Source organism: Nyctereutes procyonoides, unplaced genomic scaffold (genome assembly GCF_905146905.1).
Source record: "Nyctereutes procyonoides isolate TBG_1078 unplaced genomic scaffold, NYPRO_anot_genome, whole genome shotgun sequence".
Taxonomy (NCBI): domain Eukaryota; kingdom Metazoa; phylum Chordata; class Mammalia; order Carnivora; family Canidae; genus Nyctereutes; species Nyctereutes procyonoides.
The window spans coordinates 41,176,434-41,461,009 of NW_026575043.1; the positions used below are offsets into that span (position 1 = coordinate 41,176,434).

General features: G+C 46.7%; 7 protein-coding genes, 1 non-coding gene and 1 pseudogene across 18 annotated transcripts; 4 read left to right on the forward strand and 5 right to left on the reverse strand.

Annotated features, from left to right (window-relative positions):
• Positions 1-16,597: 16,597 nt before the first annotated feature.
• On the reverse strand, positions 16,598-96,341 carry NF2 (NF2, moesin-ezrin-radixin like (MERLIN) tumor suppressor). Of its 5 annotated transcripts, XM_055321952.1 has the most exons (17): positions 95,758-96,341; positions 68,025-68,150; positions 65,963-66,085; positions 63,794-63,877; positions 55,159-55,227; positions 54,200-54,282; positions 52,262-52,337; positions 47,796-47,930; positions 44,498-44,572; positions 42,457-42,570; positions 39,617-39,739; positions 38,671-38,888; positions 37,215-37,320; positions 33,604-33,731; positions 31,703-31,868; positions 29,937-29,981; positions 16,598-19,487 (listed from the first exon to the last, which is right to left on the reverse strand). In XM_055321952.1, exons 1-16 carry the CDS (start codon positions 95,869-95,871, stop codon positions 29,946-29,948), a joined length of 1,776 nt encoding a protein of 591 aa, XP_055177927.1. In that variant the 5' UTR covers positions 95,872-96,341; the 3' UTR covers positions 16,598-19,487; positions 29,937-29,945. The 5 variants fall into 5 exon arrangements, with proteins under 5 accessions (XP_055177927.1, XP_055177926.1, XP_055177928.1 ...); XM_055321951.1 differs by lacking the exon at positions 29,937-29,981; XM_055321955.1 differs by lacking the exon at positions 16,598-19,487 and having other exon boundaries at positions 26,354-29,981; positions 31,696-31,868.
• Positions 96,342-114,876: 18,535 nt separating this feature from the next.
• On the forward strand, positions 114,877-127,735 carry NIPSNAP1 (nipsnap homolog 1). Of its 3 annotated transcripts, XM_055321962.1 has the most exons (11): positions 114,877-114,997; positions 120,992-121,119; positions 121,303-121,348; positions 121,601-121,695; positions 123,560-123,630; positions 123,779-123,919; positions 124,456-124,487; positions 124,568-124,633; positions 124,850-124,944; positions 126,061-126,144; positions 127,409-127,735. In XM_055321962.1, exons 1-11 carry the CDS (start codon positions 114,906-114,908, stop codon positions 127,471-127,473), a joined length of 915 nt encoding a protein of 304 aa, XP_055177937.1. In that variant the 5' UTR covers positions 114,877-114,905; the 3' UTR covers positions 127,474-127,735. The 3 variants fall into 3 exon arrangements, with proteins under 3 accessions (XP_055177937.1, XP_055177938.1, XP_055177939.1); XM_055321963.1 differs by lacking the exon at positions 124,568-124,633; XM_055321964.1 differs by lacking the exons at positions 124,456-124,487; positions 124,568-124,633; positions 124,850-124,944; positions 126,061-126,144; positions 127,409-127,735 and adding an exon at positions 123,176-123,428 and having other exon boundaries at positions 123,779-123,865.
• Positions 127,736-127,882: 147 nt separating this feature from the next.
• On the forward strand, positions 127,883-164,403 carry THOC5 (THO complex subunit 5). 4 transcript variants are annotated; one of them, XM_055321958.1, is made up of 22 exons: positions 127,883-129,402; positions 130,109-130,224; positions 131,433-131,564; positions 132,570-132,713; positions 133,897-134,010; positions 134,151-134,248; positions 136,228-136,374; positions 138,346-138,460; positions 143,452-143,584; positions 144,294-144,326; positions 145,575-145,652; positions 146,356-146,396; positions 146,631-146,730; positions 148,110-148,218; positions 152,712-152,813; positions 153,315-153,411; positions 153,996-154,110; positions 155,396-155,499; positions 155,634-155,721; positions 160,384-160,499; positions 161,172-161,362; positions 164,203-164,403. In XM_055321958.1, exons 3-22 carry the CDS (start codon positions 131,469-131,471, stop codon positions 164,264-164,266), a joined length of 2,085 nt encoding a protein of 694 aa, XP_055177933.1. In that variant the 5' UTR covers positions 127,883-129,402; positions 130,109-130,224; positions 131,433-131,468; the 3' UTR covers positions 164,267-164,403. The 4 variants fall into 4 exon arrangements, with proteins under 4 accessions (XP_055177933.1, XP_055177936.1, XP_055177935.1 ...); XM_055321961.1 differs by having other exon boundaries at positions 131,479-131,564; XM_055321959.1 differs by lacking the exon at positions 127,883-129,402 and adding an exon at positions 129,555-129,573.
• Positions 164,404-172,651: 8,248 nt separating this feature from the next.
• LOC129508310 (coiled-coil-helix-coiled-coil-helix domain-containing protein 7-like) lies at positions 172,652-172,876 on the reverse strand. Its single transcript, XM_055323267.1, has one exon. It carries the CDS (start codon positions 172,874-172,876, stop codon positions 172,652-172,654), a length of 225 nt encoding a protein of 74 aa, XP_055179242.1.
• Positions 172,877-178,583: 5,707 nt separating this feature from the next.
• On the reverse strand, positions 178,584-187,111 carry NEFH (neurofilament heavy chain). The gene is made up of 4 exons (XM_055322921.1): positions 186,238-187,111; positions 184,192-184,391; positions 183,041-183,165; positions 178,584-181,239 (listed from the first exon to the last, which is right to left on the reverse strand). Exons 1-4 carry the CDS (start codon positions 187,109-187,111, stop codon positions 179,166-179,168), a joined length of 3,273 nt encoding a protein of 1,090 aa, XP_055178896.1. The 3' UTR covers positions 178,584-179,165.
• A 37,018-nt stretch (positions 187,112-224,129) lies between these two features.
• AP1B1 (adaptor related protein complex 1 subunit beta 1) lies at positions 224,130-281,150 on the forward strand. 2 transcript variants are annotated; one of them, XM_055322522.1, is made up of 21 exons: positions 224,130-224,276; positions 244,673-244,735; positions 247,829-247,934; positions 250,380-250,515; positions 251,694-251,939; positions 253,171-253,361; positions 254,371-254,592; positions 257,306-257,426; positions 257,896-257,991; positions 259,196-259,311; positions 259,652-259,817; positions 265,572-265,670; positions 266,199-266,458; positions 267,313-267,514; positions 268,849-268,992; positions 274,656-274,801; positions 276,961-277,090; positions 277,384-277,468; positions 278,197-278,283; positions 278,393-278,544; positions 280,119-281,150. In XM_055322522.1, exons 2-21 carry the CDS (start codon positions 244,699-244,701, stop codon positions 280,191-280,193), a joined length of 2,817 nt encoding a protein of 938 aa, XP_055178497.1. In that variant the 5' UTR covers positions 224,130-224,276; positions 244,673-244,698; the 3' UTR covers positions 280,194-281,150. The 2 variants fall into 2 exon arrangements, with proteins under 2 accessions (XP_055178497.1, XP_055178496.1); XM_055322521.1 differs by having other exon boundaries at positions 224,131-224,276; positions 278,390-278,544.
• LOC129508311 (ATP synthase membrane subunit K, mitochondrial-like) lies at positions 240,197-240,581 on the reverse strand (annotated as a pseudogene).
• LOC129507798 (40S ribosomal protein S27-like) lies at positions 269,000-270,813 on the reverse strand. Its single transcript, XM_055322523.1, has one exon. It carries the CDS (start codon positions 269,968-269,970, stop codon positions 269,716-269,718), a length of 255 nt encoding a protein of 84 aa, XP_055178498.1. The 5' UTR covers positions 269,971-270,813; the 3' UTR covers positions 269,000-269,715.
• On the forward strand, positions 275,381-275,477 carry LOC129508464 (small nucleolar RNA SNORD125). Its single transcript, XR_008664198.1, has one exon. It is a non-coding gene; the product is annotated as a small nucleolar RNA SNORD125 (small nucleolar RNA).
• Positions 281,151-284,576: the final 3,426 nt, after the last annotated feature.

The window sequence follows — 284,576 nt, forward strand, 5'->3', positions numbered from 1 at the left end:
ATGAATGAATGATCACCCACCAACCCACCAGCCCTTCGGCATTACAGCCCCGTCCTCTCCTCTGCACGTCACAGGGGAGCAGATGGCGTGATTGCAGGGTGTGAATTATGTCTGTCGCTCCCCCATCTGGGGAGGTGCTGACGCCATCACACTACACTCCCTGGGGTGCCATCGGGAGACTCAACTCCAGAGGGGTCTCCACAGACTGCCCACTAGTCCTTGGCTCGGTGTGCTAGAGTCACTGGGAGAGGTGAGCCACCTGTGATTCCATAAGAATCCACCAAGTGGCAGAAAGCAAGGGGAGAGAAGTGGATACCACCCTGTCCAGAGGCTGGGTGCCTCCCTCCCAGAGCCTGGAGCCCTCTCCTATCAAAACTCACAGGCTTGCCGCCCTCGCTGGCTGGAAACCGCTCCTCCGAGGCCAGCATTCTCCTGCCACCCACATTCAGCACCAGGGAGAGCTCCTGGCAAAGCCCCGGGCCCAGCCCCATGGGGCGCTGTCGTGGAGGGATGGGGAGCCTGACAAGGCAGTAAATGAACCCACTGTCCAGAAGAGGCTATCAAAGTAGAGGGAGGACAAGTGCCAAGCTCAAGGTCAATCTAGGACTGCTAAACATAGCCTTGTCCAAGCTGGGGGGCCTGCTGGGGGAGGAAGGGGGCTGCCAAAGGGAAGGGGGTGTCCAGGAAGGGCAGAGGCTCTGACCTCTGCTCCTTGGCTAGGGAACCATATTGTTCCAAGAAGCCTCTGGGGACAGTGTCTGGAGGTGAATAAAATATTCATCGTCTAGGCAAACTCACACAGTCACTTGATGAATAATGGAATTTATAGACTTGCAGAGGCTGACCCAGCTGGGAGGGTGTATGGGTGGAAACTAGAGGCCCCTATCTGTTCTGATCCCATCTTGCCTTGGGCACCCCCTCTAAGCTCCTGTAGACAGGACAGAGCAGGAGACAGAGTCCATCAGAGGGACATAGAGCAAAGGGGACAGGTCCTTGAGTTTGTTGCTCCTTGAGAAAAAACTTGGTGGTGGAAAATGAGCACTGGACTCAGAGTCCGATGTGGCTGGGATGAATCTGACTGCTCTTACCAGTTCTATGTCCTGAGTATGTCAGTTCTGCCTCAGTTTTCTCTCCTGTGAAATGGGGTTGATACAGCCACCACACAACTAGGGTTGCTGAGATCTGATGAAGTGAAGAAAGTGACAGTACCTGGTGCCTCTGTCCCTGACATACATGGTGCTGAGACATGTTGCTGAAAGGCTGGACCTTTAGAGACTCTTTCTCTGGCCCCCAGACTCTCCTGAGCCCAGGAGTGGTCTAGAAGGCAGAGAGAGGCACGGCCACAGAAGTAGAGAAGTTTCTAGTCCTCAAGGCAGAGTTTGCTGTTAGTAAGTGCAAAAACTTGGCTTGGGAGAGACAGGCACAGGCACTCACCCAGCCCCCCTCTACCCCAGAGTGAGCTCCCTCTTGGCTGGGCTTGGGCCTGGGCAAGGGTATTTTTAAAATGCTCTCCAGGAGCTTCTAAGGTATAGCCAGAGTTAGAACCACTGGTCAGGGGAAGAAGGCTTGGAGGGGGAAACAGTCCAAGCAGGGGTAAGAGGACTTGCAGATGTCCCACCCAGGAAATGACCAAGATCCCCACCTCTCATCCCCTTTGGACCTTTGTCTCTTCTCCTGGGAAGTGGGAGCCTATGCCTAGGGTATGACCAGGCTGCTGGCTGGGAGCGGGATCCTGCGTACCTCTGGCCCAGCCCCTGCTCCAGCCCTACTTCCTGAGTGACAGCTGTGGCAGCTGGCAGGAGACAAGGCGCGAGCCAGCTCCTAATTGCTCTGGGCTCCCAGATCCCTGCCTCAGTCTGTTGCCTTTGATGAGACACTTGACTGACCTGCCCAGGGCGGCTGCTTTCCCCAGAAGAGGCCCCATCTCCGGCTAGCCCTGGCATCATGGGGAGCAGGGGGAAGACGCCTCTCCTTGCAAGGTCTTGCCACCTCCAGAGCAGGGTGAGGCCAGGACCCTGGAATCCCCCACAGGCCTGCCCCTCCTCTCTGCATCTCGCTGCATGACATAAAGAGCTGTGTGTAAACTGCCCTTTGAACAAGCAGCTATACAGGTGCTGAGATGTGTAGACCCTGTGGGCGTGCTCTGCAGCCTCACCTGGCACACCCTGCCCCCTCCAGGGGGCTTGAGCATGTCCTCTGGCGTCAGACCTAAGAGAAGAACTGTGTGACCTCAGGCAAGTCATTGGAACTTGGAGTCTTGATCTTGGTGCCTTTGCTTCTGAGGGTGAGCATGAACAGAGGAAGGCATGGAGGGTGTTGAGCCCAGGGCCCAGAGCTCAGCACCACAGTTCCATAGGTCCTGCAGGGGTTCCTCGAAATACTGCAGACTGGCAGCCTTTAAGCACACCCCCTCGGGCTGAGTTTTCAGGTTCCTGCTTGCCTCTCTCTCTGGCTGCCTGGACCCCTTCCAAAGCCCCCTCCCCTGGCCCTTTCATTCTGTAGAGGCGCTTCTAGGGCAAGATGTAGAGAGCTTCTGGGGATTCTCAGACCCTTACATCTCCAATTCTTTCTCAGGAGGACCAAATTATTTACCTGGTTTCAGTGATCTAGCCCAATGCTCATCCTTCCCCATGTGTGAGCTGCTACCTCTACCTGCTGCCACGTGCTAAGTGGTAGCCTATGTTTGCATACCTCCAGGGACGGGAAGCTCACCCCCCCCAGGCAAAGCCAACACTTACCTGTTCCCTGGGCTCTTTGTCCTTTAAGATCTCCCCTGTTCTGAGACAAGGCACTGAGGACCTCCAAAAGGGGCCCCTGCATGTCATCTGGGAGACAGACAGTAGTGACGTATAAGCAGCTCATCAGAGTGGTGCTCCACCCTATAGGGTGTCCCCTATAGTGGGGACGTGAAGTAAGAACAGCTCCTCAAGCCTGTGGGCCAAGGAGAGAGCCCTATGATGGCAGAGAGGGGGCAAGGGAAGTGGGAGCCAGGCTTTCGGGTGACATTTATGGCTCCTTGTCCCAGGGCTGTGCAGATTAGCTCATTACAGAGAGACCAGGACATGAAATGGGTACGTTTTGACAAGGGGACTGTGGGAGAGGCCCAGACTGGGGGTGCTGCCCAGGGAGGAGCTGGTCTTCTGAGAGCCCCTCCTGCCCTGGCCACCACCAGTTCTCTGTGATCCTTTGGAGTCCCTGACGTTGAGAGACAGGGTTGGGGCGGGGTACCAGGATGCCAGGGGTGGTGAATGGAGGACTTCCTTCTGAGTCTCTGTCCTCCAAGGCTGAACTAAGCTACTGCCCCAGCCCCAGCCAGCCTCCCACCCAAAGGCCCACATTAACGGGCCTCTGAGGCCCACGGTGCCCTGGTCGTGTTGAGTCTAAGTGATGATAAAATCGACAGCAGTTTAATTGGTAATTTTAATCCTGGACAGAACAGTAATGGCGTTACTAATTGGATCGTTAGAGATTTGTGCTTTATGGCTGTGTAATTAGAGGAGCTGTGGGGGGCCGGGGTGAACCAGGGGGCCATGTGGGGCCAGGGGCAGGAAGCAGCAGGCAGGGCCCCTTCCCAGGCTGGGACTGGGTTGCCACTGGGACCTACTGCTCACCTACTGTTCCTTCCAAGCCAGGTGCCTGGGGTAACTGAGTGAGGGATCTACACGTGCCCCTCCCAGACCTCGAGTCCCATCATGTCAGGAGGGGGAGGCCTTGGGGACCACTACACAAAAGACCCCAAAACTCATACGCCAGCTCCCTATGGAACAAGGTAGAGGGGTTCCCGTAATCCCAGTCCTTCCTCTCCGCACAAGAAGAGCCACAGCCCTGTGTCTCCTCGTAGCCTGGCCCCCGGGACTCTGGATAACCACAAAGTGTCCTCATTTAAAATAGGAAATGGTCTTAGGTTCCGTCGCCCTGCTCGTTTCTCATATGGAGAAGGGGAGAGGACATCCTTTGTGTGTTCCATGTGGGTCTCATATGTGCGTGTGAGGCTGACCGGCCCCAAACTCCAATATTTGGTAGGTTTTCTGCACACATGCAGCTGCTACTTCACACCCTGGCGAGGGGACACAGGGGCTGACCCGTGGGCCCAGCTGCCACCCCAGGCACATGGGCGCAGACACTGTGAAGTGTGAAGGGAGGCAGGGTAGAGCATCCTTTGGATTGAATTCACAAAAGGCTAGGACCATGCCTGGCACTCAACAAATATTTGCTGTGTTAATTAATAAAGAAAAGAAAAGAAAACAAAAGAGAGGGAGGGATGGAGGGAGGACAGGGAGATTATGGGCCAGGGGCCTTTGTCACATGCCCTTCTCGTGGGTCCCTAACCAACCACTGGTTGTTCTCCTAAACTCAGGCATGATCCCTTCACAGCCCTGGAACGGCATCCACCTTATTCCAAGGGAGAGTCAAAGTCACAAGGGGCCCCTAATCCCTCCCGCCTCACCTCCCCACCCCCACCTGCCCCCCCCTCCGGCTCCAACGGCTCCAACTGCCTTACCTGGCAGCTCCTGACAGCGTGCCAGTCACACTCCCCCCCACACCAACTCTTGTTTGCCAGGAATGCACTCCCCCTAGACATCTTCATCGCTCACTCCTTAATCTCTTTACTCAAAAATCACCTTCCCAGTGGACCTTCCCTGACCACCCTAGCTTAAAATTTTTTCTTAAACACACACAAAGAGAAAAAACAGTGCCTGTCCTCCCACTGCCTGCTGATCCGGGCTTGCACACACCACAATGTCACATACCGTGGACTCTTCTTTCCTGCCTGATACTGGATTCTTTTCCCCGTTGCATCCCTAGTGTTGTGACATTTGGTAGGTGCTCATACATAATTGCTGAGTGAATGAATGGATAAAGAATGGGAGGCTCCCTATACTGAGGTGGCCCTGGAAGGTGAGGGCAGGCTGTGGAAGTGTGCATGTTGAGGGGGCAGGAGGCTGATGCCAGGCAGGGCCGGTGGCTGAGGGGCCGTAGCCGTGAGTCCTTGGCCCTGGCTGACCTGGCTCCCACCGCCTCTGCAGCTCAGCTGGGAAAGCGCCCCAGCACATCAGCCAGTTAGGCAGGTGGGGGCGGGAGGAGATAAAAATCTCTGTCCTCCTGCCAGATGCTCCACCTTGGTGCCCTCCACCTGGCAGCCATCAGCCCAACCTCTGCCCCCCTTTTGCCAGGCCATCCCGTGGCCTCTGACCGCCTCTGTCCTGCTCCCCCCACAAGAGGTGGCTACCTCTGGGGCGGACTTAGGGACCCCAAGGAGACCCCTCCTCTACTGGCCCCAGCTACCTGTTCCCAGGCAGGAGACAGTGTCTGAAGTGCCACCACCAGCACCGAGGTGGCTCGCACTGGGACCGAGCACCGGGGTCCAGGGCTCTCAGCAATGCCCTGCCCACCTGCCTGGCCCGACTGCCTCAGGCTTTGTCAGGTGATGTATGGCCCACTGGCCCTGCCAGGAAGTGACAGCAGATGGATGGGCAGTGCCGAAGGGTGGGCTCAGAGCCAGGAGCAGGGAGCAGGGAGGGGGAGGTGCCTGGCTCCAGAGAAAGCCATTCCCGGAATGCCACCCTCCCTGACCGAGGGCAGGACAGGGAGTACGGGAGTTGTCTCAGGCATGGCTCCCACACGGGGGCCCTTAGTGTGAAGAAGTGCAGGGAGCTGAGGGGGCTCTTGGCTCCTCAGGGCATCTCCACAGGCCTCAGTTTCCTAATCTGTATAATGCAATGAAGCACCCACCGGGAGGTGGCAGGAAGGATCAACCCAGAGAATGCACACCAAGCACGGTCCCCGGACTCAGGGGCTCTCCAATCACTAACCACCGACCTTGTTAGGCTTGGTGCTGGGCCGGGGAGGGATTGCCCCTACCACTCTGCTTCCTTCTCCCTGTGTCTCCCCACCCAACCCCCGACCCCATCTTCTCTCTCCTGGCCTTTGGGAGAATCACACAGCCAGAGGCGGACAGGATCTTGGAAATTTCTAATTTGACTTCCCTCCCATTTTCCAGAGGGGAAAACTGAGGTGTTGAGAGAAGAAAAACCTGTTCAAGGTCAATTAGGAGGGCTTTGTAAGATGCCCTGTGGTGATTTCTGAAAGAAGTGCCTTCCCCGTCATGGACCCAGGAGGGTGGGAGTGGGGGGGCACCGGCAGCTGCCCAGCAGTTGGGAAAGGGCAGGCAGGACAGTGCTGGGCACAGGGAAGGGGGCTGGGGGCAGGAGCGCAGTGCAGTTGCTTCGGCCAAGTCAGGATGCGCCAGACGCCGCCATGGGCTCTGTCTGCGTCCAAGGAGACCAGGACATTGGGCAGGCGGACGGCTTGTCCTTGCTGGCTGGTCCTGGAGGAGGGATGGGGAGTGGGGGGGGGTCATTCTGGGAACTGGGGCTGCCTGCAGGGCCAGGCGGCGTCTCCCGGCATCTGTTCACCTGCCCTGCTCCCCAGAGGAGCCTGGACCTCACGTGGGTGTCCGACGGTTGCGGGCATGTGACACAGATGTACACGGGCAGGTCTGGTGGACGTGTGAGGGGGTGTGGGTGAGCATGTGCGCGTGTGCGTCTGTGGCTGGGTTTGTGCACATGTATGGGGGTTGGTATGCATGTGCAGGGGGCTTAATGCCTGGGCCCCAAGAACCCAGGGCTGGGGCAGAGCTGTGTGGGCACTGCACGCATCTATGTGGGCATTGCACTGTGCACGTGCAGCCTCCCCGTACACTCAGGTGTGGATGAGGTGATGACATATATCAGTGGGTATGAGGAAAGACATGTGCTCAGTCAACACCACCAGGTCCTGTTCAAGCTCAGCTTCAGCTTCAGTGAAAAGGAGCAGTGAGGCCCCCCCCCATCGTCACTGGGAAAACCAGGGACAGTGGCCTGCCTAAGGCCACCAGGGTTCTTGCCAGTGAATTCAGGAGAAAACCCCTGGACAGACAAGAAATATCCCACCCAGGTGGGACATGGGCTTGGCTCCAAAGAAAAGCTCTGCCCAGATCACAGGCCCTATTCTGGAAGTGAGTGAGGCTTCCTTTGGACTTGTTCTGAGCAGGGACAGGGCAGGGAGGACAGGGGGCATGGAATCCCAGGGTTGGCTGGGTCTTTGGGGTCACTTGGGGCAACCCTCTGCTGCTGATGTGGGGGCTCATGGCCAGGACCCTTGCAGAGGAGGGAGCCCCAGCTGGAGGGCCTCATCCCCCTCCTCCTTGGAGACTGCTTCCTAACCTGTAGAATGGAGCCCCACCCCCACTCCTCTGGGGGAGGGGAGGGTACTGCCAGAGGACTGAGACCCAAGGTCAGCTCAGGGACAGGGGGTGGTCCCAGCCTGCTCTCCTGCCAGTCTGGGAGGAGAGATGAGCCCAGAGCTAGGGGGTGACCAGGAGGGGGGTGAGGGAGAAGGAAACTGAAGGGATCTGAGGCAGGGAGGCAGGCCTTCCAGTTCAGTTAGTGAAGGGATTTGTCATTTTAATGATGTGATATTTCTTGCCTGGCTCTGTTCCATGGCAGCAGGAAGGGGACAGCTGCCTCCTCGAATGAGGTGATGCCTGTACTGGTGGAGGGTGTCCTCGGGCTCCGGTGCTCCACCAGGCTGAGTCTGGGGACGAGGCCTGGGTGCTGGGGGGATTTGGGGACCATTGGCCATCACACAACTGCATCTCCAGTCCAGCTCTGCTTCTCCCTCCCTGGGTGACCTTGGGCGAGTCCTTCCCCATTTCCAAGTCTCAGTTTCCTCATCTATGAAATGGGGCTAGTAGCAGCACCCCGGCTTCTGGCACCGACCACCGCTGGCTCTGGCAGCTTTCACATCCTCCCCTTTGCTGTCTCTTCTGGTCCCACCACCAGGACCTTCTCTGCTGCTCCTGAATTTCTATAGACCTTCAGTAGGACCCCTCCCCCGAGGCCAAAAGGTCTTTTGGAAATACTGACCTGGCTCGGCTCCCTCTCCCCCTGGCCCCCTACCCACATCCCAGCTCCAGGCCACAGGCATCCCAAACTTGTTCCAGCGGCCTGAGCATGCCTCACCCTTCCTCGTTTCCAGCCTTTGTATAAGCTGCTGCCTCTGCCATCATGCTGGTCCGTCAGATGTGGTCAGCGGCCTCCTCTGGCTCTCACAGTGACCGTCTATTTGCCCCTTGGCCACGTCTGTCACATTGGAGGGTGACAGCTGGTTTCCCAGTCTGTCTTGCTTGCTCTGTGTTCTAGCGCATAGTAGGCACCAGATAAACGTGTTTTTGTTGAACTGCTGGAGGGGCCGCAGAGCTGCCCTCCTGCCCCTGAGGTGCAGCAGCGAGGGTACGAGGGTGCGGGTGGCGGCTGCAGTGAGCTTGGCCCAGTGGGTGGCCTATCCATCAGCCTGGCTCTTCCACTGACCAGATGGAGGGAGCCCCTGGGGAGAGGAGAGGAAGAAAAGATCCATCACCCAGCCGGTTGGTCTGCGGGTGTGTGGGTGTGTCCCACCTGCCCCCTACGAGATTCCCATTCATCATGCTGTCCCTGGGATGCTGGGATGGGATGAGCAGTCGGCACCCCCTCTGGCAGGTTCTGTGGGGCCTGAACCTTCGGGAAGTCAGTAACTCTCTCGTGCACAGAGGAAATTGAGGTCTGTAGGAAGGTGGCTGCAATTAAAAGTGGGGAGTCTGGGGCCAGACTGAGCAGTGTTTGAATGACAGCTCTGGGACTCACTCTTGGGACCCTGGGTAAGTCTCTGGCCTCTCAGAGCCAATGTCTTCATCCTTAAGATGGGGACACAGTAGTGCTTCCTCACCCAGAGGAAGAGAGGATTCATGGAGGTGAGGCCCGTGCCTGCCTGCCTCTTGCCCCTTACCTGGTCCCAGCTCCTCCAGCAGATGGCAGAGGAGGAGGCAGGGCGGCTGCAAGTGGTGGGGCCTGCAGATTCAGGCGGGACTGGCTCATTGGGCATCAGGGAGAAGGAGACATTGATGGATGCTCCTCTGGGCCAGAGGGGGTGGGGGAGGGGGGTGGCTGAGTGATGACCAGGTCCCTGGTGATTACAGCTCAGCTGACCCAACCAGCTGGCCAGGGGGCATCATGCCCCAGACTCTCTCCCAGCCCCCCAGCTGGTTTGCTGGGAAGTCACGGGCTCCCTCCTCCTCAGCATTTTAATTATAAAAGCCAACACTTTCTGAGCTAGCATCTCACCTGAATTGCACAACGGCCTAGGGAGTGGGGATCAGGATCCTCATTCCACAGATGGGGAAACTGAGACCCCTTCCTTCACTCAGCAAATATGTACTGAGCACCTACTCAGTGCCAGGCTCTGGACAGGGGCAAGGGGAAAAGCACACAAGGTTTTGGCCACCTGCTTACCCCAGGTGTTCTGGAGGTTACAGGTGGATCAGGATTGAGTTTTGCATCCCACGTGCTACATAAGTGAGGCTGTGGCAGCACAGACGGCATCCTCCAGGTAGCGTGTACTCCCCGGCAGCCACAGGGCACGCTTGGGGCCAGGTGCAGTGCTGAGCACTTAAGGTATGTTGTCTCATTTCCTCATCCAAGGCGGACATCAGTGACCCTGTTTTCCAGCTTTAAGAACTGGAGCTCAAAGTGCTGATGTGACCTGCTTGGAGATCCCCAGCTGGGGTGAGGCGAAGCCCAGGTGTGCACCCAGGACTCGTGTTCTCTCCACTCTCTCGGGGCCACATGTCCCAGCCAGGTATGGCTCAATGACGAGCTGCCAAGTGGGAGACTCAGGAATGAACAAGTGTATGTACTCCAGCAAGGCTAAGCCCAACCTGGAATCCTCAATTCCACCTGTACTGTGGGGACAAGGGCCAGGGCTAGAGGCTCTCTTCCCAGAATCTGATCCCACCCCCAGACAGCCCATCCCACACCTGTCCTGCCTTGGGCTTGGCCCCTCTGCTGAGCCCCTTCAGAAAGTGCATGGCCACTCGCAGATAGAAGGGATAGGATACTGTGTTCCATCCATGCTGAGCTGGGCCAGAGGGAGGAACTCTCCTCTGAAGCTGAGAAGCAGAAGGATCCCAGGCTGGAGGCGGAGGTAGGATGGGCACCCTGAGCTTCAGTCTCCTCCCATCTTCCACGGGGGCAGTGGAACTGCACAGGTCTCTCATGAGGCCTCATGATGCCACCAGGTAGGGACCTACTGGGAGCTACTGCCATGAACTGAGCCCTGGTGTGTACAGTGGTGAACGTGGCCCTCCTGGTGCCACTGAGGAATGAAGAGAGAGACCAAGTATGCCGAGGCAAACTCAGATCCATGCTATTGTTTTCACACTCCTTGGTGCCTGGCTGGAGCAGGTACTAAGGGGACCCAGTGGCCCTGACCCCAGACAGACAGGGTTGCCCCACTAGAGTGGGTTTTAGAGCCTGCTCTCCTGAGCCAGGCCTGGTGCTGGACTGGCCAGAAAATGCTGGGGGGCTCTGGGAGGGGGCTTATGCTTGGCCTGTACTGACCTACCCACTGGAGCAGAGCCGGCTGTAATGAAGTGGGCTAGCCCCAGGCTGGCACTGATTTCACATCTCAGTGGCTACTTCCCAGCTGATAAATGTCACTGGAGAGAATGGCCATGGCACCTGGCATGGGCCCAGTTGACAAGGGTAGGGGTGGGAAGGCTGCCAGAGGGGCCGGGGATGCCCATGGAATGCTGATGCTGGCGCAGGGTTTCCAGACCCTCCAGACCCTCCAGACACCAGCTGCAGCTGTTGACCCACTCAGGGACATTTGCCACTACCAGCCTCTGTCCTGCTGTCAATCTACAAAGAGTCTGAGCCCCAGTGCTGGGAGGGCTCCCCTAACCCCGCCCCACCATCGGCCACAGTCCCCTCCCCCCTTCATTGGGGGTAAGCTCAGGGAGGTCTGGAGAGAGGCACAGCTGCCCCAGGCACACAAGCAGGCGGCTGACCTCTGGGAGATCCCCTCCTGGCCCACGAAAGCTCCTGCTGCCCTGAGCTGTCTCCTTTGATAACTGAGTCCAGAACAAGCTAAGAGTAAATAGCTATAACCACACAGTGGCCGATCTTGTTTAATAAACTCTTGCTGCGACAGGCACTGGCTCAGAACCTAGTATCTGTGACCCTGTGGTCACTGGGAACCGATTCCATCGCTCAGGGAAGGAGTGTGAGGGTTGAGAGGCCAAGCCCTCTCCACAGAGCAGCACTGGAAGCAGGAACCCCGCCCCCCTCTGCACCCCCCGCTCTGCTATGCCACCTAGAGTCCTCAAGGGACCCTGCCTCTGCTCATCTCCCCACCCCAAAGGAGATGAGGGGCCCACCTGTCTTCCCTGTATCTTCCTCCCCTTCCTTGTCTCCTGGGACTGCCAGGAAGCAGGAGGTAGGATGGGGGGGTAGGCTGGGGGTGTGTGGCTATTCTACTGCTCATCTTGGACTCTCAGCAGCCATCAGCCTTCAAATCCTGGCTCTGGCCAATGAGTGCTGTGTGGAGGGAGACGGGGTGCAAGTCCCCTCCAGGTTTGGACCTGGGGAGGAGCTGGGCATCCTGCAAGACTAGAAAGCAAGAAGGAGTGAGGGCAGGTGTGTCGCCGCTTACTGTTCCTCCCTATCCCGTACCCCCTTTCTCTCCTTCTAGAACTTCCTTTGAAAACCAGGATCTGTCCAACCCACACCCAACCTAGACTCGACATTTCCCAGGTGCAACCCCCCTAAGTCACAGGAAGGAGTTACTGGCTGACAGCATGTGAGGGTGGCTGACATCAGGCCTGCTGCTGGAGGGTCTGGGGCCAGCACCCCTGGGGCAGACACGCAGGAGCTCCTGAGTCAGGCCTGCCTATAATGCTGTGACTTCCACATGGTGCCTGCTGGGGCCCTTCAGCCCCGTGGGAGCCATCCCCAAGTTATCAGCATCTCCTGGCTCCCCTCACTGCCCAAGGAGCTCCTTGAGGTGGGTGGTGTCTACTCAGTCACTGCCTTACCGGACCTCGGGCCTCTCTACCCTACGCCCAGCACAGCACGGACTGGCCCCAGCACAGGTTGGGCGGATGGGGGTCCTGGGTTGGGCCTGGGGCAGGGGCTGTCCCTGGAGCCGAATGGCCTCTCAGAGAGCAGGGGACCAGCTCACAGGCCTGCCTTGTCGGGGAAACAGTGCCCCTCCACCTGGCACCTGCTCCCTTCCCCCCTTTCCCGAGTTTCCCTGGATGGTTCTACGTGGGGCGGGGAGCCCTGGCATCCCCAGCCGCTCTCTCTCTTCCATGGGAAAGAGGACAGAGGAGAGAAAAGCCGTATTAATAAAAGAATAGGATACTGCAACTAACTCCGCAGCGTGTGCAGCCCAGAATAGCAATGTGCTTTCTCAAGGCAAACAGAACTCCCCAGGTGTTAATGCAAATTCACTCCAGTTAAGATGAAAGAGGGTTGTTTCCCCCTTTGCTGGCTAATATGAAGGACTTAATAGATTCAGCTTCAGGAACTTCAGGCTGGGAGCAGAAGGCTGGGGGAGGGATGTAGGCGTGGGCAAAGAAGGGAAGTCCCCATGGGCTTCAGGGCACAGCAACTGCCACAGTGCAGCGGTGCGGCTACCGCCACCTCATCCTCTTCCAGAGGTTGCCAGGAGCCGGGGCGCTGCTCAGGAGGAGGCGGTGGGAAAGCCCAGGGTGGCGATGGCAGCCGCCTGGCCCGGTGCCCACTGCCCTGCATGTTAACTTGGGGGCCGACTCCACAATCGCCAGTCCCTCATTTGTGCCAGAGGAGCTTGGAGCCCGAAGGGACCGGGGTGAGCCTGGCTATCTGTGCAGGGCACCCCATTCTTGTCCAGCTCTTGGTTGTGATTTATCCTGTGGGATACCAGGGGGGTCACTCACTTCCTATTGGGCTCCCTGGGAGAGTGAAACTGGCTTGACAGGGCCTGGGGAGATCAGCTGAGGAATTCCTTTAGAAATATGATATTCAAAGACTATTGGAATAAGAAAGCGAGTGTGAGTTCCTCTGGTTCAAACCTGACCTTATAGCCAAGGACTGGAAGCCCAGAGAGAAAAGGGACTTATTCAAGGCCATATAGCGGCAAGCAGAGAGCCTCTAAAGGACCATGCTCCAAGGCCTGCTCTCCTGAAGTGCAGGCTGGAAGCGTTGAGTTGCCCTCTTGTGGGACACAGTCTGGATGGTTCTGCCAGCCACAGGCCCCTTTATCCTGTGGCAGAGAGAGGGACAGGGAGGGTGTTCTCCTCGGGCCTGGGGTCCCTGGGCTAAGCTGCATATCCCAGACCAAGCAGATTTGGCACACATATTTCTCCCAGAATTATCCTCCATTGAAAATTGCCAGGGGTCCCAGCTGGGCCAGTCTAGGGAGGGGGAGGGGGACACCATACATGGGCTAGCCTGCAGCTGGAACCGTGGAAAAGTGTCTCTAGGCTCAGTGGGGGACAAAGGGAGATCCAGGGGTGGGGGTAGTGGCGGGAGGCTGCCCCACCCCCATCCACTTCACTTGCCTGCGTTTAACTCCTTTCTCTCAGGGCAAATGGCACCGCAGGTGCCCATAAGGAGACACCTCAGCAGCCTCTTCCCTTTTGTTTACTGACTTAATTCCTTCAGATCAAAGACTGCCCCTTCCTCCCCTAGCAGGCAGGCGGGGGAATTACATTATTTATATTAGAAATGGGCAAGACTCCATGGGGACTTCTTCCTTATGCCTGATAAGAGAAAATTAGGTCACTGGCGTGCCTCCCTGGTGTCTGTGGTTGGGTTTTCTACAGCCCGGGCACCCACAGGCTCAGGAAGGGCTCCAGGTGCAGAGCCAGCACTGCCCACCCAGCCCCTCTCTCCCCCTGAGCCTCCGGTAAATTATTGACTGGAGCAGCGGGTATTAATGTGACAAAACCAGAACATCCTTTCCATGCAGCCCCAGCCGGGTTATCTATCATCTCCGGGGCTTTGCAGCTGGCACTGGGCAAACACAGCGAGGACAAACAGGCCAGATGCAGGTTCATTAAGCTCCCCGTGCAGGTGGAGAGATGAGGCCCACGTGGGGGCCACTGGTGGGCTTGACCCTTCAGAGCCAGAGCTTCCTCTGGGTCACTACTGCTCTTTTCTCTGCTTCTCCCTGCATGCCCACTCCTACCCCCACAAAGGAGCATCCAGGTAAAGAGCCACCCTCACCAAGTGGCACTGTGCTTGGAGGTCTCTTATGAATCCCCATAAAACCCTGTAACTTGGCTTGGGGTCACACGGCTGGCAAGTCGCTGAGGAGGGATTTGAACCCAGGTCTGAGTTCCAGGTCAGAAGAGGCTGAGAGCTTCAGCTAGTGGTTTCTTTAGCCCTCTCCATGGCTGGGTGTAAAGAAAAAAAAAATTGTTTCTTCATGAGTGCCGCTCCCCTATTACTTGTAAATAATGATGATAATTGCCACATATCCTCACTCTTTTTCTTAGAAATCTGAGTATTTTTTTGCATCTGGTCTTCCACGTTATTCTGACAACATGCTAGAGGTGCCCAGAGATGTCATCGCCAACCTTCTTTTCAGAGGGGGAAACGGGCTTGGGGAAGCAGAGCCCCTGGCCCAGCAGGAAGGGGGCAGCCAGGAGCAAGGGCTTCTCGGAGGGAGGGCGAGGCAGGCTCGCCGCTCTGACTGCGGCACTCTTCAGGAGATGTCTTGATTTCTTTGGCTCCGAGGCAGCATGCCAGGTGCTATTCTGAGGCTGCCACCCCAGTGAGATGGGCATCAAGTGGGCACCAGGAGAGGACGAGGCGAGGGTTCCACTCTGAGTCAGCTCAGCAGGTCGCGGGGCTGATGAACCGAGCCGTCTCCCTGTAAGCGAGCTCCTGACTCCCCACCAGAGAGAGACTGCGGCCGCAGCAACCTGCCATAATGCAGCAATGACAGGCTGCCAGGGAGCCCCATCGCCGCCGAGAGGGGAAAGGAGCCCTTGGCCTCTTGCTGGCCTGGGCTGGCTGAGAGGGGGACAGAGGGAGATGGGGCAGCTCAACTTTCTCCTCCCCAGACGTGCAAGAAATGAGATTCGACATGGTTGCACCCATACTTTTGCACCCAGAGTCCTGCTGCCAGGATTCATCATTGTACGTGGGTGGCTTCCTATCCATTCCTCCAACGCAAAGGCTTCTTGGGGTGGGCAGCCCTGGGAACAGTCGCCAGGCACTCAACTGTCAGGTGAGGACCAAATGCAACGGACCAAGTGCTGGCACGGAGTTCAGAGGGAGCCTCTCTGGGACCCCGTGGGACCGGGCTGCAAGCGCTACTATTAAGCACAGAGGTCTGGCCAGCAGCCTTGGGTTTATAGCACTGTCAAAATGAAGTTAAAAAAAAAAAAAAAAAGCAGAGAATTCAACTGGTCTCCCCAGTACCAAAATACCAGGTAATATTATTATTAGTTCTAACTCCACTTAATGGAGTTAAGTGTTCAGCATCTGTGTGAACATATTACTGTCTTTGGCGAGGGGGTCAGGGATTGGCTTTAAAAAGTGAGGCAAAAATATTGTCTGGGCAGCTTAAAATGACCAGTATGTATGAAGTACTTTCTCTAGCTTGCACTGTATAGGAAATCAAACTATTTCTAATCACTAAAAATAACATAGTCTACATTTTAAATAAGTGAAGTGCCTTTATCTGATTAGTTACTAATTTTATAAATTTTAAAAAAGATTTTATTTATTCCTGAGAGAGAGAGAGGAGAGAGAGGAGAGAGAGAGAGGCAGAGACACAGGCAGAGGGAGAAGCAGGCTCCATGCAGGGATCCTGACGTGGGATTTGATCCTGGGTCTCCAGGATCAGGCTCTGGGCTGAAGGCGGTGCCAAACTGCTGAGCCACCCGGGCTGCCCCTAATTTTATAAATTTAAAACAAAATGTTGTCTACAAATTTTGCAATTTTCTAATTTTACAACTTCAAACATATCTTTCCAGAATATATTTTTAAAATTATTTATATTTATCTCCCAACTCCTGGAAATATTTGTGTATTCTGATAGGTTTTTTTTTTTTCATGACTGGCCCGTACAATGGAGACAGAAATGTATTCTGACACGTGGCAGACAGCACTGTGGTCCCTGAGAAATCCTGATAACACATTGTGCCACCTGAATCTTTCATTTTAGGTTGCATGATTTGAGATAAGAGTTGTCTTATAGTAGTTGTGGTCTTAAAGGATTTGTATTGATTGAAAAAATAGAAACAGAACAAAAAAACATAAGCTCTGCAGCAATGCTTCCCAACTTGAAGTGTGAATGTCATGTGGTCCTGGGACAATACAGGCCTCATTTGTCCTGTAGACAGTGCCCAGGGCCCCCAATGGCTCTGCAAGCCCCCATTACCAACCCCCTCTTCCAGAGCTCAGAATGGGGGTGCCTGAAAGCAGAAGCACCTGAAGGGGTTGCCCAGTCTGGCACTAGTTTTCAGATCTGGAATTGAGGACAGGCACTGGGACCCTGTCCAGAGCTTTCTCCCAGACCCTGAGTGCCCCACAGGGGGAAAAGGGTGTTCCCGGGTGAAAGTATCGTAACCGGTGCTGTCATTGGCCTGAAAAAGGGGATCCTTCTCTTACTGCAACATGGGCTGAAGTTGAAGTCCAGAGCAGTCAGGGAGGGCGGAAGCCCCATCTCCTCAGAGCCTGCCTACCACCCAGCCCATCTTGCCGCCTCAATGGCTGGGAAACAAGCAAACCAAGGAATCCCAAGACACTTTTGACAGCTTAGAATTTTTATTAAAACAATCATTTAAATTACAACAATCCCCCGGAATAGAAAATAGCCTTCCATGGTCTGGCCCTGACGGGAAGCAAGATTCAGGCCCCACTGGAACAAGTGTGGTTTGACATCTTTGAAAATGGATGGAGCTTCCCTGGAAGCCCACGAGGGGCCTACCTGGCCCCAGGGCAGCTGGGAGAGGTTGTCTCCCCACTGAGGCGGCCCCTCTGAGGGCTGCAATGCCCCAGCCCTGTCAGCAAGCAACACTCAGTCACTGTCCTGCTTGTCAGCCCCTGCGTTTGCTGTTTTGATTTAAAAGAGAAAAGAGAGGGAGAGAGAAGCCGGTCCCCAAGATTACAAAACATGGTCACTTAAGAAGTGTTATGTAATGCCACAGGGTGTCGTCTAGCAGGGCCTGGCGGGTACATAATTGAGTGGATGCCACAGGTCAGAGCCCTGCTGGGGCTGAGGCAGGGCCTCAGTCAGGATGAACGAGGTGGTCTGTGCAGAACAGCTAAGGGCCAACAGTGCAGCCTCACGGAGTGTCACTAGCTGGGCAGCCCAAGAACTGTCAGAAGAGCTCCTAATGAAATCTTTGCGGCTGGGGCCCTGCTCTCAGTGGAATTCAGAGGCTTCCTTACTTAATAAGCTCCCATGCCCTGTGTTCACTTGAAAAGACCACAGTCACTTGAGCTATAGGCACAAGTCCCTGAAAACCAAGCTCCTCTTTCATTCCTTTTCCTTCCACTGTGGCTCAAGACCTTTCTGAGGGCCACCATCCTCTCCACCTAGGCTTCTTTGGGAGGTACACACCAGCTCCTGCCTCCAAGGAGAGCTGAAGTGTTCCTGGATGAGCAAGGCTCCCTGGTCCCCCTTCCCCAAGTCTGCTCTCGGGCCCAAGGGTACTCCTGCCACAGCTCAGATGCCAGCTGGCTCCCTTGTGGCCACATGGCTCGGCATTTCCCGGACTTGGAACACACACACAGCAGTTAAATTAAAAAAAAAAAAAAAAGCCTGACAACATGTATATAAACCACTACCATGCTCCTGTGCCCACAGCCACTGCTACAGATTAAATTTACAGGTCAGGAGGAAAGTAACTCGTCATAGAAACTGAAGGATGGGTGGTGAGCCTGGGGAGACAGAGCCTCAATACAAGAGCCAGGCCCTACATTACAAACGCCTCCCTTCACTGGGATATCTTGGGGGAAGAGGCTTATTTTGAGGGACAAGGAGACACAAGGAAACTCAGCCACAGCCATCCACACTTAGTGTCCAGATGTAGAGTTACACCCTGCTTGTCCTAAGGGGAGTGGGTGATGCACACAGCTGGCTTCCTTAGGGCAAGGTGGCCCAGTAGGGGAGTGGCTAGCCTGGGATACCATTAGGTCAGCCTGACTGTGGAAAGATGGCAGGATCTTTTGTGAGCTTCTGAGTTTCTCAAAACCGCACAGCACGGCCAGAGATACCCCTGCTCTCAGGAAAACTCCAGGCCCTTACATGTCCTCACTTAATAAGCCTCTTTTTGCTGGTTCAGACTTATCTCCTGCTGTATGTAGCAGCCCCATTAGAAGGATCTGAATGGCCGGTGGATCACAGCAGCACCACCAAACCAGAGAAAAGAAAGGGCAAGGAAATAGCCCCATGGAGGTGGCTCTGTGACCTGCTGCTGCTCCGGTGGTAGGGAGTTGTGCACAGCAGGTGGAGAGCACCAACAGTGAGTGGATACCTGGCTTGTGCATCTGGCTTGTGCTGAGAGGAGCACAAGGGACCCACACGGCCCAAGGGAGAATATAAAATAAAGGGCCGCCTGGTGTACAAGGGCAACACCAAAAGGAGGCCCACTACAATCAAGGCTTAGGAAGGGCTTGCTGGCACATGGTCAGCCACAAGACTGGGGCCTCAGCAAGGAGTACCTGTGGGACCTCAGAGCCCTAATGGGCCCTGGCCAGGCTACCAAGTGCTGACTACAACGTGACCAGGGAGCTCCCTGGCCCGCCGCAGGCAGGAAAGGTTAAGGCTGAAAGGGGGTGAGGAAGACACACAGCTCCTGCCTGCCTCTCAGACTGGTCTGAGTTGACAAAAGGAGGGGAGTATTTGGTATGGAGCAGATTCCTACACAGCTCTGCTGGCCTCCCAGCCCCTCTGCTGGCAGCCAGCCTGTCATCACAGCTCCTGCTTAAAGTCTTCCCCCAGTCCCAGCTGCCTTTCCCATTCCCCACCAGCTGGCAGCCAGAGTGCAGCCTCAGGCGTGCCTGGGCTGAGGACCCATAGTGTGGCTTGTCATGAGCCACAGGTCAGCTCACCAATGATATGCAGCAGGCAGGCTGGCAGGCAGGTTGCTCTGGGCCTGGGCTTGGGCGAACCATACTTCTTCGCATGCCAGGTCCTCATCAGTGGAGGAGATGAATGTTTTGAACCCAGGGTGGGGTAGGACAGTGGCACCAGCCGCCTCCCTGTCTCCAGGGCTCCTGTGCACTTCACTCCCTACAACCACTTCCCTGGGCTGTGGAGGTCAGCACTGGACAGTGGGACACACACCCCAGGGCACCTTTGACAAAGGAAGTATGGAACCTCACATTAGATGAGGAAAGAAAAATATTTAAACATTTTAAAAAGAACTAGAACCCCACGAGAGAGCTCTCTGCAGGTCACAGTTCAAGGCAATTGCACATGAAGGGGGTTGGGCTCTCCTCTCAGCTGGGGAAAGTTCCAGAGCTTCCACAGAAGCTCCCAGCTGGCCCACCTATGATGACTCCCACGGTGTCTGACCCATCCCTCTGGTGCCAGGAGCAGCAGATGTGACAGATCCTGGGGTGGCTGGGCACTTGCTAGAGCTCTTCAAAGAAGGCCACTCGGGACTTGGCGCTCTGCAAGGTGAGCTGCAAAGAAGCAGAGAAGAAGTTGAAAGGGGGCTGGATTTCTACTTTCATGACAGGTGCTGTCCTGCCCTGGGGACTAATCTCGGGATTGGTTTGGAGTGAAAGGGAAGACGCTCAGATAGATGTTGAAGAAGCTGGCGCCCAATCCCAAGTAAGTTTCCAGATTTGCCCAGGAACTCACATTAGGAAGTGACAAATGAGGACATGCCAGGAGGGATGGCTGGTGGACAGAAGCATGTCAGCAGGAAAATGTCATCACCGTCTTTTCACAGAGGGCAGCGGATCCCCTGGACACTTTATTAGTCTCACATTCTCATCTACAAGAGTCTCTAATGTGCCTCTGTGGGGCCCTGCCTGTGGTCATGTCAGCCGGGGATGCTCATCCTCTCCAGGGCTCAGAGGACCAGCTTGGCATACAAGCCTCAGGCAAGGCAGGCCTGTGACAGACAAGGAGGAGGGAGACCCTTCCAATGCTGTTCCCCAGGTGGCCCCAAAGCAGACTTGTCCATGACCCAGCAGCTCAGAGGGGGTTTCCATCTACAAGCTGGGAGGCGATGAGCTTTCTAGTTAGGACTGGTTTGGGCAAGGAGGACCAAGCCCATGGGGCAGCGCTCTGTCTGGAAACTTACTATAAGGCCTTCCCAGGAAGGATGCTGCCCTGAGGAGCACCTGGTGGGGGCAGAAGGGAGGGAGGCGATCAGGGCTTGAGCTCTTGGTAGGGTGGAAAAGGCACTAGAATTTGTGACCCTGACAGGCTGAATCCTCATCCCCTGACACAGGAGGCCACTTCCCAGTAGCTTCCCCAACAGAAGCATCCACCACAGGCCCCTTCCAGTGCCCTGCTCTGGGCCCCTCCAGAAATCACCTACTTGGGGGAGACTGTGTGTTCTACATCCAGTTCCTAGACCTCACAAAGCAGGGTTTTCAGGGAAGGGAGACATGGGGTACTGTTCATCTTCATATTTCCCAAACCCAGTTAGCTTACTGCTTCATACCTAGTAGCAGCTCAATGTTTGTTGAGTGAATAAGACATAGGCTTAACAGAAATGGTCTGATGCATGGGAATGGCAAAACTCCACATAGGGCTGAGACGGCCCAGGCACTAACTCTCCTCTGTCACCAGCTTGCTGCATGGCCTCAGTGGATACCTTTGACCTCTCTGAGCCTCTTTTCTCTAGAGTTAAATCACAGAAGCTGGCTGGATAGTCTGGCCCATTCCCTCGACCTCTGGCAGTCTCTAAATCTAAAAAGTCCTTGGTACTATCTCAGCTCCCTAAAGGGTGGGGGAGGGAGACTCGAAACCTATCGCTTCTCCATCAAACACAGGCAGCGTCAGTGTGCTCAAATGAGACAGCTTGAGAGCCGACTCTTTAAACCCTGCCAAATCTTGTGGCCTTGAAGTTCCTGACTAACAAGCTAAGTGTGGAGAGGCGTCTGAGCTGTCTTCTTCAGTGGAACCAATTTCAGAAGCTCTCTGGAAAACCCATCTCTAATAGAATGGAGAGAGCTTTCATTTCTTTGCTTAAGCAGAACTCCCTCTAGAAGGGAGCCAAGTTTAGATGGGTTTCTCCCTTAATGCAGTCAGAGGAGAACGGTCAGGAGTTACGTGCTCTGTGATAATGGTACTCAATGGTAACCAGGAAAGAAGAAAGAGAACCTGAGAATCACTGGGACAAAATCCTTTTCAGGGAGAGTTTAAATCAAAAGGTATAAAACTCAGGGGTGCCTGTGTGGTGCAGTCGGTGAAGAGTCTGACTCTTGGTTTCAGCTCAGGTCATGGTCTCAGGGTCCTGGGATTAAGCCCTATGTTGGGCTCTGCGCTCACCATGGAATCTGCTTGAGATTCTCTCTGTCTCTGCCCCTCCCACTCATGCATGCACTCTCTTTCTCTTTCTCAAATAAACAAATACCCCCCCCTTTTAAGGTGTGAAACCCATTATCTCCACTCAGGTTTCTTCCATAATCCCGTAGAAGACCTCAGGTAGGCTCCTCAGGGGGACAGGGCACCTGCAGGGGACAGGGAGATAGAGATACAGCCCTTCCACACACTGAGTCAACACAGGCATAGTGCCTGATCCTCAGCCACGGGGCAGCTAGATGGCCCTGGGCAGGTCACTTGGCCTCTGCTGCCCACTGTGAAGTAGGGGTAGTAGCACCCCTTCCTTATAGGAGGACATACAGAATAACTGGGGAAGCACTCAGCACCCTGCATGATGTGCACTGAGAGTTCAACAGCTCCTATTACGAATCACAGCACTATGTTTTTCCCCCCAACCCCAGTTCTGACTCCTCTCTTTCCATTGGGGGAGCAGGACAGAGTACAGGTTAGAGAGGGTGCAGGAGGCAAGATCACACACTGCGCTGGCCTTCACAGCCCCCGGGAGGCCTGGCCACTTCCCTAGGCAGGAAGCCCAGGCCGCGGGGGCCTCTGAGAGCCTTCTGCCCGTTTGTACAACGTTGGCTCCAAGAATTCCTGGATCCTCTACTGGAGTTGCATGCTGGCTGTCCCCTCGAGGTGCCAGGGGAAGGTTTTGGCAGCTCCTGCAGCACCAGATTCCAGTTACTCAAGCATGTGTTTGCTGGGAGGCAAAGCTCTCCTTGGGTAGGCAAGATGCTTCCCTGGATCCCCACCTGACACTGCATGGCAGGGGCTCAGCCTGACCTCTTATCTTGCAAGAGCAGGAGTTGTACCCCAGCCCACGGAAAGGTTTGTAGCAAAGTCAAATACTCCGGCCACACAGAAGGAGGCAAGCATTGCAGACACATGGCTTCGGCAGGAGGAGAGAGCAGCACAATCTTCCATAAGGCACTGGGCTGCCACAGGGCCAGACAGACCCACCAGAAAGAGGTGGCTGACAAGACTGCTGGTGCTGAGGACACTGGGAGCCTCCCGCATCAGCCCACAGGCACACCTGACAACTGTGTGATTCCTGGTGGACCCAGTTCCCTTAGGGATTCTACTGTCTGAGGAAATTACCTCCACAAGCGCACTATTTGCTGCTAGAACCCTTCCAGTCAGCACCCCAGCCTCTGCCTGGTCCCCCCTTCAGCAGCATCTTTTATCTTAGACATCAAAATCTCCTCCTCCTGAGCCAGCCGGCTCTCCCTGTGCTCATTCAGGAAAGCAGGTGGGGAAGCACTGAAGATGAGGCTCTGCAAGGAGAAGCCTTGGGCTTCTTTCCTTTGGGTGAGGACTCAGAAGCCCAGGGGCAGAGGTCAGGAGGGCCGCCCCAGCACTGCTGACAGCATTTCCCAGCTGCACTCTGCCTGGTTCCTCTCACCTGTGGGATCTGTCACCACCTGCTGTTTCTAGAAGGCCTACTGACTGTCACGATTACTGTACAGCTACAGGCAGGAGGTATTCATAAGAGAGAAGTGGAGGGCTCAGAGGATAATGGCACAAAGCGAGGCCTTCATAAAACAAACTGCCTCTGTGGGTCTTTGTGTGCTCATGAACACCAGCCAACCAGCGTCCTGGTTCCCCTGCTACCCTCCCATGCCCTAAGGTGTACGAGCCCATGTCAACGTTTGGTCTGCCTTCTTGCTCAGTGACAGGCCTAGCTCTCTCCGCACAGCACCACAGAGATGGCCTGACGAAGACCCTCACCTCTCTCCTGTGGGTCACACTGAGATCTGAAGCCAGTCTCACGAGCTCCCCACCGCCACCCAGCACTCCCTTTGATGGCCCAGCAATACCCCTCCCTCACCCTCCAGCCTGACCTGCTGGGGTGGGGGGGCACCGCCTCTAGGAGCAAGGGTAATTTTCCAAGTACACAGGGTGTGAGGTCTATGCCCACACCGCCATGGCTTATCTCCAAGCCTGACCAGGGAGAAGTTTCCTCCCAATTTCAGTAGGTGAAGCAGAAAAGCGTCAGAACATGGGTAGAGAAGCAGGGCCTCATGGACAACGGCTGTATCGTTCTTGGACCTGCAGACTCTGGTCCACCTTCTTGGATTCCTTCTGAGGATAAGCGGCTAGAGCTCTGTCTGAACACAAGTTGACCACGTCTGCCATTCATCGTTCTAAAGGCACGCTGAATCTATGAATCTAGACAAGCACCAGCCATAGTGCTCCTGGAGGTCATGCCCAGCTCCCGTAAGAAGCAGTAAATCACATGCGCCCTGCACAAAGCCCCCAACCTGCAGTGCTCTTGCCAGTTCCCTAAAGATGACTAAAAGAACATAAAGTTTCCTCACCAGGCACTGGGCTGACCTGCTTCTCTCTTCCAGCTAGCTGTCTCTTCACATCTGATTAAAATCAGCCGTGTGAATAATACAGGAGGAATTAAGTTCTCTCTTGACTGAACCAGCTGTTCACGTCTGTCACTAATCCAATTCCATTCTGAGGAGACAAACTTCCTTTGCTTGCCCTGCTGCAGATCTATACAACTTGGTTTTCCCCTTACAGAGGCTCTGATCCACCTGTGGGGCCTGGACCCTTCTTCTTGCCCAGCGTCAGCAGCCTGGAGCCTGGCGGAGTCACCTCTCCTCCTGCTCCTTTGTCTATCAAACTGCCAGTTGTTTGTGACAGCCACCAGGCTGTGAAAGGGCAGGAGAGGGAGCCACTTGGAGAGTTACACCTCTTCAAGCTATCACAACTGTGTGTGGTATGACCACTGGATGTATCCACCTAATCTCAACAAGTTCAGATTTGGGAGACATATATGTCTCCTTAAAAAGACAGGAGGTTGGCTCATCTTAAGCCTTAGCAGGATCAGGTGCCCAGCTGTTTCTCCCTAACCCAGGCATGCATGCCAGATGCAGACTCAACTGGTTCCTACTCACCGGGTAAGCATTTCAGGCAGCCCATCAAGATGCAATGATTTAGCACTTGTCCACTTCTGAGAAATGGCTCACCAAACCCTCCCAGCCTGCCCGCCCTCCCCAGCAGAATGTGGCTGGCCAGCTCCAAAGGATCTTTCAGCGTCATTCCCAAGAGTGCCCCCTGCTGGAAAAACACAACAGAAGCTGGCTGCCAACTCTCCTTCCATTCCAGCTCTCCTCTAAAAGTCCTTTTGGGGGAATCATTTCCCAAAGTGATGGGAGGGTAACTAAATGTATTCCGGCACGGAGCCTACAGCAGCAAGGCTGCTTGATTAAGAATGAATTACACTTTCATCAGCACATAGAGAAAATTGATTCACAAGGCTGCATTGTGATAATCTTGTTCCTAAAGCAAAAAAGGGTGGCGTGGGGGTGGGCAGGACACAGAGCCACGTCGGCTATCAATGATGAGAGAAAGGAAGCTCTACAATTAAGCTGGGAGAACGAAACTAATCAGAGCGCCAGGATTCCTCCAACTAGTCTCTGGAGGCCTTGCCTCAATCCACTCATCCCGAGGGAAAAGAAAGGAAGGTGGGAGGGGGACTGCCTAATCCATTTTAAACAATAAGACCCACAATGCTGAACCCATTTTAGATACTAACCTAATAACTCTAGGCTTGGAGACTCTGCATGTCCCATAAAAACGCAGTGGAATTGAAATGCAAGCCCTAAAATCATGTTATACTTCCTCTCTGCCACTACATAATGAAAATGAAGGAGCGGGGGAGGGCACAGATTCAAAAGGACATGCAGATTCTCTGGCGCTGGGATTCACTAGGAGAAAGCCAACTCTGGAGCAGAAAGGTGGCAGCCAAATCCAGCAGCAGCAAATTCCAACATAATCTTTGGTTTCAGGTGTGATCAACAGTCCCCCTTCCAAATTCAAGCTGAGGGGGCAAGGCCAGTGAAGGGGCACAGTTGCTGTAAACTGGCCAGATTAAGCATTTCTGCCATCTTGCCTAGTGATGGCTTGCACTGAATGCCATCTGGTGATATACACAGGATGAGAGCTGTGCGCACACACATCCCTAAGCAGAGGTGGGATGAAAGGCCAAGTCCATCCCAATTAACACATTCAATTTGTTATTAGCTTCTTTATCTGTTCTAGAGAAAAATCTGCCAGGGGTCTCTTTTGTATATTAATCCTTTAGGGACCTAAAGCAGGACAATGCCTAGAAACTGATGTGTGCCTGTGTCTTGAGCTGCCTGAGTGATCCTAGCCCTTTGCTACTCCGTTCCTTCATCTGGAAAATGGACTAATCAGCCTGATTCACCCCACTGGGCAGGTAGCGGCTAACTCATGGCTACAGCATACTCTGCACGCCGAGTACCTTAGCAAAAAGGTGCAGATATGCTGATGTCATTTCCAAATTGCCAGTATCAGAAGGGAAATCACGGCAAGGATCGTAAGAACAGAACCTCAGGCCCGCAGAATGAGTTTGCATCCCGTCTTCCCTCCCACTGTTGCAGTAACAAATCAGGTGCCGGAGGAAAGCTGCACTGAAACGCATCTTCAGTGCTGAGGGACCAAATGGAATGTTTTACTGCATCAAATAAGGCCCAGCAATGTAATCAAGCACTTTCAAAGGGTTGTAAAATATCCTGGGAGAGCAAAGCAGGTTTCATAGGCTCTTCAACACCTCCCCAAAGGGCAACTGCTTGACTGGGTAAAGTCTCCCAACCAAAAAGAGGAACTAGGTCATGGTCTTTCAGAAAAGAGGCTGACAGAAACTTCTATCTAGACAGCTACCAGAAATAAGCAAGAGCCCTCTCCAGTCAAGAGGCCCCTGGACATCTTCTAGCTGGTACATGTGTGAAGTAGAAGTGGCCTTTGGAGTTGAGCCCAGGCATCATGTCCATGAAGACCAAACTCCCTGAGACCAGTCCACGTCTCCCATTGCCTTTCCTGGACTTTCCACAGAGCAGGGAAGAGTTTGCCACTGCACTCTCTTCCATGTGTTTTCTATCCACACATGCTGTGCTGTTGCTCCTTGCTAATCCATCCCCCATTTTTCTCCCAGCCCCCCCACCCTCTGGCCTCTGCTACCTTTCAACAACAACAAAAGAAAGGTTCTGGAGCCATGGAGCCAGTGTGCTGCCTTTTATGTCAGGGCAGCGGATGCTGCACCAGACAATGCCCAGTCTCCAGAACGAGCAGAGCCACTCGCATCGAGTGACTGGGGTCATGGAAGGGCTGAACACATTAACCACACACAAGCAACAGAAAGCTCATTCAGAGGCGAGCGACCAGAGGTCACCAGGGAGGCTCTGGCCGTTTGTTTTAATTGTGGGAGATGCCTTTCACGCATATTCAATCTCGCCCTGTGATTTATCACCTCCCTGGGTGTTTTAAGTGTTCTACTCCACTTCGCCAGCCCTGCATCTCCAAGGGGAGTCTGTGCAAATTGAAGATGACATTGGACTTTTATGTCTTCCTGAACCAAGAGGCGGCTACAGCTTCAGAACTGTCAAGGCTCCTCATTTGTGTTCTTCCACCAGCAGAAACCACAGCTAGACCCTGATGGCTCAAACCATTTACTAATAAAATAAGCTTTCTAAGCTCCGTGACCCCCATGATTTCCCATCTGTCGATTTCCTTGGAAATCCTGTGCTTCCTTGGAGATCAGGGGCAAAAAAACAATGAGCAGACCAGCTCAGGATTGGGGAGTGAAACCTGTCCCTTGAGAGGGAATGGAAGCAAGACCCTGAAACGTGCAAGCTCGAGGACTGCATTTTCACCTTCCAAGTGTGCAGCACAGCTGGCCACTGCTCACCTCATCGGCACTGTGGCTCTGAAGCCCACAACACCTGTGTCCCCCTCACCTCAGCCTCACTGCCAGATCTCCCTCACTCAAAAGATTCAAAGGCCAGGAACATGTGTCACTGTTGCTCTCACTGAGAATGAAATGCTAAGAACCTAAATCTAGGTTCTTAGGGGCAGCTTCTAATCAATAGGGGCCACTATGAGTCAGTTGCAAATGCCAAACCAGTTGCACTGATTATCAACTGGGGGAACAAAATGGAAATGTAGGGAGTTGAGATTAGCAGGAGGAGCAAAAATATTCCCTTGCAAACTCAAATGAGATAGTAAAAGAACCAGTGAAGTTAATTTTGGCTTTTTCAAAGTTTTTACCTCCAAACACATGGAAGTTAATTGCTGAGCTCTTATGGTGAACTATTTCCTGTGTAATTTAATCCTTATCACAATCCTGCAGGGTTAGGGACTGTCTTATTCACTCTTTACAGGTGAGGACACTGGGCTTCAAGAGAAAGAATTACAGAGAAAGTAAGTGGCAGAACAGTGGTAACCTCAGTTAACCAGACCAGACAGCCTCTTGGCATTCCCAAGGGAACATGGCAACCCCTGAACCCAAGGGTAAACCCCTGGAATTAGTTTAAGTGCTACTCAACCCCTGAGGGTACTTTGGAGACAGTGTCAGATACTGAGACCTCACGGTGAGGCAGAAGGGTACTGAAGGTGAGGAGGAGGAACACGCCTGCACTGTGGTAGCCAACTAGGTAGGACCATTCTTTTCTTGAAAGAATCTATGATCAGAAAACATGAAAAACAAAAGAAAAATCAATGCAGGCTGCTTTGAACCAAGACTAATAAGCTCTCAGCACACTGAAAACTCTCCAGTTCACTGCCAGCCTTCACATATCTTGTCCCAGACTTTGTAGATGGAGCTCTGCCCTTCACATGCTAGCTGGCCATGCTTCCAAAGCCCACAGTGGTGTTTCCCTTCAGCTAGGTTCTCTTTGGCCCGGACTGTGGCAGGCACAACCCCAGAGCTACCCCGGCACAGGCAGGGGGCTGCTTGTCAGGCATGGTCACTGGCCCCAGAGACCACTGAAGTCCAGACACTGGAAAGGGTATCAAACTTCATGTGTAGCAAAAACCCCATTATTTCATCTAGTGATCCTGAGATAAATCCAGCTGTATCAAAAGCCAAGTCCATGCTTTTATTAACCCTCGAATAATCAGAATTCTTGATTAACTGGAACCTGGCAGCCTACTTTGAAAACAGGTTTACATCAAGACGTTAAAAAAAAAAAAAAGGTTTCTATGAATGTCCTAGGAGCAGTACAAATTTGACTACAAATCAAACCTCATTTGTCTACAATAAGAACTCATTGAGAACTGACAGTCAAAATCAGGCCCCTGAAGAATCTAAATGTTCTGAATCATTACAGAAAGAAGAAAGATGAAATCCTATCAAGACAGAATGGTATGGTCATATGTGGGCATAGCTGACAGCATGGGCTGAGACAAAAAGGGACTTTCTGCTGGACCCTGTGCTAGCCACAAAGTGGCTCCACCCCATGGTCTTCTGGGCACCATGGGGTCACTACCTGAACCAATGATCTACCTGGCCTGCCCAATTCCTGTGTTGGCCATACTGCCCTCCTCAGGGCATGCACTGCTTGGTGGTGGGGTATTCGATGCCAACATTTGTTACAAAAACTGAAGAAAGAGGAGCCTAACTAAAAGCATCACACACAAATCGAGGTTCATGTTATGGTTTCTTGGAACCACTGACAGAATTCATCTTGTAATGAGACCCATCTGGGACTTTAATAGCTAACCTCTCTTGCTTGGATAACAACTGCAAATAAGATCTATCTTATGCCAGATCTCACTTTTTGGTAGAAAGCTTCCAATAAGCTTATTTTATCCTAATAGCAGAAACTGTGCCGAGGACACCAAAGGACACATCCTACGTGACTGTCAGGTGTCGGTGGATTCACTGGCTTGCATACTGCTGGGGATCAGGTGAGGAGCAGAGGTAGGATGTTATTACTGGGCATAATAAATTCTCCCTATTGCCGAGGCATGTTGGGAGGATGATGAACTGTTGCAAAAGGAAAGCAGCAATCATTCCATTAATTCACTCAACAACCAGACTGCTCATCTACTGGGTGCCGGCGACTGTCTCAATGTGAGTTCACACTGACCACAACTCTACCCCAGGCTGTGGGGGGTGCTGAAGCAGAGATGGCCTTTAGAGCACCAACAGGCAGATGGTCCCCTTAGATGGATTAGAAATCAGCCCGCTGTGCTGGTGGTTTGTTTTACTTGGAAAGAAAACAGATGTGTACAGAAAGGGGAAGCTCTAAAGGAAAATGAGGGAGTACAGGCAGCCCCTTCATTCTACCACCAGAAGTGGCCAGTATGACCGTGGGTCTTCAGAAGCTGTCACCACATGAAAGGTCTTGATCTTGAGTTAAAGACACCCAAATTTATCCCGTTTCCATGCTAGGGCTATTTATCTAAGGACTATGCCACTGGGACAAACGACTTTTAGACAGACCTCACTGGACAAGAAGCATAACCATCCCCAGCCCAACGATGACACAAGATGTGAAGAAGGACAGCCGGTCCTACAGCCCCATGACATGCTCTTCAGAATGAGACAGCCTTCTGGACCCCTGGAGGCTGGTCTGGCCCCACAGGGTAGATGCCTGCTCTCAGACTCAAAGCATGCTGCGGCCAGTACCCAGGCACCACCTGCCCTCAGGAGGGCTAGGCATGGCCCAGGGACAGAGACAGGCAAGCTCATGCATGGGTTAGTATCACAGAGGGTAGTACCATCACCACATACAGAGTACCTGGGAATAACCTACTTTGAGGGCTCAAATGCAGATAGGTCTTCTGCCTTGGGCTTGAGGCTAAACCAGCAAAATAAAATGAAGAAAAACAAAAACATACCCTGTGATATCAACAATGCCACATGTGCCATTTGCAAAATGCTCAGACAGGCCTGAAATTGTGACAAGTGACTTCATTTGTTTGTTTTTATGGCTTGGAAAAAGGTCTCTTCGGCTTTCAGCATTCCAGGTTCCTGTGGCTGAGGGCCCAGCTCACCGCAGCAGTAGAAAAAATGAGACTGTTCCGGGTGCCCAGATGAGGAACCAGAGACTGGGGTGCGGGGCCTGCAGCAGCTCCTTTGAGGACTGACTGGCTCACTAGCCCGTTGTCATTTTACCTCTCAGTTCCCTGGCTGAGTCCTCACTTTAGCTCTCCTTTTGCTAACTGTTTAATAATTTTGTTTTGGAAGGGAAACCCAGTAAATGACGGGAGCCAAAGGAAAGAAGAATGTGGAATGGGGAAAGGCCTATCTTTTTTGGTTATGCTATTAAAAGGAATTCTAAGGGTGCCTGGGTGGCTCAGTCAGTTAAACATCTACCTTTGGCTCAGGTCATGACCCCAGGGTCCTGGGATCGAGCCCCATGTTGGGCTCCCTATTCAGCAGGGGGCCTGCTTCTCCTTCTCCCCGCCCCCATCTTGTGCACATGCACCCCCCCAAATAGATAGATAGATAGATAGATAGATAGATAAATAAATAAATAAATATCTTTTTTTAAAAAAAGAAAAGAAAACAGATACCTGGGACACTACTTGAAAGACTGAGATAAAGAGTAAAAAATTAAACCTATTTAAACTATCATGATGGAAACTCAATGAACAGTCTGATTTTTTTTTTTTTTAAGATTTTATTTATTTATTCATGAGACACACAGAGATGTGTGTGAGACAGGCAGAGACACAAGCAGAGGGAGAAGCAGGCTCCATGCAGGGAGCCCGACGCAGGACCTGATCCCGGGACTCCAGGATCACGCTCTGGGCTGAAGGCAGAGGCTAAACCGCTGAGCCACCCAGGGATCCCCGAACAGTCTGATCTTAATGACACCTCTTTAACAGGTATGAGCCTGACCTGGGCCATCAGTTAGGAGCAGATGAGTGGCAGGAGAAGCCATTTCTGCTTTGCCCAACATGAGAGAGGTACACTCCTGGGCTGACATGTATCCCCAATGTTACCATCTCTAAAATTGCTGAAAGCTCAAAATATCAGTAGAAAACAATCTGAAACTGCTAGCAATGGAAATGAAGTCTCACCTTTTAAAACATTAAGGTTCTTCTAGACACTAAGTATGAAAAAAGTTAAAAATTCAGAATCTGGTTCCTTTAAAGCAAGAACAAAATTTTTTTATAGTCTTTGCCACTTAGAAACCCAAAAAGACTAGAGGAAGAGTCCATTCTCAATAGCTTCTGTTTCATTTTGCTTCTCTTGAAGTAAGGCAGCTCCCTGGGCAGAACTCCCCTTGGCTTAAAAGACAAAAATGCTTTACTGCTAAATGATGGATCAAAACCTGTCTCATAACAATGATTCATTTCATCAGAGCTTTTAACACAGGCTCCCCTTCCATCAAGCCAATGGGTTCACTGTCACTGGTGGATTAAATTCCCTTTCTGGCGTGAGTTAAACAATTTCCTCAACTAAGTATGCATAAAAAATAATAGTCTAATGACTCGGCTACTCAGGAAACCAGATGCCAACCTCACATTTCATTAATGAATGTCCTGATCAGCAAGACAGGAGACTTGGTACCTTTTTGATAGTATTGTGCTTGCTGCTGGTGCCACCCCGGTCAGAGTTCTCATTGTGCAGAATATCCAAGGCTGTCTCCCTCTCTTTGAGTTTCAAGGCCTCAATCTCAGTCTTGAGTTCATTGAGCTGCTCCTGCAAATGCTTGCTCTTCTCCATGTATTCCACTCTGCCGACAAGAGGACACTGTGTCATGGCTTTGGTGACAGTGAGACATGGGATCCAGGGTCTTGAAGCCTGGGGCCCACACCTCTGTGTAGCCACTCTCCGGCTGTGGGAGCCTGGACCGGTCACTTAACAGGTCTGAGTCTGTTTCCTCATCCATGATATTGGGATAATGCTCACAGGGCTGTGGTCAGAATTAAGTAAAATAAAGCACAGGAAAGCCCTCTGGTAAACCCTCATTAAGTGCTCTATGTTGCCCGTTACAATAGAAAGCTTTTAGTTCTGCACAAGTAATGACACATGAATCAAGACTCCTGGCATCCAAAACAATCTCCTTGTCTCAACCCTTCTTGGGTAAGTGATTCTATTCAAGTGACCTCTTCTGACAGGTACTGGCCATATCCCTACTTGTTTTGGGATGTCCTCTCCTAAAGAGGGTGGAAGCTCACTCAGCCAACACCAGGAAGAGAAAGATCCCCACCATGGTAGATACTCTGTATCTGTGATGGTGAAAATCTGAAAATTATCTTCAAGGTGTCCAACTTAAGGGCATCAGGCAAACCATGCAACACAAACACCAGGAACATTCTGTAGTGATTCCTACGGTTGGTATGTGGAGTCTGTTGTGTGCACTGATAATAAAAAACACAAACTACAAAAAAGCAGGACCCAGAACAGGATGTAGCCTCACTCCAATCACAACCATGAAATGCTCCCAATGCCTGGTCAATGGAGAAAGGCTGGAGGGGAAACTCGGACAGCAGATACCACAAATCGAGAGGCTCATGGTTGCTTACCCTGGGCTCCAGGAGACACTGTCCCAAGAGAGCTATCCCAAGGATATTGGACAAGGTGGGAGCATAGAGCCTCAGATAGGCTTAGAGCTGAATCTGGGTTCTGTCCCTCATCAGCTGTGTGATGCTGGCTGAGTTCATTAAACACTGTAGATCTGTGTTCTCATTTATAAATGGTACACTGAAACCTATCTCTGATGCCAGCTTGATGTTAGTGGGAATGAAATGAGACAAAGCTAAAAAGCCCTGACACCCAGGCATTCACTGTATGGTTCTCCAGAAAGCTGTGGCACAAATGGCCACTACCTATGGCTGGGAACCAGGAGGGGGCCTCAGGCATGTTTCTTCTGCAGTGAGAGTCCTTTCTGCCTCAGTTCTACCTCCACCAATCATGAAAGGAAGGAGGAGTACATAGCAGAAATTGCTATGAACAGGGCATGCAGGGCTCAGCTCAGGGCTGCCCCATATAGCAGTACTAGCCTGATGTGGACATTTGCTTTCCTTGGCCTTGAGCCTCAGTCTCTTCCCTTACCCTTGTTCTAGACATGGGAAGTACCACAGATCTCAACTGCTAGAGGATACAACTAGGAAACCTGTTATGTTACCATGTTAGAACATTATCACAGGCTTTATCACCAAGTGAACAGCAGTCAGAGAATTTATTCTGCTACTCAGAGACCCTTGACAACCAGTCCTAGACTATAGATGAGGTTGTAAACCACCATAAACTCCAGGTCACCAATTAAGGATCACTGTTATCCTGGAAGACAGAGTGATGGTGTGATGTCCTTCACTTCTGATTAGGAAATTCTTCCTCCAGAGGGAACAGAGCAAGCCCTGCAGAGCTAGTGATAGGCTCCTGCAGTGATCCTCTGTTTCCCCAGGCCCAGATAGCCTCACTCTAGCTCAGTGGCTGGGGGCACAGAGGTCAGAGGGACTACATACTTTTCTTTCTCTATCTCCATGGAAAGCCGCTTCATGTCAGTATCCTTGAAGTCGAAAGACAGGCTGTCACCAATGAGGTTGAAACTTGGTATGTCGGGAGGCAACGGTGCTGGAATTGGGTTCATGGGCTATGAATGAGAAATCTCCAGTTAGGACGGTCAGGTTCTATGAGAATGAGAACACAGGGCACTGCTGTGTTAACCACCGACCCTCCAGCAGCCACAGAGGCAATGGGCACAGCTCAGGCCCTTCCCCCCAGCACTACCACAGCCTCTTGTCAAAATAATCACCCCTGTCTCTCTTCCCCCAGTCTAGTCAAACTGGCTGCTGCCAGGTGATCAACCCCAAAGATCTCTAATCTAGGTAAATCATTCCTCTTCCCTTAAACCTTTAACAGCTTTTTATGCTCAGCCAAATTTAAACACAAACTCCCACTCACTTCTTTGTTGAGGCCCTGGGCTAGGAGGTGCAGATGCAGAGAACAAGAAAGAGTCCCTAGATCTGAGCAGCTGAAAGTATCATTCAGTAAACAGTGGTGCTCACAGATCATCATGATTAAGTAGGGTAGACACTGTAGCCAGGGAGTGAACAGTAGCCGAGGGAGCTGGAGAAGGTGTGCTAGAAAAGATGCTGCTTCTGCTGGCACCAGAGGATATGCCAGAGGAAAAGGCTTGCCAGGCAAGAGGCCTGGTACTGAGCAGGGCAGAGAATGCTCAGTGAGAATGCTGAGGGTCTGTAGTGCCAGCATAAGGGGGAGGGTGGGAGGCCGGGACCAGGCCATAAAGAGCTCCCCTGCATGCTAAGGGGGCTTGGAATTGGAAGGTGGAGCCAGAGTAAGGCTTGAAGCAGAGGATGAAAAGATCAGATTTGAGGACTTTCTCATCCCAGAACAATGGAACCAATCTACTTTAGCTTCTCCTACTGTTTGCCCTATCAGATCGTGAAGAGTACCATTTCTGTTCCTTTGCTTAAACTTGTATACACCTTGCTCTCCCCATATACGTCATCTTTTTTCCAAAGCCCTTCTCAAATACTAGGATTTCTCAACCAAAGCCTTTCTAGATCCCTCTCGGCCAGATGGCAATTCTTTTCTTTGCTATGCATTAACATTGTGTTTCTGGTTCTGTTATGGCACTACCCTAACTCCGCCCTGTGAAAATCCTTTTTGGCTGTGTCTTCTTTTACTGTTGGCAAGTTTCCTTTTTTTTTTTTTTTTAAAGATTTTATTTATTTTTTCATGAGAGACACAGAGAGACAGAGACACAGGAAAAGAGAGAAGCAGGCTCCATGCAGGGAGCCTGACGCGGACCTCGATCCCAGGATTCCAGGATCACACCCAGGGCTGAAGGCAGATGCCCAACCACTGAGCCACCCAGGCTTCCCTGTTGGCAAGTTTCCTAAGGGCAGGATCTGCCTCTCTTTCACCCTTGGATCCTTGGCTGAGTCTGGGACGGCGTCTGGGAAACAGTAGAGGCCCAGAGCACTCATCTGAGACGATGACAAGGCCTGAGGCAGACTGTCTGTGTGGGTGTTGAACGTGGTGCTGAGAGGGGGCTTCTGGGGGTACTAGAACATTCTGTTTTCTGATTTGGGTGTTGGGTGCATGGGTGTGTTGAGTTTATGAGAATTCATCAAGCTGTACAGTGATAATTTGGGCACTTTTCTGTACGTATGTTATACCTCATCAAAATTTCCGAAAAGATGGGTGCTGAATATTGCTCTGTGGGTGAGAACAGACACTGGTACAACCTTTGTGGAGCGGATCGCGATGGGAAACCTGACCCCACCGTTCTATTTATGACAATTTATTCTGCCAGTACATTTACCATATGCGTGAAGATTTGTGCTCAGGGATATCTTCCGCAGTTTTGTTCACAACTGCAGAAGAAAACAGAATAAATACCCATCCATAGGGGCCTGCTTAAATGAATTACAATCCATCCGTACCACGAAATATGATTCAAAGGCTGATACAGATGTGCTCTTCCAGGACTTATTATTTTTTTTTTTTCTAATTTATGATAGGCACACAGTGAGAGAGAGAGGCAGAGACACAGGCAGAGGGAGAAGCAGGCTCCATGCACCGGGAGCCCGACGTGGGATTCGATCCTGGGTCTCCAGGATCACGCTCTGGGCCAAAGGCAGGCGCCGAACCACTGCGCCACCCAGGGATCCCTTCCAGGACTTATTTATTTACTGTTTGAAGAATGTATAAAGTTTGCTCCAGTGTAGGTTTTATTTATTTATATATTTTGAAAAATTTTCAGTTATCTCTATACCCAACACGTAACTCAAACCTGCAATCACGACATCAAGAGTCTCATGCTCTACCAACTGAGCCAGTCAGTCGCCCCGTTCCAGGATACGTTTTAAAACCACGTGCATGGGGATCCCTGGGTGGCTCAGCAGTTTGGTGCCTGCCTTCGGCCCAGGGCGTGATCCTGGAGTCCCGGGATCCAGTCCTACATCAAGTTCCCTGTATGGAGCCTGCTTCTCCCTCTGCCTGTGTCTCTGCCTCTCTCTCTGTGTGTGTCTCTCACGAATAAATAAATAAAGTCTTTTAAAAATAAATAAAAATTTAAAAACCATGTGCATCTCAGGTACCCAGTCCAGATGAGCCCTCCAATGACTCCGGTCCTGGCTGCTCTGCAACTGCCTGAGGAAGGACCATTGGCCCAATCAATCCACCAAGCCATGAGAGAGAATGAATGGTTGTTTTGAGCTATACGGCTGGCTTGGGGTGGCCTGTCACACAGTAATAGATACCAGAATAGATGACAATAGCAGACTGCCCAAATTTCCCTCCCCCTCAGACCCTGGGCTGTTCATGTCTCTGTGCCCTGTGTGCCTCTTTGCTGCGTGTATGAGTGTGCAATGCATGCATCTGTGCCCTACGCACATCTGTGCATTGGCTGAGAACACCATGGAGTCTCTTTCCCACCCAGCTAGTTCCTACTTACCCTTTAAGAGCCAGCTCAGGTGCTGTTCTATGTGCCTAGTGTCCCTACAGGCTGGGCTACATTCTCCTCTAGACTCCTGTACACCCTGTCTGAATACAGACTCTAAAGCTGCCTGGTATTATGTGGAACAGAACAGTTTGCTGAAGTGTATGCACAGAGGGAGAGAAGGGAAGGGAAGAGATGTTTCTATTCATCATGTGACCCTATTTAATTGAAGTCTGCCTCCTTGTCCCAAAATGAGTTTGGAAACTGGTTTTTATGTGGCAATAGTTCACTCTGCAGTATACAGAATACCCCTGCCCAGAACGACAAGGCTGGTGTATGGCATACACAGGCAGCTGAAGATTACATTCAGCTTGGCATCAAGAGGCTAACCTCTCTTGAGGATAATTTGGGACTATATTACTTAAAATAAGAAAAACATTGCAGAGCTGGGAAAGGCCCTACTGCCTGCTATCTACGCAATCAGAGAGGTGACTGGTCCAAGGCCAAATGGCAGACCAGGTATTCTACCGAGCGAGGCTCCAGCTGCAGGCCCTTGGCATCACTCATTCTGCTGGGGCACCCCCAGGGGAACCAAAGGGTTGAGAGGGAAAGGAAGGCTATGCGGTCTGAAGCAGCTGCAGGTTGGCAGCCCCCAGCCAGGCTCACCGGGTATGTGGGCTTGGTGGTGATTTCCAGGAGCTTTTGCTTGGCTCTTCGCTCTGCTTCTCGGGCTTCCTGCAGATCCTGCTTCAGCTGATCTGCCTCCTTGGCCCTGCAAGGAAAGGAGGGAGCCAGCTCAAAAAGGAGACAGATAGACGAAAGAGAGCCCTTTCCCCTGGAGGTTAACCCCAAGGATGGCACCAGATCAGGCAAACAAGACCATGGGTTGGGGTGGAGGGGGACACATTATGTGAAAATCAGAACTTCCAAAGCAAGGACAACATTCCTGAGTAGTGTTCATTGCAATGGTAAATTTAAACCAGAAGAACAGGGACGTCAGTGGGAAGGAGTCAAGTTCAAACCTTTGCAGTTGGTAGAGAGGGAGCAGAAGTGGGGCAGGGGCTAGCAGCTTCCTCTGCTTCACTTCTGGGTGAGAGTAGGCTGGGCAAAGGTACAGTATGGTGGCTCAAAAGTCTTATAATGGATCATGGAGGGCAGGATGTGAGAGAACTGCTTCTTCACCGCCCCCAAGTAAGACAACTGCAGGCTTGGGGCCAACCTTAGGCAAGAGGACGACGAGCACCAACACTGAGGGCCTCACCCTGCAAGACACAGGACCCAGGGGGCCTGGCCCAACATGAATTAGTTAATGGGGGGAAGGGACCTGCACAAAGAAAGAAAGGGGCCCAGAACAGAGCAGGAAACAAAGAATCATATTCCCAGAAAGACATGCAGAAAATGGAGAGGAAACTGTAGCGAATGCACCTTGGTAGCAAAAAGCCAAACTCAAGTGTTCTAAATCAATAGAGCCAAATGCTGGGGAATGTGCCAGCATTTATCTGAAGGCTGCAATACCAGAACAATCCAGAGCCTAGAATAGTCTTTGGAAAGTAGAGACTACAGTTCTACCCTTCAACTTGGTCATGAGCTGGCACATCCTGACCACAGACAGGATCCTGGCCCTCCCCTCCTATCTGCCTCAGGAGCCTTAGCACCAAGAAGGGCTGCAGGGAAGCAGGTTCCTCATTACTTCTTTAAAGGTAAATAGCTGCTGTTTCCCCACATGTCCCCTACATGAAAAGGGAAAAGAATCACATTTTTTAAATATAAGAAGAGCCTCCTGATAGCTCCTCAGCTGAAGGCAGCCTGTGGCCATGCTTAATGGCTTTTCTGCACACACGACTACCAGAGGGACAGTAGTTTATCACAGACACAAGCATGACCAGAGGTCCGCTCAACAAGAGAACTGGGCTCCTGAGCCTTTCTGCTAATTCCAGCCCCCAAACTCCACACTGGCTTAAGCACCAGTCCTCACTAACCTGTCTAGGGAGGAGCCTCCCCCTTGCCCCAGAAGATGGAGAAGCAGCTTACGGACAGGTGCAGTCAAGCTCTGCCTCGGGCCCAGGTTACAACTGAACAGCCCCTCACCTGGGTCCCAGTGTCCAGACTCCCCACCTCTAACCTCCTCTCTGACTCCTCAGCCATCTTCAGCGCCAGCACCTCAGCCTCTAGCACCTTCTGCTCCATCAGGCGCTTCTCTTCCTCTGTCCGAATGGCTGTGGCCTTGATGCGCTGCATTTCCTGTTCAGCCTCTGCGGCCTTCTGAGCCAGGAGTTTTGCCTCCTCCTCAGTGATTTGGGCCTTTTCTGCCAACAGGTCAGCTGTCTCCTCAGACCGCATCTGGAGAGAAGAGCGCTATCAGCTGGAATGGGGACCACATGCTTGTCATCCCACCCAGATCTGGACTCAGACACTCAGGTCAGTGAGAATGAGAGTGTTGGACTTCCTGGGGTCCTGCCACTGAATGTCCCATCAGATGACACTGATGCAAGGAATGACAAGACATACCCTCAACATTTTGGAAAGGCCCTTCAGGTTCTACCCATGGGGAGCAAAAAGCAAGCCTTTTTGAGTACCCATGTGAGCTGAGGCTTATGCTTTATGAGGGAGAAAACCAACTTTACCTTGTTCTTTCCTTTTAAATCAGTGGTTCAAACCAGCAGAGACTTTGCCTCCTGGGAGACAGGTAACAATGTCTGGAGACATTTTTGATTGTCACAAATTGGGGGTGAGGTGGTGCTGTAGGCATCCAGATAGGGGTCAAGGGCACTGCTAAACATCCTCTGATGCACAGGATAGCTCCCACCATAAAGGGTGATCTGGCCCCAGGGCTGGCTGAGAAGCCCTGCTTTAAAGGTGAGCTCTAGTGAAAGTGGGGCTTGGTGGCACATGAATTCCACCTGGGTCTGCTTCCACAGACATAAGTAGAAAGAAAAGACACTGATTTTTTTTAAAAACTGAAATGTCAAAGTGATTGTTACTAATCTGCAAACGTCAGGAGGCCTAACTCTCAAAACCTGCTCAAGTCCCCATGCAGCCTCCTGGGGCCCAGACCCCCCAGCAATCACCAGAGCTTCATTGGCCATTGTTGCTTCTTCTTTCATCTGCAGCAGCCTCCTCTCCAATTCATCCCTTGTGCGCTCTGCCTCCTCCCTCATCTGCTTCTCTCGAGCAAGGCGCTGCCGCTCCATCTGGGGGCCAATGACAGCAGCCACTGAGTCATGGGGCCCATGCTTATGGTGCCACAGGGGTCCAAGGACGCCCAGTGTCTAGAGTACCCTCAAGGAGACCCTCTTTCCTCCCCTTTCCTTTAGGTGGCCGGTGTCATTCTTGTTACCCGCCACCCTCTTTCCTTCGAAACCAGCTGCAGGATCGAAAGCTGTGTCCCTTGAAACAACACCTAGAGGTGAGGGAACAAACAAAACGACAGAAAAGCAAGCCCTGCCAAGTCTACCTGGATTGAAGGAGGCATTTGCACACATCATGTGCTGAAATGGCCACCCTGTCAATAACCCTTTTTGTTGGTAGACCTCACATAGCTCTGCCCTGCAGTGGACAAGACACAATACAAGTTCCTTCTCCCAGAGACGGAGCGCCAGAAACCAACAGCTCTCCTCTGTTTGGATGAGCACCACCCCCCGCCGCCACCATGTCATCCACACAGACCCCACCCACATCTCTAATTTCTTTCTTTTTTAAAAAGATTTTATTTATTTACCCATGAGAGACACAGAGAGAAAGAAAGAGAGAGAGAGGCAGAGACACAGGAAGAGGGAGAAGCAGGCTCCATGCAGGGAGCCAGACGTGGGACTCGATCCTGGGTCTCCAGGATCACGCCCTGGGGTGAAGGCAGCGCTAAACTGCTGAGCTACCCGGGCTGCCCCCACATCTCTAATTTCATCCACAGTTGCTTGTGCCTCTGACCCAAGAAGATGGAAAGGCTCTGCGTGTGAGGCATCGGTAGTTCACACATTGTGTGTCACAGTTGGGGGGGTGGGGGGTGCTGCAGTGCCACGGCACAGGCGCCCAGCCTCATGCAGGGGCAACTCCCAGCCAAGCTTGCAATGGGAGGGAGCCAAGCAAGGAATGCAGCCCTCACTCCTCCGTCCTTAAGGCACCAGTACAAAGCCGATGCCACCTCCTGTGCCTTCGGGATCACTGTATTAATTGGGCCACATGCAGAGCCTAATAAGGGAAACAAGCACAGGACAAGTGCTATTCTCTGTGATCCTAGGGTATTAACTGAGTTCAAAAAGCGAAGCCAGAAGTGACCACTGCACTATTTTCTTCCTTAAATAGAGCACATTTATTTATCTCTTACTTCAATCTTCTCCCAAACATAAGATTTTTAAGACTGCTGCTTTTTCTAAATACTGAGCCAAAAAGAAAAAAAAAAAGGCACTGGGCCTCGAAAGAATAATGCAAAGACAAGCAATAAAATACTGTAAATTCTTCTCCAATTTTCCTCTTGCAGGTCAGTGAAAACCTTGGCCAATTTGTTCTCTAATTTCCACTGCATTACAATTTCCATTAGGTAGATTACTGTTTCTCCGTTATTCTCCACTTGAAAAAAAGCCCAGGCAACCACCTTCTCTTCCCAGCACTGCACTTTCCAGAGACCTCCACCCAATAATGAGGGACCACCTGTTTGCAAGGTGGTTTAAATTCACAAAGGCTTTTAGGTACAATGTGTCCTTTGATCTAAGACAGAGAAGACATACCATTAGTTCCAATGGACAGGTGAGAAAATTGAGGTCTGGAAGGTAAGTCATTTACTAACATCACATACTAAGTTTCACATCTAGTTCCAAGGTCAGTGTCTGTACCACTGGGCCACAAAGCCCCTGGCCTGTGGTTGCCAGATGCCAGGGACATGTCTCTGCCATTCTATAGGCCATGCAGGTCCAAGGTGTATGCATGTTATTCTCTGCCACAGCCCTGAGGCCTCCACACTTATTGACGTTTTCAGATCTCTCGCTTGTAAGCTTTCCCCAGCTGAAAAGAGGCCTAAGACCCATGCTGGCTCAGGAGCATTTGTCCGATACAACCCATTCCACCACTGTGGCCCTGAAAGCATCCCAAACAGCTCATCTATAGTCTGCCGTTTCATAAAGCAAAGAGACGGAACACTGAAAGCATGCTGAATCAAACTGGGCATTTCATTCTAAATCTCAGGGCAGGGAGCCAGCCTTGCTGGAGCACCCACATCAGAGAGCTGCACACAGACTAATGATTACACCTCTGAGCCTGCAAGTCCTAAGGGCAGCTGACTGCAGCTACTGCTACTCCATCTAAGAGTTGGTCCAAAACCACAGTGGGTATTCTCAGCAGTGAGGCTCACATTAGTTTTATGGATTTCAGTGAGTCGAAATGGTTTATGAGTAGAAAACAACGAGGCAGACTGTCCAGTCTGCCGATAAGTGCTCCGGGCACCTCCCGCCACAGGCAATGTGCTGCCTGGGCTGACCTGTGGTGGGGAAGTGCAGCTGAAGTCTAATTAGCATTCCCGCAGCAGCACAAGACGCTGCCATGCATTCTATCACCATCTAATTAGAAGAGGACAAGGCTGGGCAAAGGAGACAACCAGACAAAACGAAAGTAAGCCAGGTAGGTGGACGGACAGATGGGCTCAGGCTTTGCCTATCTCTTCCCAAACATGCATTAATCACACCTCACTTACTTAAGTGGGGAAATAACTAGAGATGTTTCTTTTAGATATGCTATTGGAGTTTATTCCTCATTTCCAGAGCGGACACCCCACTGGCAGGGCATCAGCCAGTAAAGATCCAACAGAAATAAAATAAGAGAAGGTGGCCAAACGACATTTGTCAGCCCACGACTGCTCCTTACCTTCTCAGCTAAGACCACAAAGGAGTGACAACAGTGGTTCAGACACATTCTTGCTCACCTGCTTTCTAGCCTTCTCCTCCCTGGCCTGGGCTTTCATCTGCTGAACTTCCAAAGAATCAGCCTTCCTTCTCCTCATGAAAAGGTCATGGTTCCCAATACAGAGCTGGAGAATCTGTGTTCACAGAAGCAGTAGAAATGTTAAACCCATAAATTTACTTCACTGCTTACCAGCTCACCAGTGCTACAGAATCTTGGTCTTGGGCTCTTGAGGGCAGCAGGAAACCTGAAAAGTAAAACACAGACTGAAACACCATGGCCCTCCCTACTAATGGCCTCCAGTGCTCTCTGCTTTGGAAATAGGCAAAATGGAGGTGCCTCAAGTATGCCAGGGGGCATATATCACAAGTTAAGAGAGGAACAGATGACACTTGGGCATGTCTTCTGGATCCATCTCATTCTCCTAAGATGTGGCTCTGCAAATTAGGGAGGATAGGAAAGCTCATGCAATAGGTAGGGCTGTGACAAAAAGTTATTCACGTGGAAAAAAAGAAGCAAGATCCCTCCCTTATATCATACTCAAAAATCAACTCCAGGAGGATTAAAGACTTAAATGCAAAGATTGAATCCTTTAAATTCTTAGAGGAGAATATAGAAAAATATCTTTATGATATAGGATATCAGATAAGACACAAGTAGTACAAATGATTAAGGAAAAGATATATACATTTGTCTATATTAAACTTAAACATTCTTTGTTAAGACATTAAAAAAGGAGGAAAAGTATGCCACAAGCTGGGAAATGATAGAACCAGTAAAGAATACAAACAACCCAGAGAATAATAGCCAAAGGACATAAAACAAGTATTCAACAAAAAAGACAAGCTTGGCCAAAAAATATACAGAAAGATGCTCAACTTCATTAATAAATATAAAGATGCACATTAGTATGACATTGAGATACAATTTCATACACACAATAGTGACAAAAAATTTTAAAGCCGGATAATATAAAGTGAGGAAAATATAAAGCAAAAGGAGTTGCACCCACTGCACTGGGTCTGTCAATTAATTCACCTTCTTTGGAAAACAACACGGTGTAATCTTGAATTTGGACATACACTACAGACCTGCGACTTGTACTCCTAAGCAGATATTCTCTAGAGAAACTATTGTCTGTGTACAGCAGGAGGCAGGTACAAGAATGCTCACAACAGCCTTATTAAAATGGCAGAGAAGTAGATAGCATTTAATTATTCATTAATAGGTAAATGGCACACACACACACACGAAGATTAATAGCAGTGAAAATAAAGGGCTCATATCTTGAAGCATCAACACAGATACATCCTAGAAAATAATGTTATATTAAAAAAAGTGACAGAACATAGACAGTTGACAGCACTTGGTAAACTTCAAAAGTTCACAAAACTTAGTAGTGTTTTCATTTTGCTATATGTGAAGTCAAGTTCTGAGGAAAAGCAAGTGAATAATAGACACACAGCTCAGAATGGTGATCACTCTTTGGAAGGAGGGCGGGGGAAACCAACCAATAGGATGTTAACATGAGGGGTTTAACAGTATTAGAAATGTGCTGTTTCTTAATGCTAGGTAGTGGATACGTAGCTATTTATTTTTGCCTCTCTTTATACCTTATATACACATTATACTTATCCTTTTATATGTATAAGGTACCTCCATAAAAATAATTTTTAAAAACTCCACATCACAAAAAGTTTAGGTTTGACTTGTTAGGTTATGCTAAAGGGAAGAGTCTTTGAAGGTCTGTTGGCAAAGTGTATAGCAAGTGAACTATCATAAGAGGTCACTCCAATAATCTCTCAAAAAAAGGCACTCGGGGGATGCCTGGGTGGCTCAGTGGTTGAGCATCTGCCTTTGGCCCAGGGCGTGATCCTGGAGTCCCAGGATTGAGTCCCACATCGGGATCCCTGCGTGGAGCCTGCTTTTCCCTCTGCCTAAGTCTCTGTCTCTGTCTCTCTCTGTGTCTTATGAATAAATAAATAAAATCTTAAAAAAAAAAAAGGCACTCGGTTTTCCAGAAAAACTACAGTTATCAGCAACAAAACCCAGGATCCACTTACCAGCTTATTAACACGAAGCTTTGAGGAGTTGAATTTGAAGACATCGATTTTCTTATCCAATGGTTTAATAGTAAACTGAAAAAAGGAAGCAGAAAACAGTTTCAGTCTCACAGCTTAGAGTGTTAGCACCAACTGGGAAATTCCACAAAAGCAGCAACTACACTGGCAAAGATCCAGCAAAAGGCTATGCTTTGTCCTAGCTTCCTGGTGCCCAGGCACTAAACTATGGTGAATTATAAGTAGCTGAGGGCGCCAAGTCTCCGGCTGTGGAAGTTCAGGATCCTGGAAGGTATGTTGTCAGCACCATCTTAGGCTTGGAAACCTGAAATGCCAGCCCTCGATGGGCCACACCACAGGACCAATACTGGGAAGCCGGCTGTAGAGCCATGTGCTCAGTTCTGCCTTCAGGAAGCTCACTACCTAGCTGGAACTAAACTAGTGACAGTCAGTTACTGGAGAAATTATATCATCTATTGTGCCTCATTGGGTGGCACAAATCACAAATGTCATGGGGGTTCAGAGTAGATCCACCTTAAGTAGGAGGGGAACTTCAGCAGGTCATAGACAAAGAGTATGTATGACAGGGAAGCTAAAAGGCTGGACATAAGGCCATTCAAGACAGGACATGCAAAAGAATGAGGCAGAGATCAGGAAATGACCAGTGTGTGTGTGTGTGTGTGTGTGTGTGTGTGTGTGTGTGTGTCTGACATTATTAGCTCTCTGATGACTAAGATGATACCATGAGCTCATGAGCTCAGACTGGGAGGAAAGCAGGGGTGGGCTGCAGGTAGACAGTCAGAGGAGGTGGGGTTTGATGTGGCACCATACAGATCATCACTATGGGTTTCTGAATGTGGGGATTATCAGCTGAAAGCTGTTCATAAAAGGAATAAAGTGTGAAGAACAGACCATGGAAGAAGAGGGTAACAGTTCCTGAAATCAAAGGAGAGAGAAAGCTGAGTGATAAGGATGGGCTTGGTAGCAAGAAAGGAGATGCCAGGCCAGACCACTAGGCAGGGAAGCATATAAAGAACAAATGGTATCACTGTTCACAACTGTTCCTGATCAGACCAGACAGATCCGCAATTTCAGATGCACTTAAAAAATGGGTATCTATTCCCCAGTAAGTCTTGCTAAGCAGACAAATGTTTGGGAATATAAACTCTAGGGTATTTCTTCCTCATGTTATTTTGTCTAAGGAGCAGTTAGCACACTGAGGAAAATGATCGTTGGGTTAGCTTTTGGTCAAACTAACTGAGAAGCACTATTGTTCTTGTGGAGGCTGCTATTTGAGAATTTTGTGAGCTTATTTTTGGCTTTGAAGTCAAACCCAGGAACTGTCAGTGGGAAACCACAAGTAGTGGGGAAACCACAGGCTCTGCGCTGTGCTGGGATGCACACAGAGAATCAATGGATCACTTAAAATAAACCAACATTTCTGTTTTGACAGCATGGCTGTCATGCATAACTACTAAGACTACTTCCTATTATGTCAAGTCAGCTTGAGGTCCTCTTACTGCATGAGTTATTGACATGATGGAATGTGATAGCACCCTGCCCCTGGAGAGGGTATATTAAGAGTTTATTGTACCAGGCCATACTAGGGGAGACTTTAATCCTTGGGTTCTGTGAAAAACGAGTGTTTTGGGAGCCTTTAGCACACAAACGTGTGGATATGCAGTAAACAGACTTTATGAAATTAGAGATGAAAAACTACCATGCCATAGCATACCTACTGCTTTAAGTCATGTGGAGCTTTTAATTTAAGTCTTTAAAAAAGAAATACCTAAATGCTCCTCTTCTGGGCTACTTACAGAAAATTTGAAAGCCAGAATGTTTTGAATTAAGAAGCTCAATCTGTCTCATCGAGCATGGCCGAGTAGATCTCAACCATGTTATTGGAAACCAGGAGCCTGGTGTTCCCTTTCTTGAGTTGCTATTAGGGATGGGAAAACAGGAAATCTGCTCAGGGTGGGGGCTCTGCAGGCAACAACATGAGCCATCACTGTTCCTCACTCCACACTCTGCTTCCCAACTGTGCAGGCACCAGCAACTGAGCACTGTCTGGGCCTGCGCCTTCTGTCCAATGTCCTGTGCTCTCAGGACTCACCCTCAACACCCCCTACCAGAAAAACACCTCCCCACCCTTGCCAGGGCTATGGCTTCAGGAAACATAGAGCTCAGCCCCTGCTATTCCCAATCACAGCTTACCTGATCCCTCTGCATCTCTGCTTCCTTATGTGACACAGATACCCCAAACCTGACCCCTACTCTTATATGTTCTCAGGAGGAGGGAATCAGAATTGAGGCGAGAGTGCTCATAAGTGGAAAAGCGAAAAAGCACTGGATCATCCTCACTGCAGGTCTGTCTTACAGCAGCCAGGCCCTCGCTTGACTATAACTTCCCTGAGGGCTGAGACTGGATTTTCTAGATCTTTGTTTCTCCTATGAAACCTAACACAAAGCAGATCCTTGATAATTCCTTTGAAACTATCATAAGTGGAAAAGCGAAAAAGCACTGGATCATCCTCACTGCAGGTCTGTCTTACAGCAGCCAGGCCCTCGCTTGACTATAACTTCCCTGAGGGCTGAGACTGGATTTTCTAGATCTTTGTTTCTCCTATGAAACCTAACACAAAGCAGATCCTTGATAATTCCTTTGAAACTAACAAAGAACGAACTAGTGAACAAACAAACATAAGATTACAGTGTTTGGGAAAGGTCACCATCCTATATAGAAATATCTGACTTCTAACTTAAAGTGTTCAGCTAAGTTATCCAAATTTAATTATTCTCAAATTCTCACAAGCAGTTAGTTCTGATATTCTTACTTAATTATCACTGAGACACACACACACACACACACACACACACACACACACATATGGGGAGCTAAATGGATATCTATCCCCACCACATGTATCTTCAAGCACTGGACACAGAGAGAGAGGGCTTAATGCCTACTATACTTAAAAATACAAAGAGAATTTCTCTCTAGAAATAGAAAGCCTAGTGTAATAAGAAGAGGTTACTTTCTGGATTGTTTACTATTCTTTGGAGGTAAGTCTTGACAAGTTGAGCTCCCCAGCCTCTTGTTAGTCAGCAGGGGGGTTTAGGGATGCCATTTGAAAATAGGATGTTAACAGAAAACAAAAACCAAAAACCCAAAGCCTGGGGATTAAAGGATTTTACTGGTAACAAGGAGAAGTCTGGCTCGGGACCACTACAGCAAGGAGGAGAGAGGGGGAAAGTCCATAAGCTGCGTGACTGGCACATCTGCATGCGAAGCATGTCCTACCTCCTTGTCGCTGTATGAGATATTACGGATTTCATTCCATGGGAAGGAGATCTTGGGGGTCAGCCTGTTCTCAGGGTCATAGATGTGAAGCCCCAGAGCATCCACTCCAAGCAGCAACTCGGTGCCCTTTTTATTCTGTAGATTGAACAAAGATCAGTCACTATCAGCACTGGTGGAAGTTTAAAATTTTATTCAACTTCCTAAAGAAACTGGCATACACTGTTATATCTGACGAGTTCCAACAGGCCTCAACAGAAGTCACAGCTATTGTGTAACCCAGGGGGCCCCCAGCTTCCTAAATTGGGGCAGGCAGAGGCAAAATACAGTTCTCAGGGCGCATGTCCCAGAGACGGGTCACTGGGACCTTCTGTTACTGGCTCGATGGCTAATATAGCAGCAATCTAAGCATTGTTACCTTCAATTAAATACTGTAGTCATCCCCTGCCCCCCTTCATCTGTGGTTTTGCTTTCTACAGTTTCAGTTACCAATGTCTGGAAGCAGATGATCCTCCTTCTGAACTACCATTAGGTCAGTAGTAGCCCAATGCTACATCACAACACCTAGTGATTCACTTTACTTCGTCTCTTCATGTAGACATTTTATCATCTCACATCATCATAAAAAGAGTGAGTACAGTACAATAAGATGTTTTGAGAGAGAAGGAACATGTTCACATAGCTTTTATTATAGTATACTGTTATAACCGTTCTTTTTTTGTTATTATTGTTATTACTCTCTTACATTGTGCCTAATTTATATATTAAACTTAACACAAGTATACATATTTTAAAAAAACATATTATAGTATACATAGGGTCTGGTATTATCCACGGTAGCAGGCATTCATGGGGGGGTCTTGGAAAGGTACCTCTGTGGATGAGGGGGAACTATTATAATCAGGTTATCATAGATGTAGAATAAAAACCTGTAGGATTAAAAAACAAAAACAAAAACAAAAACCTGTAGGATTAAACATCTCTTACATTAAAAGAAAACGTAGCTGTACTACCAGAAGGAGAATTCTTTTTTTTTTTTTAAGTAGACAACATGCCCAGAGTAGAGCCCAACGCAGGGCTTGAACTCATGACCCTGAGATTAAGACCTGAGCTGAGATCAAGAGTCTGACACTTAACTGAACCATCCAGGTGCCCCACTAGAAAGAAAACTCTAAGTGCTGGGATCAAAGGGTTTTCTTTTTTTAAAAAAAAGAATCCTATTTATTTACTCATGAGAGACACAGAGAGAATGAGGCAGAGACACGGGCAGAGGGAGAAGCAGGCTCCCTGCAAGGAGCCCGATGTGGGACTCGATCCCGGGGCCCAGGATCACATCCAGAGCTAAAGGCAGATGCCCAACCTCTGAGCCACCCAGGCGTCCCCAAATGGTTTTATTGTATGTTAAAATGTATTCTTAGTGTGATAAAGCAAATATAGTAAAATGTTAATTATAGAACCTAGACAGTGGGTATATACGGATATTCACTGTAAAATTCAACTTTCTTATATGTTCGAAATTGTTTATAATAGAATATTGGAAAAAATTTACCAGAATGAATTGTATATAAAAACCTCAGGGTGCCTGGGTGGCTCAGTCGGTTAAGTATCTGAATCTTAGTTTTGGCTCAGGTCATGATCTCAGGATCCTGGGATCAAGCCACAGGTTGAGTTCTATGCTCAGTGGGGAATCTGCTTAAGATTCTCTCCCTCTAGGGATCCCTGGGTGGCGCAGCAGTTTGGCGCCTGCCTTTGGCCCAGGGCGCGATCCTGGAGACCCGGGATCGAATCCCACGTCGGGCTCCCGGTGCATGGAGCCTGTTTCTCCCTCTGCCTGTGTCTCTGCCTCTCTCTCTCTGTGACTATCATAAATAAATAAAAATTAAAAAAAATTTAAAAAAAAAAGATTCTCTCCCTCTTCCCCCTTCCCACCCTTCCTCAAATAACTAAATCTTTTAAAAAAGAAACTATACCTCAATAAAGTTTTTTGAAATGTTAACTGATTGTACATATGTTGGTTGGCAGTCAGAGTAGACATAGAGCAAGTGTCCTGGACCCCCAGATCACTGACCCAGCTATGCACCTGGAAGCTACATCCTCAGGCTGAAGGCCCATACACCTGCACTGTGTGGTGTGGCCTTTGTGTGGTAATAGAAGGAAGCTCCCTGTACAAGGACTTAAAGCATCTGACCTGTTGCTGACAACTAGGAAACTGAACCAGACTCAAGGGCAGGAAAATAGGTCTGCAAACCGAGAAGGTGCTCAGACTGTGATAAGAAGGACCAATCTAACAATAGGTGTCAGGTGGACAAGTGAGTGCTCCAAGATAAATCTTTTTACTCCTTCAAAAGCCCCCAAGTCCGGTGCTATTACCAAACCTTGAGAGAGATTCCTCTGTTTGTCTGCAAAGCTCTTAAAACTACTGCACTAACACAAGTGAGTCTTTGCTTTTTGTTTTGTTTTTTTAAAGATTTTATTTATTCATGAGAGACAGAGAGAGAGAGGCAGAGACACAGGCAAAGGGAGAAGCAGGCTCCATGCAGGCAGCCCGACATGGGACTCAATCCCGGGTCTCCAGGAACATGCCCTGGGCTGAAGGCAGGCGCTAAACCACTGAGCCACCCAGGCGTCCCACAAGTGAGTCTTTGTACTTTTAAGTGCTGCGGTACATTTTGGAAAATGACATAATTCATTATGTTTGTAACTAGTTTAAATTAAAAAAAATAAAAAAGGATTCTACCCTCTGCTTCCTATCATGACTCCCAACACTTCGAGAGAATAAACAGAGAGAGGCAGGACTCAAGCAGTCTCTGTTAAATTGTTTCAAGCACATAATTTTCTTAGTTGATGGTGAAATCAGGGGAACTTGAACACAAAAGACACTAAAATATCCATTAGCCATGTCTACTGCGTAATACAAAACACATACACACACACAATTGTGTATTTTAATCTGCTATAGAAATATTTCCTAATAAGAAACTTTTTTTAAGGACTGTAAAACACTATTTTTCTAGTATCTAGATGGTGGGCATATGGGCCAAGAGGAATTAAGTGGCCAAAACCACAGAAATGTGTTAAATTAGTCTGACCTTAAACAAACCAGACAATCAGCAGATAAAAATTAATAAAACTTAAGAAAGTAACCTTTTGCGTTAATATAGAAAGTCTTTTAGGCACTTGTTTACTATATGAAATAACAGAACTTGCCAGTATAATTTTATACAAAGCAATCCATTAAAAATTTTGTATTTAAAAAACAAATCAGGTAGAAAGCTATCCTACATTATTTAAAATGTATTATAATTGGATCCCTGGGTGGCGCAGCAGTTTAGCGCCTGCCTTTGGCCCAGGGCGTGATCCTGGAGACCCGGGATCGAATCCCACGTCGGGCTCCCAGTGCATGGAGCCTGCTTCTCCCTCTGCCTGTGTCTCTGCCTCTCTCTCTCTCTCTCTCTCTGTGTGACTATCATAAATAAATAAAAATTAAAAAAAAAACTAAAAAAAAAATAAAGTATTATAATTTACTTAAATTGCATACAAAATTTATAGGAACCCAAAAAAGGAAAGCAAACCATAATTATGGTATGAAGGGTGAGCCACTGAAGCGCTGGATGGCTCAGTCAGTTAAGTGTCTGACTTCTGATTTTGGCCCAGGTCATGATCTCAAGGGTCCTGGGATTGAGTCCCCAGCGTCTCTGTGCTGGGTGTGGAGTCTGCCTAAGATTCTCTCTCCCTCTCCTTCTGCCCCTCCCACCACCCCCCTCTCTCAAAAGGAAGGAAGGAAGGAAGGCAGGCAGGCAGGCAGGCAGACTGCTGTGGGTGATTGTTTAACATCTACTTATCTGCAATTTGGAACCAGCAATAGAGTACCTGAGCCAACTGCATGAATTCCTCTGGAAGGAGCTCCCATGTGCTGCATCTAGCAGCAGAACCTCTGGAGAAAGATGCTCAAGAGGCTCACAGAGCCAGGACTGAAAACAGAAGCCTCTGGTGCAGAAGCAGTGAGTTCCCAGAGGACAGTGGGACTATTAATGGTCTAAATAGAAAACCAATTAGCCTGCTAGTGAGAACGAGAGTCCTACCCAAACAAATCAGTAATCTATAAAAGCAGCTTTACTCTTCCTTGTGGCCTGGGGGAAGAAAGTATTTACAGGTACTCTCTGTGGGCCAGATCCCAAAGAGCCAGAAATAATCAAACCTTACACTCAGAACATTCAAACAGGTTTCTGCTGAGCATAGGACCAGGCCCAAGTCCCCTTGGGGGCTCAACTGACAATTACCTACGATCTAACTGAAGTCCAAAAATAGAAAATGAGACTATAAGACCCTCTCTCCTTCCTCTTCTCTTCTTCTCCATTGAACCATTAAAGAGTCTGCCACCCTGGAAGAAGGAAGTAACCCATTTTAGCAGTCTGCATCTGATTCAGTCTCTGTTTATACACAGGGAACTCAAAGAGGCTTCAACACACCCGGATTGCAAAGTAGTTCACACCGTACATCTCCAGGTCCTGAGCTATCTTCAAATATTCCATTTCAGCTTCATCCCTGTGAGGAGAATGAAAGACGCTGTCACTGGAGCTAAGTGAGAAAACAGAGGGCGGGCCAACCTGTGTGCCAGCCAGAGCAGATACCAACAGAGCTCTTCCCAGCCCTAAGTCTATGAAACACACCGAGGTCAAGCAGAATTTCCCATCCCCATAAAAGCCAGAGAACAGATTCATTACAGTGTCTCTTGGCTTCAATTTCATGCTTTGTCCTTGGTAAATAATGATACTCGGCTCAAGGAATTCAAGAAAGCACGTGGTATATTATCTTCACCTCTCAAATGGATTTGGATATGCAGAACTAAGTTGTGGCTTTATCTGATTGTGAACTTTCTTCACCTAGGTTTTGGTATTCAAACAATTCTCTCTGAGAGCTACCTTCCTGACTTTTATTTCTTTGGGTGCTGTTGGAGGTTAGGCCAAGAGATATCTGGGCTGTAAAATCCAAGCCAGGTCACCTATTTCTAAGCTATGAGTCAAATTTAAAGTAAGCTCTTAAAGCAGCAATGACTTGCAGAAAACTTCCAAATAGGTACAATATTGAAATATTTTAACTTGATCTCACTATGACCTTGCCTCTTGTCTTTCTCCAATCTCAAAATGTTCTCAAATGAATTTTAAAAATTCAGCCTAAGAGAACATACAGTGTTAGCAAGCATGTGGAGCAACTAGAAATCACACACACTGCTGATGTAAATTGCTATAATAACTCTTGAAAAATTGTTTGATGTTATTTTAATAGCAAAAACCAAAAGACAGACCAACACCCTCAATGTCCATCAGTAGTACAATGGATAACTCACGCTTTATTAATATAGTGGAATTCTGCACAGCAATGAAAATGAAAATTTTACTGCTGTTACATACCACAAACCCAAATCTCACAATATGATGCTGAATAAAAGAAGTGAGACACAAAAAATAAAGGCTGTCCCACTGCATTTATAAAAAACTTAAAACAGGCACCACTACTCAATGGAATTAGGGATCAGAAGAGTAATTAGCTTTGAGCAGGAAGGATGGTGAGTTAAGGCAGGGGGGTCATGTGCTATCGTCACCTGGTATTACACGGTATTTTCACTTTGTGATAATTCATTGAGTGGTACATTTATGACTTGTCCACTTTTCAGTACACAAATTTTTTAAAACAAAAGCACATTATAGGAAGTTGATTTGGAGAAGAGGATGGTATTTTTTTTTAAGAGGATGGTATTTTAAAGGCTAATGAAAAGATGATCAGTTCCTACAGTGATCAGGGAAATGCTAATGAATACTTAAGATTCAATAAGTCACCTTTTAGATTACAAAAATTAGATTGATAAAAATGAATATTGGGGAGAGAAATGAGGGGGGAAGACATGCACATACATTGTTGGTAGGTAGGTAAATAGGTACAATCTTTCTGGAAGGCGATTTAGTGGCACCTGTCAACACAAAATGTTCACATCCTTTGACTCAGCAACTCTTGCAAAGAATGTATCCTCAGAACTACTCATTTAATTATATAACAATATTAGACTGTACACTGCAGGAAGCAAAAATCTATAGCTTTTCCAAATGTCATCAGTAGAAGAATGGACAAAAAAGCTATGGGATATCCATACACTCTAATCCTTAACATGACACTGAATTACCAATGAATGTAATGGGTCTATACATCTGGACAGACTGTGCACGCATTAAAAGAAGGACACAAAACTGAAGGCCAGCTACTCCCAGCTCTCCCTTTTCCTTCTATATACCTCGGTACTGCATTTTGTTCAACAAGCATGTCCTAATTTTGTATTCCAAAAACAAAACAAAACAACAAGAACAACAAAAAAACCCATATGGAAATGTAAACCCATAATGAAGCAGCCTCACCTGGCTCTGCCTCGGTGCTCTGCGTACCAGGCTGTAATTCTCTCCTCCCACATTTCTGGAGTCATTTGATACAGATTTATTACCTACCAAAAAATAGAGTGAAACAAAAAACCCACACAAAAAGAAAATTTGGGTATTGTTTGCCATTTTTATAATTATGCATCATTTTTACAAAACAGCAAAGCTGTTTTTAAAAAGCCACATATAAGGAGCCAGTAACATTGCAGAGGTGGGTGTGTAAACAAGCGCCATTCAATCTGAGTCACAACTTAGAAGGGTGCACCTTTACTCAGGCCTAAGTGCACCCCTTGCCCAGCTGCAGCCCCTCTTTCTCGGGCTGTGCATCCCAGAGGGAGGAGCTCGGCCAAGCTCTGTCAGAAGTGCTCACTAATCTTGGGTCTGCTGGCTGGGCCAAACTGTATGTGCTGCTCCCTCCTTCTGCACAAAAGCCATCAAAGGAGCAGGGAAAGTCAGGGAAAGGTGAGAAGCAGGCCTTTATTACACATGACAGATGAGTGGAGCTATAAAATGGGGAGCAGCAAAAGGGAGGGAAGGCCTGCTTCGGTGGCTAATGGACAATAAAAACACCACCAAGGATTAAAACAATGTCCACCCCAATTCATCTCTGTTCTCCCTGCCCCACTGCAAACAGCTCAGCTCCCTGAGCTGAACACATGCTGCTCCAACAGTCTTTCCTGGGAATCACCGGTGCTCACCCACTTTGAAGGAAACAAACATTCAAGGCCATGCTAGCTCTGGCAATGGTAAACGAACTTCATGAACCAGTGCTTTTTAATATTCTTAACAGAAATTCTACATTTCTTATTCACGATTGATTACAAAATATTTATTTAAATGTTTTTGCCAGGTACTTCCAATATTCCTTCAAGTCCCCCAGTTACCTTTTTCATAGACCACATCTCCACTGTGTCTCCCCAAACAGGGGATTGATTTCTTACCCTTTTTGGAAGCAATTCCTCTTGGGCCAAAAATCCACGTTTGTGAACAGAGGGGTCGTAGTCACCATACTGGAAGGAGAAGAAAGGGAGGGCAAGTGATTGAGATTCTAGAGACAAATGCCATTTCTGAACAGAGCTCGACTCTATCTTATCCCCTCCCAGCTCGGGGAGCAATTCAGTTCCAATTCAGTTCCAATGACAAGTCAAGATTTCAACCTTGCTAGTTTGTTATCCTTGAATGAAAATACAAAGCTGATTATATCTATGAACAGAGTTGTATAATCCTGTGAGGGATGGATGGGTGATGTGCTAATAAGAATGTGACATTTGTATGGAAATGTAGCTTTGTTTTCTAACCCACAAAGAAAGCAGCCACTACCAAAACATTAGCTTTTGAAAGGAAATAACAAAACACAACTGTGAAAGTTGTAATTAGCAACGTGTGATAAGAGTCTTACCTACAAATCCTTCTAAGTGGATGGTAATTGGAGCCAATTGCTAGGTTGGGAGCTGGGAATAACGCAGGCAGTAGTTTTAATACCTTTCATTCAGGCTCTGAAAAGTGCTTTGGAGAAATCTGATACCAATGCTGTCATTCCCATTGCACAAAGAAATGAGAAAAAGGTTAACTAATTTCCCTGAAGCTACAGAGCAAGTGACTAGTGGGGCCAGAAATAGGCCCTGTATTTTAATGTACCCATTCAGGGACAATAACTTGGAAATTCATATTCTGATTTAAGAAAAAAATATCCCTGGGACGCCTGAGTGGCTCAGTCGGTTAAGTGTCTGCCGCCTTTGTCTCAGGGCATGATCCCCAGGTCTTGGGATTGAGCCCCATATCAGGCTCCTTGCTCAGGGGGGAGCCTGCTTCTCCCTCTCCCTCTGCTACTTCCCCTGCTTGTGTGCTCACTCTCTCTCTGTCAAATAAATAAATAAAATCTTTAAAAGAAGAAAAAAGAAAAAATCTCTCTTTCCGAGAAAACTTAAGTCTGACCAGGAATAAAAAAAATGAAGGCATTTTTCTTTCTTTCTTTTTTTCAGAGAGAGAGAGCGCACATGAACAAGTGGGTAGTGAGGAAGGGCAGAGGGAGGGAGAGGAGAGAATCTTACACAAACTCCCCGCTCAGTAATGAGCCCAACACAGGGCTCAGTCTCATGACTACGAGATCATGACCTGAGCCAAAATCAAGAGTCAGAAGCTTAAGTGACTTAGCCACCCAGGCGCCCCCCAAAATAAAGGTATTTCTTAGAAGCAACTATAAACATATTAAATATAAAAATCAAAGCCTGTCTCTTGGGATTGAACAATGTTCATTAGCAACTTTAAATTGTGCCTTATTCCCATGCCACCCTGTTAAAAAAGCACTATGAATTAATTAATGTTTTCTATGAATCTCATCATTATCTTTCAAATAGCAGAATTGTACCACGCTATTTTATGAATGTTAAAGTAATTAACTTGTCAAATTTAAATATTTAAAATATGCCACAGTTTCTGTACCTCTGTCTAGGCATGTCTTCATTTAAAAAAACCTGAAGGAACCTGGTATCTCTTGATGTCCCAAAGGCCTGAGCATGTGATGAGCCAGTAACTGGACTGAGTTTTAAGGGCATTGTCTTGGGAGGGAGCTGCAGAGTACAGGCAGCGGCCTAGCTCTGGAAGCAGGCTGCTAAAGGCTCAATCCCAGTTCTTCCACTTAGTAGCTGTAATCTTAGAAAATTTTGTGTCTCAGTTTTCTCACCTGTTAAATGGGGGATAATGACACTATTTGTCTTACAGGACTTTGGGAGGATTAAATGAAATAATACCCATAAAAATTGTAAAACTATGTTTGACACATAGCACTCAATACAACCGGATATCAAAAGACAAAAACTCAGTGGTGCCTGGATGGTCAGTCAGTTAAGCAGTTAAGCATCTGCCTTCGGCTCAGGTCATAATCCCGGGGTCCTGGAACTGAGCCCCACATTGGGCTCCTCGCTTAGCAGGGAGCCTGCTTCTCCCTCTCCCTCTGCCTGTTGCTCCCCCTGCTTGTGCTCTGTCAAACAAATAAAAATCTTACCAAAAAAAGGCCAAAAACTCTGATTGCATTACCTCTGAGTCTCTTTCCTAATTTGTCACATGAGTGTTGGTCTTAGAGGATTTTGAAGGGGGGCTGGTCTGGAGTATCCCTCTGAGGCCTGGGACATCCTCCCTCTCAACTTCAGCTTTCTTATCTGAAAAGCCAGGGTCATAATAGTGCCTACCTGGTAAGGGGGTGATGAGGATGAAGATGATCTAGAGAAGCATTTTTACATAGTGCTTGGCTTATTGCAAATGTCAGTATTATCCTCTGCATTATTTATGACATTGGCCACTGTTTGCCTCTCTGATTTCTGAAGGAGTAGGATGCGAAAGCAAGCTGTTAGTTGCATTTGCAAACCTCTTAATGGTGCTGACCAAACTCTAAATGCAGAAGTAAGCAGATATGCAAAGTTAAAGTTGTAAATCCAGGTTCCAAAGGCTCATGAGATTAATGACCCACATTATCATACTGAGCTCCCAGCTACTTCAGTGATCAAATGTTACACATCTGAGCAATGCAGAGGCAGCTTAAGGAACTTCATCACTGGACTAACTCCACTTACAACATTAAAGCCACCTTGATGTGTGTGTCTGCTCTCAAATGTCTCCTTAAAAAACAAAAGGAGGAGAAAATCTTTAAGTGGTGGCAGTTGGTTAAGATAAAAGAAAGTCGTGCGACTCCGTAGATGGAGATGGCTGTCCCTCACCCTCTCTGTACACATGCATTCTAAAAACAGCCTGGAGTGAATTTACTTTAAAGCTAATGAAGTTTGGGTTTTTAAGTCCCCACACCTGGGTAGGCTTGAATCTAATTTTATATTCACAATTTGGTATTCTTGCATTTAAAAAAGAAGTCCCCCCCTCCAAAAAAAGAAGCCCCTAAGTTCTATCAACTTTAAGCCCCACAAAACCTGGATCCACCCTAATATAAGCCAATTGAATTTAAACTCAAGAAAGAAAGGAGCTCACCATTTAAAGGACTCTTGAAGTCAATTCTTAGGTTAAATAGAAACTTTTTCTGGATGTGAAATGCTATCCAACCTCTATATACACGGAAAATTAGACCAAATGCTTTGAACAGGATTTCACAAAACAAAGATTTGATCAATACATACATAGAACAAATAGATTCTTACCACATACCAGTCCACTAAATTCCAGGTGGATTAAAGACTCAAACCTATAAATGAAAATCCATAAAAATACCAGAACAAAATATAGGATATGTGTACAACGGTTGGTGAAACCATTCTAAAATCACTCAAAACATAAAAAGAAAAAGATTGACAAATCTGATACATGTAAAAAGAGATAAAAGGTTAACACCCATAATATATGGAGCTCCTATAAATCATTTAGAAAAAGACAATACAGTAGAAAAATGGGTAAGCTCTAAACACTTGATTCACAGAGGAAAGAAATACAAATCACAAGTAAATCTGTGAAAATATTCTCAGCCCCTATGGTAATCAGGAAACGAAAACTTCAGGAAAAAAATTCTTTTTCTGTCAGATTAGCAAAAATTTTGAAAGACTATTAACATCCACTGTTGCTGAGGATGTAGAAAAACAGGTATTCTCACATGCTGTTCTTAAAAGTTAAATTAGAACAGGATGTGTGGGTGGCTCAGTGGTTGAGCATCTGCCTTTGGCTCAGGTCATTATCCTGGGGTCCTGGGATCCAGTCCTGCATCAGGCTACAGGGAGCCTGCTTCTCCCTCTGCCTATGATTCTGCTTCTCTTTCTCTCCGTGTCTCTCATGAATAAATAAGTAAAATCTTTAAAAAAAAAAAAGTTAAATTAGGACAAAACTTTTGGAGGACAATTTGGCCATACATATTTAATGTTTTTTATTCCAATAAATACACAAAATTCACCATTGTAAACATACAATTCAGCAGTCTTTAGGATATTCAGAATGTTGTACAACTACTGCCACTATCTAATTCCAGAATATTTCCCTCACCCCAAAAAGAAATCCCATACCCATTTAGCAGTGAAGTCCTGATTTCCTCCTCCTTCCAGCCCCTGGCAACCACTAAATCTACTTTCTGTCTCTACGGATTTGCCTGTTCTGGACATTTCATATAAGTGGAATCACACAATAGGCAGCCTTTTATGTCTGGTTTCTTTCACTCAGCATTATTTAAATTTTAAAAGTTCTTATCCTTCAGCCCAGTTATGCCATTTCTTGGTATTTATTCTAGAGAAAGATTGTTCCTATGTGCCCAAAGACGCATATTCAAAGATGTGCACTGCATTTGTTTAAACAATAGAAGAAAAACAAACCTACATATCTACCAATAATGAGGCATTTAAATAATCCACAGTCCCTCTTTTTCAGGAAATACTGTTCGGTAGTTTAAAAATGAGGTGGACAGGGGCTTCTGGGTGGCTCAGTGGTTGAACATCTGCCTTTGGCTCAGATTGTGATCCCAGGATCCTGGGATGGAGTCCCACATCAGGCTCCTCACAGGGAGCCTGCCTCTCCCTCTGCCTATGTCTCTGCCTCTCTTTCTGTGTCTCTCATGAATAAATAAAATCTTTTTTAAAAATTTAAAAATAAATAAATAAAAATGAAGTGGATCATCTATTCTAATAGTTTTAAGTAAAAAAGGCACACTGTATGGGAGTTCCTCTGGAGTAGCCACCTACAGGTGGAATTCTGGGGACACGGGGACGGGATGTCCTCTCACCTGATGGGCTCCTACTGCATCCATCATTTTATAGGGACAGGCCAGTTCACAGTCCCTTTCCATCAGCACATGGGCTCAAACAACGTTTGTCTCTTATTTACTAATCCTTGTCAATCTTATGAGTTTGAAATGTATGTTAGTTAGTGTTGCTTTAATTTTTCTTTTTCTTGACTACCAGTGATATTGAACATCTTTTTGTATTTACTGACCATTCTCATGTTCTCTTCTATAAAGTGCCTGTTATGCATGCCCTTTATACTCATATACTTTTTCTCATATACTCAAGAATCCTTTATATTCTGGAATATATCCACAATTCTGCTTGTAGAAATCTACCTTAAGCGGAGAAAGCTTTTGCACATGTACACAAGGACTCATATAAAAGGATTTTCAGTAAGCATTGTTTATAATATGAGGAAAAAGGGAGCAACTAAACTTACCTCTCCCTTCAAAGGGGGATGGTTCAGTAAATTAGGCTTACTCATCAATGGCCACCATATAGCAATTACGATCATCTACATCTACACATACAACATGATACATCTCAAAATTGATGTTGAGTAAGAAAAAATATCAATATCTAAAAATATAAGCCAAAAAAGGGGTGAGGGAATGTGCAAAGTATAGTACCATTTATATTTAACTTTTACCTCCTGGATATTTTCAAGCTGGTCTCCTCCCATCCAACTGACTACTGCCGGAGGTATGATCCTTAAAGCCTTTCACCAGGATAACCACCGCACAGCCTTCTAACAGGTCTCCCTGCTTCCAAATCTGCCTCACTCCAATCTGTCCTTCACAGAGCCACCAGTCCAAGTCCCTGCTCCGCTGGGTGTCGGGTATACTTGGACCCAAGCTCGAGCTTGTAAATAAACCCTTGTGTGTTTGCATCAGTGTCGTCTCCTTGGTGGTTTCTCGGATACGTAATCTTGGGCACAACATCTCTAAACTATAATAACTGGCTCTGCACCACCCACACAATAAAGTTAAGACCCTTTATGATCAGGACCCTTATAGACTTCTCCAGGCTTAACACTTGCCACTCTTCACCTATACTTTATGCATCCCCAACTTTTTAAGTGCCTGGCATCAAAGAGTACCAAGAAACACTAAGCCTCTTCTCCCACCATTCGTTTCTCTGAACACTAAAAGTCTGTCTATAGGTAAGCATTGCAAGACTGGTAAATTACATACCATTCTCTCCCAAAGTCATTTTTAATTAGAACACATTTCAAACACCAAAACCCAACAGGAGGCTTAAAACATTGCAAGATGGTTTGGCATGTCATGTGACTGGACAAAAAAAAAAAAAAACACACACACAAAACAACAAAAAAACCAAGCAACAAAAAAAACCCCAAACCCAGCTCAGATTTTTGATTCAAACAGTCAAACATAACTCAAACTCTAACCAAGAAATATGGTTCTTGTCAACTGAACCATGTGATTAATATTTGTATTTATACTTTGAGGGTAATTGTTTCTTTATGCTTTGGAATTAGCTGTGTCTATATCATTCAAACAGCTGAAATACTGTAATGAATACATTTGTGCATAATTATATTCCAAGTGTTAATGAGCCCGATTCCCTTTCACACCATACTTCTAAAGTTCTTGTCTGTTTCAGAAAGATTGTGGGAGAAAACAAACTGAATATGATGGAAGAAAACCAGTATAGTTTCCTGAAAAGTTTGGACTTATGTGACCCTACAAATGAATCTGGAATTTGGAGAAAGACAGTGCGTGCTATCCAGAGACCTCCCTCACACGCTACACAGGAAGGGCAAGAGTCAGGCCACCCCTACACTAGGGTTCTCATCCAGCTCTACTCTCTAGTTCCATTCTGCTTCAATCCCATCCATCAAGAAGTGGGTATAAATCCCATTAAAAAAATAATTAATATAAAGTATTACGACTTTAAACAAATTACTAATTCTTTCTAAACCTTAAATTACTCATCTGCAAAACGGGCATAATGCTCTCAAGCTGTGGCTCATGGAAAAGACTAGACTGAGTATCACACGAAATATTCATGTGTGACAACACTTTGTAAAACTGTAAAACATTACAGGCATGTAAGATCTTTTTAATATTGTAATCAGAGATACCTTTTTAATGTTAACCAACAGTCCTAGCAACCGGAAGCACATTATAATAATCTTTAGTTTCTCAAATGCAAACTCGAAGCCATAGATTACCTTTATTTGTAAGATCCTGAAAATTTACACTGGAAAAAACAGTTAGAACATCCTCCTCCATATGAACCACATATGCTGTGAATCACTTTCATCTCTAAATTAGTAGGATCCAAATTAGTAGGGCTTTCCTACAGTGAAATCTGTTTAAGCAAACATCTGCTGGTTCCCTGAAAAGTTATTTTTTTCCACAGGTGGCCTTTGAATTTGTGGTCCAAAATCCATGCAAAGGAAATGTAGCCTTTGAGATTAAAGCCCTTCAAAGAGAGGTAGTGTCCTTGAGAGCTTGGGTCTCCTCTCAGCTGGGGAGAAAGCATGCTAAAAAGGAACTAGGTTCTGGGCCAGGAAGTGCTCAGATTTGATGAGAGTGACAATGACTGCTTCATCACTGTCAGGGCAATACTGATTGAAAGGACACATTTTTCCTGTTATTAATATTCTTAATCAAAGCATAAAAGGAAGCATATGTTTAAGTTGAATCAAGGCCCATTTTCTGTTTTTTCAATTACTCATTTTTCTGGGCAGTGGAATAGGGGAGGCACAAAACAATCCCAAAGCCATGAATTCTGCCCATAGCTTTACCCAAGATTGTCCAAATGACCTTGGGCAAATTGCTAAGAGCAGATACTCGTTTTAGTGTCTGTATCTGTGACAGAGTTAACAATCCCTCCTCAGGCCTGGTGAATACTCAGCAAATATTAGACGAGTCATCAAATGGCTGAATTGATTCCGGTGCTTCTGACCAGCATGAACAGACTAACCAGTCTAACCAGCATGAACAGACTCCCCCCCTCCCCCCTAAATGACAGGCCAGTCATTTCCTGGCTTTGATCTGAAATTGTATTAAGCTACCCAAAAAAAGTGGGCTAAGAAGTTCAGAGTGTCTTACTAATTTTTATAACACCACAGGGAAATGACTTTATGAACACCTCTAACGAAAAAGGAAAATAAAAACGGAACATATTATGCAAAATCACAAAAGTAATGAAGGTGCCCCAATTCTGGGGACCTTTTCTTATGCTGCAGTGGGAGGTAGGAAGCAGTAGGACCAAGTACAGGGGGTATCTGAGAGACATGAAGCACCCCTGACTGACCCTGTAGTTGGCCTTATGAAGACAGGACAAAACGCAAGAGCAGTGGTCTCCTTCACCGCCATTCCCAATCCACAGTGATTTCTCTATGAAAGACTCACTAAAAGCTCAAATGGGCTCAAGGTAGCCAAAAGGCCTGTCATCCCCAGCCATGAGCACAGCTACCATGCTCATCAGGGGTGGATGAAGGAGGGCATTCTCTAGGCAGTAGTGTGGTTCCCACACACAGGGCTGCCGGTCCTCAGAAGATAAATTTGGGATAAAGACCTGGGCCTTTCTGACCTAAAGGCTATAGTTTGGCCAAAACTGGAGACCATAAATTCATTTTCCCTGGTTAATAAAAAGTCCGGCGACTGTAATTAACCACATGTGCATAATGAGATTACACAGACAATTCATCATAATCCTCACAAGATTATACAGAATCTGGGACAGTGATAATAGTTTCTGCAGCCCACAAGTCTTAAACGTCTCCTTCCTGGGGAAAGTCTCTCTGAAGCCTAGAAAACCCAAAGAAACAAAAGACTGGAGTGCTCCTGTGACACACATTAATGCCAAGGAGGAAGGCACTTTCCTTCTTTGAGCCTACCTTAGCCTGGACGGCGTAAGAAGCCAGGAGCACAGAAGCCTCGGGAGGGCAGTAGATCTTTTCATCTAAAATCTGCTTCTTTACCTAAAAGGGGCAACAAGGGAGACATGACACTGTGTGCGAGGAAGTGAGCTGTGCATGCTGGTCACAGCAGATGGCTGCAGGGTGTTCTAATGAGGGCTGCCAAACCAGTCTGTTAATGATTTTCTTACAAAGGGTACAATTTTTTTATTGCTGCAGACAGGTTGGGAGTTCAGTCACTGAGAAGTCATTGGTAAGATGACTACGCATAAAAGAAACCCCTATCTTTTCTGTTCATGATCAAATGCTGAAGAGGAAAAACACTTTTCTGGTTAAAATAGCGGCTGATATCTGGACTGTGACAGACGGAAGCTGTGAATTCCGGAAGTGTGAGAACAAGCTCTGGTGGTGATTGTGGCCTCGGCCCCTGCTGAGCACACACACCACTAGAGGAAATGGAGTCTACTTTAAAGTCTTAACACAAGGCAAAAGTCAGCAAGGCCACTGAGTTATGACTGCAGGAAAAAAAACCATCACATTCAAAATGCCTGCTCTAAGGAGAAAGGAAGCAATAAAGTTTGATCGATTAAACTCTTAAGTACATGTGAGGTCCAGGAAATATAATTCTTAAGCCATAATGTTGAATTAACATATCTCATTGCATTTAATTTCTTAGAATGGTGAAGCGTGTGATGTTCCAGACAGAGAGGCAAGAGAGCCTCCCAAAGTGGGGGCACACTGAAATAAACATAACAGGAAAGCCAACTTTCTTTTCAAAGATGGCAACGGTCACCAGATTCATAAAAGTAGTAAATTTTCCTTGCTCAGAAGTGAAAACACTCTACCGTTTCAGTATGAGGGAAAATTAAGTCAAAGTCACATGAAGGATGGGTACTGCTTCTAAACGCTAACAAGAAAGACATCTCTGTTAACGCTAGGACATTCTGGGGCCTAGGAAACTATTATGTGGCTTTATTCAAAGCACTGCAACTTTCTAATCCCTTGGTTTCTTTTCAAAGGGGAAAAAAAAAATCCACACTGTAGATAAACTGAAAAGGTTTCCCACTGAAGGAAAATGTTAGGGATGGGGAGTCTGAGTGTGTGTCTGTGTGTTTGTGTGTGTGTGTGTGTGTGTGTGTAAATATATGCACACTCACACTTTTTTTTTGGTAAAACAAATTATTTGGGGGTTTTACTACATTTAACTTAATATTTACTGAACATAACAATCTGAGACTCAAACTAATTATTTGAGGACTATTTATACGAGACTATGTGAGAGAACATACATACATCTATTTCTGGGAAATCATATAACCAATGCTCCTGTGCAATCTGCTCTCTTACTGACAGTGAGCACCTTTGGGCACACAAGCAGCTCCAGCGCCAGTCCCTACAACTAACCATGAAACTGGGGCAGCGCTCTAATTGAGCAGTTAGAACACAAACAAAACTGACAAGAGTTTCATCCTCACAGTAACTCCTACTCTCTGTCTCCCAGTGACAGTCAACTAGTGGTCTTTAAACCCACAGTTACAGAGCTCCTCACTTGTTCAACTGGGTTGGGCAGTTACTTATGGAATGCCTACTATGCACTCGGTGAGCCTTGCCTTCAAGGGGCTTATAGTCTAACGAAGAAGTGGGAGAGGAATATGACACTTCAAGGCAATGGGCAGCACGAAGCACAATGTCTGAAGTTCCACGTGTGTAGAATTAGCCATGTGGAGTGAAACTCCAACTCGCTGGAGTTCTAAAGTCCTATCTTAATGACCCCAGATTTCAAACTTTTGGAAGAACTACTCTAAGACTCTCTCTTTGGACTTCCTTTGTACCTATTAGGTACTTTTCACTCAGTGACAAGAAAACAGGATCCATCTTCAAGGAGACTTCAAGTCAGAGACCCCTTCCTTACACTACCAGTTTTGCAATCTCGTCTGACACCAATTCACATCACTCGAGTACAGTTCTATTCCAAAGGATTTGGGTTTTTTTCCCATTATGGAACCAGAGGGACTGACTTCCCAAAGGCAGACCATTTTCGCAATGTGAAGACATCTGTGGCCAACTCCAAGGGGGTCATCCAGGCTGCCCTAGCAACGCCTGGGCAAGCTCTTGCAGAACAAACGGGGCTAGCACGGACAAGGGTACCTGCAGGAAGAATAAATGTTGCGTGATCTCCTGAACCAGCTCCTCCTCAGCATTCTCAGGATAAAATTTGGCCAGGAAGTGAAAGGTGACGGGTTCTTCCTTTGAAACATCATGATCCAGCACCTGCACAATTACAAAAGTAAAAGAAGAGCAAGCTATGTTGGCACCTGTTTCTCCCCGGCCACCATCAAAGAACCTTTCACATAGAGCATAAAAATGTTTTTCTCTCTCTACATTCATCACATGTCCCAAAGGTTATGGTCTTACAGTATGAAGCATTCACAAAGCCATCTATAACAAGAGGTAATATTCACCTCACATGGCGTTTCTGAACCAAATTAATCAATATCCCCAAAGGGGAGTGGAGCTAAGATTATTAAGGCACAGATGTTCTCAAGGCCACAGAGATAGTTAAAAACTAGAAATTTATAGCTCAGAGGTCTTGGGCACTATCCTTTACAGTGGGCTGACGGTTTTTTAATTTTCTGAACTAGTGGAATCTTCCTTTATTCTTTTTTCTTGCTGCCAACCCCCAACATTTAGTTCCATATTAAGATGGAGCTTAGAGATGATGAACCCTATCTTTGTAAAATCCTCTAAACATTAACTGAACAAAAGAAGTGATATGTGTCCATGGTGGCAACCCTTTGTTTCAAGGAACCTCTAGAGATGCCCTACAAAATACTTGAGCACAGTCAGTAAACCATGCTGCCTTTAATCTTCCAACAATTTCATCCACCCACTGAAAAGCTTGAACCATCTGCTCTCCAGAATGAATTTCATTTCAGGACATAAACATGCCATGTGACAGGCTACAAGGCTCCATTAACATGTGTCATAATTTATTTCCTTTGAGCAGCAAGGTTCCATGGCTCCTGATGCCCCCAATCTAATATCCATTTGGCTAACACTCAGGTATGATTTAAAATTTACTTTGCTGAGATTCACAAAAAGATACGGAAAGTTTTGCTGTCTTAGATAGATAATTCTTCATGCTTCTGCCCAAATTCCAAGTGGCAATGCCCAGGAGACCCAAAATAAACCAGATCTAGGACACTCTCATGGACATTGGTGCATGGTGGCATTCTCATGCTTATATCATTGGGAATTACCATATGAAATTTATAACCAGTGGAGATTCCAACATGATTCAGATTACTGTGTACATATAGAAACACGAATTGAACACTTGAGTTTAGAGTCAAACTTGTAAAAAAACAGGAGGCATTCATTGTTTATCATGCCATACAGCAGACGATAAAATCAATTGCAGAGGGTACCATTTGGGTAAGAATTAGACATTGACTTACTTTGAGATCTAGAGGACTTTTAGGAGTTACTAACAAAAACAAATGGCCCTGTTCCCAAACGTCTTCATGGTTAGGTAGGCAAGTAAGTAGGTAAGTGTGCCTTTGTGTGCATATGTGAATCTGTGCAGAAGGCAGTTCCCTTAGGCAATATCCATTTCTAAGCCACATTAGAACTGCTGGGAGTCTCAACTTGTCTTCTAAGCCTCAGAAGCCTCAGAGAATTATAAAGAAAAAAAAAAAAAAACAGACATTCTTTCTTTGCCACAGGGACCAGGGCACTCTTTATTCCTTAGATCATGTTAATGTCTAAACTGAGTTGGGCCACAGTGTTTCTCAAAAAGACTTAAAAACATTCCCTAAAGAACATGAGTCCCAAGCAAATCTTTCAAAGACATAAACTATTAAAAAAAAAAGGATAATAATATAATAATTTTTATTCATAAAGCCTGAATAGTGGTTCAATAAATTAAACAGCATAAAGCCAGAAGCAATTAGCCTGGTGATAGGGAATAAAGAAGCCAGAGATGGCAACAGTTTCATCTTGGTTGGTTCTGCTTGTAGGAGAGCATGTGAGGAACAGATAGCCTATGGCATCTTTGGGACCTGTTTTCTACGTGACTTACTTCAGGACTTGCCCCCTTCTCTACTGTGTATCCATAGTACCCCAAGATGAGCAAAGAAGCTAGGCACATGCTCAGGGAAAAACCAGAGCACACACCAGCCTCACTGGTCTCATCAAGTTCCAGCCCAACCTTCTTGTCCATTTTCAGCCAGGCCACAGTGTCCTTGATCGTGTACTGCAGTCCAAAGAACCAAGTTTCCCGAAGCCCCAGAGTCCGGCACACCAAGTCGAAGAGGTCCTTCCCCTTCCACTTCATCTGCAATATAACAAGCCAACAGGAAGGGTATTGTGAGCAAAAGTCATAATCTGCTTGAACAAAAACCTTTTCTCTGCACTCCCTACTCTCAGGTTCCAAAATGTGGGGATGACACTAAGATGGCTGATGAGCACAGAATTCCTAAATAATTTTAAAGCTTTCTACACAAACCATGAGTGGGAAAATACCAATTAGAGCTTAATGGCTTAATCACTCCAAAGCATACACAATACCTCCCTTGGACAGTTCCTTACAGATCTTAATATCCCCAAAGCTGCTAATTTAGGAAAGCTGGTAAATAAGCATCCTCATTTAGGAGAGTTTAGCCTCTTGGGTTAACCCAGGGAGATGGCTAGCTTCTAGGGATATTAATTTCTTTGAGACTTTGTCATTAATTTTTTTTTTTTAAACTCATGACACTGTCCTTTGATAAACAGCTACTGGTTTTGTTTGGTTTGGTTTGGTTTGGTTTTAAAGACAAGTTTTACTGGAAGTTTTATTTAAAAAGCAAGAGAGGGGAGGAAGTTGTAACTGAAGCCATAAATCACACACAAAAAGAACCACTAGCAACCAGTCAGCCCAACCACCATCCTGATATATAACTGAAACCAAAGGAGAGGTGACTTACCCACAGTCACACAGAGCAATTTCAAACTCTGTATCTAAACCCAGGGGATGAGCAAACACCAATATACTGCAGCATGCTTATCCTACAGCTTCACTTTCAAAAGGACCTAAAGCAATGATTGCTAAATCTTTTTCTCAGCTTTTCAATCAGAGAAAATGGAAAAGTACATTCGATATCTTAGTAAGAGAAGAAAATGCCCAGCCACTTAGTAAATGTTGCCACCTTGTGGCTTCCAAGTTAAATCACCCAGGATGTTCCCATACTAGCCCCGTAGCTGGGCTGCCCCCCCCCTCCCAGCCCCCAACATCGCCCCCAACCCAAGGTATCTGGTGGACATTCAAATATACACTGGGTGCAGTTGTGAGCACACGAGACACATCATAGAGAGGGAGGTCACAGTAAGAATAATTTGGGGATTCAAATGCAAAGTCACCAGACATACTGGAAGGGCAAGACCACTCGACTGCAGAAGCATCTGTCCTTCTCCTGCCCTCATTAGAAATCTTCTCCCAAAGAAATGTGTGGGAAATATCAGAAAGGGAGACAGAACATAAAGACTTCTAACTCTGGGAAATGAACTAGGGGTGGTGGAGGGGGAGGAGGGCGGGGGGTGGGGGTGAATGGGTGACGGGCACTGAGGGGGACACTTGACGGGATGAGCACTGGGTGTTATTCTGTATGTTGGTAAATTGAACACCAATAAAAATTAATTTATTAAAAAAAAATCTTCTCCCAATGTCCAGGCACACAGAAAGTACATAATGAAAAGGAAAGGAAGAAAATTTAGGGTTTAGAGACATGTTATAAAAGCAAGAAGGAAGAAAAAGTCAGACTTCTGATATCTGGCTTTTGCTAAAACCTAATTTTACAGAGGATTTTTCAAGTAGGGCTTCTATTTTTAATATATATGAATGAACAGTGTGTTCTCTACGAGGTACTCAATAGGAAAGCCCATCCCTTCTCTGTGTTTACAGTCAAAGAGCAAAGTAGCAACCTATATGGAAGGGCACCAAAACTGCAGCAGACAAGTGGCCGAGATATGAATTGGCTTTTGTCCTTCACTGGGGAGGGCCATTTCTCCTGTATGCCCTTCCAGCCCTCCCTCATCTCCTCTCTGTGAGGAGAGGCCCCTGGGACACTGCAAAGGTTGAGGTCTTTAGAAATGACTTTGAGTAGATTAAATAAAATGACAAGTTTTATTTAAAAAAAAAAAATCTCCTTCCCCTTCTGCAAGTTTACTAAATGTTTGGTGGCACCCCCATTTCTCCAGTCTGACAATAGCACAAGGGTTTTTTAATTCATGGCAGGTTTTAATTCCTACAGGCAGATTTCACTGAAGAAATGTTATGCTGGAAAACTAGAAGCTTTGGGATGCTGATTACCCTCTTGTCTCTATTTTAAGCCAGTACATAGTATATAAATTATAAATGACTACCTTTCTACAAGATAATGTAACGCTAAAGAACCGACATTAACTTGGAGAAGTTGAACACCCAGGGGCCTGGAAGATCACAGCATCGATTCCCAGGCTGTCAGAACTGATGGCCACAGCCACAGCGGGACTGGGCTCTGCCATGGAGGGACCGTCCGCAAGCTGGACGTGCAGTGCATCTCAACCAAAGCTGCGAAGACGATGATGAGTCAATTTCTTGACTTTGGGGGGTTTAAATTCTCAAGCACAGTATCATATTAATGCAGTTTTACAGTATTCCTTTCTACTTGTTTTTAAAATGCAAAACAATCCCTGAAAGCGAATAGACAATGTCTTTGTTCCCAGGAAGCTTGCAATAAAGTGAGGAAAGGGAAAAAAATTCTCACCCCCATTCAGAATGCCCCTATTTAGATTCTTAATTTTGACTCTAAGGTCAGATGTGAGCCAGAGTAATTACCTACTGTAGACTCTTCCCTTTAAGTAAAAATAAAGAAACTGAGCCACAGATTCTTTGGCAGCCTTCTGAATCAGGCATTGGTCTTTTCCTGGTGATCTAAGGTAGGCAACTCCCTCAGTTCCTCAATGGCCTCTTTTCCTGCTCTGAGGGCTTCATTTGTCTTGCTCTCCACCAGCACTCCCCAAACACCTTTTCCTGGAAGAAACTGGTATCTCAATACTCTTCTCCTGCCCTGAAACCAAACCCATTCTTACAGGAGCCAGATATTGCTTCTTTACAGCTCAATGTGAATTAAAGTCTCTCCTACCTCTCACTCTTTCAATAAGCACTACAGAGCACATCTTATGTGCCCAGCAACACCAGACAGAGAATGCAAAATGGTGGACTCATGGGACCTGTGGAAGACACAAGCAAAGACTTAAGTCAGAAAAGGCTTTAGAGAACAAATGAGAGTTAAATGAAGGATGGAGAGACAGAATTTTAAAAAAGAAAATCATGATATCTACAGTGAAATGCAAGTCATCTCATAGAGCTGAGACAGAGCCTGAGCTCAAGAGGGGGCATGGTGGGAATGTGGCGCCATGTGGGGCCAGGTGGCTTGCCACGGAGTCTAAAAAGACTCTTGCGAAGAGAAACTAGGGGATTGGATCAGCATTCTGGAATGTGCTTCCATCAACGAGGCAGAGAATGGGTTGGAGGAAAGGAGCCTAGAATCAAGAAAGGCAGAAAGGAGGCCAACTCCCACCTTGATGAAGGCAGTGGGAAAGAGACAAGACAGCCTGAGAAGTGGGAAAGAGGCAGTCGCAGAGCTGACTCCTGAATGCTGTTAGGGACTGCAGGAACAAGAATGAAGAGTGACACCTGCATTTCTGGCTTGAGCACCAGGTGGTTCTACTAGAGGAGAAATAGCATACTGAAGGAGAGGCATATTTCAGAGGGAATAGAGGAATAACTAAGTGTTAGGATAAGTTTAGGTGCCAGAGGACAAGCAGAGATGTCCTAAATACATTTGATTTAAAGTCTTATTAGCTCTATTTATAAAAGAAAATGCTCGGGGGCCCCTGGGTGGCCCAGTGGTTGAACGTCTGCCTTTGGTTCAGGTCGTAATCCCAGGGTCCTGGGATTGAGTCCCACGTCAGGCTCCCTTCATGGAGACTGCTTCTGCCTATGTCTCTGCCTCTCTCTGTGTGTCTTTCATGAATAAATAAAATCTTAAAAAAAAAAAAAAAAGCTCTAGGGACGCCTGGGTGGCTCAGTGGTTTAGTGCCTGCCTTCGGCCCAGGGCATGATCCTGGAGTCCCAGGATCGAGTCCCACATCAGGCTCCCTCCATGGAGTCTGCTTCTCTCTGCCTATGTCTCTGCCTCTCTCTCTCTCTCTCTCTCTCTCTCTCTCTCATGAATAAATAAAATCTAAAAAAAAAAAACCCACTTTATTGTTAAGTAATTAAGAAGTTTTTCTTTGGGGTTAAATCTAACCTCTAACATATTATGTACCTACATGAGGTTCTACTTTTCAACACGCCCTTCCCCAAGCGTATGAGGTTTGCTTAGCCCTCCTAATTTGATTTTCTACTTCTTTATAAACCACTGGTCACAATTGTTCCAGGTGGTTCCCGTAACACTCTGAAGGGAGGTCTTGGGCTGTGAATGGGCTTCTTTGGTATCAGCTGACTTACTAGACTGTGACCATGCCTGTCTTTACGGTTCTATCAGTGATTCACTGCATTATGCTGATGCTGTGACATGATATGAATGTCTGAATGTCTCCCAGGATTGTAGGTGCCTCAGAGCAAGAATGGCATCGGTCATCTCTCTGTTGCCCTCACTGCCCGGCTGCCTTGGTACATACAAGACACAACAAAGAGTGGCCATCCAACAGAAGATCTGCCTGCTCCAAAAACCCAGGGCTCAAAAACTTAAGCAAAATTAGCCCTCATTAGGGCCACCTGGGTGGCTCAGTCAGACATCCAACTCTTTTTTTTTTAATTTTTATTTATTTATGATAGTCACACAGAGAGAGAGAGAGAGAGAGAGGCAGAGACACAGGCAGAGGGAGAAGCAGGCTCCATGCACCGGGAGCCCGACGTGGGATTCGATCCCGGGTCTCCAGGATCACGCCCTGGGCCAAAGGCAGGCGCTAAACCGCTGCGCCACCCAGGGATCCCAGACGTCCAACTCTTGATTTCAGCTCAGGTCTTGATCTCAGGGTCGTGAAATCGAGCCCTACATCGGGCTCCATGCTGGGCATGCACCTGTTTAGGATTTTCTCTTTCACTCCCCTCCCCCCCTCCCAGCTGGCAAACTCTCTCTCAAATAAATAAATAAGCCCCCATGCATCCACTCCTTCAATAAATACTTGGTGAACACACATTGTGTCTAACCACCACCCAAGGTGCAGGAGATAAATAGAGAACAAAAGAGACGGTCTCTGCTCTTACAGAATAGGACTAGGGCATGAACCAGTCAGAAACAGATAATCAGGGTAGCCCGGGTGGTTCAGCGGTTTAGCGCCACCTTTGGCCCAGGGTGTGACCCTGGAGACCCAGGAAGGAGTCCCATGTTGGGCTCCCTGCGTGGGGCCTGCTTCTCCCTCTGCCTATGTCTCTCATGAATAAATAAATAAAATCTTAAAAAAAAAAAAACAGATAATCACCTTCCTCACCCTACACACAAAACCATAAACTCCAGGTGTAGTTTTCAGTGCTATAACACTTTTGAGTGCTACACAGGGACCCTCAGAGGCTGTAGAGACCCCCAAGAAAGGACTGTATCCCAGAGGGGTGGGAAATGGTATTTCAATCAACTCTTATCGTGGGAGAGAGGAGCCAAGTGACGACTGGGCTTGGCGAAGGAGCAAGCAGGGTAGTGTGTTCCATGCACAGGGAACTGCATATGTAAAGGTCTAGAGGCAAAAAAAGCTTAGATAGAGGTGCCTGACTGGCTCAGTCGGTGGGGCATGAGACTCTTGATCTCGAGGTCATGAGTCTGAGCCCTATGTTGGGTGTAGAGACTACTTAAATAAATAAACTTAAAAAAAAAAAAACTTAGATGGTCCTTGTAGAAAATGAAAGCGCTGTGGTTCAGTTTGATTAGAGAATACTGCTGTGCTTCCAGGAGAAGGACCAAAACTACCACCTAAAACCAGTTCTTGGTTAACAAACTCCACCTCTCTCACTTTAACCGCAGAAAGTGGTTAGCCACCAAAAAGTTATCTGGGCAGCTGTTTTCTCCTTTCTTCCCAAGGATGAAACATAACCATATCTCTTCTAGATATACAGGAGAGAAGTTAAATCATTACCTAAGATGGATGCCTCTGTACATTAGGGCTTAATTCTTTCTAGGAACCAGTCTAAGAGGCAGAGACAGGCAATAGTTACCTAACATCAGTATGAATCTCAGCGCTGTCACTGTGTGACCTTGGGCAAGTTACTGAACTTCCTTGTGCTTTGAAATGGGGATGATAAACAGACCCTGTCTTGGCAGATTGATCTAAGGATAAATTAATTAATATATTTTAAAAGCCTAGAGACTTTAGTAAATATAGTGCCCAGTAAATACTCAATAAAGGATGGCTATTATTCATTCTAACTCCACCTCCTCTCCTTACATTCTCAAGTGGTGTCATGTAAAGCCTCCCGGTCTTGTTTCACTCCATGGATGATGGATGACAGATCAGAAAGGGCACCATCAATTCTCATCAAGCTAACCATGCTATCACTCATTTGACAAACATTTATCGAGCACCCACTACGTCCTGGTCATTGTGCTCAGCACAAGAGATAAATGAATTCAGGACAAGACACTGTCCCCATTCATGTCTGACAGGGAAGACGGGTAGGTAAATGGATAATGAAAACAAGACCTGGTAAATGCTAACAGAACAGAGTGCTGCAAGAAGACAGCTCAGGCTAGGAGCTGGGGTAAGGGGCTTCACGGAGGAGACACTGTTTGGGCTGGGTCTTGGGAGCCAGCCAGTAGTTGGTACTCTGGTGAAGGGGCTAAAGAAACGAGGTCATGCCAGCCAGAGGGAACAGCATGTCTGCCGCTTGGGTCCAAGCTGTTGCAAACTGAAGGAATGTTTCTTTGCACTTTTCTAGTATCTGAGAAGCAGCATAATTACCCTATCTGCAGTACTGAATGTTCAATGCGGTACTGAATGCGCCGCTCCAGCCTGATGCATGCGACACTTCGGACTCTCCAGAAGTTGACTGGGAACCATGTGGTCCCAGGTTCTGAATGGTCAGGCATCCCGTAACAATACCTGCCAGATCACTAAGGAGCCACGGCCAGGGGGATGAGTCTCCTGTTTATTTTTTTATTAAAGTATTTCCTTTTCTGATACCTGTTAACACATAAGTCTTTCGGGCTTTGCACTTACACTACTTAAAAGCCTTCTTATTAGGGTTTGTCATTTTTCCTGAACAGACTGCCAAAATAGAAGAGCTCCTGGTTCTGCCTAAGTGTTCACTGAGGCCCATGTCTCTCCACCTGGCCAAAGTGTTCAAACTGCTCCACACACATCACCACAGCTCCACAGCACCTCATCTCAGCCTACTGAGGAGGAGGGATGCTAATAGGCAGATGATCATTTCGCAGACAAGAAAAGAGAGGTAGCGGGAGTGAGAAAGGTGATCTGCAGGGAGGAGAAAAGCAGGAAGGAACACAAATCTGGACTCCACGGTATCTAAGCCCCTGCGCTGCAGGCCTCGTCCTCGAGGTGCCCTTCAAGCGGCAGGGAGTGAAGAGTAGTGAGCCTGGAAGTACAATGCTTCTCGCTTTGTGACTCTGCTCTCCCATTACTTTTACAGGCTGCAGTGCTATTTCATAGATATATACTTGTGCCTGTATCAAAGATAGATGCGTATGAACTTTATAAACAGGACTAGACTAAGTGCTGTCAGCTTGTTATTTTTTGTAGGGGCTGGATTTATGAGCTTTACCCAAAGTGAAGTGCTGGTAATTTATCAACCTAGAATGTTTTAAGTAAATAGTGCTAAGCACTCACCCTCCACAGGAGTAACACAGCACTCTTCTGGGTAGGAAGCAACAGACACCAATAAACTACAGCACCAATTGGGGTCTATTAACCAGGGAAACGTTATGAATAACATCCACAACAGTGATCTTACAGTTGGCCAGGTTTAGACTCACAACCCTAAAACTACCATTTATTTTTTACTTTCAAATCTTTACATAGCATTTCTCCCACTGCTTTCTTTGGGCCATGCATCCATCAACAATCAAATCCCTCCTCCTTACTGATACAACCAGGCAGGGTCAGTAGGAAACCAGCCACATGATAGGAAAAGGCCATAGCCAGAATGACACGATTAAACGACAACTTTCTTAAAGCAAGAGAATCAAATTTGGCTGCCATATGTGAAATGCCCAAGAATTAAACCACAGAGAAACTTAGATTTTTAAAGAGAAGACTCAAATCAGGAAAAAGCTACCTAAGAAACTACATTCCATTTCACAGAGGTCAGGTGGACTAGATTTTCAGCCACACAGGGGGTGCTATTTGATTAGCTGCACGGAAGATGAAAGAGAACTGACAAACTCAGCATTCACTTATTAGGGTTTAGCTCACAAGCTGCCCTAGCATTTGCCATAAAAATTACTGTCAAAAGATTAGCCCCCTTACAGAGAGAGCAATGAAGGAATTGTGCCTCCCTGGGCTCAGAACATGCACCACGTGTTTGCCTACAAGAACTAGTTTATAAAAGTCTAGAAAATTTAAGATGCTAGCCTAAATACAACTTTTGTCTGTTGTTATAAAAAAAAAAAACAAAAAAAAACAGGGATCCCTGGGTGGCGCAGCGGTTTGGCGCCTGCCTTTGGCCCACGGCGCGATCCTGGAGACCCAGGATCGAATCCCACATCGGGCTCCCGGTGCATGGAGCCTGCTTCTCCCTCTGCCTGTGTCTCTGCCTCTCTCTCTCTCTCTCTGTGTGACTATCATAAATAAATAAAAATTAAAAAAAAAAAGTTAAAAAAAAAACAGATGCCAAATACTTCCACTTACAAGATAAACACAATGGAAAAAGTTATAAAAATGATTTTGCTGTGCAATAAGTGAATAATGAGCTCCATTAAAATCTATTCTTGTTAATCAAAGAGGATAAAAAACGTAGAGTAACGGAGGGGTAAAACCGACATGACCCAACTCAGGGTGCGGTATCACCATACCACAGAAGCAGGTTCTTGTGTCTCATAAGCTGAAATTGCAAAACTATTGAGCGTGTGCTGTCACAATTAAAGGACACTCCAAACCTTATCAGCCATTATTTCCCAACATGAGGGAAAAGGGGATCCTCATAAAAAAGAGATTAATTTATCTGTTCTACCAATCACCATGTAGATTTCTCTACATCCCTCATCTAAATCTAGGCAAAAACCCTCTTTGCAAAAAAAAAAAACCTACCTCCAATCTCTTGCCTGTCAGTTTCTGCCTTAATCAACCACAGCCAGTAAATCTCCTCTCCCAGTCCTCCAATCATCTGTTAGTATGTGAAATCTATTTAAATTAATGGCTTCCGAGGCCCTCCACCAATTACTTCCTCCCTCCAACCAATTACCCTGTTTGTTGCAACCCAGGCTGTGCCCTCCCAAGTCAGCAAACTGATTTCCATTTATCCAGAACCAGAACTTTGTAAGGTCCGTTCTTATACTTCACCACTGTCCTCTTCCCCCATACAAAACCAGGTAAGTGAGTCACTGTGTATTTTACATACACAGGCAAGTGAGGTATTTGTCTTTACCCAAGATTCCTGTCCTTCCTCCAATCTTGCAGATCACAAACTCCTTGAAGGCAAGGATTACTACATAAATACCACACAGACACACCACACTAAGTCTCCCAGAATACGAGCAGGTGCTGCATAACCTGTGGCCACTCCATAAGTGCTTGTGGTTGGCTGATAATGTTGATGGTAATGATAATGATGAACAGATGAGGCTTCTGAGTAGAACAGTCTTCTAAGTAATGATTGCAATGAAGCTAGAATTTATGACACTCTGTATTAAAATTCTAATTGCATAATTGGGCCTTAAGGTATATATTTTCCCCCTTTGGTGACACATATTAATTTCTTCTCTCTAAAAATTCCCTGGCAAGGAAATCCAAATCTCAGAGAACCAACCAAGAAAAATTTCCACAGAACCAAAGAAACTAGTAAGAAACAAATCACAGCACCTTAGGAAGCCACAAAATGGAGGTTTTAAACTCTAAGTCTTTCAAAACTAAATGGATTATAGTTTTCTGGGTGAGGAAAGAAGTCCTTATTTTTATAGCTTCTGGCGTGTTTCCAGCTCAGTGTAAAGAGGTTATGGGAGCAGCAGTGAACCCAGAGAGGGGATCTGGATCCTAAACTCCCTCCCTCTACCACACACACAAGCCTATATATAAACTTGAGTGAGCCTTGGTAACTCCACTGGGCCTTGATTTCTTCCTCTGTCAATCTCTTATGCCCTGTGCAAGGCCCCAATTTTATGATGCTATGAAAAAAATGAGGCATTTCAAAGTCAGCTGACAGATGACAGAGCAAAAAGAGACAATACAGTTATGGTGCTATAAAAGCAATACACTCCCCCAAAAGCAAAGGAAACAATCTCTATCTTTGGAATTTAGCTCACAACATGAGAGCAATCATAGCCTTGTCAAATAGCTATAAAACACCCAAACCTGCTGTGTTGAGAAAGTCACTTAACCTCTTTGGGTCTCAGCTTCCACAATCATCAAGTGGTCTTTGAGGATTAACACCCTCTGTGTCTATGAGCTTGAGATGGTTTTGTATAAATCTTGTAGCACTTTTTCCACTGTTATAATAATTTTCTTTTAGTCCTTTAACATTCCACTCTATATCTGAAAATCATTTTCAGGCATGTAAATGACACCTAATATTTAATTTATGTGTGCTTTCTACATGCTTTCTCCTTACTCAGGCCCTGCTATTGCTGCTGTGTTCCTTACTCCTAATAATCAGGAGCTGACTGTATTAATGATAAACTCTCTAATGTAACAAAAACGGTTATTATAATGCTGCTGAAAAACAACTTTTTTTAGTACCTGGCATGCTGTTGATATTCAGCAATTATCAATAATCACAAATGTTGAAATACTGAGAATAATAATTCCATAGAGAGCTACAAATAGGAAACAATCAAATTCAGTGCAGGTAGACACAGAGCTAAATTTTAAATGTCTAAATATGAGGTAAAACTAGCAGACCAAAGTACAACCCATGACTAAGTATCATCCAATTGATTAACTCCTCCTGCCTTGGACATCACAAAAATTAGTTTGTATTTAGGGATGCCTGGGTGGCTCAGTAGTTGAGCATCTGCCTTTGGCTGACGTCATAATCCCGGGGTCTGGGATTGAGTCCTGCACAGGGCTCCCTGCACGGAGCCTGCTTCTCCCTCTGCCTATATCTCTGCCTCTCTCTGTGTGTCCCTCATGAATGAATAAATAAAATCTTTTTTTAAAAAAAAATTAGTTTGTTTAAAAGCACATTCTTTCAAAAAAAGTTCCTAGCAAAACAGAACTAGAGCATAATCCATTCATGGGAACTATCTCATGAAGAACCCCAACTCTAGCCTGGAAAGAAATCTTAAACATTTGGGTTCTGTTTCTAGCTTGACCTTTTAAACTCAGTTTCATAGTCATCAGCAGTGATGACACTGGCTTAACAACACTGGAAGGAGTAGGTATGAGTGCACAGGGTTGGTAAAAGTGTCTGCAGATGGATGAGAACTACTGTGGGTTGTAGTTTTCTTTAACATATTTATGAGACTACCGGTAGCCCGAGTGGCTCAGCGGTTTAGTGCTGCCTTCCGCCCAGGGTGTGATCCTGGAGACCCGGGATCGAGTCGGGCTCCCTGCATGGAGCCTGCTTCTCCCTCTGCCTGTGTCTCTGCCTCTCTCTGTGTATCTCTCGTGAATGAATAAATAAAACCTTTTTAAAAAAATCATATTTATGAGACTACTTAATCTCCAGTCAATCCCCAGTCAATACACTAGATAAAGACACTGTTGCTGAATTTAAAACTCTAGATCAGTTCAGATAAGTTTAGTAACAACTCTGGGCTTCAGTTTTAAGTTTTTCTGAAAGTCAAATTATCAAAACAACTAAAACTAGGAGATTAAAACTGGCAAGGTGGATGGGGAAATCGTAAGAAACGTAACTCACTAACAGAGAACTTTTGTGAATTTTCCAAAGCTCAGTTCAAATTTGGCAAAGCCAAAAGTCCAATGGTAGTGAGACCTGGAAGAGGAAAAGGACGAGTGACTTTAGAAATGATGCTCTGACCCCACCTAGTGGTGGCTGGCATGATTTCTAAAATGGGATATAAGCACCTTGAATCTTCCTTCACACTTTTTTTTTTTTCCCTTCACACTTGTGACTGAAGATTTGATTCAAGATCTTTTTTCCCCCCTGAGGTCAGCACTAGTTTGATAATAAATTTTTACATGCTAAAAATGTACTAAAACATGTGGATTTAGAATCTAAATTAGACAAAGCACAGACAGGAAGATGGACCACATCATCCTGTAACAAACCAGAGAAGCCTCATCACCAGCTGGCTAAAAAGTTTAGCAGCTCTGAGAAAACTCAATTCTAGGTTTTTTAGACCTCAAATGCCTTTAACTTCTAAAATTAAAAATAAACAAGTACCAAAAATGTTCTTGGACAAGAATGCAAAACTAGCATGAATAATTGGAGAAGTCATTAAAAACAAAAAAAAAAGGAGAAAAATGACACACAGGGGACAAAAGCATAGTGAATAACAATGGCAAAAATCAGAAGAGAATCCTCCTATCACAGTGGACATCTAGATAAATAGAGATCAAATACAAAGAAGATCCTTAAACAGAAATTTGGTGTACGATACAGCTCATTATATTTAGACTAATTATAGAGTCCAGAGACCCTACAATTACAAAGGCATGGATAACCCAAAGAAGACTCAAAGAAAATGAAGATGATTAAAGGAGAAAATTTATAGTGCCTCTGGCATGAAACCTTTCTGCTTTACTCCCACACTCCCAACTCATGATAACACGAGAAGCTAAATACTTACCAAGTGCTTACTATGGTCAGGCCCTGGGCTAAGTGCTCATAAAGGTCCACTTCATTCACACCTTAAAACAATCCTATATGAAAAATACTATTATTCTCCTCATTTTATAGATGTGGCAACTGAAGCTTACAAAAGTAAGTCCAAGATCACTCAGGCAGCAGGTGGCAGTGGTAGGACTCCCATACCAACTTACCCCTTTTATTGGAATGCCAGCTCTTGTTTCCTAAGCAATATCCTTCCTGTCCTCCAGCAGATTTTTCTCACACCTACATGCTCAAATCCTGAGATGGTTTCCTACCTCAGAAGGAAATATGAAAGGAGGAGCTGTGCAATGAGTTTCTTCTGCCCAGATCACCTAAAATAGGATGTTAAAGCAGAGGGCCTTTGAAATCAAGTTCTTTCCTCTCATTTTTCAGACTAAGAACTGAGGCCTGGAGTGGGGAAAGAAAAGATATGCCCAAGATCACACAGAGGAATTTTGCCTAGAAGCCAGGGGTTGTTCAAACATCAGTGAGGGCTCTCAATGGCTTTATACAAGTAACACCCTGACTACACACCAGACCAGACACAGCAAAGCGTGCTAGCCTCCTGAGCCCAAAGCTGGCCAGGCCTGACCCAAAAACTGCCCCCTGCTTGGCTGGCCTTGCAGCCTGAGGACTAGCTCTAAACCTTGGTACCTCCTGAATCTTGGGTCTAGTAGGCCCCCTGCTTCTTCTCGTGCCCAGGCCATAGGATTCAGTCTCATTTTGTCCCAGGTCCCAGCTAGTTCAAGTTTCAGCGTGACACCTAGCCCAGAGTAGCTGTCTTCTAATTGGGCTCCTTGTTTCCAAACTTTTCCACCCCTACCCCAAACATTTCAAATCATTCTGCATGGAGGCCACTTTAAATCACTCTCCTAATAAAACCCTCAAAGCTCCCCACTGCATTTGAATACAAACTCCTTAATTTGACCTTCAGGGGCCTCTAGTATCTGTCCTGAACCTACAAATTCTTTTTTTTTTTAATTTTATTTATTTATTCATGATAGTCACAGAGAGAGAGACAGAGAGGCAGAGACACAGACAGAGGGAGAAGCAGGCTCCATGCAGAGAGCCCGACGTGGGATTCGATCCCTAGTCTCCAGGATCGCGCCCAGGGCCAAAGGCAGGCGCCAAACCACTGCGCCACCCAGGGATCCCCTGAACCTACAAATTCAAACACATCTCTCTCCTCTCCCTCCTCAAACCACAGGATTCCCACCAGCTGTCTTTGCTCAGGCCACATCCACTGATCCACTGACAGGAACACTCTTGTCCTTCATCTGTGGGCACAAACCTGCCTTCAAATCCTGGAGGCATGTGTTCCCCATTCACCACACTGCATGGTCTTTCCTCTTTCTCTCTAACAGGAACACACCCTCATTTGATATAGATCAACGCTAGATAGATACATAGACTTCTTCGCATTGTCTTTTCATGTGTATCCTATTTCTCTAACCAGATTATAAGCACCCTGGAAATCTGGGACCTTCCCTCTTAAGTATCTATCTGTAAATTCCAAAGCTTTAAATATTGGCTATTCTAAAACTGAACTGCAGGGGGGAGAAGGGATAGAAAAGGAAGTAGATTTCAAAGAAGTTAGATAATTAATTTTCCAAAGTACATGAAAAGGCCTTGGAATAGAGAGGATAACCAATTGCTATTTATGTGGTTATATCAAATATTAAGAGAATACCAGACTGAATATAGGGAAGAATATTCGGACCACAAAGCATGTTAAATATGTAACTAGAAAAAAACGATTGCAAAATAAGCTTTATTTGAAGCCAAAGGCAAGGAATTCCAAGTAGAATCATGTCAAGTGAAAGGATTCACTTTCAGAAGTGAATTCGGAACAGACGTTATCAGTCACATCATCCACCAGCCAAAATTCAAGCCCACTGGCAGATTCACAAAATGGTTTTGAAATGGTATCTTACACCAAATGCCATCGACAAATGGTTGAGTTAGGAAGTTCTTTGTAAGATCTCTTATTTCTACTTTATTTTGCCAGTTTACCAAATACCAAAGTTTTCTCCAGATTTGTTTCTCTCCTTCTTCTACTTGGAGCTTCTTATGTGGGTAGCATAGCTTAACAGAAAGAGAGCCAACCTAGAAGACAGATGACCTGGGTTTGAATCTCAGCCCCATCACTTGGTAGCTATGTAGTAGTATTGGGCACAAAGAGGGGGGAACACCTGAGCAGAGCCTAGACAGAAAATGAGAACATCTGTATCAGCAGACAAGTGAGAAGGGCATTCTATGCAAAGGCACAACAATATGAAAAGAACTTGGTACTTTCCAGAAAAACCAGGACAATAGACCCAGAGCAAAAAGGGTGAGGAAGTACAGGAGAGCCTAGGAAAGGGAGCCAAATAAGGAGAAGCCCTAGATTTACTTTCTCTTATGGAACAACCTGTATATGGAACTTACCCATGTCAGGTGCTAGTCTGAGTACTTTACCAATAATGACTCCATTTTAATTCCTGCAACAACCCCATGCAGGAAGAATTATTATGCTCCCCATTTTACAGACGAGGAAACAGGCATCTGAGAGACTAAGGAACTTGTCTAAGGTTAGAGCAGAGCCTGGGATCAGGCTCCTAAGACGATGCTATCCTGAGATGTTCATAACCTCTAAGCTGTGCTGTTTCAGAGCCCAGACAGTAAACCAGAACTTGAGCTAAGACCTCCCCGACTGACTTGAACACCTTGTTTTGAGGTTCAAATAAGCAACTGCTAGCCTCCTTGGTCACTATTGAGACTCTCCCACTGTCTGTTCCTGTCCTCTTCTTTCTCTTCAGAATAGACAGTGGCTCTGTGGGGGACTTTAAGCAGACTATGTACCCTGCTGAAACTTCTGAAAATGAAGCCAATGACAGGGCTTCCATCCTAAGTAGGTCTTGATCACTGCTAGGTACTCAGTAAATACCTGTTGAGTGAATAAGTGAATGAGTCTGTATTGTAAGTATCAAATGAGGTAGTACTTTTGGAGTATTTAGCACAGTACCTGGCACACAGTAACTGCTACTCCTTAGCCCTTCCTCCTACAAAAGAGCAGACATGGGGTCCAGCAGATGGCAGCACTAGCCAGTATATGCCCTGCTTCCTTCAATCTTCACTGGCACAAGGGCATCCATCATGCACCTGATTGCCCCGTCCCAGATCTGCAGTACCAGGCCATCCATGGGCACAATTTACACCCCATGGGAGAACCCAAAGATAAGAGAGAAACTATCTTTCTTCTGAAATTACTGAAATCACAGCCCTCCGGGAGTTTGCATCCTAAAAGGGAAGCATTTATCTAAATCTTGGGGTGTCTAGAATGTAACATCTTCCTGAAAATGCCAGGGTCGTTCTTTCTGTTTTCCCTTTGCAAAAGTTCCTACTTTATGTCCACTTCTATGTTGGAATGATCTGTAATGTTGGTGTTTAATCCAATCATAATCCCACTTGGGTATGTGAAAACATTTGGGATGTCAACCAAGAAGAGAAGGAGGCTTTGTTTCCAATAAGATGGTATTAGAATTTCTCACGACTCAATTTTGAGAAATTTTTCATATTTGGCTCTTCTTATTGATAGATTGAATTATTGAGTAAAATTCCAGCCTAGATAAGAAATAACATAACCATTTAGCCTCCTGGTAAATTACGTTCAGCACCCACTTTCTCAAAATGACAAATATCAAATCTTTCAAGTGGAAAAATCCTCTGAAACAGCAAGCCAACTGCGCAATGCAGCAAGTAGTGCAAGAGAGAGATTTATTCCCTATCTCCACAGCAAAAATCTCTGAACTTATTAGCATAAGGTAACATGATTCATACGTTAACTACCACTGGTTCTGAAACCACCTAACTTTGACCCAAAAAAAGTCAAGAATTCCCCAAGTACCATCTCTTTTTTTCTTCAAAATGCATCTGCTATCTCTTGTATTGGCATCTTGCTTAGTTAATATACAACATAAAAATAAGGCAAGAGAGAAAGGCTAATAGTTTCTCAGAGCTCTATCATCATAAATCAGACTATTGTTACTTTTTTAAAAGAATACAGGTATTCACACTGGAAAGTCAATGAGATGCAACAGCTTGACAAATCACAACAGGGCAGTGACCATGGTGACCTGAGCCTCCTACTTTAGGCCAACTATAGTCCCTTCTAGTTCTTCTGCCTGACACTATGTATTCCATGAATCCTTATAAAACCTTGCAGGGCCAAATAAATAAGTTTAAAAAAAAAAAAACCTTACAGGGTCACTATTATTAGTTCCATGTTACTGATGCGTGAAAACTGAGGTTCAGAGAGCTTAGGTATCTTATCCAAGCTTGAAGTAGTCTAGCTGGAATTCAAGCCCAGGTCTATTTTATTTCAGTGCCTAGGCACTTTGTAGTAATGCTTTCCTACTCAAAGTGTGGTCCCTGGACCAGCAGCATTGGCATCATTTGAGAGTTGAGAATGTGTTAGAAATGTAGAATTCTCAGTCCTACCATAGAAGTACAAAATCAGGATTCTCATTTTATCAAGATCGTAGGTCATTTACTGGTATATTTGACAGACTCTATACCATTCTGCCTCTCTGAATATCACTACTTCCATCTTCTATATAGATTAGTGGTTTTCAATATGGTGGCAGGAAGAGGAGGAGAAAGAAGGGTGCTTTCCCCCTGGAGACATTTGACAACATCTAAAGACATTTGGTTGTCTCAACTGGGAGAGTGTGAAGGTGCTACTGGCATCTAGTGATGCTTCTAAACATCTTACAATGCACAGGACAGCCCCCACCGTAACAAAGAATCATCCAGCCAAAATGTCAATAGTACCAAGGTTGAGAAACCCTGCTATAGCCGATAATATTGTACATCCTCTTTGTGTCTGGGATCTGTTTAAAGAAAAGAGATTTTCATGGTAAAATTATGGCTGAAGAGATCTCATACAAAATCCCTTTCCCTACCAGTTAGCCTCTAACAACATCTCATGACCTTTACCAAATAGAAACTTAGATGGGGGGCACCTGGCTGACCTAGTCAGTAAAGCATGTGACTCTTGATCTCAGAGTTGTGAGTTCAAGCCCCACATTGGAAGCAGAGATTACTTTTAAATATATAGAGAGAGGCACCTGGGTGGCTCAGTTGGTTAACAGTCTGCCTTTGGCTCAGGTCATGACCCCAGGGTCCTAGGATAGAGTCCCACATCAGGCTCCCTGCTTAGCAGGGAGCCCTGCTTCTCCCTCTTCCTCTCCCTCTGCCACTACCCCTGCTTATGTTCTCTCTCTCTCTCTCTCTCTCTCAAATAAACAAAATCCGGAAGGAAGGAAGGAAGGAAGGAAGGAAGGAAGGAAGGAAGGAAGGAAGGAAGGAAGGAAGGAAAAGGAAAGGAAAAGGAAAAGGAAAAGAAGAGAGAGAGAAAGGAAGAAGCTTAGATCAGGGGTCAGCAAACTATGACCCACAACACAAACCTTTTTTTTTTTTTAAAGATTTTATTTTTCATGAGACACAGAGAGAGAGAGAGAGAGAGAGAGAGAGAGAGGCAGAGACACAGGCAGAGGAAGAAGCAGCCTCCCTGCAGGGAGCCCGATGTGGGACTCGATCCCAGGACTCCAGGATCACACCCTGAGCTGAAGGCAAACACTTAACCGCTGAGCCACCCAGGCATCCCCCACAATATAAACCTAATTTGCCACCTATTGTGCAATCTAAAAGCTAAGAGTAATTTTTATATTTTTAAATGTAAATTTTTAAATAATATTTCATCATTTGTGAAAATTACATGAAATTCATTTTTTTTTTTAAGATTTTATTTATTTATTCATGAGAGAGAGACAGAGAGAGGTAGAGACATAGAGAGAAGCAGGCTCCATGCAGGGAGCCCGATGTGGGACTCGATCCCGGAACTCCAGGATCACACCCTGGGCCGAAGGCAGGTGCCAAACCGCTGAGCCACCCAGGCGTCCCGAAATTCAGATTTCAATGTTCACAAATAGTTTTCTTTTCTTTTTAATTTATTTATTTTATTCAGAGAGAGAGACTGAGAGGCAGAGACAGGCAGAGGGAGAAGCAGGCCCCATGCAGGGAGCCCGACATGGGACTGGATCCCAGGTCTCCAGGATCACACCCCAGGCTGCAGGCGGCGCCAAACCGCTGTGCCACCCGAGCTGCCCTATTGGAACAAAGTCATGTCTTTTGTTCCCATTTTGTCAAAGGCTGCATTTTCCTTAATATAGCCTGAGAAATAATTCACATACCTTAAAATTCACTTAAAGTGCACAATTTAATGGTTTCTAGCATATTCATAGTTATGCAACCACCACCATTGTCAATTTTAGAATATTTTCGTCACTTCGAAAGAAACCTTGTACCCCTTGGCTATCATTCCTGCATCCCCGCACCTTTTTCCGAGCTCTAAGCAACCATAAATTTTTTTTAAGATTTTTTATTTATTTATTTATTCATAGAGACAGAGAGAGGCAGAGACACAGGCAGAGGGAGAAGCAGGCATCATACAGAGAGCCTGACGTGGGACTCAATCCAGGGTCTCCAGGATCACGCCCTGGGCTGCAGGCGGTGCTAAACCGCTGTGCCACAGGGGCTGCCCAGCAACCATAAATCTACTTTCTATTTCCCTACACATCCCCCACTCTACACTGACTGATGAATGAAATAGGTTGTCGTTTTGTGACTGCTTCTTACACTTAGGATAATGTTTTCAAGGTTCATCCATGTTGTAACATATACTTACTGTTTCATTCCTTCTTAGTCTAGCCAAATAATATTCCATTGTATTGATATACCAACTTTTGTTTACCCTTTCATCAGTTGATGAATGTTTGGGTTGTTTCCACCTTTTGGATCTTATGAATAATGTTGCTATAGACATTTGTGTACAAGTTTCTCTATAGACATACATGAAGTTCTCCTGAGTACATATCTAGTAATAGAATTGCTGGGTCATATGGTAACTCTATATTTAACTATTTGAGGAACTACCAAACTGTTTCCCAAGGTGGCTGCACCATTTAACATTCCCACCAGCAGTGTATAAGGGTTCCAATTTCCCCGTATTCTTGCTAACATTTATTATTATATTATGCCTTTTTGATTCTAGTCATCGTAGTGGTTGGCTCCCATTGTGGTACAGTGGTAGTTAACGGTGTTTTTTTTTTTTTCCTTTCCCTGATGACTAATGATGTTAAACATTTTTTATTGCTTATTGGCTTATTGGCCATTTGTATATCTTCCTTGAAGAAATGTCTACTCAGATTCTTTGCCAATTTTTTAAGTAAATTCTATGGCCAACATGGGCCATAGAACTTGAACTCACAACCCTGAGATAAAGAGTAATATGCTCTACTGACTGAGCCCATTAGGAACCTCTACTTTGCCTATTTTCTAATTATTTGGCTTCTTATTACAGAGCAATAAGAGTTCTTATTTTAGATATAAGACCCTTATGAATTCATGATTTCCTAATATTCCTTCTTTTCATGTTCTTGATGGTATCCTTCAAAGCACAAAAGATTTTAATCTTGATCAAGTCTACCTACCTTTCCTTTTGCTACTCATGCTTTTGTTGTCATATCTAAGAATACCATCCTAATCCTAAGTCATAAAGATTTATCCCTGATTTAAGAGTGTTACAGTTTTAGGTCTTACATTTAGGTCTTTGACGCCTTTTTAATTTTTGTATGTGCTGTAAAGGTTCAACTTCATTGTTCTGCATGTAGTTCACCAATTGTCTCCGCACTGTTGTTAAGTCTATTCATTCCTCCAGTGAATGGTCTTGTACCCTTGTCAAAAATCAGTTAATCATAGATGTATGGATCTATTTCTGGACTCTCAGTTCTATTCCATTCATCTATATGTCTATCTCTATGCTGTTTCTACACTGTCTTGATTATGCTTGTTTTGTAGTAAGTTTTAAAATAAAGTAGGAGTCTTCCTATCTTCCTCTTCTTTTACAAGATTGTTTTAGTTATTTTGGATCCCTTTGCAATCCCATTGAATTTTAGAATCAGTTTATCAATTTCTACAAAGAAATAAACTGGGATTCTGATAGGGATTGTGTTGAATGAGTAGATCAGTTTGGGGAATATTGCCACCTTAACAATGTTAAATCTGGGATGCCTGGGTGGCTCAGCAGTTAAGCATCTGCCTTTGGCTCAGGCTGTGATCCCGGGGTCCTGGAATAGAGTCCTCCATCAGGACCAGCTTCTCCCTCTGCCTATGTCTCTGCCTCTCTCTCTCTCTCTGTCTCTCATGAATAAATAAAATTTAAAAAAAACTAAATCTTATCTTCTATGAACAAGGGAGGTCTTTCCATTTATTTAGATCTTTAATTTCTATCAATGTTTTAATAATTTTCAGAGTAGAAGTTTTCACTTTTTAAATTTGTTCCTAAGTATTTTGTTTTTCGATACTATTGTAAATAGAATTTTCTTAATTTCACTTTCATATTGTTCATTGCAAATATATAGAATTACAAGTGACTTTTTTTTAAGATTGTATTTATTTATTCATGAGAGACACAGAGAGGCAGAGACACAGGCTGAGGGAGAAGCAGGCTCCATGCAAGGAGCCTGATGTGGGACTCAATCCTGGATCCTGGGATCACGCCCTGGGCCAAAGGCAGATGCTCAACCACTGAGCCACCCAGGCATCCCACAAGTGATTTTTCTATATTGCTCTTGTATCCTGCACCATGCTGAACTCATTTATTAGTTCAAATAGTTTTTATAGAGGATTTCTTAGAATCTATATACAAGGTCATGTTATCTGTGAATAAATTTTTATTTCTTCCTTTCCAATATGAATGCCCTTTATATCATTATCTTGCCTAACTGTCCCGGTTAGAACCTCTAGCACAATGTTAAATAGAAGTGGCAAGATACCTTTGTCTTGTTCCTGATCTTAGCAGGTAAGCATCCTGTCTTTCACGATTAAGTATGATAGTTAGCTATAAGTTCTACACAGATACACTTTATCAGGTTGAGGAAGCTCTCTTCTATTCCTATTTGTTCAGTGGTTTGTTTGTTTTTCAAGAAATGCTGTTGGATTCTGTCGTGCTTTTTCTGCATCTATTGAGATGATCATGTGATTTTTGTTTTTTTATTCTACTGATATGATGTACTATATTCTTTGATTTTTCAATGTTAAACCAACCTTGCATTCCTGGGATAAATCTCACTTGGTTATGATGTGTGATTCTTTTTTTTATACATGTTGCTGGATTCAGTTTGCTAATATTTTTGTTAAGTGTTTTTTATGAAACACAGAGAACAAAAATGAGAGTTGTACACCAAATAATTATATGACTACACCCAACATGAAGCTAGTACTCACAACCCCGAGATCAAGAGTCACATGACCTATTAATTGAGCCAGCTAGACACCCAGCTTTGTTTCCATATTCATAAGAGATCTTAATCTTAGTCTCTAGTTTTCTTCTGATAGCTTTGTTGAGTTTTGGTATCAGGGTAATGCTAGCCATATAAAATGTTAGGGAGCGTTCTCGCCTCTTATTCTTTTGGAAGAGTATGTGAAGAATTGGTATTGTTTTTGAAATGTTTGGTAGAATTCAGTAGTAAAGCCATTTGGGCCTCTACTATGGACAGCCTGGACCTTTCATCGTGAGTATTTTTATTACTAATTTAATCTCTTTACTGGTTATAGGTCTATTCAGATTGTCTGCTTCTTCTTGAGACAGTTTTGGTGGTTGCTGTCTTTCCAGGAATTTGTCCATCTCATTTAAGTCATATAATTATTTGGTGTACAACTCTCATTTTTGTTTTCTATGTGTTTCATGTCTTTTTTATTTCTCCATTCCTCCTTTACTATTTGTTTTTCCATTAAGTGAATATTTTCTAATGAAGCATTTACATTTACTTAATTATTTCTTCACTATACTTTTTAAGTATTTTGGGGTGTTCAGTGGTTGCTCTAGGTTTTACCAAATAATCTTGACTTATCAAGAATCAGCTTCAGCTTTATACTAGCTTAATTCCAATGATATATACAAATATTACTCCTATACATCTCCTTTCCCTTTCTACCTTTTTCCCTTTCTACCTTTTTTCTACCTTTCTATTATTTATATTTAATATATATTTAATGTATAATATAAACATACATAATATATTATAAATATGTCTTATAAAATATTTAATATATTGATTATAATAAATATAAATATTATATATGAATGTTTATATTATTAAAATATACATATTAAAATTACAAAGCCAACAATACATTGTTATAGTTATTACTTTACCATCTGTGATCATTTCCTCAGCCCATTACAGCTTTGCTCCCATCCACCTCCTTTGTGCTGTTATAGGCAAGTATACTACATTTATATTACATTTGTATGTCATAGACCCAATGATGTTACATAAGTTATTATTTTATACAATTGCTCTTAAAATCAGTTACAAGAAGTGAAAAATATAAATTTCTATTGTCTTTTATAATTATATAATGACCTTTCCCAATGCTCTTTTTAAAAAATTTTTTGTAAAGATTTTATTTATTTATTCATGAGAGACATAGAAAGAGAGGGGCAGAGACACAGGCAAAGGGAGAAGCAGGCTCCATGCAGGGAGCCTGATGTGGGACTCAATCCCAGGACTCTGGGACACGCCCTGAGCCACAGGCAGACGCTCAACCACTGAGCTACCCAGACATCCCAGTCCTCTTTTTTTTTAATGTCAATTTGAATCGCTATCTGAGGCCACTTGCTTTCAGCCTCAAGAATTTCCTTTAATGGGCTGCCTGGGTGGCTCAGAGGTTAAGCATCTGCTTTCGGCTCAGGGCATGATCCTGGAGTCCCGGATCAAGTCCCACATCAGGATTCCTGCATGGAGCCTGCTTCTGCCTCTGCCTGTGTCTCTGCCTCTCTCTGTGTGTCTCTCGTGAATAAATAAAATCTTTAAAAAAAAAATTTTTCCTTTAGTATTTCTTGTAAGGCAGGTCTTTGAGCAACATTTCCAGTTTGCATTTACCTGGGAAAGTCTTTATTTCACCCTCATAATCGAAATAGCCATTTTGAAATATTCAGCTCTGCTGGATGTTGGATTCTTAGTTGACAAATTTTTTCTTTGAGCATTTTGAATATGTTATCCCACAGCCTCTGACCTCTATGATTCCTGCAGAGAAGACAGCTGTTAATCTTATTGGAATTTCCTTGTATGGGACACCTGGATGGCTCAGCAGTTAAGTGTCTGCATTTGGCCCAGGGTGTGGTCCTGGAGTCCAGGGATCGAGTCCCACATCGGGCTTCCTGCGTGGAGTCAGCTTCTCCCTCTTCCTCTCTCTCTCTGTGTCTTTTGTGAATAAACAAATAAAAATCTAAAAAAAAAAGGAATTTCCTTGTATGTGGTAAGTCCTTTTCTCTTGCTGTTTTTTCAAGATTTTCTCCTTGTCTTTGACTTTCAGCATTGTTTTACTCATGGATCTCTTTGTATTTATCCTCCTCGGAGTTTACTGAGCTTTCTAAATGTCCAAGCTATTGTTTTTCAACAAATTCAAAGAAGTTTCACCCATTATTTTTTAAAAATATTTTTTCTCTTTCCTCTCCTAGTATTCCCATCACACATGTGCACTTAATGATTTACTACATTTTTTTGGAGGCTCTGTACATTTTTCTTCATTCTTTTTCTATTCTTCAGGCTGCATAGTCTCTATTATTCTATCTTTTTTAAAAATATTTACTTATTCATGAGAGACACACACAGAGAGGCAGAGACAGGCAGAGGGAAGAACAGGCTCCATGCAGGGAGCCCGTTGCGGGACTCGATCCCGGGTATCCAGGGTCACGCCCTGGGCGGAAGGAGACGCTATACCGCTGAGCCACCTGGGCTGCCCTCTATTATTCTATTTTTATTTATTTATTTATTTATTTATTTATTTATTTATTTATTTATTATAGTCACAGAGAGAGGGAGAGAGAGGCAGAGACACAGGCAGAGGGAGAAGCAGGCTCCATGCACCGGGAGCCCGACGTGGGATTCGATCCCAGGTCTCCAGGATCGCGCCCTGGGCCAAAGGCAGGCGCCAAACCGCTGCGCCACCCAGGGATCCCTCTATTATTCTATCTTAAGCAGGCTAATTCTTTGTTCTGCCAGTTTGAATCTACTTTGAGTCCCTCTAGTGAATTTTTATTTCAGTAATGGTATTTTTCAACTCCAGGATTTTCATTTGGTTCTTTTTTAAAATTCTTCTCTCTTTACTGATCTTTTCTACTTGATGCAAAAACGTTCATTATACTTTCCTTCTTTAATTATGTTTTCCTTTAGGTCTGTGAGCATGTTTGTAATGCCTATTTGAAATCTTTTCTGCAAAATCTGACATCTGGTCACTTTCACAGGCAATTCTATTGCTAGTGTTTTTCCATTGAATGGTTCATAGTTCCCTGTTTCTTTGCAGGCCTCATAATTTTTGCTGGAAACTGGACATTTTAGGTAATACATTATCTAAATAACATAGATACTGTACTGGTTCTCCCCATCCCAGCCCCAGGGCTTGTTATTGGTTCATTCATTTAGTGATGAGCTGGAATGTTTTAGTGAAATCTATCTCCTTCACACAGTGTTAAGGCCTATGATGTTTTCTTCAGAGAGGCACAAATTCAGTTATGGCCACAGTCATCCTTGGGTGTCAGTGGTTTTAATAGGGCTCTTTCTCATCCCCCTAATCACACCCAGCTGTTAAACTCCATTAATTGTGTTTTACTCTTCTATTATTTTCATCCATGCCCTGGAGCATAACTTGCTCTACAAAGTAATCCAATCAACGGTGGCTCTTTGGGGGGTAAAGTTTTTCAATCCCATGAAGGGCTCTTTCCAGCTGTTTTAGTTCTCTGATTCTCTCCTGCAAACTAGCTGGCCTACCTTCTAGGCTGGATCTTCATTAAATCCATAACCTCCGGGATCCCTGGGTGGCGCAGCGGTTTAGCGCCTGCCTTTGGCCCAGGGCGCGATCCTGGAGACCCAGGATCGAATCCCACGTCAGGCTCCCTGCATGGAGCCTGCTTCTCCCTCTGCCTCTATCTCTGTGATGACTATCATAAATAAATAAAATTTAAAAAAAAATCCATAATCTCCTCCCAATTGCTCTTCATCAAATCCTCCACTGTTTTAAGAGTTCCTTTAGGGATACACTTCTCCACATTTTGTTGCAAATGAAGTAACTGCCTTTGGGAAGAGAGCAGGAGCTACAGGTTTTTTGTTTTGTTTTTTTAAATTTTTTTTTTAATTTTTATTTATTTATGATAGTCACAGAGAGATAGAGAGAGGCAGAGACATAGGCAGAAGGAGAAGCAGGTTCCATGCACCGGGAGCCTGACGTGGGATTCGATCCCGGGTCTCCAGGATTGCGCCCTGGGCCAAAGGCAAGCGCCAAACCGCTATGCCACCCAGGGATCCCGGAGCTACAGGTTTTAAAGCCGCCTTCTCCCTCCAGGTAAAATCTCTGAGTCCTTGGTGGAAGAGGAAGGATTGGGGGAACACACAAGCCTGAAGTTTTCTCAGTTTGCCTCCTCTGGCATGGAACCACCATTGCACAAGCTGGGCCTGGGCCAGGAGTAACCGGGGCCCCAGTAGTCTCAGCATGCCATGCACAAGGCACAGCTCCCATTCTGTGAATAGGAGCTGTATAGAAGAAGTAAGCCCCATCTTTCAACTATACACATCTGGTACTTAGTCTCAGCAACAAGTAAGCTTATGCAGAATAAGAAACACTGAAATCCTGTTCCTCCTGGGAAAAAAGTGGTCTGACAGGGAGCTAGGGAAGAGGGAGCCCTGTGTTCTGGGTTACAGCAGTCTGGAGTGGAATCTCTACTCTGCTGAATTGGAAGTGGGGAGGGAGGTAGTAGCCTTGGTTCAAATACCATAGACTCTCGCCTTAGCAAATTTTCATAGATTTTCTCAAATAGCCCTTTATTCATTTGATGAATGTTTGCCCTTAGGACCATTTCCAGAAGGTTTAAATAGTTGAGTTTTTTGAAGTAATTTTTCCTAGTCTTCCAAGGGAGGTCAATGAAGCTACTCACACTGTCATACTAGAAGTGAATCATCAGGCTGTTTTTGTGCTATAATAGTAGAGCTGAAGGACTAAGTAGTTGTAACAGAGATCCTATGGCCTGCAAAGCTGAAAATATTTACTACGTGGCCCTTTACAGAAAAAGTTTGTCAACCCCTGACTTAGGTCACTTCTGTCAGTGCTGCTGGTTTCACAGACTACACTTTGGACTAGCAAGGACTTAAATTACATGAGAAGCAGTACTATTTTGGCTAAAAGCTGGACTTAAAATCCCACTTTGCCACAAACTAGATACATAGTTTGGGGTGCCTACCTCATTGGGTTGTTGTGAGAATTAAACGTATTAATGTCTGACGCTTACAACACATTCAACAAATGATAACTTATCATCATGGTGTAAACTGCATGAAAAGTATTAGACATCAACTCTTATCTGAAACAGTTCACTTCCAGAAAATGGAAGCTTTTGGAAAAAAAGGAAGTAAGTATAGATTTTCCAAAACACAAGACGCAACTTTTAATACCTGGGGCACATAAAAATATCTAATGAAGTAAAACAAACAAACAAACAAAAAAACTTAGAGCTGGAACTTAAGTCTGACACTGAAAACCAGAATTTCGCCTTCCACGGACGCTTCCAGTAACAATGAATGAAAACCTGAATGAAGTGCTTCCAAACCCAAAAGCCCTAAGAAAAAAAGAAAGAAAGAAAGAAAAAAGCAGCAATTATCTTTAACATGAGGATTTGGGCCTAGATGGCTCCTTCTGGTTCTGGCTGGCTCCGTCTATGCTCAGAGATGATACGAGCTGGATCCCTCAAGCTTCCACCTTGACTGTCACCGCGGCAGGGGCGCCCCAGCTGGTGCCCGACCCACAGCGGGGCCGGGCGAGCGGGGATCCCGCCGGATTCCGCCCGGCTCCCGCTTGCCACAGCCCGTCGGGGTTGCCAGTCGGTTACCTCGCAATTGAACTCCATCTCGGCGTCCATGGTGACGATCCGCACGGTGAACGTCTTGGGCTGCTTCCTCTTGAGCGAGCTGAAGCTCATACGGGAAGCGATGGCCCCGGCCATGGCGCGGGGCTCAGGCCCGGGACCCTCGCGCCCCGAGGCCTGCGCTCTGGACCTGTTAGCCCCCCTGGAGGAGCCGCACAGGCCTCAGGGCCACCATGGTAGCCGACTGGCCCGCCTGGGAGCTGGCTGGTCCGCGCGGGCCCCCAGCGGCCAGCATGGGCCGTGAGGACCCTGCCCCGGGAGCGTAAAGAGGAGTTGGGGGGCGGACCCTTACGGCCACGGGGACGGAACACGAGCCGAGACCCAGCGGATGGGCTCTGCCCGGCGCTCAGGGTCTCGGGCCGGGGACGCTGGGGACGCCCCGGGACGGGGCCCCTAGACCGCAGCGGCCCAGCCCCCGCGCGCCTCGAAGCGGCCGAGGGAGGTCTCGGGGCCGCGCTGCGGCCGGGCGCGCACGTGCGCGCGTGGCTGTCACCGTCCTCGCTCCGCGCGCCCGCGGGAAGCGTCCCCTCCCCACAGACCCCGGCCTGCTCCCCGCCCCGCCCTCAGGTCCCCAGATCGTTACACACAGCGCAACCGAACCCGGCGGCTGCCGCTCGGACACCGCGATTGGCTGAGAACCCTAGGGAGGCGGGACCTTTCCTGCCAGTCCACCCTACTTCAGAGGGACTCCACCAATCGGAAGTTCCGCCGTGATTGGAGGCGCGGGCCTGGGCTCGGCGTTGAGTGGCCAGAGTGGCAGTCACTCCGAACGCTTTTGTTCGCAGGGAGTACGCCTACTCTAGCAAGATTGGTTGAGGCAGCGGAGCCCGGCGCGCCTTCCACCCGCAGCCACCTAGAGGCTGGTACGCGGCTGCGGGTGGGTCAGCGGGGGCCTGCCCTTCGGACTGAGTACGCGTGGAGTGTGGCACCCCAGAGGGCGCGTGTCAGACACCCAGCGGAAAACCCTCCCGGCCCTTAATGGCTTATACTGACCTCTGTGTTTCTCTAAACTTTTCAAGTCACGTGGAAGCTGCTTAGATTGCTGGCACTCCCCCAGATCGTTCTGCTTCTCCCTGGGAGAAAGTGTGTTATTACCAAGGAAGGGTGATGATTGTACCTACTCCGTGGGGTTGTTGAGGAATTTAAGGACGTTAATACATAGAAAGCTTTAGAACGGTGGCTGCTGGCATATACTAGGTGGAATCCTATGAAATTGCTGTTTTTCATGAGAGACTCCTAACTCTGGGGAATGAACGAGGGGTAGTGGAGGGGGAAGTGGGCGGGGGGTTGGGGTGACTGGGTGACGGGCCCTGAGGAGGGCACTTGGCGGGATGAGCCCTGGGTGTTATGCTAAATGTTGACAAATTGAACTCCAATAAAAAAAATTTTTTTAATTGCTGTTTTTATACATACACTCAGAACGGTCCAAAAAATGAAAGCGTTTCTCATTTTGTATTCTGATTTCCACTTTCAAACCATAGCTGTGTTTTATTTATTTTTTAAATGTCATCAAGTTATAGTGGGTGTGTCGTGAGGTGGGGGTGTATATAGCTTTCTGTATTAAAAATATAAATCCTACTTTTAAGTAACTCTTAATAAGGGACATCTGGGTGTCTCAGTGGTTGAGCGTCTGCCTTTGGTTCAGGCTGTGATCCTGGGGTCCTGGAATTGAGTCCTCCATCAGGATCCCCTCAGGGAGCCTGCTTCTCCCTCTGCATAGGTCTCCCCCCTCTGTGTGTGTGTGTGTGTGTGTGTGTGTGTGTGTGTGTGTGGTGAATACATAAATAAAATCTTTTTAAAAAAATAACTCTTAATGGTTGAGAAGAGACAGTTTCCTCTGTTTTGACTGAACAGTAAGCAATCCATAAATGTTAACCACCATTAGCATCACCTCCTCTACAGATGGGAAAAGAGAGGCTCAGCCCACAGAGCCACCTGCTGACTATTATTTAGATAGTGAGAAGCTAAGATGGGACTCAAAACCCAGATTTATCCCACCCAGAGCCTGCTGTCCATACCACTGTGCTGCCCTCCGCGAATTGTGGCTGCCAAGTTGCTCCCTGTTGCGGCCCCAAGAACCATGAACTACTGTTCTGGAGCACTCAGCAGACACTGTTGCTGTAACTGCACTATAGCATAAATCTAGCTCGTCCCCCACAGGCCCCTGTGGTGCCATGAATCACCAGCATTTGTGGCCCACCCAGCAAAGCTGCTCTGGGGGAACTTTATGTCCTATCCACTGCTAGCAAATTCTCCCCACTAAAATGATTGTTCAGGGCTATGTGGGCTTGGAGTGAAAGTGTCTTCATTTTAATTGCTTCAGTTCTTCCCTGTAGGTGGGAGAACCAGGGTGGATTCTCCTTAGGGCCCCCCACAGGGAAAACAAATGAGAGCTTTAACCCAGGGCCAGGACTGCTGACAAAATGCATTCTGGGATCCTACTGAGGAGTAGAAAGAGGATGTAGATTAGACAGCAGGGGTAGAAATAACATTGATGACCAGTAATAACTCCTGTTTATGGAAGGATTACTAGGTGCTAGGTACTGGGCTAATTGGCCAAAGATGCCAAATTTAAACATTTTTAGGGAGACACCCAAGTAGGTACGTGGGTCTGGATCTCAGAAGGGAGGCCAGGACCAGGAATAAAAATAGATGTAATGGAATATTATGCTGGCATTAAAAGTGCCATTCACAAAAAAAAAAAACAGAGACAATAATAGTACCTACGGGATAAGAGAATAATTCAAGCAGAGTTCATTAAAAAAGATCTGGGGATGCCTGACAGGCTCAGTCAGTAGAGCATGAAACTTTTGATCTTGGGTTCATGAAATCGAGCCCCACACTGGGGGGTAGATTGTACTTAAAAATACATATTTCTTTTTTTTTCTTTTTTTTTTTAATTTATTTATGATAGTCATACAGAGAGAGACAGAGAGGCAGAGACATAGGCAGAGGGAGAAGCAGGCTCCATGCACCGGGAGCCTGACGTGGGATTCGATCCCGGGTCTCCAGGATCGTGCCCTGGGCCAAAGGCAGGCCCCAAACCGCTGCGCCACCCAGGGATCCCAAAAATACATATTTCTTAAAAGATTTTATTTATTCATGGAAGACACGGAGAGAGAGGCAGAGACATAGGCAGAGGGAGAAGCAGGCTCCCTGTAGGGAACCTGATGTGGGACTTGACAACGGGAACTCCAGGGTCATGCCCTTAGCCAAAGGCAGATGCTAAACCACTGAGCCACCAAGGCATCCCAAAATAGATATTTTTTTAAAAAAATAATTAAGGGGGATCCCTGGGTGGCGCAGCGGTTTGGCGCCTGCCTTTGGCCCAGGGCGCGATCCTGGCGACCTGGGATCGAATCCCACGTCGGGCTCCCGATGCGTGGAGCCTGCTTCTCCCTCTGCCTGTGTCTCTGCCTCTCTCTCTCTCGCTGTGACTATCATAAATAAATAATATAAATAAATAAATAAATAAATAAATAAAAAATAAAATAAAAAAAAATAATTAAGGGACCCCTGGCTGGCTTAGCCCATGGAACAGGTAACTCTTGATCTCAGAGTCATGAGTTCAAGTCTTATGTTGGGGTTAGAGATTACATAAAAGAATAAAATATTTAGAAAGAAAGAAAGATCTGGACATACAGACACCAGTTAGTAAATACCAATTGAATGAAGAAATAAAGGACACAGGGAAATACTTAGTAGTTTCACTTATGGAAACAATATTAATATCTATAATACATTAAGTGCTTACTACATAAGGTACTCTGCAAAAGGCTTTGCATGCTTTATTTCTTTTGATCTTTATCAAAACCCTATTTAGTAGGTATTATATCCCCCGTTTACACATGAAGAAACTGGCTAAGGATGAAAGGAGGTAGTGTTTACCCAAGATCATACCCGGAGAGATGCAATCTGTATCCAGGACTGTTTTTATCTGGATTTCACCTTAGTTACATTTTGTTCCTCCATTCTTCCAGAAGACCAGTGGTTCTCAAAGGTAGGTCCATTTCCTCCAGGAGACATTTGACAATGTCTAAAGATTTTGTGTGTGTGTGTGTGATAACTAGGGAATGTTCCTGTACTCCCTGGTAAAGGCTGAGGATGTGTTAAACATCTCACAATGCACAAGACAACCTCCCACAATAAAGAATTATATAGTCCAGGGCAGCCCTGGTGGCACAGCAGTTTGGCGCCGCCTGCAGCCCAGGGCGTGATCCTGGAGACCCCGAATCGAGTCCCACATCAGGCTCCTTGCATGGAGCCTGCTTCTCCCTCTGCCTGTGTCTCTGCGTCTCTCTCTCTCTCTTTCAGTGTTTCTCATGAATAAATAAATAAATACAATCTTTTTAAAAAAAAAAGAATTATGTAGTCCAAAGTATCAATGGTGACAAGGTAAAGAAATCCTGATCTAGAGCAATTTTTTTTAAGATTTATTTATTTATTTGAAAGAGAAAGCACAAGCGGGAGGGGCAGAGGAAGAGGGAAAGAGAATCTCAAGCAGTCTCCAAGCTCAGTGCAGAGCCACACTCAGGGCTCAACCTCATGACCCTGAGATCACAACCTGAGCCAAAACCAAGAGTCAGTGCCACCCAGGCACCCCTAGAACAATGATTCTTTAACTGTTTTTGTGTTTGTTTATTTTTTTGTTATTTTAAGTCAAAAGCACTCTATCAAGTCTCTGATTTAACCAGTAGATTTTCTCCCCAAAGAAATACACACACATACACATGCACAAAATTTTGCATGTGGTTTTAGAAGGCTCATGGGAAGACTCTTCCAAAGCATATCTTAAGCCCCTGATTAAATCAACTCATCACCAAGATTGAATCAGCTAGTACCAGATGCTTCATGTGAATGTTAGATTATAACCTGTCTGCCAAAAACTGGACTTTGTTGTTTCTGGAATTACTTTTACTGTATATTGGCATAAAGCCAGTGGCCTGCACTAAGGATGTTATAAGAACCCTGTGGAACTCGGTCTTTACAGTAGAGATTTTGCTGACAAAGGTACACACGGGATCTTTTATATGAAGACCCACAAGAGAAATATTTCTTATACTCTAGCACTTATATTTCTCATGGGAGACTGTTTTACTTTTTATTTTTTTAATAAGGTTCATTGTGTTTTCCTTATCTCATAGGTCATCCATATGTGTTACAAAAAAGAAATAGAAACTGTAGATAAGCAGTGTGGTAAGCATAATTCTAAAATGTCCCCCATTGGGGCACCTATGTGGCTCAGTCAGTTAAAGGTCTGCCTTCAGCTCAGGTCATGATCTTGGGATTCTGGAATTGAGTCCCACATCAGGCTCCCTGCTCAGCGGGGAGTCTGCTTCTCCCTCTCCTGCCCCTCCCCCTGCTTGTGCTCAATCTCTCTCAAATAAAATCTAAAGAAAAAAAAGGCAAAAAGTAAAATGCTCCACATTGATCTCTCTTTTTTTTTTATAAAGATTTTATGTATTTATTCATGATAGTCACACAGAGAGAGACAGAGAGGCAGAGACACAGGCAGAGGGAGAAGCAGGCTCCATGCAGGGAGCCTGACGTGGGATTCGACCCCGGGTCTCCAGGATCGCGCCCCGGGTGAAAGGCAGGCACCAAACTGCTGCTCCACCCAGGGATCCCTTCCACATTGATCTTATGCAATCCTACCAATTGGCCATAGGTAAGACCAGTAGTTATGATGGGATATTATTCCTGTGATTATGTTGTTTTATTTTTTTTATTTTATTTTTTGATTATGTTGTGTTATATGGCAAAGGGGATTTTTGCAGATATAATGCCCCAGTCAGTTGTGTTCATCAAAAAGGAGATTATACCAGAGGGATACTGACCTAATAAGGTGAGCTCTTTTTTTTTTTTTTTAAGTTTTTATTTATTTATTTGAGAGAAAGAGAGAAACAGCCAGGCAGGGGAAGGGCAGAGGGATAGGGAGAAGCAGGCTCCCTGCTGAGCAAAGAGCCCAATGTGGGGCTTGATCCCAAGGCCCAGAGATCATGACCTGAGCCGAAGGCAGATACTTAACGAACTGAGCCACCCAGGCACCCCTCTTCTTTTTTTTTTTTTAATTCCAGTATAGTTAACATACAGTGTGGGCAGCCCTGGTGGCGCAGCAGTTTACCGCCGCCTGCAGTCCGGGGTGTGATCCTGGAGACCCAGGATCGAGTCCCACATCAGGCTTCCTGCATGCATGGAGCCTGCTTCTCCCTCTGCCTGTCTCTGCCTCTCTCTTTGCTCTCTCTGAATGAATAAATAAATAAATCTTTAAAAAAAATACAGTGTTATATTAGCTTCAGGTGTAAAATATAGTGTCAGGTAGACTTTTTATTTTTAAGATTTTGTTTATTTATTTGAGAAAGAGAATGCACAGAGTGGGGAGAGAAGTAGAGGGAGAGGCACAAGCAGACTGTGTTCTGAGCATAGAGCCCAATGTGAGGCTGGACAAGAGGCTCCAGCCCATTGACCTTGAGCCAAAATTAAGAGTCAGACACTTAACCAACTGAGCCACCCAGTGGGCCCTCAGGTGAACTCTTTAAAGGAGATTTAGGGTTCAAAAATAAAGGAAGTCAGAGAGATGAGCTCCTCCTGACCTGAAAGAAAGCAAACATCCATGCTGTGAGCTGCTTATAGGGCTTCATAGAGAGGAAATCTGGATGGCCTCTGGTTGTGGAGAGTGGTTCCCATCTGATAGCTAGCAAGAAAACAGAAACGTCATCCCCCAACCACAAGGAGCTAAGTTCTGCCAACAACCTGAGTAAGCTAGGAGGAGGATCCTGAGCTCCAGGGGAGAACCATGGAATGACTGACAATTTGCAGCCTTGTGAAACCCTATGCAAGAGATCATACCATGCCACGCCTGGATTCCAGACCCATGAACACAGTCAGATATTAAATGTAATTACCACTAAATGTGTGGTAATTTATAAACACAGCAATAGAAAATTGATACTAGCAGAGAGAAACAAAAAAAATTTTAATTAGATGTTTTATTTTTAAATAATCAGAACCCCACCCCCCACCCCCCATGCCCTCTACCCAGTTTCCTTGGTGGCAACACAACCAAGGAAGCTAGAACTAGAACCAAAGCTGCAACCAGGATCAAGGGCCTTTTCAATGATCAGAAAACCATGGCAACACGCAGCAGGGTTTTGTTTTGGTTTTTAAAGATTTTATTTAGGGCAGCCCCGGTGGCTCAGCAGTTTAGCGCCTGCCTTCAGCCCAGGGCGTGATCCTGGAGACCCTGGATCCAGTCCCACATCCGGCTCCCTGCATGGAACCTGGTTCTCCCTCTGCCTCGCTCTCTCCTCTCTGTGTATTCTCATGAATAAATAAATAAAATCTTTAAAAAATATTTTATTTATTTATTCATGAGAGAGACAGAGAGACACAGGCAGAGGGAGAAGCAGGCCCCATGCAGGGAACCTGATGTGGGACTCGATCCTGGGACTCAAGGGTCACACCCTGAGCCGAAGGCAGATCTCCAACCACTGAGCCACCCAGGCATCCCAACACACAGCAGGTTTAAGTTACAGTTAATTATATAAAATATGCCAGTACAAACCATTAAATCCCTTAAAGGCTAATTTCCCCAAACTCCCTCTCACTACCCCAAAAATATTTGACTAAACTAACATGTGAGTGATAGTTGCTCCTTTGTTACTGCATGAATGGGACAACTCCACCCATTCATTTTGTTTGCAATATCTTGATTAAAACTAAAATAACTGGGGGATCCCTGGGTGGCTCAGCGGTTTAGCGCCTGCCTCCTGTCCAGGGCATAATCCTGGAGTCCCGGGATCAAGTCCCACGTCGGGCTCCCTGCATGGAGCCTGCTTCTCCCTCTGCCTGTGTCTCTGCCTCTCCCCTTCTCTCTCTCTCTCTCGTGTGTGCGCGCTCTCTCCCTCTGATGAATAAATAAATAAAATCTTTAAAAATAAATAAATAAAATAAAAATTTCAGTGCTGACTGGGTGGCTCAGTTGGTTATGCAGATGGTCACGATCTCAGGGTCCTGGGATTAGGCTCCCTGCTCAGCCATGGGTCTGCTTCTCCTTCTCCCTCTGCCTCTCCCCCCTGCTCATTCTGTCTCTCTCAAATAAATAAAATCTTTTTTAAAATAAAATAATTTCAGAAAATGTACACATCCACAACTCAGGAAGCTGATGTTTTGATAAGCTACATAGCTGCTTTTAAAACACAGCCAAGGGGCAGCCCTGGTGGCTCAGTGGCTTAGCGCCTGCCATCAGCCCAGGGTGTGATCCTGGAGACCCCGGATCAAGTCCCGCGTGGGGCTCCCTGCATGGAGCCTGCTTCTCCCTCTGGCTTTCTCTGTCTCTATCTCTGTCTCTCATGAATAAATACATAAATAAAATCTTAAAAAAAAATAAAACACAGCCAAGTCTGGATTACCTGGGTGGCTCAGTCAGTTAAGCACTTGACTTTTGATTTTGGCTAGGGCCCTAATCTCAGGGTTGTGGGATTTAGCCCTGAGTCAAGCTCCATGATGGGCATGATGCCTGCTCCAGATTCTTTCTCTCCCTTTCCCTCTGCCCCTCCCCCCAATAATAAAGAAAAAATAATAAAACACAGCCAGTGTCCATATAGCCCTCTGTGTGTGGTTGACACAGCACCCTCTGGGGTCCTGGGCTGGTGCTGAGAGGAGGCAAACACAGAAAGAAACAATTTTTTAAAATATTTTATTTATTTACTTATTTATTTGAGAGAGAGAGCACACTCACAAGCAGGGCAGGTGGAGAGCCAGAGGGAGAGGGAGAAGCAGACTCCCTGCTGAGCAGGGACCCTGTTGTAGGATTCAATACCAGGACACTGAGATCATGACCTGAGCTGAAGGCAGGCGCTTAGCTGACTGAGCCACTCAAGAGCCCAAGAAACAAATTTTAACTTGTGTAATCCATTGGCTCACTGCTTTCATACAGTCTCTATCATTTTCTGATTTGCTCATTGTTATTTATTTATATGTTATGAATATTTTCCCATGTTATTAAATATTCTATAATAAAATCATTAGGGGCTGCATAGGATCCTATGTATGGATATAATTTTGTTTTTCTCTCTTATATACATTGTGAGTCATGTACCAATCATGTTTCCTTCTTGGAGTTTGCTGTTAGGAAGCTCAGAGCCAAATTTGCAGTAGGTCTCTGGTGGTTGTGCTAAGCCTTGCCTATTCTGTGGCTTCATCTTATCTTTCCTGCCCTTATTCCTACCTTTCCAGTAACTTTTTCCTCACCCACTTACTGTTTATTTGTTGCACTATTTATTGTATCTTTACTCGGTTACAGATCCATGACCTAAAGTGTTTTTTTGGTTATTTTTCTTAGGTTAATGTATATATATACATATATTATATATTATATACATAAAGTATTGCTTACATATTTTTAATTTTTTTAAAGATTTAATTATTTATTCATGAGAGACACAGAGAGAAAGAGGAAGAGACATAGGCAGAGGGAGAAGCAGGCTCCATGCAGGGAGCCTGATATGGGTCTCGATCCCGGGACTCTGGGATCACGCCCTGAGCCAAAGGTAGACACTAAACCACTGAGCCACCCAGGTGTCCCACATGTATCTAATTTTTTAAAGTAGGCTCCATGCCCAACATGGGGCTTGAACTCACAACCCTGAGATCAAGAGTCATGTGCTCCACAGACCAAGCCTACCAGGTATCCCAGGATGTATCTAATTTTTAAACTTTTATTATTTAAAAATCTTTTTAATTTTATTTTAAAATTATCTCTATACCCAATCTAGGGATCAAACTTATAACCTCAAGATCAAGAGTTGCATGCTGTACTGTCTGAGCCAGCCAAGTGTTCCTTAACCTCTTGAAAACTAATATTGGACTTAAAAGTTTGCAAACATAGTAATTTATGTATCTCTCAATTTCCCTAATGTTAACATGTTACTTAATCACAGTACAATGATCAGAATCAAGAAATTAACACTGATATACCATTATTAACTACAGACTATATTCAGATTTCACCATTTTCCTGCTACTGCCTTTTTTCTGTTCCAAGACCCTAGCCAGGATTCCTGGTAACATTTGGTTCTCTTATTCTCCTGCAACCTGGAATTGTTCTTCAGCCCTTCCTTGTTTTTCATGACCTTGACCCTTTTAAAGAGTAATGGCCAAATATCTGTCAAATGTTTCCCAATTCAGGTATGTCTCAAGTTTTCTCATTATTGGACCAATGTTCCAGATGTATTTTTGTAAGCTGCACCACATTATTTTTGGAGCAAGGTGGAGATTGAAAACCAAACAAACTGGAGTGCCTGGGTGGCTCAGTTGGTTACATGTCCAACTCTTGATTTCAGCTCAGGTCATGATCTCAGGGTCATGAGATTGGGCCTTGCTCAGTGAGGAGTCTGCTTGAGATTCTCCCCCTCTTCCCCCCCCCTTATTCCTCTCCCTGCTCATGCACTCTATTTCTCTCTCTTTCTGTCAAATAAATAAAATCTTTTTAAAAATATTTTTATTTTATTTGTTTATTCATGAGAGACAGAGAGAGAGAGAAGCAGAGAGAAAAGCGGGCTCCATGCAGGGAGCCCGATGTGGAACTCAATCCTGTAACTCCAGGATCATGCCCTGGGCCAAAGGCAGGCACTCAACCACTGAGCCACCCAGGGATCCCTAAATAAATGAAATCTTAAAAAGAAGGAAAGAAGAAAAGAAGAAAGAAAAGAAAAGAAAAGAAAAAAGAAAAGAAGAAAAGAAAAGGAAAAGAAAGAAGAAAGAAAAGAAAAGAGAAAAGAAAAGAAAAAGAAAAGAAAAAGAAAAAGAAAAGAAAAGAAAAAGAAAAAGAAAGGAAGGAAGGAGGGAAACCTGGGTGCTTGGGTGGCTCGGGTCATGATCCTGGAGCCCTGGGATCAAGCCCCACGTTGGGCTCCCTGCTCAGCAGAAGTCTGATTCTCCTTTTCCCTCTGTCCCTCAACCCACTTGTGCTATTTCTTCCTCTCAGATAAATAAAAATTTAAAAATTTTTAAAATTAAAAAAAATACCCAGCAAACTAAGAGACTCTGGCCTGTCTGCAGACTGGGGCTCAGGGTAGTGATTTGATTCATTAAGATCACCTGATCCAGGTGGTCAAGGACCCAAGACTTCTGAGGCCACAGCCAGGAACCAGTGTTCCAAGAGGCCATCCTGAGGTACTGAGTCTGATGGCAGGCAGCCTGCAGGGAACAATGCCTATATGAAATAAAAGCAGGAAAGGAACCTAGAAAAGCTTAGGAAATCACTAGTATTCATCCCATTCCCTTTGGGCCTGGAGTTAAAGATCTTTGGATTTTCCCAAGATGTCCCTTGCAGTGTTAGAGAGGCAGGAAGACCTAAGTTGGAATTTCTACTTTTCTGTGACCTTGGGCAACTTAGTTTCTCTGAGCTTCAGTTAGCTTATCTGTAAAAACAACCATTAATAATAAATGATATGACGTGTTTAAGAGCCCTTTTAAAAATAATAATTGATATTGATTGAGCACCCTATATGTCTAAGGTGCTGTGTGACCTTGCAAAATTTTTTATATCATCTCTGGGCCTCCATTTTATCATCACTTGAAATGGGATTGCAAATAGCAAAACCTCAAAGCACACATTTATTGCTTTTACTGTGTGATCATTTTCATATCCACGCATTCTCATTGAACTCTCATGGTTAAATAGATTATTATGTCCATGAGACAGTTAAGACAACTGAAGTGTCTAAAACTAACCTACTGGCCAAAGACCACACAGCCTAACAGAAATAGAGGTTGGATCCTAAACCCAGGTGTCTGGCTCTGGGCCCATGATGGTTTGCCAGTAGCAAGCATGCTTTTGTCTATAGCAGGTACTGAAAAATGACTGTCTAAAATTTATAATCTTGCCTAATTAACATTTTGATGCTGTTTCTGTGTTCTTTACTGCAGTAGATATTTTTTATAAAGATTTTATTTATTGGGACACCTGGGTGGCTCAGTGGTTGAGCCACTCATCTGCCTTGGGCTCAGGGTGTGATCCTGGGGTCCTGGGATTGAGTCCCCATTGGGGCTCCTGAAGTTAGGAGCCTGCTTCTCTCTCTGCTTATGTCTCTGCCTCTCTCTCTCTCTGTGTGTCTCTCATGAATTAATAAATAAAACCTTTAACAAAAAAAAAAGATTTTATTTATTTATTCATGAGAATAAATAAATAAAGACAGAGAGAGAGACAGAGACACAGGAAGAGAGAGAAGCAGGCTCCATGCAGGGAGCCCAATGTGGGACTTGATCCCAAAACTCCAGGATCACCACCTGAGCTGAAGGCAGACACTTAACTGCTGAGCCACACAGGTGTCTCTAGATGCTTTTGAATCTTAAGCTAATAGTATGTATTAGCTTCCTAGAGCTGCTGTAACAAAGTAACATGAACCAGATGGCTTGGAATAGTAGAAACATATTATCTCTCAGCTCTGGAGGATAGAAGTCCAAATCCAGAAATCAATAGGGCCACACTCCCCCAGAAACTTGGAGGGGAGGCTCCCTCTTTGCCTCTTTCAGCTCCTGGTGTCCCCAGATGTTCACTGGCTGGTGGCGACATCACTCCAGTCTGTTCACGTCATCTCCCCATGTCTGCACATCATCTTCCCTCTATGCCTGCCTGCCCTGTGTCTAGATTTCATGAGGACACCAGTCATGTTGGATTGGGACCCACCCTAATGACCTCATTTTAACCTGGTTACTTCTGTAAAGACCTTATTTCCAAATAAGGTCACATTCTGAGGGACTGGGATTGGGACTTCAACATCTCTTATTTAGGAAACATGAATGGGCAAACACTTCTATGTTTCTCCTTTACTGAAACACTCCCTATGCTTCTCACACTACATTTGTGGCTTTTTCATACTAAACATTCTCTGGGACACCAGCTGGATGTCCTACAATTCAATTCAATTCTGACACTAACTAGAGTCAGTGCAGACCCTCCAGTTAAGGACACAGTCCCATGAGACTACTCCTTCAGACACCATCCTAAGTCCTGGTTGTCATCTGTACTTCTGACCGACTGGCTACAAATTGGGGTTCCCACAACCTCCTTGGACTTGACAATTTGCTAGTATGGCTTGCAGAATTCAGGGGAACACTTGGGCTTACTGGTTTATTATACAATAAAGAATACAGATGAGGGACGCCTGGGTGGCTCAGCAGTTCAGCTCCTGCCTTTGGCTCAGGGCTTGATCCTGGAGTCTCAGGATTGAGTCCCATGTCGGGCTCCCTGCATGGAGCCTGCTTCTCCCTCTGCCTATGTCTCTGCCTCTCTCTCTCTCTGTGTCTCTCATGAATAAATAAATAAAACCTTTTTTAAAAAAAGAATATAGATGAACAGCAATATATAGGGCAAGGTCAGGAAGGATCCAGGGAGCAAGAATTTCTGTCTCCATAGAGTTGGGGATACACCCCTTTCCAAACATATGAATGTATTCACCAACTTGGAAGCTCTCTGAAACCCCTATTTTAGGGAGTTTTATGGCAGTTTCATCTTGTAGGTAGGCATGATTGGTCATTAACTAAACCTCCAGTCCCTCTTCCCTTCCAGGAGGAAGGGCTTAGAGCTCAAAGTTCCAAGTTTCTAATGATGGCTTCATTTTTCTGATGACCCACCCTCATCCAGGATCCCACAAGGCATTGCCTATTAGAACAAAAGATGTTCCTATCACCCAGGAAATACCAAGGGATTCAGGAGCTCTGCATCAGGAACCAGGGTCAAATATCAAATATTTGAACAAAAAGTGGTAGTAGCACTCTTATCACTTAGGAAATGACAAGGGTTCTAAGAGCTTTGTGACAGGAACTGAGAGCACAGATGAAATATATATTTTCTATAATTTCACAGGACACAATTCAACCCATAAGACTCCCCTTCCAGGAGCAGGCTCAAGAAATTGCATTCATACCAGGATAGCTGAGGAAGTCCAGGAAAGTTACATTTTCCAGGAAGGATGCCTTCTGTATACTTTGAATGATTCAAAACTTTGTATTCTAAGACCTGTTTTCCCCCAGGAAATGAATATAAAGTAGGTGATGGAATGAGTTCGCACAGCTCATAAATCTACAACCATTCTTACCATATTTTTGTTTATGATGCTGCTTTGTATCTTTGCAGCATTATCTCTACCTGAGGGTACTCTTCTAAATTAACAGCACTACCTGTGGAGGAGGTGATTCAGTCTTCTTCATAGTGTTTTATAACATCTAGTATCTACTCCAAAGATATTGATTTGGGGTGTGGTTTTCAGCACTAGTATCTGCACTTTGTAAATGCTTGAATGATGTTGTTTAAGCTTTTTAAAATGATTTGTAATGACAGCTAATGGCAAAATAACAGCTAAATGGTCACAAACAGCAGTTGCTAGAGTCCAAAGCATGTTAACAGTATGATGTGCTCCATAATGACACAGGTGGTCATTAGTCCCCCAACCCCCTCTAAAGAGGCACCGCCTTGTGGCAGTAGCGTAACAGGTTTTCATCCATTCTATCCACCCCCCTTGGCTTTGAAGTTGTTCAATACCTAAGGAGTAAAAATGTTTTCTCTTTCTGGCATTTGTGTGATTTCCAACTTACACATGGAGTGGCATTTTGTTAACACTTCTGTGGCACTGTGTCAGAGTCACATAATTCATATCTGCATACAATGCATACTACAGAAAGGCTAGAACTTGGCAGTGTGGCTTGTGCCCTAGCTGAAACATAAAAGCATTCTTGTCCCTCTTACTCCTGTTTGGGGTCCCATAGGAGCTAAGGGATGCAATTCTCAGAGAGCAGTTGGGCCTGAGAATAAAAGCCCATCAATAAGGAACAGGTGACACTGCCACAGCTGGGTAATTTGTCTATTTTCTCTTCTGCAGCCCATTTAGTGATGATGTATTTGTCCCAGAGAATAGATGATGGCAGGTTTGTTCATATTTTACACTTATGAACCTGCCTGTTCCTCTCCACCCAGCTCTGCCCATCTGTCTTTGTCCCTGGCTCCTTTCATTTCATTTCACAGATTGGGCAGTAGGCCTTGGCCATGAGTTATGAAGGTGGATTCTTTGAGAGCAACTTTGGGAAGGGAGAGAGGAAAAGAGATAGGTCAGTTCTCTGCAGAGAGGGGAGGGATGGACAGGTCTGGGAGAAAGAGATGTCACAGACTCAGTAGTGGGCAGGAAGGGAGCTCAGAGAGGAAGGAGAGGGAGAGATTCTAGGACAGAAGGAAATGATGCTGGGGAGGCCTGCTCACAGAAGATGGTTTGGAATGCTAAGTCCAATCCCAATAATTAAGTTGGGCCTAGTACAAAACCTAATCATGGTAGCCATTCTCTCAGGTAGCCCCCATGACTCACATCATGGTATTCACACCCTTGTAAGGCCTCCTCCCACATTTAGCAGGGCTGACATATGTCACCAATGGGACATGCAGAAATGACAAAGTGTGATTTATAAGGGCACAAGAGTCCTTGGAGTTTCCATTTACTCTCTCTTGGATCACTTGGTCTCTAGGTGGAAGCCTGCTGCTCTGTGGGAAAGACACACAAGCAGTGCCTGGAGAAGTCGCCGAGGCAAGGAACTGAGGCCCCTGGCCAACAACCAGCACTCACATGTTGGGTGTGTGAGCAACCTACCTTGGAAGCAGGTCTCACAGCTGCAGTCAAGCCTTCAGATGAGCACAGCCCAAGCTGATATAAATATAATATAGTATACATAATATATATATTAATCATTTAAAATAATCTCTACATCCAATGTGGGGCTCAAACTCACAAAGCCAAGATCAAGAGTTGCATGCTTTTCCAACTGAGTCAACAAGGCACCCCACCAAGATGATATCTTTTTGTTTTTAAGATTTTATTTGTTTATTCATGAGAGACACAGAAAGAGACAGATATATAGGAAGAGGGAGAAGCAGGCTCCTAGCAGGGAGCTTGACATGGGACTCCATCCTAGGACCCTGGGATCATGACCTGAGCCAAAGGCAGATACTCAAACACCCAGGCACCCACAAGATGACATCTTGACTATAGCATTGTGGGAGACCCTGAGCCAGGGTCCAGAGTTGGACCCTGAACCAGTCCAGCTAATTACTCACTCCTGAATTTCTGACTCATTTGGAACCATGTGAGATAATAACTGTTTATAGTTTCAAGCTGCTAAATTTTAGGGGTAATTTATTCCACAGTTATTGGAAATGGTCTTATTTGTAGAATCGTTGTCCAACATCTATCTGGTTTGCTGCCTGGAATGCACAGTCCATGGGGTCAGGGGTCCATTTATACCAGGTGCTCAGTTAACCAGCATTGCATGTCATTGAGTGCCACAAAGAGAGCCCCTGTGCCCTACTCTTTCAATTACTCCATAAACAGAGTTAGTAAAGCAAGAAAAAGATTCTGGGATGGAGTAAATTTGTGTTGTGAGGAGAGGGATAGGGCCACAATTAGGATGACCAAATCTCCTGATTTCCCTGGGATAGAGGGGTTTCCTGAATGGAGGCCTTTCAGTGCTAAAACTGGTTAAGTCTAGGGTAAACTGGAATGAGTTGGTCACCCTAGCTGAGGCTGGGGTTGGAGTCTCAAAGCTACACTTCCAGTAAGCTGCCATACTGTGGTTCATATGACATGGGGAAGGAGATCCATCTCCCATCTCTCCTAGTCAGGGATGGGAATATGCTCCTGGAACTGCCTAGTTTTATCCCCTTGCCCCACTTAAGTGGGTAGAAATGGGGAAAACCTCTTGGAAATGTCAGACCAGTGTGAGGAGGTTACAGGCCAGTCCTCCCTCCTTCTTGCCAGCAGAAGTGGCCAGAAACATCTAGAATTTGGTGAAGACTCTCATCCTAGACCTGGAGAGCCAGCCCCTTTCTGTCCACGAGTTCTGGCTTCCTGTGTTTTTGTTACCAAATGCCTTCTACCACATGGCCAATGAATTATTACTCTGAAGCCTCTGTTGGAATAATTCAATCATAGGTCACCAAGGCTGCCTCCTCCATTGTTCAAGAGGTATTCCTTGTACTGAGTGGGAAGCTGCCTCCACATAACCTCCACCCTTTGATTATATTTGATTGTGCTAAACATTTCTAACCTGTTCCTTCCTGGAGGTCTTTTCACATATTATGCACAAATGCTTTCCTGCCTAAGGTTCCCCTTGCTATGCTCCCTTCTGGCAAACTCTCTATTTACCCTTTTAAGATTAGGTCCAAAACCAGGCTTCCTGGGAGGCCCAGTGGAACCTGTCATTTCTGCCTCAAGTCTACCACACTCAGAGCCTAAGGGAAGGGCAGCTCTACGACATGACACCAGTGACATTTCATTTGTTTCACCTCCATCTACTCATCTGGGCTTTTCCTGAGTGGCTGGGACTGGGTAGCTAGCCTTCCATCACACCAACTTCCAGAAAGGGGAGCATATTCCCTTTTGGTCCCTCAGATAAGCCAACTGGGCCCAGCTGTGTCTCCAACACCTCACTGTGCTCTTCTTTGTTAACACAAAGAGCAGGCCTCAGGCTCACAGCCTTCTGCCTTACCTACATGGCAGTGGCTGTAGTGTGGTGTCCACTGCACATTTATTTAGATGGTTCTGCCTGTTTACGACAGTTGATTCGGGTTTTCTATTTATCATGAGGATACTGTTTCCTTTTTATTTTTTAAAAGATTTTTGAGATATTAAATATATTAAATATTTATTAAATATTAAATATTTTGAGATATTAAAAGATATTTGAGAGAGAGAGAGAGAGAGAGAGAGAGAGAGCAGAATGAGAAGAACACAAACAGGGGGAGAGGGGACAGAGAGAGAGGAGAAGCAGGCTCCACCCCAGGACCCTGGGATCATGACCTGAGCCAAAGGCAGATGCTTAACCCAACTGAGCCACCCAGGCACCCTATAGTTTCCGTTTTAAATAAATCACACATATAATTCATGCTCCTTTAGAAAACACAAGGCAAAAAAATCATAGCGCAAGCCTCACTTCCATACAGAAGTCATTACTGACCCACAAGTATACATAGATCTCCCTTTTTCTCTTCCCTATCCGTTGTAAGTCCTCACAGCTCACTGTATTTCTTTACAGTCTGCACTATAATTGGCAAAATACTTTTGTGTATATTTTTCATTTATCCAGTAAATATTTAATGTACCAGGCAAGAGAAGTGAGGGGAAAGCAGCCTAAGGTATCTGTCCTAAAGGGGCTCAAAGTCAGTGTTGATCTGATTTTGTCTCCCCTACCAGACCTCAAGTTCCAAGAGGGCTGGGGGCTTGTTGTCCTGTCTGCCTTTAGTGTTTCAGAACTTAGCACAGGCAATAGTCAGGCTGACTGAATATTTGCTGAAGGATTAACAAAATTAATGCCTGCCCTTCATTCCGCCTTGCCAAGCATACCAGGAGGGAGCCACCAGTTAGCAGTCAATGGGTGGCCATTCTGGGGGTGTGCATGCAAGGATCCATGTCCCGTTGGGCCCCTGGACCCTGGACCCCTGGTGGGGTCTGCAGGCTCTCCACTCTTGTTGACGTCTGTGATCTGGAGGATTGTGGACTGAGAAAGGGTTAGTTTGGAAGGCAGGCAAAAGAGCTGGGCAGGGCCGGGAGAGGGCATAGGCCCCGGGATGCCCAGGTAGAGATGGGATGAAGATAGAAAAGGAGATGGAGAGAAAACGTACTGGTGGCCCGGAGCCTTGTCCAACTGCCTTCAATTGTTAGGGGTTTGTTCCTTTGATAATGTGCTAAATACTGCCTGTAAATCCCTCCTCCTCAGAAAAACGCAGTTTCAGGACACCTACTGATTGACCGTCTGCCACTGATCTTGAGAGCCCAACTAAGAACCCTTGGCATCATTGTCCGACGCTCCCATTTTACCAAAGTGGACATTGAGGCCCAGAGTGGGCAAAGGCCCTGGTCAAGGTTACGTCAGCACCAGACCTGCTGCAGGGGCTCTGAGGCTAAACCTGATGAGCCCAGGCTCGGTGAAGGTAGGTGATGCCCAGCGGCGAGGCCTGGCGGCCGGTGGCAGGCGGCAGGCGACGGGCTAGGCGGGGGGCGGGGCTCGCCGAGGCCCCGCCCCGCCTCCGGGCTGGGGGCGGGCCTTGCTCCAACCTGCGCCGCTCCAACATGGCTCCGCGGCTGTGCAGCATCTCTGCGGCGGCGCGGCGGCTGCTGGGGAGCCCGAAGCCCCGCGCCGGGGATGTCGCGGCTGCTGCGCGGTGAGAGCCGGGTCGGGGGCCGAGGAGTGGCGCGAGCGCGCGGGGGGCGCAGGGCGGGCGGCCACGGTCTGGGGCTGGGGGACCGGCGGACTCCCGCTTAGAATCTCTGGGTTGGAGGCGGGGGCAAGATCTAGGCCTGGGGAGGGGCTCTCGGCGAAGAATGGGGGAGATGGGGAAAATATGCGCAGGGTCTTTGTCCTAGTAGGTACCTGGCTCTGGACGGAGAACGAAAGATGGGGTGAAGGGGAGGGGCTTGTCCTGCGCCCTGGAGAGTGGCAGAGGGCAGGAGTGGCCCCTTCTCTAGAAGGGATGATTGTGAAATAGTACCCGCTGGGGGCTTCTAGGAGAGGCAGCTCCTCCCTTCGGAAGTTCCGGGGGAAGAGGTACGGGGAGCAGTGGGGGACTCCTCAGGGCCATGGCTGCACAGACCCTTTGCTCCCCAATCCTGAACAGTACAAGTGGGGCAAAGGAGGCCTGGGAAGGGATGGGAGTTGCCCAAGGTCATTCCCTCTGGTGTCTCCATGTCTCCTGACAACCAGTGCTCTTTGCACCACAATTGGTGGCCTCCAGGGAGAAGGAGGCTGGCGTGGCCTTGCGCTCAGCCTGGGCTTTTGTTTGGGCCCCGCTCTGGAGTGAGGCAGGTCTTGGACTTCTTGACCCGGTCTGGGCACCCCCTCCCTCCTCCATCTCCAGGGTCCTGTACTTTCCCCATACCCTCATCACCCTCTAGACACATTTGCCTTTCTCCCTGACTGGCGTGTCATGTCATTTATCTGTTAATCAAGCCCCTACCACAGGGTTCAGGACAGTATACTCGAGAACGAATTACTAAAGAAGTGAAGACACCTCTCTTCCCACCTGTGGAAAGGAAGCAGGGGGCCCTCCTGTTCAGCAGCCCAGGCATGAAGCTGCAGAGTTCGGTTAGACCTTGCCATGGGATCCACTGTGGCTCTTGGCCATTGGGAAAGAGGAACCAGGCCTGTGCCCCTTCCCCTACTGCCCAATATTGGGGAGAACCCTCCTCTCATGGGAAGATCCTGGAGTTTGTCTGGGACTGGCAAATTTAACTCAGCCTTTCTCAATGGAGTGACCTTGGGCAAGTCATTTGGCCTCTTGAAGTCTCAGATTCCTCAGCTGTAAAATAGGATTGATAAAATAGTATGTATCTTATAAGAGTGGAGGGTTAAAAAAGACATGTCACGTATGTGAGGCTTCTAGCCCCTGGTGAACTTGCAACAGATGTTGCCCTTGTTCAAAAAGTTTCTGAATGAACCCCTTATAATATTAGGGCTCAAATGGCCTTGGGAAAATCCTCTTTTTTTTTTTAAGATTTTATTTATTTATTCACGAGAGACACACACACGCAGAGGCAGAGACATAGGCAGAGGAAGAAGTAGACTCCCTGCAAGGAGCATGATGCGGGACTTGATCCCAGGACCCTGGGATCAGGACATGAGCCAAAGGCAGATGCTCAGTGGCTGAGGCACCCATTCGTCCCTGGGAGATCATCTTCTGTGAGCTCCTTGCTATCCAGATGAGGAAATTGAAGCTCGGGGTGGGACTTCACTTTCCCAGGGTAACAAAATCAGTAGAGGGAAAAGCCATTTGTGTGACAAATATGCAGAGGCCACAAAAGGAGCATGGAACAAACAGGCAACCTGATGCTCCTCACTCACTTGGATGAGGCGCTGAACCTCTGTGAACCTTGGTTTCCTTTTCTGTAATTGGGGATGATAAACCCTATGGGGGATTTTTGCAGGATTAATGTGAAGGCATTTGAATTAATACCAGTTCTCTCAAGGACTGCTTCAAAAAAAAAAAAAAAAGGACTGCTTCATAGTTACTTATGTTGTGGTCTCACTTTGGATACCTGCAAACATACCCTCCTGCTGACATTTAGCCTGTCCCATATCTCTCTGGAGTCAGTAGAGGGGTGGGGTGGGCAGCAGCCTTTCTGTCCTCTTAGGTTTAGGGGCTGCTGGGGCAGAGACAGAGTGTGGGCTTTCAAGTCAGATGATGTGGATTGCAATCCTCTTGATCATTAATTAACCATCTGTGAATAAGGCATGGAACACCTCTGAGCCTCATTTTTTCTCAAAAACATATTGTGAGGAATAGTTCTTAGCACATAATAATTGCTCAATAAATAGTGGCTGTTATTGTTGCACCAGTAATCCTGTTAACAGGACTTTAGTTGTTTTATTTTTATTATTAGTAAGTAAGTTCTGTGCCCAGCATGGGGCTTGAACTCACTACCTTGAGATCAAGAATCACATGCTCTACCAACTGAGCCAGAGAGGCACTCCAGAACTTCAGCTATTTTAGTTCTCCCGGAAATCTAGACAATCTAGAGAACATTCTGGAGTGGTTTCATGTTGGGGGCATCAGACTATTGATCCCTATCGAAGTGCAAATGTGACATCTACTGAAAAGTTCTCATCCAGGACAAATACTTGTTGAGCAACTCCATGCCAAAAGCACTGTGCTGTGTACCAGGGGGGGATGGGAGGACGTTAGCTAGTGACTTCCAGTGTGACTGGGGAGTCAAGACGTGAAAATGATAAAAAGGCTGATGGGGAAATGTGAGAGGTGTTTTTGTGGAAGGGGCTAAACTGGTCCATCTGGAGCAGCTCCTTCCCATAGATTGCACAAAGCTGCATTGTGTTTTTCTAGGTCTAGAAGCTTTCTTAATATAGTTTAGATACAGAATGTTTGGCATTTCTGAAATGGCATGGGGTGGGGAAGAAAAGAAATTGGGGCTACTCTAGAGCAGTGATTCTTCAACTTGAGCAGGAGTCAGAATCCCTTGGTGGGCTTGTTAAAACCCAGATGCTAGGCCCATCCCCAGGATTTCTGTTGCCATAGGTCTAGGATGGGGTCTGAGAATTTCTCTGGTGACATTAACACTGTGAGTTTCAGAACTGCTGGGATAATGAACCCTGGCTCTATGGAGAGCTTGGCAAAGTACATAAGAGATAGAATTCCAAGTGGAGACATCCAGCCTTTGGTACACAATGGGGAGCCATAGAACACTTTGAGCAGAGCAATAGCATCACCAAAATGGTGCCTTACAAAGATGGATGGGCAGATTAGGAAAAGTAGGGAAAGAGTGGGAACCAGGATATCAGGAAGTTTGGTAAGAACAGTGATATTAGCTGCACTGCCATGTCAGGCCCTTTCTCTAGAAGACCCATCCTAATGTCCCTATTTTACAGATAAGGAATATAAAGCTCAGAGAGATGAAGCTCATCTGAGATTAGAACCTGGATTCATCCAGAACCTGTGCTCTTAAGCACTAATTCTGCTGGTGATGGTGGGGAGCATAAGGGGTCCTGAACCCTATGTCCATATTCTGAGCCACTCTTTCTCTAATTTCTTACCTTCCAGCATTTATCGTCTATAAGCAGCTCTGTCTTAGCTCCCCCCCACCCTTCATTTACTTCCCAGATGTAGACTGAGCACATGCCAGGAGCCCAGCCAGCACTGTTCCAGGCACTGGGACACATGGGACAGACAAGATCCCTTTGGGGCTGCTTCTAGTGGGGAGACAATAAATGAGGCACATAAAAAAAAAAAAAACAAACACAAGGAGCTATGGAAAAATAGAGGTAGGGTAAGAGCGGTGGGGAGAAATGTTCTCAAGGATAGGAGAAATGTTGTGATTTCACTGAGAAAGCGAAATTTGAATTCTTGAGAATGTAAGTCTATGGACACTGCTTGAGTTCAGACCCTGACCTGGGATCTTGGATAGGTCCTGTCTGGGGTTTTACCTGTAGAAAAACTCTTTAGAGATAGGCTACTCCAGCGTGCTCATTTGACACACGGGGGAACTGAGGACTGTAGGCATGAAAGATTAGAGAGTTGGGGAAAGAGATGGGAGCTCATCAGAGCTCCTGGATTCCCTTGCTATTACCCCAGAATGGAGAGCATTCTAGCCCCCTGCTCTCTCTCCAAGGGCTGGTTTCCTGGCTGTTTATCTTGGTCAGTACTGATGTTAATAAATTACTCAAAGCCCAGTCCTGGAGCAAAGGTCTTGGCTACAAGTAAGTAGGAGCCACTGTTTTCCCTGCCACCACCCCTTGCAAGGGAAGCATCCCCTCTACATTCAAACCAAAGGTCAGATCTCTTGGCCAGTGGCTTTGTTGAAATACGTAATTCTTCACAGTATCTGCCTAATGTTCCCCAAGTCAGTGCTCAAACCCAAGGAGGAGGCTGGCTTTGAAGCAAAGAGTTCTGGGTTGGTTCTTGCCTCAGCTCTACCCCTGATTTACTATGTCATCTTGGACAAGTTCCTTAAACCCCCTATTTTCTCATCTCAAAAATGAGGATGCTAATAGTATCACACTATATCAACATTATGTAGATGTAAGATCATGCTTCTGCAGAGCTGATCAGAGATCCCTGACACAGGATGTCCTCAGATGCAGTATCTATAGCAAAATCCCCTTATTCTGGTTACCAAATTTCATAGAACCACACTGGTGATCTGACAATAATCGTCTTTTTGGTTTTTGCTAATGATACAAATAGATGCACAACAGAAAGTCTGTGAATTCAGAAACACTTAAAGCAATTTTTTTTTTTAGCTTTACAAAAAGCTATAATGAATAAATAAAAATTTAACCATCTCTCTCCCCTATCCCAGGTAAGCAGCATTAGGTTTGGGACAAATCGTTACTCATCTTTCTGTGTTCATACAAATGTTTTACTACTTTAAGATGCTTTTATGATTTCATCAGTCCCAGTGGCCACTCCATATTTTGGAAAAAAATAATACTTTGATTTGCAAGACAATTATTTTTATTTTAGCCATAGAAAAGAATTGAAAAAGGAGAGGACTTACTGGCACTTAAGACTTCCACTGCCAGGCTCCCTGGCTAGAAATCATCCAGCAAGAGACTAGTTTTTCAGGCCTGACTACAAATTGTATCAGTGCTGCTAAGCAAAAAAAATTTATAGCTTCTGGCAGCCTAAAAAGAAGTCCCACCCCTGCTGGGACCTTGTGTAGGAAGTATAGTTAGGTCTGGCAAGATGCGGTGGCAGGTCCTCTGCTATGAACAGAACATTTCATTCATCCGGTCAGTCATTTTCAAGGCACCTTAGCCAGGTGCACAGGGTAGATATTTGTCAATTAAGTGTTGCCTGGATGAATGAATGAATCTTGCCTTGCAATGCCTTTTTACCTCCTCTATCTGCTGTTACCTGCCAAATCAGCTCTGGAGATTCAGGTGGTCAGACCACCTCCTCTGTAGAGTTTGCCCAGACTGCCAAAGACTTGTTCACCTAGGCTCTCCCAGATACCTCTGGATACAATTATATTCCAAAGCCTGCTTCTTCCAGTAGACTGTGACTTCCTCCAGGACAAGGCTGGAGGCTTTCTATTTGTGGGGGCTGGGAAGGGGCACAGGCCGAGTGTAATGTGAGCACTGGAGAGGACGATGAGTATAGGCTTTTGTCATAAGGGACAGAAATTGCAAATAAAGCACTGAGTAAAAGAGCCTGGCACGTTCAGGGAGGAGCAGATCTAGAGAGTGGAATACATAGGTTGGGGGGGAGGGGACAGCAAGGAAGGTTAGCAAGATAGTTTGGGCTGTTAGGGGTTTCAGACATCAGGCAAGGTGGGTTTGGGGTTGATCCTCTTGGCAAAGGGCTGCAGATATGTGCCCCAAGTAGAGCAGATGTGTGCCCCAAGGAGCCTGTTGGAAGGGGGATAAGTAGAAGCAGGGAGGCTGGAGAGAGGTGGGAAGCGGGCTGCTTCTCCTGGCCTCTTGAGGCCCTGCAAAGGTTCAAGAATCTCTAAAAGAGACCGAGTCTGCTCAGCTGGCTCCAGTGATGTTTTATACTCCAGAGCCACCACTGGATACCATGGCCCCATTCCTAGAAATGTGGGTCATCAGGCTATCTGAGGGATGGGGGAGCAGGACATCTGAGCAGCTGGAAGAGGCAGAGCTATCTCCACCTCTTTTTGTCCTCCTGAACTCCTCTGTCCTGCAGCTTCTATTCCAAGGACAATGAAGGTAGCTGGTTCCGCTCCCTCTTTGTGCACAAGGTGGATCCCCGGAAGGATGCCCACTCCACCCTGCTATCCAAGAAGGAAACCAGCAACCTCTACAAGATCCAGTGTGAGTGGCTGCTGACCCAGCCCACCTGCCTGCTTGCCCGCCCTGCCGCAGCCTCTGGGGGGGCCTGTGAGTCTTGGGCTGGGACACCCTGAGCTGTCCTGGGAGCCCTGGTCCCTCTAACCCAGCTCCCCACAGACACGCACACCCCTTGTTTCACCTCCCACTCTCTGTTCTCTATTGCAGTTCACAATGTGAAGCCTGAATGTCTGGATGCCTACAACAGCCTGACGTGAGCCTCCTCCTCCATCTGCTTGTCCCATTCCCTGCCTGGGTGTGAGACTCCATCCCAGCCCCATTCTCCTTGCAGAAACCTAGGAGATGTAGATATCAGAGCCAAAAGTCCTAGGGATTAATTGTCCAGCCTCTGCATCTTAGAGATGGGGGCCCAGCTCTGAGGGCCTGAGTTTGAACCCTGATCTCAGGGGCCCTGGTGGCTGGTGTGAGCATTTCCCCCCTTTCTGTCCCCCTCTCCCCACCCCAGGGAGGCTGTGCTGCCCAAGCTGCACCTGGATGAGGACTACCCGTGCTCGCTTGTGGGCAACTGGAACACATGGTACGGGGAGCAGGACCAGGCAGGTGAGGTGCCCACCTCCCCAGTGCCGTTGCCACCCAGCCCAGGTCTCTGGCACCTCTCATGCCTGGCCACCCTCCACTCCCTCTCTGCATCGGCACCCACAGGGATATTTTTTTTTTAAGATTTTATTTATTTATTCATGAGAGAGATACACACAGAGAGAGGCAGAGACATAGGCAGAGGGAGAAGCAGGCTCCATGCAGGGACCCCAATGCGGGACTTGATCCTGGGACTCCAGGATCACTCCCTGGGCTGAAGGCAGGCACTAAACCACTGAGCCACTCAGGGATCCAGAGGGATCTTTCTAAATGCAGTCTTCATTGGTTCACTCTGTTGCTCTTTCTTCTCATGGGCCTAGAGTACCCTCTCCTATTGGTCCTCATATGAGGTTTATCCCTCTTCTACCCGCCAGCATTCCAGGTGTTGGCAGACTTCCATCCATACGGTATTTTTGCTGTTTCCCTTGGAAAAGAGGCCTTTAAACTCTAGGGTCAGACTATTTTGCAGACAAAAAAATCAAGACACAGATGGAGTCAGAAGGCAAGTAAAGGATAGGCTAAGTGTGGAAAGGAACAAAAGTCTGAGCTTCCAAATTGCTGGTCAGCCAACTGCCCTCAGCTCTAGCCTGCCTGCCTGGCCCTTTGGAGACCCTCCCTCAGCCCCAGCCATGCTCCCAAGGATGGCAAGATTGTTTGCTTTCTTCCTTCCCACCTTTATTATTGGAAGGTGTAGTAGTTTCCTATGGCTGCCTTAACAAAGTGCCAACTCCTGATGGCTTAAAACAACAGAAATTTATTCTCTCAAGTTCTGGAGCCCAGAAGTCTGAAATCCAGGTGTTGGCAGGACCACGCTCTCTCCACAGGCTCTAAGGGAGAATCATTTCTTGTCTTTTCCAGCTTCTGGTAGTTGCTAGAAATCTTGGCTCTTCTGGGCTTGTAGATGCATCACTCCTGTCTCTGCCTCTGTTGTCACATAGCATTCTCCTGGTGTACCTGTGTTAACATGTTACCTTCTTTGTGTCTGTGTCCAAGTCTCCCTCTTCATATGAGGACACCAGTCATTGAATTTAGGGCTTACCCAGTGTGCTGGCATCTTAGCCTGACTGCATCTACAAAGATCCTATTTCCAAATAAGGTCATATTCTGAGGTTCTGGGTAGGTATGAACTTCAGGGAAGGGGGACACCATTTGATTAAAGGGACTATAATAATTCAAACAGTACAAAGAGTTTTTGGTGAAAAGCAAGCCTCCTTGCCCACTATCCCCAGGCTTGTTCTCTGCCCCAGGGGCACCTCCTGTCACAATCTCTTGGGTCTCCGTTAAGAGATGATCCATAGACCAGCATCTCTGGATATGTGCCCCTACCACTAAACACATGTGCTAACATACTGTGCATACTGCTCTGGTCCTTATTGTTGTTGTTGTTGTTGTTAGTGGTTTTTTGTTGTTTTTTAATTCACTGTCTTGGAATATTCCATCTCAGCCCATCAGATCTACTCTCCTTTTGTCCAGCCTATCCGTCATAGGCCTGGTGGTCAGCTTCATGTGTGTTGTTACGCCTTGGGTACAAGAAGACATCTGATCCTCTTGTGCTATTTAAGGAAAGTTGGGTGGAACTATTATTCCCATTTTCAAGATAAGAACATTGAGACCCAGAGGGGTCAAAAGCCACCCAGCAGACCTGGAGCTCAAACCTCGGCCTCCTGGGCTTATGTCTGGGGCTATCCTCCACCAAGGTAAAGGGAACTCAGAGAGTCGTGGTGCTAAGGGGATGCAGCTGGAGACTGCCTCGTTTCATATACACTTAACTAGTCTTAGGGTAAGCAGGCTCTGACCTGTACCTCCTGTTTTCTCCCCTGTGCAACAGTACACCTGTGGCGATTCTCAGGTGGCTATCCAGCCCTCATGGACTGCATGAACAAGCTCAAAAGCAACAAGGTATGTGGGCATCTACTCCACAAACCTCTCTGAATGTTGGCTCTGGCTCTACCTTGTGTTGGGGGGCTGCCACGGCTATCCCACGGGGACATACCACCAAGGTAGGCAGCTCTTCATGGCCATCATGCGCAAACTGCCATGCCCACAGGAGTACCTGGAGTTCCGAAAGGAGCGGAGCCAGATGCTACTGTCGAGGAGAAACCAGATGCTCCTTGAGTTCAGCTTCTGGAATGAGCCACAGCCCAGAGCAGGCCCCAACATCTATGAGCTGAGGACATACAAGCTCAAGGTACGTCCCTGCCACCAGATCCCTGCCCGCCTCCCTCTTTCTCTGCTGTGGTGCGGCTCTACAGATACCCTGACATGGGGCAAAGGATGGTGGGGCGGTCCTGTGCTCCAACACTAGGCTGGGTCTTCTGGCTTCTCCCTCCCTCTGGGCTCAGAACAGAGGTGTGTACATACAAGTGTATACATGCACACACAGGTGTGAGTCAGGGCTCCTGAATGAGGCCAAATGGCCCCTGGGGCTGGGGAGACATGACAATTTCCTATCTCCACCTAGCTGTGACATTTGGAATCTGAGATGGAATCTGAAAATAAAAATAATTTTATTTATTTATTTATTAAAATATTTTATTTATTTATTCATGAGAGAGGCAGAGACATAGGCAGAGGGAGAAGCAGGCTCCACATAGGGAGCCTGATGTGGGACTTGATAGCGGGACTCCAGGATCACGCCCTGGGCCAAAGGCAAGCGCTAAACTGTTGAGCCACCCAGGTGTCCCTAGAGGCTCATTTTAGTTCTTTCCTCTCGTTCTTTTTCAGCCAGGAACCATGATTGAGTGGGGAAACAACTGGTGAGTGGCAGTGCCAGGGGTTGGGGGAGGGGGGCTGCCTGCCTGCCCTGCCTAGTTGCCGAGCATGCCACCTTTCCCAGGGCCATATGGTGGGGGCCTGGCATCTTCCGCCCCTCATGGATCCAGGAGAAGGATCCAGCCAGGAGGTGAGGGTCTCCTAGAGGGTCATCAGGCCTCCCTCAGTAGAATACCCAGCCCCCTGCTATACCTCTGTCACCCCCTTGCCTGATAATCTCTGAGAGCTAAGGGTCCTACCTCTGGCTCCTCCCTTGAGGTGTGGCTGAGAAATCAGCCTGAGGACACCTCAGAGGGCCTTTTGCACTGGCCCTGGCCTCTCTTCCACATGCTTCTGCCATCCCTAGGGCTCGAGCAATCAAGTACCGGCAAGAGAACCAGGAGGCAGTAGGCGGCTTCTTCTCGCAGATAGGAGAGCTCTACGTTGTACACCATCTCTGGGGTAGGCTGGGGACCCTCCAGAGGCCCTCTGCTAGTTCTCTTTCTCCATTGTCACTCTGTATAGACCATGTGAATAAATTAGTCACCTTTTGGAGCTTACATTCTAGCAGAGAGAGACGCAACCTCAGCCATAGACTAATGCAAAAACATAATTTCAGATTATTACAAATAATGAGGCAGGGGAAAATGATGAAGAAACACATGGGAATGGATCACCTAGACAAAGAATTCCTCTCTGAGGAGATAAAATATTAGCTAAGCTAAAGGATGAGAAAGAGCCGGCTTCTGAATGGGCAGGGAAGGGCATTCTAAGGACAGGGAACAACATGTGCAAAGGCCCTGTGGTGGGGAAAAGGCCTTCAATATTTTGAAGCGTACAGAGGAGGCCAGTATGGAGAGAGGAGTGTGAGGAGACAGGGACATGCCAGATCAGGCCGGGCCTTGGAAGCTATGAGGATAAATTGGGATTTATTCTAAAAGCCACAGGAGGCTGCTGCAGCATTTTAAGCAGCATGACACGACCTGATTGTGTTGCAGTATGACTCTTCTGGTTGCCATGTGCTTTGCCGAGAATGCTTTGTTGGGGAAGAAGAGAGGAAGTGGGGCATCAGAAGATTGTCCTACTAGTCTGCTCAGGAGACTGGCGGCCTGGCAGTGAGGATGCTAAAGGCTACAGAGAGATTCATTGGTGTGGAGGTGGAGCCAATTGTTTGTGTGGGGAGAGGCAGGGAGGGGAGAACTCCAGATTGTTATTTGAGCAGCTGTTGTGTCTTACTGAGACCCTAGGCAGAGCAGGTTGAAGGAGTTAGGAGTGTAATTTTGGCCCTTGGAAATGTTGCATTTAAGATGCTGACACATCCAAGTGGAGATGTCAAGTGAGCACCGATACATGGGTGTAGAGCCTGAGGGAGAGTTCTGGGCTAGAAATAGAAGGTTGGGAGTTGTCAACAAATATACTGATTGGATGAGATTGTCAAAGCAGACAGTGTTTGCTAACAGTACGAGACACTGGGAACAGACAGTAGGACAGGATTTGGGGCAATGACAGGAGGGCCCTGTGCTAGGTATAGGATCAAATCCTTTGTGCCCACGGAATGAGCCAATGCCTTTCCCACAGCCTATAAAGACCTGCAATCTCGGGAAGAGACTCGAAATGCTGCCTGGAGAAAGAGAGGCTGGGACGAAAATGTCTACTACACAGGTGGGTGCTTCCTCTTGAGGGTAAGCCTAGCCCTTGGAGGTCATCTGCCAAGAGCCCAATCTGAGGATGGAATCCCTTCCGCAAGGAGATCAAGCCTCACTTGATTACCTCCAGTGACAGGGCATTTACTCTTAAGACAGTGAGTGGGTTTCTCCCCTGGTGGCACACTCCACATGATCTAGGCAGTGGGTGAGTGTTTCTGGTGATGAAAACACAGGTGGTCCCTATGCACTGTGACCTCAGGCATGGTTCTTTACCACACTGAGGCTGTTTCCTCATCTCTAAGATGGTGATTCTTCCCTCAGAAGGTTGGAGGGAAGATTCCAGGAGCTAAGTTATGAAAAGTGCTTCACTCAGACTGGCACAAAGCAAAATTTTTGAGCAAGTTTTTTTTTCTCTGCATTTGCCACCTTGCTGAGACCCCTGAGAACCACTTGGGAGTCAGCAGTTGAGCCCTCACTGTGTGCCAGGGACTGCACTTGGTGGGTAACTAGGGGACACAGAATAAACAGGATCCTGTCCCTCTCCTTGAGGAGTTTCCAATTAAGTGTCCACATTTACCAGCTGGTATGGGGAAGAATGTGCCTCCTGAAGGAGTTAGTGGAAACCTCACTCATAAAAGTATAACATTGAATGACAGTATCAGTATTTCCTGGAATCTTGTTAGAAATGCCAAATCTCAACTCCCACCCCCATCTGCTGAATCAGAATCTGCACTTTATCAAGAACTGCAGGTAATTTGTATGCATGGTGAAGTTTGAACAGCTCTGAGCAAGAGTAAGGAGTTTGACCGCCTGGGTGACCTTGAGCTGACTTCCTGGGGGCTGCAGCCTCCCTAGCTGAAAAATGAATCAGTTGAACTAAAATAGTGTTTTTCAAATCTTAGCCACTTGAGGACACCCTCAGAGCTTTTGTCCTACCGGTATACTATGGCTATGATTATTTTCTTAATATTTTTCTTTGAATCCCCCTACTTTTTTTTACACCTAGCTTTGTCCTAAACAGTATTATCTATGCAATCACTTTTTGCTCTGCCACTTACTCTTTCACGTCACAGGAATGTAAATATATAATTATGAAAATAAAAAAATGTTGTGTCTTTGCACCACCCCAATCCCCTCTTATCCCACAATTGGGTGCTCTCTATTCCAGGAGGCAGTGGGGCTTTCCCTGTCTCAGCATCCCAGGCCACCTCCTCCTTCAAAGTCCAGTTTTGGGGTGGGCTTGCCTCTGCTCCCTCTGTGACATCTGCCTCTCTCCACAGTCCCATTGGTGCGACACATGGAGTCTCGGATCATGATCCCGTTGAAGATCTCGCCTCTCCAGTGATGCTGCCTCTGCCTCCGCCTCTTTCCCCTTTTCCCTCAGGGCAGCCATGGACAGAGGACCTCCCAGTCCTGCTGTCTTGGTTTTCTCTCAGATCTGGGAGGACTCTGGGGGTTCGTGCTCAGCTCAGACAAGGGGAAGCTGAAGGATGACAGTGTTCTGAGGTCTTGTTGCTCTGCCCAGACCCTTCCCACCTTCCCTGTTCACCCCATCCCTTGTGCTGGAAGCAATTTTTAGTTTCTCTGAATGAAGAACAGCAACCTTGTATGTCGTCTCACATTTCCCCCTAAGATTCTTCATCTCAAGGCCACCAGTCTCCAGTGATCACCATGGAAGGCCTCAGTTAAGCTTTAGTTGCACAAAATGTAATGTGACCAGTGGTTAGAGATGAGCTAGCCAGGCCTGGCTCTCTGGAATTCCCTGGTCTCCACTGGGCCACCTACTGGTTGGAAAGTCTGAGCCAAGTCCCTCCTGTCAGGGAAAAGCCTAAAACTGCCTCAAGAAGTAAAAGGGAAAACCTTCAAGTTAGCACCGTCAGGACGAGGTCCTTCATATTCCACTTAGAAAAGCTGGGAAAGAGGATGGGAGCTGGGAAGAATCTGGGTCACAAAATTGGACATGAACCTAGAAGGTAGAACAGAATTCAGAATTTGGATTTGAACTGCAGAATTTGGAAAACGGAAACAGGAAAATAGAATAGAGGTTACAGAAGACCACCAGAGGAGAGGTTCCTAAAACAAGACAGTTGGAAAGAGGCCCATCTCTCCCAATATAAGATTGAGAATTTGACTGTGTAGTTTCAGCCCTTCTGTGTAGGGAGTCTCCTGCCCTTTTTTTTTTTTTCATTCCTGCAGGTGAAGGAAAAGGCTGGGGCCTATTTCCTTCACCATGCATTCCTTTCTCTCTTCATATTCTATCAGCCCAACCCGCATTCTACTGGGCCACTGGGTATGTGGCATGGGGTCAGTGACTTTGGGAGCCTCCTTGGTGATCCCTACACCTCATGAACCTCTAGGTCGCTTGTTTCCCTTTCAGGAAAACTTGTAGTGGAGTCACTGATGGAACCAATTAAATATTTACTATAAACCATGATGTCTTTTCTTCATCTGCAAGGAACTCTATCAGGTGCTAGAGGCAGGGCCAGTTTCCTGGTTCCACCTGATTTACTCTGCCCATCCCCACTCTACCCCCTATTTGTGTTCCCTGAGGATCTGGGAGGGCCTCCCCCCATGGCAGAAGGCATTCAGGACATCGGTGTTACTACATCCAGATAAGTGGAATTTACACCAGAAGTCTTGAACCCTACCTGTAGAATTCATACCAGGGGTGGAAAAACACTTGAAGCTGTCAAATGCCGCATAAGAGTTGTGACTCTGCCCATGGCAAATCGAGTAGAAACTATTGATGTGGAAAGAAACGAGTTTAGAATGAATGCCTTTCCCAGACTTGCTGCCCTCCGAAGTGTGGGATGTTTGGGTGATTATGACACTGGTTAAGAATACAGGTTATGAAGACAAATCCACAAGGGTTCATATCTTGGCACTACCACGCTCTCGGGTTATCTCGGGCACACGACGAACCCATTCGCTCGGCTAATGCTAGGCAGAGCGCTTGTTGGCTGCTGAATGTAGCTGTAGGCGCTGAGGAAAGACTAAACGAGGCTAATCTGCCCTTCCAGCCTCGGTGTCTTGGTGTTAGAGGACAGCCTGAGGGTGTTGGCAGCTGGGACCCGCCCTGAGAACCCCCGAGCCACAGCAGCTGCTCCCGCGCCGCCCAGCTGTTGCCGAGACCACGCGTCAGCCGCCGTCCGGGACCTCCACGCCTCGCTTCCGGCCAGCCGCTCTATTCTTCCGCTTCTCTATGGTGTACAGGAAGAAGCCTGTCTGCCGCCGGAAGTGGCCCGCCGCCACCGCGGGTTCGGGACTCCGAGCTGTGAGTAGGGCGCCGGGGCTGCGGGGCTTGCCGGAGGGGCGGGGCTGGGCGTTCCGGGGTCGAGGTGCAGACGTCCCCGGGGACGTCCCCAAGTTGGGGGCCGAGCCGAGTTCTCGGTGCTCACGCTCCGGGGTCTCCAGCCGCTCGGCGCCGCCTGATTAGTCTCTCCAGGTGAAAATGTCGGGCTGCAGCTGCGTCGGGCCCCGCATGGTAGCCTGTAGGGGCCGATGATGTCGATGTCGGAGGTGGTGGTGGTAACAGCTCACATTTATTGTGTGCTTGCTTACGTGTGCCAGGCTCTCTCTACCGGGTTTCCGAAGTCAGGATTTCCCACATTTCAGCCTTTCGCGTCCCACCTTCGTGGATTTTGCCCAGTCAATTTACTGTTTAAGACTCCGCTAAAGGTTTTTAATCGAGTCGCCTTTTACTTCTTAAACGTGAATTTCCTTTAAGAGAAATTTTAATGTTTCTCCCCTAAATGGAGGCTTGTCCTATGCAGAAGGTAATGATAAAATTAATATGTTTAACATGAAAACATTGTTGGTTTTGGCTAGATTTCATTGTCTAAGGCTCTGAGAGTCCTTTTGTTAACAAAGGAACATTGGTGTTCATAGTCGTTAAAGACAAACTAGGGAAATGAAATGTTCTCCTTGAAGCAATCGGAGGTTTCTCAAAAGAATTGAAAAGGGATTAACTTTCTCCGTAGGTGTTCAGCATTATTTCAGATCACCCATGTACCATCTAAAGCCCCACGCCTAGGTCATCTTCATCACCTTCCCCAGTAGAGTGCCTCCTGTGTCAATGTCCACAGCAACCCCTGAGGTAAGGACTGTTATTCTCATTTGATCTGTGTGGAAGCAGGCCCAGGACTCCCAGCGGTAGAATGGTAGAGTGGAGACTCCAACTGGGCTTCTGTAACTACCATGAGCCATTGGTTCCTTCAGTAAATGTTGGTGAGAGATTTGGGCTACGGGGGATTGTGCTGCCACCTCGGGGCTGTAGTGACAACCAGAAAACGTAGCAGAGGGAGGATGCTTTGTGACCCTACAGCCCCATGATAAGTAGGTTTTATTCTTTTAAATTTTAGGGCCATCTGGAGAGTTGATGGCATTGCCGGGTAAGGTGGTAGCAAGACACACTGGTGTCACAATAATATAGTTGTTGAGAGCACTGTTGTGGCGTTAGATGGACCCAAGCTTAAGCATACTAGCTGTGTGACTTTTGGCACCTCATTCACCTTTCTAAACTTCAGTGTTCTCAACCATAAAATGGTACTTGTTCTATCTGAAAGGTTTCTTACAAGGATTAAGTGAGAACATACCCTTAAAGTACTTAAATCAGGTCCAGCACACAGTGATCAATCGATAGTATTGGGACCAAGTATATATGCTAGGCTGAGGAGTTTAGTCAGGGATATGGTTGTGGTGCCTTTAAAGAGGGTGGAGCTGGAGAAGATGAGTTTGTTTGGGTCAGGCTGAGGGATGATTCCTCCCTTTTCTTTGAGAGGGACTGAGCAAGCTCCGAGTGTGGATGGGGGGAGGGTGGTGCAGAGGAAGAGAATCAACTCCACTCCTAGCACAGAACCCAATGCAGGGCTTGAACTCAGAACCCTGAGATCAAGTGTCAGCCACTTAACCAACTGAGCCTGGGCATCTCATTCTCCTTTTTAATTTTTTTTAAAGATTATATACATTCATTAGAGAGGGAGAGTGCATGAGCAGGGAGGAGGGGCAGAGGGAGAGGGAGAAGCAGATTCCCCACTGAGTAGGGAGCCCAGTTGGGGCTCCATCCCAGGACCCAGGAACCCTGGGACCATAACCTGAGCTGAAGGCAGGGCCTTAACTGACTGAGCCACCCAGGCACCCCTCCCCATTTTTACAGAGGATTAAACAGGCTTTGGAGGGTTCAGTGACTTTTTTTTTTTGAGTTACCAAGGGCATAAGTAACCAGAACTACTAGTTAGATTTCAGTATTCTGACTCCAGGAATATCTTCAACTCTAAAAAATCTTAAGTTTCCTCTTTTTAAAAGGTCTTTGCTGTTTCCTTCTGACCTCACCAAACAACCATGTCATCAGAATCGAGCAAAAAACGGAAGCCCAAAGTGATCCGAAGTGATGGAGCTCCAGCTGAAGGGAAGCGTAACCGATCTGACACAGAGCAGGTGAGATCAGCCAGGGCTGCCACACTGCTAAGAAATTACAGCTTGTGGCCAGTCACCTGTCTATGAGTTTGCAGCAGCTGAGGATCATGGGGACAGCCTCCCAGGTAACCTGTGCTTGACCAGGTGCCTGGAATTCCCTTGGTTCTGCAAACCTGAGTATTCACATCTGGTTTCGCTATAGCATCCCAAGAACCAACAAGCCTATATTAGGCATGAACAGTCCTGAACAGAGAATGCATTCTTGTATGGTGTATGTCTCTAATTTTCCTGATGGTCAGAAGAAGCCAGTATCTGTAGCATACCACTGGGATTGGGATCCCTGGTCTGCTGCTAAGACAGTACCAAAACAACATCCCCACAAAATCTCTTCTGTAGCCTGAGAGCACATGTGGTCAGCAGATGAAGACCTACTGTCTTAGAGACTTTCAAATTACAATATAGTATCATTAGCCATAGGAGACTCTGTCTTCAAGAGAAGTGTTGTGTTCATTCCAAAGGCTGGACAACCAATTATGATACTTTAGTCTCTGCTAAAGCTTGATTTGACTAAACACTCATCAGTAGGAATTTGGTTAAATGAATTCTGGTCATCTATTTAGTGAATTATGTGGCCATTTTGATGGATATTTAAATTTATTGGGATGAGAAACTGCACTAAATAGCATGGGCAGTATGATCCCGTTTTGTTTAAAATTTGTGTTTATCCATAGTATTAAAAATAGTTATTTGAGGCTGGGACATGAGATTACAGGCAACTTTTCAATTCGTTTTTGTTCTCACTTCTCACTATTTCTGAATGTCTGACACGAAACATGCATTACTTTATAATTAAAAGAAGAGAGGAATTCTTTTCCATTTTGAAAAGAAGAAAAACATTTGATTTAAGGACCAGATTTTTTAGAGACCTGATGTGGGGTTTCATTGTTCCTGATTCCAGCCAGGTGTCCTGATCCCAACAGGGAAACTTTTATTCCCCACTCAAGGCCTGTCTTCTTGCCTCCACAGGAGGGTAAATACTACAGTGAGGAGGCTGAAGTGGACCTGCGGGACCCTGGCAGAGACTATGAGCTGTACAAATACACGTGCCAGGAGTTGCAGAGGCTCATGGCTGAGATCCAGGACCTGAAGAGCAGAGGAGGCAAGGATGTGGTAAGGAATGGGACTGGGATTGGGCAGACATCAGCCTGGTGGGTTTGCATGGATGGACTTGTTTTGCACCCATCAGAGAGCCCTTCCTCATCTTGGTTGTCGTCATCGTCGTCGTCTCCTTTTTTTTTTAAGATTTTATTTATTTATTCATGAGAGGCCGAGACAGGCAGAGGGAGAAGCACACTCCATGCAAGGATCCCGATGTGGGACTCGATCCCGGGACTCCGGAATCACGCCCTGAGCCAAAAGCAGATGCTCAACTGCTGAGCCACCCAGGCATCCCTCATCTTGATCTTCTGTACTAGTCATGATCAGGTGGTTGGAGTTTGGGGGCTCCAGAGTCATGCCCATTAATTTATTGGAATTTATTTCATCACCACCCAACCACCAATTACAGTAGCAAATGTACAGGACAATTAATTTTTCTCATAACTGCAGTTTGATAATTCATCCAAGTGGTGTTTATTACTTGCTGGGCACTTTGCTAGGTGTTGAGAAATGATAATACGTGTAAATTTCTTTGCTGCGTTAAGAATGGATATGCATAAGTATATCATAGAAACTAGAAATGAGGGACCCCTGGGTGGCTGAGCGGTTGAGCATCTGCCTTTGGCTCAGGGCGTGATCCCGGGGTCCTGGGATCGAGTTGACATCGGGCTTTCTGCATGGAGCCTGTTTCTCCCTCTGCCTGTGTCTCTCTCATGAATAAATAAATAAATCTTAAAAAAAAGAAAAGAAACCAGAAATGAAGTTATTAACATTAAATGAATGGGATAAACACAAAACATGTTTCCAAGAACCTCACTTAGTTGTGCCTACACTGGCCAATATTATGATTATTATGCCATAGTTATAGTTTACAACTATAATCCAGGGTTTGTAGCTATAATCTTAATATTTTCACTTAAGTTATTCACAGAGGTTAAATTATATGGCAGGGTGTTGCTATAATCTTCAATCCCTATTACTTCAGTCCGAGCAGAAATTATTATTTATTTGTCTGGTAACCTTAAGCATTTCCCTTACAGTCGTTTTTCCATTTCCCACTGGCACTTTTCTTGGTTCTGAGCTTCTTCTAGTACCTTTTTTTGGCCCTGGATAGGGATGGGTCAGCAGTGAGGTGCCAAAGGAAGCTCAGCCAGCACCTGTTGACAAGATTTTTACCAGTTTTCTTTGCCTACAGGCAGTTGAGATTGAAGATCGGAGGATCCAGAGCTGTGTGCACTTCATGACTCTAAAGAAGCTTAATCGATTAGCCCACATCAGGTTGAAGAAAGGAAGAGATCAGACCCATGAGGTAGAAATTAAGAGGTTTAGTCTTCCTCCTTTCTCTTTCCCATGTTCCCTTCTTAATCCCCTTTACCTCTTCCTTAAGTTTGCTACTGCTCTATCTGACCTGACTTGCCCCACTCACCTCTGACCTTGTCCTCCTTTCAGGCCAAGCAGAAAGTAGACGCCTATCACCTGCAGCTCCAGAACCTGCTGTATGAGGTGATGCACCTGCAGAAAGAGATCACCAAATGTCTGGAGTTTAAGTGAGTTTTGGAGACTTTAGCAAAATTGTCTATTGGTAACTGCTTTTTTCCTATATAGCTCAGTGTGCACTAGTCTCCTTAAAAAGAAAGCAGATGGGCTTGGAAGCTGCAGGATCTGGGACAAGGGTGAATAGATCACTTTGAGTGGGACAATGGAAGCAGTGTTTTCAGGCTGCACAAAGAACCTTGGAAACATGTCTGACTTTTTTAAGTCTTGAGCTCTGCACCTGGTCAGAAGCAGTTGTCTTTCTCCAGCTGGGGCTTATACATTACCATTTCAATTCCTGGTCACCTTGCATGGGAGTAACTCCCTTCTAGTCATCCTTTTAACCTTCTGGCCCAGTTTTCCTCTCCAAAATTTCCAACCATTTATTTTTGCACCTAGATTTTATTCCTTAGAATCTGAACTTCTTGCTACGTGGCTGCCTTCAGGTGACCAAACTGTAGTTTGTCAGTGTCCATCTTAAAGTGTAATGCCTCTTGGCAAATCTAAGCTGAGAGATGAGGAAAGCGTAGACAGAGGAAGAGAAGGGAGTGTATGGTTGCTTGGCCAGACCTATTTGTGCAAACTGAAAAGTCAGGTTTTATTTGTAATAAACTTGGAATGAGAGGGGCACATCAGTCATTGAGTCTGGTGCATTTTTTGATAATTCTGATTTTTAAGAGGCATCTTTATCTGCTTTACAAATTCATCGTGTAATAATAGTTAAATACTAATAGAGGTGAAATTCACATCAAACTTGCACCTGATGGAATGCCTGGGTTGCTCATTGGTTGGGCACGACCTGCCTTCAGCTCAGGTCGTGATCCCGGGGTCTGGGATCGAGTCCTGCATCGGGCTTCTTATTGGGAGCTTGCTTCTCCCTCTGCCTGTGTCTCTGCCTCTCTTTCTCTCTATCTGTGTCTCTCATGAATAAATAAATAAATCTTAAAAAAAAAACAAGCAACTTGCACCTGAATTAATAGTATTGCATCATCATTGTTTCCTGGTTTTGATAACATAATATGTATAGGTAAGATATTATTATTGGGGGAACCCAGGGGAAGAGTACAGAGGAAATATATGCTCAGTACTATTTTTAAAACTAATTGTGTATCTTAAACTGTTTAAAAATATTAAAAACAAAAGAATGTGATGCCCCAAGCTATAATCATCACTCAGATGAAAGCTGACAAATGTAGAATTCAGTAGAATCCTGGCCTGTGGAGAGACAGATGACCACCCTTGGCCTTAGCCTGGGTTCAAATCCCAGCTCTACCACTCACTAGCTGTGTGACCTTGGGCAAACTACTCAACTGTGGAAGTCTCTATCTCACTTGAAATATGGCGATAGAAATCCCCATATGTAAGTTTTCATGAGAATTAGGTGGAGTGAAGTTGGCATATCGTAGGTGCTTACCGCCTCATAGCTGCTGTTATTACCGTCATCTGTCCACAACTTGTGCACTACTGTGTTAGTGCAGGAAGGAGCATTGAATTTCTTTTCTTTTATACACATGCATCACTCTACATAAAATAGTTGAAGCCTCTAGATATGCTGGATCTTCCCTGTCCCATGCTTAGGCAGTTAATGTTTTGAACTAAGCACAGACCCTTATGTTTTTTCCTGTTAAATGTCCATTCTTGGTTTCAACCTGGCAGTCTAGGCCTAGACTGTAATGTTTTTATTGACTCTTTCAGATCTTAGTTCTTGCTAAACTTGGGACATCTGTAAATTTGATAAGCATCCCTTCCAGGTCTTCAGCTAATTCATGGATAAAACAGTTGGACACCATGGATAAGAATCCTGTGGTATGTCACCAACTACCTCTCTTCAAAGTGAAACGTTTACTAATGAACGTTTGCTGGGAAGACTGTATTCTGTGTTCCTGTTGTAGACCAGGGCTATGTGAGCATACATGGAGGGAACTGTGGGCCCACTTAATCCATGGTTTGGGATCCTGAGAACAGCAACTTGACATCTAGTTTTTGCTTGCAGGTCAAAGCATGAAGAAATTGATCTGGTCAGTTTAGAGGAGTTTTATAAGGAGGCTCCTCCAGATATTAGCAAGGCTGAAGTCACGATGGGAGACCCTCACCAGCAAACCCTTGCACGTCTGGACTGGGAGCTGGAACAGCGGAAAAGGTTGTGTACCCTCCTTCCTGACCTGATTAATCTTGCAGACACAGACCTTTAGCCATGGAGTGCTTTGGTATGACCCACAATCAGACAGCAAAGCTCTGTGGAACCAGCAGAATGATTTATTACCAAATCCCATTTTGTAATTAATTCACACCTAGACCAACGGGATTGTGGATGGGGATGGAATTGCTTAAGGCTGTTAATTTTTGGAATAACTTTTTTTTTTTTTTAATTTTAACACTTGAGACCTAAATACCTTTTGTATTTTAAATCTAATTTTGTTTTTTTTGGTTTTTTGGTTTTTTTTGCTTTTTCCCCTGCCTCTAATACTGTCCATGTGGTATCTTAAAGGTCTGCAGACATCATTTTAGAAGGTTAGAGAACATTCCTGTGTATAGACAAATTATAATTTATATAATGTTTTCTCTGTTGAAGTTATCACTTTTTGCTCTCATAAATTTTGCTTTAAGGCACACCTTTGGGACACCTGGCTGGCTCAGCGGTTGAGCATCTGCCTTTGGCTCAGGACATGATCCCGGAGTTCCGGAATTGAGTCCTGTACTGAGCTCATGCATGGAGCCTGCTTCTCCTCCTCCTGCCTATGTCTCTGTCTCTCTCTGTGTCTCTCATGAATAAATAAATAAAATCTTAAAAAACACACACACACACATCTTTACATATAAAAAATTTCTTGTACTAATAAAGATATTGTTTATTAATGTAAATACATTTATTCTGTATAATTTAATCTAGGTCTTTTTAAGAACATGATGTATTTTTCATAATGGATTTTTCATGGCTGCATCCCTTTCGTTATAGTAACTTTCTTCCCCTATATTTGTATGAGAATGCTAGAGCTTTTTGTTGACACATCTACTCTGTTTTCCATTGGAGAAGCAGGTGTTTTTGTTCCTTTTTTTTTTTTTAATAGAATGTATTTTATGCCTTCAGTCCATGTTATGAATTCAATAAGCACTAAGTGTGGTTCTTATGGAATTGGTGTTAGGTTTTTAACAGTTGGGGTGGTCCCATCCCTCCCCTGTCTGGTATACTGCTTGTGTTGACACAGGCCAAACCATGAGTGTTGTATTCCTGTGGTGCAGAATCCATCCCCACCCTCCCCCACTCAGGCCATTGTGTGGGCCTCATTTGTGTCCTCTGGTTGCTAGATCCATGTGTTTGTGTAAGTTTTGGCTCTACACCCTAGAGGCAAGAAAGGGAACAGGAAATGACATGACGATATCCCCTAGTGGCTAATGGGCAGAGCCTCTGGAAATGGACAAGCATGGATTCAGAACCCAGCTTTATATGTGCTCTTAGCTGAGTTACCTTGGCAAGTTACCTACCTCCTTTAGCCTTTGTTTCTTCCTTTGGGGAAAAGAAGAGTCCCCATCTTCCAGGATTTTTTTTTTTAAGATTTTATTTATTCATGAAACAGAGTGGCAGAGACATAGAGGGAGAAGCAGGTTCCCTGTGGGGAGCTCAATTCAGGACTCAATCCCAGGAGCCCAGAATCACGCCCTGAGCGGGAGGCAGACATTCAACTGCTGAGCCAACCAGGCGTCCCTCTTTCAGGATTTTTATAAGGATTAAATGCAGTAATGCTTATGAAGAGTTCTCTAAGTACTTGGTACATAATAAGTGCTAGGTAAACAGTTAATCATAACCGCTACATGGAGACAGGTAGGTGGATTAGGTAGATTGTGACAGTCCATAGGTATGTCGGGAGATCTCAGGAATTTTATTTATTTATTTTTAAGATTTATTTATTTATTCATGATAGACAGAGAGAGAGAGAGGCAGAGACACAGGCAGAGGGAGAAGCAGGCTCCATGCCGGGAGCCTGATGCGGGACTCCATCCCGGAACTCCAGGATCGCGCCCTGGGCCAAAGGCAGGCGCTAAACCACTGAGCCACCCCAGGATCCCCCATCTCAGGAGCTTTAAGTGACAGTGGTCTGTCCTCTCCCAATAGACTGGCGGAGAAGTACCGAGAGTGCCTGTCCAACAAGGAGAAGATCCTCAAGGAGATTGAAGTGAAGAAGGAATACCTGAGCAGTCTCCAGCCTCGCCTCAATAGCATAATGCAGGTGAGAATCTCGCCTATACTCTCCAGCATTGGCCAAGCAAATTGGCATTTGCTTTGCCTTCAGCACCCAAGTAAGACCTTGCTGACCTCTAAGACCTCGCTGACCTGTGGCTTTCAGCAGCCATGTCTCCCTTGGGTTTTGCCAGGTCTGTTACCCTAATGGGTGTCAGAGCCCAGTACAAGGATGGTCCTGTTGGCAGTTTCTGCCCAGCCAGTATAGTAAGGTGTCCTGGGAGGAAGAGATGCTGCTGGGTGGGCTCAGGAACACATTTACCTGGGATATTTTCTTTTCACCCAGAGTTTCTTCCAGGTAAAATACTTTTGCAGACTCTAGGTTTAGTTTACCCCCAGAATGGTTTTAACCAGCCCCACAGTCTCCAGGCATCTAAGCCTGCTTCTGTGGATATCTGTTACAGTCCCTGACTTTGGGAGAAGATGTTCACCAGATGTCCTCTGAAAAGAACTTTACTCATATTCGAAAGGCATTAGGTACCATCAGAGGAAAAAGTCCCCACTTTAAAATGTAATATAAACTGTAATATTTCTACACTTTCTACGTAGGAAACCTGATTTTTGTTTGCTTTGTGAGGCCAGATTTGCTCTAAATCTTTTACAGTATTTTTTTGTTTGGGTTGTTGTTTTAAAGATTTTATGTATTTTTTTGAGAGAGAAAGGGAGCACAAGCAGGGGGAGGGGCTGAGGAAGAGGGACAAGGAGACTGTGCTGAGCAGGGAGCCTGATGGGCTCGATCCCAGGATCCTGGGATCATGACCTGAGCCACAGGCAGACACTTAACCAACTGAGTCACCTATGCACCCCTGTTTGTTTTTGTTTTAAATAAACACTATGCCCAGCATGGGGTTTGAGCTCAAGACCCCAAGATCAGGAGTCCAGCCCGGCACCCCTCTAAATTCTCATAGTTTTATATAGCAGAGTAAATGGTAAAATATGGAGGAACTTTGCAAAAAGACCCTAGAGAAAATAAAAATTCCCTTTCCTAGGATTTGGAAAGATCTGCATTTCCCCCCTTCAATTCTAGGCATAGAATTAGAATTGTTAACAAATATTCTCAGTAGCACTTCATAGTAGGACAAAAAGAAAACAAACTAAAAGTTTGAGTTGTACTTCATTTTTCCTGTTTTTTTTTTGTTGTTGTTGTTGTTTTTAGATTTCATGTATGTATCCTGTTTGTTTTTTTTAAGATTTTATTTATGTATGTGTATATGTATATAGGTATGAATGAATGAATGAATGAATGAATGAATGAATGAATGAGAGGGTGTAGGAGGAGGAGCAGAGGGAGTGGGACAAGCAGGCTCCATGCCCAGTGCAGAACTTGATCTCGGTCCTGAGATCATGACCTGAGCCCAAATCAAGAGTCACATGCTTAATGTATTGAGCCACCCAGGCATCCCTTAATTTTTCCTATTAACTTGGAATCTCTAAATGTGCCTAAATAGGGTACTGGTTAAATAAATTATTGTATGGTACAGCCCTACAGCTGTGATGGAAATATAAAGCATCATATCACTGATAATTGGATAATTGGACAGAACAAAGACTTATCATGTAATTAAAACCATGCCCATTGTAAAACAAAGTGCAATTTCATTATATATCTTTGTTGATAAAGTATCCATATGGGTATGTACATGTGTGAGTCCAGTATATGCTTAGAGGAATCACTAAGTCATTAACAATTACTTTTGAGTTTGGGGACTGGGAGGTTTGTTTATTTTATTTTTAAAGTAGTCTTCGTCCAATGTGGGTGTCAACTCATGACCATAAGATCAGGAGTCATATGTTCTACTAACTAAGCCAGTGAGGTGTCCCTGGAAGTTTTTGCTTTATAAACTTGAATACAACTTTTTATTTTTATTATTTTCATTTTTATTTTTATTTTTTTAAGATTTTATTTATTTATTCATGAGAGGCACACAGAGAGGCTCCATGCAGGGAGCCCGACGTGGGACTCGATCCCGGGACTCTAGGATCACGCCCTGGGCTGAAGGCGGCACTAAACCGCTTCAGCTTTTTATTTTGCTGAATAATAAAAAGTGCCCCAACTTTTTATTTTTATGTAGGCTCCACACCCAGTGTGGAGCTTAAACTTATGATCCTGGGATCAAGACCAGAGCTGAGGGGCACCTGGGTGGCTCAGCCGGTTAAGCATCTGCCTTCAGCTCAGGTCACAGTTTTGGGGTCCTGGGATTAAGCTGTGTGTTAGGCTCCCTGCTCAGCGGGGAGTCTGCTTCTCTCTCTCCTGCTGTTCCTCCCCCCTGCTTGTGCACTCTCTTTCTCTCTTAAGTAAATAAAATCTTAAAAAAAAAAAAGACAGTATCAAGTGTTGGTGAAGATGTAGGAACAATTAGAACTTCCAAAAAAAAAAAAAACATAGAACTTTCATATGGTGCTGGGGGGGAATTTTGTAAATCAGTGCAATCCCTTTAGAAAACTGTGTTTCAGTTTTATTTAGTTTTTATTTATTATTTAGCCAAAGCTAAATAATATGGCTAGCATACTCTGACCCAACAGTTTCATCCCTGGGAATATATTCAACAGAAATAGGTACACAAGGGCAACAAAGGACAAAGAATGCTTGCAGCAGCATTATTCATAATAGCCCCAAACTGGAAGTACTCATATAATCAAATACTAAGTATCAATGAAAATAAATGAACTCCTGGTGCTCACAACAGTATAGATGGAATCCCACAAACATAATGTTGAGCAAAAAAGCCAGACACAAGAATATATATTATACGATTCCATTTGTGTAAGTTCAAAAATGACCCAAACTAATCTTATGATGTTAGAAATCAAGATACAGTCACTGGGGATGCGGGGGTGGGAGGAGTTAGTGACTGAGAGGGGAAATAAAATAGCTTCTGGAAAATTGGTAATGGTCATTTTCTTGCTTTGGGTGCCAGTTAAATAGATGTGTTCACTGAGCTATATGCTTATGAACTGTATGCTTTCTTTCCTATACATAAAATTATTTTTTAAGATGTAATATATGTGCGTTGTTTTAAAAAGTTATATTAGAGGGAAAAAAAAGTTATATTAGAGATGCCTGGGTGGCTCAGTTGGTTAAGCATCTAATTTTTTTTTATTTTTTTATTTTTTATTTTTTATTTTTTATTTTTATTTATTTATGATAGTCACAGAGAGAGGGAGAGAGAGATAGAGACACAGGCAGAGGGAGAAGCAGGCTCCATGCCCGACGTGGGACTCGATCCCGGGTCTCCAGGATCGCGCCCTGGGCCAAAGGCAGGCGCCAAACCGCTGCGCCACCCAGGGATCCCTAATTTTTTTTTATTAACTCTTGGATTACCTCGTTTATAAAAGGCTTCTTCAAGTCTTTGGCTCATTTTTCTGTTGAATTACTTGGTCTTTATATTTTCTGGACATGAGTCTTTTGCAGATATTTTTTCCATTTTGTGACTTTCTTTTTCACTCTCAATGTTACCTTTTAATGAGTAGATGTTCTTAATTTTCATATGATCTAATTATCAATGTTCTCCTGTAAGGTTAGTGTTTTCATGTCCTTTTTAAGAAATCTATCTCTAGGGGCACCTAGGTGGCTCAATGGTTGAGCGACTGCCTTTGGCTCAGGTCATGATCCTGTAGTCCAGGAATCGAGTCCCGCATTGGGCTCCCCACCCACAGGGAGCTTGCTTGTCCCTCCACCTATTTCTGTGTCTTTCATGAATAAATAAATAAAATCTTAAAAAAAAAATCTCTCTCTGACGCAAGGTCATGGAGATATTCTCTTTTTTTTTTAATTAAATAAAATGTTTAAAGATTTTATTAATTTATTCATGAGAGACACAGAGAGAGAGAGAGAGGGGGGGGGGGCAAAGACACAGGCAGAGGGAGAAGCAGGCGCCATGCAGGGAGCCTGACGTGGGACTCAATCCCAGGACTCCAGGATCAGGCCCTAGGCCGAAGGCAGGTGCCAAACCACTGAGCCACCCAGGGATCCCTCTCTTGTTTTTTTTAAATAGAAGCTCTTTTGTATGTCTTTCACATTTAGATCTCTAGGTTTCCTGGAAGGAAATGTTGTATGTAGTATGAGGTAAGGGTCAGATTGATTTTTTTTTCCCCCATGTTAGGTATTCAGGTGGGCCATTTATTGAAAAGCCCATTCTTTCCCCACTGCTGCAGTACCACTTTTGTCATAAATCAAATGTCCATGTAGGTTTGTGTATGGTCTATTTGTCTATCCAGGCATCAATACCACACTGGCTTATTTACCATAGCTTTATCAGAAGTCTTGATGCCCAGTAGCATATATCCTCGAGCTGAATTTTTCAGGATCATCTTGGTTATTCTTGGCCCTTTGCATTTAACAAAATAAATTTTAGAATTAGCTAGTCAATTTTCACCTGCTGGGATTTAGAGTGGGATTGCATTGAATCTGTAGATTGCTTTGGAGTGAAATGATTTCAAGACAATATTGAGTCTTCCAGGCCATTAACACAGCATATATCTCCATTCATTTAGATCTTTGATTTCTCAGGCCTTTCTGTAGAGACTTACATACCTTTCACTTATATATGTTTAGGTTAGTTGAGTTTTTTTTTTTTTTTTAAGATTTTATTTATTTATTCATGAGAGACAGAGAGAGGCAGAGACATAGGCAAAGGGAGAAGCAGGCTCCCTGTGGGGAGCCTGATTCAGGACCTGATTCCAGGACCCTGGGATCACACCCCGAGCCAAAGGCAGATGCTTAACCACTGAGCCACCCAGGTGCCCCTAATTGATGTTTTCTTGATGCTGTTGAAAATGGATCTTTTTTTAAGTTCATTTTCTTACTGTTCACTGTTTGTATAAATAGAATTTTTTGTATTGACCTTTTATCTACCTATTTTGTTAGCTTATCATGTATTTTTAGTAAATAAAAAGCTATTTTGGTAATTCAGCAGCCACCTCTTCACATGTGGACTGCCTAAAAAGAGAAAACAAAAATCCTTCTTTTCTTGCACACAGGCTTCCCTCCCAGTGCAAGAGTACCTGTTCATGCCGTTCGACCAGGCTCACAAGCAGTATGAGACAGCTAGACACCTGCCACCTCCCCTCTATGTCCTCTTTGTCCAAGCCACTGCATATGGGCAGGCCTGTGGTGAGTACGGGGCTTGGTGAGGATGAGGGGCTGTGGGAGCAGCAGCCTTGGCCGTTTGAGTCATTTGGAAGCCCTGCCTGCTGAGGAAAGCTCCCTGGTCCTGCTCAGAAGCCCACAGGTGACAGATGCTACATCCCTGCCGCACCACCCAGCATGGCTGCTTTGACCAGCTGGCCTGAGGCTAGACTAACCTGGTAGGCATTTCAGAATGGATGGCTTTGAACTTTTGATGAGCCTGGCTGGTCACCTGTTGGGTGCAGTGCCCAGGCAGCCTCTCTGGGCTCCCACTCAGCCCATCAAGGCACACTTGGCAGGTGGATCGGCACCTCTTGACCCTCTTCAGAGAAAGGACTTGGTAAACACAGATCCCAGGCAGCTTTCCTAGGCTTTTACCACGCCCAAACCAGCTGCATGTCACTACAGTGAATTACCAAGTGGGAAGATGTCTCTGCTTTAAGCTTAAGGGCAGTCTTTACTTCGTTAGGATTTTGAAACGTTTTTGGAGACCTTAACTTTTGCCCTACTGCAGCTTTCACCCAGCATCTAAAGTTTTCTTCTTCACCCCATCGCATCAGACAGACATGTTTCGCACCAGCGCATGCTTCTCCCAGCCATGGGCACCGACACATTACTGTCTCTCTTCTTGTATCTTCCTGGTCCTTCTGGTCCTCTCCCTCCCTTTTGTTCTCCTTCTTGTTTCCATCATCAGCTCATATGAAATCCTCCCAGCCCCCTAGACAGGGTGAGTAATTTTATTTTCTTTTGTGTTTAAACCCATCCTGTTTCCTTTCCCATTTTACTGTAGAATTTCAGGATTAAGCTACCCAAAAGAATAGTTTGGTATTTGCCAGTGGTTGGTGGGGGCAGCCAGTGTGTTTGGGGTGAGGTATGTTGGGTCATGCAGAGCATTCAGAGACCAGTGGCCAGCCACCTGGGAGTATTATCTCAGTGGTAGAGGAAGTTTGCCACCCCTCCTTAGTGCAGTTGATCAAACCGTTTCTGGCTCCTGTGACTACCTGTAACCTGTATACCCTTTTGAATGGAGCAGGAGGAGTGGTGGTTTGTCTTGACCTTCCAACACTAGACGTATGGAGTTCTTTAAAGGCAGGACAGGTGTGACCTAGGGAAGTCAGTCCTGGTGCATGAAACAGCCCACTTACATTTGTGCTTGAGACACTGGGCTCAAGTTCTGTAGACTTGGTCTTGAATCCTAGCCTAGCTATACTTCTGGCTATTGTATCTAACTTCTCTGAGCCTTAATTTTCTCAGTTCGTGGCTATAATAATGGTTTGGCTCTCATAGGGTTGTTGTGAAAGTTAAACATGAATTTGAAAGAAACAATTTTTTATAATTTTAAGCATCAGCTCATTTGGTCTTCACCACCCACTGGGCAGCTACCATTTGTCAAGGCAGAATTACACAGATGCAGAAAGTGGGGCTCAGAGCAGTGACATAACTTTCCAGATGTTTAGGAATTGATGGGGCAGGAACTCAGATCTGGGACTAGACTACAGAGTCCAAGTTCTGTCCAGTGCCCTGCCTCCCCAGTTAAATGTGACCATGCCGGCCAGATGCTAGGTGTAGTACAGAACAGAGAATAAGCACTTAGAGCCACCGTTTCCAGGATAGTTATGGGCTTCTGGATCAGAAACTGTAAGACAGTTGGCAGAAGGTATTTTGTGGCTTTAGGCCCTAGGTTGGGATTGGGCATTGGTGTAAGCCTAAAAGAGAGGCGTTCACCGTAGTCTCGGGTGGTGCTTGTCCCAAAAATCTGCACTTGGGTTCTTTTTTCTCAGTAAACAATGGAAAAAAGACTTAAGTTTGCTACCTTGTTCCTCTTCATCTAAAGAAAGGGCTTTTGCCTTCCTAACTCCCATTCAGTAAGTTCCTGTGACAAAGGCAGAAGAAATGCAGTCCTAGAGATAGCCTGTTTATGTAGCTTAGCTCCTTCTCTCAGCAGCTGTCATATGAAGCTTTTTCTTGCTCACAGATAAGACGTTGTCTGTGGCAATTGAAGGCAGTGTGGATGAAGCCAAGGCTTTATTTAAGCCTCCTGAAGACTCCCAAGGTAATTTAGTTGGTATCCTCTCCCAAGTCTTCCATAGCTGATTCTAGAAGCACTGGGTCATCACCCAAGGGCATAGTGCTAGTCCTTTGGAAATTAGCTGTACTGGTTCTGAGTATGAGAGAGCTTGACTTTAATAACTTAATGCTCAAGGGTAGACAGAGAGAAACCCTGCTTGTGGATTTCATCCCTGTCACTCACTAGCTCACTGGTCCTGGGAAAGCTCTTTGACATTTCTGAGACTCAGTTTACTCACCTGTCAAAACAAGATAGTAATACCTCATATAGACTATCGTGGATTAAGTGAGGTCATGCGTGCAAAGTCTTTAGCATCATTCTGGGCTCATAGCAACTCCTCAAATTGCATGAGCTGCTACTGTTGTTATTATTTATATAACTGTTGCTGCAGCCACCACCATTACCAGTGGAGGGGCTTGTGGTCCATAGGGTGACATTAAAAAGTATTTTCAGAAACGAGGGGTTGGGGTGGAATTATCAGGCATTTCTCTGTTTTTTCCTTGCATCACCGTGTCTTCTATACTGAATAAGCAGCAGCAAATTCATTTATTATGTATTCTAAAGAAACCCATTTACAAATGACACAGAGTCTTGGCCCCTTTATGCTTCGTGGGTTGAGGCACTTTAGGGAGCATTGGGACCCCCCTCCCCATCTCTAGATGCTTTAGATGCTTTTTTGTGGTTGCAGATGATGAGAGCGACTCGGATGCTGAGGAGGAGCAGACTACGGTGAGAGCTGTGTCCCCCACAAGTATGCTAAGCAACTGCCTGCTAGTTGGCAGGTGCCATTCTCCCCAGAAGCAGAAGAGAAAGGTTGGAAAGAAAGGGCTGCTGGGGGCCTGGCAGCCAGATCCCTGAAGCAGCAGGTCCCAGGCAGCAGTACCGTGGCCCTGACCTGTAGGGAGAAGGAGGGGGAGATTCATGTGACTGGTGCTTATCTGCTTTGATCTTTCCTTTGTCCAGAAACGCCGGCGACCCACACTGGGAGTTCAGTTGGATGACAAACGCAAGGAGATGCTGAAGAGGCACCCGCTATCAGTCATGCTGGACGTGAAATGCAAAGGTCTGGTTTTCCTTGTTCTGGGGGACCCCATAGCATCTAAAAGTTTGGCTAGCTGCAGGTGTACAAAGTCCAGCAAGCCAAAGTCCTCTTTGACCAAGAAAAGATTTTAGTTTCATATTTCTCTGTTTTTCCTCATTGTTTTGCTTAGAGTTTGTTTCATTTTTTTGAAGTCGTAACCATAACAACAAAACCAGGCACATAATGAATGATTGGTAGAATTACACCAATTTCTGAATTTGTTAAGTCAGATACACAGAACAAGTTCCAAGAGTATGCAGGTTTTAGTTTAGTTTTTTGTGTTTTTTTTTAAGATTTCATTTATTTATTTGAGAGAACGATAGCACAGGCCAGGGGGAGGGTCAGAGGGAACAGGAGAAGCAGGCTCCCCGCTGAGCAGGGAACCCAGTGTGGAGCTTGATCCCAGGACACTGAGATCATGACCTGAGCCAAAGGCAGATACTTAACTGACTAAGCCATTCAGGCACCTTGAGTATGCATATTTTTGAGTAATATGACCATTGTGCTTAATATAACAGACATAAGTAGAGGTTTGTATTCTGTAGAGAATATATGTTTTGAAACTAGTTTTGTATGGATAAAAAAGCACATGATAAAGCATTCTAGGAGTATAAGAGTTAACAGTTACATGCTAGTTTTTCTCTCACCTGAGACTCTCAGACTCTGATCCTTGGTCTTACCTCCAAGGACAACCATTATGACACATTTCTTATGTATTTTCTAGAACTCTTCTATGCATTAAGAAGCTTTTATACAAGTGTGTATTCTCTTTTCGTTTTAGTTTTTATACAAATGGAAACATACTGTACACACTGGTCCTCTCTATACTTTTTTTAAAAACTTATTTTGAGGTAATTTTAGACTCCATAATAGAGTTTTCATGCTCTTCACCCAGCTTCTCCTGATTGTCAGCATTTTACCTAACCACAGTACAGTGATCCACAGTACAATGACTGAGATTATGGATTTTGGGGAGGAATACCATAGATGTGTCATCATCATATCAAATCGGGTAAATGGTGTCACTGTGTCTTATTACTGGTGACGCAGACCTGGATCCACTTGGTGATCGCTTGAGATTACTTGAGCAAAGGCCTCTGGGCTGGGAGTCTAGAGCTTGTTAGAAGCAGCTAAGTCCAGCCCACACTCAAGAGGAAGGAAATAAAGTTCCCCTGTTGGAGAGAGGAGTTACTAAGAATTTGTAGACATTCTTCTTTTTTAAATCAATATAAAATTGACGTTGAGTTTTGTTTTTATAGTAAAAGTTTTTAAAGGCCTTGCTGACTTTTCTGTTCCATTACACCATAAACTGTTCTCATGTTCACCTTGTACTTGCTTTTCTTTTCCTCCTCCCCCTCCAGATGACAGTGTACTTCACTTGACTTTCTACTACCTCATGAACCTCAACATCATGACAGTAAAAGCCAAAGTGACGACCGCCACGGAGCTGATCACCCCCATCAGTGCAGGGTATTGGGCAGGCACTGTGAAAAGTGGGGGTGGCTGTGAGAAGAGCCTCAGTGTGGGCTGCTCCTGGTTCCTCACACTCTGAGGAGGTGCATGACTGTGTTGATTTCTGTTGTCACATCCACATGGCCTAGAAGTCTTGGTGCATAACTGATATTTAGGAAGCACTCACTGACTTTAGTTGGTCCTTTTACTACATAGCAGATGATAAAATGACTACAGTGTATGGCAAATTGAGTAGGCAGGGCAGAGCACTGTTTTTATAAACAGTGGAAAGGCATGAATGGAGTTTGGCAGACATTATTAGGTTGACAAATTTAAATTTAGGCCGTCCTCTTCCTTTACCTTTTCTCTCTCAAGGTGCTGGGATTTTTGTTTCACAGCTCACCCGGTACCAGGTTGTCCTTACCTGGTGGTGAGAAGAGGTTTTGAGGAAAGTGAGCAGAGGCATAATAATCATTGCCACAGGTCGAGTACCCCCAGGAAGCCCCTGACTGTGGTGGTCTTGTTCCACAGCTAGGAATAGGAAGAAGGCAAGCGGACCCAAGAGAGCCTGGACGTTAAATAGTCTCACTTACAAGAGCACTACCCTGGCCTGGCAGTCCTGCACACTGAGTCCTCGAGTTGGCTGTACAAAGACCACTGAGTGTGGCAGGAGTCTAGCGCCTGCTGGGTTGTGGCTCTTCCTGTGGCGGCTACCTGATGGTGTGGTGTCCTTGGGTTTTCTACCCTGTACTTAGCGTTCACATCCCCTTCAGGCTGCAGCCTCAGTCCCTGTGTTTGAGAGTGGTGTTTCGTCACCTTTGTGTACTTGGGATGAATTGACCCTGTTCTCACCTGGCCCCAGCAGAGGGAGCCCAGGGCTTCTTCGGGCTACACTGCCCAGCCAGAGCTCTCTATCTAGGAGCTTGAGGCAGTGGTGGAGCTTCTACATTGTGCAATGATGGGAGCAGTGCTGCTGACTGCTTACCAGCTGGACTCAGAACCCCAGTGTGTCCCCAGTCTGCCACTTACAGCTGTCCACTGAGTCTGCTTTCTCGCTCTGGTCATTAATTGTGATATCCCCTTTGAGGGTGTTCATGAAGGATCGGGTTCAGTGCTTAGTGTAGGTGAAGCACTTGGTAAATAACAACTGTGTTTATCATCATGAACTTGCTTAACTCTTCACAATTTTATAAGGGGAGGAAACTGAGGCCTGTGTACCTCTGTACTGTATGCCTGTCATTGAGAGGTGGGCTGTGGCCCCAGAAGAGAACCAGGATTATAGCAATTACATCTTTATGGGCCTTCAGGTATGTCTAGTTCATCCCTCTCTTTTCCAGATAGAGAAACTGAAATTCAAAGGGTATATGATCAATTATGGAAGCCCCTAGCCTAGGGCTCCAGACTCCCACCCCAGAGGCCTTTGCTCAAGTACCCCTGCTTTGGCCCCTGGAGATACCAGCCCGGTATATGGTTCTATTTGTTTATCTACTAAACATAAGGATACTTTTTTCTCCCTAGTATAATCATAGTCTCACACTAATTCTTTAATATCATCCAATATCCAGTCAGAGTTCAGATTTCCCTGATTTTCTCACAACTGTTTGTTTTTACGTTGGGTTTTGAATCTGGATCTCTGTAAGGTCCAGATGTTAAAATTGGGTGAAGCTTCTCTCAAGCTTCTTTTCATCTGAATGTTGCTGCCATGTGTTTATTTATTTAGGGGAATGGGTTGTTGTTAGGTATGTTTCTCCAGTCTGGATTTTGATTGCATCCCTACAGTGCAATTTAATGAGTTATTTACTCCCTTTGCATTTCATGTAAATTATAGTCAGATTTAGAGGCTTGATCAGATTTGGTTTTTTGTTTGGTTTGGTTTGGGTTGGGTTTTTTGTTGAGGGGACAGGAGCAGGACAGTATCATAGATGCCGAGTACTTTGATCAGGAGGCACAGGTGATTTATTTTTGTAGCATTAGCATTGACGACCATTGCCAGGATCTATTCTTTATGGAATTGATGTATTTTGGGGGGGTTTTTTTTTTCAAAGATTTTATTCATTTATTCATGAGACACACACAGAGAGAGAGAGAGAGAGTAAGAGAGAGGCAGAGATAGAGGCAGAGGGAGAAGCAGGCTCCACGTAGGGAGCCCGAAGTGGTACTCAATCCCGGGTCTCCAGGATCAGGCCCTGGGCTGAAGGCGGCACTAAACTGCTGAGCCACCTGGGCTGCCCCAAGTTTGTTGGGTTTTTTAAAGATTTTATTTATTTATTCATGAGAGACATGGAGAAGGAGGCAGAGACATAGGCAGAGGGAGAAGTAGGGAGCTTCTGATGCTGCACTCGATCCCTGGACCGAGGATCACGCCCTGAGCTGAAGGCAGACGCTCACCACTGAGCCACCCAGACGTCCCACAGAATTGATATTCGTAATACAAATGATTTAATGTTTAACCAACCTTGCTAAATATTCTTCAAGAAATTATTTTCCAGAGGACCCTGATCCCAGGGTCCTGGGATGGAGTCCCATGTTGGGCTCCCCACTTGACAGAGAGTCTGCTTCTCCCTCTGTCTCTTCCCCCTGCTTGTGATCTATCTCATACTCTCTCTCTTTTTCAAATAAATAGATAAAACCTTTAAAAAACAAAGAAAAGAAAGAAAAAAATTATTTTCCAGATGATCTCCATTAGGGCATTTTAACTAATCAGTTCTTCCACTTTTAATTATTTTCCACTTTTACTTTACCAAATTTTTAATCTTTTAAAGTTTATTATTATTTTATATCAAAGATTTGAGTAATTGGGTAGTTTTTGTTGTGTTTTTTTGTTGTTTTTTAAAGATTTTATTTATTTACTCATGAGAGACACAGAGCGAGAGGCACAGACACAGGCAGAGGGAGAAGCAGGCTCCATGCAGGGAGCCCGACATGGGACTTGATCCCTGGTCTCCAGGATCACGCCTTGGGCCGAAGGTGGAGCTAAACCGCTGAGCCACCCAGGCTGCCCTTTGTTGTTGTTTTTAAAGTAGGCTCCGCAACTAGTGTGGAGCCAAGTGCAGGACATAAACTCACTACCCTGAGATTGAGACCTGAGCCAAGATCAAGAGTTGGATGCCTAACTGAGCCACGCAGGAGCCCGTTGGTGTATTTTTATGACTATATATAATCTCTCCTTTTACATCCATTATTTTAACCAAATTCATTTGTCCTGAACCACGCTTATATTTATGGATATAAATTTTGTCAAGAAGATTTAATTCTTCCATCGTGTTTTGTTAATTAGGAATACTTTATTATGCAGCTTTAGCTGTTCTGCTTTATTTTTGTTGATTCGTTCTATTAGTGATAGTCACTAAATATTGGCCAAAAGACTGACAGGTTTGTTTTAATTATTGATTGATTGATTGATTGATTGATTGATTGATGGGAAGGGGCAGAGGGAGAAGGAGAGAGAAAATCTCAAGCAGACTATGTGCTGAGCAGGGAGCCCAACTCAGGGCTCAGTCTCAGGACCACAAGATCATCATGACCTGAACTGAAGTCAGACACTTAAACACTTGAGCCACCCAGGATCCCCTAAAAGACTGATAGTTCTTATTTATTTTTTAGCCAATTCTCCATGAAAGGCAGGAGGGGAGAGAATGTAGGAGAGACAGAACAGGGAAGAGTCCAAAACTGCCACTGCCCCATTGCTAAGTTCTTAAAGCCATGCAGGGGGTCTGAGCAGCAGGATTAGTCTGTTCTGCCTGAGTTGCTCCTGATGCCTTACCTGAAAAGGTGAAGGAGAATCCCCTGCTGGTTGAGGGAAAGAATGATCCTTGTCCTTTGAGATCAGCTTATTCCTCTCCCCTCCCATCCCTTCTCCACTTGTCATGTTTATTACAGGCTATACCCTAACCATTCCAGGTGGGTGGCAATGGTGCTGTCTCTCTGCTTATAGCTCTGGGTCACCTTGTCTCCGCATGTGATAATGTCTTTTTCTGGGAACATAAAGGGGACCTTTCTCTGTGAGTAGCATCAGATTTGGTCAAAGTGAGATACACGTACCATCAAAGCTCTTCACTTGTTCTTTTAGAATAGAAAGGAATCTCTTATGCCCTTATGAAAATTGTGATTATTTTATCTCCAGTGTCATAGCGATTTGCTGCCTCAAGGAAAGGCCCTGGTCACCATAAACCTCTTGAAGGGATAGGATTTTCAAAAATTTGGCAGTTAGGACTACTACTGTCTTTGATCAGACAGTGCAAATCCCAGTTGTAGCACTTACTAGTAGTGTGATCTTAGACAAGCCATATCTTTCAAAGCCTTGAGTTTCTCCTCTGTAAAATGGAAATGGTTATACTCCTTCAAAGGGTTGTAAGGATCTGGGGACCTTAAGTATAAAGGGTCTGGTCCACAAGAAGATTCTGGAATTGGTAGCATGATCATCACAGTAGGTGGCATTATCATCCCCAGATGACCAAGTCTGCCTTAAGATGTTGGCCAGCGTTTTCAATGCAGTCTTTTCCCTTTTCCAGTGACTTGCTATCTCCTGACTCAGTCCTGAGCTGTTTGTATCCGGGGGATCACGGAAAAAAAACTCCAAATCCAGCCAATCAGTATCAGTTTGATAAAGTTGGGTGAGTCAGCAGTGTTTTCTCCTCTCTCAGCCTCTCTGCTTTGGAGTTTCTCTGGCAGCTCAAGCCCAGTGTTGGGGAGCTGTTAGGGCCAGAGGCCTGTCAGCAGGGAGTGGAGACCATATGGAAGGGTGGGTGGAAGGATCAAACTTGGAGGACATAACATGTGATACAAAAATAAGGTTTAACATTTTAATTTTCTGAGTATTAAAAACTTTTTAAGTGTTTTAAAAATTGGTAGGCTAGTGAAGAGATCAAGGGCACTGCCTTTTTATTGAGATTTGTTTCTAAGTTGGGGTGGAAAGAGAAAAGCAAACATGGGAGAGGTGAAATTCACAATAGGGAGATTATGAAGTTTGGAGGCTTTGCTGGCAACCTGGCTGTAAGTGTTGCTGAGCCTATAGGACCAGCCCATTTGTGGGTAGAGGGGGATAGGAGGAAGGCTACCCTGGGACCACTGAAGAAAGGACATAAAATCATTTTATGCTGTGTTCTTTTCTGTAGCATCCTGACTTTGAGAGACTATGTACTTGACCTAGGTCACCCCTATTTGTGGGTACAGAAGTTGGGTGGCCTCCACTTCCCCAAAGAGCAGCCCCAGGTGTGTACACTGATCCATTCTCCTTGGCTAAGGATCTTTACTTCCTCACCTCCTGTACAGACTCCAGAAAAGCTTCTGATGGCCTCTGGGGGCTTTGAATTATTAGAATGCTTTCCCTCCAACCTATGATCTGTCCTCCCTCCACTCAGGATACTAAAATGTCTGAGGCCTACACGTGTTCAGGTACCTTTTGCTTTCTCCCTGAGCCCAGTAGCTGTCTTGATCAAAGTAACTTGGGTCCTTGCTCTGGGTGCAGCATAGCTCCAGGCTCTGCCACCCCTCAGTCTTGGGTACAAAGATGCCAAAAATGAGGTGTCAACAGAATCCCAAGGGATCCAGCATCTCAGCAGAAGTCTTTCTTTCTCAGGAACTGGCCAGTCCTCTTAAGAACTCAGTACCTTGTATTGTTCCTGCTGGAACTAAGCATCAGGCCTGTCATAGCAGGCAAACCCTGCCATTCCCATAAGATACCATCTCAGGGTGTGGGTGGTACTGGCTACCATAGGCAAGCAGGGCCTAGGAGAGAGGCAGTGCCTGGAGGAAGGGATGGAGCACTCAGGCATGCTGCTCACTGTCATCCACAGCACACAGTGATTGCTGACCACTCGCTGAGTGCCAGCCACATGGAGACAACCATGAAACTGCTGAAGACCAGGGTACAGTCCCGCCTGGCCCTCCACAAACAGTTTGCATCCCTGGGTAAGCTAATGTTAGGGCTGTGGCTTAAGGACCACTTGGACAACACAGAAACTAAGATGACTTATCCTTTGCTCTGATGTCTTAAATCCTGGTGACACATCAAAGAAGCCTTGGTTCCTGGCTCTTGCTGAGCAGAGGTGTTGGCAGGGCCCCTGGGGGAGAGCTACCAGCCCATCTAGACAGAGATCTGAGTTCCTCTCAGGGCCGTGAAGGCTGTCCTAGCTCACAAAAGAGGCCCAAAGCCTTCTGGGTGGTCCAAGTTAGTGGACTGGTCAGGAACAGCTTATTCTAGGTTAGTGCATGTCAGACTTTAGTATACATACTACAGATATTAATAGCCTAGGTCATGCTTTGTAGAGCTTACATTTAGCTTATTTGAGTATAGCTGTTCAGGGAACCACCCCCTCATTCCTCCCCTAAGACCTATTGAGCTAGCATCCTCCATAGTGAGGCTGAACCTTAGTGTTTTTCATAAGCTCCCAGGTGATTGTGATGAGCCATTAACTAAGGTGGTGGCCAAATGGGTATTCCTTTTCATTCATTCAGTAAATACTTGTCAAGGGCTTACCATGCATAAGGCACTTGTGGAATAGTGAGAGTTTAGATCTTTCTGATCAAAAATAGTCACTGTCAGGAAAGGTATTGTATTTCTGGTACCCATCTAGAGACTGTACCCCTCTGGAGCAATTCTTGTACTACACGTGGACCCAGATGTCTCCAGGGCAGCATTACTCCTCTGTCGGGCTTGCTCCTCATCAGCATTACTGGAGTTTTATCCCAAGGTTGGATGATTGTCATCCTGGACAGCGTTTACTGTGTTGGCATATTTGCAGATTGAAGTGCCAGCAGGAATTTGCCCTGAGCAGTTCTCTAGGTCTCCCTTAGAGGAACTGACACAGAACACTTCAGTCATTTCCTCCATCAAGGTCAGCTATGAAAACACAGTCCTCTCAGCTATTTGATCTAATTAACAGTCACTGCTGCAGAGGCCCTGTCACTGGTTCTGACGACCCGGGGGGGGGGGGGGGTTGTTTCACTAGCCATCATTTGCATTAAATGTAATGCACCATGAATGCTGGTGCTAGGTCTGGCAACAAGCACATAGCACCAGCTGAAGGTCAGATTGGTGTGCCTGCATTCCTGGCACTTGTTGACCAGAGCATCTACTGAATGCCTTCTGTACCTGGACAGCTGGCAGGGCCAGCTGAGCCCTCTAGATGATACCAGTTACCCAGTGCAGCACCTGATTTCTACTTGTAATGCCATGTATCTTGCTCTCTTTTAGAACATGGCATTGTACCAGTTACCAGTGATTGCCAGTACCTCTTCCCTGCAAAGGTGGTCTCCCGCCTGGTGAAGTGGGTGACAATTGCCCATGAGGATTACATGGTAAGTGGAGGAGTGACAGGTCACCCTTGCTGTCCCAAAGACCCACATCACATTTCAGCTCCTGCCCTTCCACCAGAAGTGCAGGTGATTTGACTAGAGAATACAGGAGTTCTCTCCTCTGTGGTGACTTCTAGGAGCTGCATTTCACCAAGGACATTGTAGAGGCGGGACTGGCTGAGGACACTAATCTCTACTACATGGCACTTGTGGAAAGAGGCACAGGTAATTGCTCTTCTCATCACAGTGGTAGGCAAGGGTAGCTAGTAAGAATAAAACATTCCTGAGGGTTGCCCAAAGAAAGCAAAAGATCCTGGAATCCTGCTGGGGTGACTTAGCAAATAGTAATGATTGTAAGAGCTATCATTCAGTGAGGACTTGATCTGTAACACAGCCACATCCATGTTTTGTCTCATTTAATCCTCATGACAGTGCTGGAAGTAATAATGCAGGTATCCCCCATTTTCCTAAAGTTTGCATTCCACCACTTTGCTTTTACCAAAAAAAAAAACTACATTAATACCTGTTTTCATTAACCAAAAGAAAGGAGAATTTTGGGACACCTGGGTGGCTCAGCAGTTGAGCATCTGCCTTTGGCTCAGGGCCTGATCCTGGATTCCCCGGGATCCAGTCCCGCATTAGGCTCCTTCCATGGAGCCTGCTTCTCCCTCTGCCTATGTCTCTGTCTCTCTGTCTCTCTCTCTCTCTCTGTCTCTCATGAATAAATAAGTAAAATCTTTAAAATTTTTTTCACTTTTATCAAAGAAGTTATTACTGTATGAATGTAGGCTTTTATTAAATAAAGTGGCATTAATGCTCAGAATGTGGGGGATGCCTCTTGCTTTTTGCCCTTTTGGCTTATGAAAGGTTTCATAGGAATGCTCTACTTTGGATAATAGGAGAAACCTGTATTCCCATTTTATAGGTGACATTTAGGCTTAGTCACAAATGTAGTTTGACGTCTGAACCTGAGCTCTTAACCCTTTGCTTTATCGTTCTCTAAAAGCAGATACCTGTTCTCCTCTTCACAGAAGGGGTGACATGTCACTCTCAGGTTATGAAGTGCAGAGTGGCAGGACCTTCCTCTCTGTCTGGTGTTCCTGTACTCACTTTGCATCGAAAAGTGATGATTCATGATTCCTCACAGCTATCTTGGTGTCTAATTTGCCAAGGCTTCCTGTGGAGCCACCCAGGTGCTGCCTGTGGAGCTGTTTTCTGGCTCCTGCCTTGTAAGCCTGGGACTGCCCATAGGATCTGACCCTGAGGCTGGGTGCTCTGGCCACAGAGCTGAAGGAGTTGTCTGTGGTTCTAAGACAGTGTGAGAAATATAAGGAAAGGTTGCACTCTCTGATGTTAGAGTTTCTCTACCCTAATACCTTCCATTCTTTTTTGTGTGTTTTAAACATATTCTGAGGACATTAAATACTTTATAGATATAGCTGAAGTTCCCTTGTTTCTACTTCATTCTCTCCCTTATGATTGATGACTGCTATTTGGAATTTGTACATTTGCTTCCCATCCTTTTCCTTTCTAAAAATACTTTTATCTTGTCCCTAAATAACCTAGAGTACTGTTTTGAAAGGGCACAAAATATGTAGTCCAAGAAATTTATAAAGCTGCAAGTGGAAGTCGTCACTGGAAGATGTCACTATGCTTCCTAGTTGAGCAGATGAAAGCTTGTAAAGATAGTAAGTGTTCTAGACCCATCAGAATAAATGTGATAAATAAAGTTTTCATAAGATGCATTATAGAATTTGAAAATTCAAGAGTGAAATTTAAATGAATGAGTGGGCAGCAATTCCAAAAATATATATATATACATATATGTATGTATGTATGTATATATTAACAATCCTTAAGTCACTTTACAACAGATCAGTTTGAAAACTGATGGATTAAAAACAGAAAATTGGTGAATAGAGGTAAATCCAGAAATATATGCTGTTAGGACAGAAGCCACAACAAAGAAGGGACTTCTTATTTTTTATTATTTTATTTTATTTTTAAATGTTATTTTATTTAAATTCAGTTAATTAACATATAGCATATTATTAGTTTCAGAGATAACGTTCAGTGATTCATCAGTTGTATGTAACACCCAGGGCTCATTCCATCATGTGTTTTTTTTTTTTTTTAAAGATTTTATTTATTTATTCATGAGAGAGAGAGGCAGGCAGAGGGAGAAGCAGGCTCCATGCAGGCAGCCTGGCATGGAACTTGATCCCCAGTCTCCAGGATCACACCCTGGGCTGAAGGCGATGCTAAACCACTGAGCCACCAGGGCTGCCATTTGTGCTCATGTGTACTCCTTAATGCCCATTCCCCCACCCACCTTCCCTCCAGCAACCCTCAGTTTGTTTCTTTCTTTTTTTAAAAAATCTTTTATTTATTTATTCATGATAGTCACACACAGAGAGAGAGAGGCAGAGACACAGGCAGAGGGAGAAGCAGGCTCCATGCACCAGGAGCCCGATGTGGGATTAGATCCCAGGTCTCCAGGATCGCGCCCTGGGCCAAAGGCAGGCGCCAAACCGCTGCGCCACCCAGGGATCCCCTCAGTTTGTTTCTTATAGTTAAGAGTCTCTCTTACGGTTTGTCTCCCTCTCTGATTTCATCTTATTTTATTTTCTCCTTCCTTTCCCTATGATCCTCTATTTTGTTTCTTAAATTCCACATGAGTGAAATCATATGATAATTATCTTTTTCAGATTGACTTATTTCACTTACCATAATACCCTTTAGTTCATCTACATTGTTGCAAATGGTAAGGTTTCATTTTTTTTTATTGCTGAGTAATATCCCATTGTGTACATATACCACATCATCATTATCCATTCATCTTTCAGTGGAGATCTGGGCTCTTTCCATTGTTTGGCTGTTGTGGACATTGGGGTGTAGGTTCCCCCTTGGATCACTATTGTATCCTTTAGGTAGGACTCACTTTTTAATAAATGTAATTGAGACTATCAGAAAAGAATTCTCTTAACTTATACTCTCTTATCTTCTGTTGTTTGAATTAGTCGTGTGTCAACAGTTCTTCTTCCCCCATAAATAATGAAAAAGGAATGACATACTTAACCTGTTGGTAGAAAGGGTAAATGTCATCCTGTGGAGAAAGGCAAAGGCTGTCACCAGAGAAAAAATGAATATGCTATAAAATGCAACTATTTTCAGGGGCACCTGAGTGGCTTAATTTGGTTAAGGATCTGCCTTCAACTCAGGTCATGATCTCAGGGTCCTGGGATCGAACCCTGTGTTGGCCCCTGGCTCAGCAAAGAGTCTACTACTCCCTCTTCCTCTATTCCTCCCCACTGTTTGTGCTGTCTCTCTCCCTCTCTCAAATAAAAATAAAGTCTTGAAATATACATGAGGCGCCTGGGTGACTCAGATGGTTAAGCATCTGCCTTAGGCTTGGGTCATGATCCTGGGGTCGTGGGATCGAGCCCCACATCAGACTTCCTGCTCAGTGGGGGATCTGCTTCTCCCTCTCCTTCTAACCCTCCCCACTGCTCATGTTCTCTCATGCGCACACACTCTCTCTCTCTTTCTCTCTCAAGTGAATAAATTCCAAAAAAATAACTATTTTTTAATGAGTATGAACACAGCTTTGATATCAGACAGTTAAACTCAGCACTGCTGCTTTGCAACAGTTTGATCCTAAGGAAGTTTCTATCAGAGCTTCAGTTTCTTCAGATGTAAAATGGGGATGGTAATAACGGTACCCATCTCATAGAATCATTGCTAGGATGAAATAAAATGTGTGTAAAGAGTTTATTTAGCACAGTGCTTGGAATACAGTAATTACTCAATAAATGTTGGCTATTGGGATCCCTGGGTGGCGCAGCGGTTTAGCGCCTGCCTTTGGCCCAGGGCGCGATCCTGGAGACCCGTGATCGGATCCCACATCGGGCTCCCGGTGCATGGAGCCTGCTTCTCCCTCTGCCTATGTCTCTGCCTCTCTCTCTCTGTGACTATCATAAATAAATAAAAATTAAAAAAAAAAACTTTAAAAAAAATAAAAAATAAATGTTGGCTATTAAAAAGTTTCACATAACAAAATTCATAAGAAAAGGAATAGAGAGGGGATCCCTGGGTGGCGCAGCGCTTTGGCGCCTGCCTTTGGCCCAGGGCGCGATCCTGGAGACCTGGGATCGAGTCCCACGTCGGGCTCCCGGTGCATGGAGCCTGCTTATGTCTCTGCCTCTCTCTCTCTATCATAAATAAAAAAAAAAAAAAAAAAAAAGAAAAGGAATAGAGAAAATGTATATGATGTAACAGCTAATACATAATATTGTTGGAAAGAAAAACCAGATAGTAATTCTTCATGTGAAAAAAATCCTTAACTTGCCGGTAAAAAAAGCAATGCCAGTTAAAACAAACTTCTGTCGAAGGAGCAAATAGAACTCTTGGGCAGACCCTGTGTAGACCAGACTCCATTCTGGGGAGTCCAGACAAATCTTCATCCTTGGAGGGACCGGAGTTAACAGGACGTCACTTTCTGCAACTTGACAATTCTACTTTGGAGATTCTAGAATAAAAATAAAAGTCAGTTAGTACCAGAATGTGTTGTGCAGTACTTGAATTAATATAAGACAAAGAGTTAGGGCAGCCCAAGTGGCTCAGCAGTTTAAGACCACCTTCAGTCCAGGGCCTGATCCTGGAGACCCGGGATCAAGTCCCACGTCGGGCTCCCTGCTTAGAGCCTGCTTCTCCCTCTGCCTGTGTCTCTGCCTCTGTGTGTGTGTGTGTGTGTGTGTGATGCATAAATAAATAAAATCTTAAAAAAAAAAAAAAAAGACAAAGAGCTAGCCTCAGGGGTCCATTAGGGTTGATCTCTGGCTGGCAAACTCTGTCTCAACCGATTCTTCCTCATTCCTCCCTTCCCAGCCAAACTCCAGGCTGCTGTGGTGCTGAACCCTGGCTACTCCTCCATCCCACCCATTTTCCAGCTCTGTCTGAATTGGAAAGGGGAGAAAACCAATAGCAATGATGACAACATTCGGGTAAGGCCCTGCTGGGGTTGATGGGAGAAGCAGGGAGACTGTCCTTGGAAGGGGGAGGGCAGTGCCAGAACCTACTGGAGCTGAGAGCTTGGCCACTGGCATAATTCCAGGGACAGAGGGACCTGCCAGGATTTATAGAATTTGCTGGAGGGTGTGTGATATAGTAGAAGAGAAAGCCTAGACCCGTATTAACCACTTACCTAGCTTGGGGTCACCCCATCTTAAAATGGGGATAATATAAATCCTTGCCTTAAAAGATTGTTGTCTTGGGCTTCTGTGGAAATGTGAATAAACTCAGACACGTGGAAGTGCTGAAATGAAATGGTGTGTGAGATCCTAATGGCTTAATTATCATTATACCTGTTGATTTGATTCTATAGTGGTCTTCTGGCCATTGTTCATGTTTTTAATGCTAACACCTTCTGATTTAGCTCTTAAGATTCCTTCCCCTACACACCTCCATCTTCTTGGCTGTGCGAATGTTGGGCAGGGAAAGTTAGGGGTCAGAATCAGGAAGACCCTATTCTAAGGACAGGGAGCCTCAGGACAAACCCATCCAGTTTGATCTGGTGTGACCTAGCTCCTGCAGAGGCCTAGCTACAGTTTTTGTGGGGCTGTCAAACCCAACCAGTCTGACGGTAGTGCTGAATTTCTGGCTTTCCCACTTCTTAGGCCATGGAGAGTGAGGTCAACGTGTGCTATAAGGAGCTGTGCGGACCCCGGCCCAGCCATCAGCTCTTGACCAACCAGCTGCAGCGCCTATGTGTGCTGCTGGATGTCTACCTGGAGACTGAGAGCCACGATGACAGTGTGGAGGGGCCCAAGGAATTTCCCCAGGAGAAGATGTGTCTGCGGCTTTTCAGGTGAGATGAGGGTGGGAGCACTGGGGTTCTGGTGGTCTCCAGCCCTGCCTCTCACAGGGACTTGGGGAGAGATCAGAGCCTGGTGTGGAGGGTATGCTTGTTCTCAGGCGTACTTGTCTCTGTTCACGGGATAAATTAAAATTCTAGCCAGATTTTCAGGGAAGGGCTTGCTCCCTCTTTCCTGAAACTTTCCCTACAGCCTACTTCTACTGTCCTGGTTCAGTTGTTCTTCACAAGCACCCCTGAAGGTGGGCCACCCACTGAATGAGCAGTACCAGACCACGAACCAAGAGGATTTAGCTGAACTTCCTATGCTTTTTTTTTTTTTTTTTTTTTGGAAAACAACAGGGTTTGCTTTTTACTGTCCAAATAAGCTTTTAAAACTGCATAGAGCCCCACCAGGCCCAGTCTGCCATAGTCTTCCTAGGGTACAGCTTTAGGTAGTCGGGCATCATGGAAGGAACCAACTCTGAAGTGAGACAGACATAAGTGCAGATTGCTGCTTTGTTGCTCACCAGCTGTGTGACCTTGACAGAGTCACTTTGCACTGGACCTATTGCTGAAGGCTGACATGGAAATATACTGTCTGGCTCATGGTAGATATAGAGAATTATTAGATGTAATTCATATAAACTATGAGAATCATTCCTGGCACAGACGGGCTCACAGAATGCCATTAGGTCCTGACAGCTTGATGTTTGGTGTATCTGTGCTCATGGCACTTCTAGCTACTACTCTTTTCACTTTGGTCAGGTCCTTTCTCTCCTTTTCATCCCCTCATGTTCTTGTTCTTAAGGAGTCAGTTTCAAAACTCCAGAGTCCACACTGTTCAGACATGTCCTTCCCTTTTAAGCAAGCAGCTGGGAAGGAATGGTGTCTGGGAGAGGGGAAGGGCTATAATCTGTTTTTAATTAGGACATCCCCTCTTCCCTGTCAGTCTAAAGGTGCCTTACCTGCCCCTCACCTTCTTCTCAGATAGCCAGTCCCAGCCTCTGGAAGCTGTGCCAGCATCCTCCCACCTCCATCTGGCACTTCCACCTGGCCTGGTTCTTCATGTTATCTGATAATAACCAGTTCCAGCCCCCAAGTGGCTGCTGAGAGGCGGAGCTGGTGGCTAGATGTTGGTAGCTTCTAGGACTTGCTCTCCCTAGTGGGTCTATGTGAGAACTCACTTCTTCCCACCGTCCCAACCTGCTATAACACCTTTCCAGGATGGAAGCTGTCACACGGCCAGTGTTTATTTTTTGTTATCTAATCGGACCCCAAAGGATCCATTTCCTGAAGTGCTTTGTGTGTCACCCAGGCTGAGCTCCTCTGTCAGAGCATTCTGGGATGTGCTCCTTTGGCTACTCAGGCGCAATTAACTCCATGACTGCTGAGATGTGAGTTTGTAGGCCTGGAGTCCAGCTGACCACTGGTATCAGGCCAAGGGGCTGGGCTACAAAGTGCTAGCCTGGAAGCAGGAGACTGGAGGTCTGGTTCTGCGTATGGCTGGCTGCTTTCAGGCTGTGGGTTCTTCATTAGCCACAAGCCTAGACTTGCCCAGGTGATTCTGTGCCCTTCAGATGTTGGGAAGTATGTGTCATTGTGATTACAAATAAGGGCTTTGGGGCCAGAAAGACATGGGTTCAAATTGCAGCTCTTACCTGTGTGATGAGGGTTTACACTTAGCCCCCTGAGCTTCAGATTCCTCATTGGTAAAACAGTGTCCACCTCAGGCATTGTTGGGAGAATGAAATTAAATCAGATGTCTTGTATAAAGTGCTAAATATAATGCATGCAGAGTAAGCCCTCACTTAAGTAAGTGGTTGCATTGGTGTTGGAATTAAAACCTTCTTTGTCCTCATCTCTCCAATTATATACACATACCCCTCCTTCAGACCAAGATGTAGGGTGTCACCTTTCAAGTTACCACTGAATGTCAATCATAGGCAGACAAAAGAGGCCCTTTAGCTGGACATCATTCACTGTGGAGTTGTGTAGAAGAGGCCCCTGTGTGAAGTTCTGCCTGGCGGCCAGGATTATAGCTGAAGCACCTTAGCTTCATAAGGTTGACGTTTTGGCCATAATTGCTTGGTGTCAGATCTGGTTTTGAAGTTAGGCCTTGTACTTTCTGACCATAAAATATCTCAGGCAGTTTACCTCCCCGAGCCAATTTCTTCATCTGTAAAATCTATGAAGTGGTAGAAATAGTATCTAAGAGGTAGTAAGTATAAAGCACATAGTTCTTGGCAGGCACTTAGTGCAGATTCTTTTCACCTCTGCCTACATGGAAATTTCTCTGCAAAGGAGGACTTTAAGGTTTTTTTGCTCTATTATACTTATTATGGAAATAAAATAGAGATGCCTGGGTGGCTCAGTCAGTTAAGCATCTGCCTTTGGCTCAGGTCATGATGCTGGGGTCCTGGGATCAAGCCCCACATCAGGCTCCCTGCTCAGCAGGGAGTCTACTTCTCCCTCTGCCCCTTCTCCTGGCTTGTGTACATGCTTTCTCTCTCTCCCCCTCCCAAATAAATAAATATAAATATAAATATAAATAATATAAATATAAATAGACACACACACACACATATATATATAACCAAAAAAATGTGAGGGTTCCCAGAAGTGCCTGTTGTTAATGAGGGCCTTTCCAGGTTTGTGTTCATGCCTACATTTTCACCAAAACAGGATCACACCTTACATATTGTTTTATAGTCTGCTTTTCTCACAATGTCATTCCCCCTCACCCCTGCCACTCCAGCAGCTGCATAGTTTTTTCTCATGTAGATGAATTGTAATTTATTTTGTGAGCCCAAAGGGCATGGTATTAACTGATCTCCCTTCTCCTGTTTCTCTAGGGGTCCCAGCAGAATGAAGCCATTTAAATATAACCATCCTCAAGGATTCTTCAGCCATCGCTGACCTCCCACTTCGCCTGTTGTTGCTCTTTATGCCTGAAGTGCTGTGCCTCTACGTTCTGCTTTGGCCCACATGGAGCTCTTGATATTCTCCAAAGACAGTTTTTTATTTCTAGTCTATTAAAGTGTCACTTGACCAAGTGGCCTTTGTCTTGTGGCTCCTTGGGGAGGAGGGAGGTGGGTTTGCAGTCTGGAAGGGCAGTTGGGGGCCATAGTACGGTGTGAAAGAGCTTTTGTGCATAGGCTTTCTCTAGGTGGCCAAGAAGAGCAGAATGCAGAAGATTCTGATACTGTAGAAAGATGCTGCCCTCTTAACCCACTCATCTTACTTGTTCTTGCTTTGGGAGGGCCTCATTATTATGGTGTTTATTACCCTAAGTCCCTGCTGTTAGGAAGTAGCAGGGAAAGCCCAAGTGAGCCTAGCACAAAAAACAAAAGCTCTTCTTTCCCATCCCCTCACTCCCTCCACTAATTTTGTCAGTGCCTTCATTGGCCAGATTCTCTCTGATTATTGGATTTTATAAACATCTGACAGTACAGCGCAAAGAGAAGACAGATACAAGGAATAATTGTAAATATTGCAGGTTTTTGTGACATCAGTGAGAGTGGTGTTGGAGAATCACATGCAGAGCTACCATCCAGTGAGGCTCTCGCGCAGTGAAACCAGGAGACATGGTGAGGGTATGATAAGTGCCTGAAAAAAAATAACAGTTTGACTCTCAAAGAATTAAGAGAAGTCCTGGGGAAATAGATAAAACCCTCTAAAATGTTTGCAAAATGACGACCTTTATAATAATGCAAAAGTCAAAGTGAAGGATGGCATCAAGTGTTCTTAAGACAGGTTTGTCAGAAAAGTTACTCCCTATCCTTTCAAAAAGAAATCAGTGTTCAATTCGTTATTTGTTTAAGAAATAAGATATAGGGGATCTCTGGGTGGCTCAATGGTTTGGCGCCTGCCTTTGGCCCAGGGCGCAACCCTGGAGTCCTGGGATCGAGTTTCGTGTCGGGCTCCTGGCATGGAGCCTGCTTCTCCCTCTGCCTGTGTCTCTGCCTCTCTCTCTCTCTCTCTCTCTCTCTCTCTCTGTCTCTAATAAATAAAATCTTAAAAAAAAAAAATTACATACTGGGGGCACCTGGCTAGCTCAGTCAGAAGAGCATGCAACTCTTGATCTCAGGGTCATGAGTTTGAGCCCCACGTTGGGTATAGAAATTACTAAAACAAAAAACTTAAAAAAAAATTATTACATACTTGCATATATAAACAACTACAAGATGAAAATCTGCTCTTGTAGCAACTTCTAATATACATAAAGTTTATTTTTTGTGACAGTCCCAATCAAGTGGCTTTTTTTCTCCCACAGCATACTTTGAACCTTATTCCCCATCATGCATGTATTCATTCTCAGTGGACTTTTATTATCTTTGGATAACATGGGCCTCTGCTATGAAAGCTGTTTCCAGGGATCCCTGAGTGGCTCAGTGTTTTAGTGCCTGCCTTTGGCCCAGGGCGTGATCTTGGAGTCAGGATCGAGTCCCGCATCGGGCTCCCTGCATGGAGCCTGCGTCTCCCTCTGCCTGTGTCTTCGCCTCTCTCTCTCTCTCTCTCTCTCTCTCTCTCTCTCTCTCTCTCTCTCTCTCTCTCTCCTGCGTCTCCCTCTGCCTGTGTCTTCACCTCTCTCTCTCTCTCTCTCTCTCTCTCTCTCATGAATAAATAAATACAATCTTAAAAAAAAAAAAAACACTTTCTTCCTGTTCTCTCAGCTGATCACTGAACATCCCAGTGATAAGGATTTCCTGAGAAAGAACTAGGAGACTTCTGGCATTACCAGGGCCCTTCGTTTTACAGATGGAAGCCTGAGCCCTTGAGGAAAGGAGAATGTTACCTTTGGTGGCCGTTTAAATGACTGCCACCACTTGTGCATCTCCTCCTCAGCCTACATCATTCCTTTGAATTCAGAGGTAAATACTCTCTTGCCCTGCGATCCTTAAACTTCAATGTGTGTGAATCCCCCATCCTAGGAGGGGGTTAGAAACAAAGATTTCCATGCCTCACTCTAATATTTGGACTCCATTGACCTAAGATAGGCCCAGGAAGTATATTTTTAACGAGCTCCCCAGGTGCATGTTGCCCTAGTCTCTTTTTGGAAATGGCTGTACTTTCTTCCCTTTCCTCATTTTTCTGGGTAACTCCTCATGTAATGCAGGGCTTGATTCTCTGCAGGCAGCTCCCCATCTTCTGTCTTTGGTATGTTGGGCAGCAGTGTAAACCTCCGTGTGCTTCTTTCCACATAGCATAATCTCCTTGTCTTTTCCCTGACCTACTTGCCTGGACTCTGTCCCTGCCAGCTTCCCCTTGGTCTGGCCACCTTCAGGCCCTGCGTCTCACCGCCTGTGCTGAATAAGATTGAAATGGGACCTAAAAATAGTTGCTTTAACGGCCCCTGCATTGCAGTCTCCACTGTTCTTGGCTGGAAGGCAGCCAAACTGACTCAGCACAAAAGCTTGTCTCCGATAGCTGGGACAAGGTTGCAAAGACAGCTTGTGAGCACTGGGGAAGGCTCTGCTTCTTAGGGAATGTCAGAGCCTGTCACCCTCCAGAAGAGATTTTCCATCCTCAGAGGGAAGCTGGCTGAACAAAATCCTTTGGCTGTAAGAAGTATTTTCAAACTTGTGAGAAGCCCAGGACAGTCCAGCTCCTTTGAGCTACTTAAAAGCTATTTGTGCCTCCAGTCAGCAGATTAGGAGAAAGGCCTGGCATAGGACTGTGAAGCTTCCTCATCAACCAGAATTGTCCTTGGCCTTCCTTGGGGCACATCCCTGAGAGTAATCCCTCTCTGTCATCCTCCCACACCTGGGGCTCAACCTATGTTTCTTAACTTTTCCTTTATTTATTTTTAATTTAATTTAATTTTAAAGTAATCTCTATGCCCAACATGGGGATCGAACTCACCACCCTGAGCTCGAGTTGTATGCTCTACTGACTGAACCAGCCAGGTGCCCCTCCTTGCCTTTTTATTTTTTCATTTTATTTTTTAAGATTATATTTATTTATTTGAGAGTGAATGAGAGAGAGCATGAGCAAGGGGAGGGGGAGAGGGAAAAGCAGACTCCCTGCTGAGCAGGGAGCCCCATGTGTGGCTCAATCCCAGGACCCTGGGATCATGACCTGAGAGATGCTTAACCAGGTGGGCCTGTGCACACCATAGGCTTTCTTGAGCTGCATACCCACGGTGAGCTCGCAGCAGGCCAGTCTGTCAGCAAGACATTGCTTTTTATAAGAGTTGCTGCAGACCCAGCATAGTTTCAGGCTGGTACTCTTGCTGGGCTATTTGTTCATTTCAGCAACACAATTACACCAAGAACACTGGTGGTCAAGAGTTACAGCTTAGTGTAGGCTGACCTGTCAGGTTCTTGTTCCACCCGTAAGCAACTGTGTGACCTTGGGCAGGTTGCTTGACTCACTCTAAACTTTGGGGATCCCCACCTACAACTGGGAGTGGCTGTAGGGGTTAAATACCAATTCACAGCACCATGCCCCAAACCCATCACTGCTCAGCAAAGGGGAGGATTTTTTTTTTTTAAGATTTTATTTATTTATTCATGAGAGACACAGAGAGAGAGAGGCAGAGGGAGAAGCAGCCTCCCTGCAGGGAGCCCAATGTGGGACTTGATCCTAGGATTCCAGGATCATGCCCTGAGCCAAAGGCCCACCAGAGGGTTACCTCAACTTCTTGGGCTCTTGACACAGCCTCTTCTAACTTGGTTTTCTCACTACCTCCACAGATGACCTAAACTGAGAAACTCCAACCCTACCCACTGGGGCTGGTGGAAGACCCTCAGAGTACATTTGTGTAATGAGTGAATAGATGGGGACATCCCAAAATATTTTAAAGATGTACCCAATCTAACAAGTTGAGATGCAAAGTCCTACAGGAAGGACCTAAAAACTAATCACTCACCTATGTGCTGGGATACAGCAGCTTGAGTGAAAATATGTGGTAGTTTTAAAACGTGAACAAATGGTTTAAAATGCCTGATGGGATATCTGCCCTTTCAATGCAGAGAACTGGAAGACACTTTGAAATGATACTACTTCTTTTCTTATTTCATTGAGTCAAATTTTACAGGATGAGTACAATATTTATTTCCTATTGTATACAGAATAACCACTTATGGACTGAGTGGTTTGTATTCATATATATTTATTTGTTTTCTTACTAAAATAAGATCATAGTATATAAAATTCTTAATGTGATATTTAGAATAATTCATTCACAGGATTCAGAAACCAGAAAGCATAAGAAGTGAAAGTACAGTGAAAGCTTCTACTGTCAACCTTATCCCCCGCCTGCCTAGTTCCCATCTCTCTTACAATTAAACAACAAAGTTGATTACTTTCTTTTGTATCCTTTCAAATTCTTTAAGCAAATTATTTTTCCGTTTTTGTGCAAAAAGCCATACTACGTACATTTGTTTTGATACTTGATTTTTTTCAGATCTTAGACATCATTCCATATCAGTGCAGGGATATGAAGAGCTTCCTCATTCTTTATAGCAGCATAGTATTCCATTCAATGGATGTACCATATTTTAGTAGTTTCTTAATATTTTTTTAAAGATTTTCTTGGGATGCCTGGATGGCTCAGCGGTTGAGCATCTGCCTTCGGCTCAGGTCCTGATCCCGGGATCCAGGATCAAGTCCTGCATCAGGCTCCTTGGAGGGAGCCTGCTTCTCCTTCTGCTTATGTCTCTGCCTCTCTCTGTGTGTCTCTCATGAATAAACAAATAAAATCTTTAAAAATAAATAAAGATTTTCTTTATTTATTTGACAGAGAATACAAGCAGGGGAGCAGCAGAGGGAGAGGGAGAAGCAGGCTCCTTGCTGAACAGGGAGCCCGATGTGGGTCTCTATCCCAGGACCCTGAGATCATGACCTGAGCCAAAGGCAGACACTTAACTGAGTCACCCAGGTACCCTATTTTATTAGTTTTAATAGATATTTGGTTATCCATTTTTGCACATGGTCATTTCATATGTATGTCAATACATCTGTAGGTTAAGTTTTCAAAAGTAGAAATATTGGAGTAAAGGATATATATCATCATAGTTTTGAAAGATACTTCCAAATTCTCCTCCATGAAGGTTGTATCAGCTTGTGTTCCTACCAGCAATGTATGAACTAGTTTCTCCACAGCTTCATCAAAATATTATCAAATTTTCACTTTTACAAAAACTAAAAAATTGTATTTTGATATATATATATTTTAAGATTTTATTTATTTATGAGAGATACAGAGAGAGGCAAAGACACAAGCAGAGGGAGAAGCAGGCTCCCTACGGGGAACCCAATGCAGGACTTGATTCCAGGACCCTGGGATCACGCCCTGAGCCAAAGGCAGACTCTCAACCACTGAGCCACCCAGGCATCCATATATATATGTTTTTTTTTTTAACAGAATTATTGACTTGGGTAACTAAGAAGTTCACTGGATGACTGCAGGCACAGCTCAATTCAGCAGTTTAAATGGTGTCATCAGGACTTAAACACTGGCAGTAATTCCAAGGTGCTTTCTTTGCTGTTTATCCTCAGGGTAGCCTTTGACAGCTTCTCTGCACCAGTATCTTCTACCACAGTATTGGAATTGGCTTTCATTGGATAGACTTACATTACTCAATCAATGAACTAATCTCAGAGGCCAGAGGACAGTATATGATGGGCCATGCCTGACATGCATACATCTGGTCTAGGTACAATGGGCACCCAAACCCCATGGCCTATATTAGGTTTCTGTGGGTGGTGTAACAATTTGCTACAAACTCGGTGGTGTGAAACAACACAAATTGATTCTCCTAACTATTCTGGAGGCCAGAAGTCTGAAATTAATTTTACTGGGCTAAAGTCAAGATTTTGGTAGGGCTCATTCCTTCTGGAAGCTCAAGAACAGAATATTTCTTTGCTCTTTCCACTTCTACAGTTGGCTTGTGGTTCATTCTTCCATCTTGAAAGTGCATCACTTCAACCTCTGCTTCTATCGTCACATCACTTCCTCCTCCAACTGTGAAACCTGCTCCCTCTAGGAAGGAGACGTGATGACAATGGGCCCATCTGGATAACCCAGAATAATCTCCTATCTCAAAATTCTTAACTTAATCACATCTACAAAGTCCCTTATGCCATATATGGTAACATTCACAGATTCTAGGGATTAGAACATGGACATCTTTGGAGGACCATTATTCACCCTATTATGTGGCCTGTGAGTGGGGAGATGTGGTGTCTCTTTTCATCAGAAAGAGAGAATAGAGGCTGGAGAGGCAAAAACAGATGGACACCCACTAGGATGGAACATACAACAAGTTTTATAAAGCAACCATTTGTATTTTACTCTTTAATATTTGTTTTCCCAGTAGACTGCGTGCTCCAGAAAAGGCACAAACACACTTCTGTTTTGCTCACTTCTATATCCCCTGGGCTTTGCACAAGGTTGGTGCACAAAAGGAGATCAATAAATATTTCCTGAATGAATTAATACATGAAATTTAGAAACTGTTAGGAGAAGATTAAAGTGAAATGTTAAATTTAATAAGTAAAAGATTTAGGACAGTGAGAAAGGCAGAAAGCTATTTTTATAATCATTAAAGCACTCTATAAAGCTGACATTTATATATAATTGTTAAAGAATCTTCAGGCTTTATCAAAAACCAAGTAGCAAAAAAACACCTTCGCCATATCTCCCTCATGGTTGGTATTACAATCTTCAGGACAGGGGCACCTCGGTGGCTTAGTGAATGAATGTCTGGCCTTGGCTCAGATCATGATAATAAATAAAATAAAATATTTTTTAAAAAAAAAACTTCAGAATAGACTATTCCTGGAAAGAAGCCAATCACAAAAGGTCACATATTGTATGATTCCACTTATATGAAATGTCCAGAATACATAAATCCATAGAGACAGAAACCAGAGTAGTGGTTATCAGGAGCAGGGGTAGAAGGAATGGGAAAGACTGCTTAATGGGTAAGGTGTATCCTTCTGGAACTAGATCGTGGTAATGATTATACAACATTATGAAAGTACTAAATATCACCAGTGGTGAATTTTCTGTATATTTTGCCACAATTTTTGTCTATTGTGGTGAAATTCACACGACATAAAATTAACCATTTTAAAACGAATCATTCAGTGATTGATTACTTTCCTTATGTTGAAACAGGATAAATCTTACTTGATCATGGTGTATAATCTTGTTAATACATTGTCGGATTGGCTTTGCCTAGTATTTTGTTGAGGCTTTTTGCATCTGTATTCATAGGGATATTATTCTGTGGTTTAGTTGTGGTTCTTTGTCTGGCTTTGGTATTTGGGTAATACAGGCCTCTGAGAATGAGTTAGGAAGTGTTCCCTTCTTTTTTTAAATTATTATTTGAGAAGAACTGGTGTTAATTCTTATCTAAATGCTTGGTAGAATTCACTGGTGAAGCCATCTAGGCCTGAATTTTTCTTTATGGGTAGTTTTGAGATTACTAATTTAATCTCTATTTGTGGTAGATCTATTCAGATTTTCTTTTTTTTTTTTTTCTTGAGTCAGTTCCAGTAGTTTGTTCTTTTTAGGAATTTGCCTAAATTTAATCTAAATTATCTAATTATTAGGCATGCAGTTGTTCACAGTATTCCCTTATAATCCTTTTTATTTCTCTAAGTTTAGTATTTATGTCCTCTCTTTCATTCCTGACTTTAGCAATTTGAGTGCTCTTTTTTCTTCATTAGTCCAGCTAAAGTTTTGTCACTTTGGTGGATCTTTCAAAGAATCAACTTTTAGTTTCAGTGATTTTTCTTTTATTTTTTGTTATTAAGTTCTACTCTAATCCTGCTTTGAGTTTAATTATTATTAATCATTAATCTTAAAGTAGAAAATTAGATTATCAATTCGAAAACTTTTTTCCTTTAAAATGTAGACATTTTATACTATAAATTTTCCTCTAAGCATTGCATTAGCTGCATCTCATAAGTTTCCATATGTTGTGTCTTTATTTGCATTCATCTCAAATTATTTTCTAATTTTCCTCATGGTTTCTTCTTTGATATTTTAGTTATTTAGAAGTGTGTTGTTTAAGCTCCATGTATTTGTGAATTTTCCAAATTTCTTTGGTATTTCTAATGTTATTCCATTGTGATCAGAGAACAGACTTTGTCCTATTTCAGTCTTTTTAAATTTGCTGAGGCTTTTTTTGGCTTAATATATGGTCTGTCCTGGAGAACATTCCATGTGCACTTGCATGGAGTTTCTTTAGATGTCTGCTAGGTCCCATTGATGTAAATTATTTTTTAAATTAAATAAACAATTTTAATGCAGTCAGTAAGTCATCTTTCCCATTACCCCCAAGAATCTCATCTCTTTCTCCTGCTGTAGGCATAGATGACTTTACTCCATTCTGTCTTCTCTGGACCCATGATAGAATTCCAGAATTTTTGGCAGGTTTTGTAGTTTAAGAAGTAAGTGGAGTACCTCTCCCTGTGATAGTTATTTTCATCCCTATCTCTGGTAGAAACATCAGATTCCAACAAGCAAGGATTTGTGTCATGTTCTCTCAGCCTCCATGCTACCTTGGGCATCCTAACAGTTTTCTTACTCAGGTAGCTGCTTTGCCAGAACCCAGGCAATTTCCAGCTCCAAATACCTAAATTATTTTTTAACATTAATAACTAGTTTTCTGGGGCACCTGGGTGGCTCAGTCAGTTAAGCATCTGCCTTCAGCTCCTGTCATGATCCCGGAGTCCCAGGATGGAGCCCAACATTGGGCTCCTGCTCAGTGGGGAGTCTGCTTCTTTCTCTGCTGCTCTCCCTGTTTGTGATTTTTCCCTCTCTCTTTCTACCAAATAAATACATTTTAAAAATTAAAATTAGTTTTCTTTTTTGTTGCAAAATGTATACTAACTTATGTAACTTAATTTATTTAGCCATTCTCCTATTATTGTATATTCAGGGTATTTTCCAAAATAGAAACAAAACTTAAGTGAATATATTTTGTATTTGAATATTTCTGTATAGACCTGATTATTAATTTAGGATACATTCCCCAAAGTGGCACACTTTGGTTACAGTATCTCAGCTTTTAAGCTTCTGATATATCTCATTAGATTACCTTCCAAGAAGGTTTTGTCCATTTTCACTCCAACCATTAGTTCCAGAAAATTCAGGTTTCTCTGCATACCCACTGACACTGGGTATTATTGCTTTTTTGGATCTTCTGCTCCATGCATTGTGGACATTTATCATTGTTACTGCCCTAGCATCCATTCTCTGATAACAGTACCTCTCATATCCTTTGGGAACCACACCTCCCAAACTCTCAATTTCAGTTTAAGGGGCCTGATATATTTCCCCACCTCCAGGCATGGGCAAATGACCACAGCCTAGCTCATTAGTGTCCTGTGCATACCCAGAAAAGAGCATGTGACCTTACCAGCCCAATGAGAACCAACCCCTGGACTTTTCCTGAAATATTGAAGAAGAATTCTCTTCCCCCTTTAGTTTACTCAACTGTTGTTATGTAACCTTGAAGCTGGAGACCATGTGGAGAGGTCCTGCCTGAGAATGAAGCCTACACAAAAGAAAATAGACAAGAACTGGAGAAAGAGTGGTAGCATCTTGGGGAACATCATTTGAGAATTCCCCCCGGACCTAGCTTTATCTGAAGCAAGTCAACCTTCTTGAACTCCTTGGTTATATAAGCTGACATATTGATCATTATTAATTATCAGTAATGATAGTATTTTGCTTAAACTAGTTTGTTTTGACTACTTGCAGCATAAATAATGCTGATAAATATGGAAACCTCCAGTGCATCCCCTCAGGAACTATTGGTCAAAATTCTCTGGAACATTGCTGTGGAGTTATCAGTGCTGCAAATAAAAGGTCCTTTTCTCTCTCTAGCACTTAGTAGGATTGCTCCGCCCATCTCTGATTTTAGATATAACTGTGTGGATTGCTTTGGCCAGTGAAATGTTGCCGAAATAGACCTGTATCACTTCTATATAGGACGTTTAAGAGCCTGTGCAGTTTGTGCCACATTCTCTCTCCCCTGCCTCAGTGAACTTGGAAGCCTGGGTCTAGATGGATTACCTATTAGCTTGGTTCTTTTTTTTTTTTTTTTAAGATTTTATTTATTTGTCAGAGAGTGCGCACACAGGCATGGAGAGGGGCAGGCAGAGGGAGAGAGAGAAGCAGACTCCCCACATGAGCAGGAAGCCTGATGTGGGCTCAATCCTAGGACCCTGGGATCATGACCTGAGCTGAAGGCAGATGCCTAACTGACTGAGCCCCCCAGGCTCCCCTATTAGCCTGGTTCTTGAGTGACTACTATGAACAGGGACCCCTGCCAATCCACATTGGTTGTGTAGCATGAGTGAGAAAGATGCTCTCTTTGGATTAAGCTACGGAGATGTAGTTGTTCATTATCACAGACAGAGCCTAACCTAGCCTTTCTGAAACCATTCCCCTGGGGAAAAAATGAAGGATGTTTGTTTGTCATCAGTCCAGCTATGTTTGTGGAGCCAACAGCTAGTCAGCAGGAAGGGCATATCCACATCAATCAGCTCCTTTTCATGTATCCTCTGTATCCCCCCAGGCCCTTGACATCTGACAAGCAATTTCTTAGCAAATTGACTCTATAGTTTTTTCCTAAAGTTTGTTATCCTTCCAGAGGAAGAACTGTTTTTTTTGGCAGATGGTTAAAGTTAGTCCTAGTTGGTATCTGGCCAGCTAATCCCACCTACAGCACTGGGAGCATGAGCACTTAGGGCAAAAGAGGAGGAATGGCCAGGTCAGATCCCTCTGCCCTGCCTGTTCCACGTGGGAAGACTATGAGAATGATATCACTGAAGAAGTCTGGAGCTTCTGGCATTCCAAATACCTACAGCATCTGTTTTGAGGTGGCCATGTAATATGTCAGGAGGCAGAATGGCAAAGAAAGGAAGAGCCTGAGCTCAATTTTTAAAAAGATTTTATTTATTTATTCATGAGAGACACACAGAGAGAGGCAGAGACACAGACAGAGGGAGGAGCAGGCCCTCCAATTCTGGGCCTGGGATCACACCCTGAGCCAAAGGCAGACCCTCAACCACTGAGCTACCCAGGTGTTCCAGACAGGCTCAAATTTAAATCCAGCCTCCATGTCTTCCTGGCTCTGGGACTTTGGGCAAAGTCACTTCTCTCAGCCTCAGTTTTCTCAACTGAAAAATGCAGGTTCAAGAGTGCTCACTTCATCAGGCTGTTATTAGATTGGGGTTATAGAATATGTAGCCCAGCACCCAGTTCTTGGAAAGTGCTCAATACGTGGTGATTATGATGGTACCAAAACTGGTGACCTGGATTCTAATCTAGACAAGTCCCTTCTTGTTTCCTGTGAACATTGGCCGAGTCAATGATTTGTAAGAACCTTGTATTTCTAATGCCTATTATGTTTTCCTTGTGATTTCAAAACGAAGTATAAATTTTCTAAATAAGAGTCACCGAGGGCAATTTTTAAAAAATTAGACTCTTTAAAAAATTAATATCCAGGCAACTCATATTTTCTCTATAGACTAGGAAAGCAAAACTCTGCTACCAACTTGGCCTTAGGCAGGCTCCTGCCCTGCTAGCCTGTTTCCTCATCTATATAATCAAGAGATTGGGCTAGAAGCTGTTTGGGGCCCTGTTGGCTTTGACTGGTTGCAATCTGCTTATAATGGTGCAGACAGGGCTTTGCCTCTCCCTGACCCTCATCTACTTTATCTTCAACTCTAGGTTTTAGGTTCTGACATCTGGTATTTACCTTTATGTTTTTAGTCCAACGCAATTTCTTGATATATCAATTTTTAAAAGATGTTATTTATTTGAGGGGCACCTGGGTGGCTCAGTGATTGAGTGTCTGCCTTTGGCTCAGGTTGTGATCCTGGCATCCTGGGATCCCAGCATCCTGGGATTGAGTCCCACATCAGGCTCCCAGTAGGGACCCTGCTTCTCCCTCTGCCCATGTCTGTCTCTGCCTCTTACTCTGTGTCTCTCCTGAATAAATATTTTTTAAATATTTTATTTATTTGAGAGAGAGAGAAAGCACAAACAGTGGGAGGAGCAGAGGGAGAGGGATACAATCTCCAGCAGACTCCATGCTGAATGCAGAGTCCAAAGCAGGCTCAATCCCAGGACCCTGTGATCATGTATGACCTGAGCTGAAACATGCTTAAACTGACTTAGCCACCCAGGCACCCCATGGATATATCAATTTTTTAAAGACTTTATTTTGAAGTAATTTTATTATTTCTTTAAGATTTTATTTTTAAGTGATGTCTCTACCCAACAAGGGCCTTGAACTCACAACCCCAAGATCAAGTGTTGCATGCTCCACTGACTGAGCCAGCCAGGTGCACCCCCCTCCTTTATTTAAGATTTTATATTTAGAAGTAATTTTAAATTTACTGAGAAGTTGCAATGACAGCATAGTGAATTCCTAAATACCCTCACCCAATTCCTTGTAATATTCACATCTGCATGATCATGGTACATTTGTCAGAATGAAGACATTAATATAGGTACATTACTCTTAATTGAATGACTGCATTTGGAGTTCATCGCTTTTTCCACTAATGTTCCAGGATCCAATGCAAGGTGCCACATTGCACTGAGTCTCTTTAGTCTTAGTCTCCTCTAGTCTGAGGAGTCTCAGGGGTTTCTCAGTCTTTTATCAATTTTAAGCATTTTCTCCAGGCTGGTATGAGAAATAAGTGTTTTTGACCAATTATACACTCCATTTTCCCTTTCCCCATCTTTCCCTCATATTTATCTTAAGTTTTGGTATAATCTGTATTCAATGCTTTGTTTATTATTAAGATTTATTTGAAAGAGAAAAGAGCGGAGGCACGGAAAGAGTCCCAAGCAGAATTGGTTTCTAACATAGTTACTATTCCCCCTCAGTCACTACATTGTTCAGAATTCTTCGGGTTGCATATGACAGAGCCATACCCTAAATGAGCTTTGGCAAAACTTTATCAGCTCAAAGAATGGCCAATTAATCCATGGAAAGGATCATCAGAACCAAGTACCTGAAATCTACAATGACTCCCTAGGTATCTTGTCTCTGTTGATCTCTCTCCCTTTCTCACAGACTAACTTTTCCCCAAGGCTGGGAAAATGGTGGCCTAGATTCCCTTGTCCACCTACCTCTCACGAGAACACTGCCAGCCAATCTGGTCCCAAGTTTGAAATCTCAGCAAGGGTTCTCATTGGCTCACCTGGGGTCAGGTGGCCATTCTTGGACCAATTACTAGTGACCAGTGGTATAGGGCAATTAGAAAACATGGGGTCTCTGAGAACCACCTGGTTGGGCCAGGGAAAGAAGCAATTCCCAGGAAAGGTGCCAAAAGCAAACAAAAAGTTAGAAACCACACAAGAATTTTACAGTAAAGACCCTACATAAATCCACAAGAACAACACAGCTTTCATATAGTGTCTGGAGAAGTTATATTGGAGTCCACTTACATAACTACTAACAGATTGTTCCCAATGGTGGTAACTATAGTCTTCACTACAGGTACATAAGCAACATATGGCCCCTGGTTCAAAAGGGTCATTCCTCCTCACAAAAGAAGACAAGTAGAACTCTATAAATAGACTAATATCCATAGGACCTCACCTGTTCTCAGGCTTCAATGTGCATCAGAATCAAGTGGGAGTTGGTAAAGCATGTACTTTCCCAGGCCTTCCTCCTCAGGTTTTTTTTTTTAAGTTTTTTTTTTAAGATTTTATTTATTCATTCATGAGAGACACATACAGAGAGAGAGAGAGAGAGAGAGAGAGAGAGAGAGAGAGAGGCAGAGGGAGAAGCAGGCTCCATGCAGGGAGCCCAACGTGGGACTCGATCCCAGGACTCCAGGATCACATCCTGGGCCCAAGGCAGGCACGAAACCGTTGAGCCACCTAGGGATCCCCATCCCCTCAGGTTGATTCAATGATCCAGCATGGAATCAAAGAATCTGCACTTCTCTATGTCTCCCAGATGATGCTAATATAGGTGATCCATGGACCATGCTGAGAAACCAAGCACCAGGCCACCTACCTGCAAAGTCATAAAAATAAAGCACCTAGCACATTGCCTGGCACATGGTTTGTGTCCAGGAAATAACCCAAGAAAGGCCACGTTAACTCTGAGACCTCTGATGCTCACTCAGTCCTCCGCTCTTGAGTGTCCCATCTAGATTTCCCCTGACCCTGTCCCCCAGCCTGCCTAGGAAAAGAGAATAAATAACAGCAGAAACATTTTCATTTTATAAGCACTTGGTTTTATTGCACAGAAGCAATTGAAAGTGGACTCCAGTGGAAAAGTGCGCCCTGGCATGATTCAGTGGCCAGTGCCCAGCCCCACCTGCTCCAGCTCTTCCAGGATAGAGAGCTCTGGGCAAGGGCTCGGCCACTCCTTTGGAAAACAGAAGGCATTCAGGAATAGGTTAAGACATCTCAAGCATAATGTGTTTCTAACTGCTCATTCATTATTGTGATCATCTGTCAATTGCACATACAGGTAATAAATGCACTTATTTAGAAAGGAGGGGGTCAGTTTTTATAGTCAAGTGTTTACATGTGGCATTCGGCATATATCACATTCGGCTACGTAAGCTATCATAACATAATTGTCCATCGCCTGGGGAGGGTTTGGGATGTAGGGCCAGGGGACTGGGAATACCCTCTCTTGCTAACATATTGCTAATAGAAATTCCTGTTTGGTGAAGGAGGGCCCCATCATCTAAGCAGAGTTTCTTTTTATATAAAGAAAAGGGAGAAAAAAATGAAAATTTGTTATGTCGACCCTTGAGCTCCTGGGCCCTCCTGAGTATCTTTGGCTGTTCTGGATAGTCCTTTCTCCCTGCCTTACTTCTCCCCCTTGGAGGCCTTGTCTTCTGTGGCCTTCTCTGCAGGCCTGCTGTCTTTTTGGTCTGTGCTAGAGGATTTCTCAGCCTTTTCTGTCTTGGCTTTGCCAGGTGTGGGGGCCTCCTTGCTGGGCTCTTCTTTGGCTGGGGCCTCTGCTTTGGGTTTCTCCTCAGATTTCTTGGCCTCTGGGGTCTTCTCCTTGACATCTTTTTTCTCGGGTGCTGCAGGTGTCCCTTCCTTCTTTGGCTTTTCTGGCTCCTTTTCTGCTGCTTTGCTGGGTTCTTTGGCCTTGGCATCATCTTGCTCCTTCTTGGCCACCTCAGCCTTCTCTTTGGGTTTGGCTTCTTCCTTCACCTTCGCAGGAACCTCCTTCTCTGGGGTCACTGCTTTTTTCTTATCTTCAGTCTCTTTCTTGGCTTCAATTTTGGATTCTTTGGGTTTCTCCACAGCAGGCTCCTTCTTTTCCTGGACCTCAGGCTTTGGAGCCTCCTTCTTTGGCACCTCATCTTTCTTGCTGTCCTTCTTCTCCTCAGTTTTTGGTGTGGCTGGAGCTTTCTTTTCCTCTGCCTTCTTTGCGGGCTCTTTGACTTTCACTTCCTGGGGTTTCTCTTCCTCCTTTATGGGGGACTTTGCCTCTTCCTTCTTTGTGACCTCTTTCTCAGGAGCCTTGGTCTCTTCTTTCACAGGAGATTTGACCTTCTCTGGGGACTTGGCCTTCTCAGGGGACTTGGCCTCTTCCTTCACTGGGGACTTGGCCTTCTCAGGGGACTTGGCCTTCTCTGGGGACTTGGCCTCCTCCTTCACCGGGGACTTGGCCTTCTCTGGGGACTTGGCCTCCTCCTTCACTGGGGACTTGGCCTTCTCAGGGGACTTGGCCTCCTCCTTCACTGGGGACTTGGCCTTCTCAGGGGACTTGGCCTCCTCCTTCACTGGAGACTTGGTCTTCTCAGGGGACTTGGCCTTTTCAGGGGACTTGGCCTCCTCCTTCACTGGGGACTTGGGCTTCTCTGGGGACTTGGCCTCCTCCTTCACTGGGGATTTGGCCTTCTCAGGGGACTTGGCCTCCTCCTTCACTGGAGACTTGGCCTTCTCTGGGGATTTGGCTTCCTCCTTCACCGGGGACTTGGCCTTCTCAGGGGACTTGGCCTCCTCCTTCACTGGAGACTTGGCCTTCTCAGGGGACTTGGCCTCCTCCTTCACTGGAGACTTGGCCTTCTCGGGGGACTTGGCTTCCTCTTTCACTGGGGACTTGGCCTCCTCCTTCACTGGGGACTTGGTCTTCTCGGGGGACTTGGCCTCCTCCTTCACTGGGGACTTGGCCTTCTCTGGGGACTTGGCCTCCTCCTTCACTGGGGACTTGGCCTTCTCTGGGGACTTGGCCTCCTCCTTCACTGGGGACTTGGCCTTCTCAGGGGACTTGGCCTCTTCCTTTACCGGAGACTTGGCCTTTTCAGGGGACTTGGCCTCCACAGGGGACTTTGCTTCTTCCTTAGCTGGGGACTTGGCCTTCTCTGGGGATTTCACCTCCGTTGGAGATTTTGCTTCTTCTTTCATGGGGGATTTAGCTTTCTCAGGGGACTTCACCTCAGCTGGAGACTTGGCCTCTTCCTTCACTGGGGACTTGGCCTCAGCTGGTGATTTTGCTTCTTCTTTCATGGGGGACTTAGCCTTTTCTGGGGACTTGGCCTCTTCCTTCACTGGGGACTTGGCCTCAGCTGGGGACTTAGCTTCTTCCTTCACTGGGGACTTGGCCTCTTCCTTCTCTGGAGATGCAGCCTCTTCTGCTGGGGGAGACTTTGTTTCTTCTTCTCCCTCTTCTGCTTCCTCTTCCTCACCTTTCTCCTCTTTGGCCTCTTTCTCTTCTTCTTCAGTCACTTCTTCAGTCACTTGGATCTCCTCTGTCTGTTCCTCCAAAATCACGGTTTCCTTCTCTGACTTTTCTACCACTTTGATCTTCTCTTCACTTTTGACCTTTATGTGAGTGGATATAGAGGGGATTTTGGGGAGTCCTTCTGGAAGGGAGAAAGGACTGGGGCCAAAGCCAATCCGACATTCTTCACCCTCCAGGAGTTTTCTGCAGAATGGATAATGGAACACATTACTATTATTAGCTCAGAGCAGACTGATGAGTTGGGGGTCTTCTTGAATACCCTGAAGACCCATGGAATACAGTGATATAGACTTTGGTGGAGGAAGGAATGTGAATGGTGGACACTTTTAGCAAATCTTCTCAGGGTCCACCCAGAATCTGCACCCCAATGGCATTGCTCTTGTTTTATGTGGCTAGAACTGCAACTTATAATACAACTCCCCTACCCCAAAATGGCCCTCAAGAGAGAACACCTGCATTAACAAAAACTACATCAATTGTCCCTTAACTAAAACATTCAAGAAAAAGGTAGGAGCCTCAGCAAACAATTCCACATTTATAAATTTGGGATTAATAGGTCTTAGAATATTCCCATTGGAATTTCAAGGGTCTCCAGTCACCTTATATTCTCATCCTTTGGGATTTAGGAGAAAGGGCAGCAGTTTCTACTCTTTCCAACTCAGTAGGTATGTGACTTCAGCCAACTCACTCAAACTCTTCAAGCCTCAGTTTCTTCATTAGCAAAAAGAGGATCATAAGAGTCCCTACCTCAGAGGGTTGTTTCAATGAGATAATGAATAAAAAGGAACTGGCAATGCCAGCCTCATAGTAGGTATAGGGGTTACCCCTAGAGACCAGTGCTTTGGAAATTTAACAGCATACAAATCCCCAGGGATCTGGTTAAAATGCAGATTCTGATTCAGTAGATCTTGGGTGGGGCCCAAGAGTCTGCCTTTCTAACATGTTTGTAGGGATCCCTGGGTGGTGCAGCGGTTTGGCGCCTGCCTTTGGCCCAGGGCGCGATCCTGGAGACCCGGGATCAAATCCCACGTCGGCTCCCGGTGCATGGAGCCTGCTTCTCCCTCTGCCTGTGTCTCTGCCTCTCTCTCTCTGTGTGTGTGTGACTATCATAAATAAATAAAAATTTTAAAAAAAAATAACATGTTTGTAGAAGAAGCTAATTGTACTAATTGCTAATTGGCTCATGAACCACATTCTGACCAAGATTATAGACTGGACCCAAGAGATCCAAGAGTTGGGAAGTGAAGGGTCACTTGGCAGCAACTGGGAGGGGTGTTCATGGAGTCAGCTTGCTCCTTAGCAAGAAATTGCTAAGCTGGGAGGTCTCATGGCCTTATCCTGGCTACCATTTACTGAGAGATTTCTCTATGACAGCTCAGCCATACCCAGATTTGCTCTGGAACTGGATTGGCTCCTCCTTTCCACAACCCCATAACAGGAGTACTGTTATCATCTCCGTTTTATTTCCCCAGGAAAGAAAAGCTCAGAGAGCTAAAAAAAAAAAAAAAAAAAAAAGGACAAGAGAGTTAAGACAACTCAGGTGCCTCATTTCCCTCCAAAGTAGGCCTCTAGCTGGTTGGATTTTGGAAGGGGTAAGGAATGTTATTATCTAAATCACTGGCAGAATGAAAAGAAGCCACTCTCAAGACTTCTGTCTCTCAGAAAGTAGAATGATGGTTGCCAGGGCCGCAGGAAAGAGAGGTGGGGAGTAATTCTTTAATGAGCACAGGGTTTCAGTTTGGGAAGATGAAAAAAGTTCTAGAGATAAATGGTGCTGATGGTTGCACAAAAACATAAATGCACTTAATTCCACTGTACTTAAATAGGAAATTTTATGTCATCTACATTTTACCCAATATAAAAAAATTCTTTTTTGTTTCTAAGACAGGCAGTCACCTTGCTGGGAATCTGAAACTCAGTGCTTAACTTCTCAGAGGAGTGCAAGGACTCCCCACCATCCCAAATGCCCCCTGGCCCACATCACCTGTAAGCGGCAATCTCAATATCCAGAGCCATCTTGACATTGAGCAGGTCCTGGTACTCTCGGAGCTGGGCTGCCATCTCCCACTTGGTGTTCCTTAGCTCGGTGTCCAGCTGCTGGATGGCCTCCTGGGGAGGAGAGGTCACACACAAGTCATGTGCCAGCCAGTGCCCGGCCCTCAGCACCAGAAGAGCTAGGGCACACCATGCAAACCCAAAGCAGCCCCATCTATGGCCCCATGTGGGCCAACACCCACCCTGTCCCACCCTGTGGGAGCCTCATTCATGGATGTGGAAACTACCTGGAGCAAAAATGCCACTGTGTGTAGATACACCCTCAGCCTGGGAAATGGTTTGGAATGAAGCACACCAGCCACCAACAATGGCTATCACTGGTCAGTGGGATGACGGGCAAAGATCTCTTTATAGACCTCTTTAAACACAGAAAACATTCAGCAAGAACAGAGCCTCGTCTGCTTTGACTCCTGATGCTCCCAAGCACCTGCCGCACAGTAAGGGCCAAGGAAGCCCCCTGAGGCTGAGGACTGTAGCCGTACACAGAAGCACGCTAAATACCAGTGGAAGCTTCTCCCCTGTCCCCAGGCTCACTTCATGCTGCTGAAAGTAACCATTACGCAGCAGTAACCATTACGGCTGACTTTTATTGCTTCCTTTTTGCTTTATCCATTTCCTAATTTACCCACAATCACCACATATTACTTGCATAATAAGTTCTTTAAAAGTGTCATATTCTTTTGCCCGCTGTCTTTAATGGAAGGACTCTGCCGAGGCCTTCCCCAGGCTATCCACGCTCACAGACACTGGTTATTGTTTACCAAAAGCTCACCATGACCAGACCCTGCAGAGCAGGCTCACACTCAACCATGAAAAGTTTGTCTATCTCTTTAACCTTCACAGCTCTGCAAGGTGGACTTTTATTTCCCCCATTGCACTGAAGGAATTCAGATTCAGAGAGGCCACTAAGATTTCTGGGGCCACTAAGCTAGAAAGACATACTGGTCCCCCTTGCATGTCTGACTGACTGCAAAGCCCACAGTCTTCACCACCACAACCCTGCTGACAGAGGGGCAGTGACTTGTCCAGGATCACCCGACCAGGGAAAGTAGTCTGGGTCTCTGCCCCATCCCTGCCCACCTGGTAGGATGCGATGTCAGCCTGATGACGGTCCTCCAGTTCAGAGCGCTGCCTCTCTAGTGAGTCCTTGGTGCCTTTGAGTGCCTCCAGCTCTGTGGTCCTAGCCTGCAGCTGGCGGCGATACTCTGTTATCTCCTCCTGGGCTGAGCGCATGGCATCTGTGTTCACCTTGGCTGCCTCTGATAGTCGGTCCAGCCTCACTGGGGGAGAAGGGAACAGGGCACAGAGTTAGACACATCCACATCTGGATTTAGATTCTAGTGCCCAGATTCAAAAGGTGACATACATGGGTTGAAGACCTACTGAGTACCTGCTGCCATCTTGGATTCTTAACCCACCCTCTCCTTTATGATAGGCAAATTACTACCGCCCAAGGCCAACTAGTAATAAACAGTAGATTCAAATCTAGCAGTCTACTGGTTCCAAAGATCAGACTGTCTCCACCAGTTCAGGATCTGAAGCCCCACAGAGCAGAGGAAGCCCCCATTTCTGGTCCTAATACCTGGTTTAGCTCCCCAGCAAGGGCTAGCAGTGCGGAGAATTCAGATGTGAAACTTGGCTCACAGGGCTTAACTCTGAGCTTGTGGCTGAACAAGTTAATGAGCCTGTGACCTCTGGAGGGATGAAGGTGCTCTGAGCCACTATGTAGCCATAGCCCCTTCCTTGCAGGTTTTGGCTATGCAGAGTCCAAGGTCACTGCAGAGTCTGGGGCACACGTGCCAACTTTTCTGTCCCTTCCCCCACCTAGCTGCGCATTCTCTAGCACAGGAGTCTTTGTGTCAACGGCAGCCACACCCTGGACCATGTGAGCAATGGAGACATGGTCCCAGAAGACATTCTGGGACCAGCAGAGGTCTGGAGACTAGACTACATCTCCTGAAAGTGAGGGTCCTGAATCCCAAGATAGTAAAACCCAGGACCTGAGTCTTGGGAGGGTGAGGTGGGAAGAAGGGAAGCCAGCTGGGTGGGCCAGAAGTCCTGGGATGGCTTGTCTATGTAAAGGGCAAAGCCCAAGAGAGCAGAGAGGTTTGCTCTGGGAGAAGTCTTGCTGCAGGGATGGGGGAGGGAAGGTTTTGCCACTGCAAAGGAGAGGAAAAGTAATGGGAAAAACCATGCATCCAAGTCTCAGCTTTCCTGGCTTGCCCTACTCGTGTTGGCAAAAACTTAGAAACCATCCAAGTGGGTGAAGATTCTTACCCATGGGGACCACAGACCTGTTTAAAAATCCCTGGAGCCTCTGCACACTCTCCCAAGGAAAATGCAAGTTATACACAGTTTTAGGAAGGATCAGGTAGCTCTCCCACTCCCCACCCTTAATAAGAGGCTCAGCTGGTCAAACCCCGACCCATTCAGCCCCCAAAAATGAAAACCAAAGAAGGCAAGCTTTGGCCAAGGTCACCCGGAAGCTGCTAGGCATAGCTTCAGAGCTGCTGCAGCTGCAATCTAGCTGACTCAGGGCAGCATGGAGTTGGAGGAGGGGGGAACTTGAGAAGCTTCTAGCTTCTCAAGGGGAGAGAGGACATTGTGGGGGCCACCCCAACCTCATGCACCCATTGGCTGGGGTGATGATCCCTCTAGGGGAGGAAGGATGTGAGAATGCCCCACTGGGGAGGAACCTGATAGGGGTCCAGACAATGGGGTCCTCTGCAGAGTGCAGGCAAGGGGATGAGCAGGGTTGGGCAGGGAAGGTATGTTACTTTGAAGGGCAAAGGGTCCCCCGTGCCTGTAATTAGAAGCTGGCACCGCTCTGGAACTGCAGAAGGAACCTGATGGAAAGGGGCTCAGAGTGGGGTTATCTAATATTGGGCAGGGGCAACAGAAGGGACCCAAAGTAGCAGGACAGATAGAAGGACCCTGGAGTAGGGCAGCCAAAGGACAACCCTGAGTTGAAGGATTTCTCCAGACACCCAGAGTGAAACTGTTATTTAACGCAGGGGAATGTTCTTTGCGGGAGGAAGCTGAGCAGCACGCCCTCCAGCCCCACCGCCTTCGGAGTGCGCCCGGCCCGACCAGCAGGGGGCGCCCCTCCCCCACGCGCCTACGAACCTCGGAACCACTCCTCCGACTGCAGTGTGCTCTGCACCGCGTGGCCTTCAAGTTGCGCGCGGATCTCGCGCAGCGCCGACGTCACGTCGCACTTCAGGGCGTCGCGCGCCTCGGCCTGCGCCTGCGCCTGCGCGGCGCCGCAGCCCTGGATCTGGCCGAGCAGCTCGCCCACCTCCTCCTGGTGGTGACGCCGCAGGTAGCCGCACTCTTCCTGCAGCGCTTGCGCCTTCTTCTGCAGCTCGACGCGCGCCGCCTCGGCCTCTTGCGCAAAGCGCGCGAGTGCGCGCGCCGCCGCCTCGGCTTCTTCCCGCTGCCGGGCCTCGTCGTCTAGGCGCTGGCGCACGTGCGCAATGTCTTCGAGCAGGTGCTCCTGCTCCAGGCGCAGCTGGCCGCGCGCCGCGCCCAGGCGCAGCACAGCGCCGCGCATCTCGCGCACCTCTCGCTCGTACAGCTCGCCCATGGCGGCGCGGCCAGCGTGCTGCTGCCGCAGGGCCGCCGCCTCGCCTTCCAGGCTGCGGTTGTGAGCCTCGAGCTGCCGTACCTTGTCGATGTAGCCTGCGAAGCGGTCATTCAGCGCCTGCAGCTGCTCCTTCTCGCTGCGGGCCGCGGCTGCTGCCACCACGCAGCCCTCCGGTCCGTTGCTCAGCGTGTCTAGGGAGTCGGTGCTTGAGGTGGCTGCTGCGCCACGGAAGCGGCTCGGGGAGGCCGACACGGAGCTCACGGATGTCCGCGCCCAGGAGTGGAAGCCACTGGATGAGCCGGCGGTAGAGCGCGTTCCGCCCTTGCGGGCCAACGCGTAGTGCAGGCTGCCGCCTCCATGGAGCGGCGCGAACGGGGCGCCCAGCAGCGCGTCCGCGCCGCTGAAGCTCATCATGGCCGGAGCAGGTGCGGCCGCCGGCGGAGGGGGAAACCCGAGGCCAGGACGGGGCGGGCGGCACTGCGGCAGCACGGGGATGCCGGCCTTTTTATAGCAGCCCGGTCGGGTCCAGCCCCTCGGCAGTTGGGGGGGCGGGGGAGGAGGGCCCCGCCCTCTCTGCCTCCTCCCCGGCTGCCCGGGCCGGGCCGCTCCGCCGCAGTGAGAGGGGCGGGGCAGGGGGACTCAGGAGTGAAGGGGAATCGACGCGGCGTCGGTGGAGCACCCCGAGGTCGGGTTAGCGGGGTGCACTCCTGGAGTGGAACGGCTGGGACCCCTGGGTGCGAGTCGGAAGACTTTGCTACTGTGTTTGGAAATAGAAAAGGGCCTAAAATGGGGAGAGGGCAAGGAATCTCCGTGGGAATAGGGACAGAGTGTCTTTGGGATGGAGCGATGGGTGACTGTAGTCAGATTGAGGGGACCCCTGAATGAGAGGGGGCACAAGATTTTCCTGAGAGTTAGAGAGGACCTCAGGATAAGGGGTGCAGCGTGTCTGGAGCTGGCCCGTAATAGGGGAGGGAGCAAAGTTATCCTAAATAGACTCATGGCGGATGCTACAGAAGGTGACTGGAGGTACACTCTTTCCCTCATAGCTAGGAAGCCACCAGGAGAGAACTGCAGCCGGCTGCAGAATAGGAGAGGGGGACTTGGAGTTGGGAAGGGCAGCAAGGCTGCCCTGAATTGGGGTATGGGAGACACCTCAGAGAAGGAAAAGAGGGAAGTCAGTGGTCTCTGTAGTGTAGAAGGAGGGAGCTGGCCCCAGCAGGGAGGGCCCTCAGTGAAAGAGGCAGAGGGGCCCCCTGAATAAGAAGGAGGAACGTGGGCTTTGTGAGAGTCAGAGAACCCAGAGTGGGGGTCCTGTGGGGACTGGGCATGAAGCTGGGGAAGCTAGCACCTGTGTGGGGTGGGGGGGAGTGACAGGTGTCCTAGGAGTCATTCAGGCCAGGGTCTATACACTCTGAGGTCAGCTCCACAGTTTGCTGGCCAAATGACCTTGGATGAGTTGCGGACCCCATCCCTGTTTTTCCCATCTGTACCAAGAGGGGGCCTTGCACTGGAATAGGCTGCAACTAGAGACACCCCCACCCACCACCCACCTCCGCCCCGCTCTCCCCCTCCCCTGGCAGCTTCTGCTTTGGGGGAGTCTCTAGCTGAACTAGGGAAGGAGAACCCATATACTGTCCATGGATGTGGCAGCTGCTTTCCCACAACTAGGAAGTCCATCTTTCTCCCCCTTTCCTCCTTATTTCCTCCACTTTGACTTGTCATCTCTTCCCCACCCCCAGAACAGAGAAGTGGATGCAGCGATAGGCATCCTTTCTAACCCCCAGTGAAGTAGTGGGATGCTTTCAGGGCACCCAAATCCCTTATGGAGGGTCAGATAGAAAAAGGGTCCCTGGGATTTGAGGTGCCCTACAACTGCTGGTGTTATACGACTTTTTTTTGGGGGGGGGGCTTTCATTCTCCTGTGAAATGCTGGGGGGGGCTGTCTGGTGCTTCAGCACCAAGGACAGGGCCTGCTCTTTGTGGAGAGAGAGGGGTTAATCTCTGCCTTTACCTTGGAGGGAGGGAGGAAGGAGGTTGGCAAGTGTGCTAAGCATATAAGAACTGAGGAGGGGCGATGAACGATCCTGCAGGGTTACTCTGGGAGCCGGGAACCCAGCCTCTCAACCTTCTGGTAAGGGGTCCAGTTCCCTGTTTTGTATGAAATTCTCCCACATACACACTCTGCTCCTCCTTTGGGAGATGAAAGGACCCCCACAGTGTTTTTCTGGGAGGGAGCCTTGAGACTTTTCTCTCAGATCTGAGCCTCCCTCAGGCAGTTATCTCAGCCCCCACTGCACTTCCAGTTTACACTGGTTTTCCTTCTGTGGGATTCCCAGGATGGGGACTGACAGATCTCCCCAGAAAAGACCTCTGCCAGTTTGTTTCTTCTAGCCCTCTGCCTCATTCCCAGACGCCTGATTCTAAACAGACCCTCAGAGATGAGGAAGTGGTGGTGCTGTCCCTTTAACCACGTTTTACGGGAAGGAGAGTGCGCTGGGAGAAGGAAGGAGGGGGAAGGGAATTTCTGGTTCTGAATGGAGAAGCAAAACATGATGAAGCATTTTTCCCCCCACTTAAAGTTCCAGTTATGAGCCAGTTTGCAAGGGGCAGAGGGGCTGGTTTGCAGTCAGTGCTGGGAGGATGGAGGTGAGTGACTGGTCTGAGACTTCTGAGAATGGGATCTAGGGGGCTTAGGCAGGGTCTCCATGCTCTCCTTTGGCTCCCCATTTACTTGTCATTCGGCTTGGCATTTTGCCAGGAGAACCTTGTTCCTTTGGATCTTTTCAATCATCTGCATGATGCAGATACATCCTCTGGGTGTAGGATGGCTGGTAGGCAACTAACAGTAATAGAGTGGTGAGAGGTGCTCAGTAAAAGAGGGGAGGGGGCCAGGAGGCTAAGATGAATTCTGTCAAGGTTGGGGGGGTGCACAACCAAGGGATCATAGCTCCCTGTGGACTCCGACCAAGAAATCCCAAACATGATTTGTATGGCTGGAAAAATGACATGAGGATGGGAACCCTGAGTTCATTCTCCCAAAGGGCCCTTCTGACTCACTTCCAGGAAGCCATTTCTGGCCTCCTTTACCTCCGTATTTAGTTAATTATCCCCTCCAAGGTCTCTAGTGCTAATCCACCACACTGCATTTAACCACTCTGGGGCATCATTGGTTGAATGAATGGATGGATGAATAAATTCCATCAGTTCTCAAGCCAAACTTGTGGTCTGGAGGGAACTAAAAATGGTTCTGTCCTGAGTCTTTGGGTCTCAAATCACTTTCACCTTCCTCCTCTCAATTCTTACCATTTGGAAATGAGTAGAATAACATTCATTCATTCATTCATTCATTCATTCATAGAATAACATGTTCATTCACCATCCATCCATCCATCCATTACGTGTTTACTGAGCACCTGCTGTGTGATAGGCACACACAAAACACTGAGGTTACAGAATCCCGTAAAACTCTAAAATTGTCTCCCTGGAATAAGGATTCTTAAGTCCTTCCCAAATCCTAGTCCACTATTTCCCAAGGCACCTTCTTGAGGATAGTAAGTGTTCCTTTAAAAATGAGAGGAAGAGAGGGGTTTCATGGGTAAAGGAGAGTTAAATGGGGCTCTTGAAGCAATGCTTGTAGCCTGGACTTTGCAGTGAACACTGAAAATCCCCCAAAGGTGAGTGGAGTGTGTTGTGTTGTCCAAACTTGTTTGATCATAGGCCTTTCTTGCCTCTAAGTGTCTCTCATGATGACTCACATTGAAGGACCCACTCGAATTGGGCTCTAGCCTGTGTTCTCCCTGGCCTGCTATCTGAGCTCCTGTGGATCATGTCTGTTTTTCTTCATAAGAGACAAAATCATGAAAAATGAAAGAAAGAAAGAAATGAAAGACATTCATTAAAAAGGCTATAATGAAACTAGAAAATTGAATAACAATTTTAAGTAAGCTCTACATGCAACATGGGGCTTGAACTCATGACCCCAAGATCAAAAGTCACATGCTCTCCTGACTGATCCAGCCAGGCACCCCTGAATAACAAAATTTTAAAGACTATTGAAAAATATAAAATACTTGAGTACATTTTAACTATGTGTAGATTCATGGCACTACTGTGCAAATAACTGATTTTATTTTGTAGATTGTACTTACACTTGTCTCAAAGTCATTGTTCATAGTCTTACACATTTATTTGGCTTGCTGATTCATCTCACTTAGCATCACATTTTTTCTTTTTTATGCTAAAATTCCTTCCTTCATTGAGAGAGGTATCCATTCCGGTACCTGGGTGGCTCAGTGGTTAAGCATCTGCTTTTTGGCTCTGGTTGTGATCCTGGGGTCCTGGGATCCAGCCCCACATCAAGCCCACATCTCCAGGAGCTTGCTTCTCCCTCTCCCTCTGCCCCTCCCCCCTGCTCATTCTCTCTCTCTCTCTCTCTCTCTCTCTCTCTCTCTCTCCCCCCCCTCTCTCTTTCTTTAAAAAAAATCTTTTTTTTAAAGAGAGGTATACATTCCCAAATACTAGAATACTTATTTGTAACTGAGTTTTGTATTGCATTATGAAAGCCTTCTCTACGCTGTTGCTTGTTCTTGGTATATTGTCACATGTCCTTTTTTTAATTTTTTTATTTATTTATGATAGGCACACAGTGAGAGAGAGAGAGAGGCAGAGACACAGGCAGAGGGAGAAGCAGGCTCCATGCACCGGGAGCCCGACGTGGGATTCGATCCGGGGTCTCCAGGATCGCGCCCTGGGCCAAAGGCAGGCGCTAAACCAAACCGCTGCGCCACCCAGGGATCCCTATTGTCACATGTCTTGATAGACATTCCAAAGTTCTCTGGGAAATGTCGGTTCAAAATTCCGTACCACTGTATAGACCATCATAATGGCTGCAGTTTATATTATATATAAATGGGAGCACTGGAAAAAATGGAAAAATGAAATCAAACTGTCAACTAGTTGATGAAACTAAACTATCAAACCAAACTATCAACCAGTTATTTTTTTTAATCTTTTAAGGAAAAATTGCCTCACAGCCAATTAGTTATATGGTGAAAATGCTTGCAGCAAATAAGCTTATGGCAAAACTATCTAGAACCCCTGTGAACCCCAAGGTTAGTGCTCTTTAGGAACAGGACTGCGATGTGAAGGATAAAGCACTACAGCTCTCCATTAACATCAACTGAACATTGTTGGCACTTACTTCATTCACTCCACATCTGTGGGATTAGAACCTGTGTTGAGCACTGGGGACTCTAAAGAATGAGACCCCAATGGGGGGAAATCCTCCCCTCTCTGCCCTCCCCTGCCCCCCTATCCCGGCATGTATACAGCAGAGAGAACTCAGCTACCACTTTCTCCTTGGTACCTCCTCAAACCTTCTTCACTAGGCAAGGATTATTGTTGCTATTTTATAGATGGGTAAACTGAGGAAGTAGGTTGCCTGAATTAACCCATTGATAAAGCAGAAGTGTCTCAAATCATCCAGGACTAAACTGGTGTTGGACATACAAGGTGGAAACTTATTTCTCTGGCCCAGTGGATCCAGATGGCCTGAGACTGGAGGAATGGGATGCACCCAGAGAGGGAACAGGCTGGGGATGGGTCATCCTTTTTTTTTAATATTTATTTGAGAGAGCAGGAGTGAGGAGTAGGGGCAGTGGGAGAGGGAGAAGCAGACTCCCCGCTGAGCAGGGACCCCCAATGTGGTGCTGGATGCCAGGACCCTGAGATTATGCCCTGAGCTGAAGGCAGACACTTAACCAACCGAGCCACCCAGGTGCCGCTGATGGGTCATTCAACTGAGAGTCCCTGTGACTTGTGACCCAATGTCAGCATATCCTTTACGTAAGGACTCACCCCCAGACTTGTCATCATTGTGTATCCTTACTGGGTAAGAGTATGTGATCACTGTTTAGGGGTGCATTTGCTGAACTCTTCGTTCTCTTCCTGCTTTATTTTCCTCCTCAAAATGTGACCTTTTCTCATGTTAAATATTGTATGAAAACTGTGACTGATTTAGCATTTTGTTAAAAGTGAAATAATAGGGCAGCCCCGGTGGCTCAACAGTTTAGCACCGCCTTCAGCCCAGGGCATGATCCTAGAGACCCGGGATTGAGTCCCACGTCAGGCTCCCTGTATGAAGCCTGCTTCTCCCTCTGCCTGTGTCTCTGCCTCTCTGTATCTCATGAATAAATTTTTAAAAATCTTTAAAAAATTGAAATGATAAATCATAGAATATTCTGTGTCTTCAGTTTATATTTTTGTATATGTGTGTATATATGTATATGGTGGCATGGGATGTAAAGTCCATTACCAGCTATTATTTAACTAGGGTTGCATTGTATTAAATGACTCTTGCTTGAAAATAACAATTTATGGGACGTCTGGGTGGCCCAGATCAATTCCCACTTCAGGCTCCCTGCTCAGCAGGAAGTCTGCTTCTCCCTCTGCCTATATCTCTGCCTCTCTCTCTGTGTCTCTCATGAATAAATAAATAAAATCTTTTTTAAAATAAAATAATTTATAGCATTGAAACTTTCAAAAAAAACAAAGTGACCTTTTCTAACATGGATAGTTCTTATCTCTCTTATCTTTTCTTCTCCCAGAGATTGTAAGCTTCATAAGGGCCTTATATTTGTCTATTTTATTCACTGCTGCTTTCCTCGGCACTTGGAAAAAAGGGCTGGCAAATGGTAGGTGTCTAACAAGTAGTTGTCGGATGGTGAGCAGTCCTGCCGGCCAGTGAGCGTCTGGACATTTCAGCACCAGATATCTGGACAGCTCCCAGCCTGCCGGGGCCCTAGGAGGGAAGCCTCGCAGGACGACTGGGAAAGGCTTGAAAGTGTTCCGCACCCCCACACACACACACATACACCCAAGCTTGGAGCCTCTCCACCCCAATTATGTGGTCACTTTTGCTGGGGCTACAGCCCTGTCCACTCGGTTGCTTGCAGACTCCCCCAGTATTCTTTCCTTCCTTTTTGATTTCAGCAATTATTTGTATATATCTATGAAGATTACTTCTCAGCTTTTTGGCTAAGATCAAATGTATCTATCTATAAAGAACTGAGCATTTCTCTTTCTCCTTATCTCTCTTCCCCTAAACTGTGCCCCACATTCTCAGACTCTCCTGGCCCTGTCCTTTGTCCACTCCTTTCCCCTTCCTTTCTCCTTCCTTTTCCCTGTATCACATCCCTCCTCCTTTCCCCACAATTTCTCTGTCCTCTTTATCTCTCCCCTCCTCCTCTCCCTCTTTAGAGATGTCCTATTTTTTGCAGGCTTGATTTATAGTAAAGGGAGGCAGCCTCCCTTCCCCTACTTCATTTTTGAAAGAAACAGCAAAACTGCACGTAGTTCAGTTTTGAACTGAACTACGTGCAGTTTTGCATAAGCTTCTTTCTCCTAGTGTCCACCCACAGGTTAACCACCAGGGAACTGGCTCACAACTGATGAAAGCCTGCAGCAGGCCTGCCTGCCTGCCTACCTGCCCACTTGTCTGTGCCCTGGGGTGGCACCATTTGGGAAGCTGAATTCTGCAGCAAAGATCATGGGCTGGTGGGTGGATTTACTGATCCACTCTATCTCCAGTTCCCTTTGTGGATAATCATTAATGAATGATTTGGGGTTCTGGCTCCTGAGACTAGGATTGAGGTGATTCCTCAGTGAGGAAAGGTGGTCTTTCCTAAGGGACCAGTTCTAGCAGCTTGGTCAGGTTTGCTGTGTTACACATGCTCCAGAGCTGCCATATTCTTTTACCTAGAGCCAGAAGCTACCCGACAGTAGGAATGAAGGAATCTCAGCTAAAGAGGGAAGAAGTACCTTTGATTTCACCCCTGGCCTTGCTTATTCCTGTAACCCTATGATGTAGATAGATACTATTACTGTCTCCATAGTCTGGGCACTGGAGGCTCAGAGAGGCTGAGTGACTTGCTCCAGGATGCACCCCTAGAAAGTAGTGGAGCTGAGATTTGAACTCAGGTCTAATAGATTCCATTGCAGCAGGTATACTGAACTATAGGTTTGGAAGTATACTGAACTAGGTTCTTATAGGACCACATAGGAACACTGCTTTAGAAATGGACCCAACACTTTCCCAATGCCATCACAGCTGGTTGGGGCTTTGCTCTGGGGGTTCCTTCTGTCACCATGGTGGAAGCAAGGGGTATTGAGAACTGGCATTGTCTCTATGGGAGCAGGCTTCCCAGGCAGTACAGTCAGGAAGTTAAAATGACAGCCAACTCAGCTTTCTGGATGACCTGACCTCAAGAGAGACTGATAAGTAGAAAGCAGACGTGGAACCATGATTGATGTTCACAGTGTAGATCTTGAGTCATCCAGAGAACAATTTTGGCAACCTCCATGTGGTGAGCACCTGCCTGCTGTGTGGTGGCCATCTACATATGTGGTGGCCGCAACAACTCCACTAGGTCTGCAGGGTATCCTCTAATACAGAGTAGAACATTTAGGTCATACAAAGAGAGTGGCCTGCCAAGGTCACAGAGCAAGGTAGTGGAGGGGCTGTGGCTTACACCTAGGCCTCTTGTACTTTTCCCAGTTTCCACAATGGTTCTCAGGGGGAAAAAAGTTCAGTGATGTTTTATATCTTTATTCCAGAGAAGAAGGCAGTACATCGGTACACAGATAATTTTAGAAGATTATATGCCAATGAACTTAAGTTGGGGGTATGGGCTTGAGGGAAGAACTATCAGTTGGATAAAAGATCCTTCCTGATGGTCAGTGTTGGCAGATAAATGAGGCATTGCTGGGCTTTAAAAGAGGCTCCTGCAAGTGGGCATGGCCCTGGGCTTGGTGAACATGAAACTTGCCTTACTTGGGGGCAGCAACACCCTGGCCCATCCGTCTGCAGTCAGGCTGCATGAAGACACACAGGAACCACCCAAAAGCAGCAAATGCCAGCAGGGAGGAAGCATGCCAGGAAAGTTTCTGAAACCTCTTCCTCAGCCCTGAGCCAGGCGCCTGCCATTGACAGAACACTGTGGAAGCCCAGACAGGATCTGGACTGGGGACTCAGTAAAAGCTCTGCTGGGTGCCTGACTGCTTTCTGACTTCTGGAGAGGTTAGTGGTGGGGGAAGGAGGAGACAGAGCTGACTTTGAAGTCCTTGCTGTCTTAGAGGGGAGTTAATGGAGATAATGTGCTTTTTATTAAAATTTAAAAAATAATTCTGCCTCAGGGCTGGTCACCAATACATACTCCCAGGCTCAGCCAAATCCTCAAGTCAGAATCTCTGGTGGAAGAGCCTGGGGATGTGCATTCTGAGCCAGTGTCCCTAGAGCAGAACTGCCTTCAGGTGTGTTCTCAGCCAATCTTCCAAGTTTACTGACTGAACTCCTGCTCTTGCCTTTTACACATATTCTCTCATTGAGGTGTCACATCCACTGTAATAAGCTCTGGTAAGAAAATTGAGGCCTGGAGAGGTTAAATCACTCACCAGGCACCAAACTTTGGAGCCTGTCTCTAGAAAGTCACCCTGTCCCCTTTCTATCTTTGCTCACGACAGATCTCTCCTAGGAATGGCTTCCTGCTTCATCTCTCCAATCTGAACTTTGCTCCTTCTCCATATGCCTTGTGCCCTGCTCATTACTTAAGCATATGTTCAGGGTCTTAGATGATGGCATGTGCTAGAGTCCCTGGTGCCTGTGCCTTCTGAGCTGTGGATGCAGGGAATGGTCTTTGCATCTGGGGCCCAGGATGTGTGCCACAGGTGAACCAACCGTGGGGACATAAACACGTGAGGCAGATGGCAGGACACAAGGATGTGCCCTGGTGGTGGCTTTGGAGGGGTCAGGAGTGGATGGAATGGGCAGAGAGAACTGGTATGCGCTCCCCTGCCCACATCCCGCTCTGCCCAAATCTCTTCTGCTGTCCAGGGCCACCTCCAGGGAGTTCTTGATTATGCCATATTCTCTTTCACCCTGAGCTACTCTGAAACCCTTTCCCTCACTCCAGGATTCACTCTCTACCCCTGCCTCGTTTAACTCTTTTCTATCCTTCAGCTACTTCATGTTACTTACTCCTTCAGGGACTTTCCTTAACCCTCAAAGTTCTGATAGCCAATTCCTTTGGACTCCTACAGCCTCTCTGTCCTTCTGACATTCTAGCCCTACCACTTTCTAAAGGGCTATTTGCTCCTAACGGAACTGTGAGTTCCTACAAGGGGAAGAGCCATCTCTCTCTCTCTCTCTTTTTTAAAGATTTTATTTATTCATGAGAGACACAGAGAGAGAGAGAGAGAGAGAGAGAGAGAGAGAGAGGCAGAGACACAGGCAGAGGGAGAAGCAGGCTCCATGCAGGGAACCCAACGTGAGACTCGATCCCGGGTCTCCAGGATCACGCCCTAGGCTGAAGGCACCGCCAAACCACTGAGCAACCAGGGCTGCCCGAGCCATCTCTTATTCAAAGTTGTTTGTTTGTTTCTTTGTTTGTTTATGGGAGGAGAGCATGAGCACACAGAGGGAGAAGGAGAAGCAGACTCCCCACTGAGCAGGGAGCACGATGCGGGGCTCTATCCCAGGACCCCGGGATTATGACCTGAGCTGAAGGCAGATGCTTAACTGACTGAGCCACCCAGGCGCCCTGAGTCATCTCTTAATGTTGCTTCCCAAAGATCCGGTACCAGAGTAGCAGCTCAGTGAAGTTTGTTGTATGAATAAATGCCAATGGGTGGTGACTTCCTATGGTCTCTACTCCACCTTATGCATCTAATTATAATCCACCTTGGACTGCGTTTCACAAGCCAGAATCCTAGGAAGCCAAGCTAAATGGACTCAAAGAAAGGAGGAAGAAAGTGAGGCCCAAGTCGTCAGTGGCAAGTCTGACTCCCAGTCAGTGGTTTCACTGTAGCTCCCAGCTGCTGTTTCTGGTTCTGCAGCTGGAGCTCCTCAAGGGCAGGAACCAAGACTTGGACATTATTTGCTGGCTTTGCAGGGCGCTTTGCCTATTATCACAAATATTGTCATTTACTGGGTACTTACAAGGTGCCAACCCCTTTACATGCATTTTTCCCACAGTTGGCAACTCACAATATACACAGGGAAGGCAGGTACAATTATCCCCATATACAGATGAACAAACTGACGCACGGTAGGAACTGCAAATTTATCAAGGTGTCTTCTAGTTCCTTTCATAAGTGTATCCAGTTTCCACTTAAGCCTGACCAAACCTGTCATCAAACCCATTTTCCGGGGCAGGAAACCGAGGCCCCAGGATATCGGAGCCGATTCCCGCGCCTCCAGATTGCTTGGCCGGCGATCCGACTTGAACGAATCGCGCTGGCAACAGCGCTCCCTACAGGCGGCGGCGGCGGCGGCGGCGGCGGCCACGCCCGCGTCGCGGTCAGCCCCGCCCTTCGGCGCCGGAAACGCCCGAACGCTCCCACGGCCGCCGGAGATTCCCGAGCGCTCCTCCAGAGGTCCGGGCTCGGAGAAGCCGGGCGCCCGGCGTTCAGCCCGGACCCGACTTCCCCGCCGCCCTGTCGCCGCGGCATCGGGTCAGAGGCATCCCCGGGGACCGCGGGAAGGTGGAGGCGGCCCTCGCTGCCGTCGTCTCCTTCGTCGTGAGTAACGCCGCGACAGAGGCCGCGGGGCACTCGGGAGGGGCCAGACGCCCACCCTGGAGCGGAGGAGGCGGGGCTCTGGGAGGGGCTCCTGCGGCAGTGGCTCTTCCCTGGGGGACAGTGCCCCGAGCGAGCGAGGACGCCGTCCGTGCAGCAAGCCCCGGGCTTGGGTGCGTGCGCCTGTGAGCAGCACCCTCCCCCTCCTTAGGCCTCAGTTTCTGCACCTGTAAAATGGGGGCTCGCGACACTTCCATCACCGCAAAAAAAATCGGGATTTCGTCCAGCATTTTCAGAATTCCCGCCCCCAGGCAGGGGCTGAGAAATCAGAGCAGGGTCAGGTTCTCCCGTGTGGACGTGCAGAGCTCTGGGCTCTCCTTCTCTTGCTGCATTAGAACTCCTGAGCCTGGAGAGCCCTAGAGGCTGGGGACTAGCCCCTTCCTGACGGACCAGGCCTTCTGCAATCTAGGATGTGACAGACAGGAGACATAGCCACGCAAGTAACAGTGCCAGCTCAGATTTATTGAGCACTTACTGTGTACCTGACTTTACATGAGGCCTATCACATGTGTTATTTCCACCTCACCGCAACGATACCTGGTAGGTACTGTTCTGGCCATCCCCAGTTGACTGAGGAGGTGTTTTGAGGCCCAGAATCACAGAATAATAACCTGTCGAAGATTTCCCAGCTAACAAGTGGCTGAAGCAGCAGTCCACAGCCTTCCCCATTATACTGTTCTGAGAAATGTTTGACCTGGAAAGCAGAATGGCAGGGAAAATGACAAGGGCCTACCAATGTTAATAATACATACCATGAATTGAGTACTAAATATGTGTTGGGTGCTGGACTAAGGGCCAACATCCTTTTTACTGCTGACAGTGACTGTACACTTCCAGGTTTTGTTATTTCTCCTTCACAGAGAAGGCTCAGAGAGGTCACCTCTATGTCTCAGGTCACACTGCTGGCAAAAAACTGGGTTCATCAGTGGTGCACTCTGCCTGCCTATTTATCCCTCTTAGGAAGACCCCACTCTTTAACAACAACAAAAAAAAGGAAGACCCCACTCTTCTCTGAGCTTCCCCTTCTGTAAAAGGGGAGGCTTGGGCCAAAAAATGAACATTGTTTCCTGAGCTCACATTCTTTGATTTTTAGGTAGCATTGACATGACATCTGGAGTCCTGGGTGTGTTCCCAATTATCTGTGACTTGGGAATCCGTATCCTTGGCCAAGTCCCCTGCATCTCTGAGCCTCTATATCTCCCCTCACAAAATGTATAGACGAAATGATCCTCATTGTGATGGCACCTTCTGGTTTTAATATTTTATGACTGCAGATGAAGAGACAAGTTGAGATTCTGCAAACCTTGCATCCCCAGAGAATTTCTAATGAATATGAATCTGCTACCTCACTCAGAGCATCCCTGGTGGTAGGCTTCCAAGGACAGGTACTCTCCATGGGTGAAGGGGAGCAGCAGCCTCCAGATGCTCAGCAGTAACAGCCGGGAAGGCTTACTCCTGCAATCATTCAGAGCCCACCGCTCAGGTCAGACCAACCCAAGGCTGAGTGCCGGCACCCCCACTTCCCAGCAGGGTACCTGGAGCAAGTGACTTCTCCTTTCTGTGCCTCAGTATCTACATCTGTAAAATGGGGGTGCTGATAATACCAGCTTCATTTAAGATTTGGTGGAAAACATGCAAAAAACCTAACACTATTTCTGGTCTAGAAACCCCTCAATAAACAAAACTGGTATTGATATTGTGTCTACGGTGCCATCCTGGGAACTAGGAGAGTTCCTGAGCTTTGGACCCTGCCACCCTTAGCCCCTTGGGACCACGGTGGTGTTGGGAGTGAGGGAGAAGCAGGGCCCTGCTGAGTCATCAGGGAACCCACGTAAGAGGACAGGCCACCCCTGAGGCTGCTGGTGTAGGCTGCCAGGCCTGATGGTGGCTGAAGTAGCATTAACGGGCATTCCTGCACATCGCTGGCTGGACGCAGCCCCTGGGGTGGGGCAGAGGCCATCTGAGGACAGAAAAGGCACAGGAATTGGAATTGTGTCAAGAGTGCTGCTTTGGGTGCCAGGGGCTGCAGCTAGGTGGAGGCTCGTGGTTCAAGATGAGACAGATGAAGTGCTTGCTGTGTTCGAGGCTTTTATGAAGTGCATTCACATCTATCTGTTGTGTCCCCAGGATAGGACTGTGTGACACAGGATGGGATTTTCCATCTGTAGTGCAGAGACTCTACTCCTGAGTGCCTGTGGGTGAGCTGCAGGGAGGGGGTCAAGTCCTCAAAACTGTGTGCAGGATTGTATGAGTGATTCTCTAAGAGGTGCAAGACCCTGGATCCCTGGGTGGCGCAGCGGTTTGGCGCCTGCCTTTGGCCCAGGGCGCGATCCTGGAGACCCGGGATCGAATCCCATATCGGGCTTCCGGTGCATGGAGCCTGCTTCTCCCTCTGCCTGTGTCTCTGCCTCTCTTTCTCTCTCTCTGTGACTATCATAAATAAATTAATTTAAAAAAAAAAAAAAGAGGTGCAAGACCCCAGAATGTCAGGAGTTCTAGCTGAGGAGTCAGAAGAACTGGTATAAGACACCCTGATGCTAGAAAATGGCATTGTGTGACTGGGCTGGTGGCTGAACCGGCCACCCCCACCCCTCAAGCCCCCTCCCTTCCTTCCCTTCTTTCATTATCCAGTCAACAAACATTTCTTTTTTTTTTTTTAAGATTTTATTTTATTTATTCATGAGTGACACAGAGAGAGGCAGAGACATAGGCAAGGAAGAAGCAGGCTCCCTGCAGGAGCCTGATGTAGGACTCGATCCAGGACCCCGTGATCACACCCTGAGTCTAAGTCAGATGCTCAACTGCTAAGCCACCCAGGTGTCCCTCAACAAACATTTCTTGAGACCTGTCCCAGGCCTGGGCCTGCACTGGGGACACAGCCACAGAGATGGGAGTCCCAGCTCCTCTTACCATGAACAAATAAGGAGCCAGTTTTATAATGGCTGATAGAAAGGCAAGTCCAGGGCCTGTGGGAGTTACATATTGGGGCTCCCGACCCAGCTTGCATTGGGGGAAAAGTTAGGGAGTCAGCAGGTGAGTCCTGTTTCAGTGTCTGTAGCCTTGGGCAGATCGCTAGCCTTTCTGAGCCTCAGTTTCCCTCTCTTTCCCATGGGCTGCATGGCGCCACTTTCAGGATGGTGTAAGGATGGAGGAGATAAAGGATTCCCCTTTGGAATAGGCCAGGGGGAAGAGAATTGGTGTGGGAGTCAGGAATCTGGCCCCAGTCCCCTCTCTGCCTCATCTCACTGGGTGACCCCAGACACCTTCCCAAAGCCTGTTTCCTACCCACACACGGAGCCTGGCTGCCCAGTTTTCCATGGGCAAATGCACAGGGGCAGTAGAAGCTCCAAGAAAGGTGAGCAATCAGGGAGAGCTTCTCAAAGGAGGTGGCATAGCCAGGGCCTGAAAGATGGAGAGCAGGCATCATGAGAGAACGGAGAGAGATCGCTGCAGAACCCTTGGGTATGATGGAGGAACGGGGGTGAGGCCCTGGGCAGGTAGAAGGGAGGGGAGGAGTGGGGTAGCCCTTGAGCCCTAGCACTCACTAACTGGTGGAGTTAATGACGAAGAGCCGGTCTCTGGGTCAGGTGGGCCTGGGTTTCAAACCTACCCATCATTGCTTCATTAAAGGCCCTGGGGGCAGGGGTGGGGGGTGGCTGGGTGGCTCAGTCTGCTAAGTCTGGCCTTTGGCTCAGGTCATGATCTCAGGGTCCTGAGATGGAGCCCTGCGTCAGGTTTCCTACTCAGCACTTACCTGCACTCTCTCTCTCTCAAATGAATAAATCAATCAATCAATGAAAGCTCTCTGTAAGATTTTCTTCCTAAGTCTCAGTTACTGCTGTCTGGAAAATGGGGGTAAAGTAACAACCCATTCAAAAGGTTGTTGGATACTATATGATGCCAGTTGTAGGAAATATCCAGAACAGGCAAATCTACGGAGAAGAAAGTGGGGTCCTGGTTGCCTTAGAGCTGAAGGGATGAGAGGAAGGAGGCATGGTAGGTAAGGAGCATGGGGTTTCTTTTTTGTGGGGATGAAAATGTCCTAAAATTGACTAGTGGTGGCTGCACAGCTCTGAATATACTGGAAGACATTGTACACTTCAAGTGGTTGCATTGTATGGATGGTATGCGAATCACGTCTCAGTAGACTGTCCCCAAAAAACAGAAGATTGTTGGGAGGATCTGGAGCCGCTACATGGCAGCACATTGTTAAGTGCTGCCTGAATGTTTGCCCTCACTGGCATTGTTAATTCCCTCCCAGCACCAAGTCCAGCCCTCCCTCAGAGAGAGTTGACAGGCTCCTGGAGGAGGGGAAGGACCCTGGCCCACCCCTGGCTGGCTGGGGGCCCCAAGCAAGGTGTGTCACCTCTCTGAGCCTCAGTTTTCTCATCTGTGAAAGGGGGGTGATTTTCCAGGCCTTGGCCTCCTCTTGAGACACTGTGAAGCTCAGGTTAGACTCTGGATTTTGCTGGATATGGATGCAAGGTTGGATGCGTCTCCACTTATAGGGAGAAGGGCAGGGAGGTTGGATGTTCCCTCTCTGCCCAGGGTGGGGCTGGCTCAGCGCATCCTCTGATCTTGAGTACTGAGCGCAGATTGCATTTCAGGCACCGGGTGAAGCTGGAGCGAGTTGTCTTGCTGTCAGCTGTGAACTAGGGAAAAATAGTGTCCTCCAGGAAGGGCTGAACTGAGGCTCGCAGTGACTGGTCCGGTACCTATACTTCATACATGGGAACCGGTACTGTTTCTATTGTTTTCATTAATTTCACAATCATCCAAAGCCTGTTGTCACTCCCTCTCAGCTACCTTGTCACACAGTGAATTGTGTCAGGGCTCCATCTCACCATCCCCTTCCCAGACCATCAGCTTCTCCCAGGGCAGAGCCTGGATCCCTTCCTGGCACTGCCCTTCTCAGACCCAGGCCTGGGGCCTGAAGAAGCTTCTTCTCTGTGCAGCCCCAAGCCCTCTTTCTCTGGGCCTGCAGGTCTGGCTGAGCAGGGAACTGAAGGCCGGCTCCCGCCCTCTCCTTCTGCCCAGCCACTGGGGAAGGTCACCAGGCCACCCCCCAGCGGGCTTTTCTGGGCATTCTGCTCTCACTGCGGCTGGAGCTGGAGCTAGAACAGGCTGAGTCCGACTCAGCATCTCCTCCCACATGTCTCCCTCTGCAGAGCGGGGAGCCAGGCTGGGGACTCAGCCAGGGCCGCAGCCATGACCGCAGCATCCCTGTTGCTGTGGGGGCAGAGGGGTGTGCATTCGCCTGATGGGTGCTAATCCCCGCTCTAGACCCCCACTGCCTGCCCTGCAGCTCCCTCAGAGCTCTCTCCACACAAACTGCCTGCCAGCCACTCCTTCTTCCCCCCTTTTTCCTGGTTCCCATTTGCAGGCAGCATGGTTGTCTCAGGCCCCAGCTTGCTGGGCTTCCCTGGGCACCTGTGGTACCGGGGCGTGTTGTGCATTGAGAGGAAGAACAAGGTCCCACTACACCCCTGCCACGAATGGGCTGAGCAGCCCAGAGTGCCTTATGGAATCTCCCTGGGTCTCAGTTCCCCATTTGTATGGTGTCGATGATCTTGAAGGTATCAGCACTGACATCCATCCTTCTGGTTTCTCTTTATCTCCCCCTGACCTTGACTCTTTCACCTTGGAGCTGGGTCTCCTGTGTGTCTGAGCAGGGGCCTCAGCAACCAGTTCAGGCAAACAGGAGAGAGCTAAGATAGAATGGGTGATGGCGCAGTGGAGAAGCCCAGCTCTGGAGCCTGCGACCTTGGGCAGGACACCCCTTCCCCCACAGGCCAGGCCTTACCTCCCTGCCCCTCAGTCCCTTCATCCATAAAATCGGGAGTGTCAGACCTGAGTTATTGGAGGGGGACCCCTGTGTCAGACACAACACTAGCAGGTGCCTATCAACAGGGGCCTCCTTCCCCTGCAAGGTCCAGCCTAGCCTCCCAAGCCTGGGGCTGTCAAGTCGAGGTCCCTGCAGACAGTGTCAGGGGTGGGGGATGAACTAGCGATGGGCATTTTGTGGCCAAGATGGTTCCTGGGGTCAGGCAGGAAGGTGGGAGCATTGCTGCTTCCAGGCCATGTGTGTGATCCCAGCTCAGTGGTGAACAGAAGGTAGGGAGGCCAGAGCAGGCTCCTGGAGGTCTGCAGGTGGGGGCACAGAGCTGTCCAAGAGCTTGGCGCCCTGTTTGCTCACTTGTTCACACTCATCACACATTTGGTCAGCATCACCTCCCTAAGGGCCATGGTGCACCTGGGCCTGTGAGGACAGAACAGAACCAGGCTGTGTGCCAGCCCCTGTTCTAAGCACCTTATGTGGATTAACTTACTTTTATCCTCACAACACCAGAGTGGGATAAGCACTGTTCTCATTTGCCACAGAGAGGTTAAATAACTTGGCTAAGTTACACAGCAGATAGGTGGTCGGCCTGATGTCTGAAGCCAGGCAGTCCTCTAAGGTCAGTGACAAAAGGTCAGTCTCCCAAAAAAAAAAAAAAAAAAAAAAGGTCAGTCTCCTCACTCCTCTTCCCACTGCCCTCACTGGGGCTGACTTCACTTCCTGCTTGTTCTAGAACAACCAACCCACTGGATCTCAGCCCTCTAGCCCTTGTTGTTACTGCTGCCCTTGCCTGCAGCGTATTTTCTGATCCTCTTTCTCCTCTGACTGACCAGCCCATAGTCATCTCTCAGTGCTCAGCTGTGGCACCACCTCTTCCAGGAAGGCTTCCATCATGCCCTTTTCAACTCCTGGCTGGCTTAGGCTCCTCTGCTGTCTTAGCTCCCCCATCTACCACTTCTTTCTCTTGTTGCAAGTGTCTGTTAACTTAGCTGCCTCCCAGCAGACTGTGAGTTCCTTGCCCTCACCTTGGCACCTGCCGTGACTGCCACCATATGTGATACAGAGATCACTGGGAAATGTTGAATGACTAAGTTTTTTTTTTTAATTTTTATTTATTTATGATAGTCACAGAGAGAGAGAGAGGCAGAGACATAGGCAGAGGGAGAAGCAGGCTCCATGCACCGGGAGCCTGACGTGGGATTCGATCCCGGGTCTCCAGGATTGCACCCTGGGCCAAAGGCAGGCACTAAACCGCTGCGCCACCCAGGGATCCCATGACTAAGTTTTTTTAAAAAAAGATTTTATTTATTCATTCATGAGAGACACAAGAGAGAGGCAGAGACATAGGCAGAGGGAGAAGCAGGCTCCCTCTGCGGAGCCCAGTGTGGGACTCGATCCCAGGACACCGGGATCATTACCTGAGCTAAAGGCAGACGCTCAACCACTGAGCCACCCCTGACTAAGTCTTAATTGTTAATAATCTTGTGAATAGTGGGCAAGTTCTAGTGTCTCTGTCTCACAGAGGAAGAAACTGAGGCATAGACAGAGAGATGACTTGATCTATGAAAATCACAGACCTAGTAGTTACAGAGCTGGCATTTGCTGGAATGGCCTCAGTCTTCAGGAAAAGATCTTGGAAGGTGTCAGAGGACTGTGATAGTAGCCCTTACTTGGGGTCTGACAGACAATTGTCAATAATAAAAATTAAAATAAATAATAATAATAATAATAGTATTAATAATCAAATAGCTATCCCATTTCAAGAGCTTTTCCTCAGGCCCCATGCTTAAGCATGCTGTGTGAATACTTTCATTTACACTTTACTCTTTCTCTATGAAGTGCTTTGATTAACCCTATTTTGTAGCTGGGGAAATAGAAGCTCAGAGAGGTTAAGTGACTTGCTCAAGGTCACACAGCAATGATTTACCAAACCAGAGTTTAAACTTTTCAAATGATTTTTTAATGGTTAAAAGTCCAAAGGGCCAAAGGGTAGACAAAGCAGTCTCCTTTCCTCTCTTCTGTCGCCAGCCACCCAGCTCCTCCCCTGGAGGTAATCTCAAGTGTCCTTCTGAGCAGGTTTGTGTGTTCACAGACAAATCTGGGCCTGTGTTATTGAGAGCCATGTTTAAACCCATACCTCTGAGGTGCCCCATTACCCACTGAAGCTCAGGGCTTGACACAGAGTGCTCACCATGCTCTGGCAGAGATATGGGGCCACCAAAGCCTTTGTCCTCTGCCCCAGGCCCCTCTCCCTACTGCCATTGTGCCTCTTCAGCAGACGGCTGAGTGCTTGCCTGGCTCTACTCTGCAGCAGAGCCTGGGCTCTCATCCAGGGCCCTGCCCAGCGATGGGGGAAGGGCTGCAGCAGGCTCTGGGGGACCTCTTCAGCCCAGTCTGATACCCATTTTATTATCCCTCATGGAGGTAGCCCAGCGTGGAGGAACAGCCCAGGCAAAGGCAAGGAGGCCAGAGTGAGCACAGTGGCTACACAGGTCCCTTGGTCTTTGTGCACAAGGAGACTTGGGTCTGAGTCCCGGTTCCACCCCTTACTGCTGTGGAACCAGAAGGGCCTCCTTCAGGAGCCTCTGTTTTCTCAGGATACCAGAGGATTAAGGGACAAAGGACCTGAAGCTGTAGTAGCCCCCCGCCCCCTGCCATCCCCAGAGGTTGGTCGTTGGCTTGTTTTAATTATGAAGACCTCTGCTCTGAGCTTTTCCAAACTTACATCTGACTCCTGGAAAGCAGAGATGCAAGACCCTCAGCTCTTCCTTCCCACATGCAGAAGGAACTGAATGCTAATAAACATAAGGTTGTATTGTTGTTGTTGGCATTATTATTACTCCTACCTGGTATATAGACCCCCAAAGCTCCTCACCCCTACCCCACTCCCCAGGTGACACTCTTAGGGGAGCCCTGTGGCAGGAGTTCACTTTTGTGGGGGGGGGGCAGAACAGCAGGAGGTGTATGCTCAGGTTTGAAGATTGGGGGAAGGGGGCAAACGGAGCTGGCTGGAGTTCAGGACAGAGCACTGGGCTGGGTGGGAATCCGGTGTCTGGGTCAGTAGCCATGCCTGGCTGAGCTCCAGTTTCCTCTGTGGAATGGGGGTCATCTGTCCTCTCCCATTAACATCGTGGGATTCGTGATGCTCAGGCAAGGGACTACACGAGAGAATATTTGCACCTGTAAAGCAAAGATCACAGTCATGTTGCACAGCTGCTAATTGTACACTTAGAAATGGTAAATTTTATGTTATATATATTTTACTATGATAAAAAAATATGTGCAGAAAAAAAAGAGGATTTGGGGGGTGCCTTGGTGGTTCAGTTAAATGTCAGCCTTTGGTTTAGGTCATGATCTCTGGGTCCTGGGATCAAGCCACACATTGGGCTCCCTGCTCAGCGGGGAGTCTATTTCTCCCTCTCCCTCTGTAGCTCCCCCTACTTGTGCTCTTTCTTTTTCCCTCTCTCTCTCTGTCAAATAAATAAATCTTCAAAAGGAAAAAGCGTATTTGAATTAATTGCCATATCAGAATAACAGAGCCCACTTTAGAGGAGTTAATATGGACAATTTTTTTTAAAGATTTTATTTATTTATTCATGGGAGACACAGAGAAAGACAGAGAGGCAGAGACTCAGGCAGAGGGAGAAGCAGGCTCCACGCAGGGAGCCCGATGCGGAACTCGATCCCAGGACTCCAGGATCACGCCCTGAGCCTAAGGCAGGCGCTAAACCGCTGAGCCATCCAGGGATCCCAATAGGGACAATTTTGAAAGGCCAAACAGGAAGGTGGTTACCCAAAGTTGTGAGCGGGACCCATGGAGGATGGGCCGGCTAGAAGGCGCTGAAGCTTTGGAGGAGACCCTGGCAAGCGCAGAGAAATGAGAAATAGCCCGGCCTCTTCCCACCTGCCAGTCTTTCTTCAGCGCCTCCCATTGGCTGACTCTAACTAGAGTCCGTTGGCAGAGGAGCCTGGGAAATGTAGTTCACAGGATTGAATACCTGGGATGCCGAGCGAAGCAGAGGAAAGGCAGGGAACGGGTCTGAGATCACAGAGCAAATGACTGTACAGTTGTCAACGTTTAAAAGCTGGGTGAAAAAAATAAAAGCTGGGTGATTCGACATAAAAATCTGGATTCACAGCTTTTCGCGAAACACCCTTGGGCCCCTGACCTTGCAATGACCCTGAAGACTGGGAAAGGAAAGGAAGACAGGGCGGGGGCAGTGAGGCCCACCTCTGCCTAATTGTGCTGGGGCACTGGCCTTGGGCACGCATGCGGAGGAGTCCTGAGAAGCCTACAAGGTCTCCAGTGTTCTGACTGGCACTTGGTGAGGCATGAGGAGACCCCAGGTCCTCTGGAGCAGGGACACAGGGGAAGCCATGAGGACCCTGAGTGAGGTGGACAGGGCAGGCAGGGCCTGGGGAGCTGGAGGGGCTGGATTGGCCTCTAGAAAGAGCACACTGGGTCTCCAGGACCATAGGAACCTTCCTGTCCTAGCTCTTGGAGACTCTCTGGTCCTGCAAAGGTTTTGTTTGTTTGCTTTTTATTTTATTTTTCTTTCTAAGGCTGTCAAACCCTGTGTTCAGACCAAGTCTTCCAGGAAAGCCCAGTGTGTAAACTCTTGGCAGAACTATCCTGGAGGAAGTGGCTGGATGGCCTGAAGTTTGCCTCTGAAGATCCCTGAGGGGCTGTTCAGGAAGGTTCTCAGACCTGTCCAAGGTCACATGTGACACTGAGTAGAGCTGTGCTTATGCCACAGGCCTCTTGGCTCCTGGGAAGCTGAGAGCACTGGCTCTGGAGCCGGTTGGACTGGGGGCAAATCCTGGCAGTAGCTCAGTGACCTGGGCCAAGGCCCCTCACTTGGATCCTTTTAGGAGGGGATCCAGTACATCCCTCACTGGGTGTGGGGAGGACTAGAGGGGTTTATGCTTGTTGGGGCCCCACCCAGTGCCTGGGAGTGGAGTTGTTTGTCATGGTTACCAAGGAGATAGTCCCATGCCTATAACAATGACCCAGACTGCCCTCTGAACCCCAAGATGGGGAAAACTTCCCAGATTCCCTCTTTTCCTCTTCCTGCTCCCTCCCAGGCCACACAGACAGCAAGAATTTGTCCTCTGCAGAGATGTGCAGGGAGAAAGTCTCCTTTTTTTTGATGAAACAGCGATGAGGTGATGTCTGGGTTTTTTATATCCTCATTGCTGAACTGGTGCCAGACAGAAGAGTCCAGGCCAGATTCCATTAGCCACATTTGTCCTGTGGGCTCCTGGTCCTGAGGAGAACTTCCAGGGGTCCAGTGTGAGACCCAACAGCTGGGAAGACGATGGCCAGGGCCAATAAAAGCGGTTGTAAGATGTGACACCTCCACTGGAGACCCAAGCAGGGTCTTAAAGAGTCTGCCTCACTAAAGAATCTTTCCATTAAAAAAAAAAAAAAAAGACATTGTTATAATTTTTCTTCTTGCCAATGTAAGAAATCCTCTGAGGTGTAGGAGTTACTACTAACCCCATTTTTGAGAATAAAGCGAGGCCTAGATAGGTTAATTACCTTGCTCAGAGGAACCCAGTAGTTATGTGTCAAGTCATGGTCTTAATCCTGTTGATCTATTGTCACTCAGACTTCAAAAACCTGAATCCTTATTATTATTCTGCTCAACAGAAGGATCAATGGTCTGAAGAATTTGAAATTGTTGGCAATAATCTTATAGGATTATGTTTTAGATGGGGAAGGAAATCCCTCAAAGTAGTATGCACTTGTTAAAAAAATATTCAGTTACAAAAATGTCTGAAGTAGACAGTGAAAACCTCTGTAACCCTACTCTCCAGAGATAAGCTCTGGAACCATTTAGGATATATACTCTTCTATATTCATTTACAAGTAAATGTTAATGTTTATGGCTTTTTTAAATTTATTTTTTTAAGATTTTGTTTATTTATTCATGAGAGACATAGAGAGAGGCAGAGACATAGGCAGAGGGTAAAGCAGGCTCCTCCCAGGGAGCCCAATGCAGGACTCGATCCTAGGAGCCTGAGATCATGCCCTAAGCCAAAGGTAGACACTCAACCACTGAGCCACCCAGGAGTCTCAAAAAGATTTTTTTTTTTTTAGATTTTACTAAAGATTTTATTTTTTTTTAATTTTTTTTATTTATGATAGTCACACAGAGAGAGATAGAGAGGCAGAGACACAGGCAGAGGGAGAAGCAGGCTCCATGCACCGGGAGCCTGACGTGGGATTCGATCCCGGGTCTCCAGGATCGCGCCCTGGGCCAAAGGCAGGCGCTAAACTGCTGCGCCACCCAGGGATCCCTAAAGATTTTATTTTTAAGTAATGTTTACACCTAACATGGGACTCACAACCCCGAGATCAGGAGTTGTACGCTCACTGACTGAACCATCTGGGCACCCCTGATATTTATGTTTAAAGATTATACATTCTGTTTTGAAGCTTACTTTTTGCAAATAACAGCAGCTCTTGAAATGCAAAGGTTCCCAAGGGGGCAGATTTGTGGCAGATCTGGTGGAGAAAGCCTTTGGCAAAGTTTTGTGCAAAATTGTATGTTGTGTGTGTGAACACTGTTGAGGGATAGTGATTATGAGTGTCATCAGAATTTTCAAAAAGACTCAGACCCAAGCCCCTTGTTTTCCCAATGGAGAAAGTGAGGCAGAGAGGGGAAGGGTAGGTGAGTGGGGAGCCCAGCCCCTCGGATGGCCTTCAATGGGGACAACGAGGACGTTGCAGTGTGTGGTCCTGGGCATCCTGCCCTGGCCCCGAGAGGAACTGCACCCTGCATGCAGAGCCAGAGGAGGGTGAGGGAGTCAGCCTTGCCTGAGACTCCTGCAGTCCCTGCCAGGAGAAGATTTACAGCCACCAGGAGCTTGAGGTTACAGAGAAAGAGCCTGGTGCAGCGCTTGGGGAGGATGCTGCCTGCAGTGCCTGCAGTGGGCCAGCTTCTAGTCAGGCCTGGCTCCTCCAGGCTCTGGAAAGTCCTCCAGAGAGCAGCCCTGGAGCATGGGGATGGACAAGGGGTAGGATTGGAGGGCACCGCTGGGATCAGACGCCCCTGACTCCTATCCAGCTGATGTTGGGACCCCAACCCTGGAGACAATGGATGCTGAGCACAGCACCTGGCCAGATTCTTGTTACTATACTAGTAAACAAGAAGTTACTAGAAGGAGAAGGGGCAAAGGACAGAATGACCAGCACAGGTAGAATGACATGAGGAATTTGTTAGGAGGTCCAGATGGCTGGATTTCAGAGCCTAAGGGTGAGGGAGGAGAAGGGAGAGACTAGGAGCATCGTGGCGTCGTGTGTTAGAGGGAGTTGGACCAGGGAAGTTCCTGAGAAGGGCTCAGGCAGGGGCTGACCATATATCAGATGCAATATCTGGAGGCTCCTCTGGAGGCTGGATTGGGGGAAGCTAGGAATGGGAGGATGGTGAGAAGGCAACTGCCATTAGCCACGTGCTACACTAGGGGGAGTGTAAACAGGGCTGGACCGCTGAGCCAGCCAAAGGGGCTCACACCTTTGCTGCCCTAGGTCCTGCCCCTGCTGGACCAACAGAAATTCCTCACCATGGTTTCATGCCAGCATCCTTGCGACCAGCCGAGCATCACCCCTGCACCTCCAAGCCCACCTCTAGCTCCCAGATAGTTCAGGAAGGTGGGCATTCATAGGGTGGGTAATCATAACAATACCAGGCTTTTCTCCATGGTATCTCCACATTGGCTCCAGGAGGTAGGGACTATTACTCTCCCTGGTTTACAGAAGAGGAACAGGCTTAAGATGGTTGAGAAGTGGGACCCCTGGGTGGCTCAGTGGTTGAGTGTCTGCCTTTGGCTCAGGGCCTGATCCCAGGGTCCTGGGATTGAGTCCCACATCCGGCTCCCTGCATGGAGCCTGCTTCTCCCTCTGCCTGTCATGAATAAATAAATAAAATCTTAAAAAAACAAAAAAAAGATGGTTGAGAACTTTGTCCAAAGTCCCAGAGCTGCAGACTGGTGGCAGACAGAGCCAGGACCCAGATCGAGGGTTCCTAGTGCCATTGAGAGCTCCTGGGTCCCCCAAATCCAAAGACCAAACTTGGCCCTGCATAGTTCATTCTTTCACTTGATTTGTTCATTCATCATTCATTCATTCACATTCTCATGAGCCCCACTGTGTGCCTGGCTCTGTCAGGCATTGAGGGGCAGCAGTCCCTCCACTCCCAGGGTACTACCCTGTGTGCATAGAACAACAGCTTTAGTAGAAACCAGATGGTAGGACCCAGGAGACCAGGAACACTGCCAACTCCATCCCTTGATGGCAGGTACCAGTAATGTCCTCTTCAAGAACAGCATCTAGTCGGGGGCAAGGGAATCAGCAAGCTTGGGGGTTACTAGGTAAAGGGATCAGGCAGGAAGCCAGCTGGGGGTGGGGGTGGGGGACAGTGAAGCGATGTCTTCCAAAGGGCAGCCTATGGGAGGTTATGAGGTATTCCATTATCTAATGAGTGAGATTTGCAGGAGAGACTCAGAGTTTGGTGAGGAGCAAAGGGGAAGCCCCTGGGGGCAGAGGGTGGGTGTGGGCCTGCCAGAATGGGGTGGCAGAAGCTGCTGGCCAGGTGAGCAAGAATGCTTGTGCAGCTCCCCTGGGGGCAGCCCCATCTGGCTTGGGAGTGGGGCTGGGCAGCTTTCTGGGCACCTGGCGAGCCTGCTGTGCAGCTGTGGTGATCTGAGCCTGTCAAATCCGAGTCCTCAACCCAGGCAGCATTTCACCTCCTGCTTCAGCAGGGATTTACCCAAAGGGTGGAGAGCCGGTGCTGTGGGACCAAGTGGATTGTGGTTCACCTCCCAGCCACAGATGATAATGCATTTAATATGGAAGCACGATGGATGTGGTGTGCTCCCTGAATGCCAGGCGTTTGGCATTACTGCTTTTGGTCCTCATGGCAGCCCTGTGGAGTGGGCAACAGAGGAGGCCCAGGCCAAGAGAGGGTGAATAACTTGTTCAGGGTCACACAGCTAGAGACAGTGGAACCTGAGTCCAAGCCCAGGTCCATATGATTCCGGGCTGGGCTTTTCCCAGCTGTATTATCTCTCTCCTAGGCCAATTCTTTTTCATCAGTATAAGCCTCTGTGTTTCCCCCCTACGAAATAGGGGAGATAATTGTGCCTACACCTGGGGTTATCGTGCAGATTAAGGGAGATAGTCGAATTAAATGAGTTTTGTGTGGAATCTGGCACATAAGGAGTTCTTGGCAAATGGCACTGTTATCATCATTGCCACCATCATCATCATTATTACTGATGGACTGGAAGCCACCTGAATGATCATCTGATCCAGCCTCGTCATTGTACAGATGAGGAAACTGAGGTCAAAAAGGGGGTGGTGGATCTCACAGTTGGTGAGCAGTGAAGGGAATATCAGAAATCCTCAGGAGTTGGGCGCCTGGGTGGCTCAGTCAGTTAAGCATCTGCCTTCAGGTCAGGTTATGATCCTGGGATCCTGGGATCTGGGATCAAGCCCCACGTCAGGCTCCCTGCTCAGCGGGAAGTCTGCTGCTCCCTCTCCTTCTGCCTCTCCTCACCTACACTCTGCTCTCTCTCAAATAAATAAAATCGAAGAAGAAGAAGAAGAAGAAGAAGAAGAAGAAGAAGAAGAAGAAGAAAAGAAGAAGAAGGAGAAGAAGAAGAAGAAAAGCCTCATGAGTCTAAGAACTGCCCCTCCAGCCTCCCCACCTTGCATGATGATAGCCTCAGGCCTTTCCACGAGTGTAGCCCAATGGGGGTCCCAAGGGGCACTAACCCAGCTATGTACCCACAGCTACCCAAGGTGGATCAGATGAGCTAGAGCACCAAGAGTTCCTACACATGTGGCTGGCTGCCTTGCACAGGGATTTGCCCACTCCTCTATCCTGGATTCTTCTTCTACCTCACAGTCTAGGGATGTCACTGCCTCCGTGGACATGACTTTAAAGCCCTCTGGTGGCCATCCAGGACTCGAGCTGCAGAGTCTGGGCATCATGGAAGTCCAGCTCAGCCCCAGACAGGAGCCCAGCTCACATGTACCCAACTGAGGTCTAGAGCAGTGTCCCAACCTGAATATTGAGGTCCAGACTCTGCTTCTAGGGAGCACAGGACTTCATCCTGGTGGGAGGGTGTTAATACCCATCCACAGACTCTCATCACCCATTTGTCCTCAGGGTGTCCCAGTTCTGGGATACCCACTTACCACAGTACCCCTTGGTGATACAGAGGATCTGGTTTTTATGTAGGATTCTGAGTTCCCTTTGTTTTGCTTGGCCCATAGGATGGAAGGTAACTGAAGCTTTTTGTTGTCGTGCCAGCTTGGCGAAAGTCTGTCTTCCTCCAGCCACAGATAGCTAACGGGGAAGTTATGGAAAGTTGGACTCTCTCTGAGTGGGTCTGTTAGGAGGACCTCATGCTGATGGCCTTTGGAGGCCCTGGGCTCTAGAACCTGCCTGTTCTGAACCGGTGTCCCTCCTCAGATTCAATCAGGGTCCAAGCAGAAACACCAGACCATGGAGAGGAAGGGATTTGTCCCAGGCATTTGAACTTGGGTGGTAATGGGAGCTGCTTAAGCGATCTCTGAAAGGAAGGATGTTGTCATTGAGTCTGGGCTGGAGCTTACAGACACAGAGTACACTGTCAGGAAGGGCAGAGGGTTATCATATAGAGGAGGACAAGAACATTCTGGGGTCCACAGAAATGAGCTGGAACCCACGTGCGCAGACTGGAATCCTTAGTGCTGCCAATCTTGATGGTGTACCTGGGGCTTCTGAAGAATCCAGGGCCCTTCTCACAAATCTAAACTGTGGCTTAGCAGGAATCAAAGCCGAATGCCGATCCCAGGGTAGTAGGGCAGTTGTAGACTGGCCACTTCCTTGAGACAGGAAAACTTGAAGGGACCCCCTGAAGAACTGTTTCTTGGCTCTTTTTCCTGCTTCTAGTCTCACTAGGACATGCACCCCCCCACACACACATGCCTCTCGTACAGGTAATGTATGTCCTCCCTGTAAAGGCAAGGAGTTGATTTCTTTGGATGCTTCCAGCGCAACAGATAGCATCAAAGGAGTGACTGGGAAGGGTCATGAACATTTTCCAAGACCACGGATTCATCAAGACCCCTGGCTCCAGGGCATAAGTGACTTATGGAGGACACCTAAACACCCATCTTTGTTCATGGATGTCTGAGAAGGCACGTGCATGGGACCACAATTCTCAATTAAAACCCCAGACCCCAAGCAAAGATGAGACTCACTCTTCTTTCCTGTCTGAGTCTTGTGGACGCTCTGTGTGTATCTCTACTCTCTCTATATCTTTAATAAACTCTGCTCTCACTTCTTGGCTCGCGTTTGACTTCTATCCTGTGAGAAGCCAAGGACCCTCTTGGCTGGTCCTGCGGGGACCTGCCTAAAGACCCCCGCTGTCTGGGTCTTTAGACCTGGCCAGTCTGCATCAGCCTTATGCCAACACAGTGAACCATCCAATCCATCAGCAGGTGCAGTGCGGGCGTTGTGACACTTCGGACAAAGCCACCTCTTGCCTCCTTCCAGAAAGGATCTGAGGTAACTTTTAGTAATTTCTAGGGTAAGAATAATAAAAACAGCGAACAAACAAATTGAAGCAGAGGAATAGGAATCACATAGGAAGAAGAATCTAGAAAGAAATTTAGGACAGGGATGCCTTGAGGCTGCCTGTAACAATTACACAGAAAAGGGAGGGTGGCAGTTAGTGTCACTTGGGGGCCCTCTAGTGGGCATAGACGGAAATAATACTTAATTTGCGCAACATCTATTTATTATGCATGACTGTGGCCAGACGGTGGGCTAGGATGCGCCTGGCAATTCTGTAAAACAGAAATAGGAAAGGACTTGTTGAAGAGCACACAGCGCCAGCAGCAGGTCCTGGGTCATTTCCCAACACCCCAAGAATTCCCACGCTCCCTCTGATTGGATGAAACCCAGTGAGGCAGGTCCTGCAGTCACCAGCCTGCACTCCCAGCTCAGTCCATTGTTGCCTTGAGAAAGTAAGAAAGTTCCTCAGTTTCTCAAGGCCTCAGCATGCTCACCTGTAAAGTGAAGGTTATTATATAGCCTCCACCTCTTGAGAATGGTGAAGGTTATATGAATGAATGGGTGTCAAGGGCTTGTGATGGCACTTGGCCCACAAAGAGTCCTCTTCTCGAGGAGAAAGTGAGGCTTAAAGAGGTAGACAGGTCAGTCCTGCATCATGTACGTCTGCAGGGCAGGGGAGAAAGTGAACAGGACTTGGAGAAAAACGATCTCTTCCAACCAGGAGGTGCTGTTCTTGTTAGTGATGGTGTATTTGTTGGGAGAAGTTAGTTCTCTATCCAGGTAGGCTTGGCCATCATAGGCTCTGCTCCACCCTCTTGAAGCAAGGGGCTCCTCCTGGGCCTGGGGTCTCAGAGGGCTGGGTGAGATGCACAAGACCCAGGTGTGACTTTTCTAGACCCAGTTGTTAGTGTTTGCAGGTGAGTGGGACTCAGAGTGGCCAGCTGGCTTTGGTGGTGGAGGGGGTGAAGAGGGAACCCCCCTGAAAGACCCTCCTTTGCTTCTGGCTGTCACCTCTGCAAGCTGTAAATATCCAGCCTTTGACATTAAGCTGTGTCTCCTCATTAGTACTGTGTTTTTATACTGAGCTGTGGGAGAGGAGACCCAGGCCCACAGGCAAGTGTGCCCACTGGCCTGGTTTCTCCGTTTTACCTGGGGACAGTCATGGAAACTCAAATTGTTGTGAGAGTCCAGTGAGTAAAAAATGGAAGAGCCTAGCACAGTGCCTGGTTCGTGGCAACTATTGATGGTAGTAATGTCATCCTTCACAGGTTGCGCTGGATGTCACCTCCTCCAGAAAGTCTTCCCTGACTTTCCTAGGGTGAGTTTGCTGCCTGAGTCTCCTGTGCATTCCCAGTCCTTCTGGGCTGTGTTATGATTGTCCCTTAATTTGTGTCTCTCCCACACTCAACAGTAGCCCAAGGAGTAGCCCAGCTCTGGTTCATGTTGTAGCCCCCTTATGGCTGGCTCAGGCAGGAGTGACAAATAAATTTTAGGTGAATGAGTGGGACTTATAAGAGCACATATCCTGGGGTTCCTGGGTGGCGCAGTTGGTTAAGCATCTGCCTCCGGCTCAGGTCCTGATCCCAGGGTTTTGGGATTGAGTCCCAAGTCAGGCTCCCTGCTTAGCAGGGAGTTTGCTTCTCCCTCTCCCTCTGCCTGCTGCTCCCCCTGCTTGTGCTCACTCTCTTTCTCTCTCTGTCAAATAAATTAATTAATTAATTAATTTAAAAATCTTAAAAAAAAAAAAAAGAGAGAGAGATGTATCCTGGGGCTCTATGACCAGGCCCTTAGCTGTGCCACTCACACACTGTTTGATTTAAGCTCTTGGAGTTACATCCCCTCCCACCCCTGGGATGGTGTGAGGGACAAATGAAACCCTCTACATACCATCTGGCACATCATAGGTGCTCCATAAACATTCATTGTTTTCCACGCTTCCAGATTACAGGCCCTCCACTCGTCCAGGCCTCCCCTGGACCCTCCAACTCCAGGGAGCTTCAGCTCCTGCTCTGGACTCCCATAGCCTCTAGGGCATCCCCTATCACAGCACCAATCACTTTTGGGGCTGCTGCTCTGTCATCCCCAGACAGACTGCTGGTTCAGCCAAGGCAGGGCCTTTGCCTCATCCATGTGACAATATAACACCTAGCCCAGGGCCTGGCTCGCAGTAGGGACTTGTGAATTGCTTTCTGAAGGACCCAGATGCTTGACTCTCTTGACTTCCTGCCTTTGCACTGTTGTCCCTGGGTTGCCTTTTCCTTTCACCTCAGCCTGTGAGACTCTGTTCTCATTGGGCGAGGCCTAGCACAAATGCCACCATCTCTAGGATGTCCTTCCTAAACAAACACTGTGACTTCTGTCTTCTTGGAAATCTTTTTCTTTTTAATATTTATTTATTTTGAGAGAGAGAGAGAGAGAGAGAGAGAGAGAGAGCAAACAGGGGGAGGAGCAGAGGAAAAGAGAGAAAATCCCAAGCAGGCTCCACACGCAGCACGGAACCTGACATGGGGCTTAATCTCACACACCTGAGATCATGATCTGGGCTGAAATTGAGAGTGGGACACTTAATAGACTTGAGCCACCCAGGAGCCCCTGCCCCCTGGAAATTTTTTTTTTTAAGATTTTATTTATTTATTTGAGAGCAAGGGCGAGTGCACAAAATAAATTTTTTTTTTAAGATTTTATTTATTTATTCATGAGAGACACACACAGAGAGAGGCAGAGACACAGGCAGAGGGAGAAGCAGGCTCCATGCAGGGAGCCTGACATGGGACTCGATCCCAGGTCTCCAGGATCAGGCCCTGGGTCGAAAGTGGCGCTAAACCACTGAGCCACTGGGGTTGCTGCAAAATAAAATCTTTTCAAAAAAGGATCAGAGCTAATAGAGAAACTGTTGGGCTTAGAATTAATAAAACCATATTTATAGCCTTAGCTTACTACTAATTACTAGCAAATGTTACTTTGGCTGAGTAACATAACCTTTTAAAATATCCTTATATGTAAGAAAGGAGATAATGAAGTCCACTCTGCCTAAATCACTAGGTTGTCTTGAAGATGTGAAATATGTGAAAAAATTTTTAAAAGTTAGAATAAGAATTTAATGCAAAAGGAAGGTGTCATTTCATTTACTTATTTTTATTTATTTATTATTATTTTTTTAAAGATTTTATTTATTTATTCATGAGAGACACAGAGAGGCAGAGACATAGGCAGAAGGAGAATCAGGCTCCTCTCAGGGAGCCCAATGCAGGACTTGATCCCCAAATGGGGATTACTACTCAAGCCTAAGGCAGAAACTCAACCACTGAGCCACCCAGGCATCCCAGAAAATGTCATTTTATTAAAGCCTCCCCAGGTTGGGTGGTGTTTTGTTTTTTTTTTTTAATCCGTGGGGAAAAAAAACCAACACACGTTCCATAAATACAAATAAGTATTTTTTTTTAAAGATTTTATTTACTTACTCATGAGAGACACAGATAGAGAAGCAGAGACATAGGCAGAGGGAGAAGCAGGCTCCTCACAGGGAGCCTGACATGGAACTGGATCCCAGGACCCCGGGATCATGACCTGAGCCGGACATGGCAGACGCTCAACTGTGGAGCCACCGAGGCATCCCCAAGTAAGTATTTTGATGATGGCAAATATACACTGCCTTCTCCAGAGTTTCCTAGAATCTCCTATGATCTATTTGGCCTTCAAAAAAAAAATAATAGCTCTTATCCTATGTCTCAGCTAAGTCTAAGAGAGCTGCCATTAGTTCCCCATAAGTAACAAAACCATCCAGAACTACCATAAAGTGCTACCAACGTTTATCTTTCTTACCAGATAGGTTATATAGCAAGAAACCTGCATGTCCAGCCACCTTTTAAAATGATTAAACAGGGACCCCTTGGTGGCTCTGCAGTTTAGTGCCTGCCTTCAGACCAGGGCATGATCTTGGAGTCCCCAGATTGAGACCCAAGTCAGGCTCCCTGCATGGATCCTGCTTCTCCCTCTGCCTGTGTCTCTGCCTCTCTCTCCCTCACTGTGTCTCTCATGAATAAATAAATAAAATCTTTTTAAAAAATGATTAAACAGCAGAAGTCATCTAGGCAGGGCAGACTGAATTTCTAATAAGATGTATTATAAGAGTTTGGTGTCTTGCTAGGTGTTGGTACAGGGGTTGGGGAGAAGTTAAAGAACTGATTAGTGGTTAAGTGTCTGCCTTTGTCTCAGGGAGTGATCCGGGGGTCCTGGGATTGAGTCCCCCATCAGAGTCCCTGCAGGAAGCCTACTTCTCCTTCTGCCTATGTCTCTGCCTCTCTCTGTGTGTGTGTCTCTCATGGATAAATAAATAAAATCTAAAAAAAAACAAAAAAAAAAACACAAAAAAAAAACCTGTTTAATTGCTATTGGCCCCATATAGGTTTCAACTCAAAAGGATCCTATGCCAAATTAGGGTTTAATTGTTCTTTAGCAGAAAGAGAAACCAAATAATAAAAATATTCAAAGCATTAGTGGATTACTTTAAGAAGCAACATTCTAAAATGAGCATGTACAACGGTAAATTCCAGATATGCTTCAAGTTCTTGGATAAAAAAGATATTCTGCTCTTCACAATAATCATTCCAAATAAAAATGTTGGCCTTTTGAAATAGACAAAGAAACTAACCACCCTCACACCTTCGGTATCATCATTCCTTAGAAGAGCCTCAGGTAAATATTTTTTCCCCTTTGGTAAATTAGATCTAAGGGAATATTAGAAATTATCATATTCAGTTTTACCTTACTATCTGCTGGGAGTGATAATTCTTCTTTTTTTTTTTAAGATTTTATTTATTTATTCGTGAGAGACATGGAGAGGAAGAGTCAGGTTCCTCGCAGAGAGCCCGACACAGAACTTGATCCCAGGACCCCGGGATCACACCCTAAGCCGAAGGCAGATGTTCAACCGCTGAGCAACCCAGGCATCTATTTATTTATTTATTTATTTATTTTTAACGATTTTATTTGGATAATTCTTTTTTAAAAAAAATATTTATTTAGAATCATCTCTACACACAATTTGGGCCTTGAACTCACGACCCCCAGATCAAGGGGTGCATGTTCCCCTGACTGAGCCAGTCAGGAACCCCTGGAAGTGATGATTCTTAAGTAATGATTCAATTTACAAACAGGTCAATCAAATTATAAAGAAGCAAACTACACATATGCCATATACTTCTCTCTGGTTTTGACTAAAGTTTCAGGTAACTTAGCAGCTTGGGTTAGCAAAACAGAGACTCAAAGAGACTCAAAAGCCTTTATCTGATCGAATTTTTTAAAATGTATCTTTGGGGCACCTGGCTGGCTCAGTTGATAGAGCATGCAACTCTTTTTTTTTTTTTTTTTTTTTTTAAGATTTTATTTATTGGGATCCCTGGGTGGCGCAGCGGTTTGGCGCCTGCCTTTGGCCCAGGGCGCGATCTTGGAGACCCGAAATCGAATCCCACGTCAGGCTCCCGGTGCATGGAGCCTGCTTCTCCTTCTCCCTGTGTCTCTGCCTCTCTCTCTCTGTCTCTCTCTCTCTTTGTGACTATCACAAATAAATAAAAGTAAAAAAAAATTAAAAAAAAAGATTTTATTTATTTATTCATGAGAGACACACACAAAAAGAGGCAGAGACACAGGCAGAGGGAGGAGCAGGCTCCATGCAGGGAGCCCAATGTGGGTCTCCAGGATCAAGCCCTGCAGAGAAGGCGGCGCTAAAGCCCGGAGCCACCTGGGCTGCCTGATCTCAAGGTTGTAAGTTTGAGTACTATGTTGGGTGTAGAGATTACTTTACAATCTTAAAAAAAAAAAAGAAAGAAAGAAAGAAAGAAAGAAAGAAAGAAAGAAAAGAAAGAAGAAAGAAAGAAAGAAAGAAAGAAAGAAAGGTATCTTTTACTATCACCTTGTTAATTAGGCTGTGTGCCACAAAGATAAGCAAAACAAAGGTCGAACATACCTTAAGAAATCATGTCAGTGGAGGTACAAAGGAACCCACAATTAGCTTTTTAATATCTAGTATTTAAGCAGTGTGAAAAAACAGAAGTAAAGGCATAGCAAATAAACATTGCCATTGTTCAAGTTTTCATATTTTCTTTCCTTTTTTTTTAAGATTTTATTTATTTGAGAGTGATGGAGAGCGAGCATGAGCAGGAGGGGTGTGGAAGGGCAGAGGCAGAGGGACAAACAGGCTCCCTGCTGAGCAGGGAGGTGGATATGGAGCTAGATCCTAGGACCCTGGGATCATGACCAGAGCCAAAGGCAGATGCTTAACTGACTGAGCCAGCCAGGTGCCCTGTCTTCAGGAGGTTTTCATATTTTCACTAGCAAAAATTTTTCATAAGGGTAATGTTTGACTTCATCCTCCCCCCAGAGTTGAATTAACACATATTTCGAATACCAACCTTTTACTTACACAATCTAGAGGATGAAACTAATTCCTTTTCTTACTTATATTTGTTTTGTAACCTGGTAATAGTAATGTATCTAAAAGCAACGTTTTTTAATACTTAGCTGAATAATGCAAGAAAGCGTGAAACCAAACTCATTTGTTTAATGCTGCAATGCATGTGAAAATAGTGCCTTATACATATGAAGCACTCACTTAATGTATAGTTACAAAAAAAAAACCTGTATGTTCTCATTCATTTGGAGAATATAAATAATAGTGAAAGGGAATAGAACGGAAGGGAGAAGAAATGGGTAGGAAATATCAGAAAGGGAGACAGAACATAAAAGACTCCTAACTCTGGGAAACGAACTAGGGGTGGTGGAAGGGGAGCAGGGAGAGGGGTGGGGGTGAATGGGTGACGGGCACTGAGGGGGGCACTTGACAGGATGAGCACTGGGTGTTATTCTATATGTTGGCAAATTGAACACCAATAAAAAATAAATTTATTATTATAAAAAGAAAACAAAAAACCTACACAAGTACTCAAAAACAACACAAATATATCCTTAGCTAACCTGAGTGGTTTAAAACATGAGAAATAATACTCTCCAGTTATATATGTTTATAGTTCATAATTGAAATAATCCCTTCTTCCACCAAAAAAAAAAAAAAATCCCAAGATGTTCTTTATTTTTCCTGTAAAGAAATCAGGAAGCAGTAAAGTCACCTTTACATATACGAAACAGGGAAATGTGACTTTAGATTTCTAAATCATTTTAACTGACTTGTGTTTCAGCCTGACTCCTTTAACATTAACAGACTCATAATGTGGTAATAAGCAACCTCTATTTTTTTTTTTTAAGATTTTATTTTGGGATGCCTGGGTGGCTCAGTTGGTTAAGCATCTGCTTCAGCAGGGGTTATCATTTTGAGTCCTGGGATGGAGTTCCACATTGGGTTCCCTGCTCACTGAGGAGCTTGGTTCCCCCTCTGCCTACTGCTCCCCCAGCTTGTGCACCCTCTTCCTGACAAACTTAAAATCTAAAATAAAAAATTAAAAAAAAGGATTATATTTTTCAGTAACCTCTACACCCAACAGTGGAGATTGAACTCATAACCCCAAGATCAAGAATCATACACTCTACCCACTGAACCAGTCAGGCTGCCCTAGTGATAAGCCACTTTAAAAAAATAGCTGCTCTTTTCTCAATCTGAAGTTTAGTTTATAAACCTTTAGTTATTATCTTTGCTGAAACACCTTTGACAGAGGTGGCATTCGTACTTGATTACAAATGTGCCCAAATCTAACTAATCAAATCACTATCATGGCAAAAAGAAAATACTGTAAGAGTCAGAATATGAGCTTGCCATAGTTACACTCATTTCTAGTAAAACATTTTTTTTAATTTTTTTTTTTTTTAAGTAAAACATTTTTAAAGAGCAGGGACAGAATACTGTTTCAAGGGGGATGATCGGAAATTATAAGGAGAAAGTGAATAGTACCAGAATCGAGAGTGAGGTGATAACAGGAACTGACATCCTGGCAGACCCAGCAAAAGGAAAAATGAGATATTAAGAAGTTTCTCTTGGATCAATTTCCTTGGAGGTACATGGGTTTACCTTTCCAGCCGAATTCCCAAAGGGCTGCACTGAAGGGCAGCAAGGGCTAGACTGTATTTACAGCTCTGGTTCTGACTCTTCCATTCATAAGGTAAATGATCTTGAGCAAAACCTTGCCTTTCTCAATCTCAGTTTTCCAAAGCAAGAGATGGCTCTAAAAGTCGCCACCTTAAGTTACTTAGCGAGTAGCTCGCTAATTTTTTAGCACTCTACGGGAGGCAGTGGCGAGGCTGGGCCGCGGCTGGGGAGGGGTTAATGCCGTTCGGCCCCGCCCCTTCCTGGCCCCGCCCCGCGGGCACCACCGCCCGCCCGGGTTGCACCCTTGACCCCGCCCCCAGGCCGTGCGTCCACCGGAAGTGCCCACGCGCGGGCAGCTCACTTCCGCCCGGCAGGTGACAGCCGCGGGGTTCCGAGCGGCCGGCGGCACGGACGCACCGGGGGAGCGGGAGGACGAGGCCGCGGACATTTTGCTGGCGAGCCAAGCCGTGCCGTGGCGCCGGGAGCCGTTCGGACCTGCGGGTGAGGAAGCGGGGAGTCCGGAGAGGCAGGAGAAGGAGTGGGGCGGGGAGGCGGTGGTCTGAGGGGGTTTGTGGGGTCAGAGGTCACGGAGAGGACGGGACGCTAGAGGGGCGAGAGTGGCTTCCCGAGCCCCGACGCGGCAGAAGGACTGCGGGTTCATTCATTCACGCTCGGCCGCCGGCCTGAATCCCAGGCGCCCCAGCCCGCATCCCCTCTTGGGGCGTCCTCCGGAGAGACTCCTAGACTTAGGCCCGGAGGAGTCCGCCCCTGGCCAGAGGGGAAACTCCGCTCTGAGTCCTGGTTTCCCCCTTCACATCCTGAGGCCTCCCAGTCATTCAGGGCCTTATCTCTTTGCCAGGGTTTAAAAAGGGAAAAAAAAAAAAAAAAAAAAAGAAAAGAAAAGAAATCAAGAACCGGCTCTGTGCCGCCTGCCCGGCGGTAGGCTTGGGCTTGGTCTATCCGTTGGCGTTTCATGGACAGGTTATCTGGGGACACCTGTAATCATGCTAAAAATACTGACGAAATGCTACCTACTATTTATTGAGCTCCTACTGTGTTTCATGCGCTGTGCTAAGCAGAGTAGGTACGATGCCACGTGTAACTTCTCAACAGCCCTTGCGAGGTAGCTGTTGTTGATATCCCCATTTTATCCACGAAGAAACTGAGGCACAGAGAACTTGAACCACACATGATAAGGTCAATCCTGTGGTGCAGGCAGAGTCCGGGTTCTTACCCAGGCTCTCAGGGACCTGCAAAGTGCAGAGACAAAAGAGACTGGAGCAAGGTTGGGGTGTAGGGGTGTAGGTATTTAATATCTTTAGCTGCCATTGTATTTATTCGAAGCTCTGTAAAGATGTAGCCTTAATACTTTGAATCTAATCTTCGTAAGGGACATTTGATTTACGTGTTTAGGATGAAACAATTCTGCAGGCTACTGCTATAAGTGACTACCTTTCAGGGTCAAAGGGAAGTTTTTCTTGACTATTGAGAAGTGTGAGACTCAAAACAAATTATTCATGAAGCTAATTTAAGAATATTCAGATCCTGTCAGTGGTTGAGCTGCATTCCTTTTGAAATAAAGAGAGGAAGCACATGACCCTTAGGGATCTCTTGACCCTAGGTTCTTGAAGAACATTCTCAAGGGGAGGGTCTCTGTCTCTCTGAGAAAAGTGCAGACTCCTTGGCTTCCTGGCTGGGGAGCCACATCTTTCCTGGGAATGGTGAGGTCATCTGATGGCTGGAGGACTAGACTGAGTCTGAAGCCTTATTCCTTTGCAGACATTGACTTGCTTCAGTTCTGCCTCAGTTTCCCTGACAGCAGCACAAGGAAGACCTGCTGCCGTCCTATCCACTCCTGGGTGTTACAAGCCTTAATGAACCTGCTAAGGTTTCCACATGCTTCTGAAGAAAGCTGAGATATAAATATTACTGTAGTACTTTTTTTTTTTTAACTCTATGATCTGTTTTCCTAGTTCCATTGAATTCGCAGAAACTTAATATTGTTACCTTATCCCCATCCTTCCAAGGGAGGATTTGAGATGAAGCGACTTGTCACAGATGGTAGGAACATGAGCAGAGCTCAGAGCATCTGGCTCCCTGTCCTGAGTTGAGCCCACCAGCCTTCTCCGGCCTCTAGAGTCAGATCCCTCAGAGGTTGTGGAGAAATTATCTGTTGAGTATGGTTTGAGCAGAGGCTTCATCCTGAGTAGCCTGAAGGGCTAGGAGGTGTAATGAAAAAACACTGCCTAACTCCCTCAGTTAACCCTCGGTTCTGACCCCAGCTCAGCAGCTCACCAGCTTCCTGGTAGTGTGACCTGGACAGCTTACTTAGTCTGGGCCTCCTTTACTTCAGTTTTAAAATAATAGTGACTACCACCTTCTCATCCCGCCACCCCCCATCCCCCACCTCCTGCCCCACTGGTGTGTGGGGGAATTAGATAAGGAAATTTGTGCAGAGACTGTTAGTGGTTGGGTGCTTTGATCCTAGGCAGTTGATGCCTACTGGGGGCCTTTTTCTGAGGAAGGCTGTCAACCCTCGTCTGTAGGGTATTACTTCCTTCTGCAAACAGAGACCTTTACATACACAACACTGCTACCCCCCTTCTCGTTTCACTTCCTAAAAGTGTTTCAGAACAAGTTTAGTTTGTTGGTCCTTCTGGCTTTGGGCTTGGGCTTTCATCTTTTTCTGGTCATCTTCTGAAACTGTTGCATGTCTTGACTACTCACTTCCTAGAAAACCCCCATGCCTGGCACCAAAGCTGGACATGCTGACAGTGAGCAAACATGGCTTGAATATGGGTTTTGCATTTTGGTGTAATTATGAAAGCTTGAGAGGGTGTCTGTTACATGTAGATGTTTCTTTTACTGAACAGGTTTTTGTTGTTGTTGTTGTTGTTGGTTTGGTTTGGGTTTTTTTTTGCCTGAGTCAGGTCACTGATACATGATCATAGCCCAGAAATATTTTTTGTGTTTTGTTTTTCTTTTCACACAGAGACAAATAACACCAGAGAGAAAACGTGACTTGGGGAATCCTTAAAAAAAATAATACTGCTTGAATATCCATCAATGAGTCCTTATTGCTCTTAGGCTAAAATTCATAGTCTTTATCGTGGCCTTCAAGGCCTTTTGGGCTAACTCCTGCTTGGCTCTCCTGCCTTATCTCTCCCACTCCCCACTTCTTTTTTTTTTTTTTTAAGATTTTATTTATTCATGAGAGACACACACACACACACAGAGAGAGAGAGAGAGAGAGAGAGAGAGAGAGGCAGAGACACAGGCAGAGGGAGAAGCAGGCTCCATGCAGGGAGCCCGATGTGGGACTCTATCCCTGGTCTCCAGGATCACACCCTGGGCTGAAGGCGGCGCTAAACCTCTGAGCCACCGGGGTTGCCCCCACTCCCCACTTCTATCTCTTCCCAGGCTCCTGTCAAATTCAGCTACTTGCCACTTCTGCAACTCCTAACTTTTTTTACCTCTGTGTCCTTACCTTGTGTTCTCCTTACTGCCTGGACACCATTTCTTGTCACACATGCCTCTTTCTTTGCTGGGCCACTAGTTGGAGCTTCCCATCTGATCATCTCTCTGACCTTGCAGGCCTGAACCTCCTCAGTGTCCTGTGGCACTGCTCATGATGGGTTGTCATGTTCACTTGCCTGTCTTCTAAGTAAACAGCCCTTAATCCTTGCGGGGAGGGGGGGGATGTGTTTTAACAGTCTGTGTCTCTAGCACTTAGTGAAATGTCTGGCACATATGTTCTCAGTGTCAGCGAATAGATGAATATTGCATTGACTTGTTAGGATTTCTTGATTCCTAAGGAATTCAAAGCACTTTCCAGATGATCTGTCCGTCTTCATATCACTCCAGGGGGATAGGGAGAAGTCTGATCAGTGATAGTATTAACTACTCTCAGGCTACTGTTGCTACCACCCAGCCAGCCACTAGAGTGTTTCAGGGCCTCCAGAGACCTGGAGTTGGGGAGCAGCAAGGAGGTGCTAGTGGCCACTTTCCCATTGTAGTAATAGTGGCCAGCATTCATCAAGCACTTGGTGGGCTGGGCACGACTGAAGGCTTTATATGTATTGACCTGTTTTAACCTGACAAATCCCTCACGTATGTGACATTGCAGCTCTCATTTTACAGGGGTGGTATGCTTGTACCTGTTAAGTTGTGTAGACTCCTGGAGAGCCCTTGTCAAACCTGCTGTGGCCACCTTTCCTTTCCCTACTCCTTGTTCTTAGATGGTCTCCTGTTATTTAATGGAGCTGAGGAGGGGCTTGCCTGTGGTTTTAGACTTTCAAGCCTCATGTTTTTTCAGTCTTTAGCCTTGGGCTTGACCTCTGATCTTTATTAAGAGGGTCTCCCCAAAGCTGGGAGACCTCTTCTAGTTAAGGTAAGAGGCTGGTTGTGTCAGAATTCCCAGAGTTCCATCAGCAGCCAGGATGCCTGCCTTAGTGACTGCTCTCCCAGGTTTGCCATCTCCTCTGTGAACTTGAGCTGGAAGATGGTCGATTTGGAAGTCAGGTCTCAAAGCTTTAAAACCAGTCCTTCATGGGACTCCTGGGTGGTTCAGCAGTTGAGTGTCTGCCTTTGGCTCAAGGCATGATCCTGGAGTCCCGGGATCAAGTCCCAAATCAGGCTCCCTGCATGGAGCCTGCTTCTGCCTCTGCCGTGTCTCTGCCCCTCTCTCTCTCTCTCTCTCTCTCTCTCTCTCTGTGTGTGTGTGTGTGTGTCTTGTGAATAAATAAAATATTTTTTTAAATAAATAAAATCTTTTTTTTTAATTTTTATTTATTTATTTATGATAGTCACAGAGAGAGAGAGAGAGAGAGAGGCAGAGACACAGGCAGAGGGAGAAGCAGGCTCCATGCACCGGGAGCCCGATGTGGGATTCGATCCCGGGTCTCCAGGATCGCGCCCTAGGCCAAAGGCAGGTGCCAAACCGCTGCGCCACCCAGGGATCCCAAATAAAATCTTTTTAAAAAATGTTTTTAAATAAAACCAGTCCCTCATCGTTCATTTTTAGCACTAAAAACATTCATTAAAATAGAGCTCTGTAAAGGAATAGACGGGTGACATACTTTTTGCCATACCTAATTGCTTTTAGGGTCTTACGCATATTGAGAGGAATGACAAAATTTCATTAGCTGGTGAGTCTGCTTCTGTGGTCTCCATTCTCTGAATGAAGCCGGGTGGCTGGATGTTGAGACACTGAGGACAGAGCCTTCATACATTTATTCATTCAGTATTTATTGAGCCCAAGTGGATACCTGGCACTGGGCTAAGTGTGATGATAGGTAAACAAGCCAGTTTCTGCCCTTGGGTTACTTACTACATTCTGATGAGGTAGGGATTGGGAGGAAACAGAAGAAATAGAAAACAAATGTAATAATTAGAAAAACTGATAATCCATGAGAGAAACAGGCATAGCAACCAATGCATGTTGAAGTGTAAGTCAGATCTACTCAAGACCCTTTAGCGGCTTCCACCTGACTCAGAGTAAAAGCCAGGGTTCTAACCTTGACCTGGAAGCCCCCTCCATTCTCCTCTGACCTCATAACCCACTACCCTCCTCATTGCTCACTCAGCTTTCCTGCTATTCCTCAGACAAGCCAGGGATGCTCCCACTTTTCACTATCTTAAGCCTGGAAGTCTCTTTCCCCAGACAGTGCCACCTGTCACCTTCTCAAGGTGGCCAGCTGGTTAAATTTCAACCTCCTTTCCTCCCCTCCTCCACACTCCCTATCCGCCTTCCTGTTTTCTCTTTTTCCATAGCATTTGTTGCTACATCAGATAGTATATATTGTACTTATATGTCTCGCTTGTGGTGGTCCCTGTCTGCCACTGAGATATATGCGCCATGAAGGGAAGGATTTTTGTTTGACTTATTCACTGCTGTATCCCTAGCGTGTAGACCTGTTTATGGCATGTGAAAGGTGCTCAGCAAACATGAATAGGAGTGGGGGTGGGGGTAAGGACAAGAAAATATGTACTTAGTGAGTGCAGGGTCAGTATCTTTGAAGTGATGTCATTTAAGCCGAGATTTGAAAGATAAGTTGGAACAACCACTCTAGAATCTGGAGAGGATAATCCAGGCAGAAGGCTCAGCAAGTGCAAAAGCAGTGAAGAGCTTGACAAAAGAACACAGAAGGCCTGTGGGCCTAGAGGGTTATAGAGAGAGGGAAGGGGCTGCCTGTGTTCACATCATAGCTATGTCAGAGCCCTCTGCCACCAGCATTTGCATCCCCTCCTTCAGCAGCTCTAGTCTCTTTCAACTGATGCCTGTGGGAGCCGGGGGATGGGGAGGTGGCCTGGACATTTCTCCCATCAGAGCTCTTGCCACCTGGTCTTCTGCCCTTTGCTCTTTCTTCTCTCTTTTCTTTATTTACTTGTCTTCCATTTATCGGCTTTAAAATGAGCTAAGGAATTTGGCATTTTCAACTTTAGTTTTATCAAAATAACTTGACAACCAGAGCAGATGCATGTCTGATGCTGGCACACCCTGTGAGTGGAACATGGGGAAGCTGAGATTGGTTTACAAAACTTGAAATTTCCCTGAGAAGAGAGTTGAGCACTAATCATTCAGATGTTTATTGAGCACCTACTATTTGCCAAGTAATAGTCTAGGAGGTAGGGATACAGTAGTGAATAAAATGGACAGTCTTTGTCCTTATGGAGTACATTATGGAGGGAGAAAAAAATAGATGATATAAATATATTTTATAGTATGTTGGTGATAAGTACCTTGAAGAAATACAAAAGGAGGAAAGAAGGATAGGGAGTTGGGGGGATTGGTTGGGGAGGTGTACAATTTTTTTTTAAGATTTTATGTATTTATTCATGAAAGACACAGAGAGAGGCAGAGACATAGGCAGAGGAAGAAGCAGGCACCCCACAGGGAGCCTGATGCAGGACTCAGTCCCTGGACCCGGGGATCACGCCCTGAGCCAAAGGCTGATGCTCAATCGCTGAGGTACCCAGGCGCCCTGGATGTGTACGATATCAAAGTGGTCAGAGAAAGTGACATTTGAGTGAGATTTGAAAGAGATGAGGGACTGAACCATGATGCTATCTGGAGAAAGAGCCTCCCTCCCTGGCAATTGTACCATATGTACAAACATTGTAGAAACATGCTTCTTGTGTTCAAGGATCATCAAAGAGGACCCCGTATGGCTAGAATTGAGGAAATGATGGAGAAAACAATGGGAGAAAAGTTTAAAGAAGTAATGATGAATGGTGTGTATGTGTGTGAGAGAGAACCAGAAAGGATATGTGTCTCATATGGCCCATAGTCCATAATGCCATGGTAGAGATTTTGGCTTTTACTCTGAGACAGGGAACCATTGGAGGATTTTGGACAGAGGAGTACCACTGACTTAGACTATAATGGGATCATTCTGCCTGGTGCTGAAGTAGGTTGTAGAGAGCAGTGTGGAAGCAGTTTTAATCCCAATTAAAAGTGATGGTGTCTTAGAGCTGGTGAAAGCCGCCTTATGGATTCTGGATTCATTTTGAAGGTAGACCCCAGTAGCATTTGCTGATAGATTAGATGTAGGATATGAGAATGTGTGTTGTCAAAGATAACTGAGATTTTTGGCCTGAGACTCTGCTAAAGATGTTGGCAGTAACTAGATAATGAAAACTGCAGATGAGCCAGTTGAGGGATGGGGAGAAGCAGGAAGTCAGATTTTTAAAAGTTTTATTTATTTATTATTTATTTTTTTTTTAATTTTTTTTTTTTTTATTTATTTATGATAGGCACACAGTGAGAGAGAGAGAGGCAGAGACACAGGCAGAGGGAGAAGCAGGCTCCATGCACCGGGAGCCCGACGTGGGACTCGATCCCGGGTCTCCAGGATCCCGCCCTGGGCCAAAGGCAGGCGCCAAACCGCTGCGCCACCCAGGGATCCCTATTTATTATTTTTAATTTTTAAGTCCAACGTTTATAATATGAGGGCCAGGGCTTTCTCCTCAACTCAAGTTTATAAATTTTCAATTGGCTTGTGAGGCCAATAGAGATACTTCTTGTCTAATTTGGTTGCTGGGAAGACTTCATTCAGGTCCTCAATGGCCATCTTATCAAATGGAATTATGTTCTTCATCGTCTCCAGCTCTTTTTCATATTCTTCAATCCTGGCCTTGAGAGAGACAGAAACTCAGCACAGCTTTTCACATCTTCTTTTTCCTCAGCATCCACCTGGACAGTGTATTTATCCTCTGGCACAAGAACCTTCAGGGCATTAAACCTCTTCTCAAAGTCATCTACCAAGCCAGCCTTTGCCACATTGGCCTTGTAGTAAGCCCAGTCAGTAGCAGGTGGTTTCTCAGGAAGAGTAGCCAACCTGGAGGTAAGCATCTCATTCCAGGATTTCAGGGAGTTGGCAATGGCCTTCTGGTTTCGGGGTATGATCTCCCCAAAAGCTACCCAGTCAGTGGTTTTTTTTTTTTATTTTATTTATTTTATTTATTTATTTTATTTTATTTATTTTATTTACTATTTTATTAATTTATTCATGGGAGACACACAGAGAGACAGAGACACAGGCAGAGGGAGAAGCAGGCTCCATGCAGGGAGCCCGATGTGGGACTCGATCCTGGGACTCCAGCATCATGCCCTGGGCCGAAGGGAGGCACTCAACCACTGAGCCACCCAGGTGTCCCAGTCAGTGGTTTTTAGAGCAAGTTTTCACCCAGCCATCTTGAGATCCTTCACCGACCCTGGTGGCCCACAGTCCAGGAAGTCAGTTTTTATCATGTTAAGTTTGATCTGCCTGTTAGCTATATAGATATTCAAGTTCAAGTGTTGATTAGGCAGTTTGGATATATGAGCTGGGAGTTCACTAGAGAAATTGGGCCTGGGGATGTAAGGGCCTGGGGACATACACTTGTGGGTTGTCAGCATGTAGATGACACTTAAAGCCTTGACACTGGATGAGCTCACCAAGGAGGCAAGATAGCATTGGTAGGGAAGGAAAGAGAGGTACTAAGCCTGACCTGTGGGCCCTCTGATGGATGAAGAGGAAGAGGAGGAAGAACCAACAAAGGAGACTGAGAAGGAGCAGGTAGTGGGGTAGACGGAAAGGCAGAGTGCATGGCATCCTGGAATCCAGGGAAAGAAAGTGTTTCGGAGTATTCAAGGAGCGATAAACAATGTCAAATGCTCTTCTGCATGAGACTTGTCATCTGACAGGACCACTGCACCTTTTGCCAGCAGGATCTAATATGCACTAGCATCCAAGACCATCCTTGAATCTCATCCTTCCTTGCCTAACCTCATCTCCTTTCCCTTCCAAGTCCTTGCCTTCAACCAGGCAGGGGTTCTCATAAATTCCTGAACACACATGCTTGTTTTGGCTTTGGATAAGTTGCTCCTCTCTCAGCATCTTTAATTCTTTATTTGTAAATGGATTACCTTGAGAATTAAATGAGAGAAGGGCTATAAAACATTTAGCACATTGGGATCCCTGGGTGGCGCAGCGGTTTAGCGCCTGCCTTTGGCCCAGGGCGCGATCCTGGAGACCCGGGATCGAATCCCACGCCGGGCTCCCGGTGCATGGAGCCTGCTTCTCCCTCTGCCTGTGTCTCTGCCTCTCTCTCTCTCTCTGTGACTATCATAAAGAAATAAAAAAAAAAAAAAAAAAAAAAACATTTAGCACAAAGCCCACACCCCAGTCAGTGTTGCTGGTGATTTAGTCTCAGTTATGCTGACATCTTGTGGGTCTTCTCCAGGTTACCCTCAGCCCTCCCTTTCCAAATGTGACTCATCTTTTTCTGTCCTAGCAAGCCCTTCTTCATCTGAGAGGGCTTCCCTACGTGTTGTCCCAGTCTCAGAACCCTCCTCTGAAGAGTGGTGGTACTTGTATGGAAAGCATGATTGCTCTGCTATTCACCTGCAGTCCTTTACTTGGGCTCTGCATCTGTAAGAGCCCAACGGGAGAACTCTCCTTTGTCTGCTTATGTACACGCTCCTGTGTGGGGCATAATGTCAGTCTCAGAGCTGACAGTGACCCATGCTGTTACACGTGCTGAATGGATGACTCTACACTTGACAGATCTTCAGAAAGTATTCCTGTTGCGTAGATGCGAAAACTGAGATTTAAAGGGACCTCGTTCTATAGTCTTTGGCCTCTTTCTCTTCTTCTTGATTAAGTATTATTCAGAAGAAGCCCCTGTTTCTTTTTCAAGTCAAAGGAACTTTTCTTTTCCTATCTTAAAGATTTTTTGTATTTTTTCATGAGAGACACAGAGAAAGAGGCAGGGACATAGGCAGATGGAGAAACAGGCTCCCCACAGGGAGCCTGATGCAGGACTCTATCCCAAGATCCCAGGATTATGCCCTGAGCCAAAAGCAGACACTCAACCACTGAGCCACCCAGGTGCCCCATGAACTTTACTTTTTCTTGACAGCAGATCTTTTCAAGCATTACTGTCTGTAGATTGTTGAGAACTGGCACATGATTCTAGAATTAGGTTATAAAGAATCAGTGCTAATATAAGAAAATTTGCATGTGGCATGTGTGTGCCTTTACTTCCTTTTCATTTTGAGGCTTTAATTGCTAGTGGGTCTGAGGAGATTGATTTTGGCTAACTACGCTTCGTCCAAATCCCAAGAGACCCATAACTCGGCAACTTCATCCAGACAGGCTTTCGCTAGGCATGTTAACAAACTTGACATTCCTGTTGTCCAAACTGGATGGGCTGGCTCTTAAATAACCTGTAATTCAACGTTTGAGAGACTCTGAAGGGATATGTGGCAACATATTTCGTGTATCTGTTAGCTTGGAGTGTGTGTGTGTGATTCTGCCAGGACTTCATTCAAAGAGAAGTTGATTTGCTGGGTAGAGTGGGACCTCTGGGACCTCATTATGGGGCAAGGGTAGAGAGTATCAATACTACCATTTTCTAGCTGTGTGACTCCAGACAAATAAATACTTTGGTCTCTCTGGGCTTCACTTTCCTCATCTGTAAACTTGTGATATTATCAGTACTTTTTCCACAGATTATTGTGAAGATTAAATGTGAAAATCTTTATGTAGTGTCTGGCCCATAGAGCACATCTGTTTGCCATCACTACTACCATTGCTCCCTTTGTTCTGAATTTCACACCAAGCCCAAAGAAAAGCACAGCTTATTTTCTCAGTTATTAAACCGACTTGAAAGAGCCTGAGTTTGGTGACCGCATATGAGAGAGAAAGTCTGAAATCTGGTTTCTCTACTGCTGCTGAGTCACCCTTTTAATCTTCAAGGTGGCCTTACCTGTTTCCTTGTCTATAAAATGAACTTTAGGACTTTCCTGTGAGGACCTTTTCCTTTTTAAAAGGAGACTTAGACTGATGAGCAGCCATAAATAATTGCTGGGTGGTGAGTAGAATCATTGTCTTTATTATAAACTCTAGGCTTCATAGGGAAGGAACACAATCCAGAGAATGGCACAGAGTAAGGGAATATTTTGAATGAATTAACCTGTGCCTTTGAGACAGAACTGAAACAGCCACACATGGGGATAATTAAAGTTTGGCTTTTCTGGGATCCCTGGGTGGCGCAGCGGTTTAGCACCTGCCTTTGGCCCAGGGCACGATCTTGGAGACCCAGGATCGAATCCCACGTCGGGCTCCCGGTGCATGGAGCCTGCTTCTCCCTCTGCCTATGTCTCTGCCCCTCTCCCTCTCTCTCTCTCTGTGTGACTATCATAAATTAAAAAAAAAAAAAAGTTTGGCTTTTCTGTTCTAAATGAAAAAGAAAAAGTAGCACCATGCTATTCCCTTTTATTTATTCTTCCTAGCATAGTCTTGACTGTCCTTGAGCTAACATGTGCCTGGAGCATGTTTCTGAACCTCTCTTCATCAGGCAAGGGATTAACAGTAACTGTTTTTAAACAGCACTGAAGTTGGAAGCCACCAACACAGACTTCCAGAGATCATTTTTCTCTGCCCAAATATCCTTGAATTCAGAGATGAGTCTTGGCAGTTGGATCAGACCTTGCCAAGTATCTCCTTTCCTTTCCCCTCTCCCTTTTCTGAAGCCGCTTCTCTGGCTAATTTCACAATACTGTCTCCCTTGTTAATTCACTGAGGGCCCATGGTATGCATTGCATTGTTCTAGTGCTACCAACTTGATGCTTCTCATCTGTTTGCAGAGCATGGGTTGCTCTGGCATGAATCACTACCCTGAGACTAGAAAAGTCCTTTCCTTGGCCATTGGCAGGCCATTTGGGGAATCATTTGACTTGCTATTGTTTTCCTTACTGAAGGAAAGGAAGACTACTGAAGACCTAATAAGGTTTGGTGGCACTGGCTGCATTCTGAATCTGTTTACTCTTGTCCCTTGGAAACATCTTCTGTCATGCTCTGAGAATGATCGTGCTCCATTTCTTCTTGTTTGATATCTTGGGAGAACACTCATTGGTGAGGAAATGGATTTCTCATCTAGCAGAGAATGGTGACACCTGAGATGTGGGATGGAGTTTATCTGTCATTTAATAAACTGAAACTGTTGTCCTGTGGAACTGTAAGTTGTCTAAAGGGCCCCTGGTGAAGAAGGGGAGTTGGACATAGTGGAATGAGCTGAGTTCTAGGTCCCCCATACTTAAGTCAACCAGGACAACTCTATTTTTGTTTTAAACAGTTTAAAAGCAAGAAGGGGCTTGAAAAGCCATTGGTCTGGTTGAATTCTCTTGTTTGACAATTGGGAAAAATAAGGCCCAGAGATGGAGGCATTTGCCCAGGGTCATACAACTCTTGGTAGCAAAGCTAGATTTCCTGGCAAGCCATCTTGGCATTGGATCATCCTTACCTTGTTGGTTGAAAGTTAACTACAAAGGCTTATGTCTCTAGTCTGTCCCATTGTCCCTCTGGTCTCATCAGGGAACAGGGAGTCCTCTTTTTTTTTTTTTTTTTTTTTTAGATGTTTATTTGAGAGGGAGAGTGTGGGTACAAGTGTAAGCAGGAGGAGGGGCAGAGGAAGAGGAAGAAGCAGACTCCGACGGCCTGAAGTAAGGCTTGTCCCCAGGACCCTGGAATCCTGACCTGAGCTGAAGGCAGATGCTTAACTGAGCCACCCAGGTGCCCCATCAGAGAGTCCTCTTATCTTGATCTTTTATAGGCCTCTGGTTTTGTAGTTTCTCTGGGAGCTTGTCTTTTCATTAATTTTGTCAGCACACATTTGATGAGCTCCTGTAATGTGCCAGGCATAATGCCATTGGGTTGACAGCAGTAAACAGGACAGATCCCAAATTAGAGTCATGAGGAGGGCTGTGGAGAAATCATGATGTGACTGAGTCAGATATCAGGGAGGCCTCTGCCCCTGTGGGTCTGGAGAAAGCTTCTATGTGGCAGCAGTGTTTGAGCTGAGACTAAGGATAAGCATGGGCCAAGGAACAGAGTTTTTGAATAGATGTCCCATTGTTTCCTAAACTATTATATTTGAAAGAAGTGATACATGCATGGGATATAAAATTCCCAAGATGTAAGCTGGTGAGTGATGAAGGATCAGTCTCTCACCCCATCCCTTGGCAATCCAGCTTCTTTTCTGGAGGAAAAGATTGTTAACTTTTCTTGTTTACCCTTTTTTTTTTTTTTTTTTAAGGTTTTACTTATCTGAGAGAGAGAGCACACAAGTAGGGGGAGGAGCGGAGGGACAGATAGACTCCATGCTGAGTGCAGAGCTCAATGGGTTCAATCTCATGACCTGATCATGACCTGAGCCAAAATCAAGAGTCGGATGCTCAATCAACTTTAGTGCCCCAAATTTCTTTTTTTAAAAAATAAGTAATCTCTCTGCTCAACATGGGGCTTGAACTCATGACCTTGAGATCAAGGTTCATATGCTTTACTGACTAAGCCAGCCAGGTACCCCTGTTATGCCATAATTTTTTTAAAAAAACCTTCTATGGAAGGACATTTAAGGTGTTTATAATAGTTTGCTATTTTAAGAAGGTTGCATGAATACATGAATAACTGTATATACATAGCTTTTGTACATATAGAATAAATTCCTAGCAGTGCCTGGGTGGCTAAACTGGTTAAGCGTCTGACTCTTGGTTTCAGCTCAGCTCAGGTCATGGTCTCATGGCGGATCAAGCCCCAGGTCGAACTCTGCAGTCAGCACCAAGTCTGCTTGAGATTCTCTCTCTCTCTCTCTCTCTCTCTCATCTGCTGCTCCTGCACTTTCTCTCTCTCAAATAAATAAATAGATAAAATCTTAAAAAAAAAAAGAATAAATTCCTAGAGGCAGATTTGCTGGATCAAAGGTCAGCATCTTTGCAATTTTGATAGTTGTTGCCAAATTGGTGTAGATATTGTAGCAATTTAGACTCTCATTAGCATTAAGAGTATCTGTTTTCCCACATCAGCACCAACATGGGATGTTATCAGACTTTTGGGTCTTTACCAGTCCAGTAGTTACTGGATGATATTTCATTGTAACTTCAGTTTCTCTTATAAGTAAGCTTAAACCATTATTCTTCACTTCCTGTGAACTCACCATGTTCTTTGCTATTCTCCTATTTTAGGTACTTTTTACGTATTAAGGAAAATAGACTTTTGTCTGGGATGTGATGGAAATTTATGTGTGTGTGATTATCATATGTTTTTGTTTTTTTATTATGTTTTTGGCCATGCAGGAAAACTTAATTTTTATGTAATCGAACTCATAGTCTTTTAAGGCTCCTTTATTTATTTCAGAAAGGCTTTGTTTCCTCTAGATTATACAGCCTTCCATTTTTCTTCTTCAGCATTGGGTTTTGCTATTTTTTAAAAATTCAATATTTGTGTGATTTACACCAAATGAAATGTCAGGGTTTTTTTTTTTAAGATTTTATTTATTTATTCATGATAGACACAGAGAGAAAGAGAGCAGCAGAGACACAGGCAGAGGGAGAAGCAGGCCTCATGCAGGAATCCCAATGCAGGACTCGATCATGGGACTCCGAGATCATACCCTGAATCAAAAGCAGGCGCCAAACCACTGAGCGACTCGGGCTGCCGGAAATGTCAGTTCTTAAGTGTACCGTTTGGCCAGTATCTGCATCGAGATACAGATCATTTTCATCACCCCTAGAGTTCTTTTGTGCCCCATTCAAGACAGTCCTTCTCAGCTAGAAACCTCCAATAATCTGACTTCTACCACCGTAAGTTAGTTTCGCCTCTTCTTCTTATCTAGAATTTCATGTAAGTGGAACTCCATGATATTTATGCTTGTCAGTGTACTTTTATTCCTTCATGGTTACCTATCAGAAGAAATGAGTGAACTAAGTAAAACAGCAAGTGCTGCTGTCTCCATTTTCAAGAGAGGAATTGGATCATAGAGATGAAGTAAATTAACATCAGTTCAGAATTCTTTCTTTTAAAATTATTAAAAATAAAATAAAATAAAATAAAATAATTATTGTTGAGGCACCTGGTCAGCTCAGTTGGTAGAGCACATGACTCTTCATCACAGAGTCATGAGTTCAAGCCCTGTGTTGGGCATGAAGCCTACTTAAAAAATAATGATAAAAATAAAATAATTATTGTTATCTTTAGCAAATTTGAGATCTTGGAGAAAAGTTGAAATATATTCAGGGTTTCTTTTTTTTTTTTAAGATTTTTATTATTATTTATTCATGAGAGACACACAGAGAGAGAGGCAGAGACACAGGCAGAGGGAGAAACAGGCTCCATATAGGGAGCCTGATGTGGGACTCGATTCTGGGACTCCAGGATCACGCCCTGGGCCGAAGCCAGGCGCTAAACCACTGAGCCACCGGGCATCCCCAGGATTTATTTTCTTAATGTATTTTTATAGATTTAAATTCATTTTATTAGCTTAAAGCTCAGATTCTTTAGCTCTTGTTTATAAAACTACGTTTAGATATGTGAAGACTGGGATCCCTGGGTGGCGCAGCGGTTTGGCGCCTGCCTTTGGCCCAGGGCGCGATCCTGGAGACCCGGGATCGAATCCCACGTCGGGCTCCTGGTGCGTGGAGCCTGCTTCTCCCTCTGCCTATGTCTCTGCCTCTCTCTCTCTCTCTCTCTGTGTGTGACTATCATAAATAAAAATTTAAAAAAAAAGATATGTGAAACTTCACAAATTTAAAAAGTGTTGAGGACCTTTTTTTCCTTAAACCTAAAAATCCAGTGGCTAAAATTCAAAGTCTTTAGCTGGGAATATTTTTATGATTTTTTTCCCCTTCCATTTTCTCTCTAGGTCCTCAGTTCCACTCTTAGATTACAATACATCTTTGTCCTAACCAGTGTGTCAGTGATTCTCACCAAGGACTTCTTTATAGTTCTAGAAAACATAAAACTACTCTATTTCAGGCTTTGTTACTCAGTTTTTTCCCCCAGGTTCATAATTTATTGTACAAATTGAGTATCACATGATAAGTTGACATTAGCTTCTCCAAGCATGGGAAGTTAACAGATGAGGTCCAAGTTAAAGTCCATTTATATTGCTTTCACAGCTGGTGTTTTTTTAGACCTTAATTTGAAGTATAAAATCCTCAAAGCGGGATCCCTGGGTGGCGCAGCGGTTTGGCGCCTGCCTTTGGCCCAGGACGCGATCCTGGAGACCCGGGATCGAGTCCCGCGTCGGGCTCCCGGTGCATGGAGCCTGCTTCTCCCTCTGCCTGTGTCTCTGCCTCTCTCTCTCTCACTGTGTGCCTATCATAAATAAATAAAAAAATTAAAAAATATTTAAAAAAAAAATCCTCAAAGCAATGCCTCTATATGTGGCCAAAACACAATTCATTCTACCTGTGAGAGTATAAGAGTTGAAATATTTTTTGGTGCCAGTGAAATGGAACTAGGCATCAGTTTCTGGACCTGCCATGATTTCAGTCTTGCAAAAGGTAGCAATTCCACTGGTTGTGTCCTTCAATGTACGCAGCTAACCTGCAGCCAGCTGGAAGAAGCCACCTGTCCCGCACGCATTCAACGGGCCAGCTGTTACTCAATTTCTTTGCTTTAAGCCTAGAGGTAAGGGAAAATAGGAGCGTCAGGAGGATTTTTTTTTTTTTAAAGTAAGATGAACAGGGACTGGTTCTGGTATTATAGGATCAAAGTGGGAAGGTAGATTTAAGGTAAGGACAGCATCCATGGCTCCTCACAGACAAAACCAGTCCTTCCAGGTGTGCCCCTCTTTAATTTTGACTTTCCCTCCCCTCCCTTAGCCTGTAAATGCAGTGTGACTCATCACACTGGCCATAGCAATTTTTCCAAACCAAAAATTCCCCCAATTATTGTTTTAAGATTTTATTTATTTATTCATGAGAAACAGAGAGAGAGAAAGAGGCAGAGAGATAGGCAGAGGGAAAGCAGGCTCCATGCAGGGAGCCCGACTTGGGACTTGATCCCCAGGCTCCAGGATCATGCCCTGGGCTGCAGGCGGGGCTGCCCAATTATTGGTTTTTAAAGAGTGTCCTGGCACTTCCAAAGACCGAATTGTAAGCTTTTTCTTGCCTGAATTGGCTGCTTGCTTTTAGTTGTGGCTCATGTATACAATCAGATCCATCAAACAAAGTCTTAGCCCCTGGGGCCTCCATTAGTAGGCATGCAATATATGGCAGTAGGTGAGCAATACCAGGGAAATCCATCTTTCCTGTGACATCCACAAGTCTGATCCTTTAAACTGAACTGTAGGGTTTTTTCCATTCCTGCAGAGAGAATGAAATATCTCTTGCACTAACATCTAAGAGGTAACTGCAGAGGAAGGACACAGGAGATAGCCACCCTTAGCAGATCAACAAGGTGCAATTGATCTTCCACAGTGAAATGAGGTTTTTAAAATCTGTGCTCTGGGTGGCTTTGCAGAAACATTTTCACTTCTCTCTACTTTCCCTTCCTCTTTCACTTTAATTTCCTTTATGTGAAAACAACTTCAGAGAGATACGATTTCTGCATCATCAGTCCCGTTGGGCCCTTTGCAGAGGGATATGCGAAATAGATACTCCAGAGAAAAGGAACCAGCACTCACACTGGATAACATTTTAAGTTGTGAGTAGTTACTTAGCACCTGTAAAAGGAAGAGTGTCATCAAAGCTTAATGCTATTGGGGTATCAGCAACTGTGGTGGTGGTCTAAATTAGCTGACCTAGTGACTCTGTTGCTTTTTTTAACCCCCCCCTCCCCAAAAGAAGCTTCCCAATCTCTCCTCCACCTGGGCAGTTGCATACAACACAAATCTGTCCCTAGGAAGTTGTGTTCTCGGAACTTAGGGCCCCCAGATGTTGTGTTGTGCCTGCAGATAAGGGGAAAGCCTCCAACAGCCTCCTCTCCTGGAAAAGGAAGAATTTCGGGACAGTGATGAAGTTAGACATCTAAGGTAGTTTTTGCTTTTTGTTCACTTCGGTTTCCTTCTAGATTTAACAGTGGAGGGGTTTATATGTTATTGCGATTCTTTAATTTTTGGCCCCTTTGCTTTCATCAATCCCTCTTAGACTAAACCTAACTTTGAGAAATGAGGTACTTCTATTTTGGATACTTCTGTCAGTTGTGCTCACACCTGTGACTTCTGAACTCACACAGCCCTTTGTTATGTGGTAGACATCCTCTTCTCTTGTTTACCTGCTCATTCTCAGCACTCCATAAAGAACCTCTAAATTGGTGAGATTTCTCCGAGAAAATAACTTTATTTATGCTCAAAAGAAAATTGTTTTCACTGTAAGTAAACTCCTTTAGGAAACAAATGCTAAATAGTTACATAACAGATTTGTCAAAAGAGCAAGCCAAGGCTCCCCAGGATGTTCATTGGCCCCTTTTCATTTCTTTTAACAACTACCAACTCAACACTGACCATATGCAGAACCCTGGGCCGGTTATGAAGGGGGAGATGGACAGAGCCATGGACCAGGCTGATGTGGCTCCTCCGTTTGTGGATCCGTCCATAGCCCTGACTCCTGCTGCCAGGATCTGCAAGTTAGAGTCCCCACTGTGGGTCTGTCATTATCAGACACAGCAGTCCCTTCTGCTCTTTCCTGCACTTCCTACAGAAAAGTGCCATCATCCCTTTTCAACCTTGCAAAGCAAAAGAAAGGTAGAATTGTGTTTTTTCCTTTGTACTATTTTGTCAGTGAAGCCTTTATTCCTTTATTTTAATGGGATCCACAGAGGATTTAAGGCAGCCCCAAGACAGCACATATTTGTTCCCCATTGCTTACCGAGACCAAATCTATTGGGTGCCTCAGTTGGGGAGCAGCCTCATTGCCGTCCTGCCATGAATACCAGCTTAGTCTGGAGAATTCAGTTGGGTTGGAGAGTAGCTATGTCAGCTTTATTTCCAGAGACTTTTGAAATGATTCTTGACCTCCCTACATCCATCCCACCAGTAATCTCCATCTTGCTCCCACATAGTAATGCACTGAAAGAAGATGTTAATAGGCTCTGTTTTTTTAGCTAATTAATTAGTTTCAGGTTTTTATTTAAATTTTAGTTAGTTAACATACAGTGTAATATTGGTTTCAGGAGTAGAATCTAATGATCATTACTTACATGTAACACCTGGTGCTGGTCACAAGTGCCCTCGATGGGTTCTATGTTTCAGTCTCTCCCATGGAGGCAACAGAAGGGACAAAGTGAAAAGTGAGTTGTTTTTTCCATTCAGATGTTTGTTTTTTTGGTTGTGTGGTTTTCTGTACTGACTGATTGGATTTCATGTTTAAGACATTATCTTAAACATTCTGTACACTTACCGTATAAGTAGGACTGGATAGTTGTAATTGAAAGTCTTCTGGTTTTTGGACTGAGTCCTTAGCAACTGTCAGGGCTCCATCCTCCCTTTTGGATGGGAGAAGCAGAATTCTGTCATTGATAGAATACAGCTGCTGAGCTCAGGCAGCCCTTAAGATGGTCTCCCAGTCTAACCATTTACAAGCCATGTGACTTTGGGCAAGTTACTTAACCGTGAGCCTCAGTTTACTCAGCTGTAACGTAGGGTTAAAGCCAGGTATCTTATTGGTAGAACTAAATGAGATAATGTGTGTAAAACCCTTGACTGTAATAGGGACTCAGTAAATGATAACTTCTTAAATGTTAGAACAACTCCAGAAGGCTCTGCCATGTATCCAGGGTACTTGGCCACTGTGTAGCTTCTTTAATCTTTCATCTGTTGATCAAGGGGAACCATTGAAGGTACATAGTAGATATGCAGTAAGTGTTGAATGAACAAGGGAGCCTTGGTACTTTGTTCTATTGCCTTAGAACAGCACTTCACACTGTGACTTTTGCCCTGGGAGGTGTCCTGAGAGATGCTTTGAGGAAACTTGCCAGTTAAATTTGGGGAATGCTCTAGAATCTACAGTATATAGATAGATTCTAGCTCTCTCTAGAGATAAATAGCACATATCACTGTTAGAGAAGTTCAGAAAAGTTGGAGAGAGAAGAAACCTCCATAGCTTTTCAAATTTGGCATTTTCCAAGCTTATTTGATTATATGGGGTAATGATGGCACCTCCATGAAGCTGTGATGAAGCTTTAATGAGTTAACATGCCCAAAGCACTTAGAACAGTGCTGGGTAGAGTGAGCACCACAAAGGGGTGGCTGTGACTAAGTGCTTTTTCATCTGTGTACTCTTCAGAGTATTTAGCCATTCCCTCGTTGATGGCCATTTCAGTTATTTCCCATGTTGTATTGTTACAGACAGAGCTGTGGTAAAACCCTTACATCTGTGCAGGTATTTCTGTGGGTGAGTGTCCTAGAAGTAGAATTGCTGGGTAAAAGGATATGCACACTCAAAAATGTGGTAGATCCCTCAGAATTACCTTCCAAAATCTGATCAGCCATTATCTAACAGCTCATTTGCCCCTTGGAGATATAAGAAGCTATCTTCCCATACCATGTGTGTGCTGCATCCTTTCTTCCTCCTGTGCTCTAATTGAAAATGGAGTGGACACAACAGAAAGTCACCCCTCTCTTCTGTCTTGCAGAGTCTGGCCACAGATAAGGGACCAAAATGACTGACTCAAAATATTTCACCACGACCAAGAAAGGTACTGTTTATTTCATTGTGGGGTCTTTTCCTACTCTTTCCCTGCTCCACCCTTCTGCCTTCTCCGCCAGGGTGGGCTTTGGGGCAGGGGTGGAGGCCTGGAAGCGAGTGGCAGGAATTACCCAGAGCATCTTTAACCTTGTGGATTCAGAACATTGGAGTGTTAATAGTGTTAGAAATTGACCACTTCCTTTAGAACTCAGGAAGGGAAGAGCACTCTCTCTGGAGGGGGGGGGGAGCACCCTCTTTTGTTCTGAATGGCCTAATGTTATTAAATATGATGTTTGTTTGTTTGTTTTTTTCCTGGAGGAAAGAAAGCACACAATCCTATCAGTAACCTCACAGTGATGTGTGTGTGTGTGTGTGTCTGGTCTTTTTCCATGGGCACATGTTTTACGTGGTTGAAGTCAGAATTTATATCCTTTATATCCTGTTTTTCATCTGACATTATCTTAAACATTTCCCCACAATTCTAACTACTCAGTGTTAGTCTGCTGAGTTGCTGCACTGAAATTTGCTAAGCTGGTCTTATGTTGTAGGGTATTGTGGTTGTTTCTGCTCTCTGGAAAACAGATGGTTATAGTGGCTGACAAATGTGCTTTAACCCTGTAAGCATCTTTCGGACTGACCCTTCCTTCCTCCTTCCTTCTTTCCAAGCAAGATTGACACACACCTGCTGACCAGATGAAAAGAGTCTGTTGTTGATGCAGCTGAGCCAGGACCTGTAGTCTGCCCCTTATGGAGCACTTCTTCATTGGTCTAGCCAGTTTTTACTGAGCCCCCTCCATGTGCCATGGAGTCAGATTGGAGTCTCTGACCTGGCTTTACTTGCAGTTAAGCAAAGAAGACAGACTATTAAATAGTAATCACGCTAAAGTTGGTAGGTCTGTGCTAAGGGGAAGTGCAGGGAGCTGTGTGGACCTTGGGTGGAGCTAACTAGGTAAGGGGGAGGGGAGAGGAGCAGAGCGGAGCACTTGCTTTCCCCAGGGTACCTTCAGGGAAAAGAAAGCACCTGAGCACAAGTTACTGAAGTGGGATGAAAGGAGAGTTGGAGAGATGTGCAGGGCTACAGGGGGTGAACGTAGTGCTGAGTGTATTGGGGTGTCAGTGGTTGAGTTTTTGCGGGTTTTCCTTTGAGAGGAATGTCCATAGAGGGATGCCTAGGTCCAAGTCAGACATCAGTTATAGTTTTAAGCAACAGAAGGTCCAAGGCAGCTTCTAATAAAGAAGTGAAGGGGATGATATTAGGGAGAGGCAAGGGGAACAGTACCACAGCTTCCATGAGAGATGATAGTACCTGAGCCCAGGGGGTGGGGTAGGGTGCAGCATTGTGGGTAGAGAGAATCCAATGCCTTGTATGTGACTGAGGAGGTAGCTTGGTGACTAATTGGATTTCCGGCCCATTAGAGGAAAGAGACGTTTTGGAAACAGGCAGATCCCAAGTTTACCTCATCAGCCTTCTTAGAATTGAAGTGACTCAGGCCTAGATCCATTAGTTGATGGCCAGTTGTATTGAATCTGACCGAGCACTTTGAGCAAAGCCGGGGTGGTCCTGCAACATGACGGAGGAGGATCAAAGTCATCATGGTCTGTTGGATCCTGCAGCAGGGAGATATGGTCCCCTCAGTCTCTTGGAGGGGAAGGGCATGTGTTCCTTCTGTCCTAAGGAAGTCGAGTCTGAATTGCAAGGTCTGCAGATTCCTACTGGCTCTATTGAGCAATATCCTCAGTGAGGCCTTGCCCTGGGCCATGCTTTGTGATTGTTCTTAATTAACTTTGTTTGCTGTCTGTCATCTCAAGTTCTTTCCCTGAGCACCACATTGTTCAATCATGATAAAAACCTGCAAGTTTTCTTTTTCTCACTGTATATCCATCTAGAACTTCTTCGGCACTTCCCCCCCACGTGACAGTCTGCTTTATTCTGACCCTAAGTAACTTGAGAGGGAAGCCCAGGGCTCTCCTACAAAAAAGGAATCCAAGTCAAGGGTCACATGGCAAATTAATAACAATAGTAGTCACCTTTAATGCAGGCCACTGAGTGCCAGCCACTGAGATGAGTATTTTATATCTGAGTGTTAAATGAGAGAATTCACTGCTCCAGTCAAAGTAGAACGAGTACAGGCAAGGAAGCTGACTCAGAGAAGCAAAGTGATATCCTTAGTTGGCCTGAGCACATGGGCTTTGGAGTTTCAAGACCCAGTTTTGAATCTTGGCCCTACCTGCTACTGGTGGTGTGTTCTTGGGCAAGTCACAACCTCCATTTGCTCATCTGTAAAACGGGGGCGGGGGTATGATGCAGAGTTGTCACGAGGATGAAATAAGAAATGGAGAAAAGTATGGCACCTGCCTTAGAAAAAGGTTCAGGAAATCCTGGCGGCTGCTGTTTTGAGGGCAGGAGGCCTGTCTAATTCCAAAGTCTGCCCTTGTAACCTGTCATTGAGGTTATCTGGGCCCTGAACAATCCTATTTCCTCATTTGTTTTTTGTTTTGTTTTTTTTCCAGATTGAGTTCTTAAGAATAGCTTATTATGTGCTCAAGGTCTTATGGAGCAAGTGAATTCCCATTTTCAGAGCTGAGCAACCACTTGTGGCTTAGGAAGTGAAACCCTGAGTGCACTGTTTTTAACTGGAGGTTCTAGGAAAACAGGAAAAGCCAAGTGTGGGAATCGAGCAAATCCTATCCTCTCCCTTCAAATCTTCAGTCCCCAGATACCATCACACACTGCCTTGAGGACTTTGGGTGAGCGTGGTAGCCGAGGAGAATTTTGCTTTCCTCTGAATGTTTTTAACTGTGGCTGACCACGACCTATCCTCACACTTTTTGCCTCCCTCTAAACCTTTGTAGCTCTCTTCTGTTCATAGTTCTCTTTGTTCAGTCTAGCATATCCTCCAGGCTTCCCTCTTGATGATTCCTCTCCTCAGAATTGTCCCTCTCTACTGCCTCTGTCATGAAGGCCAAGGACCTAAAGCTGCCCTCAGCTGGTAGCACAGAGTGTCTTACCTGCCTCTGCCCTCCCATCCTTTGGAATTTGGGGATTGAGAATGACCCCCTGGCAGGGTGGGGGTGGATCACTCATACCTGCCTCCTTTTTTAGGGGAGATCTTCGAGCTGAAGGCAGAGCTCAACAGTGACAAGAAGGAGAAGAAGAAGGAGGCGGTAAAGAAAGTGATTGCGTCAATGACCGTGGGCAAAGATGTCAGGTGTGCAGGCGTAGGCCGGGTGGCAGCAGGCGCGGGGCTCCAAAGCTTGGGTCTAGTTCAGATCTCTCCTTGACATTATCTCTAGGTACCTGTGTCTCCCCTTGTTATAGCTCCCTTCATGAACCACCTTTCCAAACAGAAGGTTTTGTTTACAGAGGGGTCCTATGCTCAGATGCTGCTGGGGTGAAGTGGCAGGAGAGTAAGTGAAGTGGGCAAGGTCAAAAAGGTAACAAGCAAATGAAGTGGATGTAGCAGAACCCTGTCAGAGATTCCAAAGGATTGCTGCCTGCTGGGGAGAATGAACCCAGTCTGGGCAGGTCTGGTTTTTTTTAAAAAAAAAAAAAGAAATCAGGATTTTTCATTTTAAATCTCTTTATTTTAGGTTGCCAAGATGATATTAAACAAATACTGTAGTAACAGTAACACACACCTGCAGATGGAATTTATCGAATTTATCACTAATTTGCAGCCTCTGCTTTGCATCTGATTGCCAGAGCAAATCATATGTAGAATGCTGCCTCACCTTTGCTCACACTTTTGCCCTGTGTAGAATGTCCCTTTCCCCTTTTACATTTACCAGCATGTTTTCCCATCTCTTAAACCCCATTCACGGTGTCTCTGTTGCCTTCACTCGTCACCCCAGCCCACCCCCCTGAGTGTGCAGCACTTGTTCTGTGTTCCTGTCACCTGGCACTAATTCTTGACTGTCCTTTTATTATGTGTACTTGTGTTTACCTGCCCACCATGTCATACAGTCCCCAAGGAGGAGGATTGGATTTTGCAACAACTTAAGAGTTGCACAGTATTTGAGAGTATGCAGAAAACTTTCAGATAGGTTTTCTAGCAGTTCTTTACAATTCCTATGTTGCAGGTAATGATGTGTTTACTGCCAAGGAAACCAGGTAAAGAAAGGGTCTAGTGGCTGCCCAGCAGTCACGTGGTTAATAGAACTAGGACTATTAACCTAGTCTAGGTTAGAGGCCCAGCTCTTCTGAAATCGAAATCCAGGGCATTTCCACCCATACCCTCTCCTCTATGCCCTCATGGTGTCCAGTTCCATGACTCATAGGCCTGGGCACTGATGTGGAGCAGCTCCTCATCCGGATCCCACATCAGGATCACACTTCTCCAGACTTCTCTGTGGATTGCCTTATCCTATTGCCACCTCAGCAAGGGACCTCCTAACAGCACCACAGTAGAAACAGTTCTGCAGAGAGACCTGCTGTAGACAGAGTGGCAAAAGGATCAGGCATCTGCTGGAAAATTAGGCCTCCTTCCAAGTCACATCCTTCCAGGACAAAGCCACTCTCCTTCAACTAGAACATTGCTGTCACCTCCTCACAGAGGAAGCACCTTTGTTCTTCTGTCTCAGGCGAACTTGTTGTGCTGATGTGACAGGCCCATCAGCTGTTTCTCCTCTTCACCTTCCTCTTTCTTCTTGGTTCTTCATCTTCCAAGGTGATGCATCAAGGTCAGCATTATCAACGGGGTTCCCTCCTAAGGGAGTCCGGGGAGCTCACTTTGACCTCTTAAGTCTCTGTTACTGTGTCCTCAACCATTAAGTCACAAGCCTTGAGAGGGGAGGTAATGATGCCAGAGAGAGGAAGGAAATTGACCTCTAAGCATATTTCACATCTCAGGGGGTTTGGGACTCTGGGGTACCGTGTTGGGAGGGGTTCCACCCAGAATAACAGCAGTCCTGGGCATGGGCTTTAGAACCAGAGCTGGCTCCTCAGGCAGGTTATTTGACATTTATGAGCCTCAGTATTGTCTTCTGTAAAATGAAGATAACACACTGGCTTCTTGGGGCTGTTAAATGAGATCACACATACAAAGCCCGGCATAGAGCAAATGCTCCATACATGCTGAGCTAGTTTTTAGTGGGCAGCTGAGCTGGCCCTTCTGGTGAAAGGAACATGCCTATTCCCACTTCCCTACAACCATCTAGAACCAGCAGCCCAATATAAGGGGGCCGCATTAAGTTTCAGGGAAAGAAAACAATTGTTTTCATCTATTTAGCACCTCTCGGATGTCAAAGACCAGATATCTGGAGTATGGTGCCCTCTTTAAATATTACAGGGCCCTGTGTAATGGGGTTTTTTACACCTTCCCTGGAGGTGAACAAACTTGTGGGGAGATGGAGACAGAGCTGGTTTTGAGCCAGGTCTGATAGGCTGTAGAGCTTGTATATGAATGAATCCTGTGAAAAGAACAGAGGACTTTGCTTTTCAAATCACCTTTTCGATTCCATTGCTACCAATAAGTGTTCATGGTAACAGAGCATAGCTGATGTCCTCCCTTTTACTAGGAAGTCCTGTTATCTTTTTCTTTCTCTCCCATCCACTATCTCTGTGCCCCCACCCCACCTCCCAGACCCCCCATTAGCTCTCTGAAAAACCTTCTTTCTCCAGCCTTAGCTATGCTTATGCCATTTTGACTTTTCAGTGCCCTCTTTCCCGACGTGGTGAACTGTATGCAGACAGACAACCTGGAGCTGAAGAAGCTGGTGTACTTGTATTTGATGAACTACGCCAAGAGTCAGCCGGACATGGCCATCATGGCTGTCAACACCTTTGTGAAGGTAAATAGCTTGGTGGGAGGAAAGGCATGGGTGTTCACTGCTCCATCTTCCCTCCATCTCTTGGGGTGGGACACTATGGCCCTGAGTAAAAACACTCAGGCTCCTTTCTAGTCCCTCTGACTCCCAGCCTGAGGGCCACTTAGTCCTCCAGCAGAGGGCTCCCACTCTCTCAGAAAAATCAGTTACTATAGACCCTGCTAACTCATTCTGTGTGAGGTAGCCTAAGGCCTTTATTGATCCTCATATCCCCCTGGGGTGCACCAATGCCCTACATCCTTTGCCAGGGCAGAATTGAGCATCTCAGAGCTCCTGTGTTCCCCTTTTAGACTTTGCCCCTTTCTGTGTTTTCCACTTAGATTAAGGAGCAAACGGGGGAGGGGGGAGGGGGGGGAGGGCACGCGAGGGGGCAGCCTCAGTGGCGCAGTGGTTTAGTGCCACCTGCAGCCCGAGGTGTGATCCCGGAGACCCAGGATCGAGTCCCATGACGGGCTCCCTGCATGGAGCCTGCTTCTCCCTCTGCCTGTGGTCTGCCTCTCTCTCTCTCTCTCTCTCTCTCTCTCTCTGAATAAAAAAAAAAAAAAAGCAAATGGGGACTTGAAGTGTCAGGTTTTTTTGTTTTTTTTTGTTTGTTTTTAAGATTTTATTTATTTATTCATGAGAGACAGAGAAAGGCAGAATGAGAAGCAGGTTCCCTGTAGGAAGCCCGATGTGGGGCCTCGATCCTGGGACCCCAGGATCCTGCCCTGAGCCAAAGGCAGACACTCAACCACTGAGTCACCCAGGCATCCCCGAAGTGTCAGTTCTGTCTACCTTTAGAGCCTTCCTAGCTCCCCTTACCCTGTCAGTGCTCAGATACGGACACATGATGGGTTCTTTGGGTTATGGTACCTGACGGATGTAGGTTTGAATCATGGCTCTGCTCTGTGACTGGATGAGCTCCCAGTCTTTCTGGGAGGCTCAGCTGCTTCATCTGTCAAATGGGAACAGTATTATATGTCTGCTGTGAGCATCAGAGTCAACAATGCACAAAGCCCAAGCATAATATGTGGCAAATGCTTGATGCCCATATGTGGCACTGACTTTTGGCACTGATGACCACAGTTAGTGGGAGATCCCACAGCAGTATCTGATGTTGCTGAGCTTGCCTCTGCTGCCGGCCAATGACTGGTTCCCCTCAGGACTGTGAGGATCCCAATCCCCTGATCCGGGCCCTGGCTGTGCGGACCATGGGCTGCATCCGCGTTGACAAGATCACAGAGTACCTGTGTGAGCCACTCCGGAAGTGCCTGAAGGATGAGGACCCATACGTGCGCAAAACAGCAGCTGTCTGTGTAGCCAAGCTCCATGACATCAACGCCCAGCTGGTAGAGGACCAGGGCTTCCTGGACACCCTTAAAGACCTAATCTCTGACTCTAACCCCATGGTAAGCCATTGCCATTCACCGAGCCACTTCACTACCTCCTGGGCTGCTTGGGAACATCTTGGCTCCACCCTCTACCAAGCACTCCCCAGTTCTTGGGAGTCAGAGTCTTGCTGGGTAGGCTAATTGTTCTCATGCCTGCAGTGGTTCAGGCACCTTCTTTGGAGGGAGCAAGACCTGTATTCCCTTCTCTGCCCCTTCTTTAACATGAGCTGTGTGACCTTGGGCAGACTGCCCAGGCTTCCAGAACCACCTTTTCTTCATCAGTAAGATGGATCTAATTCTCCATGGCTGGCAGGAGTGTTGTGAGGCTTAAGCTTTGAAGGTAATGTACCTAGCATGGCCTGGCACACAGTGGGCATGCAACCAAGACTAGTGTACTCCTTACCCTAACAGCCACTGTCATTGTCACTGTCTACTCACCAAGATATCAGTGAGCTCTGAATGTGAAGTTCTCTTTCCGCACGTCTTTGGGTTACAGCGTTGCAGAGGGTCACCCTTGAAGTAGCATAGCCTGGAGGAGAGTGCACCAGGATGTGGCTGGGAGGGGAGCTCCTCTCCTTCCACACAGGTATGGCAGCAGTTTGGAGGACAGTTCAGCAGACCCTGTTTGGAGTGAAATACACAAGCTCCTCAGCCTAGCCATCCCACTCTGTCCTATGGAAACACTGGTCACATAAGGGCACTGAAAGGCCAGTACAACATTGGCCATTGGAACACTGTTTGTTACAGGGAAAAGTTGAAAACCCTGCAGAATACACATAAAAACAACTGCTCTGGTAGAAATGGGTTGAGAGCCCAGTGCTTCACCTGGCAGCCCCTTTGGATTCTTGCCCCCCATCTGTTACCAGCAGCTCTGAGGGGTTCTAGAGGAATCTTCTAACTCCAAGAAGCACACTTGACATCCCCTGAAGTGAGCTGTTGTAGCTGGTAGGCAGGGGCTGCATGCTAGATAACTAGGAATGTTTTCTGTTGCCAGACATTTAGAGCTGGATCTTTCTTTTGTTTGTTTTCTTTCTTTTTTTTCATTGGTGAGGGCACTTAACATTTGTTCTGGTTTACAGGGGAGTCAGTAAGGTGAGTGCTCAGAGTGGGTCACCATGCTGCAAACCCTGCCCATCAGGTCCTGTTCCTTTCAGGGTATTCAGTCTCTCACCAGCGAGCATGATTAGCCCCAATGTGGCTTGGCCCAAGCAGCACCCCCAGCCTCTGCCCCTTCTACCCTCTCAACCAGGTGGTGGCAAACGCAGTGGCTGCCCTCTCAGAGATCGCTGAGTCTCATCCCAGTAGCAACCTGCTTGACCTGAACCCGCAGTCCATTAATAAGCTGCTGACAGCCCTGAACGAGTGCACCGAATGGGGCCAGATCTTCATCCTGGACTGCCTGGCCAACTATACGCCTAAGGATGACCGGGAGGCCCAGAGGTGAGCAGGTTGCCCCTTGCTTGCCAGCCCAGTGACCTGGTCCTTGGCGGGGCTTCAGCCGTGAACTGGGCCTCAGACCTCTGCTGGGCCCTTTGCCAGGTCCTTGCCCCACAGACTATCCTCAGGCACGTCTCAAGGGAGGCCAGAGCCAGGCAGTCAGCTCCCTGCTCAGCATGAAACAGCCAGAACCAAGGCCAGCGCCTGATCTGATTGTTGACAGAGACCCTGATCACCTTGGGCCAAGTAAAGGAGGTAGATAGCACCAGAGTCACCATTCGTTGGATTCTTTCTGGGTGGCTGGGGCTCTGCCGAGTGCTTCCTATGCATTAGATGCTCCTTAAAGCATCTCTGTGAAAGGTGCCCCATCTTTGTCCAAATTTTACAGGTAAGGAAACACTGGCTCAGAAGGTAGAAGAAATCCTACAGTTCACCCAGCTGGGTCTACCCTGATGTTTGGTCATAACCAACATATCTTGCCCGTTTTGAACGAACCCTTTTGCAGTGGGAGAAGGGAAGGATTTGACACCCAGTGTTTATTAACTACTATGCATAGGGCTTTATGTGCATTGTTTCATGAAAGCCTTCAGTATCCCTGGGAAGGTGGTACCATCATCTCCATTTTCTAGATGAGGAAACAAACTCAGAGTGGTTTTTTTGTTTTTTTGTTTTTTTTTTTAATTTTTTTTTTATTTTTATTTATGACAGTACAGACAGAGAGAGAGAGAGGCAGAGACACAGGCAGAGGGAGAAGCAGGCTCCATGTACCGGGAGCCTGACGTGGGATTCGATCCCGGGTCTCTAGGATCGCGCCCCGAGCCAAAGACAGGCGCCAAACCACTGGGCCACCCAGGGATCCCACTCAGAGTGGTTTTAACCTGTTGGGGTCAGTTAGCGAGCACCAGAAGCAAGATCTAGATCCTCCTACGGAAAACATGCTCTCTTAATAACTAAAAACAGGGTATTTCCCTTGTCTGTCTCTCCTGTTTACCCCCCTTGGAACGGACCCCAGCATCTGTGAGCGGGTCACCCCCAGACTGTCCCACGCCAACTCTGCTGTGGTGTTGTCTGCTGTGAAGGTGCTGATGAAGTTCATGGAAATGTTGTCCAAGGATCTGGACTACTATGGCACACTGCTCAAGAAGCTGGCCCCACCCCTGGTCACGCTGCTGTCAGCTGAGCCTGAGCTGCAGTATGTGGCCCTGCGCAACATCAACCTCATCGTACAGAAAAGGTACCCAGACTACTGCATATGTGCAATGTGCACCTGGGATTGGGGGTAGAGGGGAGGGATATTTCTTCCTGGGAACTGGACCCTAAAGGGAAACTGATCTATAGCTCTGTAGGAAATCTCAAAAGCTTAATCCAGGAGCCTTAGCCATATACAGCTTTGTCCTCCACGGGACATTTGGAAGTGTCTGGAGACATTTTTGGTTGTCAGACTTCAGGGGACTTTACTGGCACCTAGTGGGTAGAGGCCAAGGATGCTGCTCAACACCCTACAGTACACAGGACAGCCTCCCCTCCCCCAGAGAACTGGCCAGCCCAAAATGTCAGTAGTGCTGAGAGTGAGAAACCCTGGCTTAACCTAATCAGGTAGCAGGTCAAGTATAGACCAGCATGGTGCTTTTTAACCACAATGGATGACTCCATAATTCACAGAACCCTCCTGAAACAGGATATAAGATTCTGTCTGTATTTTTCCTGGGGATAGAGTCTATAGCATTAGTAAAATTCTCTGAGGTTGGAGGACTCCAAAGTGGCAAGGTACTATGGACTTTGCATCAGCCTAGGGCCTGAGGAGGGGTATATGAGAATCACTCAGATGCCCATATCTGGCGACGCTTGGGTGGCTTAGTCAGTTAAGCATCAAGCACTCTTGATCTCAGCTCAGGCCTTGATCTCAGGGTCATGAGTTCAAGCCCCATGTTGGGCTCCATATTGGGTGTGGAGCCTACTTTAAAAAAGAAGCTAGAAAAAAAAAGAAGAAGCTCGTTTCTGTTGGCCCCATGGGAATGACCACAGCTGTAAGCCACTGCCTCAAAGAGAAGGTGCCTGATACCTAGGATGGGTAGAGCTTAAAAATAAAAATAATTAGCAGTGCCTGAGGGGCCCAGAATAGGAGGGGTTCTCTGGAACAATCCAGAAAACAGTAGGGCTTGTCTCTGGGGTTATCCTCCCAGCCTTTTTGGTCAAATGGCTCGCTCAGTTACTAACTCGTGAACATCCATGTTTTACAGTAGTCCCCTTGCTGGGAACAGGGCTACGTGAAAACAAGGGTTTCTTGTAGACATTCTTTCTTGGAAGACAGCATATCTCCCTGTCCTTGTAGCATCATTCTGGTTCTTAGAACACTCTTTTTTTTTTTCTAAGATTTTATTTATTTATTCATGAGAGACACAGAGAGAAAGAGAGGCAGAGACACAAGCAGAGGGAGAAGTAGGCTCCTCACAGGGAGCCTGACTGAGACTCGATCCCGGGTCTCCAGGGTCACACCCTGGGCTGAAGGCAGCACTAAACCACTGAGCCACCCAGGCTGCCCTTCTTAGAACACTCTTGACGGTCCAGAGATATCAGTAGAATTGTGGCAGTTGTGAAGATTGGGAGGTAAATTTGGGAAAGCATTTTGAGTGCCTAAACAGAGCCAAGAGACTAGGGATTCATTCATAGTTGCAGTGTAGGATTTAGTAAGATATAGCAACCTAAAGATCACGATCAGCGTGAAGGGCTCCCTGTGCTATATTTAACATGGCAAATCTCTTAAGAAGTTGACCAGGTTGCCCAGGCACCATCTGGCCTAGTCCCCACATTGGGTCAGGCAGCTTTTGCCAAGTCCTGATTGCAGAAATCATGTCTTCTCTTCCCCCCACCCCAAGCTTGGGACCCTGTCTCTCCCACCAGGCACGACAAAGGCTTCTGCAGCTTGCACAGAAGCACTGAGTGTTACCTAGAGCCCGTCCTTTCTCTCTGCTGTGTCTTCTCCCCTCTTCACCATCTGTCCTCATTCTTTTTCCTTCTTTCTTCAGTTCTGGAAAGCGCATAGAAATAAGAGCTGAGGATGGTGACTCTTGATTCTACCCTTATTAGCACTAGATACACCTGGTGCAAGCCCCCACCTTTCAGATTTCCTCATCTAAGAAAAAAGAGGTGGGTGGTACCAGTTGAGGGAGGAGCAGCAACACTGTGGTGCAGCTCCCACATAGCAAGTGCATCTCTGAAGTAGGTATTGATCATGCTAAATGCTTCCTGTCTAACTCTCACAAGAGCCCTGTGATGTGGGTGTCTGTTGGGGTCCCTGGGACCACTCTGATGTTTAGAGATTCTCTAGAAGGACTCATGGGAGCTTATTGGAGACTCAGCAGCCTGGGTTTTTATTGGGGGCTGGTCACATGGTCACCTACCAAAATTTCAAATGCCCAGAAGGAAAGCAGATATTCAGAATAAATCATATTGTTTATACAAACATTATAGGCATGGTTAGCCACCTTTATCATTTAGGGAACAGTGAGAACACTCCCAAAAACTGAGTTCCCAGATGCCAGACCTTTCTAAGGCTGGAGACTGAGGCCTGCAGTGCTAACAATTCCTACATGGTGTCATTCTGATTTTGTGAGTGAGGAAGCAGAGGCCTCAGGTCCCAGCTGGGATTGGCACTGAGGTCTGATTCCCATACCTGCTGCCTGCTACTCTCAAATACGAATTAACTCTTGCTCATATTCCCTCTTCCCTTCCTGGAATAATGTTAGACATACAGTGGCCAATCAGAACCTTCTGCAGGCCTTCACTGGACCCTCACTCAGGAACTGTGCAGCCGTGACAGTGACTGTCTTCACTGATGTTAGGATCTACCTCAGACCATAGAAATACCCCAGTAAACATGAAAGGGGTTTTCTCACAGGGCTTATGCCTTGCTTTTTACTCTTTGGGCAATCCTGTCTTGCCACCAGGCCTGAGATCCTGAAGCATGAAATGAAGGTCTTCTTTGTGAAATACAATGACCCCATCTACGTGAAGCTGGAGAAGCTGGACATCATGATCCGTCTGGCCTCCCAGGCCAACATCGCCCAGGTTAGCAGAGGGCTATAGCTAGGGGCATGAACTTTGATGTTGACAGCAACACCACCACCAGGCTGTGGTCTCTGAGTGGGCTGCCAGAGACCACAGCTCATCATTAACAGTTCATCTCATGAAGAGTGCTTAACACAAGGCTCTGTAAGCAAGCACTCAACAAATCTTAATGGTATTTTTGTGATTAAAACATTTGTTCTCCCTACTATTACTTATCCATCCATTGAAAAGTGGTAGTCTGATGGCTCTGTTAGCTAGCTCAGCCTAAACAAGGGTTGTCCAGTCCTGCCACCTAGTTCTTCCCTGCTTTCCTCTTCGGACATCTGGTAACTCTCTCCTTCCCCTTGGCCCTTCTTGAGCGGGAGGCAGAATGCCATCCTTCTAGCAGTTTCTGCGTACCCGTTGTCCAGGGATGTGGGTTCCCCAGAAGTTCCCACCCCCAACTTCATCTTTTCTCTTTGGGCCATAGGTCCTGGCAGAGCTGAAAGAGTATGCAACAGAGGTGGATGTGGACTTTGTACGGAAGGCTGTACGAGCCATTGGGCGCTGTGCCATCAAGGTGGAGGTGAGACTCTGGGACTCTGCCCTTTAGCAGGAGAGGGAAGGAAAGGAAGCTGAAACCAGAAAAACCAGTCTGATTCTAGAAGAATCTGCCAGCTCCTCATGGTCCAGGAAGGCCTGAGGGTCACCACTGGAGGCCCCAAAGCATCCATTGTGCAGATCTGATTGGGCTCCTTCTCTCTCTGTGATCACCTTTAGGCATTCAAGTTGTTGCAGATGAAACAAACACATCGGTAACCATGGGTTCTCCCGCAGCGTTAGCTAAGAGGGTGAGGCAGCCCCAGCTGGTGGTGCCCCTGGTAGACTTAGCTTTCACTTCATGAGTTTTGGGGCAGGGTTCTCTGCCTGCTGAACATTTTAGCGTTAATCATGATTCAACTAACCATATGCCGTTTTCTCCAGGCTCTCAAGGGCTGTCCAGACCTCTGTGTCCTGGCATTTCATCCCTTATATTCTCTGCCTATGGTGACCTTCCTTAACCACTGAGCTGACTCTTTAAGTTAGTTCGTTGGGGACTGGGAGATCCTTGGACAGCTAGTCACCCCAGCCCCTTGAGGCATTTTCCCCTTGCTGCTAATGATGGCATCCTGAGAATCTCTCCCATAAGGGCATTAGTATAACATATTGGAATAAGGGGTTGGAGGGGCTTCAAGTAGGGACTTTCTATTTTTGGTCATAGGGTCCCGTTTTGGGAAACAAGTAGAAGTGAGGTGGTGTCAGGCTGGAACATAGTCACTGCCTTGGCCTGGAAGCACTTCAAATACCCTCCCCACTCTCAGGAGATCTACTGGCTTTCTCAGTCTAATTCTTTTTTTTTTTTATTTTTTTTATTTATTTATGATAGAGAGAGATTGAGAGAGAGAGAGGCAGAGACATAGAGGGAGAAGCAGGCTCCATGCACCGGGAGCCCGACGTGGGATTCGATCCCGGGTCTCCAGGATCGCGCCCTGGGCCAAACACAGGCGCTAAACCGCTGCGCCACCCAGGGATCCCTCTCAGTCTAATTCTAACTCTCTAGGTCCCTGCCATCCCCAGGTTGTTATTTTGTACTCATTCTCCCACTGGTTATCTGGAGAAAGTGTTCTCTTGTTTTCCCACTGTGACAAGAAAGGGGGCAAGACATGACTGAGCCCTTGGCTGAGGCATGGTCATCAGAGGTTCTGTTGGAAGTGGGTACAAAGGCCTTGCCCACATTACTCTTCCCACAGCAATCTGCAGAACGCTGTGTGAGCACACTGCTCGATCTCATCCAGACCAAGGTCAACTATGTGGTCCAGGAAGCCATTGTGGTCATCAAGGACATCTTTCGCAAGTATCCCAACAAGTATGTGCCCACCACTCTTAGTGTAAGGGTGATGTGGCTGTCCTGGGGACAGGCATGGAGGGGAGGGGAAGCAACAGGAGCCTCTCCCCTCTTCCTTCTCTGCCATAAATGGCATTCTCAAAAGAAACCTATTGTTTTTTCTTACTTCTGAGTCGCCCCTCCTCCACTCCCCAAACCAAATAAGCACTAAAATGTAACAGATAAACTCAAATCCCATTACTCACCACCCTCTCAGGATCTTGTGGGGCAGCTTCCTGTCTCTCTTGGACTCTGCTGGGCCTCCTCTGGGTTGTCTGGGTTCCTTCATTGCTCACATGCTGACTGTGTGCTTGTCTCTTAGGTATGAAAGTGTGATCGCCACACTATGTGAGAACCTGGACTCCCTGGATGAGCCTGAGGCCCGGGCTGCCATGATTTGGATTGTAGGCGAGTATGCTGAGCGAATTGACAATGCTGATGAGCTGCTAGAGAGCTTCCTTGAAGGCTTCCATGATGAGAGCACCCAGGTGAGCCATCAGGTGCGGTGACTTGGGCTGGGATGTGGGTCATGACTGGCAGCTTGGTACCACTGCAGTCCATCCCACTCTGAAATCCTCCCCTCAGTAGTCCTTGGGGCTCTGCCCTTCATGATACAGCATTGATGGTGTGGACAGATAAGTGATGTAGGGCTGACAGGGATGGCCCCTTTTGCTCTCATACTCCAGTACCGAAGGGGGACTATGAGCGCAGTCTATGATGGTGCACACTGAAGGCAAGTAGAAATTTGGAGGTTTAATTTTATATTTATCTTCGGATAGGTAATTCTTTGACTTGGTTCAAAATTGAAAAAAAAATATGGATGGATGCATGATGAAAAGTCTCCTTCCTACCACTTTTCTGGCAACTCAGTTCTGTTCATGGAGATCATCAGTGTCATTTCATGGTTTCTTCGAGGTACTTCCAGAGACAGTATAGGAATACATACTCCTACATATGAGTAAACAAACACATATATAATTGGTTTTTGTTATTTGTGATACTTAAGTTTTATAAAGTCACTGCAAATACTGAACTAGCAAGTACTAAACCATTGTTCCTATGAGCCTCTGATCACATTTTTGTCAATCAGTATTTAATCTTGTTTTTTATGTGTTTCTGTTTAGGGACACTTTATTTTTATTTTTTATTTTTATTTTTATTTTTTTTTTAAAATTTTTATTTATTTATGATAGTCACAGAGAGAGAGAGAGAGAGAGAGAGAGAGGCAGAGGGAGAAGCAGGCTCCATGCACCAGGAGCCCGACGTGGGATTCGATCCCGGGTCTCCAGGATCACACCCTGGGCCAAAGGCAGGCGCCAAACCGCTGCGCCACCCAGGGATCCCCTATTTTTTATTTTTTTTAAAGATTTCATTTATTCATGAGAATACACAGAGAGGAGAGAGGGAGAGAGATACTGGCAGAGGGAGAAGCAGGCTCCATGCAGGGAGCCCGATGCGGGACTCGATCCCGGGACTCCAGGATCACACCCTGGGCTGAAGGCGGCGCTAAACCACTGAGCCACCTGGGTTGCCCATGGGACACCTTATTTAATATATATTATTGATTCATTTGTATTGAACTCATGGCTCCCAGCAGTGTAACTCACGCCTGTACGAAGCTGATCTGACACACATTTTTTTCCGTAAGGCAAATCACAACTTCTTCATGCTTCAGAACACTAGACAGCACTTCAACATTATACTTGGGGGCCTATTTAAACATGAAATCACCAACAAAAAGCAAAATTTGAAAGACGTAGCCCTAAATAGATTATGAAAAGAACACTTGTTTATAGTATGAGAGCTGAAACTAGGCAGAGCGTCATCTCCTTTGACCTCAGCTGGGAGCATGTACCTCAGGTGACTTGAACTTTTGGCTGCTCTGCACTTAGTTGTGAAAGACCATGAAAGCTCCCCAAACATTGATTTGGGGGTTATAAATACATGTTAGGAAATGGGCAAATTTGAAATATGGGCTCTGCGGATAATAGGATCCACTGTGTATATGTTACCATTTATTCATTAATTCGTACGTACATACGCACATACATACCTACTAGTTTCCACACAACATGGAGTCCAATACAGGGCTTGAACTCATGACCCTAAGATTGAGACCTGAGTTGAGATCAAGAGTTTAACATTCAACTGACTGAGCCACCAAGGCACCCCACCTCTCATTTATTTTTAAACACTACTGTGGGGCACCTAAGTGGCTCTGTTGGTAGAGCATGCAGCTCTTGATCTCATAGTTGTGAGTTTGAGCTCAATGTTAGGTGTAGAGATTACTTAAAAATAAACACTACTGGGCAGTCCAGATGGCTCAGTGGTTAACGCCACCTTCGGTCCAGGGCCTGATCCTAGAGACCTGGGATCGAGTCCCACGTCGGGCTCCCTGCATGGAGCCTGCTTCTCCCTCTGCCTGTGTCTCTGCCTCTCTCTCTCTCTCTCTCTCTCTCTCTCTCTCATGAATAAATAAAATCTTAAAAAAAAAAAAAAAAGGAAGAAAGAAATTATACAGCACTTTGCCCTTTTCTCTTAAAAATATATCTGAAGTTTCTGCTGTTATAATTTATGGGACTCTTTATGGCTGCATAGTGCCATGTTTATTTAGCCTCCCCTGATGGATATGTAGGTGTCAGTCTTCTCTTTTAATCAGTACTGCTATGAATAACCTATGTAGGGCACATCTGCAAGTATAGCTGGAGGATAAACTTAGGTAAATTCTTTCTGGTAAAAGGGCCTGTGCTTGGAGATGTGGGGAAATATTCCATATTTCTTTTGGTATGGAAATTGTTCTCATTTACATTCCAGTCTCAGAGGTAGCATAGCCCTCCCTTTACCTTCCTGCCAACATAGTATATTCTCAAACTGTTTTTGCCAATCTGATAAACAACAAGATGTACCTTGGTTGGTTTTGTTTGCATTTCTGTTGTGTGGAGTTGAGCATCTTTCATTTGTATTCCCTTTTCTGTGAACCAGGCACTGTCTGCTCATGCAAGACGGCTTTTAAAACGGGTTTGTAAGCACAGAAATATTTGTTTCCCAACTGGGGAGTGTAACCTATTGGGTCAGAGCATGAGCCTTAGAATAGGAGACCCCAAACTCCGAATCCCTCTTCTGCCCCTTCCTGGCTTGGTGGCTGTACACTAACTCTCTGCCTTTCTGAGCCTTAGTGTCCTCATTTATAAAATGAGGGTCATAAGGCTCTGCCTCATCCTGTTGCTTTGTAAGTTAAATGGGTTGCTTTGTGTAATGTCCTTGTCGTGTACCCAGCCCATGATAAGCACTCATGAATGGTAGTATTGCTGTTGATCAGAACTGATTTAAAAGTAAACTGGTCCGGCAACAAAGGAGACCTCCTGGTTCCTGTAGCTAATAAGATCCAGGAGTGTGTTCTCTTCAAGCATGCTTAGGTGAGGGTGCCCAGATGGTGACATCAGAGTTGTGTCTGTCTCCCTGAGGCGGCTTCTCCTTTAGGAAGGCTCCCAGGAGTATGGCCTATGTGGGGTCAGTGGTTCCAGGCTGTGTCCTTACTGTATAGCAAGTGCCCTAATCCCTTGGTAGTTCCAGCAGCAGTCCAGGCCTGTTTGCATTATCCTGAGCTAATTGCCATGATTCCAGTTGGCCAGGTCTGTCAGACTCCTATTCCAGGTTCCATAGATTGAAACAGAGGAGGGTGATTCTCTGAAGAAAAGACAGCATTTCTGTTACCAGAAGACAGACTAGGTGCTAGGTGGGCAAAAACAACAGATGTCCATCACAAAATAATAGTAGTAACTCCTACCATCACCCGGTCCCACTGTCACCTGCCAAGTCCCAGGTCAGCCTGCCTCAGGCCGCTTTTACTTTCACCACTGTACTAGCTGCCTTAACTTGCTCATCTCTGAGAGAAGCAGAGCCTGGCTTGTGATCCCTTGTGTCCTGCAATCAAGTCCTGTCTGGGATTACTGCAGAAGGTATCCTCTGGGGGTGTTTCTGTCCATATATTAAAGTAAATCTTGTGGCCACTTCTGCCTTCTTAAAGCCTGCTGAAGAGCCCAAGCTTAGAAAATTTGGACAAGGGAAAGCTTGGCAGGAACTTGGCTTGAGGAAACAATCTAATCTATGTTCCTCCCCTGTTGAGTGGCCTGGAACAAGTTAAACTTGCCAAGCCTGTTTCTTTGTCTCCAGTGCAGGGTTCCTGCAAAGCTTATTGGATGATGTGTATAAACTGGCCACTCCAGTACTCTGCACACTGTAGCTGGGTGGTGGTGGTGGTGGTTTTAATTAAGTGGCCAGCTCCCTTTGCCTCCTGGGTTCACAATACCATTCAAAGCTTTTATAAGAATACTTGTTTAGTGCTTAACAGTTTGGGAATTAAGTAACTAACTTACCTACTTATTTATTTTTTTGGCCCAGCGTGGAGCCAAACACAGGGCTTGAATTTAGGACCCTGAGATCAAGACCTGAGTGGAGATCAAGAGTTGTATGCTCAACTGACTGAGCCACCCAGGCACCCCAGGGAACTTATTTTAGATTGTCTCTTTAAGCCTCCTTGCCCTGGGCTCTTAGGCCTCTCCAGCCGTGGACAGGGAGCTCAGAAAGTCTTGGCTGAGGTGGTATGTCAGTCCAGCCTGCCTCTTGCCCCTGTTTGGATAGTAGCAGAAGCAGAGATATCATTGCAGATAGGTTGCCCTAAACATGCAGGCTAACATGCGGGGGTGTCAGTGTGTTGGTGAGAGGTGGGAGGAGTTGCGCTAGTGGCCAGAGTTCCTAGACAGTGTAGCAGACCTGACAGTGATGAATGATGCCAGGCAGCCAGCTGACCTAGGTTGAGGAGAACTTGGTAAAGAATTCCCATGTGCTGGCTGCAGTGATATTGATGATCATTGTGACAGCTGTTGTATATTGAGCAGAATAGACGATAAGTTCTTTACATTTCTTGTTTTATGGACTCTTCCATTAATCCTGTGAGGTATTTATATAGACATTATAAATGAAATGGAATCAGAGAAGTTGTATGACTTTGTCATAAACTGAGGTGTGATGTAACTCTAGCTTCAAAATCAGCTGTCATATGGGGATCCCTGGGTGGCTCAGCAGTTTGGTGCCTGCCTTTGGCCCAGGGCGCGATCCTGGAGTCCCGGGATCGAGTCCCACGTCAGGCTCCTGGCATGGAGCTTGCTTCTCCCTCTGCCTGTGTCTCTGCCTCTCTCCTCTCTCTATGTCTATCATGAATAAATAAATAAAGTCTTTAAAAAAATCAGCTGTCATAAATTGTGATTTTCAGAGTTCATGAGAATCCCCTGAAGCAGGCACCCATCTCCCCACCAAATGAGGATAAATGGCTTCCCCTGGACTACCTGGCCAGGGGCTGTAGCCAAGTCCTAGAAGCCTGTTCCTGGGCTACCTCCTACCTTGGCAGCCCACTGCTCCTCTACTGTTGGCCCATATGTAACCAAATCATAAGGACTCTGGATTGCTTGATTCCTGACATGGACCATTTCTTAAGTGCTTGCTATGCACTAGACACTCAGTAGAGCAATAACCAGAGATACAGTCATCATCTCTGCTCTCAAAGGGCTGTCTCCACAGGACAGCCTGATGGCTGGAAAGCATTTCTAATACTGTGGGGCAGTGCTGATGAGGGGGTGCAGAAGTGTGGGGGTGCTGGGGACAGCATGAGCCCTAAGGGATGAGAAGATGGTGGCCAGGTGAGGGCAGCAGGGGGCATGATCTGGTGAAGGCAGCAGCAGGGTGAGATACGGGGGCTGAGAGAGGGCTGGGCAGGAATGGTTCCTACCTTCTGGTAGAAGCCCAGCTCCTTGATGACAGGCTGCCTCTCTGGGCCTGGTGGCCCAGACCCTGGGGCCTCGCTGGCATCATCTCTGCTGTTGACATATGGTCCCTTTAAGAAGCACACCAGCTACATACATATGTTGCCTTTTTAAGCTGCGAACTCCTTAAGGCACCATGAGGCTGGGAGCCCTGACAGGTTTCTAGGACCCTAGTGTTGGGCTGCCAAATAGGGCTATCTCCTTCCTGAGTGGTAATGCCAAGGTCTAGGCTACTTAGCATGACCAGCTCCCAGGCCTTAGTCTGTATTCTGTGACCTACTCCAAACCTGAAAAAGCTCTCCTCAGCTTCCAAGGCCTTTGAACAACAGCCTTTCCCCTTTCTGAGGCCCTCATTTTGTTTTCTTCTATCCTCAAATGAAGCCCTTGCTTATTCTTTCTTGTCACCTCTCTGTCTTCCCACAGGTCCAGCTGCAGCTACTGACGGCCATCGTGAAACTTTTCCTGAAGAAGCCGACAGAGACCCAGGAACTGGTACAGCAGGTTCTCAGCTTGGCTACTCAGGTCAGTGCCCCCGCCTCTATGCTGTGCCCTGTGCAGTTCTCACTCCACAGGGGATGCTTGGGTCCAAGGAGCCTGCCAGACCTTCCTGCCAAGGTCCTGTTCCTAAGACAGGCACCACTGGGGGGTTGGGCCTAGAGTAATCCAGCATCCCTGCTCAGGGAGCTCAGTCACAGATAAATCACGATGGAGTGGGTCAGGTGGTGAAGTTGAGATAGACTGTAAACAGAAGAGGAGAGGGAGGTCTGGGAGAACCAGAGGGTTTGTATGACAGGGAAGACAGATTTTGGAGAGGAGTGAGGAGTGGGGACAGGAGCAGGACTGGCCTATTTAACACTGGGCTAGAGTGGGAAATCAAGGAGCCAGGCCATGTTTAGGGACAGGTAATGTGGGACTGCTCAGGATCACTGCTGTTGGCCAGCACTATGACCATGCCTCGGTCATGGGGCTTGGGGAGGGGCTCCTTCCTTCTCTCCAGCTGGTTGCTCTGTTCCAAGTTTAATAGGCTTCTCATCACCTCTTCTGCTTAAGGACTCTGATAATCCAGACTTGCGGGACCGTGGCTACATCTACTGGCGTCTGCTCTCCACGGACCCAGTGGCTGCCAAGGAGGTGGTATTGGCTGAGAAGCCACTCATCTCTGAAGAGACAGACCTCATTGAGCCCACACTGCTGGACGAGCTCATCTGCTATATTGGCACCCTGGCTTCCGTCTACCATAAGCCTCCCAGCGCCTTTGTGGAGGGGGGCCGGGGCGTTGTGCACAAGAGCCTGCCACCTCGCACTGCCTCGTGAGTGAAGTGGGCCAGTCTCTAGGCTGAGCATCCCCACCTGGTTTTGCGGTTCATTAACCCAGGCACTCAGGCCTGATGCGATAACCCGTGGCAAGGCTGGAATCAAGGAAATTACCATTCTAGTGACTTTTTTTTATAATTAATCAATTTATTTATTTGATAGAAAGAGAGAAAATGTGGGGTGGGGTGGGGTGGAGGGGGCGAGAGAGAGACTCTCAAGCAGATTCCTGTTGAGCTCAATCAATCCCACAACCTGAGATTAAGACTTGAGCTAAAATTAAGAGTTGAGTCACACAGGCACCCCCATTCTACTGAGCCACCCAGGTGCCCCCATTCTAATGTCTTTTTAATGAATGTTTACTACATACCAGGATGATTTCATTTGATCCTTAACAATAGCTCTAAGAGGTCTCCCCATTTAACAGACGAGGACAGTAGGACAGAGAGCTTGAGGGCCTGGTGCAGCATCCCACAACCAGCATAGCTAGTCACAGCCCCAATTCTAATTCCAGAGCCCTGTTCTTCTCACCCTCCTCTGCCACCCCCTGGTGGTTGGTTTGGCTTTGGTTCCCAGTCCTCCAGAACAGACATCAGTCTTTAGAATGTGCTAAGTAGTGGAAATACAGAGGGCCTCTCCCTTCACTCACCCCCATGAAGCTGGATCTCTTGGAGAACCAAAAAGATGTATCAGTCATAGGAAAGGGGAAGGGGAGGGGACATATAGACAGCCCTTCTGGAACAGTGAGGAGACCCAGGTGCCTGTCCTGGGAGAGGATACTACAGACTGAGGACTCTGATCTCCCTGAGACAGCCCAGGGCCCTCTGACCCTCTCCCTCCTGTGTCCTCACAGGAACGAGAGCACAGAAAGCCCTGAGACGGCCCCTGCCGGAGCACCCTCTGGTGAGCAGCCAGATGTCATTCCCACCCAGGGTGACCTACTGGGTGACCTCCTCAACCTGGACCTCGGCCCCCCGGTGAGCGGCCCACCTCTGGCCACCTCCTCAGTGCAGATGGGAGCCGTGGACCTTCTTGGTGGAGGCCTTGACAGCCTGGTATGTCCTGGGGCCCCCTCTGGATGATCTTGATAATGACCTTCAGAGAAGCAATCATTGAACATCCCGTCTGTGCCATTCACCAACCAAGGGCCTCAGGTACACCTATTTGTGAAGGTGACTATGTCACTCCCTACTTAGAGGGGAGAAAACTGAGGCGTCAAGAGATCAGGTGATCTTCCTTCCAACAGCGCGTAGTATGTGGCAGATACGGGACTTAGCCTCTTGCCAAGCCACTGAGCCCCAACAGATTTGGGGCCTGTAAGGCTAGAGGAGCCAGACAAGTGTCCACTTACCCCCCCCATCTTGCACCATCGTGGGGCAACATCCCAACAGGCCCAAGAGGCCCATGAGAAGTCAGGGATAGTCCCCCTCTGTAGAAAGGGTATGGTAAGACTGGACTGGGTATCTTCCTGGGACTTCTTCAGGTAGCTGGTAGAGCCGGGAGGAGAGGGTAGCAGAGCCCCTGTCACTTGGCCATGTCTGGCTCAGGTCCCCTAGGCATCACACAAGAAAGGGTAGGAAGGGTCATGCCAGAAGACGTGGGTGGTAGAGTGAAGCCCCAAAAGCAGTGTCCTTCATAGAGATAGCCTGGGCCCCCTCTTAAGCCTGGCACTGTCTTGCCTCAGACTCCTCTCAATGGAGCAACAGTGACTAATCTTTTCCCTCTTTCCCTCTCTCTCTTGTCTCTCTGTCTTCTTTCCTGGCTTTTCTCTCTGCATGTGGCTGCCTGTTCTCTTCACCCTGCCTGCTTCTGCTTGGAGATGGGGGATGAGCCTGAAGGGGTACGGTTCAACCCTTGTGCCATCAAGCCTTTGTCCCTGCTATTCCTGAGTGCTGGCCCAGCATCCCAAGGGGTGGATGATGTCAAAGCAGTCCTTCCTTGCTGAGCTGTGGCCTTCTGTCTAGTGTCCCATCCTCAGTACCCTGAGACAAAGTTGCCTTGTCACCCTGTGGATCAGCCGCACTCTCAGTTTCCAAGGGCTCTCCGTGACATCCTGGAGAGTGTGTTTCTGTCCACTTAGCCTCACAGCAGTGGTCTTGGGTACTCCTTTTATCTGTGGGCTGCAGGTTAGTTTATGAGTATCCCAAGCCCTTTCCCAGAGGTCACTCTTTAGGCTGGAGGCTTGCAGGTCATGGGAAGGCACAATCTCTCTTCTCTATTCCCCTCACCCTGTCTTGTCTCTGCAATTAGAGTTGGTATGGACAGCAGCCCTGCAGCCCCCCTCCTGCCCCGTCCCATTTTCTAGAGTGCCAGGTTGCGCCTCTCATGCTGGGCCCCTGATGTCCCCACCTCTAAAGCCTGCCTCTGACCCCTTTCCCTTCCTTTCCAGATCGGGGGCCCCAACTTTGTGGCACCCCCAGCAGGAGCAGTCCCAGCCAACCTAGGAGCAACCATGGGCAGTGGCCTGAGTGACCTCTTCGACCTGACAAGTGGCGTGGGCACGCTGTCAGGGTCGTATGTGGCCCCCAAAGCAGTAAGTACCACACCTCCTTTCACGGCAGGAGCAGAGGGAAGTTAGACACTGATGTCTGGGTTCCTTAAATGGCCTGTTCCGTGGAATCTGCTCAGGCCAACAAAGATGGGCTCCAGGAGCAATAGTTTGCCAACCCAATGCTGAGGGCAGCCAGGGGCCGTGGGAGCACAGGGAAGAGATGCTAGGTTGGGCCTGGGGGCCTGGAATCATCTCCCAGAGCAGAGCTCAGGCCTGAAGATCAAGTCAGAATTTGGTAAAGGGCACGTGGGTGGCTCAGTTGGTTAAGTGTCTGCCTTCAGCTCTCTTCGTGATCTCAGGGTCCTGGTATGGAACCCTGTGTTGGGCTCCCTGCTCTGCAGGGAGTCTGTTTCTCCCTCTCGCTCAGCCTCTCGCCTTCTTGTCCGCATGCTCTATATCTCTCTGTCAAATAAATAAAATCTTAAAAAAAAAAAAAAAAAGGCAAAAGTGGAGAGAAGGCTCCAAGTGGAGGTAACAGCCTGTGGAAAGGCCTGGAGGCAAGGGAGAGCCCACCCCTCCCAGAGAACTGACAGAGGCCCCGTGTAGTTAGAGCAGCAGTTCTGGGGGCTGTCCTGCCCAGTGCCCCTCCCTCATGGATTATAGACATAGTCTAACACATCCTTTATTTCCAATTCTTTTTTTTTTTTTTTAATCCAAAATCTGTTTATTGGGATAGTGTCCCACTCATCTTGATTCAGGGAGCTTTTAGTGCTGCTTCCGCCTGAAGGAGCATCCTTCTGTAAGCCTTGCTTTTCCTCCCATGGGCTGGCAGAGGACGGTAGAACAGCTGACACACAGAACTACTGTCTGTGCGTGGCTGAAGATGGTGGTGATTTTGTAGCATCCCGGGCACTTCACGTCCATGAAGTAGGAGTTGGGGCTCTGCACCAGGCGCTTCTTCTTGTGCTTCCTCTTCTCCTCTTCCGGGGACGGGTGCAGGAGATCCTTTGCAAGGGGCATGTTCTCGTGGGGAGGTCGTCACCGCCGGAAAGGACCTTTATTTCCAATTCTTGAAGGAGATTTGTGGACTGTGCAGCCTACCTATACTTATCACTTCAGAATCAGAAAGATACTATCACTTCATGAAAGAGGAATATACTTCTATATTTCAACTGTAAAGGCTTAGGTATACCCACCCTGAAAGATCTGGTGTCGTCCAGTGTAGGCACATTAGAGTCCACACGATGGCCACACATAGTGTTCGTAGCTCGAGTGCTATAAACAATAGCTATAAACAATGTGACTGGTGGTGCCCTTAGTTCCTGAAATGGTGACTGACTCCCAGTGAAGTTCCAATAAAACAAAACAGAGAATAAGCTTTTTTTTTTTTTAGTTTCCCCATAGTTAGGTTCCCACCAATTTCAGGATATATTGAAACCATGCAAGACATACTCAAAGGGATGCAGGACAATGGCTCAGTGATGGGACTGTTGTCCTCCCGGCAACATGTCCAGCATCCCTGACCCTGGCCCATTAAGTGTCATGCCTCCTTGCCATTGTGCCACCTGAAGATGCCCATAGATGCCATCCAGATCCAGATCCCACTGTGCTACCTAGAGCTAGTACTCTCCATGACTCCCACCTAGACTATAGATTAAGGAGGGAAGAAGCTGGCAAAATCAGCATTGCCAGGCTGTGAGGGTTTCCCTCAGTCCTGGTGCAATGAAACCATTAAAAGGTTTTAAGCAGGGGATCCCTTGGTGGCTCAGTGGTTTAGCACCTGCCTTCGGCCCTGGATATGATCCTGGAATCCCGGGATCTCGAGTCCCACTTCAGGCTCCCTGCATGGAGCCTGCTTCTCCCCTGCCTGTGTCTCTGCCTGCCTCTCTCTCTCTCTCTCCCTCTCCCTCCCTCCCTCCCTCTCCCCCCCCCCCCCGCTTTCCCTCTCTCCCCTCTCTCTCTGTGTCTCTCATGAATAAATAAATAAAATCTTTTTAAAAAGGGAGTGGGGGGATCCCTGGGTGGCTCAGCGGTTTGGCGTCTGCCTTTGGCCCAGGGCACGATCCTAGAGTACAGGATCGAGTCCCATGTCTGGCTCCCAGCATGGAGCCTGCTTCTCCCTCTGCCTCTCTCTCTCTCTCTCTCTCTCTCTCTCTCTCTTTCTCTCATAAGTAAATAAATAAATAAATATTTTTAAAAAAAAAGGGTTTTAAGCAGAAGTGAAACATTTATACTGAAGAGAGATTGCTTTGCCTACACTGTGGAGGCAGATTGGAAGGGGTAGGATAGAAGTGAAGTACCCAGTGAGGAGGCCAATAGGAATTGATGTGTGCTGATGGCGCCTGGACAAGAAGGGCGCCTTTGAGGCTGGAGGCAGTAGACTGCACTGGGAGGTGGGCCTGGCAGGGTGTGGGGGCTGGCAAGGAGGGATGGATGCTGGCTCGGGCAGTGGAATGGAGGTGCCATTTGCCAAAATGGGGGCGAGGGAAAGAAAGGAGAGCTGAGTTTAGGAGTCAAGAACATGGGGGCCTGGCGCTAAGAAGAGTGTGGTGTGGGCCACACCCTCAGCATCGAGGAAGCTGCCAGAGGGGATGGACCTGGCCTGGTCTCCCCACAACACTCAGGTCAGACACGGTATCTGCCACTTAGTTCTTAGTGAGAGCTTCTCTCTCTCTCTTCCAAGGCTCCCTCCCCAGAGCAGAATAGAGCTGGGCTTTAGGGGCAAGGTGATATCTCTCTTGTGACTGGGGAGTTGTGAGCCAGCACCTGCCCTGCCCTGGCCTCACTGGGTATGCCAGCTGTACCTGCAGCGGTGGTGGCCAGAGCCCCCAGGTATGATCAGGGCCCATGGCAGATAGCAAGTCTAGTGCTAGCAGCTGCACACTTCCATGCTGTGGACTGCACAGCCCCCACCCCACTAAATCCTGCCAGAAGCCTGACGGGGCTATTACTCTTGTTCTGAGGTTGAGAAATCTGAGTGCTTTTGCCTAAGGTCACCTAGCAGGTAAGTGACAGAGTCTGAAACTGAATGCAGAGTGGCACCAAAGCCCCCCTTCCTGATCCCTACATGATCATGCCCCACAGTGTTTGAGAACATCCTATGTACCTGAGCGTCATTGATTTGTCAGAATCACTAATTACTACCCAGATGGGCTACCTCAATGCATGAGGCCGATGGATACATGTTAAAAGCCCAGTGTAACAGGCATAAGGCAGGACCAAATGACAAGAGCAGCAAAGACTCCTGCAGTCCTGTGCATGCCAGGCCTTGCCAGGATGCAGAGCTGCCAGGAATATAAAGTCCGGAACTGGCCCCAGGGGAGCTGGCCCTTTGCTTGTGTGTTCATTTTAATAGATATTATTACTGCTTTTTCTTAGTGGAAGGCCAGATGGGCGTACCAACAGTGAATGCTAGAAATGAGAGGTTAGAGGATCACCCAGTCAGAGGAATTTAGGGCAATCTGCTTAGAAGAGGAGTCCTTACAATACCATTTCCCCATTATCTTAGACACAGGAATTTCTGGAGTGGAGGTGCATTCTTCCTTCAGAAGCAGTAGGGATGTCATCTATGTTTTCCTAACAGTACTGTGACTACCTAGAATGGTTTGTCCCATGTTCATTCTCCCCACCACACTGGTGGGGGTAAATATGTTCTCCAAGCTTCTTGGCCAAGGGAATGAGGTTTTCTTGGCATAAGAACTTGGGAGTTCCTCAAGCATTTGGACCAGTGGGTGGTGATGTTTCTTTGGGTTTTTCAGTAAATGTTGAGGGTTAGTTCTGTGGTAGGACCTATGCTAGACTCCATGAAGCCATGGTGACCAAGAGAAATGAGGTCCCCACTGTCAGCAGTCAGTCCCAGTGACAGAGGCAGTTCTGCAAGAACTGTGAGAGGCAGCCCGCTGGAGGGGCCAGGCCCCAGGAAGCGGCTGTGCTGGGAGTGGGGGGTCCTCATAGCTCTCTGTTTGCCTGTCTCAGCTGAAGCTGAAGCCCTGTGATTCCACCCTCACACCTTTGTCCCAGGAAAACAAAGGATGATCAGGCTAGTGAGTACCATGTGGGTGGACCTACGGAAGCACTTTTCAGACAGAGGACAGTGCGGGGTGGGGGAGGAGGAGCAGGTTCAGTCGAGCCTGACAGAGGGGGCAGCCAGGACATGGAGGCTTTGGGCAATTAAAGTGTCACAGCATTGGAGGAGTTAAGTTTTATTTAAGTAATCTCTATGCCCCTCATGGGGCTCAAACTCATGACACTGAGCTCAAGAGTCAGGTGCCCCCACATTTGCATTTTAGAAGATGACCTTAGGGCAGCCCAAGTGGCGCAGCAGTTTAGCACCCCCTGCAGCCCAGGGTGTGATCCTGGAGACCCAGGATCGAGTCCCACATCAGGCTCCCTGCATGGAGCCTGCTTCTCCCTCTGCCTGTGTCTCTGCCTCTCTTTTTCTGTGTCTCTATGAATAAATTAAAAAAAAAAAAGAAGAAGAAGAAGATGACCTTAGCTGCTGTGGAGAGCAGGGATTGGGGTACCCCAAGGGCTTCTGTCTTACCTGGTGGACTCTGACTATGGCTCAGATGCAGGTGCTGCCTGCTGAGGGAAGTAGAGGCCCTGGTGGCAGATGGAGGAGGTAATGGTGACAGGACCCAATCTGCATGACTGTGGTATGGGGCTTGGGGTTGGCTGAGAGTGGGGACCCAGACGACACTGAAGTTCCTGGTGTCAGCACCTTGAGAGACTGTAAGACGTTCACCAACACAGGGCCCCTTGGGGAAGCTCTTGAGGAGGCCTGGACCTTTTGACATTGGAGGGGGCCTGTGAGGGATCTGAGAGAACAAAGACTTGAAAGGCATTTACATGGCCATGGATGATGCCTGCTGATGTCCTTCATGGTTGGGGCTTTAATTCAAGATATTTCACTCTGCCAACATGCCTCTCTTGTGACTGGCAGAGCAAGCTCTAAGCCAAGGATGTAAAGAAAGAAAAGCAAAAAAATAAAGAAAGAAGCAGATCCCTTCCTTCAAAGAGCTGACTGGGTACAGGGGATACAGATACACAGGCTCACATTTATCTGCTAAAATGTCATGGTAGCATGGATGCAAGGAAGGAATCTAGGTGTGGGCTTCCCAGAGGAGGCAGCTCTTGAGCTGAGGCTCCCATGACAGCCAAGCAGCAGAGGGCCTGCCAGGTAAGAGGTCCTCTTAGGTACTGTCCTTGGACAGCCCAGTTTCCATGATTAAAAGGCCAGCCCTGCCTTCTGTGAGGAAGGACAGGCTGTGACAGCCAGGAAGGCCTCAGGCTCTGGCTGAGGCCCCAGATGCCATTGGGCTCTTAACTCTACTTGACTCCTCTGGAGGCTGGCAGGGTCCACATGTCTCATCTCCTTTCTCAGTACTACTTACTGAGTGTTACTTCTTGGACCTTTAAAGAAGGTCCAGGTCAACCCTTGGGCATACCAAGCCCCTCTCTACCCCAGGCTGCTCTGATACAGAGCCACACTGTGGTGGTGGCCTTGGATGAGCCATGCAGGATTGTTCCTCTCGTCCCAAGATCCACATGGTCGTCTCCTAATGGTAAAGGCAGGTGTGGGCCTCAATCTGGGAGGGGGAGAGAGGGATGGTGAGGGAGAAGCGGGGAATGGTGCTCAGGTGGGCTGCTGTTAACTTTTAGGGAAGTGGTAAACACGAGCCTCCTCTCCACTGTCTTCCCTGTAGGTGTGGCTCCCAGCTATGAAGGCCAAGGGGTTGGAGATTTCAGGTACCTTCACTCGCCAGGTAGGCTCCATTTCCATGGATCTGCAGCTGACCAACAAGGCCCTCCAGGTCATGACCGACTTTGCCATCCAGTTTAACCGCAACAGGTGAGCTCCCAAGGCCAGTGTGATGAGAGCCCTTGCTGGTGACTGCAGGCAAGAGCCAAGAGCTCTGAGGGGTCTGGTGCCTCTTTTCTGGGGAAGGTGGATATTCCTCACAGCTGCATCTCAGACCAAAACTGTCTAAAGCAATGATTTTTTTTTTTTCCTTTCCTCATGACCTCTTTATGTAGGCTCTAAAATATTTGGCAGAGGGTTAGGGTATATCTCCTTATTTTTGCCTTCCTCCACTGCTCAAAGAGTGTTTGCTGATAAAAACCCCCAGCTCCAGACTAGGATCCTGCCTTTGGCAAACACCCCACATAATAGGAGGGAGCCTCCTCTCCAGGCCTAAGCTGCTGCCACCTCAGGGCCCAGCTCTAAGAAGGCTGACTGGGAATGGCCCTGCCTGCCCACCAACCCCTTGTGGCACAGGTTTAACCTATCAGACGGGTCCTCTGGGAGTTGTGGCTACTCTGGGCTCTTCACCCCTCTGGGTCCCCTGCACTGGCAGTCCTGGGGAAGGTTTCCTCCCTGGCACCAGCAGGGTCTGCACAGGCCAGGCCAGCTAGGCCAGGGCTCTCTGGGGACCCAAGCAGCCTCTCCTGATGATTCTTCTTCCTGAGTGGCTCTAGTGATGAGCAAACTGAGCCTCTAAGAAGTTGACTGAAGGGGCTGCTTCCTCAGGGAGAGCCACAGGCCAGTGGGTCCTGATCCTCCGTCAGCTCTGCTACTTATCCTTAGATGGCCCTAGAGGCCATAGAAGCACTCCAGGTTCCAAGGGGAAGTCCCAATGATTGCTCATAATAGACTTAGAGGGTGCTGACAACTCCCTGAGTGGCAGGCCCTGTGCTGAGGATTTTAAAAGTATTATCTTTCTTTGAGCTACTTGACAGCCCAGTGAGGTCAATACCATTGTCCCCCTTTCTTTTTTTTTAAAGATTTTATTTAAAAAATTTTTTTAAATAAAGATTTTATTTATTTATTCATGAGAGACACAGAGAAAGAGAGGCAGAGACATAGGCAGAGAGAGAAGCAGGGTCCACGCAGAGCCTGACATGGGACTCGATCCCAGAACTCTAGGATCACACCCTGGGCCAAAGGCAGGCGCTCAACCACTGAGCCACCCAGGCATTCCCCAATGTTCCCCTTTCAGTAGATAATGACACCTGGGTTCAGAGAGGACTAGTGCTTTTGCCCTAGTGGGCAGGCAGCAGGCAGTGGGGGAGTTCCAGGAAAGCCTGAAGAGCCAGGCTAGCACAGAGGCCTAGGGTTCCCCACATCATCTCCCACCATGTCCCACACAGGCCTGATTGCCATCATGGGCAGAATGGAGGCAAAGTGAAGCAGCTCAAGCTCAAGATCTCAGCAGTGCTACTCATCCCATAGGGTCTGAGCACAGGCCTGCCCCTCCCTGAGTTTTCATGACTTGGAAAATGAGAGAATATATATCTCTCACTGTTTTTATGAGGGTAGGAGTTGGTATAATATCAAATGGCCAGCCTGGGCACAGTGAGCTGTCGGTTCATGGTCCTGTGTCTGACATTCATGGGGATCCTCCCCTCCTGATTTACCCACATGTTGCTTTACCAAGAAGTAGGGCTTTCCTGAATCTCTCTTTGGCCAGTTCTAGCCCAGAAAGTAAAGCCTGGTTTCTTGCTTGGGATAGTCACATCCCTCCTGAAAGATGGGAATTGGTAGCAGAAACTTAGTCTTCAGTTAGAAGCAGCTTAGAAAATTGAACACCAATAAAAAATAAATTTATTATTAAAAAATAAAAATAAAAAAATAAAATTACAAGAAACTGAAGGGAAAAAAAGCAGCTTATAGTTCAGGTCCCTGGTGTTAGATGGAGCTCCTCAAGTGCAGAACAGAGCAAGGCCATGTTCACCAGAGCCTGCTCAGTGCATAGCCCAGAACAGAAAGTGGAGCAGGGATGGGCTTTAGGCCTGCAACTGGCCAAGGGCTCATTCCCCCTGTCCACACAGCCATTGAGCATGGGGGTCAGGAACTTGTCCATCTGTCCTGGTCCTAGAGCTGAGGTGAGGCTGGCTTACTAGAGAGGCTTTTTGCCAGTGTTGCCCTAGTTCTGGAGCCGGAGGAGCCCACTCATCCCACATCAGCACCTATTCCCCCTGCCATTCCCGCGGGGGCTTCTCTCTCCCCAGCTTCGGCCTGGCCCCTGCTGCCCCCCTCCAGGTCCACGCACCACTCAGCCCCAACCAGACCGTGGAGATATCCCTGCCTCTCAACACGGTGGGCTCAGTCATGAAGATGGAGCCTCTGAACAATCTCCAGGTGTGTTCCAGGCAGAGCTAAGCACCCTACTCCTTACCTGCCCACCCACCACAGGGGAGGAGCCTAGTGGAAAGGTCTGGGGCCTGGCCTTTGTTGGCAAAGGGGTGTGTCTGTGGAGTTGTGCTCTTCGCCAAAGATCTGGCAGGGGAGGCCCGATCCAAAAGGATGAAGGGACGTGGTTACCAGGGAAGGTGTGTGAGGAAGCCTGCTCAGGTGGAGGCACAGGGAGTATGCCCTTCCTGGGGCCTCAGGTGATACCAAGCATCAGGGACTGATTGAGGCCTTGTTCCTAGGTGGCTGTGAAGAACAACATTGATGTCTTCTACTTCAGCACTTTGTACCCTCTGCACATCCTCTTTGTGGAGGATGGAAAGATGGGTGAGTCCTGAAGGTGTCCCAGAGTCCCTGGAATATAATGATTGGTTTTGCCCCACGATGGAGTCCGTGAGTCACCGGCCCCTCTGCAGAGCCTGAGACGAGGGTCACGCTTCCATCAAGAACCCCTGGATGTTGTTTGGCCAGCTTTGTCCTGCAATGGGGGCCATGCCATGCAGGGGCTGTCTCATTCTATTCTCCTGCTCTACCTGCCCCTCAGCCTTGCCTTTAGTCTCTAGACAGTCTTCCCATGGCCTCCCAAGGTGAGGACCCTAGACTATGTCACACCTGATGTCCATCTCCTGTGCCCTGGCTGGAACCCCTGAGAAGACTCATCCCCATGCTGGGAGGGCTCACTGCCAGCTCACAGCTGAGCAGAGAACTTTGCCTACATCATCTCTCGGTCACCACAGAAACCCTGTGACACAGGCTGTGATTAATGAGCAGGCTACTTGGAGCCAGAGCAGGAGGGGAGTGCATATGTGGGTGCTGGGAAGGAGAGATTTAAGGCCTCAAGGTGGGAAGCCCAGGGTCTTTGGGAGCAGCACTAGTGGCCACTTGGACAGACCTGAAGTTTTGCTCATGGAAGCAGGAGGGTGCTATCACAGAGCTGGTGCCTGTCTTTAGCTTCAAGCTGGCACCCCCAAAATACCCATTTCCTGTTGGATGTCATTGAGTAGGGCCCCAGGTTTATCAGGGTCCCATCCTCTACCTTGTCCCTCACTCTCTAGACCGGCAGATGTTCCTGGCCACATGGAAGGACATTCCCAATGAAAATGAAGCCCAGTTCCAGATCAGAGACTGCCCCCTAAATGCAGGTAGGATTTTGCAGCCCTCCCCCACCTTCCCATCCAGTGCACACTGCCCCTCACCAATACCCCCAGCCCCCTCCGATCGCTGACCAGGGGCCCTCCTCGCTCTCAGAAGCTGTGAGCAGCAGGCTACAGAGCAGCAACATCTTCACAGTCGCCAAGAGGAACGTTGAAGGCCAGGATATGCTCTACCAGTCCCTGAAGCTCACCAACGGCATCTGGGTGCTGGCAGAGCTGCGTATCCAGCCAGGCAACCCCAGCTTCACGGTGAGGGTCCCCGCTCCTGCCCTGCCACCCCTGGGGTGTCTAACTCCATGTTCCAGGCAGCCTCTCCTTCCCTCACTCCTTCTCAGACCAGGGGTCAGTTCTGATGGGGCGTGCTCTAGCCCAGTCCCTCTGAACCTGACATGAATAAGCATCAGAATTCTGACCCTAGCCTCCAACTCAGTCCCACCAGGTTACCCAGATAAGACACCACCAAACTGTCACCAAACAGTGAGTTGAACTAGAAGATTCTATAAAATTGGGCCCTCTGAGGTGGTGCAGTTGGCCCAAGGCCCACCTGACTGGGAAATGGCACTGCTGGGCCCAGGCCCTGGCCCTCCTACTCTCTCCTGCCTGAGGGCCCACCTGGGAGGATGCTGTTTGTGAGCATCTTGTCCTTCCTGGCCTTTGTGTCAGACCCCAGTGAGGACATGGCTTCCATGGAGTGCGTGGTTGTCCTGGAGGCCGTGCTGCTGTTCCAGGCCCTAGAGAGCTCCAGGCTTTGCTTCTCCCCCTGCACCATAGTCTCTGGCAGGCATGGGCCTCCAGATGTTGCTCCCTGGGCCCTGCTGGCGGTGCTGGCACTGTGGTCGGGCGGGGGCTGCGGCAGTGGCTTCGGTGGTAGTAATTTCCGTCTCCCTGTGTTCGGTTGCTGCATGCCCACCTTCCCTGCTGGTGCCCGTGGTGCAGGATTTGGAGGTTAGCAGATTGCTTTTCTCTTCCTCTTTCCCCTCCATTCTCCCCAGCCACACCTTGCATAGCCCGTCTCCTGGCCTGGCTCCAGAGCGCCCTGCCTCTCCTAGCCTTACCTCACCCTGCTGCACCCCCAAAGCCAAGCAGACATGCATGCAGGTTGCAGGCACAGGGCACCCCAAAGCTTCCCAACCAGGAGAACCCGATTGAGGAACTGGTACCCTGACTTCCCAACATGCCCAGTATGCACGGAGCCCTTCAGAGAAGATCAGGGCCCCATAGGCTCCCCACTACTGGCTTCCAGAGCTCCATTTGCTCCTCCCCTAATCGCACCCTTTAGAAGCAGTGATTTTGGCAGAAGGGGTGGTGGCAATTGTTTCTCCGCTGCCTACTCTCCAGCTCACACCGTGACAAAGCTTCCTGTACTGGAACCCAGGAAGAATCCCTGGTGCCCCCCACCCCCATCTCTCCAAGCAAAGACCTGCTTCCTCCCAGACCATACCTCCTCAGAGACCCTAGCCCTTCATAGGCAGTGAAGCGCCCCAGCAGCTCTGTGGGGTGGGGGCCGGGCACTCCCCCACAGCCCCCAGCTCATGATTCACGCTGCTCACCACTAGCTGCTCACCGCTAGGGCTGTGGTGGCTGAGCTGACAGCAGGTGTGTGGGCTGCAAGTATATTTGGTCTGCACCCAGCTGGCTGCAGCAGCCACCCCCTCCGCTTTACTACACATCTGCCCCGGCCACACTGCCACCAGGCCACATGCGCTCACCGCACTCTTCCATCTGGTTCTCACTCCCTGCCTTCCTTCCCAGCCTCAGAGAGGAGCCTGGGGAATTCTGAGCACTCTCCCTCCCCTGACTGAGCACTCTCTTTCCCCCTGTAGCTGTCACTGAAATGTCGAGCGCCAGAGGTGTCCCAACACGTGTACCAGGCCTACGAGACCATCCTCAAGAACTGAGCTCCCATCCAGTGCCCACCCCAACCTTTTGCCAGCCCTGAGGAGCCCCCTGGAAATGGCAGTACTTCCTTCCTAGAGAGGCTGAGCAAGGTTTCTGGCCACCACGGAGTTCCCTGGTCCTGACTACCAGGCCCACCTGGGTCCTCAGGGCAGGCAGGGCAGCATTCCTCCTGGAGTGAAATCATAGTGTACTCCTGTGCTCGGGGACTCCCCTCTTCTGTTGCTGCTGACAGGGTCAGGTGAGGAGGGGACCAGGAAACAGAGCCAGAGGGGCCACAGAAGCTGGTCAGCAGACCCAGGTATTTTCTCTTCTCTTTCCTGGCCAGTGTCTAAAGGGCGAGTGTGTTGCTCCTTCGTTGGGGTCCTGGCTCAGGAAGCCCCCTACCCCCCCCCCCAGTCTCTCTTGGATCAGTGTTAGAGGTCCTCCCTGTTGCCTGCTCTCGTGCCAGGCTGTCCTGGTGTGTGCGGAGGGTCCCCTGGTACCAGGAGAGCTCCTCTATCAGGGGTCTGGGGCTCCCAGGGCCTACACCCCCTACTCTCCCTGTCTGTATCTGCCCAGGCTGGGACCCTGTGGTTGTACTAGTTGGCCCACAGCCTCCTGAACACTGACCCACATGGGCAAGACTGGGCAGAAACGCCCAGGGCCCCAACCCAAGCTCCTGCTCCCTGGCAGTTGCACATACCCTCTCACCCCTCACCCCACTCCTTCTCTTGTCCCTGAGCACAGTGACTGCCTATGATATAGTCCTTGGCGTCCCCTGTGTTTCTGGAGCAGAGATAGGACTGAGGGATGGGGCACGTGGGTGAGCGGGGTGCTTCCCATCTGGGGTTTCTTTGGGGTTTCTCCTTAGTGTTGCTACCCTCCCCCTGGCCTCCCAAATTTCACTTGTGTCTGACAGAGCATTAGGTTTTCCTGTACTGCTGTTTAATAATAAAGAAAGATTCTGCTTTTGGCAATCACGGACACTTCTTTCCCCCTCCACTAAATGTCAGAATTAAAAATTGCCTCCAAGTGGTTGAGGATGGTTTTCTGACCCCTGCAGTAACTATAAAATACATTGTTGACATATGTGTATATACAGGTACATATACTATAGTATACATAGCACAATACACACACACATATATATAATGTATGTTTACTCTTATTTTCAAAAAGAGAAAGTGAATAAAAATTATGACATCGAGTGTGTTCCTGGCCGGTGTGTCAGGTCCTGAGGCTCTTCTGGGTGGGGTCCTGGGTCCTGGATCAAGGGCTCAAGCTGTGTGCCTAGCCCCTCCCCCAGCACTCTTGGGACAGCGCCTTTCCCTCTACCCTGTCCTTAAAAACAGACCTCTGAGGTCTGTGGGTCTCCCTGGCACTACTCCTGCCCTTGATCTAACTCCACCCAGCCGTCTCGCCTTTTGATGTTGGCTAAGAGGGCTGACTTTTGTTTTGGTTTTCCTCAGCTCCCTGCCATCACGAAGGCTCCCAGGAGCAGTGGGGAGGTGCTCTGATGGGGAGCAGTTGCCAGAGAGAGGGAATGGTTGGGTAGGCCAAGCACCAGGCCTGTCTGGGCAGGCTCTACCCCACCCTGCATCTGCGGCTGGCTCGGGGGGAGGGGGGTGCGTACTAAGCTGGCACCTGCTCAGGTGCCACCAGGGACATCCCATGTGGTCCCAGTGCTGGCATTGGCCAGGATCCCAGGGGACAGCAGCCAGACCCTGGGCAGGTCCCTGATGGCAAAGCTGCCTGGGGGCCTTCAGCCTGCTTCTAAGGGAGGAGCAGCCTGGTGCCCTTGCCCCATCTCAGCCCAGCCACTCCCTGTACTGCCTACTTCTGACCCAGTGCTGCCTTCCTGGCACTGGGGAGCTGAGAGAAGAGAGCGTCAGCAGGAGTACCCAGCCCTCCACTGCCCCACTTCTGACGACCAAATCCCTTAATGGCACAATCCAGTTCTCCATTTACCTGAAAGTCCAGGACTCAGAAGACCCTATGCTGATGCAGGTGGCATACCCCCGGCTGTGGACTGGGGAAGGGCTTGCAGCCCTTGATGAGACTCAGCTGGGCCTGCGATGTTGTCTGCTGCCCCTGACCGAGGGCCTGGCTCCCACCCAGGATTTCTGTGCATGCACTGCCTGGGTCATGGCTCCCACCCTTCTGCCACTGAGGGCAGATCTGAAGTGTAGGGTAGCTGTCCACAGTATGGGGCTGATGGGTGAGGAGATCCAGGATCAGGTACCTGGGGCGGTGAGAAAGGCTGGCCTGCTCAAAGGGAGCACCCGGGACCATCCTCAAACACCTGGGGTTTGCCCTTCTATATAAAGCTGTGCTCAAAAAAATAAAAAAATAAAGCTGTGCTCAGGCCTCAGACCACTGTGGGCAGGACCTAACCATGACTGTGCCTTTCACCCACTGACGTGGCACCTGGCACAATGGGACCCAGCAGGTCTTAACATTTGCAGGGAGAAACCGAGGCAGAGAGCATGCTTACTCCCAGTGCCCCAAGTCTGGGCCTCAACACATCATGCATCAGAAAAGCACCTGGGACCATCACTGGGAGCCAGGCTTTTAGAAGGGCTTTAGGGGGCATCCCTAGGTGGCTCAGCGGTTTAGCACCTGCCTTTGGCCCAGGGCGCAATCCTGGGGTCTCAGGATCGAGTCCCTTGTCAGGCTCCTGGCATGGAGTCTGCTTATCCCTCTGCCTGTGTCTCTGCCTCTCTCAATCTCTCTATGTCTATCATAAAAAAAAAAAAAACCTTATAAAAAAGGGGGGGGCGGCTTTAGGGGATACCCAAGTGCCAGCTCGGCTTCCCTGTCTCCCCCCACCTTCCTGAGGGCCCATGGCTTGCCTCTTCACCCTCCTCATGTGGCACTGCCGGGTCCTGATGGGCTCGGGCTTGTTCCCTCTCAGGGCCTGACACTTCTCGGGAAGTATCCTGCAGAAGATTGTGAACCTTCCCAACTGGTCAGACACAATTCGCAGGGAATTCAGCCACAATCCAGTTATTTCTAGAGTGTCCCGGGATCCCTGGGTGGCGCAGTGGTTTGGCGCCTGTCTTTGGCCAGGGGCGTGATCCTGGAGACCTGGGATCGAATCCCACGTCGGGCTCCCGGTGCATGGAGCCTGCTTCTCCCTCTGCCTGTGTCTCTGCCTCTCTCTCTCTTCTCTCTCTCTCTCTCTCTCTCTCTCTCTCTCTGTGACTGTCATAAATAAATAAAAATTTTAAAAAATATGCATTAGAGTGTCCAACAACTGCCCCGGGGTCCGATGGGTTCTCTGTGTTCCAGACACTGTACTAAGGACTGCAAGTGACCTCATTTTACTTTATCTTCAGCTAGTGGTTTGCTTTTTAAAATGTTTTTCTATGGAGAGGGCTAGATTCTGGACTATGGTTAAAGATAAGCCACACAAAAGATCCTTCCCACCCTTCCTCAGTTCTTAGTTTTTCTCCCTAGAGGCAAACTTTGTTGCTAGATTTGGGTGTTTTTTTGTTTTTGTTTTTGTTTTTTCAGGAATATTCTGTGCATGATTAGAAGCACATAGAGAGGGATCCCTGGGTGGCGCAGCGGTTTAGCGCCTGCCTTTGGCCTTAGCACCTGCCTTTGGCCCACGGCGCGATCCTGGAGACCCAGGATCGAATCCCACGTCAGGCTCCCAGTGCATGGAGCCTGCTTCTTCCTCTGCCTATGTCCCTGCCTCTCTCTCTCTGTGTGTGTGTGTGACTATCATAAATAAATAAAAATTTTTAAAAAAGCACATAGAGATATTTACTAAACAAATGGCAGCACATTCCAGATACTACCAGCACTTTGCTTTTCCTACCTATCAGTACAAACAGACCCACCTCAGAATTTCTTCTGTGATCGGGCTGCCATTAGATGGTGCCTGCTGTCGGACATTCAGACGGTTTCCATCTTCTGTGAGTCCAAGCAACAGTGCAGTAAATATCTGCCCACATACATCCCCGCTCGTGGGCACAGATGTAGCTGTAGGATCTAGCTCCAAGACCAGAGGGTATAGCATTTTCTGTTTAAAATTGTACTTCTTGTTTTGAGAAGGCAATGTATTCACATCGCTCAAAATCGGAAAGGCAAAAAAAGAAGTGAAAAATCCTACTCCTTGTTCCTCTCTGCAAAGGAACCAATGTTACCTTCCAAAGGGACTCAAAGGTGTTTAATATGGCTTTTTCCCCTTTTATACACAATGGGTAGCATGGAATACACTGGATATGCACCATACTTCTATCTTGGAGACTTTTCTATTATCAGCCCATTACAGACAGAGTCCTCAGGCCTTTTTATAATGACTGTGTGATTTTTCCACCGAATGGAGATAATGTCCCGAACCAGAAGCCCCACTGAGTTGGTCTAGTAGTATAGCTACTACAAGTGATACTGCA

Bases quoted from the DNA above. Each gene is read 5' to 3' on its own strand.
- NF2 (XM_055321955.1), bottom strand. From the start codon at position 95,871: ATGGCCGGGGCCATCGCTTCCCGTATGAGCTTCAGCTCGCTCAAGAGG. The intron at 44,573-47,795 runs GTAGGACATGCT...TCCTTTTTTCAG, and splicing joins TCTCATACAGCGACAAGGAG to TTTACTATTAAACCATTGGA. The intron at 33,732-37,214 runs GTGAGCCTGGCT...TCTCATTCATAG, and splicing joins CCACCAAGCCCACATACCCG to CCCATGAACCCAATTCCAGC.
- NIPSNAP1 (XM_055321962.1), top strand. From the start codon at position 114,906: ATGGCTCCGCGGCTGTGCAGCATCTCTGCGGCGGCGCGGCGGCTGCTG. The intron at 124,488-124,567 runs GTGAGTGGCAGT...CACCTTTCCCAG, and splicing joins ATTGAGTGGGGAAACAACTG to GGCCATATGGTGGGGGCCTG. The intron at 124,634-124,849 runs GTGAGGGTCTCC...TGCCATCCCTAG, and splicing joins GAGAAGGATCCAGCCAGGAG to GGCTCGAGCAATCAAGTACC.
- THOC5 (XM_055321958.1), top strand. From the start codon at position 131,469: ATGTCATCAGAATCGAGCAAAAAACGGAAGCCCAAAGTGATCCGAAGT. The intron at 153,412-153,995 runs GTGTGTACACTG...TGTCATCCACAG, and splicing joins TCCCCAAAGAGCAGCCCCAG to CACACAGTGATTGCTGACCA. The intron at 155,722-160,383 runs GTAATTGCTCTT...CTCCCTTCCCAG, and splicing joins ACTTGTGGAAAGAGGCACAG to CCAAACTCCAGGCTGCTGTG.
- LOC129508310 (XM_055323267.1), bottom strand. From the start codon at position 172,876: ATGCCCAAGGTAGCATGGAGGCTGAGAGAACATGACACAAATCCTTGC.
- NEFH (XM_055322921.1), bottom strand. From the start codon at position 187,111: ATGATGAGCTTCAGCGGCGCGGACGCGCTGCTGGGCGCCCCGTTCGCG. The intron at 184,392-186,237 runs GTTCGTAGGCGC...CTTCTCCCCCAG, and splicing joins GTCGGAGGAGTGGTTCCGAG to TGAGGCTGGACCGACTATCA. The intron at 183,166-184,191 runs GTGGGCAGGGAT...TCTCCTCCCCAG, and splicing joins CTGACATCGCATCCTACCAG to GAGGCCATCCAGCAGCTGGA.
- AP1B1 (XM_055322521.1), top strand. From the start codon at position 244,699: ATGACTGACTCAAAATATTTCACCACGACCAAGAAAG. The intron at 259,818-265,571 runs GTGAGCCATCAG...GTCTTCCCACAG, and splicing joins TCCATGATGAGAGCACCCAG to GTCCAGCTGCAGCTACTGAC. The intron at 277,091-277,383 runs GTGTGTTCCAGG...CCTTGTTCCTAG, and splicing joins AGCCTCTGAACAATCTCCAG to GTGGCTGTGAAGAACAACAT.
- LOC129507798 (XM_055322523.1), bottom strand. From the start codon at position 269,970: ATGCCCCTTGCAAAGGATCTCCTGCACCCGTCCCCGGAAGAGGAGAAG.